The sequence below is a fragment of the Ictidomys tridecemlineatus genome, chromosome 3, assembly GCF_052094955.1.
Source record: "Ictidomys tridecemlineatus isolate mIctTri1 chromosome 3, mIctTri1.hap1, whole genome shotgun sequence".
In the NCBI taxonomy this organism is placed as follows: domain Eukaryota; kingdom Metazoa; phylum Chordata; class Mammalia; order Rodentia; family Sciuridae; genus Ictidomys; species Ictidomys tridecemlineatus.
Window position 1 is genome coordinate 154,244,506 of NC_135479.1, and position 272,712 is coordinate 154,517,217.

The 272,712-nt window shown below is 36.7% G+C and overlaps 3 protein-coding genes across 9 annotated transcripts; 2 read left to right on the forward strand and 1 right to left on the reverse strand.

Annotated features, from left to right (window-relative positions):
* The first annotated feature begins 139,354 nt into the window (after nt 1-139,354).
* Nucleotides 139,355-174,362, forward strand: Ccdc80 (coiled-coil domain containing 80). 2 transcript variants are annotated; one of them, XM_005327592.5, is made up of 8 exons: nt 139,355-140,181; nt 140,603-142,506; nt 150,088-150,244; nt 160,271-160,407; nt 161,965-162,113; nt 167,697-167,800; nt 172,649-172,729; nt 173,866-174,362. In XM_005327592.5, exons 2-8 carry the CDS (start codon nt 140,614-140,616, stop codon nt 174,210-174,212), a joined length of 2,868 nt encoding a protein of 955 aa, XP_005327649.1. In that variant the 5' UTR covers nt 139,355-140,181; nt 140,603-140,613; the 3' UTR covers nt 174,213-174,362. The 2 variants fall into 2 exon arrangements, with proteins under 2 accessions (XP_005327649.1, XP_077900354.1); XM_078044228.1 differs by having other exon boundaries at nt 139,355-139,589.
* A 14,468-nt stretch (nt 174,363-188,830) lies between these two features.
* On the reverse strand, nt 188,831-208,824 carry Slc35a5 (solute carrier family 35 member A5). Of its 4 annotated transcripts, none has more exons than XM_078044230.1 (7): nt 208,589-208,824; nt 207,636-207,784; nt 206,146-206,244; nt 204,751-204,884; nt 201,630-201,697; nt 193,922-194,702; nt 188,831-190,304 (listed from the first exon to the last, which is right to left on the reverse strand). In XM_078044230.1, exons 2-7 carry the CDS (start codon nt 207,763-207,765, stop codon nt 190,239-190,241), a joined length of 1,278 nt encoding a protein of 425 aa, XP_077900356.1. In that variant the 5' UTR covers nt 207,766-207,784; nt 208,589-208,824; the 3' UTR covers nt 188,831-190,238. The 4 variants fall into 4 exon arrangements, with proteins under 4 accessions (XP_077900356.1, XP_077900355.1, XP_077900357.1 ...); XM_078044229.1 differs by lacking the exon at nt 208,589-208,824 and adding an exon at nt 208,357-208,540; XM_078044231.1 differs by lacking the exon at nt 208,589-208,824 and adding an exon at nt 208,334-208,459.
* A 126-nt stretch (nt 208,825-208,950) lies between these two features.
* On the forward strand, nt 208,951-234,795 carry Atg3 (autophagy related 3). Of its 3 annotated transcripts, none has more exons than XM_078044233.1 (12): nt 208,951-208,972; nt 212,140-212,181; nt 216,200-216,249; nt 218,972-219,042; nt 220,245-220,352; nt 223,789-223,838; nt 226,711-226,792; nt 230,988-231,022; nt 231,265-231,420; nt 232,539-232,666; nt 233,149-233,217; nt 234,523-234,795. In XM_078044233.1, the coding sequence occupies exons 5-12, from the start codon at nt 220,271-220,273 to the stop codon at nt 234,602-234,604; spliced, it is 684 nt and encodes a 227-aa protein (XP_077900359.1). In that variant the 5' UTR covers nt 208,951-208,972; nt 212,140-212,181; nt 216,200-216,249; nt 218,972-219,042; nt 220,245-220,270; the 3' UTR covers nt 234,605-234,795. The 3 variants fall into 3 exon arrangements, with proteins under 3 accessions (XP_077900359.1, XP_005327647.1, XP_040126313.1); XM_005327590.4 differs by lacking the exon at nt 208,951-208,972 and adding an exon at nt 208,979-209,419; XM_040270379.2 differs by lacking the exons at nt 208,951-208,972; nt 218,972-219,042 and having other exon boundaries at nt 212,134-212,181.
* The last annotated feature ends 37,917 nt before the right edge of the window (nt 234,796-272,712 follow it).

The following is a 272,712-nucleotide window of genomic DNA, read 5'->3' on the forward strand; positions in this document are numbered from 1 at the left end:
CAGACAATGCAATCCTTGAAGAGTTTATCCCCAAATAGACTTATGCCCTTGAGTCTGGGTTAACTGCCTTTTATAGGACACTCATCAAGCAAAGCAGTGTGGCAGCGTGGGGTGTTTTTATATATGGCTGGGAGTCATCTGGTCATATTAGCAAAACAAACCATTTCTAAATAATGGCATCTGTGAGCCAACAAGAGATCCTTTCTTTCACTTCTCCTCAAGGGGCCTCTCCACCTCCTCAGCTGGAATGAGTGTTAGGGCTCCCCTTATACTGACCCAGAGTAATTTGTTTTAGTAATGTCTGAGCACTCTGAGGTAATAGTCTCATGACCTCAACTAGTGCATTTAAGGAAGAAAGAAATGTGACTAAGTAGAACACTTATTTTTTCCTTTTAGTTTCTAAGTTCAGAAATAACTAGAAAATCATCTGAACAGTAAATTCAGATGCATGTTACCATAAGCCTCAGGAAACCTATTTGAATGAGAATATTTTATTACAGGGCAAATTTGAAAATGGCAGATATGGGGAGAAAGAGAGAATAAGAGAATCAAAAGAGGCTCCCCTAGACTGATGATTTGCCTTGATGACGACCACATTATTTACGAGCACTTACTGCATATCAGGCACTTCGAATGAAGTAACTGACTCCATTCTTCTAAAAATTTAATGAGGAAGGTTTGTTTTAGTTCCACTGAATAATGAAGAAACTGAGACTAAATCGTGTCTATGTCAGAATGCAAACCTAAATCTATCTCTGGCTTTAAAAATTATTATTCCTTCCCCTACTGGCTCCTGGGTTGAGGGCAGAGCATGTAATCTATACTAGTGGTTTGCTGAGTGTTGTTCAAGAAAATCCAGGCAGCACTTATTTCTCTATGATGGACTTCTGAATTATCTTCCTTCTTTTATATGAGATGTAAGCTCATTCACGGCCAAGATCCAAAGAAAGCAATGCATTCCAAGAGTGCTTGGCCCATTTCGACAGATGGTATTGATAGCTGGGGATATCGTAAAAAATCATGATATAGAGTCGGCATTGTGGCTCAGTGGTAAAGCACTCGCCTAGCATGTGTGAAGCCCTGGGTTTGATTCTCAGCACCACATAAAAATAAATAAATAAAATAAAGGTATTTTTTCCAACTACAACTAAAAAATAAGTATTTTTTTAAAAAAATATGATATATTAAAAAAGTAAAACCAGAAGATGTAAACACTAGAAGAGAAATTCTTGACTCACTTCTGGGCTTGAGAAACTAAACTTGACAAATCCAGTCAAAGCCTTCTGTGTGCCCCACTCTGGTTCATCTGCTCTCTCCCTCTAGAGATAACCACTATCTTTCATCTAAAGTAAGTCATTATGTTGAAATTTTTCACAGCTACCACATATGTTCATTTGCATCTTTATAAAATACATTTTATAATTTTACATATTGTAGATTTTAAATTTTATATAAATGGCCTTATATTTATGTATTTTCTGTTCTTAGATTTTTTTTAACCTTTTTTGATCTGAAGAACTGAAACACTATCTCATGATTTTTAAAATGCATATTTTAATTATTGGTGATATTGAGTGCCTTTTCATGTGTTCATAAACCATCTATTTTGCTTGTTCTGTCATTTGCCTGTTCATTTTAAGTATGTATTGGATTGCCAGTTTTCCTTTTGATTCATAGGTATTCTTTATATAGTCTAGAGAGGTCTATATGTAGGTATATAGATATCTAGATAAAGATATATAGATATATGTCTGTATATACTTTCCAAATAACTTCTCCTGGTTTATCTTCTTTGTATCTTGACCTGACTGTTGGTAATGCTAAGTAAACAAAAGCAATCATAATTTTACAATTTTTGTTACTACCATTTTCACTGATGAAGAACATTAAAATAGGACTGGGGTTGTGGCTCAGTGATAGAATGCTTGCCTACCAATGCAGGAGGCATTGGGTTCAATCCCCAGCACCACATCAAAAAACTAAATAAACAAAATTATGTCCTTCTACAACTAAAAATTTTTTTAAAAAAAGGACACTAAAATAGGCTTTCTAGAAATTAAAGAAGACCATAGAAGATGGAAAGATCTACCTTGTTCTTAGATAAGCAGAATTAATATTGTCAAAATGACCATACTACCAAAAGCACTATACCGATTCAATGCAATCCCAATCAAAATCCCAATGACATTCCTTATAGAAATAGAAAAAGCAATCATGAAATTCATCTGGAAAAATAAGAGACCCAGAATAGCCAAAGCTATCCTTCGCAAGAAGAGTGAAGCTTTCCTATACCAGACCTTAAACTATACTACCGAGCAACAGTAACAAAACCAGCAGACTATTGGCATAAAAATAGACTGGTAGACCAATGGTGCAGAATAGAGGATACAGAATCTAACTCACATAATAATAGTTATCTTATATTAGACAAAAGAACCTCCCCCCCAAAAAAATACTTTGGAGAAAAGAGAGTCTCTTCAGCAAATGGTGCTGAGAAAACTGGAAATCTACATGTAACAAAATGAAATTAAACCTCTATCTCTCACCATGCACAAAACTCAACTCAAACTAGATCAAGGAATTAGACCAGAGACCTTGTGCCTAATGGAAGAAAAAGTAGGCCCAAATCTCCATCATGTGCGAGTAGGCCCCAACTTCCTTAATAAAATTCCTTTGGCACAAGAATTAAAACCAAGAGTCAATAAATGGGGTGGACTCAAACTAAAAAGCTTCTTCTCAGCAAAAGAAACAATCAGTGAGGTGAATAGAGAGTCTACAGGATGGGAGCAAATCTTTACCACAAGCACATCAGATAAAGCACTAATCTCTAGGATATAGAAAGAAGTAAAAAAAAACCTTAACACCAAAAAAAGAAATAACCCAATCAATAAAGGGACCAAGGAACTGAACAGACATTTCCTAGAAGAGGATATACAATCAATCAACAAATGTTCAACATCTCTAATAATTAGATAAATGCAAATCAAAACTACTCTAAGATTTCATCTCACTCTAGTCAGAATGGGCAGTTATCAAGAATACAAACAATAATTGTTGTCGAGGATGTGGGGGAAAAGGCAATGAGTATCCATTGCTGGTGGTACTGTAAGTTGGAGCAGTCAATCTGGAAAGCAGTATGGAGATTCTTGGAAAACTTGGAATGGAACCACCATTTGACCCAGCTATCCTACTCCTTGGTGTTGAACACCGACACAAAGAAAAGACCACCGACTCCAATTTTAAATCAAATTAAAGCATGCTCATATTTGTGTACACAAGGCTGGCCATCGACTGTCTCACCTGAAATTCCGGGCTAGAGATAAGTACCCCAGCTTTTGAGGGACACAGTTTTATAGCACAAAAAGTTGCAAAGGGGGGTATCTTGAGAACTTACAGGATTTTGACAAGCATAATACAAAGGCAGATAGCAGGTTAATGATCTAAATGGCATGACATTTCAAGATAGGGAATAAATTCAAATCCCAACATCAGAATTTATGAGGTGCCACTAACGTTTCAGAGAGGATTATTATCTGGTCAGGGAAAGAAAGACATGGGTGAGTTCAAAGCATGGGCAGGAATTCCAAACAAGTTTAGAAATCGCAGTAATTTATAGTAAAACAGAAATGAACTTTTCATGACTTTGTGATGAGATGGCTCCCAACCTTAAAATGGAATCAAGCTGGGTTCATCACTCAGTTTATACCCAAAGGACTTAAAAACATCATTCTACAGGGACACAGCCACATCAATGTTTATAGCAGCACAATTCACAATAGCTAAATTGTGGAACCAACCCAGGTACCTTTTAGTAGATGAATGGATATGAAAATTTTTGTGTATATAAACAATGGAATATTACTCAGCATTAAAAGAGAATAAAATCATAGTATTTGCAAGTAAATGGATGGAGTTGGAGAATATAATGCTAAGTAAGCAAGCCAATCCCCCAAAACCAAATGCTGAATGTTTTCTTTGATATGAGGATGCTGACTCATAATGGTGGTGGTGGTGGGGGAGCATGGGAGGAAGGGAGGAACTTCAGATAGGACAAAGAGGAGGGAGGGAAAGGGAGGGGGCAAGGGGGTAGGAATGATGGTGGAATGAGTTAGACATCATTACCCTAAGTACATGTATAAAAACATGAATGGTGTGAAAATATTTTATGTACAATCAGTGACTTGAAAAATTGTGCTTTATATGTGTAATATGAAATAAATTGCATTCTGCCATCTTGTATAACAAATTAGAATAAATAAATAATTTTAAAAATAGGCTTTCTATGAAGACTACTGTGGCTTAAACCATTAATATTACTGGTACTTGCAGTAAGTTTCTGTAGAAGTCTCTGTTTTAGATATATTTGAACTTCCATGTGATTTTCCTATAAAATGAAATGATCTTCATGTGATCAGCTCCTTAGAAGTTTTTGCATGTGAAAAATTTGGAAATAAATTTATATTTGGGTGCAGTGGTACATGTCTGTAATTCCAGCAATGATTGGGATTATCGAAGAAAGGCTGAGGCAGGAGGATCACAAGTTCAAGGCCAGCCTCAGAACTTAACAAAACTCTCAGGAACTTAGTGAGACCCTGTTTCAAAATAGAAAATAAAAATGACTGGGGATGTAGCTGGGTAAAGTGTTCCTGGTTTCTATCGTCACCACCAAGTGATGATGATAATTTATGTGACTTTTTCCCTTGCTCTAGAGGATGAAAAAAATAATGTTTTCTGCAAGGCAATTAACTTTATCATTTTTTTTTTTTGCAGTACTGGAGATTGAACCCAGAGCCTGTGCATGCTAAGCAAGTGTTCAATCACTGAGTTACAACCCCAGCCCCAAATTTTATTATCTTTTTAAAAACTGTTCCCAGTTGTAACTGGAAAACTTACTGACTATGCTTATGAGGGGAGAATTCTCCTCAAAGTCAAGATCAAGATTAAAGTTATCCTCCAATTCATGAGAGGGGCTGCTCAGAGCTGTTTTTTTGTGATCTGTTGCCAACTTCCATCTATCCTATGTGGAAGTAAGGTACAGTTGTTAAGACTTTGGGATCAAAAGCTCCATCACTTTCCAGGGGAACTTTTTAGCCAAATTATTTACAATATATGAACTCTAATTTCTGCATTCAAAATTTGAAAATGCTTTATTTGTCACAGCCTTCCTTAGAGGTTAAATGAGATCACATCTATCTGGTACCTTTGCATTAATGGTTGTTACTAATACGCAGTCTCTGTGAAATCCTCATCCAGTTGAAAAATTGGCTTTAAAAATTCTCCAACTTCTCAAAGAAAACATGCCTCTTTTTTTTTTTTTTAAATGGAGGCACGTGCTGGGGACAAAAGATTTTTCTGGAAAAGATATAGCTCTATGAAATAAACTGAAAATTCTCTCCTTCTTTCTCAGCTCCCCAAATTGAACTATTGGTCTTGTTTGGCAACTGAGCTACACAGAAACACAGCGTATTAGACTGGACCATAAAGGCCAATAGAACTTGAAAATATAACCTGTTCCTACAGAGATGATAGAGGGCTAACCCATGTTGCCCCTGGCAGAACATTTTGTTTAGCCACAATGTTTTTCAAAGCTACAGAATACTCTAGTTGTTCTGTTGTATACAATGTGCTTATTCTTTGGCCTTACTCAGCTCTTTATTAAAGCTTATTTGCCTACTCCATGGACACCTCTAACACTCACACACACACACACACACACACACCTAATATACACACTAATGCTTAAATTGAACTAGGAGAGTATAAATAGAAAACAACTCTTCTCAGGATAATAAAGAAAGGATCAGCTTGGATTTCCCTTGCCAACGGTGATTCTATTGGAGCTCCTCAGAGACACCAATTTACTTAGAATTTTATAAATACATGCCTAGATTTCCTAACAGGGACTCAGCCCATCTTGTTGTTAGGAAGTTTTGCTATTCTTGAAGCATTTATCTTAAACTACCAAGCAAATCTAAAAACTTTTTGATGAAAGAAACATCGGAATAGGTTACAAAATGGGTGAAAAGAAATAGAAATATTATCTTAGAATCTTGGACTATATAATTTACTGTCTGTGGGACCTGAAATAGTCATTTATTTAATTCCCCCTGCACCTTATCTAGTCTGTAAAGCGGACCTACTAAGAGATGTAAACCAGAGTAAGAACTCGGGCTGCTAGTGCCTGGACCAAAGTGAAACGTTACAAATACTTACGAGACTTAACTGGACCTTTTTTTAGACTCTCTATCTTAGGTTATGCAAATCTATATCCTTCTACACTTTCAGGTATGTCATTTTTCAGGAGAATAGTAGGGGGTTTCCACAGAACCCCTCTGATATCTCATGTCAGAGTTCAGGTGTCAAAGGGACCCAGATAGCACCAAAAGCTTCTGGTTCTGAAGGTCATCTCACAGTCACCGGAGTTCAGGAAAGAGGGGAACAGCAGCCAGGCCCTAACTCCTTCTCTCCTCTCAAGTCCGTCCGTGCTGGCCTGGGGGAAGTGTGATGTCCACTCAGTGCCAGGGCTTGGGCTGCTTCCACCCAATGGGGAAAGCTACAATTTCTGTTTTTAAGGCAGTGGCATCTGGCAGGAGTCAGGTAGGACAGGGCCTGCCTTTGGCTCACAACCCAGAATTACTACTGTCATCTCCTAGAGGGCAGGGGTGGGGCAGGAAAACATCCTCCTCAATGTTTACTTCTCAGAGTCCATTCAACACCACATCCTGGCAGGCAGGTCTCACAGGGTGGGCAGGGAAACTGAACTCAAGGGAAGGTGGGCTACTCCACCCTTAGCAAGAAGCAAGCACACTGTGTTCAGAGATTCCAAGGTCATTGCAGGTGAGTAGTTATTATGGTGAGAATTTCAGTTGTGAATTTTCTGCTTGGAGGAAATAAAAGGCTCACAAGCATTGGGATAGCATGAGAAATGTTTCTCCAAGAACAACATGTGCAAATTCAAGATTGTCTCCAATGCTCTTAACCTCAGACTCGGCCTAGTCTTTCTGTAGAGAGCCCATTGTATGACCTGAAAGGAGCCATTTTAAAAGGCCCATTTCTTGCCACTTTTAGCAATAGCTGATACAACTGTAGTTGCTGAGTATTTTTTATTGAGATAGTAGTATTTTCTTCTTGCAATATGTTTTCCTCTTTTTTTTCCCCAGAAAGCCAGCTTGCCCTCTGAGCCCCTCCCTTGTCTCAGGGGAGGTTTGCGTTATGGGCACATGAAACAAAAATTATTTAATGTAGATGAGAAAGACAATGTCTCTTTCTGACTCAGGGACTGCGCTTCTTGGGAGGATTATGCCAGAGAGATGGGAGAAAAGTGAGTACTCTTTGAGAAGGTGCCTCCCAAGACAGGAGCAAATGGAAATCTGCATAGGAGAGGTAGGATTTACTCTATGGACCAAGGAGACAGGAAGGAAGGAGACAGGACTGAGGAGTTTGGATCCTCACAAAGAGTTCTGCCTTAGCTATAATTTCTCTGCCCTCACACAGCAGGTAAAATAGTGGGGATACCAGATCAATGCTATTTGGACAATGGATGTATCTCAGCAAACCCAGTGTGGAGCTGAAGTTCTCTGAAGAAGTCACATCTCCATTAAAGATTCTGAAGACCGACATTGACAGAGTACAACATCGTGATTGAGGAGAGATGAAATGCTGCAGGTCAAGATCCAAAATTATCTTGGGCTATCTTAGGCCTTTCAATAGCTACTTTCAACCTCTGTATTTGACCTAACATTCTTATGAGTCTTAACGTAAGACTACTGGAAGTTATGCCTAAGCTCAGCAGACCTCTGACTTCCACAAACCCTAAAGCTAAGACTGCTATGAGATAATATCTGAAACCCACAGGAAAGGTATCCCTGCATTATTGGAATCCACCTAAATAATGCCCTGACCAATGTATTCGGTAATTGCATTGATTTATGATTTCCTCTTTTCCTGTGACCTTAAATGTTCATGTAACCTCTTTCATGGTGGAGTATGTTATTCAGGGCCATCTGAATCAGTGTTCCCAGACCTTGGTCACTGATATTTGGCTCAGAATTATCTCTCTCTTATTTCCTTTGAAACAAGATCTGTATTTTTTTTTTGAAGCCAGAATGATCTGATGTTTGATTTTTCTATGATCTCAGGAAGGAAGACTCTTATCAGACAGAAAAAAAAAATTCTACCCACTGAAGTTTGGTCTTGGAGGCCTGCTAATTAAACTGGCAAAAAGATACATTCAGAGGCTGGTGCTGTAGCTCAGTGCAGAGCCCTTGCCTAACATGCGTGAGGCACTGGGTTCAATCGTCAGCACCACATAAAAATAAACAAATAAATAAATTTTTAAAAAGATATGTTCAATACATGACTGATTTTTACTTTGTCTGTATATAGGCGTTCAAAGAAAAATGTGACACAAGGTGTTTAGAATCTAAGGTTTATATACCATCTTAGGGGAAGGGGAGGGAAAGAAACCAAAGAAATGAAATAGTTTTCTCATCTCTGAGTTCATGGAATAAAACTTGTACAGGCTACAAATGCAACTGCCCCTAAGATATATAAAATATATTCACTTATTACCAATTATTAACACTCTACTGCATATTATTCATCAATAGGTTCAAATTAGAACTAGTTCTCTGAAAACAGGAAAAAATGGCAGGAAAAATTTGAAAAGAGATAGCAAGAAATGAAGGCTCACTGGTGGAGTTGGAAAATCATTAGGCCATTTAATTGGGTATATGACCTTTTCTTTCAATCCACAGCCAAAACCTCCCCTTAAGTTTCTTTCCCTTCAAAACTAAACAATTATTAGCATCTGGGGAAAAATACTGATTGGTGCCTAGGTGTTCCTCTATGTGAACTTGATTCCTCTCTCTACCTTCAGAGGATGGTGTGTGTAAAGTTCTTTTAAAACAGGCATTCTACAATAAATGCAACCATGAGAACACAGGAAAGAAATCAAACTAGAAGAGTAGATAAGAAAACGAGAATTAGAAAAGAAAGAAACATTAGAAAAGCAACAAAACATCAGACAGGAGGATGTAGTATATACCATTCAACAATAATCTTAAATATAAATGGTAGTAATTTTCCAATTAAAAGACATGCACTGGCAGATTGGATTAAAAAACAATACCCTACTCTTTGTCACCTGTAAGAAACTTACTTCTTTGACAAAGACATACACAGACTGAAAATGAAAGGACTGAAAATAATATTCCATACAAATGGAGTCCTAAAGCAATAGAAGTAGCTACACTCATATCTGATAAAGCAGACTTCAAGCTGTTTGGTTGAGTTATAGTTTGGATCTAGAATATTCCCCCAAGTCTCATGATAAAGACTTAGTCCCTAATGCAACAATGTGGGATTCAAAATTTGGTGGCATTGTTGGAAGTGGCAGAAACTGTAGGAAGTGAGGACTAATTGTAGGAAGTATACCAAAAAGCACGTCTCTGGCCCTTTTAATTCTCTTTTTACTTCATAGCTGCCATGAGGTGAGTAGCTTTGGTCTCCTAACCATGTTCTGCCTCACCACAAGCGTACTGGAGCCAAGTAATGACAGTCTGAAACTGTCAAAATAAATCTACCTTCCTTCAAGTTGTTTTCCTCATTTATTTTATCACAGAGAGGAGAAAACACACAGGCCAAAATTAGAAGAGACAAAGAAGATCACTGCATATTGGTAAAGGGAAAAATCCACCAAGAAGATATAATTATCAATGTATACTAGAACATCAGTCTGCCCAATTTCATAAAACAAACACTACTTTACATAAAGAGATAGATAGACTCTAATTTAATAATAGCGGATGACTTCAATATCCTACTTTCACAAATAGATAGGTCATCTAGACAAAAAAATCAACGGAAAAACATCAGAGTTAAACTACACTATAGATCAAACAAACTTATATCTACAAAATACTCTGTACAATAGCAGAATATACATTCTTTTTAGAAACTCATGAAATTTTCTCCAAGTAGATCATATTTTAAGCCATAAAGCATGTTATAACATACAAAAAATTGAAATAACATCTTGCATGATATCAGATCAAAATGGAATGTAATTAGAAACCAACAAGAGAAACTATATAAACAATCCAACTTTAGATTGAAGAATAAATTTTTGAATGATCAAGGGATCATTGAAGAAATCATGGGAGAAATATTAAATATCCTAGAAACAAATGAAAATAGAAACATGGCATACCAGAATTTGTGGGATAGAGTAAAGGCAGTTCTATGAGGGAATTTTATAGTTATGAGTGCCTATATTGAAAAATCAGAGAGGTCTCAAATAAATGCCTCTCAAGGTCCTAGAAAAACAAGAACAAATCAAATCTAAAACAGGAGAAAAAAGAACTAATATGGAGCACAATCAAAATTGACAAAATAGAGACTAAAAGAGCAAACAAAGGATCAGTAAAACAAAGAGTTGTTTTTTTTAAAATATGAGATTGATAAATCCCTACCCAAACTAACCCAAAGGAAAGCAAGAGAAGACCAAAAGTAATAAAACTATATGTGAAAAAGAAAATTACAACAGATACCACTGAAGTTCAGAGGATCATTAGTGACTATTTTGAAAATTTATGTTCCAGTAAATCTAGAAAAAATGGATAAATTTGTGGACACATAAAACCAGCCATAATTAAATCACAAGGATATAAGAACCCAAACAAATTAATAACAAATAGAACTAAGGCAGTAATAAAATGTCTCCCACCAAAGAAAAAATCAGGACCAAATGGATTCCCTGCTGAATTTTACCAAATCTTTGGAGAATTAAATCCAATGATCTTCACACTGCTCCATGAACAAAAAGGGAGAGAATGATTCCAAAGTCATTTTATAAAGCCATTATTACCCTGATATCAAAACTGGATGAGAACACACAATAGCAAATATAGACCAATATCCTTGATTAATATGGATGTAAAAATCTTCAATAAAATACTTGCAAACTTATTTCAACAATACCTTAAAAAGATCATAAGCCATGATCAAGTTGCTTTCACTCTAGGGATGCAAGAATGGCTCAATGTATACACATATTGATTAATAAGCATAATACACTACAGAAATGGAAAAAAAAATAACATGATCATCTCAAAAGATGCATAAAATTCCCTGGTAAAATTTAACATCCCTTCATCATAAAAGCCCCAAAGAGACTAGGTATATAAGGATCTTGCCTCCACATGACGAAGGCTATGTATAACAAGCCCATAGCTAACATCAACCATACTGAATGGGAAAAAACTGAAATAATTTCTTTAAAATCCAAAATAAGACAAAGAAGTCCACTCTCACCACTCTCACTCAATGTAGAAATTTTAGTCAGAGATATAGAGAAAGAAATATAAGTTATATAAATAAAAAAAGAAGTAAAACTTTTCCTATTTGCTGAAGATAAGATCCTATACAGAGAAAATCCCAAGGATTTCATCAGAAGTCTTTTAGATCTGATTTAAAAATTCAGCAAAGTAGCAAGATACAAAACCAACATACAAAAGTCAACCTTTTTTTATAAACTAATAATGAACCTGCAGAGAAAGAAATCAGAAAACAATTCATTCACAATAGCTTAACATACACACACACACACATACACACACACCTAGGAATAGACCTAACCAAGGAAGTGAAAGACCTCTACAATGAAAACTATAGAACACTGGAGAAAGAAATTGAAAAAGACAGTAGAAGATAGAAAGATCTTCTATGATCATGGATCTGCAGAATAAATAATGTTCAAAGGTATATTGTTAAAAGTGATCTATAGATTCTATGTAATCCCCATTTAAAAAAACAGCAATGTATTCCTTACAGAACTAGAAAAATCAATCCTAAAATTCATATGGAAGCATAAAAGATCCAGAATAGCCAAAGCAATCCTGATCAAAAAGAGCAATGCTGGGAACATCACAATACCTGATTTTCAAAAGTAACAAAAACAGCATGGTTCTGGCATAAAAACAAAAAAGAAGACCAATGGAATAGAATAGAGAACACAGAGAGAAACTCACATAGCTACAGCCATCTGATTCTTGTCAAAGGTGTAAAAAACATATGTTTGAGGAAAGATGGCCTTTTTAACAAAAAGCACCAGGAAACTGAATATCCACATGTAGAAGTTTGAAACTAGATTCCTATTTCTCACCCTGTTCAAAAATCAACTCAAAAATCAAAAATATCAAAGACCTAATACAAGGCCTGAAACTTTGAAACTGCTGAAAGAAAATGCAGAGAGAACACTTCAGGATATAGGCCCTGGAAACAACTTTCTGAATAGGGCTCCTATAGTTCAGGAAATAATAGAGTCAACAAGTGGGGTTGCATCAATTGTAAAACCTTCTGCACAGCAAAGGAAATAAAATGGATTAAGAGAAGGCCTACAGAATGGGAGAAAAATCTTGACCAGTTGTTCTTCCAACGAAAGATTAATATGCAGAATATGTGAAAAACTAAAAAGATCAAAACACACACACACACACACACACACACACATACACACACACAAATAAACCAATAGATAAATGAACAAATAAACTGAACAGACACTTCTCAAAAGAAGCACAAATGGCCAGTAGAACCAGTTGAACACTAAAAAAGTTCAACATCTTTAGTCATCATGGAAATGCAAATTAAAACTACTTTGAGATTCCATCTCACCCCAGTCAGAATGGCTATTATCAAGAATACAAAAACCAGTAAGTACCGATGAGGATGTGGGGGGAAAAGGAAGGTTTATGCACTAGTGGTGGGAATGTAAGTTACTACAGCCACTCTAAAAATCATTATGGAATTTCCTCAAAAATACTCAAAGTAGAACTACCACATGTTCCAGCTATACCACTTCTTGATATGTACCTGGAGGAGGAGTTAAGGTCGGCATGTTACAGAGATGCCTGTACACCCATGTTTTTAATGGCATGATTCACAACGGGCAAGTTATGAAATCAGTCTAAGTGCTTTTCAACAGATGAATGGATTAAAAATGTGGCATATATACACATTAGGGTATTTTTTTAGCCACAAAAGATAATGAAAATACATCATTTGCAGGAAAATGGATGGAACTAGAGATTATCACCTTAAGTGAAATAAGCCAGACTGAGAAAGACACTTATCACAAGTTTTCTCTTACATGGGAAATCTAGAAAATAAATGATGTGAAGAAGTAGAAGGGGCTGGGCACAGTGGTGCATGCCTATAATCCCAGTGGCTCAGGAGGCTGAGGCAGGAGGATTGTAGATTTCAAAGCCAGCCTCAGCAAAAATGAGGCACTTAGCAACTCAGTGATACCCTGTCTCTGAATAAAATACAATATAGGGCTTGGGATGTGGCTCAGTGGCTGAGTGTCCCTGAGTTCAATCGCCAGTACAAAAAAAAATAGTGGAGGGGATACCATTAGAGAACAGGAAGGAAAATTGGGGGAGGGGAGAGTGAAGGAAGACAATGGGGGGATGGATATGATCAAAGTAAGTTATATGCCATAATGAAGCCAATTTTCTTTATAGTTAATATGAACTAATAAAAAACAGGTCTTCTATGATTAGGTGATACCTTAAGGTAAATCATTATTTGGAGTTTCCTTTTTCTTTTCAGTAGTTTGGCCCTGCTATGTCTTTATCAGTGTGTGGTAAAAATTTCAGATGGTCTCTGAATGTAGTCTTTCCTACCCTTTCTAATGTCAACACCTCTGCATTTCCCTGAACCACTAAGAAAAGAGAATTATTAAGCAATATATTATTTACTGAAACTCTGGTAAGGATGACAGAAAATAAATTTATCTTATAATGCACAGTGAACTCTTTAAAAACATTGTTTAAAATCTCTGTTCCCCAAAATTTTCATTTTAGCTACACAGCAACTGTATGTTCTGCTTTTTATTTTTTCCAAACATGGTCAAGCTTCTACTCTTCTGCTGAGCAATTCAATTCTTCTCCTAAACTTGCAATCTCTAGGTGCTCAATAAATCAAAGTCTACAGTGTATAGGACTTCCCTCTCCTATTAGGAAAATGTTGAGCAACTGTTTATTACTACTTAAAAATGAACTTGAATATCTCACTCTACCCTCACCATGTAGTTGATTGAAACGTATTTCCCCAAATATGTAAAGTTATTTTTTGTAGAAGAATGATGGTAAAATACATTTCTCTTCCTGATTGCATAATAATGTGGCTGCTTATCAGGGTCATTAACTGTTAGCAAATTCTAGGAATGTCAGGATGTTGAAAAGTTCAAGAGTCTCAGAAAAGATGTTCCTTCCCTAAGAGTGACCAGAAACTTTTTATTTTCTTAGATTCTGAAACAGCCTGAAAATTTAAAAGTAATTCTGAAATAATTCTATTTTGGCTTTGTTGTTACATTAAAAAAAAAAAAAACTACCATTAAGGCGTGGGGTTGTGGCTTAGTGGTATAGCACTTGCCTAGCAGGTGTGAGGCACTGGGTTTGATCCCCAGCACTGCATGAAAGTAAATAACAAATAGGTTTCCTTCTACAACAAACAAATAATTTAGTGACTTAAAAATGATTTTATTTTTGCTCAGGAATTTTTGGTTCAGAAATTTGGTAAGAGCTCAATTAGATTGTTCTAGTTTGGGATCACTGAAGAAGTTGAAATTAGACATTGCTGGGGCTGTCATCACCTGAAGGCTTGACTAGTCTGGATGGTCAAGAATAACTCACAGTGTTTGTGGTTGATACATTCTGGAAGCAACACCGGGAGTGTCAAATGCAGTACCTACATGTGATTTTTTTTTATTTTTTATTTTTATCTAATTATTTTCATTTTTTTTATTGGTTGTTCACAACATTATAAAGCTCTTGACATATCATATTTCATACATTAGATTGAAGTGGGTTATGAACTCCCAATTTTACCCCAAATGCAGATTGCAGAATCACGTCGGTTACACATCCACAATTTTACATAATGCCCAATTAGTAATTGTTGTATTCTGCTACTACATGTGGTCTTTTCACAGAGTTTGGCTTACTGTTGGCAGAGTGATCTTCGGGTTTCTTATGTGGAGCTCTGTTCTCCAAATGGAACCATTCTGGTGAATAAGGCAAAAATCACATTGCCTTTTATGGACCAATCCTGGAAATCACAAAGCTTTGCTTTTGCTATACTCAGCTATTAGAAGCAGTCACATGTCCTGCACAGATTCAAACCAAGGGGAATTAGACTCACTTCTTGATAGGGGAGTAGCAAAGTCACATAGAAAAATGGAGATATTGTTGGTAAAAACCATCTCTCCGATAATGCAAAGAGGATCAACTGTGCTGCTTGTTTAAGCACTATGTACATGAACAAAAATGAAGTGTGAAATAGGTTTTAAAAGTCTTTTCACAAAACCCTCTTCCATTGCCATTGTCTCCAACCAAATCATTTATCATTACATCATAGGAATTTCACCTGAAAAGATGTGGCTTAGATTTCTAGGGCTCTCAATAGAAAGAGAGTGTGTAGTGGTCTGAAGGTATATGATAGATTTCTTTCTTGAGATTTGAGTTCACAATTTCATATAGAAATAGGAATGATTTTGTTGTGGTTGATTGGACTTAATCACATCAGAGCATGGACCATCTGTTTCACTGGTGAGGCCTACAGATGTCCAAGGAAATACTAGATCTTCAGTGTATGAAAACCTACATTGTATATAGGACTTTGTCTAATAATATGTTTCTCCTGACACCTGTTACAAAGTCCACAAAATACCATATGCACAGGTTAGGCTGAACTGTTATTGGAACAAGGTTTTAGACTTGATTTTACAAAGCTTCTTGCTAGGTTTGTTTCATGCTACAGAGAGGAATAGAATGTCCTAATTAGGTCATCCAACTCTGTATCAAGTAGACTCCAGACCTAAGCTACATTAAATGGAATTAAATTGCAAAAAGTGTGTGTGTGTGTGTGTGTGTGTGTGTGTGTGTGTTGAATCTATAGTACCTTCTCTTCTGATGAAGAAATTTTAGAATTTCCTCTTCTATCATATTCAGATTCCTGCATTACAGAGAGGGACACTGTTTAGTATGGGAACTTTGTTCTCTCCTAAAAGAAAATATAATTGCAAATCACACTGAGCAAACTGTTTACATTTCTGCATAACTGAGGAGTTCAACTTTACTTAATGGGATCTTTGGGCTCAGCATAGTGGGAAAAAACAAAACAAAACAGGATACCATATCTGACAGAGAAATGTGACAGTCTTGCAAAAATAAACTTCTGATAAAGCCGTAATCCCTTTGTTGGTTTAACCATGATTAGATTTGAGACTCTGGAAAAGTACACAAAGGACTTTCACATAGCATGGACAATAAATTTGTTAAGCACATATTCACAAGGGAAATAAGGGAAGAGTTATTAGGCCCTTTGCTAAATGCATCATTTCAGCAATGCTTTAAAGTTGGACATAACCCTAATTCTGAAGCTTTTGTCTTATTCCCACTCCCCTGAGAACCAGATGGGTTTAGATGGCATGGCAATAAGGGAGGCAGAAATAAATCCATGTCAATCTAGATTATGAGAAAGAAGATGATCTTAAATGATTTTATTATAGGTTTGAATTCAGCTTGACTCAACATCTTGTTCAAGAAGCAAACTGTGTTCCAACAGGAAGTCTTCTTGTCCCACTGCTGCCACCTAGTTTAGGGGGATAGTCAGGCTCTGATTAGTCTAGTAGTTTCGATCTCTAATTAGCAAGGTTTTGTATTTTATTTAAAAAGGAAAATGGAAAATCTAGCAGTCTACAAGATAAAGAAGCTTTAATTACTTCTTAAGATTTGAATCCATTTGGAAGGTGATCTATGCAAGTTACCGGGGAAACTCAATTAAAATGCCACAGCAATCAGGATCCAGTCAGTAAAACCTAGTCCATGCCAGATATTCTAATAGAAATAATTTAGTGCAGGGCAATAGCTACCAAGGGGCTGGAATTGCTGAGAGGGCACATAGGATTTCTTAAAGATTGGTGGTTTAGAGATTAGTAACTGCAGGAAACCACTACCATCCGCAATACTTCAGGGACAAAGGAAGGAGATAATGTTTACCAGAGCTCTCAGGATCTAAAAGATGGATGATGAGTGGAAGCTGGACCATGGAAGAGGGCTTGTTGGCAGTATCTGGGATTATGGCAAGGACAAAGCCAATAATGGAGACACTACATGAATTAGAGGAAAAGGGGAAGAAATGCCTTGGCTTCTCCTTTCCTGACTTCTATTTCCTGCTAGTGCTGCTGATGACTAGACCTGGATGAAATCAAGTGGCCATGGAGTTTGGAAATATCATTTTCAGGGAAGAGTGCAACTGTTATGGTTTGGATCCAAAGTGTCCCCCAAAGACTCATGTGTTGAAGAGTTGGTCCCTGGTACAGCAGTGTTCAGAGGTGGGACTTTTGGAAAATGATTGGAGAATGAGGACTCTGACTTCATCAATGGAATAATCTTTAAAGATTCTTGCTTAATGGGTTTTGGAAGGAGAGCTTTGTTGGAAAAGTAAATTCTGTCTCTTGCTTCTTGGCCACCATGAGGTGAACAGCTTTACTCCATCATGTGTTCCTTACCATGATTTTCTGCCTCACTACAGGCCCAGAAACAGCAAAGCCAAATGACCAGGGACTGAAACCATGAGCCCAAATCAATCTTTTCTTCTTTAAGTTGACTTTCACGGGTATTTTATCACAGCAATGGGAAGCTGACCAACAAAGCAACATAAATCTACAAGCAGGTAAATTACCAGTACAATAGATTAAATAAAGAGGATTTATTTTCCTACTTAATAAGAGATCCTGAGATAGGAGCTTGTTCATACTGGTTTAGCGTCTATGATAGCAAATTATCTCAGGTAACAAAATACCTGAGATAATGAACTTAAAAAATGAAATTGGCCCAAAGTTTTGGAGACTTCAGTTCATGGTCAATTGACCCATTTCTTTGGGGCCTGTTGTGAGGCAGTGTGTCATGGTGAGAATGAATGGCAAAGGAAGCTGCTTACTTCATGGTGCTTGGGAAGTGATAAAAATAGAGGAAGATACTGGTGTCCACAGTCTCCTCTGAAGACATGCACTCAAAACCATAACTTCTTTTGAATAGGCCCACCTCCAAAAGGTTCTACTACTTCTTGATAATGCCATGGGCTAAGATCCAAGCCTTTAACATACAACTCTTTTAGGGGATATTCAAGATCCAAACTACAGCAGTTTCTAATGAGGTAAAGATGGAGGAAACTGAAACTCTCTTGGCTATTCCCTCAGGCACCTGAGTTGTCCAATGTAGCTCCCATACTTATGTCCACATTCTACAGAGGAAGAGGAAGGAAGGACCATATAAATTATTTATGTCTCCTTTTATCAGGAAAAAAATGTTTGTTTCCCATATATGCCTGAAAATATATATGCATTTAATTCAACCTACTATGCACCAGGTGCTATTATAGGAAGCTGGGAGAAACCAGTAAACAAAACTGTCAAAAGTTTTTAACACTTGTAGGGCTTATATTCTGGTGAGGAGAACAGACAATAAAATGAAATAATAGTCTGTTAGAAGGGGATAAGTGCTGTGGGAAAAAACAGCAATTTGAAGGTGATAAAACTCTCCATAAAGAGCAAATGTATTTACAATTTTACACATGATGTTCAGGATAGGAATCCTTGATTCTAATGCCACATATGAAAAAGTAAGATTGGACTTTCTCATAGTTGGGGACCACATCACTTCTTTTTGATCTTTTCAAAGCCATGGGATCCTTTTTGACTCCAAGTTTCTCTATCTTTCAAAGACTAATAATTCTCTGCTCTTTAAAGCCAATATTTGTATGCTTGTTTTTTTTCTGGGTTGCCACAGAGAGCATATTAAACAGCTAAATCATTTAGGATTTAAAAAATAACATTCCACTTATATCAGTAATTCTAAAGTTTGATTAATTACCATCAACATATCCTTTAAACATTTCTGAATTAGTTTTAAAATAGATATGCTAGTACAAATTGGAAATACAAATGAAGAATTTTCAGCCACAACTTCACGCTTAACTTCATGCTTGACCAAATAATTCTTCTAATTTAAAATTTTGATCTTCTGACTATTGCACAGATTTTTCTTCCAGGAAAGTGGTGCTATATAAAGATGATTGTACCTCTCATCCTGGCTTTCATCAACTCCAACGATGCCAATCCTCATTTCCCATCCCATTTCCATCCTTCCCAGGAGCCATACACATCCAGAACTAGGTCTGCAGACCCACCTACCTGCTCTATCCTGAATAAATAACCAACCAAATCTGCTCAGTTCTCAGTAGAATTGCCTGCAATTGTAGGAGGTTAAAGTTTTCTGAGAAAATCAATAGTAATTCTCACTTAAATTCAAAGTTTCAGTGTTATTCCAGTTAACATTGTCCTTTTCTTAGAGAACACCTCATTTCTAACAATACTTTTCCCCTTTCCTAGGACTTTCCGTGACCCTAGTACTAAGCCAGGAATACTTGTAAATTTTGAAGTAATCTGGGATTCATGTTTAAATGTAAAAGTCAAGACGATTCAGTTCTGCATTGTTATTCTGGTGCTAGATAATTTTTTTTTAATTGAGCTGCTTGCCAAAAATCCTTCCATCTTCTTTATGGTGATGATAGAAAAAGACATTGTTATTTCCATAGGTCATAGAGAAGACAGCTGAGGAATTCACTGGCAAGCTTGTGAGTGTTGCTTTTTACAGTGTTCAATTATGAAATGTAGATGAGTCATTGTCAGATCATTGCTACAGGACTGAAGTATTCTCAAAGAATTTTTATGTAATTCAAATGGGTTAGAAAATAAAAAGACTTCTGAAGAAAGAGAAAGAGAGAGACATAAATCAGCCATGTCCATGCATGACACTACATAGAGGAGTCCTTGAATGATTTTAATCCCTCTTGGAATGTGTGGAACTTGATGAAATGTGGAACATTTTTGTTGGAGCTGTGTATTCTTACTGTACCACCACCTGATTGGAACCAGAGTTTGCTGTGATATTTACTATGGGATCATAACACTATGATTGCAATAATCCATCATGTGGAATTATAGGCAGAGTAGATCTGTTAGTCAGCCAATACAAAGATTAAACACTTTAACAAAAGTTTATTACAGACTACAATGTATCCAATAGTTTTCAAGGTGCAGAGATAAATAATCATAGTTCTTATTCTTAAGAAATTTACATTCCAGTCCAGGGCCAATGTGAGTCTTTTTTCCTTTGAAGGCTAGATATTCAGTAGACATATTTCCACACAGCCCTAAGGATACCATCTCTAAAATATTGATGTTGGTATGAGATCATTCCACTACTTACAAGGTCATGATTTTACTGATAGTAGCAACTATCAATGATGAGGGGCTGACTCTATGCCTTTTCTGTGTATTACCTCATACAATTTCCACAACACTTCTATTACTAGCTCCATCTTATAGAAAAGAAAACTGAGCTAAGACAGGCTGCCTAACCTGCTAGCATTGATAAGCACAGTAAACATTAAAACTAGGATTTGAACTCTGGCAGTCTGAATCAATCCTGTACTGTTAGGATTATCTAATAGTACTTCTTACATTCCATTTCTAATTAAGGTCTTCAACTTTTTAAATTAAAACTTTAACTCTTAAATTCCTCTTAAATTTTCTCTTCTTAACACAGAGGAATCAAAACCTCTTTATTATATTCTTTTGATTTTCTATTTTTCTGAACTTGTAATTCCTTTATTCAATACTAAGTGTTCTGAGCCCTGCACTAGATATTGGGAAATAGCAGTGAATAAGACAAAGAAGTTTCTGCCTCATGAAGCTGACATTCTTAGCCTTTCTGAGTCAATGATCTCATCTTTACTATAGGGCTCTGAGACTGAATTTAGGAGAAGGTTTGGCATAGGAGACACTGTCCTCAGAGACTTAAGAGTCAGTGGGATCATTGCCATCCCACTATCATATACTAGTGTCCTACAACCTGAAAGAGAAGGTGCCTTAGTTATCAAGGCTGCAGCTTTAGGCCAGTGGGATCAGGGAAGAATGGTGAATCAGCTTGTTCAGGATGTAGCAGAGGTTGGGTATTGATACTCTGAGAAGAGGCCCAGGGGGAGTGTTAGAAGGATACACCTACAAGTTCTTGAGTCTGAAGTAAATTAGTCCACAACCATATTCATTGCCCCAACACGATTCTAAGTTCCAGAGAGTCACTGTGAGCCTCATTGAGACAGGAAGGGAGTTTTCTGGGTAGGCAGGAGCAGATAGAAAGTAGGACATCAGATGCAATGAATTTAGACATGCAACAAATGACTTTTAGGTAGACAACCAAGGCCTCTAAGTACTAATGGATTATATTTCTGGAGAACTAGATAAAAAATCCAAGTAACTTTTAAGATTTAGGTCCCTGGGAATAAGTGCGTTGTAAAAGATCAATTGAATGCATTGTGCAAAATGAATTTGCACCTAAGTTTATATGTCCCTTGATTCATACGTACAAAAATAAAAGATATGAAAGATAGTTATCATGGATGATCAAAAAGACCAGTGGGGTTTGAGAATCAGAAAAAATATTCCTCTGAGACAGGCTTATCAGTTTCCTCATAGTCTAAAGGTGACCAAAGATGACTAACATAGAAATGAGCACAGCATATCTGGCTCTGAAAGATAAGATTAGCATCAGATGACTGGTCTCCTGTAAGTGAAAGGCCTGCTAATAGTCTACAAAGACACAGACCAAGGTGGTAGTCTAAAGGACTGCTGAGGACTCCTGTGGTTCTTCTTTTTTTCAGTGTGGTGGACACCAACGCCCGTGATAGGCAGACAGGGACGGTACAGAGGGCCTTGTGTGGGGATAAGTGATTTGTCAGCATCATTCATAGTTTAGGCCCATCTGTCAGTTTTTTGTTTGTTTTATTTATTTTTTTGAACTCTCTCTCCAAGAATCATTTCTCCTAATGTAATCCTAGGACTCCCAAGATAAGAACAGGACCATTGAAAAGATGGATCAGATATTTAGTTAAGTCTTATTATAAACTATATTCATCACTACCATCCTGTTGCTTAAGGACAAATTGGACTCCAAAATATGGAGCTATGTCTTATAGACTCAGATTCAGAGATTATCAGGGTGCAGGGGAAGGGAATCAAAGTCATTGTAATATGGACTGTTTTGTATTATGAGGGGTATTAAAGGGACTAAGATTGTACAGAAATAAAAATCCCCTTTAGTGCACTTTTAAATTAATAATGAAGACAATTAGCCATGGTTTGAGGTGCTATGGCAAAGATCAAAGATCTTGGAATCAGCACCAAAGGAGCTGCCAAAGCAATATTGCAATGCCCACTGGGCTCAGGCAACCTGGCACTGGACATGATAGGGATGGGGATTAAAGTAAGAAGTAAAGGTATCTGAGTAAAAGCAATAGAATATCAGCCAATAGATGTGAGGGGGACCAGGCTTCTAGCAATAGGCTCTTCACCTCCATGTTCCTGCTTTCCATAGGAAACCAGCATTCTAGGATCCATCCTTGGTTAATGTTCTTTGGGCATGAAACCTAAAAAGCAATCAAGTTGAATAGATGAGCTATGAACTCACCATGGCCCACCTAATGGAAGCACCTAAAGTTGGTACCTACAAAGAAATACAAAGTGAGGTCTCTACCTTCAACTGTGGGGAACAGGGTTAGGGTAAGCATGGTTGGGTCTGAAGAATGCAAATAATTGCTGTGATGACTTTGAATCTAGGAAATATAGTTAATCTTTTCAAGCTGTTCCTTTCTGTAGAGTATGTTCATTCTTGCTGCTAAGTTCCAGTTATTTGAGAAAATAAAGCAAAGCTATGTTGAGCACCTATTATAAGTCAGATACCAAGTAGGTTCTATCACTATGCAGGGGAAGGGAATCAGGTCATTGTAACATGGACTGTTTTGTATTATTATTATAAATCATATTCATCACCTCTACTCTGTCATTTAAGGACAAATTTGACTTCAAAACATGGAGCTGTGACTTATAGACTCAGATTCAAAGGTTATTATGGTTCAGGGGAAGGGAATCAAGGTCATTATTTACCCTCCATAACTCCGTTGAATAAATACTGTTTTCTTTATTTTGCAAATGGGAGAATTGTCTTAATGAAGACAAATAGCTTGTTCAAGTGACATAGAGCTAGTAAGCAGGGTAGCCTCTATGACTTTAAAGCCATAGTAAGTTCAGATCCTGAGCCTGTCCGACTTTCTTTAATCTCTGGGCCATTGAACTTCCTCCTACATCCTTCTCCCACCCACACCCACAGACCTCTTCTCTGTTTGGTTTACTACTTGTCCTTTGCATCAGGGTATAACTCTCACTTCCTCTGAAAATCTTTCCTGCCCCACCCTCCCTCCTCCAGTTTGGGTTAGCTAGCCTCCTACGCGCTTCCATTTCCCCATCCCAGTATTCACCACATTTTATTGAAACTGCCTATTTACTGAACCCTGTCTCTCCGAAGGCTGTAGTCTCCCTGAAGATAAGGCTAATGTTTTTATTTATAACTGTATCTCCAGTAGGGGCCAGAGTTCAAGGTAGGGGGTTTCATAATGTGTTTGAGTTAAGACTGAAGTTCAGTGTTTAGAATTGGAGGGGGGGTGTCAAAGTCAGGGTCAAAGTCGACAGCAATTGAGACCAGGACCCAGATGGCTAGGTAAGATTAGTTTACATTTCTCCCCCTTGGACCTGTCTCTTCAGGATCATAGAGAGACTTGGGGTGGGGGTGGGGAACAGCCTCCCTCAGAGGGCCACAGAGGCTAGGTATCTAGCAGAGCCTGGTTCTAGAAGGCAGAGACAAAGGACACTTGCTGATATGAATTTGGCACCAAACCAGGGAGGCAAAACCTCAGAAGATGCCCCCTCCTGCATGTCTTGGGGTACACCTTGAGCCCTGCTGTCCATATGTAGGAGTGTGGGTGATATGGGTGGAATATGCTATAGCCTTAGCGTCTTTATTTCTTACTCTTTGACTCATTACAACCTCTTCTGCTCTTGTACACCTGATCCCTGCCCCCAGTCCCCAGTATGACCTTCCAACCTGGCTCTTCCACCAAATGCTCTCTGTTTAATTCATCCGTGCTCTGCAGCATCAGTCCTTGCCTTCTAAGGGTTCATAGTAAGCATCATTGTCCCTCAGGCTGGCACACTTCCTAATACTGGTTCATAGGAACTTCACTTCCCTTTCCCTTGAGCCTGCTATTGGCCTGACTTAGACCCCTCAGACCTCATCCTGCCACAACTCAGACTAGTTCTTCAGCGAGACTTCACCAGCCTCCAGCTTGGATTTTTTTTTTAGATGTTGATAGACCTTTATTTTATTTATGTATTTATATGTGGTGCTGAAAAATCAAACCTAGTGCCTCACACATGCCAAACAAGTGTGCTACCATTGAGCCATAGCCCCAGCCCCCAGCTTGGATTTTTATATGATGTTTCAACATATGTTTCTGTTTTAACTAATATGTGTCTTATAGCATCAAGAGATTCTGTGGAAGGTGAGGGTGGGCTCTGTTCTCACCTGAAATCTGAGACCAGAGTAAGCAGCCCTGTCTTTCACTGACTAATCAGTCATCAGAAAACATTTATTGAGAATCTATTGCACATCATCTGATTGATCCACAGAAAAAAATTACTTGGATTACAAAGTAATAAAAAGGATAATATTTAAAAATTACTGATACATTTCTATGCCAATTTCATTTTTTCCCCAGTATCTTTGAAAGGGTAAAGTTTCTAAGCTGGAAAGCTTGAATGTAAAAGATTAGGTATTATTAAGTTCCTCTGTTACACCCAGAACCTGAAATTCCTGAGATAGTTAAAACAACGCCCTACTGGCCATTTAGCCTAGGGCCCTGTGCAGTTCGTCACACGGCCGAACCAATCAGTTTGAATGTGTAACCCGCTTAGGAATGACCAATCACCCCCGCCCGAATGTGCCAATCACGTCTCAGAGTTGTTGTTCAATTTCCCCGCGCCTCATGATGATTTGTTCTGATGTATGCAAAGCCCACCGCCCTCTCCAAAAAGTGTACTTAAGCTCTGCTTGACCTTTGCTCAGGGCTCTGGGCTGCTCTCCCTCCTTGAGTGAGCACAGAGTCCCAGCGCGCTGGAATGGATCCCCAATAAATATCCCCTTTTGCCAATTGCATGGAGTCAGTCTCTTGGGTGGTCTCTCCCTCCGACGTTTCGCCAGACCCTTACATCTTCTCTTATGTGTACAAAATTGAACACATAGCAGATATCACTCAGACCAGAGTGAGAAAGCCTCGAGCCAAATTGTATCAGGATTGTTACCTCACCATGGAGGCATCAGTTTGCCCATTACCTGATTCAGGGCTTCTTTCTCTGCTTCTCTCATCCCTGAGTGCTACACATCTTCATACATCCAAGGGCTAATTTCACTTTTGAACACCTTCAGCACAATCAATTGCTTGAAGTTTCTTTTTCGAAGGAGAAACCAACTCTGTCCTAGAAACAGCTCACCAGTAGTTAAAGCAATGGCTGAATAATCTAGTTTCTGCTTTTGAAGTTTGATGAAGTCTTGTGAGGCAGACACAGAGGAAACAGAATTTTGCTGACTCAATCGCTCATAAAAATAGATATTTTTGGAAGTTACTGAATTTCAGACCTAGATCAGGTATTACTGGCAGCTATTCAGTTTAGTATCTTTATGAAGATGTGGGTGTCAGGCTAGGTGTAAATGATACCCTGAAGTGAGCCTCATAATCTCCCCTAGAGCTGAACTCTATCCATGGGGATTACAAGACGAACATTTCCCAACCCCATGAGACATTTATCTTACTACTTCATCTACCAAACACTTATTAAATGTCCAAATACCTCAGAGACCACTGCTTGAATGCTTACACCCTCTGGTAGTAATAAATGTTGATACTAGGGCCCTCCCAGAGAAGGTGCTAATAAAGCACAGGCTTCCAGAGATAATGTGGGCTTAATCCACAAGACTGAATTAAACAGTGGCATTTCTGGTATTCTCTGGGCCATGAAGAGAACTTTGACCACTGGAGAGTTTTACGGACATGGGGATGGTCAGTGCCTTCTGCTCCATCAGTCCACACACCAGCAGCCTCCAACTCCTTCAGGTTCCTCACCCACTGCGGGCCTATTCTGCGAACCCTCACTGGTTCTCTGAGGAGGACATCATTCATTAGTGACAGTGGCTCTCAGAGCCAAGGATTCTTACTTGAGGGTAGGAAACCGAGGGTTCTGTCCACTGAGAATGTGCAAATCCTGGGGAAGTACTTTGAACTCCACCCCAGGGTGATTCTGATCCCCCCGTTTGATCATTGTCAAGAACCTAGGGTGCAGAAGAGCACAGACTGCTGAACTGTCATAGAGAAGACTCTCAGATGATATCAGAGCAACTGGAAGGGAGACTTTTTAAAATCTGTACCTTCACTGCTGAGAAAACCTTTCCTGGAACCCTCAGGAATTGACGGTGGGAATGCAGACTGGGGCATTCTTTCTGGAGAAAAATTTGGCAGTATGTGTTATACTTAGGTGAGCCTATGCCATATGACCAAGCCACCTCTCTCTGGAGTCTACACCCCCGAGAAACCCAGGCACAAGCTTATAAAGGGATGTATATCAGGGTGTTCTCTGTGGCACTGGTACGGGGATGATAGTGATGGTGATGATGGTGATACTGATGTTTTCTAACTCCCGCTGGATGCTTGTGGGTGCTAGGGAATCCACACATTCCTAGTATGCCATGAAGTAGATATTTCTACTATTCCATGTTTTAAAAATGATAAAACTAAGGTTAGAAGTTGTTTAGTAGATGTGTTAAGTTGACACAGATGGTGCACAGGTTATGACGCCCGGCAGTCTGACTCCTGAGTACTCCTAACCACTGTGAATTATGGTCTACTTCTATAACTGCCACCTGAGTAGGGTGCATCAAGCTCATGGACAAATCTTAAAAGCATAGTGCTGAGTGAAACAATAAGTGAGAAAAAGAATGAGTTCCATAATCGAACCTTCTATCCATCTATCCATCTATCTATCCATCCATCCACACACACACACATCTTTACAATGTACACAGAGATAATCATAAAATTTCAAATGTATTACTATGTGCACACACCCAAGTACGTATTAGTGAGCATCTATGAAGGTGGCAAGTAGAAGCCAGGAATGAAGAATACACGTATAATATGAAGTATAACAAACAATAACAACAGTAAACAAGGAAGAGCTTTGCCTGCAATGGTGATGATTGGGTGCCATGAATTGAGGTTGTACTTAATCCTGCCCTCTCCTCCTTCCCACCCTATAATTCCTTTCATGAACTAAATCCAAAGCTACAACCCATCTATACGCAGAATCAGAGGAGTCACATTCATCCTCACTCTCTTCTTCAGGGCTCCATCTAGTGAACACACACTCCTGCAATATGTGTGCCTTCTAGCTGATGTTTTATTCCCCCTTACTCTGTATGTGCACTTCCTCCCGTTTCACAGATTCAAAGAGAAGCAGTTCAGAGAGGAAGCAGCCTGCAAATTATCTGCACATCAGAGATTCAGCCTTGTGGTTTATAGCATACCACTGCAATGGTCCTGATGGCCACCAGTTTCGTCTATAGAAATAGCCACGTGTTTCCCAGAAACTGAGATATTGCTCTAGTTACTGCTTAAGAAAGACCACAAAGTGAGGACGAGATATGCAGCAATGATGAGTAGTTTCCTAAGGTTATACAGAAACAGTGCATCATTGCAAAGTTTTGAGAACATTAAGTATTTACATATCTCTGATGGACCCTAACACCTGGCATTGCTTATGACATGCCAACATCTGCATGGCGTGCTTGTCTGTAGATGAACCTCTCTCAGTCTGTTCTTGCCTGAGCATCTAGAAATGTGAATGCCAGCACTTCTAAACGAGATCACTTGACTGCATTCGATTTGTTTCTATACAGATGCAGAATTAATTCATAGTTAAAGTTGTGATCAGACAGAATTGTAATCATTCAATAAATGATTCAATAGGACAATATTTGGCAAATGCACAATAAACCACAGCTACTTCAACTGCCCTCTTTTAATAGATCTGTTGGCATGAGAACTCTGTTTCTTTAAACCCTTGTAGGTTTTATTCCCACAGCACTTATAAGTTGCTAATATCTAGCTGACACTGTGCCCCCCATAGAAAATAAAACTCTGGTTGGGGGACAAGTTGGCTGTGAAACCATGTTGGACGGTGCAGCTCACCTGGTAGGTCATGTGAAGAATCTGGATCAGAGTCCTAAAGAAATGGTGGTGGAGGAGGTTTGGAGAGGCTAGGGGAGGAGGGAAGAAGGCAGAGTAACATCCCTGAAAGTGTGAGGTCAGGGATGAGGAGGAGGGTGGAGGTGGATGGGAGGAGGGAGGACAGTGACAAATGAGCCTGAGAAGAGAGTGCCTGGTGGGGAGAAGAGGCACAGGGCTGAGGAGGCGAGGTTGTGCTGGTGGAGAAGCAGGGTCTTGGTACCAGGCTTGGCCGTGGACTTACAGGGGTGTGTCTCAGAGCGGGTTCTCCCTCACACTGACTCATGGGTGTGAAAGCCCATGGGACTCAGGAACAGGCTCATTTGTATGTGGACTTTCAGTTCTCTCTAATCATCAGATGCAGAAAGGAATACCAAGGCGTAGAGGGAACATCCCCGGAAGCAGCTTTTCAGGCCTGCAGATTCAGACAGTTCATAAAAGATGCCCCACATGCTAGAGGACTTCAACCCAGAGCTTTGGCACAGGCTGTTCCTCGCACTGGATAGTGTTTCTCTTTCCTCTCCACCTCTCTAGACCTGTGCTGTCCAATACAATGGTCACATGAACACTGGAAGTGTGGTTAGTCCAAATAGATTAGAACTGTAAAGAAAATATTCACAGGATTCTGAGGACTCAGTATTTAAAAAATCAACTACTTCATGGAGAAATCAATTTTTTTAAAAAAAATATTTATTTCATGTGGAAGTGATAATATTTTGGTTAAATAAAGTAATAACATTAAAATTAATTTTACCATGTTGTACTTTTTATATGTCTGTGACTACTAGAAATTTCCAAATCGTTTATGTAGCCCATATTATATGGCTACTGAGCGGTCCTTCCTTATATTTTATTCATCTTCAGGAAGGTGCACAGCATAGGAGTCAAGTTCCAAGCTCTGGAGCCAGGCTGCCAAAAATTTAAGTGTTGGGTGCAGATCTTGCCTATTTATACCATGTACTGTGTACCTGGGTCCCTAAACTTCATGCCTGCCACCAGGAAGAGCAAGGCCCAGATGCAGGCTCTGCTGTCCCTCAGAAGCTCCCCCCCCACCCTCCTGTTGCTTGAGGCCTCCCTCTAGCTGTGGCTGTGCTTTGGCACTGAGTACGTGGGCTCATGATGTGTAAGTTGTTTCATCAATTTCCTGAATTGCACTTTGATAACTCATTGTTGCCTCTCAGATCTTTTTGCTCATGTTTAGGTGTTGTGGATGGGATGTGGCATTTCCTCTAAGAAAGGCTGCAGAGTTCCAGGTCCTCTGCAAAAATCAGGCTCACACAGGTTCCACATTCCATGAGTCACAGTGATGCAGTTCTCTATGGGTGGGGGAGGGGAGGGCAAGTTTGACTTCATTTACGAGTAACCTTATTTTTTATTTGTGTGTAACACATCCATAAAAATACAAAATTCATTAACAATGAGTTTTTAAGAAAGTAAAATTTATTGTGACCTTCATATATTCAAGAAATACAAGGAAAACCATTCCAGAATCATCCATGTACACAAGAGCCGAGCCACTTATAGTCCCTCTTCCTTCCCAGAAGATGACCACTTTTTCAGTGTGCTTACTGGAGATTTTTTTTTTTTTTTTGTCATTTAGATTTGGTGTGAGTGAAATCATCCTCTTATGTTGGAGTTCTTTAACTCAGCATTAGGTTTATGAGACTCATCCGCATTGCTGTGTTGCTGGTAGGAGTTTGTTCATTTTAAATTCTAAAAATGGTATACCATTTTAATAAATTTAACACACTTAGCTAATTCATTCCATTGCTAATGGATATTTGACCCATTTTCAGAAGATGCTATTGTGAACAATGCTGCTTTGAATAATCCTGAGTACCAAGGAGTGGAACTTTGGACTTTAGGATAGGCATGTATACCTCAAGAGTAGATAATTATGTTAAGTAAAATGCATAGAAGCCATTGGTTTGGGTGGAACTCCTGCACTAGGCTCAACAGACCTAATAAAAAGGGAGTCACTCATGCCAAAGTTCCAGGTCACCAAGACCAATCTAAGCTCTTCATCTGAATTTCTGAGTAATCAAGAGGGAGATAAAAGCCAAAATCTCAAATTTAGCTGGAATGATAAAGTTGCTTTAACTAACAAAAGAAAAGTTAACTTTGTTATACTCCTGTCTTTTTCTTTTTCATTTTTTTCCATGTTGGAGAGTGAATCCAAGGGTACTTTATCCCTACACCCCAACACGACAACCCCTTCCCCTTTAAAAAAAACTGTGGTTGTAAATGGACAGAATGCCTTTATTTTATTTGATTATTTTTATGTGATGCTGAGGATCAAACCTACTGCCTCCACATGCTAGGCAAGTACTCTACCTATAAAATCAAACTCTTCTGTGCAACTCACAGACACAATCAGTCTATTTTATTGAATGATGTGTTGCCAAATTTTAGGATCGAAAATAAAACTAAGATCTTAACACTGAATTTGTTTTAAGTTTTGTCTTTTCATACTTCTAAACTCACTTTTAAACTGTTGAGACCAATTTCCACTCCTGATAACAATGTATGAAAGTTCCAGATGTTCCATGTATTTGCCAACACATTTCCTTCATTCTGAGGGCAGGGAATAGTTTTAATTTGTGTTTCCTTAAAGGATAGGCACCTTTTCATATCCTTATTATCCATTTATGTATCCTCTTTTGTGAAATTCAAGTCTTTTTTCATTGATCCCCATGCTCCCCGCCCCCCACATTTTATTTATTTGGGTTGATTGCTTTTTTCTATTGACATATGTGATTTCTTCAAATCCTTTTACCTAAATCTATTTTGGATGCATGTGTTGCAAATATCTTTTCCCAGTCTGTGGCTTGTCTTTTCACTCTCTGAATGGTATCCTTTTATGGACAGTTATTGAATTTAGTGACATTAATTTTTCCTAAATGCGTTAGTTATTTCTGTAATCTGTTTAGGAGATCTTTGCCTATATGATACAGCCAATTTAACATTAGTAAATTTTATCAACCTTGCCACAGTATTGGGCCTAAAAAATAAGTGGAACTCTTCATGTTAACAACTCTGGTAATCATTTGACAATGGTTTATGCCCTGATTCTAAATGGTGTAAGAGCTTCTCCTTCAGCTCCACTCCTCCAAACCTGACATCCATCCCCAACAAACTTTCTCTTTGATCTTTCCTGTTTTCCTTTCCTATCCTTGGCACCCATAGTGCCGCTACTTGGGTTACCTTCTATGTCAAATATTCAGGAGGCTCTTTCATACTTAATAGTGTCAATAAACAAAACTTCAGGAAATTTACTTTAATGATCTACTTAGCTTTCATTAGTGATTCAAGAATTGAATGGCATTCCATCAATGAAATAGAAAGGCATTCTGCATGCTGGCAAAACAACCAGTTTTTATAAAGTATGGAAGAAACAGGATTGGTTAACATCAGGTTGCTCCAGATTGCTTTCTTTGTAAGGAGAGGAGACTTCCTATTCATGCTGGTTAAAACTGACCTGTTTGGGGATTTAGCTGTCATCTCCCTTCTGATTTCTCAGAAGGTCAGTGGAACCATAGCATGACTGATTCAGTTTAGGATTGATCTGTTAGGGACTTAGTGCAGGAGCTCAGTCCAAATCAATGGTTGTTGTCTTGATCCATTTCTGTTGCTAAAACTGAATGCCACAGACTAAGTGATAAAGAACAAAGGTTTTTTTCAGATCATAATTCTGGAGACTGGAAGATCCAAGATTGAAGGACTATATCTGAAAAAGACTTTCTTGCTGGTAGGGAATCTATGCAGAGTACTGAGGTGGTGCAGGACATTTACAAAAGACTGAGCTGAACTGGCTTTTATAATGACTCAGTCTCAGGTTAACCCAATCCATGACCCAGTCATCTTGTAAAGGTCCCATCTGCTCCTTCCTCTTAATACCTGAAAACGGGATTAAATTTCAGAATAAATCTCACTGGGGACATTCTAACCCTAGCAACCTCCATAAATTTTATTTAACAAGAGTAGTAATGATTGTTAATATTTAATGAGCACTCACTATGTATCAGGTACCATGCTAAGTGTTTTCCATGCATTCTATCATTAATTTCATCAACCATTCATGGGTTACCTATTGGCACATTTTCAGATTAACAAACCTGAGGTCTAGAGAGATCAAAGGCATGCATCTAGAAAACTGTGGAGCTAAGATTCAAACTGAGGTTGCCTGGCCCATATATCACACAACATATTCTAGCCCTTAGGTTATCTTTTTAGCCCTGGTTCACTCTCCAGGACAGGAAGGTCATTTAGCATTGCTTTTTGATTGATCAATCAACTTTTGAGCAAGAAGTTCAAAAGCCTCAGTTCAAGGGGGGCTATGCCTTACATGTTAGATCTTGGCAAGAGTGGTCAACCCCTTCTGTTTGTGCAATCCTTGTTGTCTCTACTGACATCAGTTTTCCCTTCTCCTCTCTTGCCATCTTTCTAAGAGGTCCATTGCAGCTGTTTCCTGCCAGTGATGCCTCTGCATATTTCAGGATGGGCAGTGAGCGAGTCCAGTGTGTGGCCTTGGAGGACAGAAGGGGTCCTCAGTCCTCATGAGTCAAACCTGATAGACTCAGAGAGCATAAGGAAGGTTCTCAGAAGCAATGTGAGGAGGCAGATTGGGGGAGGAGAATCCATTCTTTTAAAATAATCCTTCATAATATAGAAGTTTTTCTATTTCTACTGTACAAAGAGTGAAACCAAAGCCCCATCCTTGGCCTCCAGAAATGAAGCCAGATCTAAAATTAGGTAGTCAGTGTAGTTAGGTAAATCGGGTCTAATACCGAGTGAAATCTAAAATGGAGGCCATGCTGAGAATGATTCTGGGAAAAGCAGGACAACTCATGGAATGTTAATGAAGTCCTGAAAAGGCCCTAGGCCAAAGTCCATCCCAAAGAAGTGTTAATGAAGTCCTTCTTGACCAGATTACTTCTTTGGCCCACCTGTGTCCCACCCCTCGGGCCTTCCCACCTACATTCCATCACCAAAACTATAAAAAGGGGAGACAACCGCACTTCCACGGATTCCACCTCTTGGGTCCCCTTCTTCTTCTGGGAGAAGCCTTTTCTGCTGTCCTTTAATAAACTTCTAATTTCTACTCTGACCTTGCCTCGGCGTGCTTCTTTGGTGTTATTCTTCAACATCGGGGAAGCAAGGACTCGTCACCGGCCAACAGCGGTAACAGAAATACAACCCAGCCACATGACGTGAATATAAGTAGGAGTACCCTGATAAAACCCACATAAGTGTGCCTTGCACTTTACACTTTCCTGCAACTTTCATATACAATATGTCATCTGATTCCTGGCAGAATCCTTGTGAGGTCAAGAAAGAAAATGCAGAGAAGTCTGTTTTATAGTTTAACAAGCTGAGTTCAGAGGGGCCAAAGAAAATGCCTGCATTATTTCAGGTAAATGATAAGATGTCCAGACCAGAATTTAAGTCCCTTTATTCTAGTTTAGTGCTTTTTTTTTTTTAAACTAGATTTCACTACTTCTATAACAAGGCTCAATAACATTTAGATCCATACCCTCTGATCAGTTTTTAAGTGTCAGGCATTTTGGTTGCAAATTATGAGACAAGAGAAAATAGTCCTCAGGGAAGATAGTAGTGGAGACGATGGGATATTGAAAACCTTCTTATTGAAATACAACGTGTGAACAGAAAAGTTCATAACTCCTCAGTGTTCAGCTGACTGCATTCTCACAAAGTGAACACACTGTGAGGTCACGGCCTAGGTGAAGAAATGGACCAATATCATCATCCCAGCAGAACTCTCTATGCTAATAATTAAACATGCTGGTCAGACTAAAATCGAGGTTAACAGTTGCAGAATTGAGGTCTTCATGGTATTGGAAGAAGAAAAGTTCCTGGAGGTAGGCTTCCCAGGTGGGGGGATCCAAACATCTGCCTCGCACAGAGGAATGGTATAAGGGGGCCCTAAGAGATAGCAGGAGAGGAAGTGGAGCAGGAAAGAAGCTCAAACACCAGGTTTGAGTCCTCTGTTAGCCCCATGGGAGGAAGCAGGGAGAGGCTAGGGAGGGTCTGAGCACTCCTAGCAGCTGAAATGACCCTGCAGCTGCTGCCACTTCTCACCAAACCTGCCTCTGGGCTGGTGGTGGTGCCTTATGGGTGAGTCCTCAGTTCCTCTCTCCCTAGCACAATCAACCTCACACTCACACTCTCTCTGTGAGGTTCTTACGGTGGCAAGAAACGTGAGAAAATGTCAAATGTATCCAAACGAGGGTTAGAAGAGACCCTTGTGGCTTTTGCTTAGCTGCCTCCTGAGGTCCTACCTGAGATCAAGACAGAGGGCAAAGGAAGCTCACATACATAGACTCCCCGCTCAATGCAGAGAGAACTGAGAAGTGGATGTGGTTTAACCAAACCTTTCTTTAGGAAAGACTGTTGCAATATTTGTAGAATATGTGCTGTGGTGGTTAAGAATATAAAGTTTCAAGTGTTTTCATGTTTGAATTGTAACAGCTCATCATCTAATTTAAAACTGGAGGCTCTGTCTATGCTTCAGAGTCTTATTAATCTAAGTTTTAGAAACTCTAAAACAGAAAACTATATGATCAAATGGTGGCTTGATCATCTTTTCATTAATTATTTATACCCAGCCTAAGAAAGAAGCAGAGATCTCTGGTTGTTCTTGGTCTTTTTCCTGTGCATGACTCTATCTGGACTGATATTTTTCAGGATGCTTTAAGATTAAAGGTCTATGGCCATTTTGCCAGAGGAAGCAATTGGAGAATATTTAGGGATTTAGGAGATTGGCAAATGTGTATGTAGGGTGGTGGTGTGTGTGTGTGTGTGTGTGTACAAGTTTGGCAGAACCATAAAAAGAATTAAACTCTTTGGTACCTCCCCAGTCACCTACATTTCCCCATCCCTGCCTCCTTCAGATTTTCATTGTCACCTCAATCTTACCTTGTATCCAAGTTCATATTACAAAGTCTTAATGTACTCAGGGTGCTAAAGCAAAACACATCAGAGTGGGTCATTTTTAAAAATATATATGTATTTTTTAGTTGTAGTTGGACACAATACCTTTTTTTATTTATTTTCATGTGGTGCTGAGGATCGAACTCAGTGCCTCACCAGAGCCAGGTGAGCGCTCTACCTCTGAGCCACAACCCCAGCCCAGATTGGGTCATTTTTAAGAAGCAGAAATTTATTGCTTAGAATTCTGGAGGCTGGGAAGACAAAAATGAAGAACATTAAGGATAGTTAAACACTGACCTGAATCCAGTGAGTTATCTGAAAAGAAAGTGAGTATTTCTCTCCAGTGACCTCATTATGTAAAAATAATCCAGGCTTGTTCAATTTCCATTTGTTGAGTATCTGCTCATTAAACAGATTTACCCAAGGTCACACACTTGGAGCTGGTTTTAAATCCAGACCTCTCTAATTCCAAAGCTCAAGTTCTCCTCACAAAACTGCCTCGTAAAATAGTTTTCAGTCTATTAGGAATTTCTGTGGGTGGTGTTTGAATTTTTCATCTTCCTCTTTTCTGTATTTTAATTTTTTTCCTAATTGATCTTATCTTGCTTTTTGAATAAAAAGTGAACCCTATACACTCTTAAAAAATTCTCACCACAGAATTATTATTAATCTAGTGAAGAAATACCATTCTAACTCTCTCAAACAATTTTTCCAATACTAATTTATTCTACCCTAAACAAATTTCAGACTGGAATGAATTTCTAATTTGAGAAGTTCCTTACTCTAGTAATCACTTTCATTTGGTTATATTGGAGCCATCTTTTAAGCCAGTTTTATTTTCTTTCTTCTTTTTATTAGGCAAATCATAGCTCTCTTTGTTCTCTGGAGAAAACCAATTGGATAGACCTAGCTCTATATCTACGTCCAGATATGATTTTATATATGTATATAAATCAATATATATGATATGTTATATGTATATACACGCATATAATCAAGAGCTTAATAATGTAGATATATTCTGAGAAATATGTCCTCAGGTTATTTCATCACTGTGAGTATAACAGAGTACACTTACACATATCTGCCTGATAGAGATGAACACTTAACGGAGGTCAATCACCTGTTGTGGTCTTTTGAAGTAATTAAAAGGAAATAATTTAGAGAGGTGGTAACACAAGATATATGAGTCTGCTGCCATCAGAATGTGGCAAAGTATTTGAGTAAACTATTTTTATACAAAAAAGATAGTACACTCTAAAGTACTGATAAAAAGCATAGTATAGTAAAATATAATCCAGTCTAATAAGTTCATTATCCAGTATTAAGTACTTACATAACTGTATGTGCTCCACTTTTATACCAATGGCAGAAGAGTAGGTTTGTTCACAATGACATTACCAAAATCATGTGACTAATACGCTGTGCTACAATGTTCTGACTCTGACAGAGTCACTAAGCAATAGGAATTTTTTAGCTTTATTATAATCTCATGGGACTACAGTTGTATATGTGGTCTGCCATTGTTATGAAACACATGACTGTGAGTAAGTAGGCAGACAGAGGTGATTTATTAGGGGAGTTGGCTCATGGGATTGCAGAGACTAAGAAGTCCCATGACAGGCTGTCTGCAAACTAGAGACTCTAGGATGACTTTAGCTTGGCTCAGTCCAGGTCTAGCTTCAGAGGGGCCATGGGGGTAAGTCATGCAGCCCAAAGGCCTGAAGGTCTGGAGGACGGGGTAAGAAGATGATCCCGGCTGCAAAAGAGAGAAAAAATTATATTTTTTTGGTTGTTGTTCTGCAAAGGCTTCTAATCTCTTGCCTACCCACACAGAAGGCAGATCTTCCCTTCCGTCCACCAACGCACACACCAGTGTCCTCTGAAAACACGCTCACAGCCACATCCAGAAGAAGTGCTTTACCAGTTGTCTGGGTATTCCTTAATCCATCAAGTTTACACCCCATATTACCCATCACAACAGCTGACTTTTCTGGCTCACTTTTGGGAGAGGATCAACATAAATTCCCCAGTGAAGGAAATGACTGGAGTGAAGGATTCTTAATGACTAAAGTTAAAAAATGGTCAATAAAACAGTGACCGGAAAGCTCTGAATTTTGAAAGCCTACATCCAAAGGGCAGCTTTTGCTGTAATAAAAGGGCACTATAGAGGGGACCCAAATGAGTTCAGGAGGAGTGCTACAAAAAAGGAAGCTGGGCTCAACCTCAAAATTTACCTTCTACACAATTTCTTTTTTAAACTGGCCTTCATTCTGGACCATTCTTCTCATTGCTACTGTCTTTATATGTGATTCAGGAAATCATGACATGAAAGTTGGATCCAGAGTTTCTCTAGGCAGACTTCTCTCTGGACCATGAAACAACTTGTACCATGAAGCAAATTCACTAATTTGAAAACACAGAGGGGAAAAAACAGCAAATACAAACAAACTCACACACACGAACAGGAAAATTTTGTCAAATGTGACTATCATCTTCTATCCCTCCATATCTCACCTTCAATGTCGTATTTTACAGCTTACTTTAAAAAAAATTATTCTGCCTGTGCTACTTTGTCCCTGAGTGTATGATAGGGATAGAAGTAGAGAAAACCTTATTCCAATCTTTTCCTGGAAGATTCTAGGTATCGAAAAGAACTGTGTAAAGTAGAAAAAGTTCTTATGACTGGGTTCCCCACATATGAAAGAGATTGAATGCAAAGGCCCCCGACAGGTCTAAAGGTCCATTGTGAACTGAATTAAAAAGTCAGAAGACACAAACATCTGGGAAGTGTCCCAAGAATATTAAACCTTTGGAGACATGTGTTGCTAGATTTTGTTAAGCAAGTATCAGAGCTATGGTGTCATGTGCACAAGAAATACTGCTGTAACTGCGGGTATGATGGAGAAGTCTGTAGTGGGCCTTTCAAGGGGAAAGTGGTCAGGTCTGGGTAAGTGTTTCATGTTCTTGTGACCTTGGGGATAAACAAGCTAATGAAATCTCCAGACGACAGCTTGGAAGCCTGCAATAGGAGAGAAGGCCAAAGAATTATGAGTAGGACTGAGAAAGGAATAGGATCCTTACTTTGGGGGTAGAAATGCATTGCTATAGAAGAAGTAAATACCACAAAACAGCTTCCGATCTGGTATGAGGCCAGACTGGTGTGCCCGTAGGGAACGATTCTGAAAGGGTATAATCAGAGAGTGGGATTCATGGCCTTGAGAGCAAATGTGACTGACCAATTAAACAGGGATATGGACCAGAAGAATTTTATAATAGTAGGGAAAATTAATAAAGAGGGCATCCTTGTCCCTCCCTCGTAGTACAATTTTAATTTGGAATTTGATTCAAGGTTTTTCTTGCAGGTACCAGCATTCTAATCCCATCTCTAAGTACTTGGCCTTAACTGCTATAGCAATTTAGGCCTTGAATTAGGCCAGACATTACTAATTTGAAAGGGCCCCTCTCTCTCTCTTCTGTTGCAAAACCCAAACCAAGAAGTCCTGATCTCATCTGTGCCAGCAGGATGGTGTGGTGGTGGAACACACTGCTTTGCTCAAACCTTGCTCTTGAGCTTTATTCTTTTGGATTTATGGGGATTTAAACCTTTTTTAGTTCTTGCAAAATTGAAGAATATGAACCTACAAGGTATACACTCTTCTTCTTCTTTTTTTTTTTTTTTTTTTGTTCTTGCACTGCTTTTCAGAGGCTGTTCCATTAAAAAAAAGCAATGAATAGCATCTGCTCATGAAATGGCACAGACTTGCTGAGCTGAATGCCACACCTGGGAAATGGAATGGAGGAGGAAGTGGAATTCAAAGCATTTGACATTCCCTTGTTTTTGACACAATTCATTCAGTGACCTTGTAAATTCAGATGGCTTAGAGGTTTTTAGCTATGAAATCCACGTGGACAGAAAAAGTGCAGCAGAGTGGCTTTTTAATTAGGAGAGGTGAGGCTCCGCTCCGTGGGAACTTGTTGTTCCTAGGGTCTCCTTAACTTCATAGGGACAAAGTTTTGAAGCAGTTATTGTTTCTATAGGTCAATACATTTTCTTATACTTTATTGCCTTTTGGGAAGGATTTAGAACATTGCCGATTTGACACACTGAAATGTTTTCTCGAACTTCATATTCTGTTTAACTGTGTCTGACCCTAGAAATCAAAGAGAGGCAAAGCTGGCCAAAGTTCTACTACATGCCACATAAAAAAGGGTCAGGTTTGGCATATCATAACCATGTCAACTTCCTGTCATCTCCCCCATGGTGGCTCACACTAAAGACAAAGGAAATGATGGCATTTCCTTTAGCTGTGAGTGGGATTTTAGGAGAGATGTCTTGCTGTTGTTAAAATTACTATGCTAAGCAAACCTCCCCCAGGCTGATGGCCTACCATCTGCTGCTGTGTGTGTACCTCACCAGTGTTCTGGGTCAGTTGCTTGTGAGCTTGTTATTAGATTATAGTTAGGTGGGTAGAGATATATCTTATCAGCTTTTATGTCACGAGACAGTAGCTGCTTCGTAGTAGAAACTCAGAAAACATTTTCTTACTTAGCTCTAGCATATAGCAAGTCTGAGATAATGCAAATAAATCCAAAAAACCAGGATATCAGGGATCCATGGTATGGCAAATTGTGTCCCCCCCCCCAAAAATGATATATGTGATTTTATTTGGAAAAAGGATTTTTGCAGATGTAATTAGGTTAAGGGCTTTGAGATAGGATAATCTCATATTATCCAGATGGGGCCCAAATTCTATAACAGGTGTCCTTCCTGGAGACACAGAGGACAGACACACACAGAGCTGAGAGAGGCAAAGATTGGGATGATATATCTATACTAATAACTGCTGGCAGCCACCAGATGCTGGAAGAGAAGCATGGAACTGATTGTTTCTTGGAACTCCAGAAGTAATCAACACCATGAATACTTTAATTTTAGACTTCTAGGTTTCAGAAAGGTGAGAGAATGAGTTTATGTTGCTGTAAACTATCAGGTTTTTGGTCATTAGTTATAGCAGCCATGAGAAATTGATATAGGATCTACAGGAAATTCAAAGAAAGCAGAGCACGATGTTTATTTTTCAAATATCCCTGTGGAAACTGACAGTTCCCACCCCATGGTATGTATAGGAAGACAGGCCAAATGAGGGTCACAATGTCTAACCCAGGGTGTTGCCTTCTCCTGTAAAGCTCACTGAGTAAGGACTTCCTGTTTCCGAATTCTGGTCCAGTTTCACTTTGGGTAAGTCACTCTTTCTCCCTGGACTTCAGTTTCCCGGTTACAAAAGGGAGGTGCTCTCCAGCTGCACCTCACTACCTCCAGAACTGTTTGAGGTGGGGGAGGAGAGTGAGCAGGCGGTAGGGGTGTGATGTGAGAGAGAATCACATGAGTGGCACAAGTTAAGGGCTGGCTAGTAGAGCATTAAATAATACAAGATAGTTAGACTTCCTGGTAGCCTCCCACCAAGGAGTTTGTGGCTCCTCTGTAATTCTGGAGTGGGGACACTTACTCATTTATTTTCCAGACAGACCCAGACCAAAGCTTATATATCACTGCCTTTTTATGAGGAATTAACAGTCTTTGGTGACAACACAGCTATGCCAGCTGAGTCAATATAAATTCTAACCAAGAACACTGTCGGCTAGAAAAATGGCCTATGCTGAAAGAACATCAGTCCCAAGAGAGGCCACCTGGAGCCTTGCACTCTGTCCTCTTTGGCCCCATGAACTGAGCTGTCCTTGCTGTTTCATAGTTAGCTTGATTCCAAGAAGCCACTGCATGAAGTGACATAAAAGCAAATGAGATAGATCACTACACACCAAACTATAATCTAATAACAGTCTCACAAGCAACGGACTCAAAACCCTTTATATATGATGCCTCCTCCCTTTACCTCATGGTGAAGCTCATTTGAAGACAGGCCAAATGAGGGTCACAATGTCTAACTGTGTGCTTAGGGCTGAGGCTCAGCTGATGGTGGGGTGTGGGGTGGAGTTCTCCAGATAGGCACAGAAAGTCATGGGGTCTGAGGCCCACAGCAGATGATTCTTTTTTTTTTTTTAATACAAGAATAGTTTTTTTTTCTTTTTTTTTTTTTTGTGTGTGTGGGAATGTTGCTTTTTTTCTTTTTTTTTATTAGTTGTTCAAAACATTACAAAGCTCTTGACATATCATATTTCATACATTTGGTTCAAACGGATTATGAACTCCCATTTTTACCCCGTATACATATTGCAGATTCACATCGGTTACACATCCACTTTTTTACATACTGCCATACTAGTGTCTGTTGTATTCTGCTGCCTTTCCTATCTTCTACTAATCCCCCTCCTTCCCCTTCCCTCCACTTCCATATTCTCTCTCTAACCCATCTACTGTAATTCATTAGCAGATGATTCTAAGTCTACAAGAGAGCTCTGCACCCATCCTTGTCTGGGTGCCAGGGTGTTGTTTATATAAACTGAGCAATGCTTTCTTGGTCACCAGCTATGAAGAATCTACCAGTGGATTTAACCTTCTGAAGGATGTATGCCACAAAGCACACATAGAAAATTCTGGGATGAAGGCAGAGTTATCGCACATGGCTCTTCCTACCACAATGTCTAGATTCAGAGAGTCTGGATTGGAATCCCAGACTCTGTACTTACCAACCATGGTACTTCTTCTCTAAGTCTCAGTTTTATAATTTGTAAAATAATACTAGCACATGATGTCATTGTAAATATAGAGGTACTTTGGATTAGACAGCGGGGAATGAAGGGAGGGGAGGTGGTATGGGGGTAGAAATAATAGTAGAATGAATTGGACATTATTACCCTGTGTGTATATATGATTACATGACTGGTATGATTCTGCATCATGTACAACCAGAAGAATCAGAAGTTATATTCCCTTTATATATGATGTGTCAAAATGCTTTCAACTGTCAGGTATAACTAATTAGAACAAATTTTTTAAAAAGAAGTCCTGGGGATGTATCTCACTGACCCCCTCAGATCAATTCTCAGTACCAAAAAAGAAAAGAAAAAAAATAACAATTATAAATATGCATGCTCTAATAGCAGACTCAAACATTAATGAATAAACAGAAGAAATGGGCAAGTCAACACAGTAGAAAATTCCAACTCTCATTCATCAGCAATGGCTGGACCCTAGACCAATAAATAAATAAATAAACAAACAAAAACACAGAAGATAGGAACAACAGTATAATTCAACTCTACCTATGTGACATTTATAAAGCACTACATATAAGTGTGGGATATACATTATCTTCTAGGTCTACATGCTAAAAATCATGCATAATTTATTCTTTGACCATAATACATTTCTATATCATGAGCCATCGATGAAAACACAAGAGAAATTAGAAAATATGTGATCTAAATGAAAATCAGAATATAAAGGGAAACTATAGCTTCAAATGCTTATTACAGAAATGATGCAGATTCTAAAAATGCTGTTTACAGCTGAAGAATTAAGAAAAACAAGAGCAAAGTAAACACAAAGTAAACAGAAGTTTAAAAATATGAGACAATGATTATATTTTTAAAAAAAACTTAACAAAACAAAAAGATTAGCAAGTAGAATCAAGCAACAGTAAAATGATAATACATAAAACATGACCAATTAAGTATTATACCAGGAATCCAAGTTTGGTTACCATTCAAAAATCAGTCAATGCCATTTATCATATTAATAGCATAAAGGGGAAGGGTCACATTGTTTCAATGTGTGAAGGAAAGCATTTGAAAATTTCCACCCCCTTTCATGATAGAAAGTTAGAAATAGTAGTAGTAAGTTTTCTCAAACTGAGAAAAGTATTTTTTTAAACTTTTAAGTATTTTCCTTAAAAGAGAAAAGCAAAATTATTACTCCTTAAGTCAGGGCTAAGGTCCCTGCTTACTCTAACCACTTGTATTTGACACTGTTTTCCAGTTTTTAACCAGTATGGCAAAAGAAGGAAGAGGAAAGACAAAAACTGGCAAAAAAAAGGAAGAGGAAAGACAAAAACTGGCAAAAACCAAATCTTTGCAGATGATATTATTGCTTAGCTAAAAGAAAACTAAGGATTCTGCAAAAGAACTACTAGAATGAATTTATCAAAGTCATGGGGTACAAGGATAATATGCAATAATCAATTGAATTCTTATAGACTACTTGTAAGTAATTGGAAAATTAAATTAAAAAATACAGTCCCGTTTACAGTAGCAAACAAACATATACAATACTTAGGGATAACTCCACAAAAGATATCTAAGACCTTCACACTAAATTTAAAAAGTATTGTTTAGAGAAATTTGAGAAGTCCTAAAGAAGTCAAGAAGTATGTCATGATTACAGATAAGAAGACTATAACATCGAGATTCAAAATATTCCCAAATTTGTCACTACAATACCAATAAAACTTGTACCAGCTTTTATTAATAGATACTGAAAAACTGATTTGAAATTATAGAAATGCAAAAGACTTAAAGTAGCCATGGAAATTTTTTAAAAAAGAAAAAACAAATTAGAGGATTTACTGTATTTGATTTCAAGATTTACTCTAAAGTTGTAGGAATAAAGACATTTTGGTATGGTAAAAAGATTATCTATGCATCAATGAAACAGAGTAGAGTCCAGAAAGAGACCCACAAATGTATGGTCAGTTGATTTACTACAAAGGTATGAAGGTGATTTAATGAGGAAAAAGGTCTTCAAAAGTTGGTGCTGGAAAGATTAATACAAGGAAGGAAGCTGGGGCAGGGGGGTGGTGTAAGGAGAGATTCTGGGGCTTAATTAGAATAAGATATTCCATGCTTGTATATTAAGGTCAAAATGGATTCTTCTGTTATGTAAAACTAAAAGAACCAGTAATTAAAAAAAAGTTGATTTTGGATATCAATATGAAAAAAAAAATCAACCTTACCTTATTTCATACGTAAAATTATGCTAAAATACATCAAATGCCCAAATGTAAAATCCAACCTTATAAAAAATCAAGAAGAAAGAAGAAAATCTTTGATATCTTGGGGTAGGCAAAGTTAAACAAACTGTAAAGAACAAAAACTATAATAAAATGATAAAATTGGACTTCATCAAAATTAAAAACATTTGTTTTTCACAAGAAAGCAAAAAGGCAAACCACAAACTTGGATGAGATATTTGCAGCACATATATCTGCCAAAAAGACTTGATTTGAAAATATAAAAACTCTTGAGAAGAAGAAGACAAACAACTCCGCTAAAATATGAACAAAAGATTTAGACACTATCAATACACTTATTAGAATGACTAAAATTAAAATAACTAAGTTTTGGTGAGGATATGGAGCAACTGGAACTCTCTTGAACTGTTGGTAAAATGGTAAAACCATTTTGAAAACAAGTTTGTAGTTCCTTGAAAATTTAAAACTATACCTATAGCCTCACCATTCCACTCCTAGAAAATAGAATTGCTCATAGCTGCTTTATCTTTAATAAATAAAACCTGGGAAAAACCCAAATGTTTGTCAACAGTTTAGATGATAAATTTAGTTTTACCTATATGGAGGGATACTACTCAGCATTTAAAAAAATGAAATATTGATATATGCAACAATGTAAATAAATCTCAAAATACTTAAGTTGAATGAAAAATACAAGCAAAACAAACAAACAAACAAAAGGAGTGCCTATTATATGATTTCACTTGTTAAAAGATAAACTGAGGAGCATTAACTATTAAATATTTTACCTGAACAGACAGTGATTCATGAATCAGACAGCTCCGGACCACATGTGTGGGCTCCCCAGCAAAAGGTACAAGGGGAAGATTTTTTTTAGATGAATGAAGAAACAATGTAAAAAAAAAAATAATTGGGGTTGGTCAAAGTGGAGCAGTACATTTATTTAGGTCATTCTAGTGAAAAGTCCCTAATTGGAGGTTAGTTGGTGGTTTCTAATTCGTTAAGTTCAAATTTCATGTTACTATTTACAATTTGAGTTTCGGTTCGATTACACAGAGACCCAGAGTACAGGAGTTGCCTCAGCCTAATTGTCTCCCAATTAATTATTTTAACACATTTTTATAAAATTATAGCAAATGAAAGTAATGAATAGTGACAAAGCAGATCAGTGGTTGTCCAGGGACTGAGATGGAGGGTGAGATCACAAACAAGCATGAAGAAAATTTTTGGTGATAGAAATGTTTGTTACCTTGATTTTGTAAGTGTATGTTAAAACTGAATAAATTACAGGCTCTTAATGTGTGGGATATACTTCACTTACACCCTAACAAAATTATAAAAGATTTTAAAAATATGTAAGCACAGCAAAAATGGAAAAATGAAAACAAGAGAGAAAGCATATGTTACGAATTTTGACAACTATTGAATATGGTTGATGGATACAGAGAGGGTCATTGTACTCTACAATCTTCTTTTGCATATATTAGAAAATGTTCCTAACATAATTTGTTTTAAGTACAACTAAGTTGCCACTTTGGAAATAGTATTCTGCAGAGCTAAGGTGATATGAATCTGTAACCATTATATGGTTTTGTGTTCTGTGTCTTGAAATGTATAATATGTGGGTAAAGAAATCAAGTGGTGGAATGAATGGTTCCTGCCACCAGTATTACCAATGTCTTTCTGGGGAATTTGTACTTTCCATCTCAGCACTTTTAGTCTTTGCTTGAGTGAAAGTTCGGGTTCATTGGGAATGGTCACAAATCTCAGGGAATAAGGTAAATGTCCCATTAAACCTAAAGAGGTCCCCAATGATTTGGTCTCAGGACCATTTTAAATTCTTTGTAGACCCCCATAAATTTTATTTTTTTGAGTTTTTCTCTACCACTAATTATTCTATTATTTGTAATTAAAGTTGAGGACTTTCAAAATGTTTATTAATTTTAAAATACTAGTAAACCACTACATATTAAAGTAAATACATGTTTTAATAAAAAAAGTTTCCAGAATAAAAAAATTAATAAGAGAATGCCATTGTTTTACATTTTTGTCAATTTTCTTAATATCTGGCTTAATAGAAGACACGAGGATTCTCATACTGCTTCAGCATTCAATCTGCCATGGTATGTTCTTTTAGTATATGAAGAAAATCTGGTCTCTTGAAGATATGTAGTTGAAAATGTGGACCCCCAAGAACACCATGAAAAAGTCTTGCTTGGGAACTCCCAGTCTCTTCAGACTTCTCTTTGAGATCCTCTTACTGCAAGTTATGATTTCTGCTTAGTCATTTTGTACTCCTCATGATAGTAGATCAACAGGAAACAAAAAAATAAAAATAAGTCACTATAGTGGGAAGTATAGGTCCTGATTATCATAAAGAGATAGGAGACAGGATTGCTAATGTATGATATTAGCAGGCAAAAGTTCTGAATTCAGGAAATTCACTGTAACACTTTTTATTGATTTCAAACATGGTAACCATCATGACCAGGGAAGTCAAACAATTCTCCTTTGACAAACTCATGATAAATCCAGGACTCAGATCCTCAGACATGAAAGTGAGGTCATCACATCAACACAGCAACCTAGACCAGCAGGATTGCCAAAAAGGTGATACAGGAGGAAGATGGTAATTATTAGTTATAACTTTAGGAACACTTGCAGCTGTGGAAACTATATCTTGCCCTAGTAACTTAACTCTTTATTTTTCTGTTTTGAAAATTTGACCAATCATTTCCTAAAGAATCAGGAACAAAACAGCTCAACGGGAATCTGAGTGATACAAAGGTGGACTACAGCAGAGCTGTTGGTGCTCAACCCATATCTTTTCAACAGTCTCCAGCCCTTTATATGCTGGTGAATGTCTGCTTTAAGCTCCTGAGACTCTAAGGCTGTTCAACACCCCACAAATGGAACACTGGGCATGCTGGGGGACCTAGGTTTCCAGAAACATCCTTGAACCAATGCTGAAAGGCAGTTAGTGGATGAAACGACTTGGCTGAGATAATGGATTTGTGTTATGCAGCGTCCTATAGGTTTCTCGTCATCTAAATCCCAATTGCCATTGCAGTAAATTGCTTATCATCACACGCTGCATTGCATCTGTGTTTACGTCCCCTCTCCCCTACCTGTGATTCCTTAGATCTGATCTCAAATAAATTTATATCATTGTCTTAACTGCTGTTTCTGGGAGAACCCAAAGTAAGCAACCTTTTTTTCCACTAAAACTCAGCCTCCCATCCACCAGAGTGTCAGTACACCAGAGTCATTGTCTCAGAAATCCATCACAGACATTCAAGCAAATTGTTTCAATGAATGTATATGCTATTCCCCTCATGAAATGACTTGAGGTTATAGTAACCTCAAACACAATAAAGAAATGTGATATGAAAACAGAAGATAGTGGGTGTTGTGTTGGAGTATTAGTTGGTTGAGGGGATATTTTGCAGAACCTTTCTTGTTCTGTCGTGAATAGAAATGAGTTTGGCGCATGGAACTACTCCTTTTTTGTTTTTAATTAACCATGAGTTCTAATGTGTTAGCATCCTTCTTCCAATGTATGTTTAGTAATTTTTAGAGTTTATTTTTTAAAAAAAGCAAATTAGTTACATTAAAAATTTATATTCAACTTTAGAGACATCTTTCCATATGCTGTTTCTTGTGAAATTTTTATTTTATAAAGAAATGTATCTGAACTTCAGTTAAAATGTTTTGAAGGCAAAAACAAAACAAAACAAAAACGCCAAATGTTCTGTCATGTTGTACCTGTTTTTCAAAGTAAAAGAAAAGCAAGTGTTTGTATTGGTTATGGGAAAAAAGGCAAATAACCACTGCATATATATTTGGAATATATTGTATTTAAATGATTTTCATTTATTTAGCATGATATACCAGAAATCTTAAGTTTTAGAAAAAATTAAAGCTATTCCTAGAACAGTGTTTCCTATTTTTATTTTGATTATTATAACCTGGGAACTGGTGAAAATTCAGATTTCTGGGTGTCACTTCAGCGTTACTGACTTACAGTCCCTTAGAGTGGGGTCCAGGAATTTTCTTTCTAGGTGTTAATCCCTAATGACCCTAATGTGAATGGTTCTTGGTCAGACTTTGAGAAACACAGCAGAAATTGGACTATTTTGACTACAGCTTGGATGAAATGCATAACACTGAATTTATCCAAAGGCTGAGAGGAAACCCCAGAGGGGCAGTTTTTAAGATGGTACCATCCCTACTGAGACAAAGTAGGAGGAAGTTAGAAACCCGAACAGGGTCACATGTGAAGTTCAGACACTAGGATAAGAGATAGGACATGATTTGTAAAATCTAGGTGATGGAAAAATTATGTATTTTGAAAGTCAAATTTTATTCATCAGCATACTCTTTGCTCCTGTTCCTGTTGTTCTTCTGTGGTTTATAAAAAAGTCTTCTTAGAAGCTGTGACTGTGTCTGGCCCAAAAAGGGAATTTACACACCTTTGTGGTCAAGTATGGCGGTGGCTACCAGAGTCTGACTTCAGAGAACCCCATGCAGAAGAATGAGATCCTTGGGGATAGAATTAGCGCTACTTAACTAGCTGCCTACTTCTCCTACACTGAATGGTTTTTCTTTTTGGCTGATCACAGAGAATTTGGGGTTTTACTTTAATAACAAGTAGGTTTCATTATTAGCTTTCTGGGTGCCTCTAATAAGGATTTTAAGTCAGTTTTCAGCTACAAGTAGTGGGTCTTCAAAAATGGTTGGTTTGGGGGGCTCAACAATGTCTTCAAACATGATGATATTTTGCACCAACCTAAGATTGCTTCTCCTTGGGGTAATGCCTGCCATTAGGAATCAAGGTGATACTTTTTTTTTTTTTTTTGTCCAATAAGAACAATGATAAAACCTCTCCCAACCTTAAAATAAAAGTCCTTTCTTTCTAACTGGGCCAAAACCACAGATAGTTCACATGTCCTAACCCTGGACCAGTAGAGCCACAAGGGAGAAGAATATCAAGAGCTAGTTGGCTTAGGCAAGTGTTCTGAATCAATCATTGATTGATGACTTGCGGTCACCACAAGGGAGAAGAATATCAAGAGCTAGTTGGCTTAGGCAAGTGTTCTGAATCAATCATTGATTGGTGACTTGCGGTCACCATGATAATATTAATAAGAACCCATTGATGTAATTGATGTAACTGATGTGATTCAGCAATCTGTATACGGGGTAAAATGGGAGTTCATAACCCTTTTGAATCAAAGTGTGAAATATATCAAGTTAGATGTAATGTTTTGAACGACCAACAATAAAAAAAAAAAAAATAAGAACCCATCCAAAACGAAAGGCAGGGTTGGATTACCCTAAATTACATGGACTTCAAAGAAAAGAGATGGTGGACACCTAAAAAGTATGTGAGATCTTTTGGTAAAAGATGTTAAATGGAACAGATATAGGAGAGACAATCAGTGGTCTATTATGCTTAGGTCACAGAGGTATCCATTTGAAGATCTGGGTCCCATCTTGAACATAAGCTTACTCCATTTAGTTGGAGAGGTTTTTCCCTGTGACCCAGTGAAGAGTCCAGGAAGCCCTTTGGGCTAAGATGTCCTGGTATGTAGCCCAAAGAGGACATAGCCCAAAGGGGTCCACTACAATATAGGACAATGCTCTGTGGCAAAAATACTTACCATGTCCATTGGATAGTCAATTCAGTGAGGGGTTGGTACAGATGAAAAAGAACGCTCTGAAGTGCCAGTCAGAAACTGTGGGGTGAGCACCTCACTTGTTGTGAACACTAAGGTGAATGGAGTGGACTGAGTCTTCATATTCAAGAGTACTTTCCAGTTTCTTTCCCTGTTTCCTGTTCAATGCTCCTTTTAACTATTCCCTTCATTAAATCTCTTTTCCCAGACAATTCTTTCTCTCTAGTAACTCTCCCTTTTTCTTGCTCACTACCTCCAGGTTTTAGTACTTTTCAGAGCCCTAGCCCTAATCCCTCTATCCATCAACTCCAAAGCTCTATTTGATTTTTACTTTTCTTTAGTGCAATAATCTTCAACAGCTTTAAAAGCCAGGGCTCAAATCCCTAGCAACTGAACTCTAGCTTGCCTTTTCAGGGCAGGCAGATTCCATTATCAGACACTTTCTGGGGAAAAAGGAGAGGCGTTTGTTTTCTCTCCTGGGGGTAGGCGGTGATGGGAATTGGAAAGAGGGTAGAGGAAGTTTCCTCCCTCTAAAATAGGTGGAATGGCTCATTGCAAAAAAGCAAAGAAAACCAGAAAAGAGAAGACAGATAGTCTTCTATGTCTTCCATATTTAAATTGGTTTAAAACTGTCCTGTTATCTTTATATTACTATGTAAGTATCTTGTATGTCTAGAATAATTCCTTATGATTAAAAAGAGAAATTTATGGTGACCCGAGTGTTCTACGATCTTGATCTTGGCTTCTCTTTGCCCTGTGTTTGATGGTATGGGCTGGTGAAATGGAGCTGATATCAGTGGTTCTAGTAAAAACTTCTCTTTTTTATTAAGCCATCTTGATCCTGGCCACCAAACCTTCCCAATATCTTCAGATTAAGAGCAGAGTCAGTGGTGGGATTTGTCAGCTTGGAAATGGTTATAGAGTGGAAATGTAAAATGAATATGAAAAAGCAGGTGTGCTCTCACTAGAAAAATTCTTAGTAACTCCAGCCTGTGAGTCAGAAGATTGGAATTAGTGATGGAGTATAGAGTATGTTTTTCCATCCGTTAAGTTTATTCCTTGACTCTTTAGTGGGTAAAACCCCACCGCCACCCCAGTGTGCATGGACAAAGAAGTGAGGTTTCAGGTTTGCTTGTCCTTTATTAAGAGGAAAGAGTAATAGTTCTCTTCCTCCTACATACATACAACCATTTTATTTCAGATCACAGAGATCATTAATATTTAGTAATATTTGCACAGATAAAAGTAACCAGGCCATTTCATTGAGAAACCAGCTTGCATAGGCACAAGCTTCTTTTCTTCACTGCTCCACATGTAACTGGCTTTCTCTGTCTGCAGATGACAATACATTTCCTACTAATGACCAGCATGTGGAACTGTAGTCACTGTCACTTGTTTTGTGATGACTGTACCCTTTTGATCTCTACCCATGATCAACTTTGATTGCTTCTTTTTCTGCTGCATTTTTACCTGCACTCCCATTAAATATTAAAAACAGGCGAAATATTTAATAAATACCACTGTATCTGTTAAGGAGAAAGATTCTTTTCCAGGATGAGGTGATCTCTGGTGATCTCTAGTACTACAATCTGCACACTATTGAGCTATGCTGTGCCTTATGGCACCTGGTAGCCACATATGGATATTTAAATTTAAATGCCTAAAATAAAACAATTTATTTCTTCAGTTGCAGTAGATACATTTTTAAGGACTCAATAGTTGCATGTGGCTAGTGCCTACCATGTTGGAAAGGTGAATGGCGTGGATGAGAACTTTTGCAAAAAGTTCTATTGGACAACACTGCTATAGAAGCCTAATGAAATAATGATGTCACACAAAAGGACATTTAAAATTCTAGTTGACTATAACTATAATTTTTATACCCATTCAGGAATTCTAATTGAGTATAAAATTTTTGTGGATTTTTCCCCTTTTGTTTTTTTATAAGTAGTTCACTTATTTCAGTGAAATTGGGTGCACAGTTAGGAGTGATGATCTGCAAATTAGACAGCCCTGGATGTATTTCATGTACCACCAATACTAGAAAATAATCTCTTTTAATCTTCTAGTGTAGATTCTGTCCAATAAGATGGAGAAAATTATGTACCTGCTTTATTATGTCCTCTTGAGTAGGGAAGGATTGCATCTCGTGCCTTATTTATCTTTGTACCCATGAAGCTTAGAACAGTGAGTGGTACATAGCTGGTGCTCAGTAAATGTTCACTGAGCTCAACAACAAAATAATTTACATGAATTTCTTTGGCAACCTTAACTTTCTCTTTAATATATAAATGTATAACTAGATGAAGTACTTTATTTCAACATTTGAAGGAAGGAGCCTCTGGCATTATGAAACTTGGGGGAAAAGAAAAGATGGCTACAGAGGACTTTTAGAAAGTTTTATGGGAATTACAACAAAGATCTAGTAAATTCTTGAAAGCTTTCTGAGTCACAGTAGTATGGTTTAACTATTACCCTTGACTGCATTTGGCTTTAAAGTAAGTGTAACCAGACCTCATTTTATGTGTATTACAATCATATAAGAGATTAAAAACTGTAAATTTGCTTCTTAGAATCCTTTAAATGATAATTTTCTTCTGTTTTACCCCTTGTTCTACACAACCCTCACTAGCTCAAAGTTAATATATAATTTTGGGAGAGTTTCAAGAGAGCACAATAACTTCCTGATCTGTAGAAGCTGGCTTTCTTTGCTGCAATCATACACAAAGTCACATTTTTTTTTTCAAGAACACTATCTTGGCAATGCCCTGTAGAACACATATGCCAATCAACACTTAAGAGTTTTGTCAAGTGGCTTCTGAATTAATAGGGAAACAAACTTGCCAGCCAGATGTGTGCAGGAGAATTCCAGCTGAGAGGTGCAGAGTCAGGCTGTTCTGGTGGCTTGGAGAAAGGGTTGGGTTACTTCAGGAAGACTCTGGAAAGAAGGACTAAATGTTCAAAACAGATAAGCACCCTGACAGATTGGGAATAGGTTTGAGAGTTTTAGGGGCCAAAGGCCTATGAGGATTACATTGTTCCTTGCTTTTCTTTGCAAAGCCAGAGCCCAGATGTGCTATGTTCCAGGGGTGAGCTGGCCAGGCACATAGCCCAGTCTCAACTCTGTTTTTATTTCACAGGGGTATGAAATTCAGCTCTCTTCTTTCCTGCAGCATAGAAAAACCTGGTTTTGTGCTTTGTTATTCATTATATGCTATTTTACTTAGATGGCTTCATGTATTCTCATCTTCATTAGTGTTTGGTGAGTCTACATTCAATTGCATGTTTTAAGAGAGCTCCCTTGTATAATTGAAGTGGCAAGATAATCCTATTTTCCAACTGATTTCTATATCGTCTTTCCTTTTTTAATTTAATGAAGGTGGTGCAAAAGAAAGGAGGTATAGAAAGGTCTTCCTTTTTTTTTTTTTTTTGGATCTACTACTACTTTAGCTGCTGTTGCTGACATTCTCAAAATATTCTAAGGATGATAAAAAAAATACATCCTCCAAATGTTGATTTCTATGCAGACTGTATTCTGTAAATTCAATTTAAATAACAAATTAACATTCCAATATCCTTTTTGCCACTTTATTTTTCTTTTTAGGATGTGATTCCAGACCTGAGTTTCTTCAGGTTGTCAGAACTCTTTTGCAGGCAGCCGGCATCATCTCAAGGCTAGCACACTGTATGTCTTTGGGCTGCTTCAGGTGCACTGAAGTCTGGGTTTGTTGGTCTAATGGTGGCTACAGTCACAAAGTGATGGTTAATCTTGAATCCTGAGCATTGCCTCACTCTCCTTTCCCAAAAGATGTATAAACATAGTTTATCCTGAGAGAGAACACTGGAAGAATAAGGCAGTCCAAAGGCCTGGGTCCTTGTGCAAGTAACCAACATAGGCAAATCTTCCTCTCCTCCTCTGTTTTCCTCAACTGCAAAGGATGGAGCTCAAGTAGGTAATCGCTAAGGCTCTGGCAAAACTTTAGCCTATAAAGTCTGGAGAATACTAAGGCAGATAATTTGGGTAGGGATGACAGAAGCACTCCCTCATTGCAAATGTAAGAAAATTCTAAGCAGCAGACCATAGACCTCTCAATTGTTCCTGTTCATCTGGTTTGAAAAGAAACCAGAAAATAAGAGATAGTATAACAAATTACTTGCTCAAAACTACTCCTTTGAATGAACTCATTTTTTAAAAATGTGCTAAGTGTTTCTCCAGAAAGAAGAGACTTCTTCTTTTTCATATCTCCCAATTCCAGGAACTTTCTAAGATCTCTATGTTGCTCAACATTTGGTAAAATATTTGACATATTGTATGAGATTGTGAATATGATAGAGTTATTTTTGGATACTGTATTTGAAATCTTTGTGTACTTTAAAAATATGATTTATAAATGTGAAAGTGAGTTTTTTGGTGGGCATTCATGTCTGGAAATTTATAGTGTACATCAATAGATTTCTTATTGGGGGATCAATTCCTCAAAAAAGTGAAATTTCAGAAAGTCATCTGTTGTATAAATAGATCTACCAGCGCAATGTCTGGTCTCTCCCCCAAGGTCCCACACTGAATTTCTGTGTCACACTGTTCCTCATCCTGTCTTGCTCTTTTCTCACTCCTCTGCACCATCGACATACATTCCAGGGTTTAGAGCCGCAGCTTATGGACTGCTGCCATGATCGCTGGTCCTGGCAGAATTCCTATGGAACCCTGGTCTTTGTAACACAGTCATTCACTCACTCAACTATTCCAAAGAAGATTTTATACACTTAATAATTTGCAAGGTAGTAAAGATGCAGCAGTAAAAAAGATGGAAGGAACTCTGCTCAAGCTCTCCCACAGTACTATGGGAGAAATTGATATTGAATGAATAAAAGCTGATAATTTTATTATAATTATAATATTGCTACATAAGGGAAGTCAGGGCACCTCAGGAGTGTAGAAGGGGAACCTAAAGCGCATGTGTGGGAGGAAGGTTTGGGAAGACAGCCCAGAGAAAATATTTTTTTAGACTAAAAGAGGATGAGAAGTTGTTGGATTGAAGTAGGGTGGTAGTGAGAATGGAAAGGAGAACAAATCTCACCAATTCTCATAGGTCTGTCACTGCAACAAAATGCCTGAGATATCAATTTACAAAGAGGAACTTTTGGCTTACAGTTTTGAGGTTTTAGTTCATGACCAATTGATTCCCTTGCTTTTGGGCCTGTGACAAAGTGACACATCATGGTGGAGAAGATGTGGCAGAGCAAAGCTGTCCATCTCATGGCTGAGAATTGAAAAAGAGGAAGAAGAAAGACTGACATCCAAGTATCCCTAACAAGGGCAAGCCACCAATGGCATTGAGTTTGGAATTAAGCTTTTTACAAACAGGCCTTGGGGGGACATTTCAAATCCAAACTATTGCGCAAAGAATATTTAAGGTTAAGCCTTCAGTTTCTAATCTCCTTCATCAACTCTGCCAAAACAAACAAATCCTTAAGACACACTACAGTTTTTTAAGCACAAAAATTCATAATAAAGAAAATATTCCCAAGTTAATAGTAATTATCCCTAGGAGTTTCTATTATGAATATTAATTTTCTTTTTTGTACCTTCCTATATTTTTCATATTCTTTACTATGATCACATATGTTTACAACATATATTTCATAACATAGTGAATTTTACTTTTAAAGGAAAAAAACCCCAAGAGAACAATGATATACACATTATATAATTGCCTAGAATGAAAAGACCTCTCTCATGTAGATTGATTGGCACATGGTAAATTGGTTGGCAAAATGCCCAGGAGAGATTGGACTCTCAAATGTCTGTTCCATTCTCCCGTATTCATCTCTAAACACCTATTACTGGGACCAGTGCCTAGCATATTGCTTAATAAATATTTGTTAAGTGAATCCACAAGCAAGACTTCCAGCTAGAATGGTAGATATTAATTTTGAGGCGTCTGACCATAGGAATTACTACCTGTAAGAAAGAGGCAAAAACTACACGTTTTAGGAACAGCCAGTGAACTAGAAATTAGGCCATCAGACCTTCCGAGACCATACTTTTGATCACGTTAATCACTGAACAGATAATTCTGTTATCTGAATATTTGTAAAGGATCCAATTGGAAAAATAATGAATCCATTAAAAAAAGAAGAAGATTCCTGATCACAATGCTGTATCTAAATTGAAATCTAACAGAATAAACCCTAGTTGGCCCACATGGTAAAACATTTATATTTTTAATAATGACCATAAAAAGCCATTATAAAATCAAAATTTTGGTGTTTCATATCCATCATTGTTCAAATTTTTTTTTTTTTTTTTGGCAAAAGGCATCTCCTGGGCTTTACAGACTGTCATCCATCTTCAAGGCATCAAAAGCAGGAAGCGTAAAGTTGATTGGAATCCCAAAACTTTCACCTCCCTTTGATTCCAATCCTATCCTAGACTTTCACCAAAAGTACATAAATTCCTTTATATGATGGTAATCAAGGGTTTGAAATGTAAATTGCTTCACTATAGTGGAGAAAACTTTGGCTTGCTGCTTCCCTCCCTGGATTCTTTCCCTTGGCCTGTGTGAATGGAAATAAATCTCGCACCATCTCCAATTTACCTAGATGTGCTTCTTGCAGGGGTTCAAACTGTCCAACAGACACTGCTTCTGTGCAAGGGGTTTCATCAAGCAACTCACCACTTCCTCCCACTCTCAATCATGCATGTGGGTATGACCTTTTATCATAATCCTATGACCTACACATCTCTCTCTTTCTCACCCTATGTCATCTGTCCCACGGAAGTAATCAAAATCAAATGATTTTAAAATACCAGCACTCCGAACTCTAGAGCTAATAGCATCTGGAGTCTTTATTAAGTCTACACACAGTTTTTAGATTTTCTAGAGAAAGAAAAGTAATACAAAAAAGACAATTCATATTTAAAAACCAGTTTCCCCTAAAATTTAATACAATGGGTGACAGAAAATTTATAGACTGCATAGACTTGGCTTGGAAATCCCCAAAACACTTAAAGGTGTTTCAACTTTCATAATCTTAGAATATGTAGTGTTATCTGTTTTCTTGATTCTCTGATGGCCACAGAAAATGTAGTACTTATGAAGAAGAAAAAATCTTACCTCTGCAAAAAATTCTACTGGAATAAAGGCTCAATTTAATGAATAGGTCAAGGGTCAGTAGTATAGAAAATGGGGTTTAATCATAGAATTTATAACAACTTTTAACATTTTCAGGCCTAAATTTTGCCTATATGTAAAATGGGAAGAAAAAAATCTCCCTAATTCATCCAGAGTCTTAATGAAATATTCTATAGCTTCAAATTAAGGACAAATTTGCTAAATTCCTTTACCAACATCAGAGTTGTGGTTCCAGTATGTATGTGTGTATGTGTGTATGTGTGTGTGTGTGTGTGTGTGTGTATACATTTTCTGTGTTAAATACTGAGACTGTTTTTAAGTTCAATTATAAAAGAATGAATTTGTAAGATGGCTAGAAGATGACAGAGATCTTGCAAATTGCACATATCATTCTAGATGAAAATTAAGTGATGATCCTGTACTTCTGCATTATCGGTCACTATCTCATAAATCATTTGTATATTATTTCTCTGAGACATGAAATTTTACATGATTTGAGAAGAAAAGATGAGTTGGAATCATGGAAAAGTGATATTGAACACAAATATCACCTCGGATTGAAAAGATAACCTCCCAGATTCTTTAAGGTATTTTCTGTCATTCTACCTACCTCCTCCATTTTCCTTGGGACCCACAAGTGATGTGTTTACAACGAAATAAAAAGCCTCCAGTTTAAATTCTTCTGTTAAAAAGAAAAAAAGGGCTAGGGATGTACCTAAGAGATGGAGTGTTTGCTCATGATGCACAGACCCTGGGTTCAATCCCCAGCAGAAAGGAGCGAGAGAGAGAGAGGGAGAGAGAGAGTCCTCTGAAGAAGAACAAATGGAATGACAGTATCCAATATCTTGGAGTAGCATTTGCTAATTCAAACCACACTGAGGTTGCCAGCATAAGGGGTAACCCATGAACATAAAGAATAGTGAACAAATTCTATAATCTTTTTAATCCTTTGGCACTTTTGTGAATTGCATGTCCCCCTTTCTCCATGAACTCAACAAGGCTAAAAATGAGATCCTCATCTTCAAGGTCCTCATCTTCAATACACAAGGGGTCTATGTATCCACTTTGAATCACAGATGGGCCCTTGGGACTCTGCTTTTTCAGGTTCCTCATTTGCCCAAGCTCCCTTTGCAATACCAACTGCTATACCCAGAGCAAATTTCTGGAGGCTCCAATGCTTTGCCCAGTACCTGATGTCAAGCTGCAGTGTGTTCTTTCAAATATTTTTCCTAATGTGGGCCATTTTACTTCCTCCAACAGATCCAGTTAGTGTTTTCAGATGACTGATTCTTGTAAATCAGGGTAATTAGATTATCAGGTCTGTAACTTCTTCATTGGTTTCTTTTGTTTTCCTGTCTTTGAACTTGAGGAAAGTTGACCCTGGATAATCACCATATCAACTACCCAACTAAAAACCACAGTACCCAACAGGAAATTCTGCGCTTCTCTCCAAAAAAATGTAAAAATCATCATTGGGTAGAACAATAGAAGGTTTGGATAACTTACTGCAGGTTGGAATTTCAGACTGATTTATAGCCAACACTTTGAGGAGATTTTCAGGAGAGATGGTTACATTGCAAGTCTGTGTGCTGGCCTTTATTCTTTCTAATTTACTAAGTTCTTGTCAACTCTGATCACTTTAGTTAAGGCCGTTTCTAGTGCCAGTGTGCACACTCTCTACTAATAGAAAAAGACAGAGGTTTTCACATTGAACTACATGAAAGGTTGTCTGAGAAAATGTCTCAGGGATTATTGTGGGATAGGGAAGGTTGATTGAGTCAGGAATCAGATCACACTGTTTCTACTACCCAGATTTTTTTGTTTTGTTTTGAACAATGAAATTCTGTATCTAACTTTGTTCAGAGAAAAGAGTTCTAGAACTCTTAAAATGAGTTCAAAAAACCTTTGAATTGAATATCCAAAAATGTACGTGTTGTTGGATATAGCCCATAAACTCTAACTAATATAGGGAACAGAATTGACAAGATCATACTGCTCTTGGTTAAGCTGTGTGTTCATTCAGAAGAACTCAGGACCTGTGCATGAGCACAGGCCATTTCGTCATGTATGTGACTTTCATTGACAATTTGTGTATGAAAGGAAAGCCAGGAACTGTGAGATGGACGAGTGAGAAATGAAAGACAGAGACCAGGCAGAGATACACATGAGAGTTTATTTGTCATCAGAGCTGAAGAATAAAGGCACATCTTTCCGTAGACAGAGAAAGGCAACACAGGCTTGGGGTTCAAGATTTTTATGGAGAGAGGCTTAGGGATTAGAGACAGGTGGGTCCTAATGTGGGCAGTTCAGGGCAGGGTTGGTAGGTCCTGGGCAGAAAAGAATGTGTGGTTAAAGGTGAGGCTGGTATGAGGGAGTGGTGAGCCTTTCTCAGAAAGGCCCTTGGGTGGGAAAGCCTTAAAATGGTGGCTATCACTTAAGCAAGGACCTTACTCTGTGTGTGTGTGCGTGTGTGTGTGTGTGTGTGTGTGTGTGTGTGTGTGTATCCCTGGAAACAATATTTTTCTCTTGGGAAATACCAATGTTTTACCTATATTTCTAGTGACCGGATCCTTAATGAGAACAAATCACTCTTAATTTAATTGAGTGCTTACCATATTTTCTCATGTATTCCTTTGACCTAACCTTTAACATGAAAAGTACATATTATTATCTGCCTGCTTCAGATGAACAAAGTAAATCTCAGAAACACTAAACAATTTCTGCACAGTAATTTACCAAGTAAGTAGTCTTTGCACTCTCAGCCTGGGGCTCTCCAGTCTATCAGCTCCACTGTGGGATTGGATAAGGCACACCATCTTTGAACTCAGCTGAATCATGTACAAAATGGAGATGATATCTTCCCTATATTATCTGGTTGGCAAAATTAAAATGAGCTGATAGGTGATAGAGAATTTTAGGCAAAACCAACCCTATACTAGTAATAAGTGGTGTATTATTTTTATGAGACTTTGTTTGATTTTACCTTCTGGCTATGCTAATCAGAAGGTCAGAATTGATGATCACATAATAATGGCACAAGAGTAAGTCAGTGGTAATTGGAAAGACAGATCAGGACAGGGCTTCTCAAACTAGTTCTAAGTTTAAAATTCAGCTAGTTCTAAGTTTAAAATCCAGCTAGTTCTAAGTTTTTAGTTCCTTGTGGATGAATATACCAAATATAAACCCCTCTTTTCATGATTAGTTTCAAGGAATTTAAAATTGTTGTGACAAATGGCTGAAAAATCCTAACCTGTATGAATGTTGCCATGGACTATAAGAGACAGTTGGAAGTGGTCTGTGAACATTTTCAATGGTGCTGGGTTAAGAGATCTGCAACTGATTGGAATTGAAGTTTTTCAAAACTGTTATACAGAACTGTATTTGACCCTACAAATATGAGTCCCAAATGAGCTTATAAAGAAAAGAGAGAATGGGTGAAAAGAAAACATTCTTCATACTCCATATCAGGGTTTCCAGATAGACAAATATAAAGGGGAAATTTTATCCAAAAATCAGTCATCCCATGGTTTATGCAACAGAAATTTCCCAGTGAAAGAGATCATAAAATCAGCTTGTGTGAAGGAGGCTACATGCATATCCATTAGAAAACTCATCCACATACTGGAACTGAGATTGAGATGAAGTTGAAAGATTTTCTTTTCTCCTGTATAGAGCAGGAAGCTATATTAATGTTCCTTTGGATGTTAATATTTTGTGCTTTTGAACTGGAGGCTGCCTCAGTGCCGGGCTATTATAATGAACCAGCAAAATCTCTCTGATGGGAGCTTTTGGCTGCACAGGTTTTGGCCAGAGTCCTCTCCTCCAAAGCTGTTGCCTTGCTCTTATTCACAATTCCTTGTAAGAGTGCCCCTGTCGTAGTTCTCTTCTTTTCCCTGACATTTATAGTGTCTAATTGAGCCACATGTGGAATACCCTAAATTATCAGGAGTTGTCTAATGTATGCAGGAAACACCCCTGAATTAGATAATACTTTATGTCATATACAATGAACAAACCAACAGTTAATGTTTCAGAAAGCTCAAACCTATTTAAAAGAAAGTATATTTTTGGTTCCTGGTAGTCTGCTCTATAGTGGAAGGTGATAGTCAGCTGATTTAGGAAATATATTTTGGGTGCTTTCTAGAGCGAATAATTTGAATGGTGCCAGCAGCAATTCTCTGTGAGCTGAAGGGTTGATGCAGTCTGGTGGTGTTTGTCCTTTCAGAAGTAAGAACAGGTTCTCAGAGGCCACATCCTGCTTTTCAGAGAGAGATATCAGCTTCCACCAGAGATAGTTTATTTCACACTATACATAAATAGGTAGTGAGAATAATCAGTGCCAGCATAGGTTTTCTGTTTGCTTTTTCCCACTGCAGTGTGCATTATGAGGTTTTTATGGTGATAGAAATTTTCTCTGACTATTGGTCCTCAGTTTGTGAAGACACATTTCAGAGAGTCTTAAACTAGATTATTATTTTTTTAAAGACACAGACAGAAGTATATTTGGTAAGGTAGATTCATATCCAAGGGAGAATGCAGGCTGTCTCAAGAGTAAGAAGCCTTAGACTAGATGCTTACAGGTATACCACCAGCCAGACTGAGGCTCTGCCAGTAGGCACTGGCGCAGTCCTATTGTTTGCAGCTGATATCTAATCCTGATTGGCTAGTGCCTGTGTCATTCTAATTGCTCGGGGTTGTGAATACCCAGCCTGTGTGCAAACATACCCTCTGAGAGCTAAACGGATGAAATACAACACATAAATACATGTGGTGAGCTATCTTTAGAAACAACCTAAAAGAAATCCCATAAGTGTGATCCTGATAAAGTATAAAAGTACCTGAATTCAAGGTGAAAACTGAAAGAAGCAGGCCTGAAATGTGACAAAACTAAGAAAACCACACGTAGATGATCGTTATAAACTCTGTCCAAATGGGAACGAGACAGTGTTTGTCTAGAGACCTAGGACATGGCCTTGCAATAACCTCCTCTCTCTGAAGTTCATGTGGGAAACAGTCATTAAGGACAAGACCAGAAAATGCAAACTTACTTTTTTGAACTTTTAAACTAAATTCCAATGTGGTCTCCTGAGAAGCCAAGCTAAGAATCTTACATTTAAGGACGGGCTTTCCCTATTTTTCTTTTGGGTTCAAATCAAAGTCTCTGACTTCTCTATGGTACCATATGGATGACAAGAAAATTGTGATTCCAAAGCCTGCCAGGGAAAAGAGGGGACAGGCCTGCATCTTCTAAAGGTATGGAACGCTGTCCCTCCCACCCCCCACCATCTGAACTGCCCACTCCAGGCTTGCTGATGGTGGGATGGAGCAGTTCCTGGTCATCTATTTATTATACCCCCTGTGCAGATGAAAGAAAGCCTCCAGAGAATGAAGATGCTTGGGAGGAGGAGGAGACAACACCCTTTGTATGGCAGCTCAGTAGGTCTTTCTTGTCCAGGTGTACAGCTCCTCTTTGGGATTGGAGCCCTTGTTTCTGTGTGGGGGTTGCTGTGGAAAGGGGAGTGAAACTGGAGGCCTGGAGCTCCCCCTAGCGGCCCAATGTATTCTACCCTGACTGAGGAAAACGGAGTTGGAAGGCTGTTGGCTCCAATCTAGTGGACACCGCTGTGTTCTTGAAAGGAAGTGAAGGTCCAGGATCCTTTATGACAGCACACAGCTCAAAAAACTTCAAAAATAGAGGCTGTTTTGAAATTCATTTGGCAACAAGCCTGACCTCAACTGATACAAGGCAATTTATTTTTATCCTTATAACAGATATATTGATGTGTTTGATCATGAGATGCTGCCCCAATTCCCACTAGAGGTGTTATATACAATGTAGGAGTATTATAATACTCAGTCACGTAGGGGCGTTATAATGTGCAGCAATGTAGGAATGTTGTAAAGTATAGCAATGCAGGTGTGTTATAATGTACAGTAATTAAGGATGTTATAATGTCAAAATGTACAGCAATGTAGGTGTATTATAATGTACAGTAATTAGGCATGTTATATGATTTCCAATAGTAGCATTGTAGTGTAGTTTCCACTAGGAGTTTTAAAAGGTATATTACATCAAATCTTGTCATCTCCAAAATCTTAGGACTTCTGAAATCTGAACTGCAGCTGGCCTTAGGCAGGTAATGGAGGGTCGGTCTGTGTATCATTAAGTTTAAAACCAAGTGGCCTCAATTGCAGCTCAGCCACTCCTGTGACCATATAACTTCGAACAAGTGACTTACAGATTCTGAGGTTTGTTTTCTTCTCTAGTAACATGAGACTATTGCAAGTTTAGGTATTAAATGTGATCATGTATAGTGTTTAGCTGAGGGCCTGGAAAATGATGGTTTGTGATTTTTATCATACTTTCTTATTATTTTATTATTATTTGACCTGAAAGAGTGCATATCTTGCTTTCTTTTTTTTTAATTTTTTTTATTGGTTGTTCACAACATTACAAAGCTCTTGACATATCATATTTCATACATTAGATTAAAGTGGGTTATGAACTCCCAATTTTACCCCAACATATCTTGCTTTCTTGCTTTACTTTGATTTATAGTCACCCAGGAGTCTTCTGACTACCAGCCACCAGGCCCTCTGACCAGGAAGGTGGAACCTTGGGTAATAGAGGTTTTTCAGTTTGGGGTTTTTGTTGTTGTTGTTGTTTTATTTTTCTGGTGATAAGGGAGATTGCTAGAGCCTGCTGGGTCTCTGGGATTATAGGCATGTACCACCACACCCAGCAAATTGATTGATTTCTTTTTTCCAAAGGGCAACCATTCAGAGTTAACCCTATGACTTCAAGGCCTGTAGTAGCTCTGAATAGCCACCTTGCAATAAAGCAAAAAAAAAATATTCTGATGATGCCATATAATGGGGTTCCTCAGTAAACACACAGGCCTTTTAAAGTAGAAAAGGGAGGAAGTAGAGGTCTCAATCAGAGAGAGACTGCTGGCTTTGAAGATGGAAGAAGGGCCCACAGCCAAAGAAGGACAGGGGCTTTAAAAGCTGGAAAAGGCAGGAAAATGAAGTCTCTGTAACCTTGATTTTAGTCTAAGGAGACCCATTTCAGACTCCCATTCTCCAGAAGTATAAGATAATAAGTTGTGTTATTAGTCGGGCATCGTGGTACGGCTTGTAATCCCAGCAACTTGGGAGGGCAAAGCAGGAGAATTGCAAGTTCAAAGCCAGCCTCAGCAATGTAGTGAGGCCCTAAGCAACTTGATGAGACCCTGCCTCTAAATAAAAAAAATAAAAAGTGACTGGGGATGTAGTTCAATGATTAAACACCCCTTTGTTCAATCCCTGGTACCAAAATAATAACAATAATGATAATTTGTGTTGTTTTATTCTACTAAGGTTTGTGGTGTTGGAATTCAGCAAGTGCTACCTCAAAGTACTTTGAACTGAAGGAGAATGGAAGGGTCTTAAAAGGACACTGTGACACCCCCCCCCATCTCCCTTCACTGCCTTTCTATGTGAGAGTTAGCCATAAAGAAATTCTCTGACATGAAAATTACCATAAGACTTTAATTCCAGAGAGTTCCTGTTCCCTACCTGGAGGAAAAGAAACGTTACCATAGAGGAGGGGAAAATGGCTTTGCTCTACCCTGCTAGGTTCTTATGCTGGGCTACATATTGAATTGACATTACACAGATCAACAGAAGAAAAAGCATTTCAATTGACTACATATGTACCAGAGTCCCATAAAATATGAGACGTGAAAAAGCTTCAGACAATGGAAATGAAAAGAGAGACTTGGAGCTTCTGGGGCTGATAGTAAAAAGTTATGGGAAGGTAGGAGGAGGGGATGTCTGGTGAGTAAAATTAGTTTGCAGGGGGGAAAAGTGTCTCAGTTAATAAAAATTGTCTTGAAGCAGCCTATTGAAGAGCAGACACTTGTCAGGCGTGGTGTCAACCTCCAGCTATCTCTTTCTGTGATGGAACTCATCTTGCCTGATAAGTAAGGTTCTGGGGACCGGATTCTCAATAATGGAGTTGTTGGAGGATCTAACTCTAGGCAGGCAAAAAGGGGCTCAGAGAAAGCATCTGCCTGCATCCACTGTTTCCCCAGGTGCCCTCAGTTCAGAGTAATCGTGTTCCCAAAACTCAAATTTTGAGGTGGCATTTCTTGAACTCCTTCACCACATGGAGAGGTCAAGAAGCATTTGATCAGGCAGGTCTTTCTAAGTTTCCCTTGGTGTATTACCATTAGCTCTTATTCTTTTGTCCAGTTACATTTCTACACCACTAGCCAATTTTCACTGAAGGAAGTCTACATGGAAAGTTTTCTCCAGGATTTTGGATCTTCATTTCTGAAAGGTTTCTATGTCACATAAAACTCTGATTAAACACATTTGTCATGTTCTTCTCTCATTAACCTGCCTGTTGTTATAAGAATGTCAACTTATGACCCTTATGGTGGATGGAGAAGGGTATCACACTTGCCCACTCCCACAGTGGCAATTAGTCACTGGGTTACCTTGTCCTGGTTACCATAATGTTACCATTGTCTGGATGGCCTAGTTGAAATTCTACCTCTCCTCAACTTGCTAATCTCAGAATCTAATGCCTGAGGCCCAACATTTGCTCTTCAGATGGGCTGGCTAAAGCCAGTTGGATCTACGGTGGCTGCCAGAGTGAGACAGACAACCTCTATCTCGTTGTAAGAAAATGTTTCTTCTCTTTATTAGCCTATCTCTCCCTCCCATTTCTTTTACCCTGTATCTATAACCTCCCGAATCCTACAGGGTGAGAAGCTGATTTTAAAGTTTACCTCCCACCCATTCTTAGCCAAGAATAGAAGTCTCCCATGCCACTCCATCTGCAGTCAGTGTTGTCACAGTTCCAAAAGAAAAAAAAAAGGACTTGGCCTCGGGTCTCAAAAACCAGGGACAACAAAACTAAGAGAAAACAGATAAATACATCAAGTTATCTCTTTGCCCATTGCAATCTTTTTCAAACTTTCCTAATATTAAGAAGTCTCCAAATTGTGAAAAGTAAATTTAAAAAAGCTGTACATGCTTCTTTCAAAGCTTATAATTCATTATGTATAATAGTGTATGAAAGTATACACAAAGATACTAAAAATATTTATCAAATAAGAAAATGACAAGTATAGTAAAATCATTAAAATATTTGTGTAGGCCTATGAAATCTAGATGTCTCTTCAGACTTTTAACAACAATAAAGTTTTATTGTTTTTATATGGAATAAGGAAACATCTTGATACTACTACAAATGTCTGTTAAAGAACATTCCCTAGTGGCCTGATCCAAAGATGGAGACTGTGTTGGAAGATTTTTGCTTAGACCAGGTACCCAGGTAGATCTCACTCTGAATTCAGTGGCCTCTGTCTACAACTAGATAGAGATTTTGTTGTGCAAAAATCACCAAATTTCAGAAGCCTGCAAGCTTTCACCAAAGAGTATTTCAAAAGATGTGAACTCTTTAAGGGATTCCTTTGAAAACATGTGAAAATTTGCCCCCTTCACTGCTTGAGAAGGGTTTTCTCCCACGGGCTCATAGAGAGGGAGGTTTCCACATAGTGGAAAGAGGTGGTGTGTCAAGTAGAAATGGAATGAGCCTTTACTTGTTCCCTTCCCTTGGGAACTTTAATTGGAAATAATCATTCATCCCTTGTTCTGCAGGTGAAACCAACAAGTTTTAGAAGGCTGAAGCAAGAGGGTTTTACAGTAGTAAATAGAAAAAAGTTGTTGGTGGCACAGTGGTGGTGTATGTGTGTGTAAATTTGAGGAGAGAAGGTGACTGAGTAGGTCTCCCTGAAAAATTTGGGAAGTCATAGAGCAGAGGATCAAGCAATGCCATACCTTGGATGAATTTGGATGAGCACGACTCTAGAACTGTAGCCAGCACCCTAAAGCTATGTGGAAACGGGACAACTAGGCTCAAAGGCAGCAAAGGTTCCTCCACTTGCCACCTGATTTTCCCTCTAGGATTGGCAATTTGTGGGACCTTGTGATTTCCTCATGGCTCCAGAGAACTTTTGATATTAATTATTAGTGTACCTTTATTTTCTAACTCTAAGATGCCATATGACCAACCAGTGGGTTAGAGAGACATCAAAGGATGCTTAGTGACTTCTACCTGGGGTAAAAGGCACAAGTGACTACAGTTTCCTAGAATCAATTAAAGCCTCAAATTTTAAGGAGAAAGCAGTTGTTACATTGCAGCCAATTTTCACTCACATCTTTCAATGTCAGGTGCTGAACTTGGAACCAGACTGAAATCTATACAATTCAGACAGTGCAGGAAGATGTTGAGAAAGGGCTGCTGCCCTTCCGTCTCTCCAGAGCTATGGATCCCAAACTGACTTTGGGAGAAAAAGAAAGAAACATTTGTGTGACCTGGATTTTAGTATGATCATTATGAATTTGACTGGATGAAAATGAGTATCATAAATTGTCTGTATTGATTTTCTGCCATCATCACAAATAGGGACTTGGAATCACAAGATTTATGCGAAGTTACAAAATAACCTTTTTTTTTTATAGTTCTGAATTTGGTAGACAATTGTAACAGTGAAACTTTATACAAGTTTCAGCAGCATAGAGAAGATAATCCAGGGATAGAATTCAGGAGGGAAAACATCCTAAGAGATCAAATAAAATTGAACCGAACATCAAGAAGTCAGTGTGGAGAGAAAGTGACTCAGAGGAAGGGGTGGTAGAATCTTCTATGAAAGTAGCAGCAATTGAATCTCTCCTCAAACCCACTAATTACTGGCTGTTTTGCTGTTCTCTTTGGGAATTAATAATTTAGCAGCCAAAGAAATCTGGAATGTATTGCTGGTGACTTTGAAGTCTAGGCTACAAATTGAAGCATTTGGAAAAGAAAAAGTCATTGGGAAAGTGAACCATTGGCCACAGAAATGGTTTGAAAGTATTTTAGACCATGATTTTTCATGCCAAAACTCCTGAGTCTTGGCAAGGGATAAAGTACAGTTCATAAGTAGAGGAAAACTGTGTTTGACAGAATTCCTAACCTTTTCAAAAGGATTTAATCTGAAATATAAAAAAGAATGGGAAAAAAACATAGATAATGCTCAAAAATAAATTTGGTGATTAGCTGATACAATATTGGAAAAACCATTATGAGGATGAAGATAGTGCTTGGTTATTCTAACAATACCAGGGAAAAGAATCGATAAGTCAATTTATGGCCCTGCCTTGTTTTACATCACATTGCCGAAATAGTGGGTACACACTAATAGAACTGGACACTTAACACAGGTGGTCAGCATGATGTCATAAATCTCTTCATGAGGACAGAGGGAAGGAATTTGTGATTCTGATGTATGATTTGGAGGGTGATACTAAGACCTCTCCATCCTGTGCAATCATGTTAGAGTGAGGTGACAGCTCTGGGTTTAGATTTACTATGTCTATGTTGACAACCAGCAATTTGGCTTTGGGTATATATCACAGAGAGAGCCTTAACATGGATCCATAATTTATTGCAGAAATTTTAATGGCAATAGGGAGTTACAGACAAGCAGGGTGTCCATCATAAGAGAAGAAGATAGTCAAACGTGATAGATGAATACCATGGAGCATCATGCAGCAGTTGGAATCAGCAATTTGGAAGTAGACATAGCCTCGTGTGTGGAGCTATAACAGATGGGTCTTTGAACATAGCCTATTGTTAGGTGTTGTTCTTTAAATTCAACCTGTAGTCTGTCTTTTGATGAGTTTAGACCATTTACATTCAACATTATTATTAAAAGGTGCTTTTTATTTCCTGTCATTTTGATTTATTTCTATTTTTAAGTTAAATTAGATTCTCCTTTTGAGTATTCTTGTAGTATAGTTTATCTGCTGGTTTTCATTTTTTATTCTCTACTTCTTTGTTAATATTTTAGTTACTATATTTTGCAAAGCCAGCTTTCTAGTTGTAAATTCTTTTAACTTTTTTTTTTTATTGTAGACGGTTTTTATTTCATCTCCAAATCTGAAACTTAATTTTGCTGGTCATAGTATTCTTGGTTAGCACCCATTTTCTTCAGAGCTTGTTGTATTTTATTCTAAGACCTCCTAGCTTTTAGGTTCTGGAATGAAAAATTGGCTGAGATCTAAATGGTTTACCTCTAAATGTGAAGAGTCATTTTTCTTTTTTTAATATTTATTTTTTAGTTTTAGGTGAACACAGTATCTTTATTTTACATCTATGTGGTGCTGAGGATGGAACCCAGTGCCTCATGCATGCTAGGCGAGCACTCTACCACTGAGCCACAATCCCAGCCCTGTGACCAGTCATTTTTCTGTAGCTGCTTTTAAAATTCTATCCATTTTCTTCATGTTAGGAATTTTCATAATAATGTGTCTTGGAGTGGTTCTGTGGTAATTTTGAACATTTTGGAATTCTGTATGCCTCCTGTATTTGATTTTCCATTTTATTCTTAAGGTTTGGGAAATATTCTAATATTATTTTATTGAAAAGATTGTGCATTCCTTTAGTTTGTATTTCAGAGCCTTTATCTGAAGTTTGATAAATCTTAACTTTGGCCTTTTCTAGTTATACCATATTTCTTGAATGTTCTGCTCATGGTCTCTTAACAACATTTTTCTATAGTCAACTTAATTTTCAAGATTATATACTTTATCTTTGAGGCCTGAAAAAATTTATCTTCCAAGTGGTCTAGTCTGTTGGTGGTGCTGTCCATTGAATTTTTAACTTGGTTAATTGATTCCTTCCTTTTGAGGATTTTCAATTGATTCTTCTTCAGAATCTCTATTTCCTTACAATATTCTGTCTCCAAGAAACTCACCTCATAGACAAAAGAGATCCACAGACCAAAGGTAAAAGAAGAGGAAAAATACATTATTTACATGGACTTCGTAAACAAGAAGGGGTTTCAATTCCAATATAAGATAAAGTGGACTTCAAACCAAAGTTAATGAGAAGAAACAAAGAAGCTCATTTCATATTGCTTAAGGAAGTCATAAAATAAGAAGAAAAATGAGTCATAAATAATTTATACCTCAAATAATGGAGCAGTTACATACATCACACAAATCCTTCTCAATATCAAGAGTCAACTAGACCACAACACAATAATACTGGGTGTCTTACACACCTCTTTCAACACTAGATAGATCTTTCAAACAAAAACTAGACAACAAAGTCACAGAACTAAAAAATACAGCCAATAATCTAGACATAACAGACATTTATAGAATATTTCATCCATCAATGGCTGAATACATCTTTTTCTCAGCAGCCCATGGAAAATATTTTAAAATATGCCATATTTTAGGCCACAAAGCAACTCTTAGCGAATACAAAAAGTTAAGATAATATCCTGCATCAGATAATAATAAAATGAAATTGGAAATCAAAAATAAGACAAAAAGTTAAAACTACTCCAACACCCAGTGACTAAATAAATAATTCACTATTGAATAATGAATGGATAGCAGAAGAAATCAAGGGTGGAAAAAATACTTGGAAATAAATGAGAATGGTGATACAGCATATCAAAATCTCTGGGACATTATGAAGGCAATTCTAAGAGGAAAGTTAATAGCATTGAGCTCATTCATTAAAAAAATAAATACCAAATAAATGATGCAATATTACATCTCAAGGCCCTAAAAGTAAGAACAAATAAACATCAAAATCAATAGAAGATAGGAAAAAAATCAAAATCAAAGCCAAATTCAATGAAATTGAGATTTTTTAAAAAATTCAAAAAAATCAACAAAACAAAAAGTGGTTCTTTAAAAAAATAAAGAAAATTGGTAAGTCCTTAGCCAAGCTAACTAAAAGAAAAAGATGAAAGATGGTATTGAATGAAAATAGTAAGAAATAGGATGATACATACAAAACACAATCTCAATTATATATTCTAAAAATACACTCGCATGGAAAATCATGCACATCTTGAAAGTAAATTTTATAAGCACACATATAAATTCATTAAACATGAGAATGATTTAGGGGTTTTGAGGTAAGAATTTGGACAGACCTACAGGGTAATAGAAGAAGTATGAAAACTCAAGTCCAAATTGTAGGGTGTACAGAAGGAAAAGGAGAGAAAATGCTTTAGCAGCTCTGGAGAACAAGGAAGATTGAATGACACTTGTAGAGAAACACATGTGTTCTGGTCACAATGATTCACACCTGTAATCCTAGCGACTCACAAATCTGAGGCAGGGGGATCACAGGTTCAAGGTCAGCCTGGGCAACTTAGCAAGACTCTGTCTCAAAATAAAATTTAAAAAGCTAGGGATATACCCCAATAGTAGACTCCCCTGGATTGAATTTCCAGTACTGCAAAAAAAAGAGAACTAAAGAGAGAAGGAGGGGGAGAGAGAGAGAGAGAGAGAGAGAGAGAGAGAGAGAGAGAGAGAGAGAGAGAGAGAGAGAGAGAGACTGACTCAATTTTACGTCCTTGTCCATGACCACATCCTGAATGATGTATTATTATTAATAACCTGAATGAAGACATAAAGATAAGTTGCTACTATTTTGGATAATGAAAATCAAGGACACCATCTTGAGAGCAACAAGTGGCACCCAACCCATCTTCTTCTGATGGTGATGTTTAAGATACTCATGTTGAGGAAGAGGAATCTGGAGACAGGAAGCCAGACTTCTAAAGAAAACAGGGTTGTACCCTTGGATTTATGAATAATTATTGACTCAATGTTTTTCCACTGCAATGGGAGACTCTCTGGAAGAGCACCACCCTGCCCTTGGGACCTGAGATGCCTTGATCCCATAATTTTCCCTTAGGCGAAACATAAGAAAATAACTATATCATTATTATCTATTTTCTAAAGCAATGCTATTAATAACCAACTTTGCTATGCTTGTACATTGGGCCTATTATTGTTATAAATCCTTTTCATGCATTATTATTTTTTCTTCAATTAACCCTATGGGATCTGTGCCCCCATTAATCCACATTTATAGGTGAGAAAACTAAAGAAAGTTAAATGTCTAAGATTACACAGCAATAGGTTGTGGAACTAATTCTATTTTGGTTCCACCACCTAAATCCATACCCAAACTTTCTGACTCCAAAATCTATTCTTTTAACTTGCACTCTAGATCTTCTTGATCTGGGCTATATATTGTACTAAAGGAGGAGAATATGAAATACCCACAAATTCTGCATCAGAAAGCTCCTTTGGCTTGGAAATCTTGTTTGCTTGTTTTATTTTATTTTTCTTTTTTCTTACTTTGTTTTGTTCTCCAGTCACTAAATGATTTATTTAAAATAAATAATTTTATAGTCAGCTTTATAGTCAGCTTTACACTTGGTCTTCTTAGGCTACACCTACATAGCTTAAAAGCAGACGAAGACCATGCTTTTCTAAGAAGCATTTGGACACCTGAGGACAGGGTCAAGGCCAGAGCAATTCAGTGCTCTAGTTCATTTTGTGTTCTTCAATACTCATTTGCTTTTTGCATGTCTGATGTAAGAAAGAGAACCCTGCTCACAGTATTACATATTTGATAGGAGAAAAGTGATTGTATGTCACTGTGCTGCAGAAGATATGTCTTCTTTCCTTCCAGCCTCAGGGAACTGAGGGAGTAATGTCAGACCTGGGGTCCAGAACCTTCAGAGAGAGAAAAAAAGAAACCTTTCAGACAGAGGGCAGACAGACATGGGAGTAATTGCTCGGGATGGCTTGGCACTACATATGATGGATAATAAAGAACATGTGAAATCTTTCACTCAATGCCCTGAAATTCCATTTCCTCATAATCCAAAGGATCACTATATCGTGCCCCGAAAGAGGCGATACTTTTAATTTTGGTAGTTTTAATGTACTCCTTCTTCAGATCTCTTATTTTCAAAAGCTATGTCCCATTTCTTCACCCAGTCAGGAAATTTCAATCCTTCAAATTCTTTCTATCTCTCTTCTTCCCTCCCCTCTTTTCTTTTCTTTTCTTTTCTCTTCTCTCTCCCTCTCTGTATTTTGTTTAGTTGTATACTTACCTGACATCTCTACTACATTTCAAGTTTGTTGACAATATCTATAGAGCTTATATTTTCCCCCTTTCTATCTCACATCTGCCAACTTAGCATAGTATTTTGAATATAGCATCTCTCAGCAAATACTTGGTATGTTAATGTACATATGCATGCATCGATTAGCTGTGGTTACTAATTTGTTTCTTACTAGAAACACATAGGTAAAAGTCATTATTTCTAGTGATCCATTGATATTATTTCATAGATTTGTCTCATCTTCTCTTCTACTTTTCTGATAAAAGTAACCTAGGAGGTCTATAGTGGAAGCCTGGCAATTAATTCTCCTCTCTCTCATTTAGTAAAGAATCTTATTCCCTTCTTTCTCTCTTTCCATCCTTTACTTTTCTCTTCATTTAATGAAAACTTCAATAGACTTTTCCCCAAAGAAATAGAATAATTAATTTTAGTAAGACTTAGGCTAACAATAACTTTAATAAGATACAGGCCTTTCATATATATGTATTGATCCATTATGTGTTTGTGTGTGTGTTTTCCTGGGGATCTAATCCAGGCTTCACAATGCCAGGCAAGTGCTCTAACACTGAGCCACACCTCAGCCTTCACATGTATTTATTGGTAAGACTATTTTTCTTGAACTTAATGACCTAGGCTGAATTTGATGGATTTGTATTGTCACAAAGATGTTCTGTTGTCTTTTATTTAGGACTGGAGTTGGGTGGGGTGGAGCTAAGAGTGGTCAGGGGAGCCAGCCTTGGCTTCAGGAGTTTGATTTGGTGCCAGTTGGTGGAAACTTGAACATTTCTAGTTCTTTTCAATATGATTACATAGTGAGGACAAAAATGTCCAAACTAGGCAAGCTGAGAAATTATTTCCCTCAAACCATATAATAGAAAACTCAAGAAGCATTTTTTTTTACTTTATTTGGCTGCCATATAGTAGGAAAAATTAAGGGATATATAAAGGGGTAATAAAAGCCCATGGCAATTTAGATAATCCTTAAAAAAATGTATGCATTTTTTCCTATATGAAGTGAGCATAACTTAGCCTATTTTGAAATTACAAAAATGTTAGTGCTTCAGGTGGGATTCTAGACGATGTCACTTGTTAATCAACAGGTCTTAACACTACACTAGGATATTTCTCTGAAACTACTAATAGTAAATGAATGACAGTCCCCACTCCACCCCCACCAACCTTTCCCTTTTTTTGATATATTTGTGACATATATCCAAAGATTCTTCATTTCTCCCTCTTCTAAACATGCATTTCTGTCTCCCTTGCACTCCTGGTCATACATATTGCAGATGCTCATGCTTCTGGAATGTGATTGGGATGGCACAACCTCATGGGGACATTCCCATCATCCCAGCTTCATTTCTACTCTATATGTGCTCAACTTATTCATACATCACTGTAACGGGTTGATTGTTTGTGTTATTATCTTAAAAATAGATCCACCCAGGACCACAGCATCTAGTGCTTAATTGCATTAACTTTTTGTTCTGGGAAACCAACGCAGCATGTCTAGGTCAGTAGTAAAAAAAAAAAAAAAAAAAATATGATAAAGGTGTGCTTTTGTCTCCAATGTCTAGATTGCCCTGCACATCTCTGCTAATTTCTCTGAAATTTTATATTTGTGTGGGTGTAGGTGTTTCGAGGGGAGGGAACTATCCCTCTCAAAGAGATTCCACATTGCTAATTCGATTTTCCCAGACCTCCTCTTCTTCCTGGATACATTATTGTATTATGTTTTCCAACCCTCTTAGAGTTAGGTGCGGACATTTGATTGAATTCTTGCCAATAGAATTTGAATGAAAAGAATATGACTCCCTAGCCTAGCCTGTGAGATGTCTGGATTGTTTTTTATATCAGTGGTCTTTACTGAGGCAAGGCAATTTTGAATGCACATATGTTTGTGAACACATGAGTGCATGTGCATGTGTGTGTGTGTGCGCGCACGTACAAGGCAAGGGCAGAGTGGAAAGTAAAAAGCTTTATTAAAGGATAGCAGAACCACCACCCCACCACCCCCAGGAAGACGGAGACCTGAAAGGTGGAATCCGTGGGATGGGGAGGTCTCTAAGGTCTTCCTTTGTGCTCCTACATTCCTGTTCCTTATCTTGCTTATTTCCCTGTATCCTGCATGTGATGGGGGATGCAAGTGGAAGGCCTGAAGGCCAAAGGTGGAAAACAGGTGGGGGGGGATGGATCAGGGGAGGCAGGGCCTAGAATGAATTAATTAGCACCCCTCTATCTGCTGGGAGCTGCTTCATTAACAGTTCTTAGGATGGGCGGGGGTGAGAGGGGCCCTTGGGCACATTAACATTTCAATCTCCCAGGTGTAGTTTCTGATTTCTGGAACTCAGATCTGACTCCGTTTTCTTTATTAGACTGTACTCCATTTTTCTCTATTAGACTGGATATCAGACCCGATTTACCTAGCTGCACTAACTACCTATCTTTAAATCTGGCTTCACTGGCATTAAGTAGGTAAAGGCCAAGGATGCTGCTAAATATCTTACAACACACAGGACAGCAAGTAAAGAATACTTCAGTCCAATATATCACTAATAATCTTAGAATTCTGCATTGAAACAAAACCAATAGGATATGATTAGATCAATATATATTAGAGGAGATTTATTATGGAGATTGGCTCACTGGAATATGGAGACTGCAAATGGCAGCTGGATACACAAGAACCAGAGGAGTTGTTGAGGGCCTAAAGATGGGGAGAGCGGGGAGGGGGGCCAAGGCAGGAGAAGATAGAAGTCCCAGCTCAAAGAAAGAGAATTCACCTTTCTTCCACCATATTTTTCTATTTCAGCTCTCAGTGGATTGTATAATGCCCTCCTATATTGGTGAGGGTGTATTTTCATTGCTCAGTTTATTTGTGACCCTGTGTAATGGTTTGGAAAGAAGGTGTCCCCCAAAAGCTCATGTGTGTTTATGGACTGAGGTCTCTAAAACTATAAGCCCCAAATAAATCTTCCCTCCTCTAAAATTGTTCTTGTCAGGTCTTTTGGTCATAGCAGTAAAAAGTCTGATTAAAACACCCTGTCCTAATCTTTTACAGCTTAGGCAACCTGGCTAAATATCTATGATGCCCTAATTGTGCTTATCTTTGAAGATTGGATGCCTGAGGAGGGCCCCAGAAGTTCTTCAGGTGGACTAGCTGAAGCTTTGGATTTAAGACGGTTGCCAAAGTGGCCCAAACAACCTCTAACTTCATTAAAATCCATTTTCATACTAAGTGGCACACCCCTGGCCCCTTGACAGTTGACTATTGCCATGACAATGACCAGAGATAAAAGAGGTGGTACCTGAATTTCCAAGAAATCTCCACCTATTCCTAGAATAAACATTAATACCCTTCCCTTTCATTAGTCTATCCCTTCCCCTCATTTCTTTTAACCTATATCTGTCTATAACCCTCCAATCTGCAAGGTTTTTGAGTTTATTTTTCATTTCTCCTATTCTTAACCAGGATAAAATTTTCCCTGCTCTGTTGGTTGCTTGATTTATTTATTGTTTCCACAATTCTAAGAGGGGAAGAAGGATCCAGACTTTGGGGACAAAAAAATGGTAGCATTACCAATTCAAATTCTAATCCCTTTGAGAAACATCCTCACAGACACATTCAGAAATAATGTTTTGCCATCTATTTAGGAATCCCCTAGCCAAGTCAAGGTGATGCATAGAATTAATTATCACAAATGCTGAAATTGAGAAGCATTACTTTAAGCACTTCTTTACTCTGTGCTGTTTAGATGCAGAAGATTGGTAAGATTCTGAGAACCTAAAACATTGTCTACATCACTAGATTGGAAGAGACTGGAACTCTGGATCCCAACACAATGGTTTTAACTGAACATCTGGTTGGTCTGCAACTTAAGCAAGGAATAAAACTTTTGCTGTGCTAAGTTACTAAAATTTGAGAGATGTTTATAAAGCCATTAAAAAATCTTTGACTAATGTAAGCTCAAATCTTGTGAAACCTACCAAATTTCTTCTTTCTCATCTAGGCAATGGCAATAATAATAGTACCTACTGATAGGTAACACGTAGATATTCACAGTGGAACATTATATAAAGGGGATAATTCTATGAATTAGGTCTACTATCTTTTTTTTTTTTTAAAGAGAAAGTGAGAGAGGGGAGAGAGAGAGAGAGAGAGAGAGAGAGAGAATTTTTTTAATATTTATTTCTTAGTTCTCGGCGAACACAACATTTTTGTTGGTATGTGGTGCTGAGGATCGAACCCTGGCCGCACGCATGCCAGACGAGCGCGCTACCGCCTGAGCCACATTCCCAGCCCAAGGTCTACTATCTTTGTCTTTTAAAAAGTGATTTACCTGTGATCCTGTTCTGGCTTAAGTCAACAGAATATGCTATAGTCCTCAGCAACAACCTGCTGTCTGTAGGAAAAATGCAAGCTTCAAAATATTCCTCCTTCCCAATAAGAAGAACACAAATTACCCCGAAGGGGGCACTTTTGTGACTTACGTAGACTATTAGCGCAAAAAGTCTAGGACAAATACAAACTTCACAAATCAGGTCAGCATTTTATTCAGGAATGAAGTTTCACATAGGAGCAGAGAATGCAGGGACAAAATGACTCTGTGGTGGTACCCACTTTCCTGATGGAAAAAATGAGCCCCCGAACAAAGAAAGGGCCTGGGCTTATATAGGTTCTTCTGAGGGGTGGTCTAGTGAGCATATCAATTTTCTTTGGGGACCCAGGAATTTGGAGTTTGTTCTATCAATCAGTAAAGGAGTCAGTTTTAGTGCTTAGGAATTTAGGGTCTGCTTTATGAGGTCAAATGAAAGGGAATCTAGGGTCAGTGGTCAGTTTCTGGAAGATATTGTACTGGACCTGAGGGAGGGCCTGAGGTCAGCGGTTGGTATCTGGAAAGGATTTGTCTACAGAAGGATTAACGCTTGGGCCTCTTCCCAGAGACTGCCTTTCCAGGTTTGATGGACACCCCTTCCTCAGGGTTTGGTTTTATCACCAGGAAAGAATGTATTGGGAAAGGATCAATGCTCTCAATGTATGGCTTTTCTTCTCACTCCCCTTTCCCTGGGTATCACTACTTTTAGGGTTTGTCATTTTCCATATCTAATACAGACCAGATTCTGGAACTCACAGAGAAAGGACAATTAGAAGCAAAATCCCCCAACCACATAATCTGTAAGAATTAAGTTCCAATTAGAACTGGTCAGTGCTGGTCAAAATGACTCAAAATTGCTTCTTTTTTTTTTTAGCATGTCATTTCAATGGTAGATATCCCCTCAATGGGTAAGAACATGCACAGTGGGGACTTAGAAGTCTGAGGCAATACTGCTATGAGTAAAAAGTCAAGAGGTGGATCTGTGCGGGGCTTTCAGGAAACTTCCTTAGAACCTTCAGTAAAACCAAAGGGGAGTATTGCCCCTCTCCTCTCTGAGTCAACCCACCCTGTCCTTTGAAAGTATATCCTTTCACCCTTTTCCTATCCCTTTTTAATGGTTTGGATATGAGGTGTCCCCCAAAATCTCACATGGGAGGTAATGCAAGAAGATTCAGAGAAATGACTGGGTTGTAAAAGTCTCAACCCATTCAGTGAATTAATCCTCTGAGTGGTGACTGAAGTGGTAGGGTGTGCCTGGAGGAGGTGGGAATTAGAAGAGTGGCTTTGGGATATATATTTGTATCTGGCAAGTAGAGACCCCTCTCTCTGCTTTCTGATTGTCATGTGAACTTCTTCACTCTGCCATACTCTTTTGCTATGATGTTCAGCCTCACCTTGAGTCTACAAACTGAAACCTCTGAAACCATGAGCCCCTAAATGAACCTTTCCTCCTCTGAAGTTGCTCTGGTCAAGTCTTTAGTCACAGAAAAAAACTGACTAAAACATCCTTCTAATAAACTCATGCCCTCTGCTCTGTGCAATCCATCTGAAATCTTGCTGGCATGATTGCAAGAGCTGGTCAAAGAGGACATCTGTGGTCACTTCAGCTCTGCAGATGGCCTTACTCTGTAACACCTACCTCATAGGGTTTTGTAAGGATCCAATGAATTTACATTTGTAAAATACTTAAAGCAATGCTGAGCTAATTGGCTAGTAATTTATGCACAAAGAACTGATATGCCCTGCAACCCATTTCCACAATGGATTATTCTATGACAGACACTTAGTGAGTACCTCTGTTTGTTCAGGCCCCAGAATTACCTGCATTGCAGACATCATCTGCATTTAATCCTTTTATTAATGCATTTAGTCCCTGTGAAGTACTGTCACAATTATATTATTCTTATAAAGAAATTGATTGGCTGAATTTTCTCAGTTGATCCAGTTCAAGTAAGATTCAAATCTATCTTTAATTCAAGAACCAGTGCTTTTCCTACTGCTCCATTTGTGGCGCTATCCTTCCCCAAGTAGTATATAATGGTCTCATTCAGAATTTAACCAAAGTGGGAGACTAAAAGTGGAGTCTTCTCTGGTGATAAGCCATTGCTGTTCAGTTGAAGTTTCTGTCAGGATGGAAATTGTCTATGTCTAGCTGGTTGGTTTAGTAGTCAGTAGCCACTTGTGGCTATTGAGGACTTAAACACAGCTAGTGAAGTTTAAATTTGATTTTAAAATTAATTTAAATAGCCATTGTAGCTAATTTCTGCTATATTGATTGATGCAGCTCTAGAATACAAATTCCCTGAGATCAGGCAATTGTTCATGTTTGTTCATTGTTGTATCCTCATTGCTCAAAACTGTGCTTTGGACATAGTAGCTACTCAAATAATATATAGTGAATGAATTTTGAACCTTGGAGAAGATTGTTTTTAGGGGAGCTATGTATCTACATAATGTAATAAAAGTAAAATTAGTAATGTATGATCTGGGCTAAACCATAATTTGTTATCCTTTCTCCTCATTAAAGAGCTCCAGATGTGGGCTGGGGATGTGGCTCAAGCTGTAGCACACTCTCCTGGCATATGTATGGCCAGGGTTCCATCCTCGGCACCACATACAAAGAAAGATGTTGTGTCCGCCGAAAAACTAAAAAATAAATATTAAAATTCTCTCTCTCTCTCTCTTAAAAAAAAAGAGCTCCAGATGTGTGTTATGCATTGGATTTTGAATTTCTAACTTCTTCCACACAAGTATCTGTATAGCTAAATAAGATAGTACTCTCTTTGACTTTATTGCTGCCTTACATACAAGCCCTTCTTTCCTATGGACCATCTCTGAGGTAGGTACAATTATGGGTTGGATGTGAGGTGTTCCCCAAGAGCTCATTTGTGACACAATGCAAGAGGGTTTAGAGGAGAAATTATTGGGTTAAGAGTGCCTTAATCCAGTCAATAAATTAATCTCTGGTGGGATTAACTGTGTGGTGACTGAAGGTGAATACGGTGTGGGTGGAGAAGGTGGGTCATTGGGAGCATGGCTTTGCGGTACATATTTGGTATCTGGCAAGTGAAGTATCTCTCTGTTTTATGATCATCATATGAGCTGCTTCCCTCCACCACACTCTTCCACCATGATATTCTGCCTCACCTCTAGCCCTGAGGAATGGAGCCAGCTCTCTATGAACTGAGACCTCTGAAACTGTTATCCCTCAGATAAACTTTTTCTCTCCTGAAATTGCTCTTGTCAGGTCTTTTAGTCACAGCAGTGAAAAAGCTGACTAAAACAGTACCACTGACCTGTTTCTTTCCCCTGGGGCACCCTGATACTACTGAGAGGATGGAAGGTGCTTTTCTTAATATTAATGAAAAAGAAACACTGTAAAAATGGTCATCACTTCCCAACTATAAGCCTCTCTTATCCAACCTGAACAGGGTGTCCTGAAGTTAGTGGCCTCATCCAACACCAATAGAAATCAGGACTTTGAACATTTGTCTACACTTGCCTGTAGAGGCTAGAAATGAAGTAAAGGAGGAAGGAGTTTTGCAACCTATAGGTACAGTGGATTCATGCAGAACCGCAGAGACTTGGGTTAATGTAAGAAGGTAATGGAGAGACATTGGGAGAAACTTAAAGTAGCCAGTTCACATAGGCTACCTGGTCATTTCTTTAGGATAGAGCATGTACATTTCCCTTTTCATGTTTATGCCTTTGCTGACTTTCCAGCTTGCCATTGGATATGTTGTAGAAGAATCTCACTTTGTGCCTCAAGAATGACTCACAGAATAAAATCATGGCATTTGCAGGTAAAAGGATGGAGTTGGAGAATATCATGTTAAGTGAAGTAAGCCAATTCCAAAAAACCAAAGGCTGAATGTTTTCTCTGATATGTGGATGCTGATCCATAATGGGGTGGGGGTGGGGAGCATGGTAGGAAACGGAGGAACTTTGTATAGAGCAGAGGAAAGGGAGGGGAAGGGAAGGGGGTGTGAAGGTAGGAAAGATGATGGAATGAGATGGACTTCATTACCCTAAATACCTGTATGAAGACACAAATGGTGTGACTCTGTGTGTAATCAGAGAAATGAAAAATTGTGTTCTATGTGTGTACTATGAATGGAGATGCATTCTGCTGTCATATATACCAAATAAGAATAAATACATAAGTTTAAAAAAGAAAGAAAAAAAAGAATGACTTTCAGGATAAGCTGGTTTCCAAATAAAAATGTACATTATAAATGGACTTTCTAAGGGAAAGGTCTAATGCCTGTCACCCAACCAGGGAAATCCAGAGCCAAATAGGCAAGTTCAGCAACTTATGTGGAAGGCAGTGGCCCTCGAGAAGAGAAGGTAAATGGGAAATTACATCTGCTCTTTATCAGGCTCTTCTCATATTCTATTATTCTTGTGCTTCTTCCTGCCTACCCTGAGTTTCAGCACTGTCTCATGAACTCACATGAGTCTTACTGCTGCACCCACCCAGGGCACCAACAGTTTCCTTCATCATCAAACACTAAGTTCTATGTAATGGCAGCTTTTACCATTATCCTGGTCTTTTTTTCCCCTTTACAATTCTTCTTAAAGATTCTGAAGTCAAAGTCCATATTCATCTAAGGAAATGTGGTATAACAGAAAGCTTCATTTGTACCAAGAGAAACCATTCCAGCTCCTAATAATTATTTATTTAGACTTTCACTGTATCTCCAAATAACCTGGAGAAAACTACAGATACCAGGCTCTATCACACCCCCCACCATGCCCAAGCTTGGGATCTCTTAGTCTAATGTACAGCCAGAGTTGAGACTGCTGATATAGACTGTCATTTATAAATACAAACAGATAATCAAGAATCCTCCAATATTTGAAAACATCAGCAACATAGGGGAAATGAAAACAAACTAATCAAACTGAGTAAAGAGATAATTTTATTAACAGATCAAATCTTTAAATATATACATATATGCATATATATGTATATGTATATGTATATATATATATATATATATATATATATATTCATACACACACACACAAAATCAACCTCTGCATAATGATGCTTCATCAACAATGTACCTCATATATGATGGTGGTCCCATAAAATTATATTACCTAGTGAAGTGGCATCACAGCCATTTTAGTTTCTGTAAATATACTCTTTGATGTTCACACAATCACAAAACAGCCTAGAGACCCATTTTTCAGAATGTATCCCTGTCATCAAGGGATGCTCAACTATATATACGTATGTATACTTATGTATCCATGTATCTATATTTTCAGCGCCATTTGAGAATTTTAAGAGACTGCCTGCCACATCTTTGAAATAAGAAAGATGTTATATAAAAAAAGAACTTTGCATATAGTATGTAGAACTCTTTTAAACCTTTTCTTCTCCTGCTTAAATACCCCGTTCTATCTGTCCCAGGTGTTTTAACCTTAGCACTAACATTTTGGGTGGGAAATTCTGTGCATGTATAGGAGTATAGAAGTATCCCTGGTTCGACCTACTAGATGGTAGTAGCATAGTTTCCTCCAAGTTGTGACAACTAAAGTTATCTCTAAATGTTGCCAAATAACTCTTGGGGGACAGGAGAAAATTGCTCCCAGGCTGAGAACCACTGCTCCACTCCAAGAAAAGGGCAATGACATTTAAGAAAGTGAACATCAGGCTTGGTGGTAGGGTACGCACCTTGCATGTGTGAGGCACTGGGTTCGATCCTCAGCACCACACATAAAAATAAATAAAAGTATTGTGTTCACCTACAACTAAAAAATATTTTTTTTTAAAAGTGAACCCCAAAGAGAAAACCTGATATAGTTGGCTGACTCATCAGGAAATTCTGATGTGGGTTATCTTGCTAACCAAATTTTGAGGAGGCTGATTTTGTTTTAAGTTACAACGCTGGTTTATATAGTTGCCCAAAATAGATGTAAAGATGCTTCTAATAGTTATAACAATAATGAACATATAGTAGTTGCTTAGTATATTTCAGGATCTGAACTAGTATTTTGACTAGATTATTTCATTTAATACTGAAAATAGCAACTAGCCAATCAATTGGATATTACTCTTGACATTTTACCTAGGGGAGACTGAGGCACAAAGCTGTTGAGAAATTTGTCCAAGATCAGGCAACTAAAAATAGAAATCCACTGAAAGACCAGGTGGTCTGACTTGAAAGTAGGCAAGAAGTTCACTCCACTCCTTTCCTAAAGAGTGGTTCTAATAGGTTTGTCTGGTCCTCAAAGATGACAGTAGGAGTAATATTGAGGTCGTTGGTACTCTCTGTGCCTGTTTTAGTCAGCTTTTCACTGCTTGGATCAAAAGACCTGACAAGAACAATTTTAGAGGAGGAAACGTTTATTTGGCGCCCACAGTTTCAGAAGTATCAGTTTACAATGGCTAACTCCATTGCTCTGAGCCCAGGGTGAGGCAGAACATCATGGTGGAAGAGTTTGCTGGAGAAATACAGCTCAGGACATGGCCATTAAAGAGCAGAGAGAGAGAGAGAGAGCTCCACTAATCAGGGACAAAATATAAACCCCAAAGGCATCCCCACAATGACCCATCTCCTTCAACCACGCCTTATCTGCCTCCAGTCACCACTCAGTCAATACATTTCAGTTTCAGTGAATTAATAAAGTAATTAGGTTAAAGCTCTCATAACCCAGTTATTTCACCTCTATAAACTTTTTTTGCATTGTCTTTACACAAGCTTTTGGGACACACCAAATATTGAAACCATACATTTTGACCTTTACCCCCAGAAGTTTATGTCAATCTCACAATGCAAAATACATTTGGTTCATTTCCAGGAATCCCCATCATCTTAACAGTTTTAGCATTGTCCAAACCTTCAAGTAAAAAGTCTTCTCTGAGACTCAAGGCATATTCTCAGTATGAGCTGCTGTAAAAATCAAAAGCAAGTTACATATATCCAATACATAAAGGCATAGAATAAACATTTCCATTCCACAAGGGAGGAAAAAAAGGCATAGAGGGAATGGATGGGAACAAAAGAGGACTAAAATCCAGCTGGGCAAACACGTCCTGTAGCTCCACATTTAGCATATGGGGCACATGTCGTAGTGAAGTTGTCTCCAAAGGACTTGTGTAACTCTGCCCCTATGGCTTTGGTGGTTGTAGCCCTCATGTCCTCTCTTGAGTTGTTTCTTATCAATTTTTGCAGCTCTCCTCATGAGTCATCCCATGGGACTAGTGTTTCTCAATCTCGGGAGTCTCCACTGCAGCTTTGGCTTCCTTCTCATTTTTCCATGCATCCCCCCCTTTCAGAGACAGCCCAAGGGACTCCAATGCTGCTACACTTTGCCTGGCTTTCCAGAACTTCCTTTGAAATCTTGGTGGAAGCCTCCATGATTCCCTAATTCTAGCATCCTGCATTCCTGCAGAACTAGCACCATAAGGTTAACCCCAAAGTTTGCCATCACCTCAAGCAATAGTCAACCTCCTGGCTGCAGCAGCCTCTGAATACCTGGGTGGCTAAGCATGATATTAACAACTTCCTAGGCCACGCTGTCTAAGTAGGGTGCCCCACTGATCTTTTCTCAAGGGAATTTTTACTTTTACTCCCTTGAGACTGAAATGGGTGTGGTCTTGCCAATTCCTGAGACGCCCTTAAACCATTTTCCTATTGTCTCTGGGTAAAGTTTTTTTTTTTTTTTTTTTTTTTTTTTTTTTTTTTTTTTTTTTTTAGCATTTCTTTGGTGTCTGTAATCTCTTTAACAATTAGACCTTGCTTAGCCCCGGTCTTAATCTCATTTTAATGGCCAAACTGAAAGTTTTTTAGTCTTTCTGCTTTACTTTCTGCTCCTGATAATCATAATTAAAGCCACCATTAATACCCATGCTACCCCTGAAGACTGTGCCATCTTGATATTTCCTCTATCAGAGTAGATTAATTAGCCTATCATGTTTAAATTCAGCCTCACAAAAAGTCTTAGGACATGGGCAAAATGCAGACATCTTTTTAGACAGAATGTTATACGAATGGCTTCTAGTTCAATATCCAATTGAGTCTTCCTTTTCCTCTGAAAATTCTTGAGTCTGTTCTTCACTGTCCACAGTGATGTTGGCATTCTGGTCAACTGAGCCCCGATATTTCCCGTTAAGCTCTGCTACAACATCCTAAACTCTTCTACCTTGCATTTCCGAACTTTTCAAACTTTCTTCCAGAAATTCCAAAAAGCTTCAAAAGCTCTGAACAATAGGGTCAAGTTAGTCAAAGTGTCAGTCCCACCTCCTGTAACAATTTGTTTTAGTTAGCTTTTTTGTTTCTGTAACCAAAAGACCTGAAAAGAACAATCTTGAGGAGAAAACATTTATTTGGGGCTTAGAGTTTTAGAGTTCTCTGTCCATAGATGGTTGACTTTTACTCTGGGCCTGAGGGGAGGCAGAACATTATACCAGTAGGGTGTGGAGAACAGAAACAGTTCAGGAAAAATCTATCAGGAAGCAGAGAGTTTTCCATTCACCAGGGAAAAATATACACCCCAAAGGCATCACCCACAATGACCCACCTCCTCCAGCCACACTTTATCTGCGTATAGTTATAGCCTGGTTAACCCCTATTATTGGATCAATGCACTGATTAGGTTACAGTACATTAACCTAAGGTTAAATGCACTTTAAAAGGTTAAAGTTCTCAAAAACCAATAATTTCACCTCTAAACTTTCTTGCATTTTTTTTCACACATGAGTTTTTTTGGATAAAACAACAGTTCCTTCTACCCTCATCAGCACAGTACTGCCCACCTGACTCATGCCTTTGGCAGCCCTTTATATAAACTGGTAGAGCTCCTGTGGCAAAAGGTATAGGGAAAATACCTTGTTAGTGCCACCTGCACATTATCCTTGGACCATTTACAATGGTAATGACCAAGAGGGCAGACAGACTGAGAATATCAGAAACTTATCCAGTGTCCGTAATACCTATAGGAAAAAGATGACTTATGGTCACACAGCCATAGGTTCAAAATGTTTTGTGGTCAATGAATTTCCAGTTCTGAGACTCACTTTCTTCTGCTGCACATTACAGGTCATAAATATTAAACCTGGCAGGGTTATGATGTATGTAAGGCATCTAACAGAATGCCTGGTACGTGGATGAATTCAGTTAATGGTAGTTGTGCTAGTGGTTAAAAGATGCTTCCTTACTAATTTACCTTTGAAATGGAAATGTATCTGCTTTGAACTCTGCTTTCAATTTTGACTTCTTTTTGCTGTTTGTTCCTGGCCATAGCATCTAGTCTATAGTTATGTGGTTAAGAAGCACTTAATCACCACCTCTTCTGGTCAACCCACAGTTGGGGCTTTTGTTTCCTGGGGTTTCTCTGTGCCTCATGTGATCCCTGGGTCACATATTGCCCTATGTTCCTAGTCTTGCTGTGCAGCTTCCTGTACTTGTTTCTGATAAAACTACTGATGAGCTGTGACAACTAGGATTCAAAGAATGAACATTCATTAAAGGTGCTTATTCAACAGCTAAAGAAAGAATAGCTGCAGAATGAGAAAGCCATAAATACAGAAGTTAAAAAACCAAAACAAACAACAACCACAAAAACACTGATGAAGCAATAGCAAAGGTTGCATAATGTGGGTGAAAATAAGTCACAGGTCTTTTCTCTCTGACCTCTATGTGCTCATCTGCTCTCACGGCTGATGTAGTAGTGAAAGCAACAAAGGTTGAAAAACTTGAAGGAGTAAGGAGTCAATGCTAAGGGAATTCTTTGAATCATGATTGCTGTGCCCAACTGCTTGCTTACAGTGGGCAAAACTACAGAAATATATGTTGGCAAACAAATTCTGACTTTTTATGTGTTTGAAAGCTGCCAGGAACAAATTTTTTCTTCTTTTTTGCTACGTCTCCTGCTAATACCATGTGCAATGGTAAATCTTAGGATAAGATATATCCTCCAAGTGAAGTGGCACAAACCTATAATCCCAGTGACTCAGAAGACTGAGGCAGGAAGATGGCAAGTTCAAAGATAGCCTGAAAATTTAGCAAGACTCTGTTTCAAATTAAAAAATAAAAAGGGGGGTGGGGTTGTGGCTAGAGGTAGAGCACCCCTTGGTTTCAGTCCCCAGTACCAAAAAAAAAAAAATCACCTATTTCAGGTTGGTTTTACAAACTTCAACCACCATCCATAGAATAGAAAACGTGTATACGATACTTCCTCTTCCTCCATACAGCGGTAAGGTGGTGAGATGAAGCCTGTGAACCTGAAAGATACCTTTAATGGAACATTACCTTTAATGGAACATATCTTCTAATCTGGTAATATGTCAGGACACAGCACATCAGAAAGTCTTATTTATTTCATTTCATTTAGTTTATTTATTTATTTATTAGATATAGATGAAGATAGTCTATTTTGACATATGTGCATAGAGTATATCATTCTAAATAGGATCCCATTCTTGTGGTTGTACATGGTGTGGAGATTCACTGTGGCATAATCATATATGAACATAAGAAAGTTATGTGAAAGTTTTATTAAAATGAGGGAAATATTAGCACTAACAACTGATAAGTTAGTGTTATGGCTTGCATACAAGGTGTCACCTAAAAGCTCCTGTGTGAAATGATGCAGGAATGTTCAGAGGTCAAATGATTAAATTATGAGAGCTTTAACATAATTGGTGGATTAATCCACTTGAGGGATTAATAATTTGAAGGAATTAATGGATCATAAGTGTGGGCAGGTAGGGTGTGACTGGAGGAAATAGGCCATTGGGGGCATGATTTTGGAGATTATGTTATCACTGGCTTTTTTGCACTCAAGTTCTCCCTGCTTTCTGGCTTTCATGAACTGAGCAGTTTTACTCTGTCACAGCCTTCCACCATGAGGTTCTGCTTCAAAGGTGAGCACAGAGCTAGAGTGAGCTGACTATGGAAAGAACCTTTGAAATCATGAGCCAAAATAAACTTTTTCTCCTCTTGATTGTTCTTCTCAGGTCTTTTGGTCACAACAATAAAAATCTGACTAATTCAGAAATTGATACCAGAAGTAAGGCTAACATGACCATGTGGTAAGACTGATTGGAACTGGTTTATGGGACAAGTTTGGAAAAGCTTGGAAATACAGGCTGGAGAAGCATTAGGATTTTGTGAGTCTAGCTTAATGGGTAGTTCTGGTGGGAGCTCAGAAGACCAGAATGCTGATATGACTGTAGACAGTAAAGACTGGACTCAGGAGGTTTCAGACAAGAAAGGAGATTCTATTGGAAATTAAACTAGTGACCATTAATATTACATTTGGGAAAGAAGTTGACTACATTTTGTTCATGTCCTCAGACTTTTCATGAGGCTGAATGTAAAGGTGATGGGATAATCTGGTGGAGAAAATTTCAAGACAGCACAGCCTTCAGGGGATGACATGGATATCCCTGGCAGCTTTTAGCCAGGTTTACAGTGATAATCAAGAGCAGAAATAAGAGTGCAAAGATTTGAAAAACTTGAAATTTAGACAGAAACATGCACATAGAACTGGGGCTAAGGAAGTTGTGGTTGTTAAAGGCACTTCGGTCCCTAAAGAAGTGCTAAGTACTTTGCATAGAGACAAAAGGAAAGATGGCTTATAGCAGCTCAGAAATTGGCAAGATCACAGGCGTAAGGTGCAAGAGTAAAAATTCCTTGGAGAAGAGACCACAGGGATATTCTGCTGCACAGGGTTCTAGGAAGTTGTTTCACCACTCTCAGGCACTCAAGCGCTCAGAATCCTCCTCTCTCTATACCCTTGATCCCAGTAGGCTTGGCAAATGCATAAGATGGCAGCAGACATTGTCATCATCCAGGTACCACCTCTGCAGGAATTCATAAATTAGGGGGTCATAGAGACTTCTACCAAGAATTCCCAGGAAGGCCTGGGAGACCAGACCAATGTAGCAGAGTCACAATCCCTGAAGCCAGCTCCTGAAAGGATAATATATAAAGATGTGAGAAGAAAGCTGATGGTGTGGTAGAGACCCCTGAGGTTAAGAAATGCCAGTAATGTGGAATATCTGCCAGAAAAGCTGCAGAAATCAAGCAGAAATAAGCCTACAGACAGGCCATGCATATTGGAACCAACAAAGCCACACAGGTAGAGCTGCACAAGCCCTTTGGAGAGAACTTAACTTGGCCTTGTGCCCCCGAAGCTGGACATGGAATTGCAGGACTTGTTTGCCTAGCTACATTTCAGTCCGGTATTTGTCCTACCCCTTCTTTCTTTGTCCCCATTTCTCCCTTGTGGGATGGAAATACTTGTCTGTGCCATTATGTATTGGATAAATGTAACTCGCTTTTTACCATTACAGGGGCTCACAGCCAAGGGTTTGCCTTGAGTTTCAGATGAGATTTTGAGCTTGAACTTTTGGACAATTCTAGAACTATGAAGACTATGAGAATTCTTATAAATGAACATAATGTGAGATGGATATTGTGAGATGGGCATGAGTTTTGGGGATCCAAAAGCAGAATATTATGATTAGGATATGTGGTGCCGTCTAAAATCTCATGTGTGAGACAATGAAGGAATATTCAGGGGTGAAATGATTAGATTATGAGAACCTTAACGTAATTGGTGGATTAATCCATTAAGGGTTAGTGATTTGAATGGTTTAATAGGTCGTAACTGTAGGCAGGTAGGGCATGATTGGAGGAAAGAGATCACTGGGAGTGTGCCCTTGGGGGTTATATTATCACTTCTCCTTGCATGCAAGCTCTTTCTGCTTTCTGGCTGCCACACACTTTCACCATGATGTTCTGCCTCACCTTGACCCCAGAGCTATGAAGTTGACTCATCATGGACAGCACCCCTGAAACTGTGAGCCAAAATAAGCTTTTCTTCCTCTAAGTTGCTCTTCTCAGGTCTTTTGGTCACAGCAATAAAAAGCTGACTAAGCTGATTAACAGTTATCAACATTCTGCCTGTACCCACACATCTGGGTGAAGATTATTTTATTTAATTGAAACAAATATAGTCTGATCAATTTGTGATACATTTTTCAACAAAATGAGGGGTTTTACTGATGCTTATAAATCATATTATTGCCTCCGGCCAAAGAGGATAAAGAAACAGTTTTCATGCCCTCTCTGTTCCCATCAAGCCTGTGAGCATAAGGAAACCTGAAAGTAGGTAGTGAGAGAAGGGAACAGGGAGTACAATAAATACGAAAGTGTCTGTTTATTGAACATGAGCTTTTACATTCTACCTGGAATGAGTCACAGGACAGTTCCTGGAAAAACTTGAAAGAAGTTTTTATGTCTCAACTTTGATGGGGTAAGCTTCTGTAATTCTCAGCACGGCCAGTCCTTAGAGAATGAAGCACACCGAATTCACATGCTCCAGACTTATCCCCTTATCTCAGTCTCACCCCCATCCTGATTCCCAGCTGTGACCTGTCCAGACATCTGGAGACTTGGCTCCATTTTTCGGCTGGACTTTTGCTTTATCTACGCTGTACTCTTTCCTCTGGCTCTGGCAAGTTCCCTTGTGATGGAAGAAGCAGACATTGAGGGATAGGAGCTGATGGGTAGATGAAGCAGGGAAAAACAATTTGTGCCAGCTACAAGGCTTCAGTGGCAAATGAGGTGGCCACCGGCTGAGCTTTAAGGAACCTACTCTAATGTGTACTTTAGTCACAGGAGAAAATTTATTTCTAAAGAAGAATCCAAGGGCTGGGGATATAGCTCAGTTGGTACAGTGCTTGCCTTGCATCCAAAAGACACTGGGTTCAATCCCTAGCACTACACACACACACACACACACACACACACACACACACACACACACACACGAAGGGTCCAAGGAGTTGCTCTGGAGGTGATGTTTTTCTCTTTAAGATCTCTTTTTTTCTCTTTCAGGTCTCTTTCAAAGAGGGAACAATTCTGGAGTATGGATGGAGGTTCAGATGTAGTTCTGAATATTGTAAGGAGAATAGGTTTTTATTGGTCTTTCCTCCCACCTCTGGACATGATGAGTACCTTAGGAAAAGAGGACTTTGCAGACTGTTTAGGGTTCTTTCAGGGCCAATGTGTCTCCTCTTGCCAGTTGGAGCCTAGGGCAGGTCCTGGAGAGGTTAGCTCTGTGTTTTGCTTGAAACCAACCAGCCTCTTGTGGGACATTTTCTTTGGCGAGGCATCTATCTCAGATCACAGCATATCCTCTGGCTATTACTCAGCATCTCTGGCAAACTCTCCATCCATCTGAGTTTGCAATGATCTTCCTGTTTGGCTGAATTGCCAATCTTGGGCCAAGATTTTTTAAACATGGGTTATGTTAGTCCCTATTGGTACATGCAGGAGATTTGGAAAATTGCAAGTTATATCAACAAAACTATCCTAGGACATTAACAGGAAATCTGCTTTCTCCCCATGCTGGGAATTCTCTACTATCAAGGAAATGATACATCCCAGTAAAGCAAAGACCTGGGCAATTGTTTTCAAAGACATAGACATTTTATCATCCAGGTCTGTAAAAATAAGCATGGTTCCTCTGGGACAGAACCCTTAAATTCAACTATTGTTTAAACTCCCAAGCCCTGCAAATTCTGTTTGATTAGTGGCTCAGCAGCAACATCGCTGCTGTCAATCTCCAGGTAGACACAGTTTATTTGGTTGGCAGGACAAAGCTGGTCTTCTTTGGGAAATATGGTGTGGTTCTAACATTGAGCCAGTGAAGCATCGTAAGAGAGGAACATGTCAATTTCAGACCTACATATAAATTGCTTTCTTTACTGAACAGACCCAAGGTTAGAAAAGGAGTAGATGTTAGTAATAGCAATGGTTTGTTTCAAATCTGGAAACCCTCTTCTTTTTTCTTTTTTTTTACCCATGAAGAAGCAGGTAGCAGAATGAATGAGATGAAGTCCGGGAAATAAAGCGATTAAGAATTCTGGAAACAGACTAGGGAACAGACTAGGGAAGAAGAGCACGAGAAGAAGACCAACATTAAACAAGGATGAGAGGTGGGAGGGAAAGGGAGAGAGAAGGGAAATTGCATGGAAATGGAAGGAGACCCTCAGGGTTATACAAAATTACATACAAGAGGAAGTGAGGGGAAAGGGAAAAATAATACAAGGGGGAGGAATGAATTACAGTAGAGGGGGTAGAGAGAGAAGAGGGGAGGGGAGGGAAGGGGGGATAGTAGAGGAGAGGAAAGGCAGCAGAATACAACAGACATGAGTATGTCAATATGTAAATCAATGGAAGTGTAACTGATGTGATTCTGCAATCTGTATATGGGGTAAAAATGGAAGTTCATAACCCACTTGAATCAAAGTGTGAAATATGATATATCAAGAACTATGTAACGTTTTGAACAATCAACAATAAAAAAAAAACAGAAAAAAAATAAAGCTATTAAAGATTTGCTTATGGTTGATGTTATTTCCTTCAGTTTATTTGAAGCTTTTTTCTTACTATTGATATTTAAATGAAATCAATTAATCTCCTTAATCGAATATTAAATTAATGTTGTTTAATGATTTACAAATAAACATAATTTTGAAAAAAGAAAAAAAAGAATTCTGGAAAGAAGTAAATTCTAAAACTGATAATCTTTCAATCTATCCCAGAAATTTTTAATTTTACCAACTGATTCTCTCTTTGGAAGGTAAGCATAATGATAATTAGTGTCTACTCTATACCAGGTACTAGTTGCTTTTTTTTTTTTTAAACCTATATTAAGATCTGACCTTCTACAGCACTCTAAGAGGTTAGGCAGTATTTTTATTCCCATTTTTAAAAAGTAAGAGCAAGGAACAGAGAGTATCAGGAATTTACTTCAGGTTTCATAGCTACTTGAGTGGAAGTCAAGGGTTGAATTCAGATAGTTCAGATACAGTAGCTTAAAATACTCCAAACACTTTGCAATAAAAGGGAGAACTTAAAGACAGATGAAATAACATCTGTCATTTCTTTCCCTTATGTAATTGATTAGGTTTCATATTTGAGTGACAAGAACTATACGGTAATTTTCCAAACATCGCTAATGATCTATGGCTTTGAAATTCAATTCTCTGTCCCTGTGTTCTTAGCGCTCTCTCCCTGGCCTGGCTACTTATGTGCTAGCTAGTATCTGTAGGCTGAGTATGTTAGAAATGGAGCTGGGGAATGTGGCCTGTGTTCACTCCTAAGAAAAGTCACCTTAGTGTGGACCTGCGGTCAGCAGTTCTGGGTGGGTTGAATCAAGTTGCTTGCCTTTTAGATCCATTCTGGGAGCCCACACATGGATGCTGGTTAGACGGTATGTCATTTTCCAGCTCTCGGCATGTGCTTGCCAAATTTAGATTCAAAGGTGACATTTTATGAAACACCAGCTGTTCTCTGGTGTCTGAGTAAAATTAAGTGTAAAAACAGCCATGAATCCATAGGAGTGGAACAATATGCTCTCCAGGAAAGTTTTCTACCTCTCAGATCACTGACTAATCACTGCTCCATCCAACTAGATGCGAATGCTGCCAACTCATGACAATCAGTTTTAATGGAAAGAGATGCTGGCTGAGCTAACCCAGGTTACAAAATAAATCTTCGTCATTAATTTGTTTATCTTGTGCTTCCAAAATTCATTTTAAACGATGAAAGACCAACTTCCTAATTTATGACTTTTGTTTTTTCCTATTGTAATATTTTCTATTTTATACCCAGGGTCTCACTGATTTGCTTAGCACCTCACTTTTGCTGAGGCTGGCTTTGAACTCTCAATTCTCCTGCCTCAGCCTTCAGAGCCACTGGAATTACAGATGTGTGGCACCACACCCAGCAAAACTGTATTTTCAGTGGTGGATCTTGAAATATCCAGACAGGGGACAAACATTTAAAGGGACCAAAATACCCTTCTTGAATATTTCCAACACTCAAAGGAGTGAAACATATATGTTAAACAGGGTGAAACTTTGTTTCTCACAAAAAAAGATAGAGGTGTATAGAGAACCATGTGAGGTTTCACTTCTTTGGTGAGTAGAGATGAGTGGGAATTTAAGACCATTTCTCAGGTGAAAATTCATCAGTAAATCCGTGGGATGGTAGAGGATAGCCCTCAGAATAACATCTGAAGATAACAATAGAGAACAGGGTAAGGACTACTCCCACTACTGCAGTAAAAGAAAAGGAGAGTGAATATTTCACTAATTGTCATGGTTTAATGTAATGTGACCCCCCAAAGCTCACATGTGAGATATGAAAGAACATTCAGAGGTGAAATTGAGGGTTCACCTTTGGGTACACATTTTGTCCCTGGTGAGTGCAAAACTCTGCTTCCTGATTGACTTGTCCTACTGGCATGGTGTTCTGCCCAAACTTAGGCCCAGAGCGAGAGTCCACTGTCCTCAGTCTGTGGACTGAGAACTCTGAGACTGTGACCCTCAAATAAACCCTTCCTCCTCAAAACTGTTCTTGTCAGGTCTCTGAGTCACCGCAGTTAAAAAAAAAATGACTAAAACACTAATAATTTCTAAAATTTATTATTTATATGAGTCAATGGACTTATGGAAACCCTGGTAAGAATGGATCCCAAAGAGCTGAAAAATGATTTTGATTGTTTTTAGAATATATTATATTTTCTTCAGTGATATGTTTAACTCTGCCATGATATGCTAAGAAAATGGGTGTCTAATCTGGTTTTAAAGAAGCTACAAAGTAGGCAACCTACAGATATATATGTGAAGAAACTACTGTTGGACTTTAGATCTAAGAAGGAATTCAGGGTGAGTTTATTCTTATGTCTCAGAATTTGAACCAGAGTAAGATTGTATTAAACGGTGACTGTGATGACTGAATTTGGTGACAAGTGACGGTCCGTACATAGGTGTAGAGGTCTGTACTCTTTAAAATCCTGTTTCACTTTATAAAATTCTTTCTTGTACATATCTTAAAATTAGATATTAATTTCATTAACCTGATTTTTCATATGAAGTTAAACTTTTCAAAGGAAATGTTTCATTTATGTTCTTGTTTTACTGAGTCAGGGAAATACTATGGGTCAAACACAATTTGTAAGTAAGGCATCACATGTCCCCTGGGGACAGCTGACAAGGAAGAACAATCAATAAAAGGAAAATAGGATCTTTTTATTTGTGGCAAATATTTCAAGATACTTAGAAGCGGAGTCTCATTTTGTTTTCAAATGGTGAAAACAGAACCTCTGAGTTTCTCTGACCTGACCATGATCATGCAGTATGCCAAAGGAGGAGTTTACAGACTGTTCTATTCACCAATGTGTTGTATTTATCTACTCGATTTCCCCTCACTTTGCAGCATCCAAACGTGGGTTTGTATTTCGATGGCTTAGCTATTTTCTCAGATAAATAACTCCAAAGTCAGCTCTGAATCATGCTTGCCTGAGAATAGTTGAGTATACCATTTTATGAATGCCTGTATCAAAAGTCTTTAGAGAGTAAGGAAAACAGCCTTAAACATCTTAAGGAGTTGACAGGGGCCAGGAAATGTGACTCTTATTACAGGGAATTTCATTGAGACATCATGGGAAGGAAATGCCTTATTGTTCTAATTTCAACATGGCTGGTGAAAGGGATTCTGGCTGGATGCCCAGATAAGGAAATGAAACCTGTAATAACAAAACCTCACCTTTGGAAATAGAACCACATCTTCCCAGTACTTGTTTGAATTTTGTAAAAACAACTTTTACAAAATGACATAAGTATAAACATGATATTCGTATCAACCTACTGCATTCATCTGCCTGGGGATAAGATGATCTTTAGCTCCACCAAACAGAGAAATAAGGGGATTCCTCACATTCTCCCAGCCAAATAATTTGTGGTCTTGAGCAGGAAGAAACTCTAGGTAAGCTGAGCCCAGTCCTCACTGGCTACCTGCAGCCAATACAAGCTTATCTAGCTTCAAAAGAAACGCCAACCCACCAGAGCAAATCTTGACAGAGGTCAGAGTTAACCTGAATTTAGGCGTAGCTTGGACAGCCTATCAAAATCAATAAATTTTAAATTATTAAAAGCACATGAGCCAGGCAAGGTGGTGCAAGCCTTAATCCTAGCAGCTGCAGAGGCCAAGGCAAGATCTCATGTTCAAAGGCAGCCCCAGCAAAAAGAGAAGCGCTAAGCAACTCAGTGAGACCCTATTTCTAAATAAGATACAAAATAGGTCTGGGGTTGTGGCTCAGTGGTTGAGTGCCCCTAAGTATGATCCCCAGTACCAATGCCCGCCCCCGACACCTACACACACATAAAATACGTTCTCTGACTATGGTGGAATAAAATTAAATTTCATTAACAGAAATAAATTTAGGAAATTCATAAATAGATGGAAATAACACATTTCAAAACTGATTAAAAATACATAGAAAATCTAAACAGATATGTAACAAGTGAAAAAAATAAGTCAATAATAAAACCCAACAAAGACCATATGAGTTCAAGATAGTACAGTCACAAGACTATATGGCTTCACTGGTGAATTCTTCCAAGTATTTAAAGAACAAATTAAACCAATCCTTCTCAAACTCTTCCAGAAATTAGAAGATGAGAGAATGTTTTCCAACTCATTCTATGAAGCCAGTATTATCTCGATATCAAAACCAGAGATATGCTAAAAGAAGAAAACTATAAAATATCCTTCATGAAACTAGATGCAAAGTTCTAACCAAAATTTAGCAATACAAGCTCAATAATGCATGAAACGGATATAATCATGACCAAGTTGTGTTCATTCCAGGAGTGTAAGGCTGGCTTAATATTAAAAAAAATCAATGAACATAATTAATCATATTAACAAACTAAAAAGGAAAAATTGTGCTGAAATAATTGGATATCTTTATGTGAAACAAAAAATAAAAGGATTTTACATTTCATACCATATTAAAAAATGAATCATAGACCTAAATACAAAACCCTAACTTTAAAACTTCTGTACAAAACATATGAGAAAAATTTTTGGTATCTTGAGGTACACAATTTTTTTTTTACACAATGACAAAAGCATTATCCATAAAAAAAATTGGACTTGATAAAAATTATAATGTCTGCTCATCAGTAACACTATTAACACTCTTGGTACAATAAGTGAGTGGATAAAGTGATATATTTATACAATGGAATAGTACTTACTCAGTAACAAAAGGAATAAACTATTAATACATGCAACCAAAGGATGGCTATTAAAACAATTATCCTGGGTGAACAAAGACAGACAAGAAGGGACATGCTGTATGATTTGATTTATAGATGACTCCAGCCAGCAAGTGCAAACTAATCTGTAATGATGGAAAGCAAATCAGCAGTTTACTGATATTAAGGAGTAGTGCAGAATGTGGAGGACCAAGAGGACTAAGGAGCCTGCTATGCTCTTAATGTTTCTAACCCCCTCACATTTATGAGATGAAATCCTAGCCCCTAATGGATGGTATTAGAAGAGGGGACTTGTGGAGATGTGATTAGGTAGCTCCCATGAGTGGGATTAGTGTCCTTATAAAATAGGTACAAGGGACCTCATTTGCTCCTTCCACATTAAGAAGACACAGTACACGGGGTAAAAATGGAAGTTCATAATCTGTTTGAATCAAATGTATGAAACATGATATGTCAAGAGCTTTGTAATGTTTTGAACAACTAATAATAAAAAAATTTTTAAAAAAACTAAAAAAATAAAAAATAAAATAAAAAATAAAAAGTCCCTCTGAATTTGTACTTAACAATCCATTTGAGAAGCTGCTGGCTCGGATTCTAAATTCATTTTTTAATTGTATATATCACAAAACCTTTTGTAATTCTTGAAGCTATCCCCAAATTTTTGCATTCAACAATTGCCAGCATATTAAATTTATGTAAGAACATAAAATAGTCTTTATAAAAAATTAAAAAAAGAAGACACAGCAGGAAGCTGAGAGGTCCCCTGCCTCCGGCTCTCTTCCTCTCCCCCTTCACCTCATTGTTCCACTGCTACTAGTAGCTTAGAATCTAGAGGCAGATTATTTTTTGGCTTTGTTTTCTGTGTGTCTTTGAGTGGATTACTTACCTGGTCTGTGCCTTACTTCCTCATCTCTAAAATGAGGCAAATAAATATATCTTGCTTATAGGATTGTTCTGGGAACAGAGTGAATTAATGTTTTAAAAGCCCTTAAAATATAGTAAGCCTACATAGTCAGAACCACCCTGCTGCTTCCCTGTGCTAGTCACGCTGACTTCCTTAATGCTCCTCATGTAGACAGGTTTGCTCCTGCCTCAGTGCCTTTGCAAATATTGCTTTCTCTGCCTGGCCCTGGCTGACCCAGGTACACACGGGTTTGCTTTTCCGTGAACTCTTTTAGGTCTTGCTTACCAGTATTTAGGGCAAATCAAAAATTCCAGAATAAAAATCAGAATAAAATATAAATCAGAATTAAAAAAAAAATAGCCAGCCAGTTAGAAATGAAGCATGTTGATTGAATTCAGGAAATAAATGGGAAAGATAAAATTATCTCAACATAAAAACTTAATCCAGCCAGGCACCATAGTGCATACCTGTAATCCCAGCAGCTTGGGAGGCTGAGGCAGGAGGATTTTTAGTTTGAAGTCAGTCTCAGCACTAAGCCAGGCACTAAGCAACTCAGTGAGAACCTGTCTCTAAATAAAATTAAAAAAGGGCTGGGGATGTGGCTCAGTGGTTGAGTGCCCCGGAGTTCAATCCCTGGTACACCCCCCCCCCAAAAAAAAAAAAAACTCAATACAAGTTTAAGGAGAAGAGAGTCAAATAAAATTTTAATAAGAAGTATGGAAGAAAAACTGGACAATAAAACAAGGGAATTAAGAGGTGTGGGCTTCTGCCCCCCTTGAATCGATGAGAACAGATGAAGTATAATTAGTTTTGGATCAGAACTGTTCAGGGTAGGATTTCCCAGAGAAAGTCATCTTACTGTTCCAGGTACTGTCCAAGCATCTAGGACTAGGTGGCACCATCACTGACTATCAGAAGACTGTTCTGCCATTTATTTCCATTCTGCTTCTTTCCCTTGAGCAGTCTGGGCTGTGTCATCTGGTCCCAAGGCCACCCAGGAAGCAGCAAATCCTGACCCTCTGACTTGTCCAGGCTGAGACACACCTATCACCAGGTACCTCCAGCTTTCCCAGCAGCAAATTATGCCACATCCTGGCTCCCCGCACAGCTCCACTCCCTCTCCATCTCCGTCCTTCCTCACTGGTCTCTAGGTCCTCCTCTGACCCTTCCCTTCTCCTGAGAAGAAAGCAATAGTAATTGCTTCTATTTCTGCTTAGTATGGCAGAAGTCATTGCTTTTATTCATTCATTAGTAAAGACTTATTTGAAGCAATGAAAACTTGGTATGCTTTTTTTTTTTTTACAGAGAACTTTGAACAAATTCATGAAGTTATTTTTCTTATTCCCAGAGTGCTCCAAACAATCGTAAATGGAGATTTCAGTATGAGTAGATAAATATCACCTATTTGGAGACAAGGAGAAGATGGACTAGGGGTGCTCTCCACATTCACCTTTTGGAGAGGCGGGACCACAGAGAGGGGTCTCATCTAGGCCGTCTGGAAATGTGTATGACTTTTGATCCACTCGGCTCTTGGCCATGCCTCTTCTGGGCTCCAGGCGCTGTGCAGCTATGTGGACAGGCTCTGTTTAAACAGTAAGAGAAAAAAAGACATTTTTATCTCACTGCTGGCAAGAACCTACCTCCCACTTTTAGCTGAAGAAGTGAGGCTAGACCCAAGCTCATTAAAGTGGACTCAAAAATAATAAAAATTATCAGAGGGGTGAAAATGAGTGCTATATGATTGAAAGGTTTTCAAAATATTTATATAAAAAAAAACTTAGGGTGGGCAGAGGAACATAAATAAAGGAAGAAAACCCAAATCTCTAAACCAATGTGTGGATTTTGTTTGATATCATTTGAACTATAGTTGGAGCAAGAGTGGTGAGGACAGAGTTATTGGCTTTTCTCTTGGAAACATTTTTGTTGTTGTTGTTGTTAAGGGACTTATGGAACTCAGATGTTGCTTGATTTATTTTTTCTTTCTTTTCAGAGAACTTGTCTAATGGAGTCCCCATCTACCCACTCTCTGCCCATTCAGATGAGATCATTGTTTTTCTAAAATGCTTGGGATGGAAGAGAGTTCTGTTGAGTTTATTCCAGAATAGATAGTGTCAATTTGACTGAGTTTCACTCTATGAATACAAAAAGTTTTTCTTTATTGAAATGCAAACAACTTCACCATTCTGCTATCTCCCTTTTGTCTTTTCTCTGCTCCTTGAATAGAAGTAGTGTTCTGTGACCAGAGTGGATGGCTCTGCATTCCTACCCAGATGAGCCCCAATGAGCATTGGAATTTTTCTCCTCAGAATGGTAAGGTCCCTACCCATTGTCTCTGGCTTGTGGCAGAAGGAGGAAGAAAGAAGAAATAGCACCAGGGATAAGGGCCCATTAAGAGGCTGAATATACCATTCACAGATATTTTTAAATTAAAATTGGTTTTTACACAAATGACAATTTTATAAACACAGATTCTAGAGAAATTCTAATTTGTACATTTTCACAATCAAACAGCATGTTAGAATTAATTTTTGTAGTTACACAACATAGTACTTCCCTTTTTCCCACTAACTCCAATACTACTGCAGCCTGTGATTATATAAGATTGCTCTCCTTGAATTTTAGAATAAAAATGTCATGAACTATGAATAGGAAAAGAAGAACTCAAATTATCCCTATTTGCAGATGATATGATTCTATATTTAGAAGATCCAAAATTCCACAAGAAAACTAATAGAACTAAGAAATGAATTCCGAAAAATAGCAGGATATAAAATGAACACTCATAAATAAAATGCATTCCTTTACATCAGTGATGAATCTACTGAAAGGGAAACTTAAAAAACTACCACATTCACCAAAAAAAAAAAAATGGGGAGTCAATCTAACAAAAGAGGTGAAAGATCTCTACAATGAAAACTACAGAACTTCAAAGAAAGAAATTGAAGAAGACCTTAGAAGCTGGAACAATCTCCATGTTCTTGGATAGGCAGAATTAATATTATCAAAATAGCCATATTATCAAAAGTGCTATACAGATTTAATGTAAATTCTGTTAAAATTCCAATGACATTCTTCATAGAAACAGAAAAGCAGTCATGAAATTCATTTGGAAAAATAAGAGACCCAGAATAGCCAAAGCGATCCTTAGCAAGAAGAGTGAAGCAGGAGGCATCATAATACAAGACCTTATACTACAGAGCCTTAGTAACAACAACAAAAAAAACATGGTATTTTGGCATCAAAACAGACATGTAGACCAATGGTACAAAATAGAAGACACAAAGACAAACCCACATAAATACATTTATGTCATACTAGACAAAGGTACTAAAAACATACATTGGAGAAGATAGCCTCTTCAACAAATGGTACTGGGAAAATTGGAAATCCATGTGTAGCAAAATGAAAATAGACCTGTCTGTCTCATCCTGCACAAAGCTCAACTCAAAGTGGATCAAGGATTGAGGCATTAGAACAGAGAAGCTGGGCCTAATAGAAGAAAAAGTAGGCCCAAATTTACATCATGTCAGCTTAGGAACTGACTTTCTTAACAAGACTCCTAAAGTGCAAAAAGTAAAATCAAGAATCAATCAATGGGATGGAACCAAACTAAAAAGCTTCTTCACAGCAAATGAAACAATCAAGAATGTGAAGAGGGAAGATCCAACATGGCAGCGGGCGCAGAGAGATCAAATCTCTGACCTCTTCAGCTGCGCGGGCATAGGGAGTTGTAAATAGTCTAAATGCTGTTTGCTCAGGATCACTAGGCAATGCAGAGCTGACATGGATCTGGGGTGAACAGTCCGGGCCTCTCAGAATACACACCGAGTGGGGATCGGCTGCATTCAAGCTCTCGTTCGCCTGCTTCTCGCAACCAAACCGCGATGACTCAGCACTAAAGATCCTGCCGAAAAAACTGGTCAGCCCTTCTGATCCTACAGAAGTAAATGCCAACCGAGCCTTCATACACAATGGCCACAGGATTGAAATGGGGCTTGGGAGAGACAGTCAGGACCCACACATTGCATTGGTCACCCGGCAAAGGGAACGAACTGTCACCATTTGCATGGGATATCACCATGGCAGAGAACTGACGTCACCAAAACGCGGCGGAGGAGATAACTTCATTGAAACCAGCGGCAACAGGTGTGTAATCCCCTAGCCTTCCCTCTCCCCACAGTGGGGAAACCTTAAGGGCCCCTCCCCAGTCCCAGCTCTCCCGTGAGCACAACAGCCGGAACGAGGGAATCAGGAGTGGTGCAGGACTTGCGACGCGGAAGTCCCGGCTACCGTTCCCACCAGTGCTGACAACTGAGGTCCCTTGCACCAGCTACTGGGGGCGTGGCTACCAGAGGGCAAGAAAATTCGCTGGGAGTTCTCAGCCCCAAGGTCTACAAACTTAGGGTCCGAGGGAATCGAAAACAGGGAGAGTCTGCCCAGGCATCCATGAAAACAGAGCTCCCAGGAGCAGCAGACCTGGCGTGTAGCCAATATTGTGGTGAATGTCACCAGTGCGCAGGGCCTGGCTTGAGGAAAAGAGGGGAAGTGTCTAGACACAACAGAAGGCCCTAGGCACCCAGGATTGGAGACCCGCCCAGTCTGGGAGGAAGAGCTGCTGCACAGTGATTGGTTCCCTCCTATTGAGAGGAGAAGGTTAGCCCAGTGGGCACAGCTCCACCTACTGAAAGAGAAGTTAATCAAACTCTAAGACTGCTTTTATTAATTTTTTTTAAAATTTGGGGGTTTTTTTCATTTTCATTTTTTGTTGTTGTTTTGTAAATATTTTTTTTAATTTTTTTAAATTTTTTTATCATTTTATTTTTTTAATTTAAATTTTCATTTTTTATTATTATTTGTCTTTTCATTTATTTTCAATTCTCTTATTCCCCCTTCCTCGAATTCTATCTTCTTACTCTCATTCTCTTTAATGACTTCTTCCCTTCCCTTCTAATACCTTTTCTCCCAAGCATCAAATAAATTTATAGGAGTAAACAGTAACTCAGCAGAACAAGAAGTAACATGAGCAGCATGAAAAAGCAAGGAAGAAAAGGAGTACAAACAATGGAGGACAGCCTAAATATTCAGGAGGATCTAGAACCATCAGAAAAATGGTCATATAGGGAACTCAAGGAATACCTTAGACAGATGGAATGGAACCTTAAAGAGGATACAAGACAGCAAATTCAAACAGTAAAAGAATGCATCGAAAATGAATTACATAAACAGATAAAAGAAGAAGTTAAGCATCCTTATCAGGAGATAGAGATTATTAAAAAAATCAAACAATAATTCTAGAAATGAAAGAAACTATAAACCAAACTAAAAACTCAAATGAGAGTATCACTAAAAGAGTGGAGCAAGTAGAAGCCAGAACGTCAGATAATGAAGACAAAATATTTCATCTTGAAAAGAGTCTAGCCAACTCAGAAAGGCTGGTTAAAAATCACAAGAAAAACATCCAAGAGATATGGGATAACATAAAAAAAACAAATTTAAGAGTCATCCGGATAGAAGAAGGCAGAGAGATTCAAACCAAGGGAATGAGTAACCTGCTGAATGAAATAATTACAGAAAACTTTCCAGAAATAAAAAAGGAAACGAACATACAAATTGTAGATGCATACAGGACACCGAGCACACAAATTACAGTAGACCAACACCAAGACACATTGTTATGAAGATATCCAATATACAAAACAAAGAGAAAATATTAAAAGCTACAAGAGAAAGGAGACAGATTACATTCAGTGGTAAACCAATAAGGTTAACAATGGATTTTTTAACACAGACGCTGAAAGCAAGAAGATCCTGGAACAACGTATTTCAAACACTGAAAGACACTGGATGCCAACCAAGAATTCTGTATGCAGCAAAATTAAGCTTCAGGTACGACAATGAAATAAAAATCTTTCATGATAAACAAAAGCTAAAAGAATTTGCAGCCAGAAAACCAGCATTGCAAAGCATCTTGAGCAAAACACTACACGAGGAAGAAATGAAAAACAATAACCAAAACCATCAGTAGGGAGTGCCTCAGTAAAGACAGAGGACAGGGGGGAAAGCTAATCATGGAGAAACAAACTAAATTAGAAAAAAAGATAAATAATCAAACATGGCTGGCAGTACAAACCATATATCAATAGTAACTCTAAACGTTAATGGCTTAAACTCTCCAATAAAGTGACATAAGCTGGTAACATGGATTAAAAAAAACAAATCCAACAATATGCTGCCTCCAGGAGACACATCTGATTGGAAAAGACATACACAGGCTGAAGGTGAAAGGTTGGGGAAAAATATACCACACACAAGGTCTTCCTAAGCAAGCAGGGGTGGCCATCCTCATATCAAATAAAATTGACTTCAAGACTAAGTTGATCAAAAGGGATAAGGAAGGACATTATATACTGTTAAAAGGAACCATTCACCAACAAGACATAACAATTATCAATATTTATGCACCAAATAATGGTGCTGCGACGTTCATAAAACAAATTCTCCTCAAGTTCAAGAATCAAATAGACCACAACACAATAATTATGGGTGACATCAACAAACCTCTCTCACCATTGGACAGATCCTCCAAACAAAAGATGAATAAAGAAAGTATAGAACTCAATATCACAATCAATAACCTACACTTAACTGACATATATAGAATATATCAACCATCATCAAGTGGATATACTTTTTTCTCAGCAGCACATAGATCCTTCTCAAAAATAGACCATATATTATGCCATAGGGCAACCCTCAGTAAATATAAAGGGGTGGAGATAATACCATGCATTTTATCTGATCATAATGGAATGAAACTGGAAATCAATGATAAAAGAAGAAAGGAAAAATCCTACATCACATGGAAAATCAACTATATGTTACTGAATGATCAATGGGTTACAAAAGACATAAAGGAGGAAATAAAAAAATTCTTAGAGATAAATGAAAATAAAGACACAACATATCGGAATCTATGGGACACAATGAAAGCAGTTTTAAGAGGGAAATTCTACACCTAGAGGTCATTCCTCAAAACAAGGAAAAACCAACAAATAAATGAGCTCACATCTCAAAGCCCTAGAAAAGGAAGAGCAAAACAACAGCAAATGTAGCAGAAGGCAAGAAATAATTAAAATCAGAGCGGAAATCAACGAAATTGAAACAAAAGAAACTATTGAAAAAATTAACAAAACTAAAAGTTAGTTCTTTGAAAAAATAAATAAGATTGACAGACCCTTAGCCATGCTAATGAAGAGAAGAAGAGAGAGAACTCAAATTACTAACGTATGGGATGAAAAGGGCAATATCACAACAGATGCTACAGAAATATAGAAGACAATTAGAAATTATTTTGAAAACCTATATTCCAATAAAATAGAAGATAGTGAAGACATTGATAAATTTCTTAAGTCATATGATTTTCCCAGACTGAGTCAGGAGGATACACACAATTTGAACAGACCAATATCAATGGATGAAATAGAAGAAGCAATCAAAAGACTACCAACCAAGAAAAGCCCAGGACCAGATGGGTATACAGCAGAGTTTTACAAAACCTTTAAAGAAGAATTAATACCAATACTTTTCAAGTTATTTCAGGAAATAGAAAAAGAGGGAGCTCTTCCAAATTCATTCTATGAGGCCAACATCACCCTGATTCCAAAACCAGACAAAGACACCTCAAAGAAAGAAAACTACAGACCAATATCTCTGATGAACCTAGATGCAAAAATCCTCAATAAAATTCTGGTGAATCGGATACAAAGGCACATCAAAAAAATTGTGCACCATGATCAAGTGGGATTCATCCCTGGGATGCAAGGATGTTTCAATATACGGAAATCAATAAATGTTATTCACCACATCAATAGACTCAAAGATAAGAACCATATGATCATCTCGGTAGATGCAGAGAAAGCATTCGACAAAGTACAGCATCCCTTTATGTTCAAGACATTAGAAAAACTAGGGATAACAGGAACTTACCTCGACATTGTAAAAGCTATCTATGCTAAGCCTCAGGCTAGCATCATTCAGAATGGAGAAAAATTGAAGGCATTCCCTCTAAAATCTGGAACAAGACAGGGATGCCCTCTATGACCACTTCTATTCAATATAGTTCTTGAAACACTGGCCAGAGCAATTAGATAGACAAAAGAAATTAAAGGCATAAAAATAGGAAAAGAAGAACTTAAATTATCACTATTTGCAGATGACATGATTCTATACCTAAAAGACCCAAAAGGGTCTACAAAAAACTACTAGAACTAATAAATGAATTCAGCAAAGTGGCAGGATATAAAATCAATATGCATAAATCAAAGGCATTTCTGTATATCAGCGACAAAACTTCTGAAACGGAAATGAGGAAAAACACTCCATTCACAATATCCTCCAAAAAAATAAAATACTTGGGAATCAACCTAACAAAAGATGTGAAGGATTTATACAATGAAAACTACACAACCCTAAAGAGAGAAGTAGAAGAAGATCTTAGAAGATGGAAAAATACACCCTGTTCATGGATAGGCAGAACTAACATCATCAAAATGGCGATATTACCAAAAGTTCTCTATAGGTTTAATGCAATGCCAATCAAAATCCCAACGGCATTTCTTGTAGAAATAGATAAAGTAATCATGAAATTCATATGGAAAAATAAAAGACCCAGAATAGCAAAAGCAACTCTAAGCAGGAAGTATGAATCAGGTGGTATAGCAATACCAGATTTCAAACTATATTACAGAGCAATAGTAACAAAAACAGCATGGTACTAGTACCAAAACAGGTGGGTGGACCAATGGTACAGAATAGAGGACATAGAGACTAATTCACAAAGTTACAACTATCTTATATTTGATAAAGGAGCTAAAAGCATGCAATGGAGGAAGGATAGCATCTTCAACAAATGTTGCTGGGAAAACTGGAAATCCATATGCAACAAAATGAAACTGAATCCCCTCCTCTCTTCATGCACAAAAGTTAACTCAAAATGGATCAAGGAGCTTGATATCAAATCAGAGACTCTGCGTCTGATAGAAGATAAAGTTGGCTCCGATCTACATATTGTGGGGTCGGGCTCCAAATTCCTTAATAGGACCCCCATAGCACAAGAGTTAATAACAAGAATCAGCAAATGGGACTTACTTAAACTAAAAAGTTTTTTTCTCAGTAAGAGAAAGAATAAGAGAGGTAAATAGGGAGCCTACATCTTGGGAACAAATGTTTACTCCTCATATTTCAGATAGAGCCCTAATATCCAGAGTATACAAAGAAGTCAAAATATTAGACAATAAGATAACAAATAACCCAATAAACAAATGGGCCAAGGACCTGAACAGACACTTCTCAGAGGAGGACATACAATCAATCAACAAGTACATGAAAAAATGCTCACCATCTCTAGCAGTCAGAGAAATGCAAATCAAAACCACCCTAAAATACCATCTCACTCCAGTAAGATTGGCAGCCATTATGAAGTCAAACAACAAGTGTTGGGGAGGATGTGGGGAAAAGCGTACTCTTGTACATTGCTGGTGGGACTGCAAATTGGTGCGGCCAATTTGGAAAGCAGTATAGAGATTCCTGGGAAAGCTGGGAATGGAACCACCATTTGACCCAGCTATTGCCATTCTCGGACTATTCCCTGAAGACCTTGAAAGAGCGTACTACAGGGATATTGCCACATCGATGTTCATAGCAGCACAATTCACAATAGCTAGACTGTGGGACCAACCCAGATGCCCTTCAATAGATGAATGGATTAAAAAAATGTGGCATTTATATACCATGGAGTATTACGCAGCACTAAAAAATGACAAAATCATGGAATTTGCAGGGAAATAGATGGCACTAGAGCAGATTATGCTTAGTGAAGCTAGCCAATCCCTAAAAAACAAATACCAAATGTCTTCTTTGATATAATGAGAGCAACTAAGAACAGAGCAGGGAGGAAAAGCAGGAAGAAAAGATTAACATTAAACAGAGACATGAGATGGGAGGGAAAAGGAGAGAAAAGGGAAATTGCATGGAAATGAAGGGAGACCCTCTTTGCTATACAAAATTACATATAAGAGGTTGTGAGGGGAATGGGAAAATAAACAAGGAGAGAAATGAATTACAGTAGATGGGGTAGAGAGAGAAGACGGGAGGAGAGGGGATAGTCGAGGATAGGAAAGGTAGCAGAATACAACAGTCACTAATATGGCATTATGTAAAATTGTGGATGTGTAACCGACGTGATTCTGCAATCTGCATTTGGGGTAAAAATTGGGAGTTCATAACCCACTTGAATCTAATGTATGAAATATGATATGTCAAGAGCTTTGTAATATTGTGAACAACCAATAAAAAATTAAATTAAAAAAAAAGAATGTGAAGAGAGAGCAGGATGGGAGAAAATCTTTGCCACCTGCACCTCAGATAGAGTATTGAGTTCCAGGATATATAAAGAACTCCAAAAACTCATCACTAAATAAATAAATAATCCAATCAATAAATAACCCAATTTGGTTTGTTTGGGTTAAGGAGCTGAACAGACATTTCACAGAAGAAAAATATATAATCGGTCAACAAATATGTGAAAAAAAAATGTTCGACATTTCTAGCAATTACATAAATGCAAATCAAATGGTAGAATGAATTGACTTTACTAATATATGATTATACAACCAATGTAATTCTACATGATGTACAACCAGGAGAATGAGAAGTTATACTCTCTATATATGTATAATATGTCAAAATACATTCTGCTATCATGTATAACTAATTAAAACAAACAAAACAAAGAAAGGCTAAAAATGTAGAATATCTATGACAACTTTGAAAAAGAAGAATAAAGTTGGAGATATTATTTTAAAAAGTCATGAACTTTAATAATATTTCTACCCAAGGCTATAAGACTTATTCAGTCCTCTAATCCATTCCTATTGTTCTGTCAGACAGAAATGTGATCATGTTATAGGCACTCCTTCAATGACTTTTTGAAGTACTCAAAAAAAAAATCCTTAGTGTAGTATTAGTCGTCAGCTTTCTGTTACTCTAACAATTACCTGAGATAATCAACTTAGTAAAGGTTTGTTTGGTTCATAGTTATACAAGTTTCACATGATGATTGGTTCCACTGCCGTGGGACTGAGTCGTCACATCACTGGTGGGAGTGTGTGATGGAGCAAACTGCTCACCTCTTAACCAGGATACACACACAAAAAAAAAAAAAAAGAAAGAAAAAGACCAGAACCTCATTTTCACCTTCAAGGACATGCCCCCAGTGACCACAAGAATTCTCACTAGGTCCCACCTTGTATGTTCCACCACCTCCCAATAGTGTCAAGCCAGAGACTAAGCTTCTAAGACCAGGGCCTTGGTGGGTATTTAAAATCCAAACTGCAGTAGATAGCATGCAACATTCTCCATGTCCTTCCCTTTGCCTTTTCTTTCTACCTTGTCTCTTATTGTTCCTTTCTTAAAGATTCAATATATATTTTTTTTGCCCTGACAATGGAATGAATCTGCTATATTCTAATGTGCCAGACTCTCTGAAACATCCTCATCTTTATATAAATGGTGACTCTGCAGGACTGTTTACCAGCAATGTTTCCTCTGGCTAACAAATTCCCTGAGGATTAGCTCAAGAGCATCCTCCTTTGAGGAGCTTTCTCGGCTCTCCTCCTCAGGAGAAGGAAGTGTTTTCTTTCCTCTGTTTTCCTAGCGACCTTTGCCAATCTCCAGTGCAATACTCTTTCGTCTACCCCTCCAGACTATGAACCAATTGAGGACAAACGTTCTATTATACCATAAAGCATAATTCTGGTAGATAGCTGTTGACCATAAATATAATTATGAATTATAATGTGGTATAATGGTCATTTTACGCACGTCGATCCTAGTTTATCTTGAGTTTGCATCACAAATCCTTAATTTTCTGAACAGTGCCAGTTTTACAATCTCTCTAAGCCTCAATTTTATCTGTAAAACAGATGATAATCATATCTATTTCGTAGTCTTATGTGAGTATTAAGTGAAGTTATGCCTGGAAATGTCCTAGCACAGTGCCTTGAACACAGTATGAATACAGTATGAATTCAGTACTGTAGCATGGGCCCAGCTGGCAATAGAACTGATTTTGGTTTTTTGCTTCAGCAAGAAAGGAACTAGAAAACTATTTAGAATTCACCAAAGCTGAAGTTCCTTGGGTTCCTTAGGTTGAGATGTTCCTTAGATTGAGAATCAGTGTAGCTGGCTACTTTTAGATTTCACAGCAGCAGAATGCAGGAAGAGCAAAGGAAGTTTTCTTCTATCTGTAAGGAGAATTCATACTATTCTATACTTCCATTCGTATCTTCAGGCCAGAATAAATGGTTGCCCTTTTTTCATTTGGATATAAGGTGTCTCCCCAAACACTCCGGTTAATGTAGGACTATTTAGAGGTAAAGTGATTGCATTATGAGAGCTGTAACTTAAGTAGAATGGACTACTTGGGTGGTAACTGTTGGCATGTGGCATGGCTAGAGGTGCATCACTGGGGCCATGCCCTGTAAGGGTGCATCTTTCCTAAGGACCCTTTCTGCTTCTCTCTCTCTCTCTCTCTCTCTCTCTCTCTCTCTCTCTCTCTCTCTCTCTCTCTCTCTCTCTTCTTCCTGACAGTACCGTGAGCTGAATAGATTTTCTCCTCTGGGCTATTCTCTCCTGATGACTGCCTCACCTTGAGCCCAGAGTTATGGAATCAGTCATCTATCTATGGAGACTTCTAAAACCATGGGCCCCAAATAAACCTATTCTCCTCTAAGTTGTTCTTGTCAGAATTTTTGGTCACAAAAACAAAAAAAAAATTACTAAAACATATCCCAAGATTAAAGGGAGATGTTTTGCTACATTATAAACTGAAGAATGGGATTCTTATTGCTAAAAAATAAAGGGGGAGTGAACTCTGAGAGGTCATTACCAGTTTCTGTCATACCTCTCATTTCTTTCTCTAATTATTTTGTGTCCGTAAAAACAGAAAGTCCTGTCTCGACTATGTAAGAGAAGACATTTTTACTGCACAATCTAATTCCTTTCATTCTGTGTCCTAAAAAAAATTTGAGTTATTGAGAGAATATATGTCCTACTAGTCATTGACCAAGAATCTCAAGTTTCTGTTACTAAAGCATTAGAAAGCACCTCTTTACCCACTACCAGTCATGTAAAATAATTTGGTACTTTTGTCTCTTTCCTAGGAAATTTGAAGGTCTTCTTCACCTCACCAAGATGGCTCTTTATTTATTAAGTGCCAATTGCCCATGTGGAAAAGCCAACAAAATTCCTATCATTCATAATGTAATAGAGATGGTGTTATGGTTTAGATATAAGGTGTCCCACAAAAGCTCATGTATGTGACACTACAAACTTTTCAGAGGTGAAATGATTGGGTTATCAGAACCTTATCCTAATCAAAGCATTAATCCACCAATATGAATTAACTGGGTGGTAACTGTAGGCAGGTAGGATGTGACTGGTGGAGATATGACACTGGGAGCATGCCTTTGGGGTTTATATTTTGTTCCTGATGAGCAGAGTGCTCTCTCTCGCTCTCTCTCAATCTCCCTACAACCCATGTCCTGTGCAGGCATTGGGAATGGGGTGAAATCCCATAGTGGAATGGGCTGGCTAAAAAAATAAAATCTAGGAAAAATAGAATGACAAAAAAAAACCCACAGAAAATAATTTTTTAATAAGCGGGTTCAGGACAGGCAAGCCAATCATGGATTGAGCTTCTATACTCCAGCAAAATGGAGCCTGTGCCTGCTTTATTTATATTGGGGGACATCAAAGGATTTCCATAGGATGTTATTCTCAAAAAAGGTTAAAGGTGGGCTGTCCATCCAATGGGTTACACCCATCTCCAGAGAGACCTGTGAGAGATCTTCCTAGCAGAGCGAAGATAAAGGTCCTGTGCCTTGGGCAATCTATTGTGTGGGAGAACCAAGGATAGTTCCCAAGGTTAAACCTAAAATCTCCCTGGCTTCATGCCAAGAGAAGATCTTCATGTGTTTTCCACAAATGGCTCCCCCCACACACCCTCTTTTTCTCACTCTCTCTGTCTCCCTGTCTGCTTCTTGTTGCAATGTCCTGAGCTTCTTTCCTCACCATGCCCTTCCATCATGATGTTCTGCCTCACCTTGGGCCCAGAGCTGGTTGACTAACCATAAACTGAAACTCCAAAACCATGAGCCAAAAGGTATTTTTCCTCCTCTATATTTTTTGTCAGACCTTGGTCACAGCCACAAAAAGCTGATGAAAACAGATGGAATAAAAGAAGGTTGTCTGATGGAAAAAGTTTTGAGGACATTAGTCCTCAGAGATAGTCTTGTGGAAAAGGACCAGGAGGCCAGAATTCCATAATAATCATCAGCCTAAACCATTTGCACTCATAGCTGAGTCTCCTTGACTCAGTCATCTTTGCTTTTTAGCCTGCCTTTCCCCTTAGTATTACCTGAGTTTGCTCTAAGAATTTCCTCTAAGAACTCCTTTTGGAACACCTAGAACCTCTCAACTGATATAAAAGGAGAGATCAAAACCAATACAAAGACAAGATACTTAGGAGGATCTGAAAGTTACTGGGTGTCAGGGGTGGGGATTAGCCATATGCATCTGGGGAGACAGAAGGAGAAGGAAGGGACCAGGGGTATGATCTGATTGCTGATCCCTTTCTGCCTGCCATCTTACCACACAAGATCTTTCCTTGTGCTGTAGTTCTTCCTTTACTTTACACAACCAAAGCAGAAGCATTCTTCACTGAAATACTCAACACCTAGGGGATGGGAAGGAAAGCGTGTGAAAGTGAGTCTTGTGATCATCATCACAAAGGCACAGGAATCCTGTTGGCCAACTGCCCCCTTGGAGTGCACAGAGGGAATAGGAATGGAGATTTTGAATGTAGGGTAGAGCTTTATAGGAGGGGCTTGGAATGCCCACCAAAAAACATGAGACACTGAGACAAGAACTCTAGGGATGATAAGCTAGGACCAAGGAATTGATCTCAAGGGAGAGAAACTCATGAAGGAAGTTAACAACTTCATGACTCCCTTAGGACTGTCTGTGATGAATAAACAACGTGATGTCACCTTTTGATTGACTTCCCCATGAGTATATATACTCTCTGCATGTCTCTTGAGTTTGAATCACTTTTGAATAGTTTTGGGGTACTATTTTTAAATTGTGGAGATTTTATTTTTAATAAAAATGGGGTTAATGGGTAGGAAATGATGTGTTTTTTAAAGGGATGAAATTATAGGGCCTCCACCACCAAATATCTCAAAATTTCTAAACTTCCTGATGTAAAGGCATTTTGAAATCCAATTACATAATTGACCACTTATCTCTTTATGTGGATATTTTGGCCTCAATTAAAAAATGCTTCCTCTGGTCAAATTCCAAATTCTGCAAAAATAAAATTTTTGGTATTTCAGGTTCTTCTGTAAGAAATTTGTGAGATATTTAAAATGTCTGCCATCTCTAATTTAACCCATGTCTTCATTGTTGCCAACTTCCTAATTTATCTTCTCTGGTATTTTAGCATCATCTTAAAATCATGGGCTGATTTCTCAATAATGCTCAAAATTTATAGAATTTCTCACTATGAAGTCTTCAAATACATGATATATATCTGTATCATTCTTCAGTCTGTGGAGAATCATATCTGTGAAAAAGATGGAGTTATCATAGAAATTTCTCAGGATGTTTATCCCATATTCATGTATTTACTTCAATAATAGTTTGTACATAACACTTCCAATGTGACTGATCAAAAATTATACAGTACTCTGTGCATGGTTGTTGAAAATGCTTTTCTATGACTCGTTTTTTATTGAAATAGAGGAGTAAAAATTAATTAACATGTTTGTATAAAATTTGTTTATTCCCTTCAAATGGCCCTCATGGATGTATTGGTTTATTGCTCATTTATTAAAAGTGTCAGTATTGTTCCCTTGTGTTATCATTGTAGTTTTATCTATTTTCTTTCACTCATTTGGATTCACAGGGTTCATGACAAAATTAGAAGAGTAGAGCAGATAAAGAAAGCTAAAGATATATAGAATATAGGAGAGGATGGCAGCAGTTATAGGGAGCACAGACAGGGTGTCATATGTAATATGCATTTGTTAATGTCTAGCTCCTTCAAAATTGTCATCTCTGTTCATTATATTATACTCACTGAGCATACCTTACCAAAACCTGAAGATGAACTTCCCCTAAAGCTAAAGCTTTATACCCACTTAGATCAGAAAGAGGCAGTAAAGAGCTATTATAGTGGGAAATTCCAGTGGGAGAAGGGGACCAGAAAAGCTTACAGATGGTAAGTAAGAAATAGAGATCTAAAATGTCTCTAAGCTCTAACAATTGAAGTGGAATGATGTCAAGCCTGATGACCAAGAAATAATAAGATACTAATGTGCATGATCTTTGTGAATCCTTAAGGATTTTAAGTAAGTACTATCTGATAATGCCTTAATACCTGGTAAAAGAATGAAACTGCTCATATAAAGCAGGTGGAGATAGCAAGGCAAACAGAGATTTAGATATCTTCAGGAACCCTTTCTCTTGCCTTGGAGTTCTTAAAGGAAGCTGATCTCTCTAAATTTGGGAACTCTGACAAACTGACCTTGATCCCCAGAGCATATGCATATCATGAAAGCCATCAAGAAGATTTGGACCTATCTCCAGAAATGGAAATATTTCTGTTTAAATTGATGTAATTGTTTTAAAAATTATATTTAGGAAGTGAACTTAAAAAAAATATTTAGAGTTGGCATTTCAATGTTCTAAATTTCCTTTGCAGATGTTTCTTTCAAGGAGGTCCTTAAGTGTGAAAAATTGCTTGACAATAACTTTGAAGTGCCTGGCAATAACACGATGAAGATTCTAAAAAGGAGATATGAGATAATATCCTTTTAATTGTTCTTCTTTTTAAGAAAAAAATAATTGTATTCACATAAATGTTTTGCATCACAAGAATAGCCATAAGAAGAGAAGTTTCTACAAAAGTTAGTGATATTAGTTTTGGATTACACTTGGGGAGAAATAGCATTTTAAAGGCTGCTAGATAAAAATCACAGGTCACACTTAGAAGTAAACCAATCCAGATTTCAGCTGGCTTCTCAACCCAGATCATAAAAGGTAGGAGGTCTTGGAATAATACATACCAAGCTCTGAAAGAAAATGATAACAAATAAGAATATTATAACCAACAAATTAAGCTTCATATTCAAAAATGAAATAAAAACCTTCCATGATAGACAAAATTTAAAAGAATTCACAATGAGAAAGTTGGCACTACAAAACATACTCAATAAAAAATTTCATGAAGAAGAAATGAAAAATAAAGTTTTTCATTTAAAAATGAAAACCAGCATAGAGAGGAATACAATAGAAGTATAGTCAATCAGAAGAGAAGTTAATACAAATTAAAAACTAGAAATAAATCAAGATGACATGGAACAGAAATCATCTCTCAATAATAACATTGAATATGAATGGCATAAACTCATAAATCAAAAGACATAGGCTGGCAGATTAAATTTAAAAAACAAGACCCCAAAATATGCTGTCTCCAAGAGATTCACCTCATAGGCAAATACATTCACAAACTGAAGATGAAAAGATGGGAAAAAAACATATCACCCTTATGAATACGCAAGGGATTCTATCCTCCTTTTAGATTAAATGGACTTCAAGCCAAAGTTAATCAGAAGAGACAAAGATGGTCATTTCATACTGCTTAAGAAAATTATCCTACAGCAAGAAATAACAATTGTAAATTGGAACATCTATGTACATCAAACAAATTTTTCTCAATATTGGATCAAAGAGACTACAACACAATAATACTGACTGACTTTAACACACCTCTTTCATCAATGGATAGATCCTCCAAACAAAAACTAAATAAAGAAATTGTAGAACTAAAAAATAGAATTAATAATTTAGAATATATATAATATTTTATCCATCAATGACTGAATATTTGTAGTACATGGATTATTTTCTAAAATAAACCATATCTTAGGCCACAAAGCAACTCCTAACAAATACAAAAAAAAGAGATAAAACCTGGCATTATATCAGATCATAAAGAAATGAAATTAGAACTCAATGATAAAATAAAAATTAGAAGCTACTTTAACAACTGAAGACTAAATAATATGCTATTTAAGGGTGAATGGACAGCAGAAGAAAACAGGGGTGAAATAAAAAAAATACTTAGGTGTAAATGAGGCTAATAATACAACATATCAAAATCTCTGGATCATTTGTAAAGGCAGTTCTAAGAGGAAAGTTCATAGCATTGATCTTATTCATTAAAAGAATAGAAAATGTCAAATAAATAACATAATATTACATCTCAAGGCCCTAGAAAAAGAACAAATCAACACTAAAATCAGCAGAAGGCAGGAAATAATTAAAATCAGAGCCAACATTAATGAATTTGAAAAAAATCAAAAAATCAATGAAACAAAATGTTTGCTCTTGGAAAAAATAAATAAAATTTGCAAATGTTTAGCCAAGTTTAATTAATAAAATTAATACCTTAACTGAAAGAAAGGAAAAAATACTCAACTTATTAGAATTTGTGATGAAAAAGGAAATATCACCACAGACATTACTGAAATACAGAGGATAATAGAAACTATTTTGAAAATTTATACTCCAATAAACTAGAAAATCTTGACTACAATTCAAGATCTCCCCAAATTAAACTCAGAAGAAATAGAAAATTTCAACAGCTCAATTTCTAGTAATGAAAATGAAGATGCCATCAACAGTCTACCAACCAAGAAAAATCCAGGACCAGATGGATTCTCAGCAGAGTTCTACCAGAACTTAAAGAAGAACTAACACCCATCTCCTCAAATCATTCCATGAAGTATAAAAGGAAGGAACCCTTGTAAACTCATCCTATGAAACTAGTATCACTCTGATACTAAAACCAGACAAAGACACATTAAGGAAAGAAAACTTTATATCAATATCCCTGAAGAACATAGATGTAAAAATTACTAATAAAATATTAGCAAAATTACATATAAAAAACACATTAAAAAGATGATGCATCATGATCAAATGGGTTTCATACTAGAGATGAAAGATTGGCTCAACATATGGAAATCTATAAATGTATTTCAGTACATAAAGACTGGAATCATATGATTATCTCAATAGATGTAGAAAAAAAAACATTTGACAAATACACTATCCATTATGTTTAGAACACCAGAAAAACTAGGGATAGAAGGAAGATATATTAACATTGTAAATGCTATATATGCTAAAACTAAGACCAACGTCATTCTAAAAACTGGAATAATTCCCTCTAAAAACTGGAATAAGACAAGGATGCCTTCTTTTACCAATTCTATTTAATATATCCTTGAATCTCTAGCCCAAGCAATTAGACAAAAGAATGAGCTAAATGGGATACAAATGGAAAAAGAAGAGTTCAAACTATTTGCTGATGAAACAATTCTATATTTAGAAAACCCAAAAAATTCCACCATAAAACTTCTAAAGCTAATAAATGAATTCTGCAAAGTAGCAGGATATAAAATCAACACCCATAAATCAAATGTGTTTTTATACATCAGCAATGAATACACTGAAAGAAATTAGGAAAACTACCTTATTCACAATAGCCTCCAAAAAAATAAAATAAAATAAAATACTTGGGAATCAATCTATCAAAAGAGGTGAAAGACCTGTACAATGAAAACTATAGAACACTAAAGAAATAAATTGAAAAAGACCTTAGAAGATGGAAAGAACTCTCATGCTCTCAGATAGTCAGAATTAACTTTGTCAAAATGGTCATACTACCAACAGTGCTATACAAATTTAATGAAATTTCTAATAAAATTCCAATGACATTTTTCATAGAAATAGTAGAAGTAGTCATAAAATTCATTTTGAAAAATAAGGGGCCCAGATTAGCAATCCTTAGCAAGAAAAGTGGAGCAGGAGACATCATATTACCAGACCTTAAATTATACTATGGTGCTGTAGTAATAAAAACACACATAAAGAGCAATGAAATAGAATAGAAGACACAGAGACAAACCCACATTGATACAGTTATCTCATACTAGACAAAACACCAAAAACACACATTGGAGAAGATAGTCTCTTCGACAAATGGTACAGGAAAAACTGGAATCCATATGTAATAGAATTAAATTTATCCCCTTTCTTTCATCCTGCACATAAGTCAACTCAAAGTGAACCAAAGACCTTGGTAGTAGATCAGAAATCATGGCACCTACTAGAAGAAAACATAGGCCCAACACTCCAACATGTCGGTTTAGGAACTGACTTCCCCAACAAGACTCCTGAAGTGCAAGAAGTAAAATCAAAAATCAATAAATGGGATGGTATTAAATTAAAAGCTTCTTCACAGCAAAGGAAACAAAGAGTGTGAAGAGAGAGCCTAGAGAAGGTGAGAAAATCTTTGCCATCTGTACCTCAGCTAAAGTTGTTAATTTCCAGAATAATCAAAAAACTTGACCCCCAAAACAAACAAACAAACAACAACAACAATCAATATATGGGCAAAGGAACTAAACAGACATTTCTCAAAAGAAGAAATACAAATAGTCAATAAATATACGAAAAGATTTCAACGTCTCTAGCAATTAGAAAAATGAAAATTAAAACTACACTGAGATTTCACCTCACTCCAGTCAGGATGGCAATAATCAAGATTACAAGCAACAATAAATGTTGGTGAGAATGTGGGGAAAAGGTTGGATTGCTGGTGGGACTGCAAATTGGTGCAACTACTACGGAAAGCAGTATAGAGATTTTTCAAAAAAACTAGGAATGCAATCATTATCTGACACAGTTATACTACTCCTTGGTATGTAACCAAAGGATTTAAAAATCAACATTGTACAGTGACACAGCCATGCCAATGTTTGTTTATAGCAGCACCATTCACATTAGCTAAGTTTTATTCATTCAACAGATGAATGGATAAAGAAAATGTCACATACACACACACACACACACACAATGGAATATTACTCAGTCATAAATAAAAATGACTTTATAACATTTGCCAGTAAATGGATAGATCTGGATACTATTATGCCTCTTCTAGGCAGCCAATCCCAAAAAAATCAAAGTTTGAATGTTCTCATTAGTATGTTGATGGCTAACCCACAACAAGGGGGTTGAGAGGGGAAGAATAGAAATTCAGCAGATTAGACAAAGGAGAATGAAGGGAAGGGAGGGAGGAAAGGAATAGGAAAGACAGTGGAATAAATCTGACACAACTTTTCTGTATACACATATAACACACCACAGTGAATCTCAACATCATGTACATCTACAAGACTGGGATCCTTGTTAGAATATAATATATTCCATGTTTGCATAGATATATCAAAATAGATTCTATTGTCATGTGTAACTAAAAATAACAAATAAAAATTTAAAAAATAAAGACAGTAAAAGAAAAACCCATCTTGACTACAGTCACAGTAAATCCCAAAGATTCAAATTAGATAGTTGGTCGTAAAGGTGGATTAAGGTAAACTTCTAAACATAATTCGTGTCTACTGCACTTATAATTCATGTGGAAACATGCTGCCTTTCAAAGGAAGTAGCTTTAGACTTGGTCCCCAAGTGCAAGGTGAGATGATGAAATTAAAGAAATATATTGCCAGCATGACAAAAAGCAAAAAAAACCAAAAAACCACATTTGTTAAATAATAATAGTAATTAATACAATAAACACTAAACTCTCACCTTTGCATCTTGTATTAACCAAACACAAAATTTCAAGCCCATTGATTTGACCACCAACCACACTGAGAAAACACTACGGAGACAGAGGCCTAAAAGTACGAAGTGAAAATTTCTACTTTTGACATAGGTAAGAACAATGTCAAAGCAGAAGAAAAATATCTTTTCCCAAGTTCACATAAAGACAAAGCAGAAGATTTGAACAATTCAATGACAATTTTTCAGTTGAAATTTCAAAGAAATTAAAACAAAGAATGCTTAGAAATAAACGAAGGCAGGTCTTCATTTTTAAAATAAAGGTGATAATAATACCTACCTCATCAGGCATCAAGTTTTCATCTCAATAAAGTCCTGACTAATGAGGTTGCTCAGCACGTTTGTTTCCTCTCTTCAAAAAGAATCCTTAAAATGTAATTGTGAATATTTTTTCAGAGCACTGAGAACAAAATAAATTGAGAGGAAATTTAATTATCATTTACTCTTAGATCAAAACAGTTCTTTCTTTTCGAGAAAAACAAACTACAGTGGAAGTAGAGATATCTTTGGAAAATCATCCCCACCCTTCTAAGAGTGTACCCCATCAACCTGCACAACACAATACCATGGGACTTGGCAATAGTAACTAACATACCATCCACTATTCTGTAACCCTGGTGTCTGTGATGACCAGAAACAAAAACTTAAGCTGAGGGGCTGGGGATATGGCTCAGTTAGTAGAGTGCTTGCCTTGCATGCACAAGGTCCTGTGTTCAATCCCCAGCACCACAAAAAAAAAAAAAAGAAAGAAAGAAGAAAGAAAACCTTTAGTTAAGGTAACTCTTGAAATTTTCTTTTTGCTTTTTATAGCAATTGGGAGTAAAAATGACAATAAAAAGGAAGAAAATTTAAAAGCGACTCAGGGGAGGCTGATGGTATAACCATGGAAACCAGGGTTTCCATTCCAGCTACACACTTAAGTAGTGTATGCTGTGAAGACTACATTTCCTTGACTGTGCAATGAAGATCCTACTTGCTACAAGATCAAAATAGTACACATAGTATACTCAGCCACTGCCTGACTTGGTATTCACCCATTCCTTCACCTAACATATGTTTAATGAGTTTTTACATTACATATAGCAGAAAAAAAAAACAAAAAAACCTTTCATGGAGTTTAACACTATGGCACAATAATGAGGCAAGTAATAGTTTCATAAACAAAAGTTAATTCTCTTTGTCTTCTCCTATTGTAATAAAGAGAACACATGTTCTTTCTACTTCCACTTATGAGAATTAAGTGAAGTAATAAATATGGATCCATTCTGGAAATCCAAAGCTCTCTACAAATATTTATTTATGGATTTGTAACACAAACAGGCACATGCTATTTTCAAGGCCCCAGGGAAAATAGAAAGATTAACTAGATGGACACTGTCTGTCCTGTTTGAGGAAGGGAGGGATAACTGGACAATGTGATCTCTTCTAGGCAGAAAATACTATGGGTGTTTGAAGGTAGGGATGGGGAAAGGGATTGGATGTTTGAAGGAAAGAGATTTGATTCCGTTGAGAGGGTTCAAGGAGCACTTTCTACAGCAAATGCATTAGAACTGTGTCAAAACAATCAGGGGCATTTTGACTTGAGATCAGGGAACAGAGTAAGCAAAAGAACTGATGCTGGCAAACAAGGGGCAGCAAAACACAGTAGGTAGCACATTTCGGTTAGATCGAAAAAGGCATTAACGGCAGTTGTCAGCAATAAGAGTTTGGACAAGTGGTTTGGAATCAGACCGTAGAGGACCTTGAGGCTGGGCTAAAGCGTGGGAGTTGTTCTTGACAGCTGTGAGTCTTGGAAGGAAATTGAGCAACACAATAACACAACTGGAACTGTGAGTCAGGAGGAGAAATCTACAACTGTGTCCGGGGTAGACTTTTATGGCTAGTGATAGAATTTTGCTGAAGTCTCTGGGCCCTGTGAAATCTAAGGTTCGGAAGCTGTTAAAGTTGGAGTGACCTAGGAAACTTGAAATATTGTCATACTTGGTGGCACTGAGTCATGTAAAAAACAAATTCCCTCATATGAATAATATGGAACTCATACAATGGATCCAAAGAGCATAGTTTCTTGGTGGAAATGATGCACTCCTTGTAACTACATTCGCCTCAGCACAGGTCACATTATCTGTAATCTCATACTATGGAAACAAGGAAGAGACAGCAAGAAGTAAAAAACAATATCTCTAAAAACTAAGCTGCTGTGACTCATAATCCTAAAAGGTACATACCAGACCCTCAGCCTGCTTCACACCTACTCTGCGCTGGCCCTTTAGCATGCAGAAATGGCTGATCAGTGAAGCTTCCCTGAGCTCCCAGGGGCTGTGTGCATAGAACAAACTGACCCTGACCCTCTCCCCACCCATGAGCCTCCTAGAGCCAAAACAGCTGTGGGGGACAGTGGCAGCCACTCAACCAACCTACAAGCAGCTGACAGCTGACAGGCTTCATTTGTGACTCAACACAGATTGTGGAGAAAGCCAAGTTGTTCTGCCCAGCTGTGTTCAGAACTTCTAGACTAAAAGAGAATAACAGATGTCCATTAAAAAAAAAAAAACTACAAACCTCAAATATAATTTTACTACACGAATACATGCCAGTGAATATTTGGAGAATAAGAACACTTTTTGCCAGCCCTCACAGGGCGTCTGGATGACAAACACAGAGAGGAGGAACTACATATTTCTAATCTCCATCACATTTCCATGATGTTCTCCAGAGAGTGTGAGACACTGTCTTGGTATGTCCCACAGGGCACTCTCAGGGCTGGTGAGGTATTTTAGAGCCAGAGGTAAACATGGGAATAGGTTATTACCTATTCCCAAGGCAAGGATAATTAAGTAGGAGCAAGATAGGTAGCTAAACACTTTTTCCTATTACCTCACATAAAGTCAGATATTAAATAAAAACATCTGGCATAAATTTACCAACATGGAGGGAAATTACTAAGCCACCCAGATAAGCTTTAAAAAAAGTTCAAAATTAAAAGTTCTAAATTCTCTTCATCCAAATAAGCAACCAACTCCTTGGGTTGGGCCCTCGGGGCTTAAGTGATTTTGTAATCATGAGAGGCAGCCAGAGGTGAAGCCCTTTTCTCCCATCGATGAGCAAGTAAGTTAAGAATTTCCCACAGAGGGAATGCTACTTTGGGACCTGTCTTTTCAAAAGCTTCGCCTTGCTACCTTGGCCCAAAGGTCACTGTGTTTATGACCAAGATCTGAGTTCGTGATCTCAATAAAGGGCAGGAAAAGTGCCGGGAAAGTCTTGAAGGACTTGTCTTTGGCTCAAGTCTCACGTATGGTTCTATGTTACCTGAATCTGCCTTCAAAGCCTTCCAAGCTCAATTATGAGAAAACATGAACCTCTTCCTCAGTACCAGGAACTTCTGTCCACTCAACTCCTTCCTGGAGCATTATTCTGTGTCTGGAAGAAAGCCAAATCGTCTTCCAATAAATTGGAGATTGAACATGTCTTATCCACGTGTAGGGCCCTTTTTGTGGTGGTGGTCAGGGCTAATTCACTCTATCGTAAAATGAGCCCTCAAGTAGAATGAGACTTACTTTAAGAAACTTAGATGATACAGCTGAGGATTGCAAAAGTAGTAGTGAATTCAAGCTCATAGACTGATGTACTGGGTCTCAAAATGCTGGAAGGAGATCAAGAGACCAGAGTAGGATTCAAAGAACAGAGGTCACAGGCAGAGCTGCAACAGACCTAGATCAGAAGTAAATACCTGAGTCTAGGTATGTTGAATCTCCTAAAAATATCATCCATAATTGCAGTCAATGACCAACACTCATGGTTCACTTAAACTGTTTTTGCCTAGTGTATTAATGGTTACCTTCGATTTCTAAGAAGCTTCTGATGCAAGAGGCTCAGGCTTTACCCCTTGTGGTTAGTGTACACTTGCTTTTTTCTGCTGTGGGTTTGGGTAAGGTGGAAAAGTTTAAGTAATTAACTCTTCACGGCCTCTTTCTGGTGTATTTGTTTTCAGATTGTTTTAAGGAGCTTCCTTTGAAAGTCCAAAACATTCCTGTTAATCAACAAAAATTTAATCCTGAGAGAATATTACTAAGATAAATCCATCTCAACAGGTATTAAATGTCATAGAAAACTAGGTTAAATTTTGCTTGAAACCTTATCTTGAAATCTGAGGAGAAAACATGAAGCATTTATTTTATTTTACAGTCAACAAATTGAGTTGTAATTGCAAAAATGCCCTAAAATCTTAGAAGGATGAAATAGTTATTCTTCATTTGAAGGAAAGTAAAAGTTTCCCAATAAAATTACTTGATAACCTAATCTAGTTCATTGCTTCAGAGTTGGACTACTGTAGCGTAATCCAATGAAAATCACATTTTAGGCATGTTCAGTGCCTAAATATTTTACTTTTATGTATAAGTAGAAAGAACCAATCAAACATAAATAATGTGCATTAAAAAGATCAATAGAGTAGAGGAAGGAGAATGCAGGCAGAAGGGAAAGGAAGAGTGGGAAACATGAACTGACATCAAATTCTATGCATGTACTAATTTGTTGAGATGAACCCAACTAGTATATATAACTATAACACTCTAATAAAAAGAAAAGGTGAGGGGATAAAAAAGATAGCAAGATGTTAAATTTAAAAATATATCATTGTATGTTATATTTCTATGTATAATCGTTATACAGAAATCTTGATAATTCAGATATACTAGCTCATCATAGATAGGTATACATGTCATATTTTTATTTTGCGACAATATTAAATTAAAAATAAAATAAAGCCACAATATATTAAAAATAAAATAAATTATTTTACTCTTAAAAATAAAAATTCAAACTACAATCTTCTTCCTGCCTTTAAAAAAAAGAAGAAGCTTTATGTATAGCTAGGTTAATTTCGTTCAAGCATATTAAAAACAAATTCTTTCCATTGTATTCCAAATTTGGACTCAGGCAAACTTTGTTATATTCAAATTGTTAAAACCCTGAATGGAATCACTGCTTCTCAGTTTCCTAATCATGCTCTTGAGCTCCTCTTTAATAGGAGGCAGAAGTTCTGGTGTCTCTATTTCCCCTTTATACTTGGGGACCATCACTGCTCAGTGTGCTCTGTGAGGTGTGTGTAGCATGCTTCACAATTCCAGTAAACCTATGCAGCCCACACTCAAACCATCCAGTGGGTTTCTCCCACCTTCCTATGGGTTCCTCCGTCGCATACTGTTCATCACATTTACCTTGTGGTTAGAGTTCAAAAACTTCTTTGAAGAAGGAAATCGTGGAGTACCAAGCTCCCCTCATTTATTACACTGCAGACAACTCATTGTACCTTTCAACTTGTTGCAAATCCACACTATTATCAGGTTCACATTATTACATCCAGGTTTAATATTTTTCAGCTACTTCTAGGCCAGGTAAGTCTTGAGTTCTCTCCAAAGTACTATGTTCATTTGAAGAAGCAAAGCATTTTCTTACCTAATTCTCCAGATTTTATTATTTTTTCCACATTTTTATTGATGTGTCATAGTTGTATATAATGTGGGGATTCACTGTTACATATTCACAAATGTACATGATACAATTTAATTTGGCTAACATCATTCCCCAGTGTTTCCTCTTTCTCTCCCCTCATATCTCCCACTGGACCCTTTCCTCTATTCTACTGATCTCCCTTTAATTTTTATGACACAATCTCGCCTCACTTTTTTCCTTTTTCCTTTTTAGCTTACACATATGAGAGAAAATACATGACCTTTCTGAGTTTGGCTTATTTCTCTTAATGTAATATTCTCAAGTTTTATCCATTTTTCTGCAAATGACACAATTTTATTTTTCTTTATGGCTAAATAAAATTCCATTTTGTACATATACCACATTTTCTTATCCATTCATAACATTGATGGACACTTAGGCTGGTTCTATAACTTGACTATTGTGAATTGTGCTTTATAAATATGGGTATGCTCATATTTCTACAGCATAATGACTTTAATTTTTTACGTTAAACACCACAGAGTGGTATTCCTGGGTCATGTGGTTCCATGCCTGGTCTTTTAAAGAACACCCATAATGGTCTCCACAGTGGTTGTACTAATTTACAGTAACATTAACAGTGTAAATGTTTTTCTTTTTCTACATATCCTCTCCAGCATTTATTATTATTTGTATAGCCAGCCATTCTAACTGGAGTCAGATGAGATCTCAATATAGTTTTGATTTGCATTTCCGTGATTACTAACATTTTTCATATATTTGTTGGCTATTTGTATTTCTTTTTTTGAGAAGTATCTCTTTCATTCATTTGCCCATTAATTAACCAGGTTATTTATTTTTTTTTTGTTGCTAACTTTTTTATTTTTTATATGTTCTGTAAGTTAATCCTGTCAGAAGTGTAGCTATCAAAGATTTTTTTTTAATTCTGTAGATTCTCTCTTTACATTCTTAATTGTTTCCTTTACTGTGAAGAAGCTCTTTTAACTTGATGTCATCTCATTTATTAACTCTTGGCATTATTTCCTAAATGTTAGGGGTTCTATTGAGAAAGTTGTTGCCTTTGCCTATATGTTATAATGTATACCCTATATTTCTTATAGAACTTGCAGAGTTTCTGGTATAATTTCTAGGTCTTTTGATTGATTTTGAGTGAATTTCTGAGCAGGGTGAACGATAGAGATCTAGTCTCACTCTTCTACATAAGGCTAACCAATTTCCCAGCACCATTTGTTAAAAAGACTGTCTTTTCTCCAATATATATTTTTGACATTTTTGTCAAAGATCAGATGACTGTGTCCATGTACATTGTCTCTGTGTCTCCTGTTTTGTCTGTTATACTGCTCTGTTTGTGTATGTGTGTGTGTGTGTGTGTGTGTGTGTGTGTGTGTGTGTGTGTGTGTGTGTAATGCCAGGACCACAAAGAATTTGTTACTATACCTCTGTAATATAGTTTCAAGTTAGATATTATGATGCCTCTAGTATCTGTATTTTTGGCATAGAATTGCTTTGGCTATTTTGGTTTTTTATTCTTCCAAATGAATTTTAGGACTGTTTGTTACTGTTCTGTGAAGAATGTCTTTGCTATTTTAATGGTGATTGTATTGAATCTGTCTATTGCTTTTGGTAATATGGCCATTTTAGCAAAATTAATGCTGCTATCTATGAACATGAGCTATCTTTTCATCTTCTGTGTCTTTTACAATTTCTTGCTTCAATGTTCTATAGTTTTTATTGTAGAGGTCTTTCCCCTCCTTGGATGGCTTTATTCCTACGTATTTTAATTTATTTTATTGTGGCTACTGGAAATGTAATTGTTTCCCCAGTTTCTTTCTCAGAAGATTCATTATTGGTTTTTAGAAAAGACATTGATTTTTGTATATTGCTTTTGTAACCTGATAGTTTGCTGAATTTGTTTATTGGCTCTAACATTGTTCTGGTAAAGCCTTTTGGATCTTCTAAGTACAGGATTATATCATCTGAAAACAGTGATAATTTTATATCTTTCTTTCCTATTTTTATGCTTTTTGTTTTCTTCTCTTAGCTAGTTGCCCTGGTTAGAATTTTTACACTGTATTAAATAGGAGAGGTGAGAGTAGACATCTTGTTTTGTGCCAGACTTTAAGAAAAATGCTTTCAGTTTTTCCCCTTCCACTATGAAGTTGGCTTTAAGTTTGATGTACATGGCCTTTATTATCTTCATGTAGTCTGTTCTATCCCTAGTTTCTTTGGTGCTTATTGTGAAAAAGTACTGAATTTTGTCAAAGGGTTTCTCTGCATCTTGAGATAACTAGGCAATTTTTGTCCTTAATGTTATTTATATGGATAATTACATTTGTTGATTTGCATATGTTAAGCAATCTTTGCATCCCTTAGATAAAATCAACTTGTTCATAATTTATAAGCCTCTTAATATTCTGTTATCTATGATTTGCTAATATATTATTAAGGAATTTTGTATATAAGTTCATCAGGGATATGGGTCTTTAGTTTTCTTTCCTTGATGTGTTCTTCTCTGGTTTGGGTATGAGTGTGATATTGACTTCATAGAATGAATTTGAAAGCTTTAAATCACTTTCTATTTCATGGAATAATCTGAAGAGCTTTGACATTAGTTTTCTTTCATAGAATGAATTTGAAATTTGACTTCATAGAATGAATTTGAAAGCTTTAAATCACTTTCTATTTCATGGAATAATTTGAAGAGCTTTGACATTAGTTTTCTTTCAACATCTGGTAGAATTCAGCTGATCCTGGACTTTTCTTCATAGGAAGCTTTTTATTACTGCTTCTATCTCATTGCTAGCTAGTGGTCTGTTTAGATTTTTTATGTCCTCTTGATTCAAAGTTGGCAGGTCATATGGGTCTAGAAGTCTATCAGTTTTTTTTTTAGGTTTTCCAATTTATTGGAGTAGAGGTTTTCAAAATACTTTGTAAGGATCCTCTGAATTTCTGTGATGATTTCTTCTTTTTCATCTTTAATTTTATTAATTTGGGTCCTTCCTCTTTTCTTTTGGCTAGTTTGGCTAATGGTTTATCATTCTTGATTATCTTCTCAAAGAACCAACTCTTTGTTTCATTGATCCTCCGAATTCTTTTTTTATTCCCTATTTCATTGATTTTGGTTCTGATATTAATTATTTCCTTTCTTCTACTAGTTTTGGAATTGGTTTGTTCTTGTTTTTCAAAGACATTGAGATACATCACGAGGTTGTTTATTCAGAATCTTTCTGATGTTGTTCTTATGTGGATATTCATAGCTATAAACTTTCCCCTTAGAACTGTCTTCATAGGGTCCCAGCAGTTCCGGTAAGTTGTATCACTCTCATTTTGATTCCAAGAATTTTTAAGTTTCTTCCCTGATTTCTTTTATTATGTATTCATCATTCATAAATGTCTTGTTCAATCTCAATATGTTTATGTAGTTTCTGTAGGGTATTTTGGTGTTGGCTTCTAATTTTATTCTATTATGGTCAGATAAGATGCAAGGGATTATATCAATTTTGGTTTTTGTATTTGCTATGAGCTGCCTTGTGACCTAAAATACAATCTGTTTTGGAGAAGGTTCTATAAGCAACTGAGAAGAAAGTAAATTCATCTATCGTTGAATGATATGTTTTATAGATGTCTGTTAAATCCATTTGGTTTATAATTATTTTTTAGATCTGAGGAGTCTACTGAGTTTATACCTGGCTTGACTATCTATTGGTGAGAGAAATGTGTTGAAATCATTCAGTATTATTGTACTGGGGTCTATCTGAGTCTTAAACTTGAGTAGTGTCTATTTTATGTAATGAGGTGCACCAAAATTTGGGGCATAAATATTTGCTATCATTATGTATTCTTGAATTTTTCCCTTTAACAGTATGATGTGTCTATTTTTTTATCTATTCTGATTAATTTTGGCTTGAAATCTGTTTTGTTGGGTATGAGGGTAGTGACTCCTGTTTGTTTGGGGGCTTCATTTTTATGGTATATCAATTTCCATTCTTTCACTTTCAGTCTGTGATTATCTTTGCCTATAAGGTAACCCTTTTGCAAACAACATATAGTTGGGTCTTGCTTTCTAATCCATTAGGCCAACCTATGTCTTCTAATTGGGAAGTTGAGACAATTTACATTTAGTGTTATTATATAGAAATGTCTATTAATTTCTCCCATTTTGATTGATTCCTAATGTTTCATTTGGTCCTGTTTCTCATTTGCTTAGCTACTCTTCAGATAAGATTTGTCCATTTGTGAACTCTGGTATTTGTTTTTTATTTCTTCTGTGTGATGTATTTTTTTAAGTATTTTCTGTAGTGCCAGCTTAGTAGTCATGAATTCTTTTAGTTTCTGTTTATCTTGGAAGGTTTTTATTTCTTCTTCAATTCTAAAGGATATTTTGTTTGATAAAGCAATCTTGGATGACAGTTATTTTCTTTCAAGGCTTGGAACACATCATTCCAAACCCTCCTGAATTTTAGAGTTTGTGCTAAGAAATCTGAAATAATTCTGATTGACCTGCCTCTAGATGTGACCCAATGTTTTTCTCTTGAGGCTTTAAAAATTCTGTCAGTGTTCTGAATGTTAGGCATTGTAACTGTAATGTGTCATGGAGAAGTTCTTTTTTGATCTAGTCTGCTTGGGGTTCTGCATGCCTTCTTTAACTGAATGTCTCAAGATTAGAAAATTTGTTTTTATTTTCCTGAGAGGCTATCCATGCCACTAACCTTTATCTCACAACCCTTTTGGATTACAAAAATTCTTAAATTTGGTCTTTTAATTTTGTTCCAGAGTTTTTGTATATTCTGGTTATGGGTAATTTTTTAAACTTAATACTGAGTGTTCAAGGCCAGCCACTTTACCTTCTACTTCTGATAGTCTGCATTCAGCATGGCCTACTCTTTTAGAGAAAATAAAGAAAATGTCATTCTATTTATTGTGTCTTTCATTCCCAACATTTCAGTTTGGTTCTTTTTCAATATTTCTATCTCCTTATTGAGTTTCTCATTCTTATCTTGTACTGACTTCCGTATTCATTCAGTCATTTTTCTGTGTTCTCTTGTAATTAATTGATCCTTTTCTTTTGAATTTTTTAATCTGATATTTCATTTACTTCAATGCTGAGAGCCATTGCCAAGTAGGAATGACGCATCGTAATCCTTGCCAGCGTACCCCATGTTAAATGGACTTGCCTTGGAAATTTGCTTCGACCTTGCTTGTGTGTTTGAGAAAGGTGACCCTGCTCAATGACCAGGGTGGATCCAGGATTAGGGTGTATCCTGCAGGAAGTATCCCCGTCCTTGGGTTTAGGGCATGACAATAGGAGTTTTAGGGAAGTTGGAGGTTGAAGATTATTCCTGCTGGGAGTAGGGAGTGCCTGCTGCCTGAGTATTTAGGACGTGAATTGTGCGGGAGATTGGAGGCGGTGTGAGTTTGGGAATAAAGAATTGCTGTTTGAACCCACAAAGCTGTGTGGTGGCTCGTGACTCTGTGCCAAGCCGAGACATTGGCATTTGGCATTTCAATATCTTCAGAGCCTGTTTTTTCATATTTTTAGTATTCCTGTGTTTGGTTTTATACGTATGTTGGAATGGATTTCTCTTCCAGTCTTATGTGTGGACTTTTTCAGAGCACAGTTTTCTCTGGTCAAAGTGTCCTAGAGTGATCTATATTAAAACCCCCGGTAGGTGTGGTATCCACAGATTCTGTGTTATTTCTCTGTTTTGGCTATAAGAATGGATGTATGTGTGTGGGACCTGAACCCACCATTCCTTCCCCAAGTTGTTCCTACTAAGGGTCTGGTCATTAGTTTGGGAATTTTATCCCATCTACTCTTTTTATTAAAATATCACTGTAGTTTGAGTATGGTTAATTTTTGTGTGGACCAAGGTGCACTGTCCTTTGGCTAGATTTAGTTTAGCATCAGGGTCTCTGTCTTGTGAACCTGTGGTATCTCTGTATATTTCCAGAATCTCACAGAAAGAGGAAACAAACAATAGCAATGACCAAAGTAAATAATATACACCATTAAAATAAATGCATAGTGCCTAACATAACATCTACAACACTAATTGCCACAAAACAGGAATGCTGGAGTCATCAATTGCCAAGAGCAGAAACAATACTAGCCATGAACTGGGTCTGGCATTAAGTAAGCAGCAGTGTCAATCAACTATGCCAATCACAGTACTAATAACTGAAAAACCATGAATGGTGAGGGCAAGAGTTATACAGACCAAATAGTTCTTAAAGATGATAAAATATAGCTCATTGAGAGAAAAGAAAATGTGGTAAGAAAGTAAAAAAAAAAGTTTAGAATGTTCAAATGTGAACAGAGAGAATGCAGAAGAGATGTAGTTAGTGATGGCTATAAGGAAGGAGGAGAAAAATAGGGGGGAAGCAAAGCAAAGGGAGAGAGAAAGAACAAGAGCATTTGGATGTTAGCAGCAGAAGAAAGGAGAGAAAGAGAAACAAAATAATAAAAACAACACAAAAATAAACAAAAAATTCTAACACTCAAAAGATTAGTGAAGGAAAAATAATCACCAAAAAAATGTTTGTTGAGAAGCACAATACCTGTTGCCTGAATCCCAAGCCACAGAGCAACTAAAAATGCAGCTTCCTCTAATCTGCTATCTTAAATCCCCTTCAGATTATTTTCTTGAATTTACACTGGAGACATTAAGTAGAACAGTGGTTACCAGAAGGTTAAGGAAAGGGGGAAATGATTGAGTTATAAAATCCTTAATCTAATCAGTGCATTAATCCTCTGATAAGGACTAGCTGGGTGGTGACTGTAAACTGGTAAGGTATGGCTGGAGGATGTGTATTATTTGGGGCCATGCCTTTGGGGTATATATTTTGTCCAAGGTGAGGGGAGTCTCTCTCTCTCTCTCTCTCTCTCTCTCTCTCTCTCTCTCTCTCTCTCTCTCTCTCTCTCTCTCTCTCTCCCCCACACACACACCTTCCTGGTGCCTTGTTCCCAGTTGTTTTCTCCTACTACACCCTTCTGATATAATGTTCTGCCTCACCTCAAACCTGGAACAATGGAGCCAGGCCTTCTATGGACTGAGATCTTCGAAACCAAGAGCCTCAAATAAACTTCTCCTAATTGTTCTTGTCAGACCTTTTGGGTCACAGAAGCAAAAAAATATGACTGAAATAGGGATGATGAAAAGTTCTAGAGCTGGACAACAACAATTGCACAAAAATGCAAATGTACTTAATGTCACTGGACTTAATGCTTACAAATGGTTAAGTTGTTAAATTTTATAAAACACACACACACACACACACACATATATATATATAAATATAATTTTATGAATTTATGACTATATCCATATATATGCAATAACAACAAAATAATAAGACTTTTGAGCAAATCAATCCAGAAGCTTGCCCTACTTTGGTACATTTTAATTTTTTGAGCCAACAATTCTCTATTGTTTACTAGAGTTAGGTGTGGATTTTCTGTTATTTAAACTATGAAACACTCTAATAATATCATGTTTTGCAAAAACTTTAGTCTATTGTTTATGTAAAAACATAACCACTCACATTTTTGTAAATGAAAAAAATTGAGGTTCAATGAGGTGGCAACTTGAACAATTCACACTAGTGAACAGCAAACCTGGGATTCCAGTCTAAAACATGTTTAGCTGACAATTTCGTGCTCTCTTTTCATATGTAGAACAAATATCATCCAATGAATGAATGCAATCTCCAAATATAAGAACTGTTCTCAAATCAGGAATTGTATTTTTCAATTTAAGCTTTTTTGCTTGTCTTTGAAGCAGTAACTAACTAAAAACATTTATTTGTGCTGATTCTTGAGTTTTCTCAATAGTTAATGACATGACTTCCACCAAAGGCCACCATCAAAATTATTTGTAAAGAAACCATATGCTTTTATTTTCCATACTGAACTTTTAAATAAAAGTAACATTTAAAATTTTAGAATATTAGCTGTTACATTCAGAATGGATTCTGCATTAAACAATTCAAAGACCATATTGTACTCTGAACTATTTTCAATATACTTTGGTTGAAAAGTTATAATTTAATGTAGTTTTTAAATGGAGTTTTATGAAATGCAATTATAAACAAATATGACTTTTTAAAGAAAACAACAACAGAGTTCAAATTAATATTAACTTCAAAGCATTTGTTTGGGGAGACTATACACAGTGGTGTTCAGATTTTTCATTTATTTAAATATGTAGTTTTATGTAGTGAAACATTTATTCTAGTCAGAAACTCAATGCATTTTTGAAATTCCTTTTACATATTTCTCCAAAGCCAGTTAATGAATTATGCAGAAAAGTTATTACTCTATAGTCCTTATAGTATCTACCCCAATCAGAACTAAACAATTTGATCATGTACCTCATTTAATAGAGATTCCACACTACGTCTAAAATGCAACCCCAACTTCAAAAGTTGAGGAACTGACAAAATTAAAGATATGCCAAAGATTCCTTTATACGTAAGATATAACTAATGTGACAAAGCTAGCCCTTGACAACGTCTTGTACTCCATTTTAAATAACAGATTTCTTCTTTCACTTACTATTACTTTTCACTGAATTGTAATTGATTTTCTGCCAAGTGCTTATCTCTACTGTCATCCATTGTTCTCTCTCATCAATAGAATGTGAGTTCCACCACATCAAGGACTTGATCCATTTCATTGCCCTATTCCCAACTGGAAAAATGTCCAATACATAAAAGATTCCCCATAAGCAGTGTTTGGATGAATGAATAAAATGAAGATTTAAAGTAAGTTACATAAAATATTTGGCCTTAATTTCACAATTCCATAACTTCATGCAAGTATAAGGTTTAATTTTGATGACTGGAATTGCTGTGTCTTCAGTTTCCAATATTATTATTTAATATATAGACCTAAAGATATCCCCTGGCTCAATAGCTGTGTAGATTTTCTTCTTCTGTTCTTTCCTTCTTTAAAGTGATCATCCACGGTTAGGTTGCTATCTGGAGTTTTGTCACCTCTCTTTTAAACAATGCCAGGGACTGTTCTAGTTACTAGGGGTATGGCATTGAGAAGACACTTGTTCAATGAATGCTTTGCCATGTTGCTGGCTCACACTTTCTGATGTAAAATGATATTCTGAGTCCCTGTGACCAAAACCTGGAGTGTAAGGCCAGTACAGTGAAACAAAAAAAGAAAATCAAGGCAACCCTGCCTACAAAGACAGGAGAAAAAAGAAGAGCCAAGATGGGCCCTGGAAAATGAGAATGAAAGGACAATCAGGCAATCCAACACATCCTGCCAGACAGAATTCTATGCTTCTCATGGATCTAGTGGACTCTAAGAGCCAATGGAACATACTAATCAAAACCATCCAGGTACTACACAGTTGTTGCTATGAGAATTCTGTGAAAAGCCTTATTCAGGAAACAAAGAGGCAAAGTCTCCAACTGGAATGGATTCTGCACAACTGGTTAGTTTCATATTTAGCACTGAATTACATGAAAAGAAAGTTGGTAGTACTGCTGTGGTGGGTATAATATTCTCTTATATCCTATGGGCTGTGAACTTCTAGGGGAAGAGACTGTTCGGTTCTCTATCGCTCCTTGTGTAAAGTCTGTACTTTGGGCAAACATTTTAGAAAAGGGCTAAAAACAAGAGAAAAGAAATTGGATCTTCTTCATCTTCTCAGCTATACCTAAGGACATGGAAAGAGGCACAATGAGAATATTCTCCTTCAAACATGATTGATATAAATCTTCTCTATGGATTAAATGGCCAACAGATAAGACTTGGAAGCTTCCCCTCCCTAATCCCAGCATCAAACTCCCAAACATTAAATTTATAGCTCTTTCCCTTTCCCCTCACGAGGGGAAATGAATTACAGTAGAGGGGACAGAGAGAGAAGAGGGGAGGGGAGGGGAGGAGAGGGGGATAGTAGAGGATAGGAAAGGCAGCAGAATACAACAGACACTAGTATGGCAATATGTAAATCAATGGAAGTGTAACTGATGTGATTCTGCAATCTGTATACGGGGTAAAAATGGGAGTTCATACCCCACTTGAATCAAAGTGTGAAATATGATATATCAAGAACTATGTAATGTTTTGAACAACCAACAATAAAAAAATTTAAAAAATAAAATAGAAACTAACCTTAAAAAAATAAATAAATAAATAAAGTCATGATACTAGAGCAATACATAGATACCTATGTTTATACCAGCACAATTCACTATAACCAAACTACGGAATCAGCCTAGGTGTCCATAGAAAACAAAAATAAAAATAAAAAATAAAAATAAATAAATAAATAAATAAATAAATTTATAGCTCATAAATTCACACCTCTCACATAGAATAGCAACCAACTAAGATCTGAATTCTAAATCATTTCCATGTAGGAAGAGTGTCTTTAAGGTCCCCCCGATAAAGCTTAAAAATACATATAAAATTTTTTTAAAAAGTTAGAAGTTACATCAGGTAAAACTTTCCTTTTTTGAAGAAGTACGCAATTTTTTTCAACTTGGGATTAAACACATGAGCTTGTTGACATTTCAGGGCCAATATCAAGTATTTGGGTGCTACAGTAGGGTGGAGGGTTGCCTTTTTTCAGAAGTTCCTGGGCTGCTGCAGCATACTGACTGTGTATGAGGAGGGTTTCTTTGCAATCTGAAGGACATAAATGTGGCTGAAGACTAAACATTTGATTAAGGTCTGCAAGTGAAAAGGAAAAGCATACAGTACTGTCCTCTCTGTGAATACTGTTTGTGTCTCCTCCTCAAAGTTTTGATAAAATGGCTGGGTTAATTTCCTTGCTTGGGGGGTACTATAGAGCAAGAGAGGTGGTTTCCCTTCAATAACACTGAAGAGCCCACTTGTTTTTTCCTCTATTTATGTTTCATTTCCTTTTAAACAAATTACTTTTTAATAATTCTTTTTTTTTTAAATTTCAGTTCAGTAACATCCACTGTTACTTCGTGCTAGAGAACCAACAGCAGGTGATGGAAACCCTACTTTCTCTGGTATGCCTGGGCCAGCCTGATTTCATGTCTGGGCCCGAAGTTGCTGAAGCCTTTGGTTAGTATGCCTCTAACAGCACAACCCCTTCTGGATTTCTCCTTACCTTCACTCCAACTCTCCCCTCAAAACCTTCCCCAAACCTCATTTCTCTAAAGCAATTCGGGTTTGCACATCCTTTCCTTCCCTTGCTCAAAATTGCTTATGCAACCAATGTTCGGTGGTTTCCTGTCAGTGAATCCCCAAGTTAACATTTCTAAAATCTTTAAGGTTTTATTTATTTTATTCTATTTTATTATTTCTGCACTTTTTTTGGACTCAACATCAACTCAACATCAATTTCTCGATCTCCAGATCTGCTCCCGGATCAGCATTGTTTGTTTCTCAAGTTGCAGAAAAAAGAAAAGATATAAATGGAGAACTTTTTAACATAGAGTTTTAAAATCATGCACTAGAAATTGAGAATCCTCACAGGCCGTAAGGGGCTTTCTGGCTTCTTCAGTAAAGGGCATAGGTGAACCTGTTCCCCAATCACTCTTATTAGGCATGTGTTTCCCAGACTTCCCACAGGGAGGTTTTCTGAGGTCCCAGGTAAAGAAAGGTTTAGGCATTAGTCATTGACTCATTGAGATGGGAAAATCCGTAAAAGCTGGAGAAGCCTCACTTTGCTGAGTGAGAGAGAGAGAGAGAGAGAGAGAGAGAGAGAGAGAGAGAGAGAGAGAGAGAGAGAGAGAGAGAGAGAGAGAGAGTGTGTGTGTGTGTGTGTGTGTGTGTGTGTGTGTGTGTGTTGGGGGGTGGAGTGGGGGTGCGCTGAGATGTTGGAGTCCGTGGGCGGAGCGCTCTTTTGTCCTGTCCTGCGCATGTTTAGCGCGCCATCTAGTGACTGAAGCTTAGCAGGGACGGAAGCTCGAGGTCCCAGGAAAACAGATGCCACTCAGAGTTGTAGTGGTTTCCCCTTGGTCTGACTTCAGGTGGCCCAAAGTAAAGTAGTTGTGTCTCAGTTTAACCAGTGGGCAGGTTCAGAATGTCGTGCACATTGTCGGGAGATTGGTGGAAATGGATGAAAGACTTTAAGGACCTATTGAGAAAGGCAAAAAGTATAGCTACAAAAAGTACAACTACCTCAGAAAGTAGGACTCTAAAAGTGTAAATGCTCTGGATGAGCAAATAAATGAGAGTCTTCTGTGTAATGGGGTGCACAAAAATTTTTGAAGGAAAATAGAAAGAAGGTGTGGGTAGAGAATGAAAAAAAGGAGGCTGAACATAATACCTTATAGACAGTTCTAAACCCAGCTTCAAACTTCAGAGCTACTACTTACCATTGTGAGGCAACAGGAAATTTATTTATTCTCACCAAGTCTCAGTCTGTTGGCCTATAAGGTGAAGATCACCCCATTATCTCCTAGAGTTGCCATAGGGGTTTAAAAAAAAGAACATATCAAAGTGCTGAACCTAGAGCTTCACATGCTCTACAAATAGTTGTTGTTGATAATAGGGAGGGAGAAGATAAAGGAAAGGGGGGAAAAAACATAAGAGAGGAGGGCCAGTAAGGGATAGTGTGGAACATATTAGAATATAATAAAAGAGGAAATAACATTTAGAATGTCCAACTAAGCACAAGGCATTTGATCACCTTCACAGGTAAATCCATGAAAGTGGCAACCATCCCTGACTCCATTACTATATTCACAAGGGTCTATGTGAGGGCTACTGTAGGACCTTCTTTTTTGCTATCCCTGACCTCAAACTATGGGTCCAGTGCTCTACACTCAGCCCTCTTATAGGACTTCCTCAAATCCAAGCTTGGAGCTTATTATGTGAAAGGGCAAGTGTGATAGGCGGTTATGGGGCTGATCAAGGGAAGCAACTAATGATGAGATTTTATCCACTCAGAGAAGCCTTTAGCATGGCTTACCTTAAGAGGAGGCTTCTGAGGACCAGGGTCACCATTGTTGGTGGCAATTAATGCTGACTTGGAGAGACTGGAAGAAACATCCACATAACCTGAGTCAACTTCCTCCCCACTTAAAGTAGAATCCTTTAGAAGACCCAGGAGGTAGAAGCCCCAAACTGCCTGAGGGTATCCTTTGGAACCTCACTGGATTGATTTCCATACCTAAAACCTCTGGAGAGCAAAACATGTAATAGGCTCCTGCCTGTTGTCCACTGATTCCTGTCTTCTAGGGAAGCCCTTCCTCATCTACCATCTCTAGCTGGAACTCTGAAACTGGAGATCAGAATGCCCATTCCCCAGCGTAACAAGCAACCGCAGTCTCAGGGGACAGTAGTCGTTGCCTGCATTTCTACCCTTTTACCAGCTTCCATCCATGCCAAGGAAAAGTTAGGACCAAGAACACAGTAATATAATTCCTAATCAGCATAATATAAAAACAACCTAGTCATGTTTTCCGTGGGCTTTTCCAACCTTAAACTAAAAGCATGAAGTAGAGACAAAGAGATAAAAATATTCACTGGTACTATAAATAGATATATACTGCCTATGTGTACAAAGCCGAGCACCCTGACCCAAATGAGTGTCTGCCTCTGGGAAAACCAAACAGAGTTTTCCTTTTCCAGAGTTCAATGTGGGAACAGACAGGAACAGACAGGCAGGGAAGGCATCCTGATTACTTGGTATGGAAGGGGTTAAGTCCTCAGTCATCCTATTCTAAAGTGATTTATGATGATGTGTAGAGTTTCAAAATTTTCCCCAGCCCGAAGTACAGCCCTCTCCTGTCTCACTGAGTCCACTCTGGATGTGCCGCAGTGAAAAGGCGGCGTGTTTTGCTGATCTGTTAAATTCTTAGTGAAGTTTCCTTGATTTCCAGTGGCGGCTGTTGTTTGAGTTCAGTTTGGAGCGAAACTGAGGTAGTCCTGACATTTCCGGGACTGAAGCCAGACAAGAGGAAGAAGAAAGAGAAGGAGAAGGAAAAGAGGAGAAGAAAAAAAGGTGGGGAGAAATAAAGGGAGGAGAGAAGTCTAGGAAAAGGGGGTGGGGGAGTCCTTTTCAACATTGCATTCCTGTGTTTTCCCTCAGCCTGGAAAACATATTAATCCCAGTGCTTTTACGCCAGGAAACAAAGGGACTGAGCCAGACTGTGGGGGAAAGGGTGATAAGAAGGATCCCGGAACTCTAAAGAGGGATGGAGTGAGATTCAGAGATCACTAAGACTCCACTTTAAGGGACGTCCTGTGTCGCCACAAGGGACGGGCACTCGCAGACACACAGGACCAAGGAGAAACTGCGGGCAAATGGAGATACAAAGACTTACAAGGACAGCTCCTTTCTCCTCATCCCACTTGTCCAGAAGGTAAAAAGACACAGCCAGAAAGGAAAGGAGTCAGACCAGGAGGAAGACAGGCTGCGATCCGTGGTGATAACTTTGCAGGCTGGAACGGCAGCACACCCCTTTTGTATTGCTCACCCTCGACAAGCCGAGAGAGGGTGGGGAGGAAAAGTATTTCATCTAGGAAACTGTCCTGGGGACCAAACTTCAGCTTTCCTTTGAAATCCTCTGCATTCCATCTCTATGAGCCACGATGTAAGTGTGTGATCTTTTCTGATTTTGGTGTGTTTGTTTGTTTCTTTGTTGCTTATTTGAAGAAAGGAAATGTGAATGTTGTCATAATTAATATGCTCAGTTTGCATTTTTTTTTTTTTTCTGGAGCATCCAGTTAGTGGAAACACAGCAAGCACACTAACCGGGGAACTAAGTTGGATTTCCTGCTTAATGGAACTGTCTCTGTTAAGCACTGACAAATTTCAGGGACTTAAAAGCAACAGAATCTCATCCTATCTTCCATTCTCTGACCTCCCTCCTTTTTCTTCTCCAACTACCCCTCCCCCATCCCCTTGACCAAGATAGAGAAAGAGATAATGACCAGCTCTGTTTGCAATTAAATGATTTTCTTTCTTTTTCCTCCCCTCCCCTTTCTGTCTCATGACCCCTCTGCAACCCAAAGCTGATGACACAATGACGTGGAGACTGGGACCCTGTTTCACCATGCTGTTGGCAATGTGGCTGGTGTGTGGATCAGAACCCCACCTCCCTGCCACGAATAGAGGGACCCATGGAGGGCGGAAGGTACCTTTGCTTTCCTCAGTCAATAGCAGGCCAGCTCGGTTTCTGAGGCACACAGGGAGGTCTCGTGGAACAGAGAGATCTACCCTTGAAGAACCAAACCTTCAGCCTCTCCAAAGAAGAAGGAGTGTGCCAGTGTTGAGACTAGCTCACCCAACGGTGCTGCCAGCCCCCGTGGGCATCAAAGGGGCCCCTGTGAAACCTGAGCTGAGACCTAAGGCCAGGGGCTCCCCTGGTGAGATGGTCCGAGATGAGGGGTCCTCTGCTCGGTCAAGAATGCTGCGCTTCCCCTCTGGGTCCAGCTCTCCCAACATCCTGGCCAGCTTTGCTGGGAAGAACAGGGTGTGGGTCATCTCGGCCCCCCATGCCTCAGAAGGCTACTATCGCCTTATGATGAGTCTCCTGAAGGATGACGTGTACTGTGAGCTGGCCGAGAGGCACATCCAACAGATTGTGCTATTTCACCAGGCAGGCGAGGAAGGGGGCAAGGTGCGAAGGATCACCAGTGAGGGCCAGATCCTGGAGCAGCCGCTGGACCCCAGCCTCATCCCCAAGCTGATGAGCTTCCTCAAGTTAGAGAAGGGCAAGTTTGGCATGGTGCTCCTGAAGAAGACACTGCAGGTGGAGGAGCGCTACCCTTACCCAGTCAGGCTGGAGGCCATGTACGAGGTCATCGACCAAGGTCCCATCAGAAAGATAGAGAAGATCAGACAGAAGGGTTTTGTCCAAAAGTGTAAAGCCTCTGGTGTAGAGGGCCAGGTGGTAGAGGAGGGGAACAATGGTGGTGGAGGAGCAGGAAGGCCAAGCCTGGGCCCTGAGAAGAAGAGAGAGGACTCAAGGAGAGTACAAGTCCCCCCAACCAGAGACACTCGGGTGAAGGTGATGAGAAAGCCGGCCACTACCACGATGGCTCCTCCCCCACCACCTCCAACCCCAAGGGCTACCACTCTTCCTCCTGCTCCACCCACAACAGTCACACGGGCCACACCCCGAGTGGTAACAGTAGCCACGAGACCTACGACCACCACTGCTTTTCCAACCACCCAGAGGCCTTGGACACCCAGGGTGCACCCCTCCTCAACCTCCCCCAGACTCTCAGGCTCAGTTGAGTTGACCACAGCCCGGGGCTCCTCAGTCTCAGAGAATCTCTACCCTCCACCCAGGAAGGAGCAGCAGAGGGAGAGACTACAGACCACCAGGAGGCCCAGCAAGGCCACCAGCTTCGAGAGCTTCACTGCCAGCCCTCCCACCACCATCTCAGAGCCCAGCACCAGGGCTGCAGGCCCGGGCCGTTTCCGAGACAACCACACAGACAGGCGGGAACATGGCCATAGGGACCCAAATGTGGTGCCAGGTCCTCACAAGACAGTCAAGACAAAGTCACCTAAAAAGAAGACCCAGGACAAAATTCTTAGCAATGAGTATGAGGATAAATATGACCTCGGCCGACCCACTGCCTCACAGCTGGAGGAGGAGCTGCAGGTGGGAAATATTCCCTCCCAAAGCTCAAAGGAGTCTAGAAAACATGAAAAGCTTGAGAAACCTGAGAAGGAGAAGAAAAAGAAGGTGAAGAATGAGAAACCAGACAAGTTACTCAAGAATGAAAAGCAAATGAAGAAGGCTGAGAAAAAGAGCAAACAGGAGAAAGAGAAGAGCAAGAAGAAGAAAGCAGGTAAAACGGAGCAGGATGGCTATCAGAAACCCACCACGAAACATCCCCCTCAGAGCCCCAAGAAGTCAGTGGCTGACCTGCTGGGGTCCTTCGAAGGCAAACGAAGGCTCCTTGTAAGTAACATCTTTGGCATTATTTTGGGGGCTGAGGCAGGGCACATTCATGTTGGTCTTATTAGTTTTGTAAAGTCACATTGCTAAGTGCCAGACTGTAACTGAACCCCTAGGATGTCAGGAAGCTCAGGCAAGAAAGAACAGCCAGGCAGTAGTAGCTCCCTTTGGTTCAGATGCTCTGTGAACCTCTATCCACACAGCGCACACTCCTACAATACAGACTCCATGGATGGGGGACCCTAGACTTGAATCCAGGAAAGCGCTGTAGCACTGTAGTCAGCTTCTTCCAAACAGGAAGGAGCAGCAGAGGGAGAGGCCACCATCCTTCCTGCTCTCTTTCAAACCTTGTTTCTGGACCATCTCTCTTTTATGGAGTTCAAAGAAGAATGAAGGAGTTCCCCAAGTGGAATGCTTTCACTCTAGTCACAACTCAGGAAAGGCATTTCTCTGCTAGAACCTAGGAACTAGAAGCATAGGTAACATTCCTCCCTAATTAGGTCTGTAGCAATATTGGAAGTCTCCAAGGGATGGCGGGAGGGTAAGGCAGCCTGTGTGGAGAGTGGATTTGATTGGAAATAAGGGTCCTGCTTGTTAGGATCCTCACCCATGCTTTTATAACTAGCTAGCAGAAATCTTCTACCCATAAAGGCTGCATGCTCCATCACTGCCTGACTGACTCTCTGAGCAACAGGGATGGAATGTGGGGAACTGGGTTAATTGCTGCACTCTGTAGTACACTAGAGATGCATCTGAATTTGAAATACAGATGAAGTACAGATGAATTTGAAGTTAAGCTGTATAAAGTATAAAGTGTGTCCACGTGTGGTGTGTGTGTGTGTGTGTGTGTGTGTGTGTGTGTGTGTGTGCACCCAGGTGTGTGAACTTGTGTGCAAAAGAGAGACCATCAGTTTCCTACTTCTCCTTTGCCTGTGATTCTGTCACTAGTGTGGAGTGAGCCACAGATTCATCTCAGTGACCCTGTCTTTTGGCCATTACTTGTCAATACTATCCAGAGGATGAAAACAGAATTCAGTTAGATCAAAGGAATACTTTTACAGGAGTAAATCCATCCTGAAAATAAGGGCAGGTCTCACCTGCAATGTGAAAATGGCTCCTTCTCTTCTTTATGTCTCCTCCCAGGATTTCTACCCTGGGCTTCTTAATGCCATTGTTTTATTCCAGGTTGTCAAGGAGGAAAAGGATTCGTTACAATTAATTCAGAGTAAAAGATAAATAAACTGATGTTGGGTAGTGATACCTGGTGAGGGAGGCATCTCATGCCATCATGATAGTGCCCATTCTACTAAACTCCACGCACTACATTCACACTGCAAGGTGATAAGCACTCTTTTTCCAAGGTATTTCTTGAAGAAGGGTCTTTTAATCTTTCCATATGGCCTAAATTTAGATAAATGATCTGGGAAGAGGGACTCTGATGCTCATTTATCTTAAGTGGTTTCAAAAAGTTTAAATTCACATTTGAAATGTTATTCAGAGCAGAAGTTCTTGTGGTGCTTATCCTGAGTAGAACATGTCCCCCATTCCCTTGCCTGTTCCATTGACAGTGGAACTATGGATTAGAACAAAGCCTAAGTTCTTATTCATTCTAAAGGGTGTGGGTAGGGGGCTGGCTGAGGATGTGTTTATGTCTTATTATGTACTTTTTGTATGTTACTACATTTTTTAAACAGAGCTTTACAGTGACAAACAAATGTAGGTTATTAGACAATAGACTATCTGTTAGAGAGTTTAACACGTGCTTGAATAATCCCAGAGTCTATATAAACTCAAATGGGAATGTTTCAGTTAGAATCACTGACTTCAGAGTAGAACTCTATCTGGTACTTGGATGTTTATTAGGGGACCATGGGGGCAAGCTGCTCCCTGGACCGTGGGAAAGTATTAGTGGTGTGCTCCATGGTCTCTTCCCGAGTACCTGGGACTTTGTCCAGCCCATAAAGCACATCACCCAACTCTGTCCATTGAACCAACAAGGAGGCAAAGTGTTCTCATAGTCAGGTTTTAACCAACAAAAACTAATCATGGGTAAAATGTCAGGATTGTTATTGTGCACCCATCTGGCAAATACTTCCATTGCCTCTAGGTTGTGAGTCAAAAGAAAGGGGTTTTCATACTGTATTCCTGATCCTAGTCATGCTCTTGATTTCTCCCTCCTTTCCTTCACCCCCTCAGTCAGAGATCTGAAAGCCCAGCTGGGTATTTTCTGCTTTTAACAGTATCCTTGGTCATAAATTTCTAGCAAATGAAACTCAAAGGACAGCTTCTGCTGATGTCATGTGAGGCAGAACAGAAACCAGCTGGAATTGCTCCTGGCAGCACTGGCTCTTTGGAACTAGCAAGAGATTCAGATTTGTTATTAGAAAGAAAATACCAACAGGAGGCATTTTAGTCTTTCAACCCTGTGTATGCTCAGCTGATGATCATATCACAAATGTACTTTTTGAATGGCTAATGATGTGTGAAGTTAGAGTGAATTAGAAAAGGCCAGATGAAATTAACATGATAAAAAAAAAAAAGAAAAGAAAAGAAGAGTTTCACCAGACAGGGAGGAGACCAGTGTTTCTGGATGAAACATCATTAATAGTACCATTAATCTTTTTTCCACTCATTTTTTTTTCCACCAAACTCTGTTGATGTTATTCAGGAAGCTTGGTGATTCAATTAATATTCATTAAGGCTTAGCACTCTCAAGCAGTTCAAGTACAGCTGAGAACATTTATGTCTAACTGGCCTCAACTTAACCTAGTGTGCTCAAACAGAAAGCAGGTCTGCATTCCAAGAAATAGCTCAGGCCTCTCCCCTCATCTTTTCCACTTTTCAGTAATTTGATGCCTAACTATAATTTATTGTAAAAACCTAGCGCTTTGTATTCTTTTATACCATTCTTCAGATGTGAAAACACCACATAACTCTTCCTTACTAATTACTTAGAAAATCACTGGCAGTGACAGTGTAGGTCATGGTTGGGCAATGGCATCCCAGAGGCCTTTAAGGGTATTGCGGGTGGAGCCAGATGTCCCATGCTTAGGCCATAAGTTAGCCCTTCAAACCTTCTGCTTCTCAGTCTGTCAGCAGAGAAGGGTGTGTCCTGAGGGATGCTTTGTAATTGAATTCTGTGTAGTTTAATTCTCCTAGCAATCCCACGAGGTACTATGTACCAGTCCCATTTTATAGGTAGGAATATAGAAGCTGAGAGAGGTTGAGAGGTTACCCAAGGTGGATAGCCAATGTGTAGCAAAGCCCAAATTAGATTTGCTTGATTTTAAAGTTCAAGCTCCAATCACGCCCATTCAGTTTGAGCTTCACATAGCAGATAGAAGGGGAAACCAAAGAATGATGCTGTTTGCTAATAAATATGAACATTTAAAGCTTCATTTTGACACTTGAGTTACCCAGATAAGTGGTAAGGTGTAGAAATGGTTGACATTTTGTGCCAAGCACAAATGCAGAGTTTCTGTCCTTAATACCCAGATACTTCTCTGTACCTCACCACTAGCTTTCCAGCAGTCAATCAAGAACAGTAGAATTCTAGTTGATCTAATCCTTCAGATTGTTTGGGATCAACTATAGGGAGAGTGTGGGTTAGCTGTTTATCACTAAGACAGTGGACTTAGATAGAGGACAGCCGACAAGTCATCATTGAATACTCTGAGATCTACATACTTATCAGTTCAACAAAGGGCCTCAATATGCTGAACTGCATAAATTCAAATGCAAACTTAAGCTTTCTTTGGCAACCGAGTCTCCTGTAACTCAAGTGAGTTAATATTTTCAGCCTTACTTCAGAGATCCGAATATTGGAATGACAACCTGCTTATTTAGTTTAATATTAGAAAAGAATTTAAGCCTCTGCTTTAAAAGAGACTACTAGCTTGCAAGTTATTTTTCATAATCCTGTAAAACTTTAGTGTTTGGAGTCTAACAGTATTTAGAATATTCTGAGACTGGCATCTTCCCATTCCTGTTTGTTGCCTTTGCGTACACAAATAAGCTTCCTTCTCCCACAAGGCTCTTGGAGCCAACACACCAGTTGGAACAGAAACATGAGTAGGAACCGCAACACAATTTTGAATTCATGATATATTCCCAGATTTATTGCTACCAAATAGGAAAGAGGCCAAGTGACAGATAAAAATGTTTACTGAGGAGTCCTAGGATGCTCTTTTTAGGAAGGGGAGACTGGAAATGGTTTTCATTACAAATACTGTTTGAAATACTGCCAAACTAGAAAATGAATGTAATGGAGATGTTAATACATAGGGGGAAAGTCCTTGAAATGTGTCAGATGATCTGTCTCTATTTGCCCTGGGCAAGTTTGAGGAGCACATTAAACATAAGGAAGAAGGTCTTTCCAATTGGTTTGTGCATCTAGATATTCATAATCAGGAACCCCTGTGTTCCTGAGTCCCTCCCTTCTCTAACCAGAGTCATCTCTGTAGCCTGAGGAACATGGGCCAGTGGTTACTTCTCCATCTGAAGGACAGGAACAGGTCTGAGGTTCAGCACCTGAGGAACTTAATATCAACATAGAAGATAATAGTAAATAAAAGAAATGGAAAAAAATTCCATGATAACTGTACAGACAACCAGAAGAGTAATTATGAGGAGAAAGTGACTGAGATAAGGTACTGGGGGTAGGCCTACATGGTGAGAGAGGTGACAAGGGGCAAAGAGAGGAAGGAATGTGGGTGAATATGAGAGGCCATAGACAAGCCTATATTGCCCAGATTTTGCAACTTATGAGGTTGGCACAGATGTTGTTCCATGATAAAGATGACAAAGCTGAGGTTTATAAGATTAAGTGGCCTTGTTGAGGCTACAGGCAGCTTGGGGTGTGGATGGGGCGTATTGAACCAGGATAAAAACACCAGCCCTCCAACTTTTATTGTACTTTCTCTGCGCCACTCTGCCCAAGGCTCCTTTCGTTTCTTCGTTTAGACTGGTCTGTCTCTGGAGGGGAAAAAGGTCATGTCAGGGAGCAATTGGAGGAGGATTAACAAGACAGAGCCCAGGGCCAAATCCTGGAGGGCTGGAAACCAGAAATTGAGTCACGCAAAATGAATGTCACCTCACAGGGAGGTGAAAGCATGTTTGAGCAAAGGTTTGAGGTACAAATAAGCCTCAGGGAGTTCTATGTATTTGAGATTCCCACTGGATATCTAAGGCTTGATGCTACTGTGTGCAGAGCGCTGTGGGAGAAGCTGTCACACGGGGGAGGAGGAGGTTCTCTATGATTACATATCATCTGAAATTCTTAATTATACACACCCAGTGGTAGGAGAGGACTAGAGGAGGCTTCAAGAACTCTTAAAATCCTGTCATCTCAAAGTCTGTCTGTGGGTTACAAGGATCCATGGTGAAGTTTGAGAAAATAAAATGAAGTCTATATGTGGATTTGACGTTAAAAAGGCAAGTATTCATCAGTCACCTAGCATCTGAGCAGCTGTGCTTAGGAGCTCCTGTAACATAGTCTAAGTATGGGCTTATCAACTTAAAGATAGGGGATCCAAAATCGTTAAGGGAAATCTCATTCTCTTACCTTTGAATTCATTGCTTGATGTTTTTACTTAACCATTATCTTTACTTCAAAATAGTGTATTGAATGAGCAATGAGGCAGAAAGGAAAACTTAATATATGTCAAGTTAAAATAGAACTCCAATCTCTTGGCTGTCATCTCGAATCCCACTTAGTTAATTAAAAACAAACCAACCAAAAATACCAGCACTGCATCTTTTTAGAGCCACCCTAAATCCTTTTGTTGTTGTTGTTTGTTTTTTTTTTCTTTTCTTTTTTTGGCTGAGTGGGAATTAATGAATAATTTGGAGAAAATTTTATTATCTTTCCCCTTGGGAGATTACCTTCCTAAAACAAATATTTCCTAGCTATCATGTCCATCTGAACAGGCATATAATCACAAAATCAAACATGAACATCATCATGTCAATGTAAAATAAATAACAATCTGAGAAAGAAAAAAAAGTCAAAAAACTTCATCCCAGAAAACCTTTGTTAATGTTCCACACAAAAAGCTATTAAACACATTTTAATTTCCTTGATCGAGAATATTTTTGTCAGGCATAAAGAATTCATACCAAAGAAAGCTTGCAGGCAGCAATAAACACATCTGACAGAGAAAACTAAACAGCAAGATCAAGTTGGGACCAAGTTTATTGACCACTTTTGATAAAATATTTGGAGAGGTCAACAACGTCGTGACTTCTCCTGGGAAAAATGCAAAGCAAATAGCCACAAACTTCAGAAATAGTTTGTAAGGTTAGGTGGGTAAATAGAAAAGTGGGTGATAAATTTGAATGTGGTCAAATGCAAGAAATTGTTTACAGAAATAAAATTATAGAGGCTTACCTCTGAGCTAGGTGATGAGTCAACAAAGAGTGAATAAATGGTGTTCACTGCAGATATTAGCCTGATGAGCTATTTGGGGTCAAGAAGATCCACAAGGACTTGGTCATCATCAGAATAAAATTTCACATCCTTTCCCCTCCAGGAGAACAGCATCATGCCTGCCCATTGAGGGAGTGTGGAAAATGGTTCTGGTTTCTGCTCAGGAAAACCTGGTAAAACTGGAGAATGCTCAGAGAAGGCAATTAAAATACAGAAGTAGAGAAGCTTTTATGTTAAATTAGATAAAAAACATTGAGACTTTCTTAGAGGGTTCAAGAGGACCTTTTAAAAAAATAGAGGTATCCTCATTTGAACCAAAATAATGAAGTACAGTTTCTCAGGTTGCTGGTGACGATAGTGTCTCTTTTGATGGCTCTTTCTAATTTTCTCCCTAAAGAAGGCAGGGACCACAAAGAGGGAATGAAAGGGGGCTAGATGAAAAATTTAAAAATCCCAGTTCTAAATGGTAGGGAGGGCTAAACAAAAAGAGTTAAAGCCCTGCTATCAGGGAACTCCAATATCAAAAGAAATTCACCATGAGCTCTGTGCAGGCCAAAGGTGACAATAAATATGATGTCTGTGACAAAACACAGGCCAAAAGGACATCATCAAAACATTCTACAAGGTTGCCTAATAAAAAACTTTAAACCATAGAATGTGCCATAGCACTCGAGGCCTAGCTATCAAACTCTCTCATTTCTGTGGAATGTGAAAACACGTAACCACTGAAATAACCCATGTCTGATTAGCCAATTAGGATAATAAGGATCAAAATAAGGCAAGGGAGATAACACCGGTTGAACAAGTATTGCATGCCAAATGTTTTTCATGTTATCCAACAGCCTTGCAAAATAAGTATTTCTGTGCAGAGTTCACAAATGAGAAAACAGAGGCACAAAGAGTAATGAAAGAAACTAACTGAAGTGTGTAGAAAACTCTAAGCTGTCTGGAGTCATTAAAAGATAGGAGAAAAAGAGAGAGAGAGCCTTACTCAGTGGCCTCCTTTGGCTTTAATTATGCTAAGTGTCCAGCACAATAGTCTGTAGTTTTGGTGTTAGTCATTATCTGCCAGCTATTCCAAATCGTCTCTTAAGGTTTTGCCTCGGTTTGAGCCTGACACTATGAATTACCATGTACTTCTCCTCACCCACCTCCAGCTGATCACTGCTCCCAAGGCTGAGAACAACATGTATGTGCAGCAGCGTGATGAATACCTGGAGAGTTTCTGCAAGATGGCCACCAGGAAGATCTCCGTCATTACCATCTTCGGTCCCATCAACAACAGCACCATGAAAATCGACCATTTCCAGCTAGGTTGTCTTAAACATTTTCATTGTATTATTGTTATTCTTGTATTTAAGGTGGGACAAACATTGTGGGAGAGGTCCTTGGGGATCAAAATGAACATTTAGGTGTCTGGAGGGCCCTTTGATTATGGTAACATAGGTCTGTCCACATAGCCCTTCCAGGAGGGTCTGGTGTAAGTTTTCAGTCCTTTAAAATGAAAAACATGCAAGCACTCTACCATTCTCTGACTGTCAGTAAGGTGGAGGAAAATGAGAAAAGCAGTGCAGTGTGGAGAGGATAGAGAGATACTCAGCCCCATCCCCTGCATTCTGAGACTTCTTGCCCATGAGCCGCACCATCTGATCTGATCTGCCTGCAAGCTTTATGCTGTGGGTGACTCATCACAGATGGGGACCTGCCAGACCCCTGGAAGTACTTGACTCTGGCAAGCCTGAGGATGGAATTAACCAGAGTCGAGAGAAGCTATTAAGTTAAATGAAAAGTCACCAAAAATATGGACTGAACTGTGCCCAAGTCCTTTTGGAGACCAGAAGAATTTGGCTGAATTTAGAGTTTTCACAATTTTTCATATTAATGATACATGTGAGACTTGGGAGGTGTACAGCTCAGCTTTGGGCAGCTCAGAACTAACTCTCTGCAGTTCTCATGGGGATGTTGCAAGACTGACTATGATTAGGTAAGCCTCACAGCCAGAAGTTTAAACTCTAACCCACCCAATTTCTCTAACAATTACTGTATCTCTAAAACTTTTTTTAAAATATTTTTTACATTTATTTTCTTCTTTTGTTGTTATTGTTGTTTGACTATAATGGAAATCCTCATATTACATAATCCTTCATATTACTCACTTACATATTCTGCATAGTTTTCATAAAATATGTCATCTGAAATATAAAAATATTTTCCCTATTAACATTTAAATTTAGTACGTAGAACACATTATCTCACAGATTAGTCTGACATGTGATCTTGGATACAAATGGACATGTCAGTTATAATTATGTCAAGATAATTCCAATTTGATTTGATTGTGGTCTAGTTTTCAAAATTAAATATTTTTATTGTGGTAAGAACACTTCACGTATCTACTCCCTTGACAAGCTTTTAAGTTCAAAATATTGTATTGTTCTCTACAGGCATAATATTGTACAGTGGATCTCTAGAACTTATACAGGCATTAATTTTCAATTATTAATTCTCTACTTTCATTACCTAACTTCCCCAGAGATGACTCAAGAACAAATAGCATCTTTTCCAATGTCCCATAATAAATCATGGTGCATTAGTGATTTGTGGATATTTATCCTATTTAGTGCTTATGTTTCAGAAGAGAAATCAAAATAAGAATTAAAAAAGACTGGCCTTAATCAAAACAACAGTAACAACAATTATCATATAAACAAAAGATGCAAAAGAAATAGTTCTAAAGGCAAACAAAATCAAATTCAGAGTTACAACTTATTTGTTGTGTGACCTATGGCAAGTTACTTCTTGTCTTAGCTTAGAAGACAATCATATCTACTTCCAGGCTATGGTGAGTACTAAATAGGATAATGTACACAAAACCTGTCCAGTAATAATCACCATGATGTGGTCATCATCATCACCACCATTGATCTATCAGTCGGCTAGAGACTAGTGAGCAGTCACAGTTGTCACGGATGCACCTATAATTGCAAAATAATTGTAATTGCTTACTACTAATTATAGAGTGTTGACACATGAATCATCACAACTTCTCTTTCGGGTCAGACATCATTAGTACTCTTGGTGATAAAAGTGAAGCCCAAGAGACTAATGCTGTAAAGCTACTTATTTAGTGGCTAACAGAGATTCAACCATTTGTTTCCTGGAGTTCACAAAGTAGCATGAGCCAGTGGGCTTAGTTACACTCCAGATGTCTAGAGAGGAAGTCAGTATTCCATCCAGTACAGAGCCTGGTGCTGGCTGCTGATGAAAGCCTTTCTCCAACCAGGTGTTCCCAGTGTCAAATGTGCTACCCACCAAGTCTGCGACAAAGTGTTCCCATCCCTTATTTCAGAGTTTGGAAAAGTAATTATATCTTCCACTTCAGCAGCTGTATGGTCTTTATATAAGCACCTGGTGCTGCCTTGGCAAATTTTTAGCACAATCCTGCCGTTTTCTAGACATCTGGATTGAATACAAATTGCAGGAGGGCTAAGGTTTTCTTTTCTGACTTATTGGAACGCAGGTGTTGTGACTTGGGTATTTGCCTCACTAAATGGCAGCCTGGACCTGATCTGGAGTGGGCAGGGGCTTTATTTTGTTCTTCACCTAATTCCTGGAAGGCCTTTCTCTCCTCATGTTGTGTCCCAGGTTACCCTTATGGGAAAGTCAGCAGCACTTTCAGCCAAGACTGGGAGTCAGCCATGGGAAAATAAGAACTGGCGTGAGCCCCCAGCCTTGTCCGACTTTTAGCTGGAAATCTATCCAGTGGCCTTACTTTTCCTTGAAAATAAATCAAGCACTCCCTACTTTTCCATACTTTTACTGAGCCTTTTAAGCAGACGCCTACACCCAATTGCAGTGTAGGCTGTACTCACCAGCTGGTCTGTCTTGCTAAACGTATTCGTACTATCTATACTGGACCTACAAACGTCAGGAAACTTACCTTAAGATTTCAAGCTTTCCTATAAAGAAAGCAATTTATGCTTGATCAAATTCCAATGCCCAGCTGGTTTTACCAGCATGGAGTATATTATACATGAGAGCTTAAAATGGCCTAACACATAAAGGTATTCTTTATCATTAATGGCATTTAAAATGTCAGTCTAGGATAAGAATATCAGAGTGTATGTTACATGGGGGTGGATCATAAACAAACTACAGATAGAAAAAGGGTGCTGGTTAAAAGTACTTTATTGAAGAATTTAAGTGGGCAGCAGGGATACAGCAAGTAGGATTTTTTTTTCCCCTAGCAAAATATAAAGAAGAAGAAAAAATATTTGGACATTGGTATTTGATCATCAAATTTTAAGGATTGTAACACAAGACACTTTTCAGGAAAAAGGAAATTTTTGATAGCTTGTTCTGAAAAAAGGAGAGTTTGAGGGTAATTGATAAAAAATGAGGTGGAAAGTTGATGGAGTGGAATATAACAAGAAGGGCTGAAGTACTGATTCCTTACTTATATGAGCAAGGAATTTGTAGATAAATTTTTAAAAATTACAAATAAGAATGGTAGAATGCATTCAGACTAAAATACCCTTTTGTCTTTGACCCTGTTGGAAAGAATTATTCTTTATGGAGCAGCTTCATAATTAGCAGGATTCACAACAATCCACAAATACTGCTTTCCCTCTGAGGAAGTCCTAAAAGACTGATGCTTGGCCCCAACTCCACCTTTCATCAGTGATGACAGAGCCTGGCAGCTGCCTTCTTTAGTAGCCCCACCACCCTGAGGTGGGAGGAAAGGCTGATGCATGCTCAGATTTCCATACACAGGCTGGTGTCTGCCATTGTGTTTATTCAGTCTTTGATTATCAATCACTCTGGGCCCCAGGGTTGAAAGCCTTTCTCTTAACCTGTTCAGTCATCTGTTCTGAACCCAGATCAGGGCCCTTTCTGCCTCTGACATCAAGTGTATCAGTTAAGATCTACCCCTGGCAATCGAGGGAGGGAAGTGCCTAAGTCAAACACACAAAACAAGTGTTTGAAGACTGTGCTGGAGGGAGCAGGTCTTTGATTGCAGTCATCAGAGAAAATTTTACAAATGTCAGAGAATTTTGAACAGTGGGTTGATTTAATGCAGGAACCTTGAAAAATGTATAGGTCTTTTGAATAGATGATGATTCTATCAGGGTATTTTTGGTTTTTATTTAACTTTTTTAAAAAAATGATACATTTTCTGGGTTCCAAAGTCAAAGATATATGAAAGGTATACACAAACCAGATGTAGAGACACACACTTGTAATTCCAGTGACTCAAGAAGCTGAGGCAGGAGGATATTAAGTTTGAAGCTAGCCTCAGCAAGTCCGTAAGTAACTTAAACCCTGTCTCAAAAAATAGAAAGGACTGGACATGTAACTCTTTATTGATAAAAATGGGGAGGGAGTGGGTGGTTAAATTCAGTGATAAAGATCCCCTGAATTCAATCCCCTCCATCCAAAAAAAAAAAAAATGTATACACAGACAAGGTATATACAGACAAGTCTTAAATCTACTCCTGATCCCTTTGCCCTGTTATTTACTGCCCCCTATAGGGAATCGTATTTATGATTCCTTGTTTATTCATTTAGTGCTACTTTATTCAAATACAAGTTAGTAACCAGGTGCCTCACATGTGCTAAGCAAGCGCTCTACTACTGAGCCACAACCCCAGCCACTATTGATGTATTTTTATAATAGAATCTAAGAAATAGAATTATTGAACCAAACAGCAAATGTATCTAGTTTTGGTGGTTCTGCTAGATTTTTCTCCATACAAGTAGTATTATTTTGCAATCCCACCAGCAATGCATAGGAGCACCTATTTCCCAAACCACTCCAATTAAGTGTGTGTTCGAACTTTTGGATATTTTAAGCAATGTGCTATGTGGAAAATTGTATCAGTTGAGGAAAGAGTTTGCATCTTTCTTTTTATGAGTATGTTTGCAGATTGTTTCATATGTTTAAGAAGCATGCTCCTCCTCCTCCTCCTCCCCTCCTCCTCCTCCTCCTCCTCCTCTTCCTCCTCCTCCTCTTCCTCCTTCTTCTGTCTTTGCCCATTTTTTCAGTTTAGGGTTGGGGCCCAGGCATCTATATTTTTGAAATGTTGTTCAGGTGACTCTGACTTGCGCCTAGGTTTGATCTAGAGCATAATGTTAGACGTAGGAGGGGAGGAGAACCAAGAACTAGAAATGTGGTTTGGCATCTGATCTCAGCAGATTTCAAATATCAGGACAAAGGATTCAAGCTTTATTTGGCACATCATGTGCAAACTCTAAAGATTTCTGATTATATTTTTCAAATAAATTTTAAATAACTCTTCAGGTTTAGTGGAGTTAGACTGCAAGACAGAAAAACTCCTGGGTAGGAGGACAAGTTTTTAATTGAGAGGAGAAGTTGCTCTTTCTAGAGACTAAGTAAAGATAGCTTGATCAGGAATGGACAGGTTAATCCCACCTATCAATTCTATGTATTTATTCATCCCACAGTGGATATAGGTGGAAAAATGACCCATTCAAAGAGCACAGCAAGCAAATCAACTGCCATTTAAATTTATATGTTTTCAATCAAAAGGAGGTAAATTCTGTAGCTAAAGGACAAGTTTGTCTTAAATAAAATATTCTACAGACTGCTCAGACATCTTGGAAATAGTCTTGTGATTAAAACCAATTAAGCTTGATGAAATTATATTATGTGTATGAATATGGTATAATGAATCCTAATATTATGTATAATTATAATGAACCAATATAAGTGCATAAATAGATTTTTTAAAAAGCAATTAAGTGGCTGGAGTTTGCCTCTAGATTTATCCAGAACACAACCAAGAGGTTTTTTTTGTTCCCATTGACTTCTTCAATATAACGTTACATTTTAAATTTCTTACAGACATATCTTATTTAAAATATCAACTACATGAAAATTTAGAAGATAAATATATATGAATGTAATTTCTTAAATCAGACTAGCTGTGCTGCAGGCTCACAAGATCAAAGGAAAACGTATGGGTTCTGTGGTGGGTTTTCTACACAGACCTGAGGTTACGCGCCTTCTTTATCCTCTTTTTTCATATGATATTTTTCTTAGAAGGGAGTTTTTTCTTAATTGCCAAATATTTACTCAATGTTTATTATATTCCAGGAACTGTGCCATGCTAAAAGAATATAAAAGATGATCAAAAAAGTCCCTGTTGTAAAGTTGTTTATATCTAGAAGGAAGATAGACATATAAACAGTTTGTTGCCATGCAAGGTGATAAGCGTTATTACAAAAGATTGTAAAAATGTTGAAAGTGCACAGGGAAGGTACAGAGAAGTTGTGCAGGTTATTAGGTCTGCCATGTGGACAAGGGGTAGGCTTCATCCCAGGAAGAGAGGACATAATACTAGTAATGGAAATTGAGGGCTGGAACCCAAGATACAAAGGAAGGAAGAGTTAATAGATAAGTTAGTTAAGACTGGTTAAGTTCATAGGACTAATGGCCTTTTGTGCTATAACAATAATTTGGATTTTTATCCTGTGAGACAGTAACTCTGTCCTCAGAATACATTGCAGTCAGTCAGGAAACTTATTGAAATGCAGATTCTTGGGCCTCTCTACTAATGATTCTAACTCATTTGGTCTGAATTCCAAGTACTGTGATTTTAACAAGTTTTCCAGATGGTTGTGGTGAAGGTAGACAGTGGATCACACTTTGAAAAACTGCCAGGTGAGATATGGCACTAATGAGGCAAAAGGAGGAGCTGACGTGGTCTAGGCACTGGGGGAATGGCTTGAACTTAGGGAAAACAGGGTGAGGGAGGAGAAACCATGGATGTCACAGAGAAGAAGCAGTCCCAGGTAGAAGCTCTGAAAATAATGCCTGACGTCCACTTATTCAATAGCTTATAATTGAACCTAAATTTTCTACAGTGTCATTACTATCTGTAATCAGTCATGGAAGAGAAAATACATGAAGAAATTTACTACCACCTGAATCTTTCCACTGTCCTTTGGGGTTGAGGCTCTTAAATCAAGAGGAAACATCCGACTTCAATTGCCATTCCTTGCCAACACATGACAGAGTTCACCCTCCCTGCTCACCGTTCTCCTCAATGATCTCAAATCCAAATCCCACTAAATATGCTTGGATCTGTGAATAATTCTAGCTGGATTAAAAGCATATGGACACTTTATAAGACATTTCCTAGAGAATTTTTGCTTCCAAGTCCTGTAACACCTAACAGAAACTAGAGCACTTAGGCAGAATTTGAATAAACTTCACAAGAAGTTGCCAAGTCTATGTTCCTTTTCCAGATGGAAAAGAGCCTCTTGTTTTCCTATCCCTGATTTATACAGAATGCAGAACATGACAGAGACCTGCGACCCGAACAGGCAGCAGGAGACAGGAGCTAGCCTCACATGCACCTTCCTCCAAAGTGACCTGGAGTAGATTCTGTCCACTGTTGAGTTGCCCCATCCTAGTTGGATCCAATGTCAGTTGAAGCTTTCGTTGTTTTTCTCTGGCAGATTCTCTTACTTGGCACAACATGTAGATACTTTAGTAGACTCAGAGTGCAAAATGTTTTATTTCTAATGTTTGATGGAAATATTTCAGGAAACATTTTGGTTGAAAGGAGAAACCAGACTGTGGAATCAGGTATCCATCCAAATATGCAGACCTCATTTCTATCTTCTACAGTGTCAGCTGTGCCGACGTTCCATTGGCCCAAATAACTGGCAGGTGAACTCACAGTCAAGACATCTCAACCAGTTCACTATCACAGGAAGTGCAATTACTGGGAAAAGTTACAGGTTAAGGGAGAGGTGAAAAATTGGTGCTATCTTAAAAATCTACTACAATCCCTAACTTCCTTCCATCTCAGCCTTTCATTGGATTTTGTGACTTTATCTGTTAGATGCTAAGAATGGTCTAATTTGGGTTCTAATTAGGAACTTGAATTCTGTCCAGGTTACTAATCTCTGAATCTAGCATCTAACCCAGAACCAATTCAAAACGCTAGTGATGAGTAATAAGTTGAATGAATAAAAGCAAAAAAAGAATGTGTTCAGAATTTAAGATTTTAATTTTAAATGCAAGATAAAATCGGGGTTGAAAAGTCTTGGAATATCAGTTGTTAAGGGAATTTTAAAGAATCAGTCTTTTAATGATTTTCTTTATTATTATTATTCACAAAGAAAAACATACACTTTCCACTTCATCTCTCCCATTTCACTTCCACTATTACCTGCTATGTGTCTGTCTGGACCTCTTGCTGTGTATGTTCCCATTCGACTGTATTTTCTTTTGCTTTACTTCTGTTTAACCAAAAACAGTCACATCCTGTTTTTATTCTGCAACTTGCTTTTTATACTGAATGAGACATACTAAAAATAAACAAGTGTGTTTTTATATAACATGAATCTGACAGTTTTTAAAGATTAATTTATATTTAGTTAATGATGACAAAAATGTACAACTGCAAAATAGTTTACTTGGCTGAGACATGCCATTTTTTATGTTTCAGTCAGCACCAGGTGGTGTTGGTATGGGCTCTCAGTTCCTGTGCCTGTGGACTTCCTCCAGGAAGCAATGTTGTAACTTTGGGGAGGAAAACAGATTCTTTTCCCCCTCGTTGTGATATTTTCTTGGAGAAATCCAGGTCCTTATTTATATTTTTTCAATTTTTCTAATCAAACAAACCAAAGCATTAATCAAATTGTAATTGTTTCCTTTTTATCAGAAAGAGTAATATATAATGTACCTTTTAGTACAATAAGAAATAAGCTTGCATACAGTTGACACAACCTCCTCTCTGCTACATTGTTGTTGTTTCTACTGTAATACTGTTCAGTGGATATTGATGTTGGTAACAGACTCTTTGTTAATATTCTCGTTATCACATATTTGCTAATTTTTTTCACATTCACTTTTAATACAGAGAATTATCTTTATGATAAAAAGGTGAAAAAATGTTTTATGAAACACTATGACTTGTTTGAGAGTGAATAAGTAAATACAGATGCTCTTCACCTTATGATGGAGTTATGTCCTGATACACCCATTATAAGTCGAAAATAGAATCTGAGTCAAAAATGCATTTTACAGCCAGGCTCGAGGGTCCACGCCTATAATCCCAGTGGCTGGGGATGGGGAGGCAGGAGGATCGCAATTTCAAAGCCAGCCTAAGCTAGCCTCAGCAATGTCGAGGCGCTAAGCAACTCAGTGAGACCTCATCTCTGAATAGAATACAAAATAGGGCTGGGGATGTGGCTCAGTGGTTGAATGCTCTGAGTTCAATCCCTGGTATCTGCCTCCCCCAAGCCTCTGCAATCTATTTTATAAATATAACTACCAAAAATCTAAGCTATGGCATGTAGCTCAACAACATAGTATGCAGCAGTGTCTGTTGTTTGGCCTCATAATTGCATGGCTAACTGGGAGCTGTTGCTTGCTTCTGATGCCCAGTATCATGAAATGAATACCAGGAAAAGATTAAAATTCAAACTTCAAAATATGGTTTCTACTGAATACATTCCCCTTTAACAGCATCATAAAATTGAAAAGTCTTTAAGTCAAATCATTGTAAATTAAGCCTGTTTGTAAAGTTGCCCTGTACTTGGAAATGTTAAAATGCCTTTCAGACAAAGAAGTTCCATGTAAAGGGACAGCTACCCTGATTGTCATGCTTTCCATTAGCCCAGTGACACCTTCAGGATCCATTCTGAATTATGATGATTTATTTATCCAAGGGTTTGATGATTGAGAAAATGCATAATGATTAAAGACTTAATAAATTCAGTCATATTTTGCTTAAAATTGTATTAACTTACACAACTGGTATTATAAATAGCTTGACTTCTTTTGGAGTTAAGATGAACCTGTGACTAAGTTTGAAAATAGCCTTTTTATTTTTCTCTATAGTTATAATTTGTTTACTGAGTACCAGAGTTAATTTTGTACTAAAAAAAAGAGGAACATGCACACAGGTTTCAGACTCAGAATTATGTTTAATGGAAATAAAACTTAACAAAAGTGGGTGAATCTAGTTCCCTGGTGATCTAGGGTGAAAACTTATTCCCTGGGGGAGGTGACTCAGTGGCTTCACTCTCGCTTTCCCCTTCTGAGTCTCTATGAACAGGATACACAAAGATGGGGCTTTATCCTCTTAGAAGAGTGGCTTTCAAAACTAGCTTATTTACTCGTTTGGGTTTTTTTTTTCTATGTTTTTTTCACCCTGGAACCTACATTCACACACAATGTGAGTTGAAGATCTAAAATAAACCAAGAGTGGTCTGATGAGAGCGGGATGGAGTCTAGAGCCTCCACCCATTCCCTTCCTGTCTCACCACACCCACATTTATTCACATTTCATTTGCCTTAAGATAATGAGAAACCCATGCGTGTGGTGGATGATGAAGACCTGGTAGACCAGCATCTCATCAGCGAGCTAAGGAGAGAATATGGAATGACCTACAATGACTTCTTCATGGTACTGACAGATGTAGATCTGAGAGTCAAGGTACAGGTTCTTGTTGTGTTTGACGTGGTTCCATTCCTTAAATAACAAGGATGATTTTTTTTTCTTTTTTCTTTCTTTTTTTTTGGTCAGTGAGCCCATTCGATGTATGAGTAAGCACAAATTATTTCTTAGATGGGAAAAGTTTTGAAATGGCCCAAATATTTTCAGTTGCCCCATGAATTTGCATTCAGAAATGTTCCCTCCGGAAAGTCTGGGTTGGAGTGACCTCCAATGGCCCAGCTACTTGACTCAGACTAAATTCTTCTCTAACATCAATGTTGTGCATTCATCAGACACTTGTTGAATAGCTGTGGTGTTTGTTCCAAGCCCTGGGGATAAAAGGTGAAAAGTGGTTTCTGCCTTCAACAAACCCATGTTTAACATAGGCCTCTTTTGGAAGGATCTGGAAGTTTACCTCTTGATCCAACTTGGACAAGACTTCAGGATTTCACACCTACTTTCTTTCTGAGCTGAGGGACAAAGTTTCTGAACCATGAAAACCTGTGCTATGTAGTAATAATAATAATAATAATAATAATAATAATAATAATAATTGCTAACTTTATCGAGTACAGTTCTTATGGCAGGCACTAGGCTCAATCCTTTGCAATCCTCATCTCAAACTTCTAAGATAAATACTAGCATTATTTTTGTTTCATAGAGAAACAAACAGGCCCAGAATGGATAAATAACTTGCCCAATTTTACTCAGTGTTGGACCTGATACTGGAGGCTGGCTCCACAACCCAATGTCTTAATCATTCTAGTAGATTGACAGAGAAAAAAATAGTTGTCTGGACTATCAAAATAACTGACGAGATTTGCAGTATTTGTCTGGATCTGAAGAGAAATCACTTCATCAATTCATTATGTGTATGTGTTGCCCCATCTCAAAAATGAGAGTTTGGATGATATGATCTTTATGGTGAATTCCCTTGGGGGTGCGGCTCCATGCCACATCCAGACTGCTCTCCAGTTTATGCCGGTGATGCTTAGCCAGCTCCTGAATCTATCTCAGGTAGCTTTTGTATGTCCAGACTGCTGTGATCCAGGAAACTGAATTTCATGTCTTTACATTGGATCCCAACTTGTTTCTGAGAATACATAAGCACACATGGCCTAATATTAAGTGTTGCTCCATCAATAAAACAATCCCTGGGACCACAAGGCAGGCTATGGTGGGAACAAGTTCACATACTCTCAAAACGTCATTCCATTTGGTTTCCTGTGTTAGGTGCAGTGCTTCTCACTTTCCTGCTTGTATATTGAATAGGAACCAGCTTAATCCCAGGAGCAGGAAAGCAAACACAGAATTTGTATGGGAAGGGAGGGATGCAGTCAAGAATTCCTTGTAAAATTGGCAGTTGTTTCACAGACTCTGAGCCTCAGAAACATCAGCAGAGGGTACACTGCAAGAGAGTGTTTATAGATCAATGAGCCCTCCAGGTCTAACTGAAAGGATTTCCCTAGCACTCCTCTGAATACTCCAATTCTCTGTCCATTGAGCAGAGTGAAAAAAAGCACCTATACATTCCATGCATTGTTTTTTCTTAAACAGCAATACTATGAGGTGCCGATTGCAATGAAGACTGTGTTCGACCTCATCGATACTTTCCAGTCCCGAATCAGAGATTTGGAGAAGCAGAAGAAGGAGGGCATTGTTTGCAAGGAAGACAAGAAGCAGTCCCTGGAGAATTTCCTATCCAGGTAAATCACCTTCGCAGTCCTGGAAGAGGCAGGCACAGATTTGTTCTAAATGAACTAATGAAAATGCCAAAGAAACACAGGGCCACTCATGTTTCCAGAGTGACCCTCCCTGGAGAGAGGCCTGTCTGTCCTACAGTGGGCTGGCTGCTGGGCTTAGTCTTCCTGTTGGAAGTAGCTGGCTGGGTTCAGCTCCAAGCATGAACATTGATTTTATGGTTTTGGATAGATCTTTACTCTCTTTTTTCTGTTCCTCTTTGGTACAGAATATGGAATTCTGAACTGTGAAGATTAATTTTATTCAACAGTTAATTTAGAGAGCTCTGATATAGCATTTTAATTTTACATATTTATTTGTTAGGCCCCTTCTGGTTCTAAACAGGATTTGGCACACTGCCCTTGATTTTCTCCTTCTTACAATGCCAAAGCCCCACAAGACCTCAAAAGGAGAAATCATCTTGACCCAGATCCCTGACTCTCCAGGGAACGTCGTTTATGAAAAACTTTTTACAGCAACCCCCATATAACTGGGGAAGGAACATACCCAGATAAAAGTGTTTAAAAAAATCTAATTTCCTCTCTCCTCCGTTTCTTCCCAATGCTTAAAAATTCTATAGGGACTTTAGGCCCTAGAAAGTGTAAAACTGCCAAAATCCACCAACAACAAACAAGTTCCCAAGAGAACTCAGTATAGACACCACCCAACTGTACTGTGTGGCCAAAGGGTTCCAGAAATGAAGTTAGCTTTGCCAAGAGGCTCAGTATTGAATGTATATCACTTAGGCAGAAGCACGTTTTCCATACACTATCAAGAATTAGATGATTAATGGATAATCTAAATTCCTATAGGTTCAGGAGGTTTGGGTGTCTTAGCACTTAACATCATGATATATAGAGAACATAGGATTTATCATTCATCCAAGTTTTGGGTCTATAACTTATTAGCTATGTTGACTCTGTGCTTCTCAATAAACCTGCTTTTATAAACTCTGATTCATAAGATGAAATAATGGTAGCCATAGCTATGTCTCCATCCCAGTGTTGCTCTGATCATTTTTTTCCTCCACATTTTTTATTGGTGCATTGTAGCTGTACATAATGGTGGGATTTATTGTTATATATTTGTACATGCACACAATGTGACAATATAATTTGGCCAGTATCATTCCCCAGCATTTCTTCCTGTGCTCATTTTTTGGGTGCTCATCTCTGTGCCAAGAACTTCACTTTCATTCCCTAATTTAATCTTCAGTATAATCCCATGATTCATAACAATCGTTACCTTACAACTGAAGCTAATGAAGATAAACAACTTTCTCTAATCTCAGAGCTAGAGTTAATTACAGGAGTCAGTGGCTCCAGGACAATCTGATTTCCAATATCTACCTTTTTATCTTATGCTCCTTTTGAAAATATAATGTGAATTATTTTTAGTTCTGAATCTAGAGGCCCAGAGTTTAAAGTGAAGGAAGACACTCTTAAAATCACAGGATTTTAGAAGTGAAAGGAACCTGAGACTTCCTTTATCCAGATTCTCAGTCTAGTGCAAATATCCCACATAGAAATGGAAGGGGGTGCCTTCATTAATACTTAAGCCCAACCCAGCCTTCAGCCACTCTAGGCTGAGAAAGGGCTCAGGGTTCCACTGAACAGATGACTTTTCATCAAGTTCTGGAGCACTGAGCATAACAATCAATGTTAAATATGTTCATGTTATAACTTGAAGACCTCAGTTCTCTCTTTAACTTTTAAGTTAAAATTTATTTTTTATTTATAACCCAGCACATGTTGGCTACCACATTTAAGAGGACTTTGCTATTGCTTACAAATCCAGTACAGCTTCATCATTTCACAGACCCATTATACATTTATTTCTTTTAATTATTTGAAATACACAACCCAAGCCTCTGAGTATTTAAATGATATTTAACTTTACTAAGTTAACTTATAGATACAGGGAATCTAAAGTTTTCTTAGATGTTCTGAAACTGTGTACAGTTAGTAAGATCTCAACTTAAATTACACTTCCTAACCAATTATTCAGATACACATTGTAATTTGAGTTTTAAGGTTGTCATTTTATTAGACCAAATGTTTTTAAGCTATACAAAAACATGAATTGTAAGTATAAAAAAGAATCCTTTTAAAATATATATTGATAAAGTGCATCCACATATACAAACACATATTCTTAAATATATATCATATAAATATATAATTATTATGATTTTGATTCTTTGGCAACTTTTTCTTTTTAATTTTGAATCTCCTAGAAGTGAAAGATGCAAACCTATTGAAATACAAACCTCCAGGTAAACTCAATTGCCCACTCTCTAAAGCAGATACCTGTCATCTAATTCACTGATGTTACTTAAAACCAAAGATTTGGGGCAGTTTTGAGACCTGCAGCTACAGGCATTTTATGGGATTCTTTTCACCCTCTCCAGGGAGAGTATTTTTTTTTAATAATCATTATGTCAAGGATTTCAAAATTTTAAAGGAAAGGTGACATTACCATGATTTTGTTCATTCACAAAAGCTTACAATATTGCCCAGATTGGTCATTGGCTTGAATTTGGCATTTCTTTGATTTTTATGACATGTAAAAATATTTTGCATCTACAGTCTTTTAACTTAGATGGGGTCCTAAAATATGTCAATGTATTTTCCATCTTATTTAAGAGCCTTAAAAACTCCTCTAGTCATTACTGTTTCAGGAACATTTGCCTACTATGGATATTCAAGGTGGCATTTGATTATAACTTAATTGTCTCGTGGTGGCCACAACTCACGATATTATTCTGCTGATAATTATCATTGATCTTAAAAATTAAAATGGAATAGCATATTACTAAAGGAGTGAGCAAAACATCCCTGAGTTGGAATCTTGGTTTTCAACTCACTGTGTGTGACCTTGGGTGAATTAAATACTCTGGACTTTTGCAAAATAATAAGTGTGTCTATTCTTAAGATTGCTGTGATGGATAAATTCAATATTGAAGGTAATGATGGCCTAGGACCTAGCACAAAGTAAGTATTCAGTAAGTGCTAGCTAATAGTGGTACTAGGGTCAGTTAATTCAGCTCCTATTAGAGAACTTTGTCATTAAAGGAGAAGTGAGAGAGATTCGGTAAATACTTGAGAATTGAAACCAGGCCAAGAGAAATGAAATAAACAAAGTGGTTCTGTGAATAAACCAGTATCCAAGTGGGAATTTTCCTTCAAATGTGCTGAGTTGTTGGTGAGTCTGCACAGCCTGGTTTCAGCTGACCAGACCCTGAAGCCAGTCTGGTCTTTAGCAATCCTCATTTGGTTCGGGCTATAATTACCTTTTCCTGAGACAGAAGCCCCAAAGAGTGGGCATATGCACACTAAATTGGGAATGCCAGCTAAGAGAAACGAATATATGCCTAGCTTGTAGGATTTTTATTTACTGAAAAGCTAAAGTGACAGAAAAATAATTTTTCCAAAATAAGGATCTGGGTCCAGTTCACATCTCTCAGTTGCATGTGTTGAAGTTATTTCCTTCAGTGTCGCGTACTGGGGCCTTGTATCCTCATGTGATGCTGTGTGGGAAGAATGATGATCATTACCTGGGGGAAATGACTTCTTGTCAGTTGTGTCTAGGACAAGGAATCTCAGCTCCCATCCCTCTCCCATCAGGACTACACTCAGTGGTGCACACAGGTAAACAAGCCAAAATAGACTTCACCCAAAATAGCTCCATCCAGGACACCCTATTGCACCGCATGAGGCCAGGAAGGCTGGCCTGGTTGGGATCCTGGCTGGGGACCAGTGCTGGTCTGGCATGCCTCCTAAGGAAGCAGGGAAGTACAGGAGACCGTGTTTGTGACCCGACAGCCGTCACTGTTCCTTTTCCCAGGAAACTTCGGACAGACTCAGATACTCTTTACCTTTCCTCTGTGCCAAAAACATTCATCTCTTTATCCTCAGTGGAGATTTGAGTTTTTCTTTCCCTTTGAAGAAAAACAAGCAGAGGAAGCAAATGTAATGTCACAGCAAGCAATTCTTGGCAAGCCTTGCGACAGCCATCCATTCAGAGGTTGTATTTCGTCAGACTATCATTTTCTCTCATTCTCCCAAACCACTGTTCCCCCAAGAGGCCATTTTCTTCAGAGTTGAAAATTCTCATGTTCACTCTGAAACTAGAAGGGGCAGGGAAGAAGCTGTGAATAAAATCATCTGGCTGCCAGCTTGGTGGAGTGCTTAACGCCCTGTGGTCATTTGCACTGAAGGCAGAAGACACTCTCCATCTTTCATACCTCATTGGGGACTCTGAGAGTGCTAGCTAAGCATCACCTCGGTGGGTGGCAGACTAGGGAAACCACTAGACCAGGCGGCATAGAAGTCTATATTTTGGTACCACCTGAGATTTACCAGTTGGGAAAGTTACTTCTTTAAGTGTCATTTTGTCCTCTGTAAAATGGAGGAAATACACTATGCTCTCTTTGACCCTGGTGAGGAACTTACTATGTGGTGAAAGTGAGCTATAAAATACTTTACAGTCATAAGAATTGAATAGGTTTTCATATGGCATTGCAATAGATAATGTCTAAGGTCTGTCAGTGGATAAAATTCTATCATCAGGAGCCTGCAAATTATGATATGCTCTTCTACACCCATGTTATTGCATGGATAAATCAGACTGGTAGGTTTTAGAGTTTAATTCTTGTAACATTCCTTGGAAGTAGACACTGATATTTTCAGTTCTAGACTAGGGAAAAATGGAGACCTAAGTGAATCGTGTGACATACTAAGGATACCCCCCAAAATAGTAGTGAGAAACTTGAACTCGGGTTTCCCAGCTTCAAGACAAGAGCTCTTTCTACTATCCTACCATGTCATAGCTGTAAGAGCATAAGTCAAGTTTACTATTATATATCCTAAAATCCTCTGGCGCAGGGCTTAACACCTTTCCATGTCATAGGAGTACTCTGTGTTGACTCTTATTAATGATAAGAAGGTAAATTTTAGACCTGCATTTGTTCGGAAGAACCACTGGCTCCTGAGGAGGGTATATGGTGTTTTGCTTTTTAAGGAACTCTCTTTGACCCTTTGAGCATCTTTTCCATTTCCCTACTTTCTGTCACTATCATCTACTTAAAAAATTCAGTTGTCATTCTCTCCTCTGTTTCTTGACCACATATTTATTTTTTAACCCCTTCTAAGACTTTGAAGGAACTGAGCCAGGACTTGAGTTCTCTTCATTTTTCTTCTGTGTTCCTTACTTCTGATGCTACCATTTAACATCCAGTTTTAGCCAGTTTTCATTACATTTGAGAGCTTTGTTCTCTGCAAGTGATCTCATCAGGCAAGTGACCTCATCACCACTGACTCATATGTGACCCATCATACAAACACTGAAGTAGACAGACTGTGAAGATACAACGGAAAAAGTTCAAGAATGTGGTAATGCAGCTTAATTTGAGAATTCCCAGGACAGTTTTGTGGGTCAGTGATTTTTATTCTGGGCATGGAAAAAACTGACAGCTAGCGTTATAGTGCGATCTTATACTGGCATCTATTGTTTGAAGCAGTGGCCCTAGCCTTGTGCTTCTGTTCCAGGTTCCGATGGAGAAGGCGTTTGCTGGTGATCTCTGCTCCCAATGATGAAGACTGGGCTTATTCACAGCAGCTCTCTGCCCTCAGTGGTCAGGCATGCAATTTTGGTGAGTGGGGAGTCACCTCATTTCTGCTTTCCATACCACTCTTTTTCTGGTCAATTCTGAAAAAGAACACAGACACTTAGATCATCCAAATATTCCCCAGTCCAGTCTGCAGATTCCCAGACACATGCTCCATTATATTGAATATAAAGTTGCCTTCAGACTGGAGCTTTAGTCGATTATAGAATTTTTTCTTTTAATGTTCCTCATTAAGGTATTTGAAAATATCTAAATATCTACTTCTTTACTTTTGAGGATCTTTACTGTTTGTTGTCTGATTAAGTTTTTTAATAAACATATCTAGATGGTAAAGCCTAGATATCATTATTTGTTTTGGTAATATTTGGGTATTTACTTAGGTACCATTACTGGATTCTTCTTCACAGATTAAATATCTTCTGTAAACTAGGAATAGCTTTGTGAATGTATATATTAATTGAAGCAGACTACACTCTTACCTTTACCTTAAAAAGGATTTTGATCTATCCTGGACACTAAAAAGACAGAAAGATCTGTTAAACAGAACCTTGTTTTAAACCCAAACAGGTCACAAAGAAACACAGTTTACTGTTCATTTGTAGTGAATTGCTCAGTATTTTGAAAACAAAGAGATAACATTATTTACCAAACATTATTATACGAGTGGGCTGAGTATGGAGTAAGACAGTACAAAGCACAATACATACAATTTAGTACTAAGTTCAGTGGTGAACTTAGAAGAGGATAGCAATTTCAAAAATGGAAGTCACATACGTGCTATGCATCTGCACAGGGGAAATTAGGAGTTACTAGGGACATAGGGGGAAAGAGGAAGTAGTTAAAGGTCACAGATTAAAAAGTTCATAAATAGAACATAGATGAATCAGCATTATTTTGATACTTCTATTTTTTTTTTTTTTTTTTTTTTTTTGCGATACTGGGGATCAAATCCAGGGCCTTGTGGATGCCAGGCGAGTACTCTGCCACTAAGTCACACCCTCAGCCCTTCTAAGTTTTATTTTGAGACAGGGTTTCTTGCTAAATTGCTGAAACTGACCTCAAAATTAACAATCCTCCTGCCTCAAACTCCCCAATAGCCACCATTCTTAGCTTCATTTTAATACATCTATTAGGATGAAGAATCATTAGTTAATTATAAAACTACTTAATTTAAAAAAGGATGTGTTTACTGGCCAGAGCAATTAGACAAAAGAAATTAAAGGGATACATATAGAAAAGAAGAACTCAAATTGACACTATTTGCTGATGACATGATTCTATACTAGAAGACCCTAAAAGTTCCACTAAAAAACTTCTAGAACTTGTAAATGAATTCAGCAAAGTAGCAGGATATAAAATCAACACCCATAAATCAAAGGTATTTCTGTATATCAGTGACAAATGCTCTGAGAAGGAAATGGGGACAACTACCCCATTTACAATAGCCTCAAAAAATAAAATATTTGGGAATCAACTTAACGAAAGAGGTGAAAGATCTATATAATGAAAATTAAAGAACCCTAAAGAAAGAAGTCAAAGAAGACCTAAGAAGATGGGAAGATCTAATTTGCTCTTGGATAGGCATAATTAATATTATCCAAATGACCATACTTCCAAAAGCACTATACAGATTTAATGCAATTCCAGTCAAAATCCCAAAGACATACCTTATATCAATAGAAAAAGCAGTCATGAAATTCATCTGGAAAAATAAGAGACCCAGAATAGTTAAAGCAATCCTTAGCAGGAAGAGTAAAGCAGGTGGCATCACTATACAAGACCTTAAACTATACTACAGAGGAATAGTAACAAAAACAGCATGGTATTGACACCAAAACAGACTGCTAGACCAATGGTACAGAATAGAGGACACCGAAACTAATATACACAAAATTACATTTATCCTATATTAGATAAAGGTGCCAAAAACATGCATTGGAGAAAAGAAAGCCTCTTCAACAAATGGTGCTGGGAAAACTGGAAATCCATATGCAACAAAATTAAATTAAACCCCTATCTCTCACCATGCACAAAACTCAACTCAAAATGGATCAAGGACTTAGGAATAAAACCAGAGATCCTGTGTCTAATAGAAGAAAAAGTAGGCCCTAATCTCCTTCATGTGGGATTAGGCCCCAACTTCCTTAATAAGACTCCTGTGGCACAGAACTTAAAATCAAGAATCAATAAATGGGATGAACTCAAACTAAAAAGTTTCTTCTCAGCAAAATAAACAATCAGTGAGGTGAATAGAGAGCGTACATCTTGGGAGCAAATTTTTACTCCTCAGACATCAGATAGAGCACTAATCTCTAGGGCATATAAAGAAATAAAAAAGCTAAGCACAAAAAAAAAAAAAACCAAATAACCCAATCAATAAATAGGCCAAGGACCTGAACAGATACTTCTCAGAAGAAGATACACAATCAATCAACAAATATATGGAAAATGTTCATCATCACTAGCAATTAGAGAAATGCAAATCAAAACCACTCTTGAGATTTCATCTCACTCCAATCAGAATGGCAGCTATTATGAAGACAAACAACAATAAATGTTAGCAAGGATGTGGGGGAAAAGGTACACTCATATGCTGCTGGTGGGACTGTAAATTGGTGTAGCCAATATGGAAAGCATCATGGAGATTTCTTGGAAAATTGGGAATGGATCTACCATTGACCTACCTATCCCTCTCCTTGGTCTGTACCCAAAGGACTTAAAAAAGCTTACTACAGGGATACAGCCACATCAATGTTTATAGCAGCACAATTCACAACAGCTAAACTGTGGAATCAACCTAGATGCCCTTCAATAGATGAATGGATAAAAAAAAATGTGGCATATATACACAATGGAATGTTATTCAGCAATAAAAGAGAATAAAATCATGGCGTTTGCAGGTAAATGGATGGAGTTAGAGAAGATAATACTAAGTGAAGTTAACCAATCCCAGAAAACCAAATGCCAAATGTTTTTTTTTATATAAGGAGGCTGATTCATAGTGGGATAGGGAGAGGGAGCATGGGAGGAATACATAAACTCTAGATAGGGCAGAGGAGTGGGAGGGGAAGGGAGGGGACATGGAGTCATTATTATCCAAAGTACATGTATGAAGACACAAATTGGTGTGAATACAGTTTGTATACAACCAGAGATATGAAAAAATGTGTTCTATATGTGTAATAAGAATTGTAATGCATTCTGTTTTCATATAGAAATAAAAAATAAATAAAATAAAAAAATAAAAAAGGGTGTGTTTAAGTTTTGTGGAGCATTATCAGGACCTGGTTCCTTGGTATAAACTTGTACCTGTAAAATCATAAGTACTTTTCAATTTTAAGATGTTAATTAACTCAAAAGAAAACAAAAAACTAGCTCAAAACAGTAAGAAAAATTCATGAATTTTTACTCACGGTCCTATTATCCAGGCTCATAATTTTAGACTTTGTATCAGCATATAGAAAATTCAGTTGTGCTAGTGTTCTTAAGCATATTTAAAATTATAGTCCTCAATGGTGCTAGGTAAAACAGAAGTTCTTAGTACAGTTAATGACCTGCCATAGTAAGCATATAAATAAAATCATGGTTTGCTAACTTTCTAAAGATGCCTTTGCAGTAATTACTAGGTGGTGTTTTATTTTTAATCTCTGTGCACAAAGCTGGTCCCACATCAAACCTTTTTGTAATATCCAGGAAATGTGAACAAGTTATATTTTCCAGGAATGATTAAATTCATGATCTTTCCTTTTGAAATATGACTCACAATATTTAGACTAGAATGCTTCACCTCTCTGGGAAAAGGCTAAAGGCAAAAAGAAAAACATAAAATTGTGAATAATAACATTTCGTCTTGATTTTGGCTCCTTAACAAAAGCCTTCCCAGGGCAGCTTTTAATTTTCGCCCCTGAACAATAAATACCATCAATAATCTTATTATTAGCTCCAAGTTATTACCCTGACTAGGCTGAGGTTTTGTCTAAATTCTTGATATGAGGATTTGACAGTCTCTTTGTCTTCACAGTCTCTCTCTCTCTCTCTCTCTCTCTCTCTCTCTCTCTCTCTCTCTCTCTCTCTCTCTCTCTCTCTCTCTCTCTTTCTTTCATCCCCTAAGGCTCTTATGTTGAGACAAAGGCTCCTAAATTGCTCAGGGCCTTAAGTCACTGAGGCTGATTTTGAACTTGATTCTCCTGTCTCAGCCTCCAAAGCCGCTGGGATTACAGGCATGCACCACCATACCCAGCTCATTTTCCAATTCTCTTTCTTCTGAATCTCTTCACATGCATTTCATCTTCAAAAATATTTCAACAAGCTAATAAGGCCTGACCATCTATCTCTCCATCCCTGAAACTTTCGCTGAGGATGTGAAGGCTCCCTTGCATCTTCCAAATAAGTGATAAAAACTTGCAAGTTAAGCTAACAATTTCAGGATTAAGCAGGGCTAGTTCTTTAACCACCCTGATAGATGGAACCTGCAGTCTTTTCTCAAATAACATTATCTAATAAAAGCTATTATCACTTTAGGTTCAACTTTTTTCAGAAGACTAATCAGCTTAGATTGCAGACTTCAGATATTTTAATGTTTCAATGTTCATTTTCTTCATTTAATAGTGAGAATGACAGTTATAGAACAGATTCTTCCATTTCAATCTATAACCCCCAATCTGATTCTTGTTACTCCTAAAATCAGCAATTGATCCCTTTTCAAGGTTTTAAAAGTACTCCTTTCTTATGGATAAAATTAAAATAGATTAATTCTGCTTGGTTGTATTTTTATATTCTTTTTAAGAGATTTTCAATTGTTAGCTATCAGGTCCTTGGCAGTAAAAGATGTCTTAGGGTTCTTTCCTCTAACTTGCGTCTTTTTTCTCTCAGGTCTGCGCCACATAACTATTCTAAAGCTTCTGGGCGTTGGAGAGGAAGTTGGTGGAGTTTTAGAATTATTCCCGATTAATGGTAACATGATATTTTAAAATAATATGAATGGGTGTTAAGTTCAGTTAAATCATATTAAGTTAAATGCAAGCAGTAGATATACCTCAAAGATGAACAAAGTTTCCTCTGTGTGTGTTGTGTGCATGTGTGCAAGCACGGGTATGTGCACAGGATGCTTGTAGGGGAAGGGGGTGGAATGCAAGGACAAATATTGTTTCTAATATAAAATCCTTCAAAGTAAAAGTAAAAACACCCATTTTCTCAACTAAAATAGCAGTTTTTTGTTTTTGTTTTGTTTGTTTTTTGTCTGCGTAAGGCTTTATGGTTTAGACAGCATTTTCTTTTTGGGTTATTTCTCAAAATAGTTTTATGACATAGGTCATATTTCCTTGCTTCCCTTTCAACAGTTAAGGAAATAAAAAGGCTTAGAGAAGCTGAAAGAAAATGACTATTGACTGAAGGTTTCAGAAAGCAAATCCAATCCTTCTAATTCTTCTTTCCAAGACCAACAAATCTTTAAATGAGATATATGTAAACACCTGGCACAGTGCCCCACAGAGCAGATCCCTAGAAAATATTAGTCCTTTTTCTCTTCTTTCTTTTTTTGTCCACTCACCATAATACTTTTTAATTGAATTCATCCATATCATAACATAATTAGTATTTTTCAAAGAAGTAAGGTATTTGTTATAAAGATGAGCATCAAAAGAAAACTTGTAATTGCAAAGAAGTCACTAAGTTGATTGGAAGTAGACTTAGAAACATGAATAATATCTTTGTTAGTGACAAATTTTAAAGAAGTTGATCTTGGGAAGACAATCTGTACCAGTTGCCTGAGGTGCACAGATGTAAATTCAGGTCGATGGGCTTTGCTGTCAAATTTTTAAATTAAGGGATTGGTTTGATATTTTTAAACATTCCTACAAAAGAGGTGTCATGTGCCCCAAAGTTTGACATTAGCAATGTTGCAGAACACTAGAAATAATTAATTTCTAGCAGGATAAAAACCCAGATGAAACTTCTTTAATTAGATTTTGAGCCAAAGGGAAGAAAAGAGGCTCTTGGACCTTCTCTCTATTCTCACAGTGATTTCCTCTCACTTTGATGTTTTTATGAGCTCTGACTCTTCACTAACAACTATTCCAATGCTGTTCTAGGGAGCTCCGTTGTTGAGCGAGAAGACGTTCCTGCCCATTTGGTGAAAGACATACGTAACTATTTTCAAGTGAGCCCAGAGTACTTCTCCATGCTCCTAGTTGGAAAAGATGGAAATGTCAAATCCTGGTACCCTTCTCCGATGTGGTCTATGGTCATTGTGTATGATTTAATTGATTCAATGCAACTTCGGAGACAAGAGATGGCCATTCAGCAGTCATTGGGGATGCGGTGTCCAGAAGATGAGTATGCAGGCTATGGTTACCATAGTTACCATCAAGGGTACCAGGATGGTTATCAGGATGACTACCGTCATCATGAGAGTTACCACCATGGATACCCTTACTAAACGGAAATATGTAATGTTATCCCCAGATTCCCCTGACGCTGACAAGCCACACGTGGCTAGCTACATAAGGAGTTCTTCCTCACTGTCACATTCCCTGCCTATTTCTTTCAGTGTTCTTCCAAGACTAAATAAAAAGCAAACTTTCACCTACTCATGAGTTGTTAGTGAAACTTCATTAAAAGAAAAATTTGGAATAATTGTTTATCTGACTGGAGGGTATGTGGTGCTAAATAATGCAAATGGATTTTATTTCCCATTTCTTACATAATGGAAATTATTTGCTATGAAAAATTCTATAAAATAAATATTTATACCTTGCCTACTTTTTTCACAGTTGAGTGAAAACTGTTATTATTAAAGACAATTAAACATCTCAGCACAAATGTTTTCAAGAAAATTTGGACAGAATAGAGAACATATAACATTTTTGAAATGTCAGCCTAAAAATATATAAGATAGATTAGGCTGTGTATGAGTTTCATGAAGCTTGATACCAAAGGCTAGAGAAAAACCAAACCTATCTTTGCTATAGACACTTTCTGCCTTGTTTCTGATATTTTTTTGTGTCTTATTCAGAGAGAGATCAGGAGAGAGGGGAATCCTCACTGGAATCTGGCCAAAGATGATACTCATAGTTCTTACCAGAGCATGGAATATCAAGGCTCCTTGTACTTAACTTGCTAAATGGGTCTATTGCCATACTGGAACTTAAAAAAAAAAAAAAAACTTGAAAGGAAGAATATTGTGTCCCAGGATTCGTTTATTTTTAAAGGAAATATTATCAAGTTACAGTGGATAAAAGTGCAGCTGGACTGCAAAAGGGTATAATTCTTGTCTTTGAAAAAGAACATTAATTTTTTTACATATAGCATGTCAAAGCAATTTTTTTCTCTCCTTCTCTCTTTCCCTTCTTTCCTTGGTTTTTTTCCAGCTTTTCTTTTATTTATTTCAATAAAAATTTACCAAGTAATATTAGGCAATATTTATGAGATTACTTTCAGTCAGGCAGTCAGGCATCTAGCATCCGGAAGGCACCGTAATTATGTTAATTATGAGGAAGCTTATTGTTTGGCACTGTGGTTAAGAACTAATTTGCCAAATCACCTGGTATTGGTTTTTCCCTATAATGAGCACATATACTAATAGATGTGTTCCAGCCCCATGTAAATATTTGTTATTAGTTCATATGTGCCAATTTATCTTTATATCATCTGTACTTTGTTATGAATAAATGATAGTAAAAGTGGAATTTGTTGCTCAATGAACTTCAGAAATTACTTGTTCTATTCCTCATTATCCATAAAGACCATTAATTCTGACTTGTTTTACAAGCAGTCAAGGTCCAGAAAGTTCAAGTGACATAAGAAACACAGTACTTTCAATGTGCTCTCACCTCACACCTTTCCCATGGTGGACAGCTTTCCTGTTCTTTCTAGACAATCTGTACCAGTTGCCTGAGGTGCACAGGTGGAAATTCAGGTTGATGGGCTTTGCTGTCAAATTTTTGTCAAGGTGAAACACAGTTCAAAATTGCCAATAAAATAGATTTATTTACCATTTCTTCTGAAATTGTGTAAGGACTAAGTAAGTCACCCAAATACTCTTGAGTTTCAGGAAGCGTAATAATGATGAAGTTTCATCTCCCAAGGAAATGAATTAGATAGGAATATTTAAAAATTTACTTACAAACTAATATTGAAAAAATTCTAGTTCCTTTAACTACAGAAAGACACCACTCTTTCATAACCTGAGATTCCTTTTTAAAAAAAGAATTCTCTGGTTTCACTGGGAAGCAATGAACTTGAACTTTCCCTTCTTCTAAATGAACGGGTTGAAAACTCATGAGTCATCATTTGGAGTGCTGTAGAATAAGCCACAGCTTAGCAGAGGGACCAGAACACAGAGGATGCTGTTGTTGGCCAATGTCCTTAAATTATATAATATGGAAAACACAAAGTATATTTCAGAAAATGGGAAGATTGAAGAACTGGGTAACCTGTATCTTTGTCTTCTGGTGATACAAACTAGATAGTTTAAAATCTAGATATTAGTTTTATATAAAAGCATTACCTTCTAACAGGAAAAAAAGAGATAAGAGAAAAAGAAAACTAAGAAAAAACAAAATACAGGTTTTAAGAAAGATTGTGGAATTTATAGAATTGGGGAAGTCTGGAAGACTTTGAGGATACAGTCTTGCCCAAATCACTGGTTGTCATCACTTCCTTTCATGAATCTTAAAGAACTGCTTTTTTACCAGAGGTCTGCCAGAGATCTGAGTTGAATACTAATTTAGGTCCTTGAGGGAGTGAGAATAGATATTTGGGTTCTGGTTTCTTTGATACTTGTGAATCTTTTTGGCAGTTTTAGGGTGAACAGTGCTAAATTCAGAGACTTCCAATGATTGAATCTACACTGAGTTCTCAGAAAAGCCAGACTTGATAGCTCAGAATCGACTTCTAGTTTTATTTATTTTTTTATTTATTATTTTTTATGGGAATGGAGAAAGATATTAAATGACTTCAATGAATTCTTTCCAGCATAATATACTGCTATGGCTGAGGTCCAATGGGGTCACCACCTCTACTACACATAAGCCCTCAACTCCCCATAGTCAGACATGAGATTCTAAGGCATTCATGTTAGTAAGGACTGGGAGCATCCTGAACATTCAAAGGCCCTCTAATAAGGCGCATACTTATTCTTCAACAATTTCCTAATTTGGTGACCATATGTGCATCACACTTCTGACATCCTAAAGCTTAGACAACTGCACAGCCTGCTGAGCAGACTGCAGAGAACTTAACTGGAAGCACTTCTACAAAATAAACGAAGAGTCTTCTACCCCCAAGTGCATGGGGCAGAGGGAGCCAGGCAAAGGAATAGGGTGATTTTAGATAAGTAAGACTGAAAGCTCTTTGGCTTTCCTCCTCCCTTCTTCCTCTCTCTTGGCTTATTTTTCTATTTCCATGATTCATCTGGTTCTGATATCTACAATTGATTTGATGTAACTAATATTCTAAAGGTGTCACCTTTCCAAGGCTATCCATAATATGAAAGGAGATTCATAAAGAGGAGGAGGTAAGGAATAACTTGGCAAATAATTTCTGGAAGATTGCCCATCCCTGATGGAAGCAAGTCTGACTTTCTTCACCCTCTCCCCAAAATATTAGAGAAAAGGTAAGTTTCTCTTATAAGTCTTTCCACTATTCAGTTTGTCTCCTTTAGTCCTCATTTTAATCTTTGGCTTGCTTCTTCTCACAAATTGTCCCTCGAGAAGCAAATTAGAACAAGGATAGGCCCTGTTCTAGAAATATGCTCAATTTTGGGAAGACCTAGTTAGGAATAGGTAGGAGCCTTGATCTATGCAAAAACCATCTGGTTAGTTTAGTTCTTAACCCATATACAAACTTAAAGTTTAGACTCAATTTATGTGATAAGTCAAATGTTAATTGTATTTAGTTTTGTATTTTTTGTATCCAGTTTTGTATTCCTGGTCTCTAACTGAGAGACTCTCTCAGTTAGAGACCAGGAATACAAAACTGGAAAAGACATTTGCTACACAGAAGTTCAGACTAGAAAACAGTCATGTGCACAGGTTTCTCCCCACCCCACCCCCACCCCCACCCTTGGTACTGGGGATTGAATCCAGGGATGCTTTATTCCTGAGCTACATCCTCAGCCCCTTTTATTTTTGAGACACGGTTTCCATAAATTGTCTAAGATGGCCTCTACCTTGAGATTCTTCTGCCTTAGTCTCCCAAGTTGATGGGATCATAGGCATGTGCCACTGTGCCTGATATACACAGGCATATAAGACCATATATGTGTTCAATTATGAGTCTCAGTGTGGAGTAGAGGAAGGTAGGAGGAAGAGACCAGGGAGAATGATGAGTAATGATAGTTCTACAGCCATTTGGAGACTAGAATTATTACATTGTTCTTTCCTTAGGCTCCCCATGATTTGAGCAATTACCTCATATTGGCCACACTGTCATAATGGCTTTTGGATACTCAGAGTGCATACTCAGCTTCTCCTAGGAATTTATTACCTCTCTCAAAAAGTTGTCTGGGTGTCCATGAAAGATGGTGGCACTAGTATTAATTCTTTTTTAAAAAACTATCTTCTCCTTGAAGTAAACCAAAATGGATAAAAATCAATGAATTCATAGAAAAGAAAATTCATTAAGATTGAGGGAATATTTAAAATCTCATAACATAAGCTTGTGAGAAATATATGCCTATTCACCATCCCCAACATGGAGAAATTGCACAGTTGGAAAGATAATTAACACACTTGTAGTTCATTGCCTGTAACAAGGTCAATTGTGGCTGACAGGCCTAAGATAGGAAATATAGCTGTGCCAACTCATTTTTTTTTCGTTCTGTTCCACCCAGCTTCCTAACAGAAGAAAGGAGGTGTGAGGAGGGTACAGGGAGGTTCATGGCTAGAGCGATAAAGCTCTATCTTTATCTTTGGGGATATCAGTATGTTCAGCTTTTGATTCTTGGCCAAGATAAGTGCAGTGAGATTTATGATGTGTTGTTTAATGTCTGACACTATCCTGGTGATCCCCAGGGTCAATTTCTTTAATGATGGTTTCCAACTGGCATAACAGATTAAGTAAGTCTGGCTGATGACACAGCCTAAGAGGCATTAAAACCCCTGCTCAGAAATTTTACTTTGAGGTCATCCAAAGTCAGGATTTTTTACACAGAGCTCGTTGGTTTAAGTTGGAGACAGTGAACACAGTGTGGTCTATGCATACAAATCAAGACCCTGGAGAGCTTAGGCACAGGATACCTTTTGGATTCTCAGTGTCTGTATTTTCTTTTGTTTGATGTGCTATATCTTGTGACTTTAAATAAAAGTTTTATGTTGAGTATATTCTGTGGAGCCTGGTCAGCCATTTCAAACATATGAATTTTCTGGTCTGGGGATGTAGCTTGGTGGTGGAGTGCTTTGACTAGCATGCCTAAGGCCCTGGGCTTGAACCCAAGCACCAGAAACAAACAAATAAAAACAAATATATGAACTTGGGAAATCTTTGCATATGGGAAATCTCTACATAACATATAACTTCACATATAAAGATAGAAAATATAAAAATACTTTATATGCTATATTAAATGTATATACATAATACAAAAATATATACAATATTACCTAAGTACAAAATATTAAAAATTCTAGTAGACAATTTCATAGTTCTAAAGAAAACTTATGTGCTGCTTTCAAGGTTCTTCAGTTTAAGCTGAGTTATCACCAAAGCAGGGAGCTTAATACTAAACCAGGGAACAAAGTAAAATTCAAGTGATAACTCCTTTTCATATATAGTACCTGGTGTATAGTATTCCTACCTTTTGAAACTGGCCCTTAGAGCAAAAGTATCAACGATGTATGGGAAAAGCATGCAGCCACACAGTTCCCTCATTGTAGATTTCTGTGGCCACTCCTTCCCTTCCACTTCCTCAAAGCAGCTTTCAATCATGTAGCTTAAGTTCAAATATGACTTCAGTGTATAGGCAAAAAGGATTAGGGAAAGGAGATTATGCCTATTTTATTTTATGGCAAGTAACAGGCCTAACTGGAATCTTAAACCCTGTTTAAACATGAGTATTCAGAAACTTTAAATAAAAGTGCTGGGCATGGTGGTGTGTACCTGTAATCCCAGCAATTCGAGGGGCTGAGTCAGGAGGATCATAAGTTCAAAGCCAACCTCAGCAATTCAAGGAGATCCTGTCTCTAAATAAAATACAAAAAAGGGCTGGGGGTGTGGCTAAGTGGTTAAGTGCCCCTGAGTTCAATCCCCAGGATCAAAAAACAAACAAACAAACAAAAACCTTAAATAAAATAAAGGACCTGTACGAAAGGCATTCAAGCATAAAGGCTTAAAATATAGCTCATCTATAGTCAGAAAAAATATGTACTATATAAATGTATATACATACAAACTCATACATCTGTACATCTATATTATAGTAGGAAAACTTCTTAGCAACACTAAATGATACAAAAAAGATGATTTCTGATGGAAAAAAAGGTGACCCAAGAATTATTTTCTAAACAAGTTGTCATTTGAGTTAAATGGTTGTAGAAAATAATCAAAAGTGTAAAACCTCATTGAGCAATAATATGACTACAGAAAATTTGGAGATAATAAATAACACCTCAGGAAGTATTACCAGCCAAAAACTTCCAGAAAAATAAAGTCTACTGTTAAAATAGCTTCTTGTTGAAAGATTAGTTAGTATTAAAAAGTTGTGAATGAGGAAGTAATGTCATTAAAATATTGCTTAATGAGCTATAATTTAGATTATAAACTAAAAGGCAAACAAACTATTCTTAAAAGTCACATAATAAATTTTTTTAAATAAACTTCCAAATTATAGCAAATTTATGACAGCATCAATTTTAAGAGGCACCACTATTTTAGATCCCATTAAGATAGTACACTGCCAATTTAAATATAATAAATTTTTATCACTTTAAATATTTCATATTTGTTTGAAGAGCTTTTAAAGATATTTATCATGTCTCACTCTTTTTTAATGGTACATTGTAAATATACATAATAGCAAGATTCATTATGCCATCTTTGTGCATGCACATAACATAATCTGATCAATTTTATTCTCTAGAACATTCCCTTTTCCTCCATTTTTCCTTCTCCTTAATCTGCTTGCTGTACTTTACTATCAGGTACTACTCTTTAATAACATAAAAGGAAAAATACAAGCTAAATAAATTAAACTATTCCTAAAGTATCTTCCCAATTCAAGCCGGAATTTTTTGAGTCACTTTTGGATGATAGCCTTTGATGTCTGAGGTCTTCCACATAGAGCAGTTCTGTGTACCTTAACACAACTAATTATGAAACATTTATTTCTTAGAAGAGATTTTCTGCTATCTCCAGGATTTTATTTTCTAAGCTATTGACACTCATACAGTAAAATCAGAGGCTAGCATGTTCCTGATCTTACCAGAAGATATCAATGGAAGATTTTCAGACAATAGCCAGGACCACTCTCTCCTTAAAAGGTCCTAAAGTGGCTTGTTGTTTGAGACATCAAGTGTCACTATGTAGTTATACCAAATGCTTGCACATGAAGGCAAAGATAACCTCACCAATATTGCCACCAGGCTGCAATTGTTTTAGCATATCATCATTTAAAACAGCAAATTTCATAGATGGTAACACAAACTTTTAAACAGCTGTAACATAGTAAAACATATTGGATGAAATTCCCAGCATTTATAAGAAGTGGTAGTTGGCAGGCAAATTATCATAAATTTCTCATCTTTCAGTGAAAAGAATCAATGACTATCTTTTAATTCTTGAAGTTGATAAATTTGTAAATAAAGTTCTAAATTTACTTTTAAAAATAAAAGAGCAACTTGGAATAAAACAGACTAGAAATATAAATGGAATAAATTTCAAATACTTTAAGAAACTTTCAGATTTTTGTCAAAATATCAAGCCAATACTAATTTCCTCAAAAAGTTTACTGTATGCTAAAGGAAAAGCCAAACTATACTTAAGGATTCAGTCAAAACAATGGAAACAAGAACATGCAAATAATATAACACTGATATCAATATTGTTGAAATTAATTAATATGTCAACATTATAACATTAGCAATATTATCATTAATATAGTTTATATTTGTTATGAAATGTGCAAATTATCAGTAATAACACTTTTCAAATTTAATATTAAAAAGCATTAAATGAGAAAAATGGTGACTTTTTAATTATTAAGGTAATATACAAATTGTTAAGCTACAGCTGGCGTGCATCTTTCTGTGCCAAAAGACACAAGTGAATGATAAAAAAAATTGTCAAAACCACAATGGGAAAGTGACAGACACCCTGTAATAAATTTGTACTAAGAAAATAAAGAGTATACTTTTGTCTAAATGCTCATGAAACATGCATAATAGTGATCATGATGAAAATATCCCTTATCTCTAATAGAAAACAATAAAGATATAATAGAAAAGAACATGGATCATTCTCTAATCAAATATGTGAAAACTAGAAATAAACAAAAATATAAATAAAAACCTCAAGGCCATTATCCTGACTCAAAATAGAACAGTTAGAAAATAATGACAATGACAATAGTATATTTCAGTCTTTGTGGATTGACATCCCTCCAGATGATGTCTACTAGTTTTAAACATATTCATTAACAAACCAAAAAGGAAATACACATTTTTTTTCAACAAGGTAGAAAAAGAATAAAAGCCAAACCCTTAAAAAATTGAACACATTATAAATTTTAATAAAGTAAAAATTAATTAGAAGACAGGATTCTGGTAACATGGTGGCACAGGAGGCACCAAGAATCTGTTTCCTCACCTAAATAACAAATGTACTGGAAGATAGGCCTCATGCAACTATTTTGGAACTATGAAGTTATTGAAGACTTGCAACTTCCAGGGGAAGGTTTGGATTATAAATTGCAGTTAATTTTGGTCAATGTTAGCTCTTAGCACAGTGATAGCTATTAATCCCACACCCCTTAGCCCCGCCCCATGGCAGGGAGCTGTGCTTATATTCCTGGTGTAGAATGCTTGCAGCTAGACCCAGGATGAGCAAAAAGGGCCCTGTTCTCCAAATATTGGGGGAGCTATGCTCTGATCATTGCTTCTGATCACAGAAGTTCAAAGTGGTGAAGCCAATGTCATCACAGCTCCCTCCTCTCAATATTTCGCAGCCTTCAATTTTGGACTGAAATGATTTCCATAGGATTTAAAAATCCTTTCCCCTCTGTGATGGTTAATTCTAGGTGTTAACTTGACTGGATTAAGTAATAACTAAGGAAACATTTTTTTTTGGAGTGGCTGTGAAAATGTTTCCAGAGAAGACTGTCATGTAAGTCAGTGAAATGAGTGGGAAGGATCTGCTCCAAATGCGGGGTGGGGAGAATGACAGCCAATTGGCTGGAGGGCCTGAATAGAATAAAAAAGGGGGAAAAAAAAGGTGATTTCGATTCAGGAGCTGGTACACTCTCCTCCTGCCTTGAAGATCAGGGTCTCTGGTCCTTGGACACCACGATGTATATTAATGGTCTCTTGGGTTCTCAGGCTTTTGGCCTCAGACTATAAGTGCTACACTCTCATGGTTCCGAAGCCTTTGTATTTGTACTGAGTTAAACTAACAGCAACCCACATAACACTACCCTAAGGAACTGAGTGTGTAAACTTTAGGAAAATAAATGTAATCATTATGGTAACTACAAAGAAAACTAAAGAATATATATAAAAAGAAATGAGAAAGGAAACACAAAGGAAGATAGAAATACAGGAAATGAGGGATTAAAAAATGCTCTAAGGTACATAGAAAATAGTAAAAGGCACAAAGAAGTCCCTCCTATCAGCAATTAATTTAAATGTATATAGATTAAGCTTTCCAATCAAAATTTAGAGATTGGCATAATGAATAAAAAATCACAAACTATATGCTAAATACCAGAGACTTATTTTAGATCTAAATTATTTTGGATCAACTGATTTCAACAAATAAGTTGAAAATAAAAGAATAAAAAGGAATCTTCCATTTGAATAGAAAACATCATATTCAGTGGTAAAGACTGAAGCTTTTCCTCTAAGATCAGCAACAAGGCAGGAATGCCCAATTCAAACATTTATGTTCAACACAGTATTCATAGTGCAATTAGGCAAGAAATAGGGGGAAAAAAAAAGCATCCAAATCAGAAAAGAAGATAGTACAATTCACAGATAGTACAATTTTATATATAGGCAATTCTTAGAGATTGCACACCCCCCCCCACGCACACCCACAAATCCATTAGGGCTAATTAACAAAGTTAGCAATATAGTAGGATGCAAGCAAAGTCAAAACACAAAAATCAGTTGTAGTTATAGTTAAAATGAAAGATTAAAAAGGAATCTTTCAAAAAAATTGAAAAAGAAAGTTAAGAAAACAATTTCAGGTAATAGCAGCAAAAAGAGTAAAATACTTAAGAATTACATGTAACCAAGCAGGTGAACAACTTATGAAATAAAAACTATAAGATATTAAAGACATAAGAAATTAAAGACATAAATAGATGGAAAGACATCTCATGTTCATGTAGTGGAAGACTTAATCTTATTAAGATGTCAATACAAAGTAATATATGGATTTAATGTAATCCTATAAAAATGCCAAATTTTTATGTTTGCAGACATTGAAAACCCCATAATAAAATTCCATGGAATCTCAAGATATGCTGAATAGCCAAAATAATCCCCAAAAAGAAGAAGTAAGTTGGAGGATGCACACTTTAAGATTTAAAAATTTACTACAAAGCTACAGTAATCAAAACAGTGTAATACTGGCCTAAAGACAGATACAGACCACTAAATAGAATTAAAACTCTCACAAATATAGTAAAATATTTTCAATAAGATTGCCAACACTATCCAATGATGACAACAATCTTTTCACCAATGATACTGGGAAATTTGGATATGCACATGCAAAAGGATGGAGTTAATTATATACATTATAATATACATAAGTCACAATTGTCAAAAATTAACTAAAAAATAGGCAAAAATTAACTCAAAATGGATCCATGATCTAAAACTTACAAAAATTTTAGGATAAAATATGATAAAAGCTTTATGGCATTAGATTTAGCAATAATTTTTTGGATATGATACCAAAACCAAAGACAACTTAAAAAAACAAATTGGATTTTATAAAAAGATTTTAAAAAATTGTGTATCAAAAGACTATAAACAGTGTAAAGCAGCAATCAACAGAATGGGAAAAAATATTCACAAAAATTATTTATTTGAGAAGGGATTAATATCCAGAACATATAGAGAACTCAAAAAATTCAATTGCAATAACAAAGCAATTTAATTAAAAAATGGGCAAAGGACTGAAATAGGCATTTCTCCAAGACATACAATGACCAATTGGCATACGAAAAGATGATTACCATCACTAATACTAGGAAAAAGCAAGTCAAATTTATAAGGAAATGCCATCTTATACTCATTAGGATGGCTATTATAAAAAAAAAAAAACTAACATCAGAAAACAAGTGTCAGTGAGAATATGGAGAAACTGGAACATTATTGGTAGCAATGTAAAATGGTATAGCTTCCATGGAAAAACAGTGTGGAAGTTCCTCAAAATGTTAAAAATAGAAAGAATCACCACATAATATAGCAATTCTACTTCTAGGTCTATATTCAGGAACTGATAGTAGGGTCTTAAGGAAACATGTATACCCCCATGTTAACAGCAGCATTATTTACAATAGTCAAAACATGAAAGCAATCCACCAACAGATAGATAAGCAAAATGTGGTCTATACAAATAAGGGAACAGACAGCCTTAAAAGCAAGAAAATTCTGATGTGTTACCACATAGTAATTGAAATAAGTCAATCACAAAAGACAAATATTATAAAATTTCAATTATATAAAGTACTAAAATGGAAGCTGCAAGGGCTAAGGGGTCAGGGAATGAGGAATTATTGTTTAATTGATGTAAAGTTTCAATTTTGCAAGAAGAAAAGCATTCTAGAGATGGAAAGTGATATTCTACAATATGAATAACATACTTGGTACCACTGAACCATACACTTAAAAATGTTAAGATACTAAATTTTATATTATATATATTTTGCCACAGTAAAAAGTCTGGAAAAAATTAAATAGAAATAACTAACATAAAAACAATAGATAAACCAATAAAAAAAAACCATTCCTATGTAAGACTAAGAAAGAAAATACCAGTAATAGAGGAAATTAAAGAAATTAAGAGACTGATTTGCAGCAACTAAGTCATTCAGGGTTACCCCAGGTAAATTGGGTTGGCACGAAGTAATCACATCGAGACTGAGAAAATACCTTTTTCTTGGGATTCTTTAGCAATGACCCCTCTGCTCCAGCTCCCACAATGGTCTGAAGCCCCTTTTTATTGAGGGAAGACATTGGAGAAAGTTCCACCCCAATGAGGGGGGTCAGGTTTCATGGGGTTGAGTCTAGCTTCCTGATGTCTAGTGGTCAGCAGATTGACATCTCAGAAGGCCACGCCCATCTCATGCTGTGTGGGGATCACAGGCAGAGCTATCCCACAAGAGAGGCAACATCAGTCCAGTACCCTCATGTACTCATGCTCATAGTTCACACACACACAGCCTATGGCTGGCCAGCGACAATTATTCATACATTCTTATTAAAATAAATTTAAAAATCTGATTGGTTAGTTTGCAAAATATAAATAAGAGTAAACCAAGAAGAAGATAAGAGATAGAAAATGTTGTGTGTGTGTGTGTGTGTGTGTGTGTGTGTGTGTGTGTTGGGGGGAAATACTCCTCCTTAAAAATAAAATAGTAAACCCAGGCAATTTTACTGGTGAGTTCTTTCAGAACATCAGGGAACACATAAAGCTAAAAACCTTTCCAGCACTCAGGCCAGTAGAAATTGGCAGCCTGGCCATGCCACATCTGTGTGGGATTGTTGGAGACATGGTTTGATAAACCCTTGCAGGGTTAAACGTATTACTAGCAATATCAGCAGGTTTCAGTAATTTTAGCAGAGACATGTTGGTTCTTGAAGCAACTAAAACAGCAATAGGGGAGAAATTCTGCAGGGCTGTTAGGGGGTCTATTGTGAATCTATTGACCAAAACTTTATTAAATTAATATTTGAATTTAGAATTTATTGGTTTTATAGCTTTGTATCTTATTTAGTAAATTTGTTTTGGTTTTCATATGTAAGTATAAGCAAGTGTATACTTCTTATTATATTTTTTTGTGTACTTAAATAATAGTAAAAGAGAAAAAAAATGTTCAACCTGAGATTTGTAAGAATTTTTTTTCCCCTTTAAATGGAGAATGTGTATTGTTCAATTTCAGAAACTCTGTTCTTGGTTTTAGAAAAGAAAAAAAATCACCCTCTTTTCATTGCAATTAACATTTTCTGCCTCCTTCCCCTACTGGAATGTAAGAACTTATGGACAAAATCAAGACACAGTAAAAGGAAAAGGATGTGGCCGTGCTTCATTCACCTGTTGGAAATGTTTGAAAGTGAAAGGATTCTCTGCAATAGTAGCTTTTACAAAACTACAAAATCTACCCCCCACTTTACTAGTGGCAGGGCACCCACAAAGGGAGGCAAAAAAAAAGCCTTAGCTATAAGCAGAGTTAGTTCTGCCCAGGGTGTTTTCTACATGTGGACCTTAAGCACCTATGACTGCAGGATTCAGCTGGCCAAGGATTTGGAATCCTGGTCTTAGCCACCTTTTCCCCTATAACCAATAGCAATGCTCCTGCTTCCCCTATGGACAGCAAGAAATTCAGTGCTAGGACAAATAACAGAGCTGGATCAGGTTATTCATTGCAGGTAGTATCTTGTGCCAACCAATGGCTATTCAGAAGCCATGGAGTAGATTCAGTGCATTAGTTCTGAGTCATAACTACATAGAAGAGAATCTAAATACAGAAAGGGATTTTGAAATTATTTGATCCAATTTCTATACCAATGAAGAAGTCTCTTCTAAAACATCCCAATAGGGGCTGGGGCTGTGGCTCAGTGGTACAGTGTTTGCCTAGCATGTGTGAGAATTGGGTTCGATTCTCAGTACTGCATATAAATAAATAAAAAAATAAAGATCCATCATCAACTAATAAAAAATTTTTTAAAAAATCCCAATAATATAATCTCTCCCTAAAAACTTCAATGTTAATTTACTAGTACTTTCTATTGTTCAGGAAAGCTTTTTCTACAGAAAAAAAAATGTAATTTGTTGAGAGTATTTATAACATTACCCTATCACTCTCACTGGAATTGAGTTTCCCAAAGTTGGAAAGATGCTTACATGATACTCTTCCCTCCAGGATATACAATCCCTTGATTCCAAGAGCATCTAGGATATGGTTTCTAGACCTCTCATTTACAAACCATCCTCTTTTAAAAGTATGCCCATGAAGTACTCTAGGGCATCCACATCAGAACCTATCATTTTACCTTAGCTTTCCCTCTCTTCCTTTCTTTCATTAAGTGGTCAGTTAACACAGTAGACTTGACAGTGAGCAATAAATACTTTCTATAAAGGAGGGTGGAAAAAAAGTAAGAAAACTTTACTCCATGCACTTCTGAAATTTTCTATTTAATGTATTCTATAAGATTATTATTATTTTTTAACTTCGGATCAAACCTAGGAGCATTCTACCTCTGAACTATAATCCTAGCTCTTTTTTAATTTTTATTTTGAGATAGATTCTCATTAAGTTTACCCAGGCTAGCCTCAGAATTGGGATCTGGGATTACAGGTATGTGTCCCCATGCCCAACTTAAAAAACAAAACAAAACAAAACAAAACATTGTGTATGTTGCATTTCCTAAAAATTAGGTCCTATACTTTGCAATGTTCATTAACTTCAAAATGGATTGCCATAATAGATATCATCTTCATATTTCATGAATGCCTATGCTCTGTGTTAAGGTATGTAGTTTTGCTATTTTTAGATGTAAAAATATACTCAATGAGTTTTCAAAGTTGTTTCAGTTTTTGCCTCACTCCTGTTTTTTGAAATTAAAAAGTTTCCACATCCCACCTCATATGAAAGAGTGGTGACACAAGATACAGGTTTAATAATTAATTTAATTACAAACTGTGACCAATTCTTGACAGTCATATTATTCAGGATATCACAGATGGATTATATAATAGCATTATCTTACATATATAAAAATTAAGAGGAAATAAAAAAGAAATGTGTAGGCATGACACCTTATCACTTAAATTTACAGTATAGAACTTTGTAAACATACAGTGTTATAAGCTAAAGCCTGTCCTCCTATCACCATTCAGCTACATGACCTTTAACAAATCACCGTTTTCTTGTTTTTAAATTATCTATCACCTGATTGCTCTATCTAATAGAGTCAATTGGCTGCATGCAAAAGTACCTTAAAAAATACCATGCACTTATAAGTGAGAACAATTACTGTAAAGTGATTTCCTATTTTTAGAGTTATACAATTCATATTTCATTAAAAGTCAACATTTATTTGCAAAAGCATCTTTTTTAAAGGAATTCTTTGGCATTAGTCTTATTGATAATCTTGTAATGATTTTGAAGCCAGTGTTTTGACTCTCAGAAACAGAATATGATATAAAGACATATTAACAGTCACAAGCTTTAATTAATAACTAATAAAATAAAATGCCTTCATATTTATTTTCCAAAATGTAATAATCCAAAAGCAATGATGCCAAGATGTTGAGATATACAAATTGAAGAGGAAGGAACAAACAACTCACAATGGTTTGCTTAAATACAAGTGCTGACTGTGGTAACTTGGGAACCAACTTCACTTACACAAAGCTTACTTGTATATAAAACACTGAAAGATAATTACAAAAAAAAAATTTTCTGTAAATTCTTAAAAACTAAAATTCTGAGATTTTGTTTCAGAAAAGTTACTTTTTTCGGCAAAACATTTAGCACGGACTACATCATCCTGAAACTATGGCACAGTCAGATAGGCCCTCCAGCCAAAATTTTTACTTTCATTGCTTTTTAATTGCAAAATGCCTATCTCTACAGTCTCTAAATTGGGGAGAAAACCTATGTTATTTATGATAAAAAAGGGAAGACTGTCACATGCAGACTAGAACCACATAATTATGAATATCTGGCAAACTGATCTCTATCTGTATATTTATAGGATCTAGTTAACATGATTACTTCAAGTTTGGAAACTTGGAGTACAAGGAAAATAATCTGCAAATATTTGTTGCTGACTTACAAAACACTGGGTTATTAATATAGTCTCTATGCTTTGATATCTGTGTCATTTCCTGGGAAATTTTTCACACTTTGGGTACTTTAAGCCTTGGGATGAAACTGTTTTAGGAGCGATTAGATAGATACAAAAAGGGTTATGTTTTAGTGCATCCTTGGTTTATAAAAATGAAAACATAAATATTACAAATATTGAAAATGTGAAAATACAATTGTGAGAGCTGCCAACTATTTGGGTACCAATCAGAAATTATCTTCATCTGATTCATCACTCTTGGGTTTGGTAAGCCTTTCCAGTTCTTCTCCATCCTATAAGGAAACAGATAAAATTAGTAATTAATTAAAACAAAATTCAAAAGGTCAAATTTAGATTTGTAAAGAGAAGTCTTACTTAACATGTAAATCAGTATCCTATTTCATTAAATTGTGAATATCATCTGGTCAAGTTAGATAAGTACTTGGAAAGTTAACTTTAGAAGCACAATGAGGAATAAAAGGAACTTACCTCAATATTACAAAGGATATATGTGGCAAACCCAAAGCCAATATCAAACTGAACAGAAAAATACTGAAAGCCTTTCCTCTAAAATGAGGAACAAGACAAGATGTCCACTCTCCCCACTTCTATTTATAGTTCATAAAAACTCTAGTCAAAGCAAACAGGCAAGAGAAGAAAATTAAAGGATACAAATAAGAAAAGAAGACATCAAATTATCTGTTTGCTGATGTCATGATCCTATATCCAGAAGACCCAAAAAACTCCACTAGACTTCTAGAGCTGATAAATGAATTTGGCAAAGTAGCAGGATACAAGATCGATATTCATAATTCAATAGATGGCCTATACTCTAGTAGTGATTCTGCTGAGAAATAAATCAGGGAAACAATCCTGTTCATAATAACTTTAAAAAACAAAACAAAACAAAAATAAAACAAGAAACATCAAAACCAAAAAAACCTTGAGAATTAACCTAATCAAGGGTGAAAGATCTCTACTAAGAAAATTATAGAACACTGAAGAAAAATTGAAGAAGACCTTAGAAGATGGAAAGACCTCCCATGTTCTTGGATAGACAGAATTAACATTGTCAAATGGCTATCCTACCAAAATCAATATAAGATTCAATGCAATTCCCATCAAAATATCAATGACATTCTTCACAGAACTAGAAAAGCAGTCTTAAAATTTATCTGGAAAAATAATAAAAGACCCAGAATACCCAAAGCCACCCTGAGCAAGAAGAATGGTGCTGGAGACATCATAATATTTAATCTCAAATTATACTACAGAGCTATAGTAATAAAAGCAGCATGGTACCAGCATCAAAATAGACATGAAGACTGATGGAATAGAAGACAGAGAGATAAACCCACACAGATACACAGTCATCTGATACTTGACAAAGGAATCAAAAACATGTGTCAGAGAAAAGATAGCCTTTTAAACAACTAGTACTAGGAAAACTGAATAGAAATATGAAACTAGATCCCTATTTCTTGCCCTGCCCCCCAATCAAATCAAAGTGGATCAAAGACTTAGGAATTAGACCAGAAATTTTGCAACTGCTACACGAAAACAAAATTAACGCTCCATCATATTGATGCAGGCATTGACTTCCTTAACAAGACCACTAAAGCTCAAGAAATAAAACCAACAATCAACAAGTGTTCAGTATAGCAAAGAAAAAGATTAAGAGCATGAATAGGGACCCCACAGAATCAGAGAAAATCTTGGCAAGCTACTTCTCTGACAGGGAATTAATATCCAGAATATATTAAAAAACTCAAAAAGATTAACCTCAAAGAAACAAATAACCCAAATCAATAAATGAGAAAAACAACTAAAACACATTTCTCAAAAGAAGAAAAACAAATAGTCAACAAATATATGAAAAAATGTTCAACGATATCTAAGGAAAACACAAATCAAAACTACACTAAGTTTTCATGTTGCTTTAGTTAGAATGGCGATTATCAAGAATACAAGTAATAAATAAATGTGGGGAAAAATGACACTTAAACATTGTTGATGGGATTGCATTTTAGTATAACCACTCTTGGAAGCAGAACAAAGATTTCTCAAAAGACTAGGAATGGAACCACCATATGGCTCCACTACCCCACTACTTGGTATTTATCCAAAAGAACTAAAATCAGCATACTACAGTGATACAATCACATCAATGTCTACAGCAGCACAATTAAAAATAACTAAATTATGGAACTAGCTCAAGTGCCTATTAATAGGTTAATGGATTAATAAAATGTGGAATATATACACAATGGAGTTTTACTCAGCCACAAAGGATGATGAAATTATGGCATTTGCTAGTAAATGGATGGAAACAGAGAACATCATGCAAAGCGAAATAAGCCAGACTCAGAAAATCAAGGTTGAATGTTTTCTCTCATATGTGGAAGTTAGGGCAAATAAGTAGGGGGGGAGAGTAGGGGGGAAATCAGGTATCATAAAGATAAAGGGAAGTTCAGTGGAGTAGGATATGGGGGGGACAGGAAAGGGGAGAAAATGCAAAAATGAATTTAACAAAATCACACTATGTGCATATATAAATATACCACAGTGAATTCCACCTTTATGTATATGTCAAAAGCACCAATCAAAAATAAACAAATGTGCAAAACAAGATCAGTAGAGTAGACAAAGTATAGGAAAAGGGAGGAGGGAAGGGAAGCAGGAAGACAGGGATCTAAATGGAATAAATCAAATTCCATGCTTGAATGATTTTGTCAAAAAGAATCCAATTACTAAGTATAACTATAATATTGTAATAAAAAATTAAACTTAAAAAAAAGTAAAATGTACTCCAAAGTTAACAACATGAGTAAAGTAAGGAGCACCACCTGCTGGTCTTGAGGTGAAACAATTAAAGGATGGAGGAAAAAATATAAACTAGTCTTACTACCTAAATTGATGTCATTTTACTTAAAAGTTGGGGCAAACATCATCATCAGTCCATTGTCGGGGGAAAAGAGGAATTCTGAATGTATACTGGCAGGACTGGGGCATGTGGGATGTAAACTTCTAAATTTTTCATCTTCAGATTTGTTTTATTACCACCTGAGAGGCATGACACTTACAGAAAGTCTGCCATGGATGCTAGTAAGTAACAGACTTCCCAAAGGGTGAACATGTAAATGTGTTCATTGTGTGAAACAGTTCATATTTTGTATAATCATGAAAATTGTAAAGCTAAAGCTATATAGAAGAGTTCATTGCATTTTTTTTGTCTAACCATATATTTAACTCCTTAATAGAATCTCCAAGATTATGAATTTACTTATAACATGAGTGAAATATCCTTCCACATGATTATAAGCAACTGACATATATTCAGAATAACTACATACGTGTTTTTCTAGAAATTTTTTTTCTACTTGTGAAGATCTTTTTGAAAACTACCTTCCTTAGAAACTGTCTTTCTGGCACATTGTGGTTTATAAATAACTATAAGAAAAATTAAAGAGCTAGGTTTTCCATGTAAGAGTGATGAAAGTAAAAGATAAACTTCTTTTTATGAATGAGGCTTATTTTTCCACCTATTGTGCAGTGGAAAGAGCAAGAGACTAGGAGTCAGACCTCATGGGTTTAATATTAATTCTTTCACTTATTACCTGTAAAACACTTAGCCAGTTTCTTCAATCATAAAGGTAGGGAAACTGGACAAGACCTGGGAAGCATCTTCCAGGTCAGTGATACTATCAACACATAAAGTCCTTGAGAGATGATTTAAACTTTTTCTTGATCCCTGATAGCATTTATCATGAGTCCCTGCAAACATCAATGCACATCTGTTGACTGCTTTCCAACAGTCACAGAGATCTAATACTTTTCTTATTTTTCCTTGAATAAACATGTTTTCAATTTGGGGAAGAACAAGCAAAAAGCAGTATCCTCACAAACTTACCCCACTGGAACGCTCCCAAAGATTGCCACTTAGATCTCTGACCCTCTCTTGCCTAGGTGGATATTCCAGGCTTTGAGGCTTGCCGGCATTATAAATAAAAATGGAGAGCAGGACTGATGGGGCTTCCAAGAAAAACTCCAGGGAGGGCCTGAAGTCAAAGACCAGGACAGATACTGCTGTGATGATGACAGTGGTGATCTGAGCCATCAAGACATGGAACATGTTATCCAGGAACTTGAGAATGAAAGCTACTGAAAGGCCCTGGAATGCAGTTACAAAAATAAGGGCTACTGAAAATACATTGTGTCCATAAAAAAATCCACAGTTCTTAATCTGATCACGGTTACTGCTCTGAAGGCCCAGTGTCAGTCCATTAAAAAGAATGCCAAAGAAATAGAGTTTGCTGTTCTGTATGAAGATGTTTTCAGTGAGCTGGTTCCCTTCCTTCAATATTTTTTCATTATAAATATTAGCCATTGAAGAAATAAAACATTGTACTATAATAAGGATATGGCCCAAGCCAAGGCGGATGTGACTGAAAACTCTAGCTGTGGTGTTCCATTTAGTTTCAGGAAAAGTCCACTCCTTTGCCGTACAATTGTCTTTTCTGGAACATTCACTTCTGAAATGAAGGCATGAATTGGATGGGGTGAAGAAGGCATCATGATGAAATCCATGTCCTGCCAGGTTATGCTGTGAAGTTTTAGTGCCAGCAGTTAGGGCCACAATAGACAAGAAGAGAATCAGGAGGGAAGCCCACTGTGTCCAGTTTAGATGCCGCCTGTTCCAAAGATGAAAAACAAGATTTTACTACTGTCTTTCCCACCTGTATCCATTGTTTCTACTGAAAACCCAGAAACCCAAGTGCTTGTTGAATAAACTATACCCAGTTTTGCTAGCATTCCCCACACTTCAAGTTCAAAGAAAACCTGCTGGTGGTATCTCTGTGTCTCAAATTTGACATTTTAATTTGCTTTCATAATAACTTCCCTTAAGGCCATTCAATCATTTCTTCTTCTTGTGGGTTTCCTTTTAGGCAGCAAGTTTAACAAAGCACCATCTCTACATCCAGAGCTATCTTGGTACAGAAACCTCTGTGCTACAAGATTGGTTACAGCAGTGATTCTCAAATTGGTTTCTAAAGACCTGAAAAAATGCAGAGTAGCTTCAGAAATCTTCTATATAGATGATTCCCACCCACCAGCCCCCTGAAAGGAGATCTATTCTTCAGAAGTGTTCATGAACCAAAAAATATTTAAGGAAGCTAGCTCCTGAATGAAGGTCCTAATCAGAAAAGCATTATATTGTTAACTACTGGCTGATAAGGCAAGGAAAAAAAGATTTTTGGGGTAGTATTTCAGTTTAAAAATCTAACAATGCTTTATTTATTTATTTTACCTTACAACAGACTTGTGAGATACAGGAGATATGAATTATTATTTAATTTTGCTTAATCATTCAGTTCAACAGATATTTAATAAGCAGCTACTACATGCCAGGCAAACTGGGGAGATAAAGACTGGATCATTCTCCTTAATGAATTTATGCTTTAATAAGGAGAGTTATAAACCAAATAATGGCAGTAGAATGTGTGACAAATGATACATGGAACCACTGAAGTAAGGAAGGAGCACTTGAATCTGTAAACAAAGTCAGGTATGGCTTCAATGAGGAAATGACACTTGAGATGAAAAACATCTAAATGGACACTGGTCATCTCCAGACAGAGTGACGTATCTATACAAAGGCAACAATCATTTACAATGTTAACGAAGAACAAAGGAATATCTCAGGTTGTGGTACTCTGCAGAGAACAAAATCTTGATGCTAGAAGATCAATTAGGTTAAAGAAATGAGAAGCCAAGAAAAGAATATGACATAAGTAAAGGCAGAAGAATAAAGTTATATATGAGAACCAGAAGTCCTAAGAATTTTATTGGAGAACTTATTGAGCACCTACTTTTGGGGGTCAGGCTCTGAGGGAGGAAAGCTGTCTTGAAAGGTTAACTGATTTCCCTAAGGTCTATATTATGAAGGAGTAAGAAAGGGATCTGAGTCATAGTTTTGTATGTTCTAGATCATCACAACTTTTTAAGAATAATTCTGAGGGATGGGGATGTAGCTCAGTGGTAGTGTGCTTACATATCATGCTCAAGGCCCTGATTTCAATCCCCATACTGCTAAAAAAACTAAAACCAAAACAAAATGACAACAAAAAAACTTCAGAAATAATTCTGAGCTCCCATGATATATATATGAAGGGTAAACACATACGTCTGATTCCACTAATACTTCTATATAGCTTCATGCTCTGACACTGTGAAATCCATACCAGTCTAGACAGCAACACACCTGTCTGCACACTTTCATGTCTTCTCATTTACATAATTTTCTAATTAACTAGAGCTAGAGCTCAGTGATGGGGTTAGCTATAGCTCTATGTCATGAGGTCAAAAATTGTGAACTAGTTTCCTAAAGTTCTGAAGGTGCAGTTGGTACATACTAAGTAGTGGAAAGCAAACAGAAATGGTAAGAGAAAATTACAGAGATGAAAAATGGATGTCTGATTTATTAAAATAATTATATAAACAAATATTATACATAAGAATTGAGGCAAAAACAGTATCTTTAGAAATTTTGAATTCTTGGAAAATAGACTCTCCCTTAATATTGACATTGCAAATAAAGAATCTAAGGAAACAAACTATTAAACTAAATAATACCTACTCTAAATAATTACTCACCTGAGGTAATATTCCAGAAGGTAAAAATTATTAAAAATTATTAAGAAATTGTATGCTTTCCAAAAAAATATAAAGCTTCATAAATTATCCTGCAAAATTAGCTAAGGACTTGTGTATTTATAAATGATGACCAATTCTGCATGGAAAAGTTTATTCTTCAGTTTAATTAATGTAATAAAATAGTTCACTTATCTAATTCTTCCTCTGTTCAAGTAAAACAGAGTCAATTACTACTAGGAGCTGACTGCTAAGTGAACCGAGTGGCTAAAAGACCACTTTTCCTGATGGTCTCTGCTCCCAAATCTCTGTTCCCAAATGTGTTTTTACCTGGTGACCTCCTTATTGTCATAACATATTTTAACAACTACATAAATGATAAACTATGAAAAGGGATACTGTTTTATTTAAAACTGAGTTGAAACTTTTAGAAATACTAGGTAAAGGGAAATAATTCAGAAGATAAAAAGCTGGTTGTAAATTATATATAGGTAAGCTAATTGTAAAGGTTAGGGAAAAATAATAAAAATCTTGATGAGTTATCTTCCTTAGAAGTATTTTCAAATACTTGATGTGCTTTAAGGTAACTGAAACCAGAAGTCATGGATCATAAGTGACTATAGCTTCATACAAGAAAGAAACCAAAGAACTCCAATTAGCAAACCCTACATATACTCAAGGGAAAAACCCTAGCTCAACAACAGAAAGATGTTCATCAAAAGGATGAACAGATAAACAAAAGTTAAAATAAATTTAGATTTACACACATACACTATCCCCATTTGCAGTTTTGTTTCTCATGCAAACCCAAAACTAATAAATGAAAAACTCCAGACAAAACCATTTATATGTTTCAAATTCTCTGATGTTTTAGGCAGGATAAAATCTCATTATAGCAAGTCTGTCCCACCTTAATATGAATCATCCCCTTTCCCTGTGTATCTGTGTTGTATGTGCTACCTACCCATCAGTCAGTTATCATATTGACACTTGAGGTATCACAGTGCTTGTGCTCAAGTAATGCTCATTTTACTTAGTAATAGCTTTAAGGAGCAAGAGTAATGATGCCAACAATTCAGAAATGCCAAAGAAATGCTTTAAAGCACTTCCTTTAGGTGAAAAGGTTAAAGTTCTCAACGGAGGGGTGGGGGGGGGTGGGGGAGGAAAACAAAATACATGTTTTGCTGCCAAACTTCAAACTGCAAAAATTGTACTCACAGTATATGGCAAATATTTAGTTAAGATGAAAAGGGCATTACATTTGTATATGTATATAGAGAAAAAACTACTGTAACAGGGTTCAGCACTATCTAGTTTCAGGCATCCACTGGGAGTATTAGAATGTCTATCTCCCACAGATGGGGGGGGGGTGGATTACTGTTTTTGCAGTTAGCCCTCTGTATGCATAAGTGCTGCATCAATAGATTCAACTAACTGCAAATCAAAAATATTTTAAAAGAATTTTATCTGATCATGTACAAATTTTATGATTTCCTAAACAATACAGTATGATAACAATTTACAAAACATTTACATTGTATTAAGTATTTTAAGTAATCTAGAAATGACAGAGTATATGGTAACATGCAAATACTGAGACCTGAACATCCATAAATTTGGTATCTGCAGGGGTCCTGGAACCAATCTGCTATGGATATCTATGGATGACTATATATTGAGATTCTCCATTATGAGTTTACCTAGTGACTGAACAATCACATTCAAATTATGTCAGATAAAAATAATTCTACCATCTTTCTACCATATTGGGAAATATGGCACAAAGATGGTAGAATAGTAAATATGCTAGATAGTAAATCAAGGCAGAGCATCAAAACAATTTAGTAGGTTATGAAACAATTTATTTTCTCAAAGCACTGTACAAAATACATTTCCTAGTAGCAAAGAGACCGACTGGAGTAGATTTAAGAGAAATCATAAAGCTTTGTAAAGTAAATAAATAATTTTGAAGAAAATGCTTACAATCCTGAGTGGGATATTTCTTAATTCTTCTGCTGGTTGGGACAGGTTGTGTATCAAAATGTGTTTGTTAATGATCTTTTCCCACAGCTTTGCTTGGTAAAATCAGAGAACCTTATACATATAAGTAGGTAAAAATAACTGCTAATCATGGTTATTTTGCTGTAAAATATAAATTTCCAGGTTGATGCTATTATTTTCCAAAGCCAAAGCAAACAAGATTAAACAACTCTGCTAAGGTGCAAGAGCAAACCAATGAGGCAGACTTGAAGGCAGAATGTTTGCCACCAGTTTCCACTTTGAATTAGTGGCTACATTTCAAAGAACAAATCTATATTCACATAGAGTTTCTTGAGAAAAGCCAATAGGACATTTAAATGGTATTTTTCCCCCACTTTCAAATTCCTCCAACTAATTCTTGCATTAATCACCACCTAATTTTTTCTACTTTTGCAGCCTTATTATACCTGTATAGAAAAGATGTTTGATGGCTCTGTTAGAGTCAAGTATAAAACAACTAAGTATTCTAAATGAAAAATGAGTTATGGCAAACAAACCAAGAACATGTGATAGAACCCTTAAGTTGCTACTCCAAAGCCAAAATTTCATGGCAAAGGGCAAAGGAATGATCATATGACCCACAAAGAGTGGAAAAACAAACAACATATACCACCAATGACAAAATGATTAAAAGAGAACACAGTTAAGGAAGAGAGGAAAATTATTCAGCCTCTAAAAAGATGGAAATCCTGTTGCATGCTACAACACAGACGAACTTTGGAAACATAAATAAGTGCAAGAAGCCAGTCACAAAAAGAGAATGTATGATTCCATTGACATGAGGTTTCTAAAGCGGTCAAATTCACAGAAACAAAAAGTAGAATGAATGGTGGTTACCAAGCGTGGGAGGAAAAAAAAGAGAGTTGTTTAATGTGTTCAGAGTTTCAAATCTGTAAGTTGGAAAGTATGATTGGTTGCACAATAAAATGAATATGCCTAATATGCAGAATCATATAATAAAAAAATGGTTAAGATGGCAAATATGCTGTGTGTTTTAACAATTAATAAAAGTTAAAAATGTAATAAAAGCTAATACTAAATAAAAGAATACTTAAAAGTCATGCTCATAAAAACACTATTAATTAGCACACTATTGTGGCTTTATTATTTAGAGATGCATCAGTGCTAATTTTTGAATTAATACAATTAAGACCCACTCAGGTTGCTAATTTTGCTTTCCTGGAAGAAATAAAACTGGAGTGGTTTTATTATTCTTTACCATAAACACTTCCAAGGGCTCAAAACAGAGAGATATTTATTAACATGTCTAAGAACCAATATTATTGTTCTGAAAATAAGAGGTAAAGTGTATGGAAAATATTTTTAGCTTTAGTTCATAAATGTGATTATTAAAATTTGCAAAATATAATTATTATTATAATTAATGTTAAAACAATTAAAATTTACAGTACAAGTAGATTTGAATTTGCTTATATGAAGAATTAACTTTCTTAATACAAACAGTTAAATGCTTAAAAATTTAACTAGATTTACTAGAGGGTAAAGTTAGAACAACTAACGAATGAATTTCAAATCATGTATGATTTGGCAAATGAAGTTTTAATGTAATCTCAATAAAAAACTTGTATATTATCTAATAACTTAAGTTTTATACTATGTGTCCTAATGAACTGGCATTTCTCTGGAAAAAATTTGAGGCCTCTACTCCCTTATTAAACTGTGAACATTTTATTAAATGTTGGAACCAGTTTTTTTTTTTTTTTTTTGTTCATGGAAGTGCATCTCCATTTTATCACAGGAACTAAATACAAAAATATTATCACTTACACAAATTCTCCTAGAATGCAATTTTTTACAAAGTGATTATCATGTTGATTTCAAAGGCTTCAAAACATTTTTTGGAATCGCATTCTTTTAACTTGCTAGTTATAGAATTGTTTTTGCAATTCACAACTAAAGTGAAGAACATGATGCACAAAGCAAATTTCAATGTATTCTAACATTTAAACTATACTAAGTGTACTGTTAATTCTTAAAAATATCTCACATTAACTATCAAGTTGAATGTTTCCTCAGAGTAAATGTTTCTAGAAACTCACATAATTTATATAATAAATGTATCATGGATTCAACAAACATTTAGGTTGCCTCTATATAAGCTATCCATCCTTTAGTACACATAAATTATTAAGGAACACCTATCACATAACATATAAATATAAGAAATTAAGAAGATAAAAAGAATGTAAAATTTAAAAATCGTCATGACAAATATAATAAAAAGTTAATTTTATTCTTTTATCGTCATTATTAACAAATTCATTTGAGATTAAGTACCTACTATCTTTGTATCAGCCTACTTCAGACTACAATATTTTCCTTTTTGCTTTGTAGCAGAGCCTATTTACTGAAAAATGTTTATACTACTCAGTGGTCCTCCTGGATATTGTAAGATGGTTGAAAACATTTTTAAGTCTAAAAGCCCATCATTCTTATTCATTTTGACTAGATTCTTCAAACAAATTGTCTTCCAGTTAGGGATCAAATCATGAATTTATCTCAAAGGGTTAAAAAAAGAATTTGCCACTCTATCATCTCCAAAGAACTAATGTATTAAATATCTTAGGAACCTCTTGATTCCCTAATTAAGTGTCCAATTGACTGTATTTAAAAAGCTTATGAATTCTTTCTTGAAAATCTGGCACTAATAATTAAAGTAATAATTATAGCCCAATTAATTATCTTATTTTTGAGATGCTCAAGACATTTTACATATATCTGATCACAGAAGTTTTAGACTGGAGTTGCTTTCAACATGGGTTAAACAATGTGCCCAATACACAAAGCCAATTAGGAACAAAATCTTGGTCTTGGGATTCGGAGGGCTCAGGGCCCCGGGTATATCATCTGAAACCAGGCTGTGCCATTTTAAAGTATGATATATGCTTTCACAGCAAGCTACTTACTTCAGCACTATCCTGAATAGAAGAGCTGTTGTTATAATGCTAAAATTTGAGAAGATAACAGCCATGGCCTAGAAAGAAAGAGAAGATAGAATTACAATTCAAACAGAGTACTGACCTAAGAAATCTCCCAGTTTAGTAATTCACCTGACAAAAAAAGCTTTTTAGTAAAAAACCAGAGGGGCTATTAGGGCAGCTATTTCACTAGAGGATTAAATTCCATTTTTATTGCTTGTTAAATTTATGGAGATATGATCAAATTATTGTTCAGGCTTTGAAACTGTGTGTTTGAGTTCAGGCAATGCCTGTGTAAATAATCTTTATGTGTAGATCTGGAAATACTTATGACTTGTAAAGGTTTAGGTCTAGAAATTAACAGCTACCATGCCTATGAAATATACTTTCCATTGCTTTCAATACACTTTATAGATTTTTAATACTGCTTCTATAGGTGAGTAGAAAGGAAGTACCGTTAGGCCCATTTATATGGTAATAAAATTTAGACAGATTTTTAAGCATCTTTACTGTTCTAGAAATTGAATCAATTTTCCAGCTTGAACTAACATGACTCAAAATCAAACTCCACCCTTTGGATTGATTCAAGTTATTCTAAACACTTAGAAACATGTTAGCCAGATTTTATAGTGGTCTGTTTTTGAGAATTCTGTCACACTTCATAGGAACAGTATTAATCTGTATGTGTATATAGTTTGCTCAGAAAGCATGAAAATCTATCACTGCTCTATACAACTGGACCTGACAATATCAATAATTTTAAAAATAAATCCTATGATTTGGTTCACCCTGCTTTCTTCCTTGCTATCAATTTAAGTTGATTAAACTCCACAGAGAGCCAGGTGTAGTGGCACATCTTTGTAATCCCAGTGAATCTAAAGGCAAAGGCAGGTGGTTTGCAAGTTCAAGGCCAGCACGGGCAACTTGGCAAAACCTTGTCTCAAAAAAAAGGGTTTGAGAAGTAGTTCAGTGGTAGAGCACTCCTGATTCCAATCCCTAGTACCAACAGTATAATAAAAACTAAAAATAAACTCCAAAGAGTACAAGCAGTCTTATGTAACTACTAATGATAGCAAACATGGCTAATAAGCAGCTACATTAAAACTGAAAAAGAATAATTCAAAAAAACTAACAATAATTCAAAGAATATACCATTGTTGCTTTTCTACTGAATTTTTAAAAATTTTCATTGATGTGCAATAATTGTAAATATTTATGGGGTACATAAAGGGTGATAATTTGATACATACATAATGTAACATAATACGTGTAATACAATGTAATGATCAAATCAAGGTGATTAGCATTTCTACCTTCTTAACCATTTATCTTTTCTTTTATTGGAAAACTTTGAATTGGGTTTTTCCAGAGTATGTCTCTGTAAGACAAATTCTTGTGAACCCCCAGTTAAAAGAGAAAACTAAGATGAGGAAAATGTTTGGTAAGAGTAAAGAAGTGGTGGTCCTAGATAAATATACCAAGGGCAATGCAAACACACCTAACTAAGCAGCCTGGTTGGTCTGAGGAATTCTAAACACTGTTACCATATAGTACTATAGAATAAATCAAACATAAGAGCTATTTGCCCCTAAATTTCCATGTATCTCCCTTTAATTCTTTCAATTGGCTCAAATAGAAATACAAGAGTATGCCATGTGGTTTGTTTTATAATATCTGTGTTTGTACATTATTGGGAAGGAAAAGCAAAACAATAAATACAGAAGAAAAAGAAGAAACATGCAGCAGGCATGGTGGAGCACACCAGTGATCCCAGTGGCTTGAGAGGCTGAGACAGGGGAGGATCCCAAGTTCAAATTCAGCCTCAACAACTTACTGAGAATCTAAACAACTTAGGATGACCCTGTCTCAAAATAAAAAATAAAAAGGGCTAGGGATATCACTCAGTGGTTAAGTATCCTGGTATCCAAAAAAAAAAAAAAAAAAAAAAAAGGAGAGAGAAAGAGAGAGAAGGAAAGGGGAAGGAAAGGAGTATAAATTTAGAGTTTCTCTGTTGGATACAAAAAAAAAACCAACAAATATTTATTTACTGAATGTGAATAATTATATTGTTAGGCACAGGAATTCTCAAATCTAAAAAAAGAAGTGGAAACAAGAATTTATAAGACGTTTTAGATGGACTGAGCACTAACTACCAACATGGGTCAAGGAGCTAAAAGTGATCAACTAGTCCAGATTCCTGCTTTTGACTTAGATTAGTTTATTTCTACTTAATAGAGTAACCGAAACTTAGAGCAGTTAGGGCCTAACTTGTTACATAGCTTTTAAGTTGTGAAAAAAATGTTAAAATCTCCTGTTTCCTACTATAGTGCTATTGCGCCTTTTCATCCTGTTCTAAAATTCACCTGGTTACATGTAACAGGTTTCACAGAGATCAGTGACAATAAAAATCCTACTTACAACCAAAATGCCCACTTTAACCTTTTAAAGAAACTTAAAACACATTCTGGCAATAAAGGCAATAGAGATACTCATTTTATAAGATGTTAATAGGAATACATATTTGAGTATCAACTGAGTAAAGGGTAAAAGCAGAAGACCAAACTTCAATGTTGATTACTGATGGCTTTCCAAAGTGACACAAAGGCTTTTTCAGTTGGGAGGATACAATCCTTACTCTCAAAGAATTTGCTGGTTAAATGATAAAATTAATAAAAAAGAAAATCTACACAAATAGAAAGCATTTAAACTACATTAGAACAGGTGTAAGAGAGATATTTTCTGAGTTAATAATGGAAGTCTGCTTGGATGTTGAGATTGAGATTAGAGGTTGATTACAGTATGGCTCAGAATATAGGCAGACTGACTAAGGTTACACAAAGAGGCATGGCTTCAGATCTCTTGGAACAAGGAGCAACTCCACCATAGCAGTCAGTACACTTTAATATAGTAATCTCTAACAGTGACAGAACCTGGCAAGCAGATCCATAATTTCACTTTCTAATGAATCTGGGAAAATTTCAGCAAGGTCAGTCAGAGCCACAAGAAACTTAAGACAGTCGAGGAAAATGATGGAAAAAAAAAAGGAAGATACTTTCTGGGACTCATTTCTCTGTTATCGTTTCAATGGCATTCTGTCATATTTACTTACAGGCTGAAGATAGGATAGGACATAGAAGACAATCAAGTTGTCCAGGAAATAGAGAAAGGCAGGAATGGACCACTTCATGAAATTACAGAATTCCTTCCAGGAAGCACATCTCAAATTTCTATTTCGATGAGGTTCTACAGAAAAAAAACGGGGCAATAAATAAATAATCTTGATGAGAAAGCCTATATTTTTAGAGAAAGTACATTATATCTTATCACTGATAGAATTCGTCAAAAGGAGTTTTATAAGCTTGCTTCCTAAGTGGTCATTAGCCTATAAAAAAAAGATAATATGAAATTTTACTAGTCTCTCTCTAACCCACTTTTGTGTCCTATCACTGACAATCAGCAACATCCTTATTAGGATAATACTGATTATCCTAATTACTGTTAACTTAAAGCAGAAGTATTGTTTAAGTTGACTCAAGATACACATGTGGTTTCTCTTATATCTCTGAGAGCATAAGAGTAAGAGAAAAATCAATGTTAGAATAAGTGTGTTGGGGAAACAAGTTTCATGTTGGGATTCCTTCCTACCCTGCAGAAGACCAGGAAACAGAATTAATATGTAGAAATTTATACATATCGAACTAAAGCAATTAAAATTAACTTTTACTAATTCTAGTGTGAGTTTTTATCCAGTTCCAGACTGCCAAACACTGCAACAGGAGAATGTAAAATGAAAAGAGAAGCAAACAGTTTAAACTCTGCAAGTAATGCTTGCGTTTCATGAAATTAAAACTAACTAGTATTCCACTAACTAGAAACTCTACACAGATTGAAACCCTTGAATGTTTAAAGTCATGTTCCCAGGCAATCACTTTAATGCTTTACATTTTACGTTTACCTCATCTGAGAAGGCAGATCAAAGAAGCAGAGGGTTAAGGGTTCATAACTGGAGAAATGAGGTGAAGAATTACGACAAAGACCTGTACATTCCATAAAGGGTAATACTTTTACATTTGAGGAAAGGATTACTATTCCTATTTAATAGTTCTACCTCAAAACATAGTACCTCTTTGACTCCAGAGTTACTATGGTGACTTCCCTGTACAAAATGGGAACTGTTTTGCAATATGATGCATAGCACCTCACATTAGCAGTGATTTAGAAAATCCTGAATTTAGATAAAAAACCAACGGGCTTGTGAAACCATAACAAGAACAAGTATGAGGGAAAGCAGTGGACAGGATGTGTGGGTTCATGTACTAGCTCTGTCCTTTCTAGTACAGCTCTACAGAATACTTTGAGCATACTTCTCTACCTATAATAAAACACAATTATGTTAGTGTCTTAGCTTCCTCAGATATAAAAAGGACCAGAATGATATAAACTGTCATTTCCAGTTCTAATGTTTTTTGATTCTGCGATTACATAGTACCATTTCAAGACTCACCTTTCTTTATAACACAGAAGGACACAAGCACACAGAAAACTAGCTTCACCAGTTCTGAGCATACATTCACAGTAGTTGGTAGATAATCATACTTGTTCTCTGAAATATAACAGAAATGTTTTCTTAACTATACTTTTTATTCTATATGTTTGTATGCAGTTAATAATTATAATTGTCTTTAAACTTAAAAGCTGGCTTTGCACTGACTGCAATAAATTTCTTACCATTTGCTTTGCTTTTATGAAATTTTGAAACAGTTCATCCAGTGTATTAGCTATCTCTCTTTTATTTAGCTTTAAGTTATAAAGCATGCCTAATGCTTTCATCCATGTTACTAATAAATATGTTGAAGAGACTAGGGCCAATAGCAAAGAAAGCTCTGTGGCAAGGCATTGCAGACTGCCTTCTAAATTGACCATTTAATTGACACTTAGGAGTCTGACTAATCAAGCTGTTATGATTTTACTTGCTGTATTATTACTCAGTTTATGGTTCTTCTTATTTGACCTTTCTACCTTATTAAAATCAAGGTATACTTTATCAATGGCATTCCCTTAACTCAGAATTTTCCAATGTGTTTCATATCATAGTACACACAGAAAACATTTTTAGCTTTTTTTATCCACTGTCTCTGCATCTTTGCCATATTTCTATTTCTATTTTCACAATGTGTTTCTATGTATGTCTCCCCAAATAAAGTGAGTTCTTAAGGATAAGGTCAATAGCTTATGCACTTTGAATTCATATCACTAAGACTTAGCCTAGGACCTGACAGAAGTTAACTGACATTGAGACACACAACTCCCCAAGTAGATCATTTAGAGTGATGATATCATGGTTTTGAGTGTTATCAATAAGTAGTGAGAAATACTCATAACAATTTTATGGAATTGACGTATTTGCTTAAATTCTTACATTTTAAAAAATAATAATTTATTGGGCACATACTTATCAAACCTTATAAACTATATTAACCCATTGATATAATAATTATACCTCAAAAACAGCAAGTGACCAAATATATTCTCCCATCTACTTCAAAATAGGCTGAAATTATACATTTTGTTATATGCCCAGAAACACCTGCTGATTGAAGAAGTAATCATATGTTGTAAGATGTTCTGTACAAAGGGTTTGATTTGGTCCTTGCCTGAACCAGACTGCACTATCAAAATTTTTTCTTGCTGAGAAATGAAAGGTTAAAGAATAATATTTAAATATGCTTTATCATTCATATGAAGGAAAGCACTTCATAAGTTTATTATCTCCATTTTATACACAAGGAAACCAAAGACAGGAGAGAATGTGTGATTAAGTATTCTATATAGTTCTCCTCTTGCCCTGTAAGAGTTATTTCTATTCTTCACACTTGAATAAATTCTACTCCTTCAACTCTCTCTCTCTCTCTCTCTCTCTCTCTCTCTCTCTCTCACACACACACACACACACACACAAAAGGATTCTATATAACCTTGTAAGTCTTAACTTACCTTCATTGGCAGAGTATTTTACCAGTAAGATGCGACTTGAGCTTAAAGCAATGAATAAGGCACCTAGCAGGAATGTATACATTGTTGAGAAGGGCCATAACCCAGGCCGCCTACAGCACTTTCTTTCCATTGTACTGATTTTAAATTGCCTTAAAGAGAACAACACTTTCATGAGTAACCCTGTTGTCAGACCTAGAGATTAAACATAATGCAAATATCACTGACTGTGCAGACTAGGAAATTTTCAGTAATCTGGCTATGGCTATATCAGAATCAAAAAACTTGAATACAGGAGAAAAATGGGGAAAGGAAATGAAAAATCAAAATCAAAATCTGTTAAGAGGGGGTACTCGAGAGAGAGAAACGGCAGGGCCGGATTAGAAATGCTGACCAATCGTTGCCAGTGAGAATCTGACATTTTGGTACTGCAGAAAAGCAGTCCAACTCATCAGCAACTTTTCCCTGAAACCAGAAACAGGATTTTGGAATTACATTTTGAGTAGCAGCTCTTCCCTCAGATGAAGGGGTTTTCTGGGAGAGATTTCGTTGTCATAATGACCAAAATGAAAATGTCTAAAACACAGCTGCTAATTTTTACTCCACTGGTGTGGGAAACAGAAGAGCCAATCTTTGGGTTCAACGAGTCTCAGGCCTCTTTTGACAGCTTGAGGACACGAAATCCCAGGCTGGGTGAGTACCTGCCCAAAGCCTCCCAGCATACCGGTAAGCACCGCACATGGAGCCCGGGACTGGAGAGAAAATGCCAATTCTACAGCGCAGCCAGGCACAAGCATGACAGAACCAACGAGACACCTCCAGTTTACAAGGAGGCCAGGTTTCCCTCCACAGAAAGGGAAACCCTTTCATTACACCTGCGCAGTAAGGAGCTCGACTGGCAACACTCCCCCCCTTTCATGCGCACGCGCAATACTTTGCCTGCGGGGCGCGGTTACCTCAGCCGTCAGAAAAGCTTCTAGTGGAAGAACGCACATCATAGAGCTAAGACAGTGATTGTTTAGCTCCGTAGTAGCAGCAGCAGGTTTTTACGGTCCATAGGAAGGGAAGCTATAAGAGGGAAACAGAGGCGAAAAAGCCTCTCCCCTCGGCTCCTTATTCCGGAACAAAAAGCAAGATAACGTCTCGACCTGGATAGAGCGTACTCGGCGCCCATTGCGCAAGCGCGCTCAGGGTTAGGCTTCCGGCGGGAGGGGAGAAGAGGCGCGATCCCGCCCCACTCGGCCTTTCTGGTGTCACGTGACGGGGGAGTCTGGTGTCACGTGAGGCCCAGGTGGCGGCGGAGCTACTGCGAGAGTGAGAGGAAGGGGAAGTCGGAAGGGGTGCGAATGAGGCAAGGGGGGCGGGGGGAAAGACAGCTCCCGGGAGGGCTAGGGCTGCGTGTACATTTGCCTCTCCCTGTAGCTCTCCGATCGGCCCTACTTTGGTCGCTCGCAGCCTGGTGACAGCTGGGCCCGGCCGGCCGCGTGCTGCCTGGGGCGTGAGGAGCGCGCGCCCTGCCCTCTCGTGCGGCGCTCGTCGCCCCTCCCCCCGTCCATCCCATCGCTACCCGTCCCGTCTTGTCCCGTCCCTTCGGGTGCTGCCGTCTGTGTGCCTATGCGAGTCGGCGGCATTGGGGACATCTTTTGACTTCCCGGCCCCTATCCCGGCTGCCCTCCCCATCCCATCGCGGGGCCGGCCGCTGTTCCGGCCCCAGGATGCAGAATGTGATTAACACGGTGAAGGGAAAGGCACTGGAAGTGGCTGAGTACCTGACCCCGGTCCTCAAGGTAAGCCGGGCGGGCTTGCCGGGGGCTGTCAGGCTCACGCTCAGCTCTGCAAGGACCGGGCGCCAGAGGAGACCCCTGTTATCTGACGAGGAACAGTGTAGGAAGGTGTAAGGGTGGGACGCACAGAAGGGGGAGCCCCCGTCCCTGGTCTCCCCTTATGGTTCGGTAGGGCTCTCTGGCTCTTCACTGATAAACTTGGAGCGACGCTCTGTGTGTGTGCTCGGGTCTCCACCCTTCACAACTCTGCGTCTGGTTTGTAGGGTTGGAAGGTGGTCGGCAGCTAGGACGATTTAACAATGTTAAATCCTAACATCGGAAGTTTAAAACATTTAACCAAGGATTTTGCTTATTTTGGTAGAATGAAATAAGTCTTGGTAGCAAAATGACATGACACTCCCCCACCCTCAAGTTTCAGAGAAAGATTTTTTATAAGTATGAAATACGTAAATAGTGACTGAGGTTCCTATTCCTTTAGAGTTTAGAGAACGAAGTGAAATTGGTAACATTAACATTGTACTTGAACTAAAGAGCAGAACTATGCTTTCCCAAGTTTTAAAAATATCAGTAACTGGTTTTTAATCTTGGACTTTCAGTGATAATAAAGAGCAGCTTGACTCGCTTGAATATATAATTTTTAGTATATTGGCAAAATACAGCACTTACAAAGTAAAAATTGTAATGCATTAGCTGTTACAGCAGTGACTGAATTGTTTCGTATTCTCAGAGATAAATTTCTAGAACTGCAGTCAAGTTTCTCTTATTCTGGGGCATCTATTTTTGAACTTTTTCTGAAAAGTGCATCGTGACACTAAATGACTGGCAAGTGCTCTCTTACTTTTCTTTCATTTTGTTCTTTTATTAACTTTTGATTCGAATTTTACTAATCTTAGTGTGGGGATAAAATATTGTGATATAATAAGAGAAATGGTTGGCAGTTTTACTTCCTTTCTTGGACATAGAGAAATGTTAGGTCTGTATGTTTTTGTTTTTAACATAATTCACTTCCAAGACTCCTTTTGAAATGAGACCTTGTTGGGCCAAGTAAGAAAAAAGTCAGGTACAGTTAAATGGGATCCTAACTCTTGCTTTCATTTTGTTTGTTTACTGTGAAAGTCATTTTAGTTAATTAAGCTTTTTCAGTCAACTATTTAAAATTCAAAAATAATTTTGACATTGAATCAAATGTTTCTACTTCATCTTATGTTATACCTTTTCAGAATAGCATGTTTACCTAGGTGTACAGCATTTTAACAATCCACGTTTGTACAACTTTTTAGTTTCAATAAGAGATGAATCAAAGATCTCTTAAATATAAAAGTTATTTAATAGTCTGTATTTTATTGAATTTATGACATATATTGTTTTGAAGAATCATTTTACTTGTTTCTCAACTGGAAAGAAGTGTTAACCTGTTAGTATGTAAGGTATATATTTTTACTATAAAGGAAAGCAGAATTATGACCCTCTCCTGTCACTCCTTTGCTCTTGGTTTACAGAGAGAATCCTTAAAGTTTCCTGCTAAATGAAGGAAGGAGAAAAAAGGAAAAATTCCTAAGAAAGAAATAATGAATTCTGCTAAACTTAAGAAAAAAATCATGTTTTGTTTAAGGAACATACATACAGTAAAAACTTAAGTCCTGATAATGATTTTCAAGGCTGTACTTAATCGGTAGAAATTGCAATCTCAAGTACTACTCTGTCTCATGAACACTTTTGCTTTAAGCCAACTTGACCTCTTTAGCACTCTATCAAACACAGTCCTGCTTCTAAGCTTTTGCATTTGCTCTTCTCTCAACTTGAAATGCTCTCCCTCCAGAGGGCTTTATGGTTTGTTTATTGACATAAGTGTTTAAGTTACTTATCTTTATTCTCTTATTTCAATATTTTTGTTTGTTTTGGTGGTGCTGGATATTGAACCCAGGGTCTTATGTATGCAAGACAAGCACTCTACCAACTGAGCTATATTCTCAACCCTTATTTCAATTTTTCATGGCTGTCTCCCTACCACCTGGCAGATTCCTCTCTGCTTCATTTTTTTTAATAGTATGCTATTCATTATCATTTGACTTTTTTTTCCTCAACTAGAATTAAAATAGTTTTTGAGAGCAAAGATGAGTTTGGTCTATTTTATTCATACATACATACCATTGCCTGGCACAAAGTAGTTGGTAAATATTTGTTGAATGAGTAATGTTTATAAATGAATCTTTTCATTTTTTGTAGGCTACCACAAAATCTTACTTATAGCTTAAAATTTAGAAAAATTTAATAAATACCATACCTTACTTAGAGGAAAGAATATTGTTTTAATATCTTGGTGGAGATGAGAGTAATGGAAAATATTAAATGATTCCTTCATTTGATTTCTAATATTACTCAGTTTAAATAAGATTTGTTAAGATTCTTAAACATCTTTGAGTCATTTTTATGGTGCTGTTAAATAAAGATATTTGTTCATTGCACAGAATCATTGTAAAGCTTCATGCTTATTTAAACCTTTGAATGTTTTTTCTTAGAACTGTGATCAAATTGTTTTATTGTTATTTTCATTTAAGTTTTCTACATTAGGCTTTTATATATCTTTGTGGTATGACATACACGGTATGCACAGTGTATAATTTTTTGAATGTACTCTATTGCATAGAAGAATTCATTGCCCTGAAACATTTTGTAATTGAAATTGAAAGATATTATTATATTATTGTTTTTGCTTTCTTTAGGAATCAAAATTTAAGGAAACAGGTGTAATCACCCCAGAAGAGGTAAGTGTTTGAGATATTTTAAAATCTTTATTTTCTAAAATTGTATTAAACTGGAGTTTTTGCTTTGTGAGAGAACATCTTGAACTTTTTGATTTCACTACAGTTAGATTTTGGTGATTTATGGGAATTTCTGCTTCCTATAGAAGAGAAGATGTAACTTCCTTCTCAGTTTGCAACTTCTCTTATTTCTCTGTAGTTCCTCTTTATATAGAAATGAAGGTGTTTGAGGGAATGCGAAAGATTCCTATGGTCACATCCTTTATTCATATTTATTATTGTATTGAGCTTTGCAGTGGGCTCGTAGGGTTGCTGTTACAGGCTCTGTCTATACCAAATGTGAATTTTTATAGTTTTCTGTCTGGAAACTTTACTCATTGCTAAAATTTTCTCTTAATATTCAGAATAAATATATTGTTACCTACTGGGCGCTCATTTAGTTTACCTTTTCTACTAAACAAGTAATGTTGAAACTGCTTGGAACTGGAACTAACAGCTATGTGATAGGTCAGTTGTATTTTATTGAACTTTAAACATAGAATTATGTTTTGAAGAATCATTTCGCTTATTGACCAAATCTGTATGACAAGAGTTCTCTTTCATTATGTATTTTATCCTTAGAAAAGTTAAGTATATACTGAGCTAAAAGCCCTTTTTGGTTCCAGCTTTGTATCAGATTTATTTTGTTTTTTAAGTAAAAGGCAAGGGATTTATTTAAGTTTGATCTTGAACTCACTGGAAACACTGTTCATTGGCAATCTGTATTCATTATTTTAAAAGAAATGTTTTGAAATAAGTCATATTACATGATGGGACCACTGTTGCAGCTGTGCATTCCAGGTCCTCAGGCCAAAGAATTAACTGATCTATCAGTTTTCATTATGATGGCATCTTCCCAGTCCCAAATCCCTCTGAGATTTAAGAATGGTTTCTTAAACTGATCTTTTATCTAAAACTGCCTTTAATTTTAATGAAGACACATGGTAGAATGAAAAAAAAAAAAGCCTAGAAGACCTACTTTCTAGACCCATTTCTCCAATTTCTATTTATTTTGTCACATCGATTAAGCTATCTAAGTCCAGGCCTCATGTTTCCTCATCTGTAAGAGGAAGAGCTTGAGCTAGACATTCTCTGAAGAATTTATTCTACCTTAGGTTTCATGAGATTAATACCTTGAATACCCCCCCCCAAAACAAACAAACAAACAAAAACAAACAAAAGTTATGATCAAAAGGCTAACATTTTTTTGCCAACCAGACTTATAATGTAGACATGGCTCTTTAAGTATCTGAAATCAAGAGCAGAGATGAGCATTTGTTGTTCTTGTACTCTCAGGCTTTATCTTTTTTTTTTTTTTTTTTTTTTTAAAGAGAGAGTGAGAGGAGAGAGAGAGAGAATTTTTAATATTTATTTTTTAATTCTTGGCGGACACAACATCTTTGTTGGTATGTGGTGCTGAGGATCGAACCCGGGCCGCACGCATGCCAGGCGAGCGCGCTACCGCTGAGCCACATCTCCAGCCCTCTCAGGCTTTATCTTGACTACATGAAGATGACTAATTATTAGTGGATATTAGAGATGCAATCTATGGTTGTTGAATAGAATTAAGCTTAAGATAGGAATTCATCCTAAAATGAGTAGCTGTTATACTTGATACCATGAAAAAAGTTAGTTATTTTTTTCTTAAAAAATAATCAAGACAAAACTACCCAACTTGGGTACTATCCACGTAATGTTGGGTTGGGATAGAGCACAATTACAGGATTTGAGTTAGTTTAAAATGACACTGGAGAAGGAAAATGGGAAGACAGTATTTGCTTTGAGTAAATACTATATATAAAATTCATTTGTTTTTCCTGTTTCTGGGCTTCTTACTGTCAGTCTCCAACTATCTTTTTGTTTTCATTGAGAGGTTGTAAAAGTATTTGTGTTTAAAAAGAAGGACAACCAGTGTCTAACATGATATTGTCTGGGAAGAAAAATAATGTTGTGTGTAATAACTTGATTAATTAGAATTCTATTAATAAAGGGTAGGTTGAGGAATAAAATTGCTCACCAAAATGTAAATATTGGTTCTATCATGTTGAAGTTATTCTTTATTATCTATTGACAAATAGAAAATATTTAATCAGAAAGAGAAAAGTACAAGCAAACGGTTGATAATTTGAAATTTGACATTATTTTACACGTTATTTCATTTGAAAATGCAAAGCAAGTAATAATGGTCATTGCTAATGAGAGTAACTGTACACATGTGCTGGTTATTGGTATAATTCTGTGTTCTTCAAAATAGTTTTCTTTACTTTCTAGTGTTTGATTTTTTTTTTTTAATTAATGGATACCAGTAGAGTGACCCAGGAATAAAATTAGTCTTGTGACTTCAAGGCAATATAATTAAAGAATTTTTATTTTTAATTACTTAATTTAACTTCCATTTTGTTAAATTATTACTTTTAAAAAATGTATGAATTATTTATTTCTGGAATTTTCCATTTACTATTTTCAGACTACATTGCACTATGGGTAACAGAAACCGTACAAAAGAATACTGTGGATAAAAGGGGTAAATTCTTTCTTTTGCTGCTGATAACCACAGAACTAAAGTAGCATTTGTTCCAGTGACCCCAAAATGCTTGACTTAAGAACAAAACTATTGTTTTCATTTTGGTTTTTGTCTTTACTTAACTAGTTTAAATAATAAAAAGATTATATGAAATGAAAGAAAATAAACACTTAGAAATTTCCTATGGGAATATAATTGATATATCTTGATGATATGTCATCTTAAAATAGGTTATTCTCAAAATTTTCACTTGATAGGAGTTTTACTCTCAAAACAGTATTTTATATAGATATACTTTCCCGGGGAAGCATTAGAAGACTAAATATATTGTGATTTTTTTGGCTGTTTAATAAACCCATAAACAATGCAATTTTTTAAATTAGAGCTGTTGTGAAATAGAAGCAGTTGGGAAAGTATGTGCATATATTGCTTGAGTTTGGACACTGTAGTTATGCTTCTTCCGTTTTCTGCTAAAAAATAAGTGGATTACTGTCCTTTAGTAAAATCACCTTAAGTCCATATGAACTGGAAATTTTCAAAAGTTTCAGTTATTCTTAGTCTTTTTTTTTTCTGAAGGAAATAAAATGCACATAGTGTTCAACCTGCCATAAAGCCTAAGGATTAGAATTTCATTTCTTAGTTTTTTTTATGTGTTTTCAGTGTAAGTTCAATAATTTTTAACTTTTCCCTCATTGTTTGGCACTACATTTTTGTTATTAATGATTTCTTAAAGAGTATGATGAAGTTTTCAAAATTGGTCCTTACTTAGGTTTTAAAAAATATCATAAAGAGAATGCTAGGGGTGTAGTTCAGTGATAAGAATGCTTACCTAGCATACATACAAAGCCCTGGGTTCAATCCCTAGCATTGAAAAAGAAAAAACAGAGAAAAGGAAAGGAACAAGAACAAAGAAATTAAGGTTATTTAAAAAAAAAAAAAAGCCACATAGAGTACCACTGATTGAATCCTTAGTACTACAATAAATAAATAAATATGTACATATACACCCATATATACCTATATATTTGCATATACAGAAATATTAATTATATAAGTAAAAGAAGCATACACTGTGATGTAAGAGTACTATTACATCTGATACCTGTACCTATTTAGTTATTTTTTCAAAGGTTTACACTGAGTTTTTCAGTCATTACCAAGAATCTCTATATTTTATTAATCAATGTTAATAATCAGGGCTGGGATTATGGCTCAGTGGTAGAGTGCTTGCCTGGCATGTGTGAGGCACTGAGTTAAACTCTAAGCACCGCATATAAATAACAAAGTACAGTAATAATAGTCAAAAATAAGTGTTGGAGCTGATAGAGCAGGTTTGGTGCTTTTTACACCTTAATTGATTGATAGGTATCCAGAGTGATCAGTCTGGTATTTTGCAACCCCACATTTAGTGATGTTCCATTTTTCTTTTTCCCTCTTTCATATTCCTTCCAAATCAAGTTTGTGGCAGCTGGAGATCACTTAGTACACCACTGTCCAACATGGCAATGGTAAGTAATCTTAAGTGAAAAATAGAAAACTAGAAAAAGAATGACTTCAGAATTATGGCAGTTTGCAAAATAGGTTAATGTATGGAAATTAGAATAACAAGCTTAACCTACTTCCTGTAGATTTTTTTCAAATAATACCCCAGTGATAGTCAAAGTAAAATGAAGGAAGAAAATGGTGTTGTACCTTTTTATTTTGCTCCATTAACACAAAAGATGGACATATTGGAGATTTACCTGTTTACCTTCTTTACTAGTATTTCCTTTGTAGTGTCTGTGTCTAATTTTGTGGTTCTTTAAAAAAATAATGTTCAGGTGTTTAATAAATTTAATTTGTTTCTTTATTCAATTTAACCAATGTTTATTGAACATTTTTTATGACAACAAATACAAATATTTGGTATCCTTTTTTTAAAAAAAACATAAAGTATGAACATTTTTATTAAGGTTGAAAAGTAAGTACCCTCTTTACAAATTGTCAAAGTTAAAAAAGGTTCATGATACTAATTAAGATCTTGACTATAAATCTACTTATGATAGACTTAAAGCTTTTATTTTCTTTATTAACTCATAATTAATAAAGTAATTAAATACAACATATCCTTTGAAATATTCTGAAAAATAACAAAGTTTTAAAGCAACTGAAATTTCATTACTTTCAAGTACTAATTAATGGTTACAGTTTATAGAAAAAGAGATCCCAATACTAGCAGATGTATTTATTCAGTTTAGAATTGTTTGGAATTAATCATCTTGTGTGAATGTAGCTGTTTCAATTTATTGTGATTTTTTTCTTCTTAGTAATTTTTTTTTTTTAATTTGTAGCTGAAAGATAGATTTGGTTGGGGGCAGTGGTTCTAGAATTAACAAGGTTTTAATTGACAATGTTTTTTCTTAATTTCTAAAGAACTTAAATAGTTTCAGTACTGTAACCTAGTTTTATTCTCCTTTATATTTACCATGTACCTGAAACACTGGTTGTTGCTTTTTCCTAGTTTTTATATTTTAGGGCATTGTTTTTTTATGTACCAAGAAAAGCCAAAATATCATCAGCTATATCTATTTTTATGTCTTTTTCTTTTATCCTTGTATCTCTGTTCCATATTTAAGAAAATTAAATTCATATCATAGAAGTTCTTTTATGTACTTTGATTCAAGAAAGTTATGGGGTTTTTTCCCCTTATATTCTAAGCTTTTTGTGAAAAGTAGGTTCTGGTCTATAATTTAATATATTTCAATACAAATAGATATAAAATATTAATGTTTCTTTTGTGAAGATATGACATTCATTTTCTATATTGAAATTTCTTTATTGTAAACTTTAATTGTCTAAGTTTAGCTATCTGATTGGTAGCATTGTGATAGGGGTTTGTATATAAGGACAAGATCTTCTAGTAGTAGATCTATTTTATGAATAGGGGTTAATAGAGTTCTAGTTTATGAATTATGATTGTTGAAATAATTTTTTTGTAACTTAGAACACAATTATATTCCACCCAGTGTCCATGCTTCTGACTGAATTGCTGGGGCCAAAAGAATGATCTTAAATCATTGATAGAAACAGATTATTTCTATATCAGTACTTGTCATGTGCTCAAGTGCTATCATGAACTTTTTTTAACTTTTTCCTTCATAACCTTAGGCATTGTCATCATATTGTTGAATTTGACAACTGAGATTAGTTGAAAGAAGAGATGTTAAATGTATTAGGGCATATTTCCTGGTTTTATCTTATGCTGCAGACTATGGCTCGAAATTTCTGCAGAAGCTTAAAAAGGCAGTCAAACTCCCAAGTTTGTGTTCTTAAATTTGTGAAGAAAACATGTGCCATCTCGATTCTGGCTAAGCCTAGTAGATAGCCCACAAATTCTTGATGAGAAATGTCAGAATAGCTAAAAAAAAAAAAAAAAGTTACAATTGGTTCTGACCCACAGAAAAAGTAATTTAAGAGTAGGAATCCTGGAGTTGCTTGGCTTGATCCTCTTTCTTTACACCTTCTGGTTTTGTGACTGTGGGCAACCTGACCCCTTTAAGCTTTAGTTTACCTGCCTATAAAATGGCATATTAGCTACGTCTTAACATTAGCTATGTCTTAGAATTATGAAAATTAATTAATAATAGTGTATGTTTGAGTTCTAACATCCAATAAAAGAAACTTTTTAAAGCATTATTATTCTCAATATTATCATCTTGTGATTCAAAGCCATCTTTTCTTAGTTCCAATTTTAATACAGTGGTAGGAACAGGGATCTTGCCAACCACCTACTTTGTTATGTAATGACATGCAGCTTTTTTCTTTCTTTCTTCCTTTCTTTCCTTCTGTCTGTCTGTCTGTCTTTTCTTGATTCTCAAGATGAACTACAATTTGGATTGATAATGTGAAAGATTATTCAATGAAATACAGCTCCGTGAGAGCAGCATTTTCTTTTTGCTTAGAGGCGAGATATAATGGTTGCTTGATAGTTCTATTATCTTACAGTTTTTGTCAAATATTTAATCCAAATTCTCTGAAGTCTGTCTGCATCTCTTAGTATATTTCATTTATATTATTGTTATGCTTTTCTCTGTCCTGACACAATCAGTTAAAGACATTTTTCCCCAATCAATCCTAAAACAATTCCCATAGTAGTGTGGATTCTATAGTTTTGAGATTTACTTTTATATCTTCTGTTCCATATTTGATAAAATATATTTTGTATTTTGGTGCTTTTCACTATTTTTAAAGGGCTACAGGGGAAGAATTGAAAGTGAAGGCATACCTACCAACAGGCAAACAATTTTTGGTAACCAAAAATGGTAAGAATTATGTTGTATACATTGGTAAACTTTGCACAGTTATATTAAAAACAACAGTTGACACTTACCAGATTTCTAATTTATTCCTAAAACTGGTCTAAAAGCTTTTCAGACAGAAATGAGGAAATTTTATGAAGCTCTAAATTTTCTATTCTTGGAGTAATTTTTCTTAGTTGATTTTTGTCTCCTCTTCCTTTTTGTTATTTATTTTTGCCAAAAAAGAAAAAAATTTGGTTGTCAAGATATGGAGGAAGAGGGTCCTAAGAAAAGTTGGATTTCTCCTAATTGGATATTTAACTGATACTGCCTACCTTTGACGTTTAAAAGTTCAAAGCTAAATATTTTATCTTCCATGTGCTATTGAAGGATTGCCTATAGGCAAAAAAAAAAAAAAATGTTTTGAAGCAGATATCTTATTTATGAAGTTAAAATAGCACTAAAAATTTATGATAGTCATTAAATAATCACATAATAATATATTGATTTTCATTCTAACTTATCCCATATGGGAAAGGAAAAATAATATGTAAAAAACCAGTATTTTTTATTCCCTTCATTATATTTACTTTTAGAATTTATTATTTATATTCTGATTAAGTAAATCAGGATATTCATAGCAATTTGTTTACCCTACATCATGTTCTTACCTTATAATTGTTCAATTTTAAGGCTTATGAGTAAAAATACTTATTAATTGACACATTTGCTTTGTGAAAAACTGCTCACCAATATTGTATAAGGGGGTAAAATTTAGCAGTTTGTTTAACTTTAAACTGTTTTATCCATTAGAATAACTAGAACTTAAAAATGAATTCTGACATGTGGTACTGCCATGTTCTGAGAGTAAAGCCATTACTTCAAGGTTATTGTTGGATTAGCCTGAAATTGAACAGTGCCATCTAACTTCAGCCTACAGTTCTTTACAGACCATTATGGTAAAGAAATATGTAGAACACTCCCACTAGAGCCTTTCTACTTGTCTTCTGACAAAGTCATTCAGGGAAAGATGAATGTGGTCAAATAAGTAGTTATATGTCTATGGGCTGAATGTAATTCTTAACCACTTTCATTTGAAGTGAAATATATTCACTTAATAATTTTATAGCATAAATAAATATAATGGAATAAGCATTTTCTTCTTTTTAACAGATTTGTGATTAATGGATTGTGTACTAGTAACTGTGTTTCCCTTTTTTTTATAGTGCCATGCTACAAGCGGTGCAAACAGATGGAATATTCAGATGAATTGGAAGCTATCATTGAAGAAGATGATGGTGATGGGGGATGGGTAGATACATATCACAACACAGGTAAAAAGAGAATAGAATGACATATATTTAAATTTTATTAAACTTTTCAAAATCCTTCATTGTAACAGTTTTCATAAGAAAAAGAGGTATTGTCCCAGTAGACTTTTACCTGAAAGAAGTAGGAGGATATATTATGGGGGAAAAGAGTTTTAAAAAAAAAAAGAATCATTGGAGTATATTAAATTTCTTTAGTCCCTGCTGTTTCAGTTGCAATTTGAAATATCCAAGTTATTTTTGTTATTTCTAAGTTATAGGAAAAAATAAAACCATTCAAAAATACTAAAACTTTGCTATAGAAAACCTCTTATTTACATGTTGTTGCATTATTGGATTATGAGCTTCTTTATGACAGGAACTCTTCTATACTCTTACTGATTTATTACTTACATGCAGAGAACTAGCATCTTGAAGAAATTTAAGTATTGTGAGCTTCACGAGGGATTCATTGTTGAATCCTCAGTATCTATCTTAGTGTCTAACATAGAAGTTGTTCAATAAGTATTTGTTAATTGAATTACAGGGATTTTTAAGTGTATGTTTGCGTGTTATTTGAAACACTGAATAAACTTTATTTTAACAAATTATAAAAATTTCTATTTTGCTGCTGTGTTTATGTATCTTTAAAAAATACATATTATTATGTGCTGCCGAAGCTACCACTTATTACTTAGTTTTAATAAAGAAAATGTTCTAAGTTTAAGTGCATGATCTAAAACCAAGTTTTCTCTCCCTGAATCCTAGAGACAAATAGGTATATCCTACAGCTATGTTTCTCAATCTCAACACTATTGACACAATTGACATTTAGACCTGGATAATTTTTTGTTGTAGCCTTTCTTGTGCATTATAGAATGTTTAATAGTATCTTTGTCCTCTGCCTACTAGATGCCAGTAGCATCCCCTAGTTACAACCCAAAATACCTCCAGACATTGCTACATCTTTCATGATTAGCAAATTGTTGCTCTTAATTGTGATTTATTGCAATAGACAATAGACTAAGTCTCTGTACAAGTAAAAGTACCACCTTAGAGGTCAATTTCTCCTCTACTCTAAATGAAGAAAACTGCCATCTGTTTTCTTATGAAAATATAGGCACAAATCCAGGACTTGAACTTCTCAAACTGAAACTTGTTTGCTGCTTAATGAGTTGAGTGATGTTATGTGAAAGCTTAGAGGAAATAACCTATTCAGCAGCGTTTTTTTAATATTTACTTTTTAGTTATAGGTGGACACAATATCTTTATTTTTATGTGGTGCTGAGGTCGAACCCATGCTAGACAAGCACTCTACCGCTAGGTCACAACCCCAGCCCTCAGCAGCTTTTTATAATAATTTTTTAAATGGTCCTCTTTTTTCCCCCACCAATTAATGCTATTAGACTTCTTTTTTTCCTGATCTTTACAAAATCTTCTAATTGTTTTACTTTAATTTTCCCATGACTGGAAGATGTAGTCAGTCCATTGTAATTAAATTGCCTATTGACTGACTAGAACAGTTGGTTATAAAGCACTGTTTCTGAAGTCAACATAATGGGTTACTCTATTTTTTAGTTGTATTCTATTTCATATTCATTATTGCAAACTCCAGGGATGTATTTACAATATCATTTGTCTCAGAGATAAGTTGGTGTCAGTATGATTGGAGTAACAAAAATCTTTAGAAATTAGACAAGTAAAAAATAGTGCTGGAGTGATAGAGAACAGGCAGTGTCATTTTTGCATGTGAAAGATAGCACAGTATTTTATTTCCGTTAATGTAAATTCTAATTATTTATGAGATGTAAAACTTTAGCATATTCAGTGGATCATTTTGTAATGTCAATTTGATATGTTAAGATTTGGGTTTTACATATCATTTAAGATATAGAGTATAAGAAGGATTCTATATAATACTATGAATATTTAAGGTAAATACCATTTATGGATCTCTAACTGGTGCCCATCCAATAACTACTATGATGAGAGCTGTTGTTTTACCTTTCAAACTTCAACTGTTACACGCATTTTTTTTTTAGTTGTAGTTGGACATAATATCTAAATTTTTTTTATTAGTTGCTCAAGACAATACAATGATCTTGACATATCATACATTTGATTCAAATAGGGTATGAATTCTCATTTTTCCATGTGTACAGATTGCAGGATCACATTGGTTATACATCCATGTGTATACATACAGCAATCCTAGTGTCAGTTGTATTCTGCTGCCCTCCCTATCCCCCCCCCTTCCCTACCTTCCCCTCCCATCACCTCTCTCTACCCATTCTGCTGTGACACTTATCTCTCTTTTTTTTTTCTTCCTTTCCCCCTCACACTATCCTATATGTATTTTGTGAACCCATGAGGGTCTCCTTTCATCTTCTGTGCAATTCCCCTTTTTCCTCTCATTCCCTCTCACCTCTTTTCCTTGTTTCGTGGTAATATTCTTTTCATGCTCTTCCTTCCTACTCTGTTTTGAGTCACCTCCTTTATATCAGAGAAGACATTAGGCATTTGTTTCTTAGGGATTGGCTAAATGACATCTTCTATTTGTGAAAGTGAACAAATAGATATTAAACAGATGTATTAAAGTTTTAGAGGATGAATATGCTTATTAGGAGCTAAGCATATATTGTATTTAAGATATTTTTTCCCTGTAGTATCTTTAACTACTCTTGTCTTAATTAATTGTCTATCCTTGTTAAACAGTCTGATTAAGAATGTTGACAGGTATTTTGAACTAGAAATATTATTTAGCTGACTAGATATATTGCCACCTGCTTAATACTTCCATTGAGACAAAGGAAGTTCTGAGGAATTTGCTTTGTGAGGTGCAATGGAGAATCATTGAACCAAATGTCAACTCATATGTATTTTATGCCCAGCTTCTTTATAACTGTGAGACTCAAGCAGGGCATTTTGCCTCTCCAGTGACTTCATTTCTGCATAAGGAGAAATTATTATTATTATTGTTTTAGAAGCTAGTGTTTAAATAGAATGTGTAAACACTTGGCAAAGCAGTAAGCCATATGTAAATGTAAAATGGTATTATCAAATATTCTAAGTTTCTGAACCAAATAGCATATTTAAAATATTTGAAGTAAATAGCATATTAATATAGCCATACCTAGTTGAGAAAATTTGGATACAGGTTTAATCAAAATGTAAATGTGAGTACTGTAATCTCTTAATAGTTTCACTTTCTTAGAATGTATTGTGATAAACTAAGTGAGGAATAGTAAATAAAGGATGAGAAGGATAAGTCATGGAGAACATTAAATTAGTTTATATTTTTAGTTTGAGACAGCATCTTTGGGATTATATTTGTATTTACCTCTTTACTTCAGATCAGTTATGAGAATTTAGATAATTTTAAGTGTTTTTATGTTGCTTTATTCAAATAAATGTGATGTTTACTGTTTAATTTTAGTTACTCTTTCTGCTGAATTGTAAACAGGTATTGCAGGAATAACTGAAGCAGTTAAGGAGATTACATTGGAAAACAAGGTACTGGTTTGTTAATATTTCTAAAATCAGTGACCTAGTTATTTGCATATGTCTATATCTATATATCTATGTTGAAATCATTCATCTTTCTTATCCACACTTACCATTATCAAACTCATTTAAATTCCAACTATTTCCCCCCCTCTCATTTTTCTGCATCAGCATATACTAGAATACTACTGCTTATTTATACTTCCCTTACTTTTCTTTCTTTCTGTTTCTTTTTTTATTTTTGCAGTGCAGGGGATCAAACCCAAGGCCTGACCTCATGCATACTAGGAAAAAGCTCTGCCACTGAGCCACAATACAAGCCTTCCTTATTTTTCTTGCTGTATGCCTTAAAAACCATTCTGGGGCTTTGGGTTGTAACTCAGTGGTAGAGCCCTTACTCATCATGTGCCAGGCCCTGGGTACAATTGCTACCATTAATTAAAAAAAAAAAAAGAAAAAATGCAAAAAAAAACATTTTTAAGACTGTTACTACTATTACATACTACTACTACTACTATTTTTCATTAATTGGAAAGACTTAAGGTAGTTGAAGTGATTTTGTTTTTAAGTATATTCAGTACTAGATGCTAATGGTATCTTTGTACTCTAAATGTTGCATAAGTAATTATTCTCTGTTTTCTTAAATTACTGACAATGTGGGGTTTTTTTGGCTTTCATTTTTGAAAATTTAAGTTTATACTTCAGTTTAGCATCACCAAAAATCATGATATTTTGAATGACTAGAAGCTGTTAGTTAATTTTTATTATATGATTTATTTGGGGGGAGGATAAAATATATAATTGGGTAGAATTATCCTGCTTGTAAGTTTTCATTTAATTCAAGTTGCATATATTATATTGGCTTTCCATTTCTTGGAATCATTGAAATTGTTTTCAGATTTTTGTATAGTCATTTAAAATTATATAAAAAATACAAAATGTCTTCACTTTGATCTTTTCTTAGTTATTTCTTTTAATCACCAAGTCTCTTGGAAGATAGACTGTTTGGATGGAATAATTGTGTCCCTATTGTTCTTAGGAACATTCCCTAAAACAGTTACTAATTTAAGACATTCTTTGTATTTTTGTCATTTCATCTTTGGAAATTTTTAATTGCAGCTTAACAGAAGTATAAGAAAGTAAAATAACTTCTGTTTTTCAGTTTTATACTAGGAATTAAGGTTTGATTCATTGACCTGAGAATTCATCCTTTTGAATTTTTACTTTTGGAAAAGTTTGCTTGAGGAGCAATCACACAAATGGTTTTGCTGCTTCAGATGACTTTATTTGCTCTGTTAGTATGTATGCTTCAAATTTAAATAAGTGGCAGAGCAATGTGGACAGTTTTTTTTTTTTTTTGATAGGTTTATGGTAATTCAAGAATTTTTAATAAATAATGGTTATTGTGATGCTTGGCATCCCACTGAACATCATTATGCTAAAGAATGAATGCTTGTAATTGAAAACTGGGATATATCTTTCATATCATTTTTTAATTAATACTATATAGAATTTATATTATTTTAAAAATAACAGTCCTAAGAATATTTGACATTTAGACCGAAGTATTAATTTTGTTTTTTATTTAGATAATTGGCCCTGAAGATTGAACCTAGGGCCTCACATATGCTGAGCTCATGCTTCTTCACTGAACTACTCCTCTAAGCCCTAAGAATAACCTTGGTTCTTGATTTTTTTTTAACTTTGTTCTTCTATATCAAATATGACTATTACCAGCATGATTAAAATTTTTCTTAATAATCAGTTTGTTAGATATTAGCTCATTTAATAATTATCCAGACATAGTACAATCTATTTACTTTTATTTACATTTTGAGTATAATTAGGGTGCATTTGATTTAAATTTCTAGAGGTGAATAAAACTCTTCTAAGTAAAATGTAGCCTAAATGAAACTAGATGTCTATTCACTTACTTTTATAAATTTCATATTTTTAGAATATTAGTTTTGTGTATATTATGCATACCACTGGTTAGCATTATTCTTTCATAAGAGACATTACAGTTAAAATATTCAGTGGAAATTTTATGTGTTACAATAACTGAAGTTTGATAATTTTGGATTAATTCAGCAATTTTGGATTTATTAACAAATGAGAAATAGTGGGGTTTCTTGTATTTTTGTTTTGGTGCTAGGAATTGAGCCCATAGGTGTTTAATCACTGAGCCACATCTCTAGCCTGTTTTATTTTTCATTTAGCAGGGTCTTGCTAAGTTGCTTAGGACCTCACTAAATTGCTGAGGCTAGTCTTGAACTTAAAAAATCCTCCTGCCTCATCCTCCCCAGTTGCTGGGGGCTATGCCACCATACTCAGCTAGAATATAAAAGTGTTTAATTTATAAAATATTTTATAAATGTGTTGTGATTTACAAATTTTTCTTCGTTATACAATTTAACAAAATTTTTAAGTGATTTTCTCATACTAATAATTGGTTAACTAAAAAAAATATTTTATTGGGAGTTCAACTGTCAGCCGTTTTTAAAATAATATCTTATTTGACTCTTGGTGTTCCCAAAATACCTTTGAATATTATTCAGTCACAACACTTAGCACATTACTTTCCATGATTGACTTATGGATTGTCATCTCCACCCCTGGTGTTTGAATTTCTTGAGGATAAGAACTGCTTTATCTTTCTTATTTTCACAGTGGTTAGTTACCACTGTGCTAGTATGATTGTTCAATGTTTGAACTAATGAACTTATTTAGGTAACTTTAAATAAAATTAACTTTGAATAGGGGTGTAACTCAGTGGTAGAACACTTGCCTAGAATGGTTAAGGCTCTTGGTTTGATCCTCAGCACTGCAAAATAAATAAATAAATAAACAAACAAAAAAACAAATGTAATTAATTTCAAAGGACAGTATAAAACTCCAAGATTGCTCAGTGCTTTGTGAAGAGGAAGAAGAGGAAGATGAAGGAGAAGCTGCAGACATGGAAGGTATTTGTGCTCTAGATTTGCTTTAATCATACTAAAATACTGATTCTACAATATTTATAATTTCTGTGGATTAAAAATTTTATACTCTAAGCTGTGTCTCTCCTTCTGGAGATGGCCCACATTTTCACTTGAATGTGAGTTCCTGTTTTACTCCAGAAGCTTCTCACTCTCCAGATGGCTGGCATTTTCTCTTAAATATGTATTTTTTTATACTCTACCCTCAAAGACATCTCTCCCTTGAGATAGCCCACATTCTTCCTTGAAATTTAATGTGAAAAATATGTGACTTTAAAAAAAAATTCTATCCCTTTGAATTTTAAGTTTTGACATTTAGCAGCCAGGGAATATTTTGTTTAAATTTCATCAATATAAAACTTCCTTTGATCTTAGACTCTTACATAGTCTTGACAGCATTATTTCTGCTGGAATAAATGTCAGGTCATAAATCTTTAATGCTGGATGTAGCTGCAAAATACTAGTTTTTTAAAATTGGTTCAGAGCAACTTTGTATTTTGTTTCTCCTTTGTTGTTGTTGTTGTTGTTTTGGTACTAGGGATTGAACCTATAGGTGACTAAGCACTGAGTCACATCTCCATCTCATTTTGTATTTTTTTATTTTGAGAAAGGGTCTCACTGAGTTGTTTAGATCTTCACTAAGTTGCTGAGGCTGGCTTTGAACTTGGCAGTCCTCCTGCTGCAGCCTCCTGAGCTGCTAGAATTACAAGCATGCTCCACCACACCCATTCTATTTCTCCTTTTTTAATAGCATCTTTTAATTAAAACATTAAGATAGTGATTTTTTTTTTTTTCTGAGTAAGGGATCTTGCTATGTTGCCTGGGTTTGTCTTGAACTCCTGGGCTCAAAGGATCCTCCTGCCTCAGCCACCTGAGAATTGAGACTCCAGGTGTGTGCCACCAGGCCTGGCAAAATAGGAATTCTTACTGAAGCCTTTTTGGCCACACACAATGCCCTCACAGTTCCTTAAAATTCTGAAATGTCCTCTTGGGGTTACCAGTTAAGAATCATTGCATTAGAGAATCATTGTTACAAGAGATGCATTAAAAGTTAGAAAAAGGAAGAATATGAAAAAGCGGGGGAGGCAGGCATTGAAGTCTATAAGGCAGCTACATCCCCAAAATACATAAAATTTAGTTAGTTGTATATTGTAACATGTAAAAATAGAAGATGGTGTCAGAGTTGAAACACCATAAAGGCAAGTAGTTTTTACTGAACTATAAGTACTTTTCAGGTTTTTTTCCCAAATTGCTTTCAAGTATTCATAAAAATCTAGCTGGGTATTTGTTCCTAAATTTTCGTGCAATTCTGTTCCTTATTTCCACACCAAACTATTGTCCCTGAAATTCATGAGTTTGGTCACAGAAACTTCATATAAAATTTCTATGCTCTGAACTCCCATATTTAAACCTTCAACCTAGATCTCACAACTTCAAACTGTTTGGTTGTTTTTATTTCCAGTTGGATGTCTCAACAGCTGATAAAAACTGAATTTACCCTTTCCTTGCACAATTACTTTTTCTGGGTTCAGTTTCTGTCCAGTCTGGGATGGGGTTGTGGTGGTAGAGAGGAAACCACTGTTTTTAAAGTACAAGCTATGGGACTCCCTTAAATATTTGACAGCCTTATAGTATTGTTTATTACATTTTCCTTAGATAGAGTTAAAGAACTACTAATGTGGAATTTTGTTCATAAACAATATTGATGGTATGAATACAAAAAGTAATTTTTACTCATTTAGTCGACAAATGTTTATTGAGCAGTATAGTATCTGTGTGTTAGGGATGGTTCTTGGTGCTGCAGAAAAACAATAGACATGATCTCTTTAAACTTATAACACTTGAGTGTCTGGAAAGATTCTAATCGGGGGATATGAAAATAGATAAAATACATAATGTGTTAGATTTATATCAGTGATAAGGAGAAAATGAGGAAAGGGCATACTTTTTTGGGGGGGCAACTTTTTTAAGTAAATTGTTCAAGGAAAACCCTATTGAGAGTATGCCATTTGAGTAAAATGTGGTAGGAAGTGAGTAAACAATCTATTTGGTTATCTGGGAAAGAGTGCAAAAGCCCTGAGGTGATAATATGTGTGACTTACAATATTTCATATAATATTGTAAGGAGTTTTCTCTGTCCAGAGAGAGAAGAGTAGTAAAGAGTGGACTCAGGGAGATAAACAGGCCCAGATTATGCAAGGTCCTAACTAAGACTAAGACAAGCAGCCATTTTTCTAACAATTTAATATTTTAACAGAATCACTGTAACTACAATGAGAACATGTTGAAGGGGAAAAGAGACAACAATTAGGATGTATTTTGATAATCTTGGCAATAAATAATAATGTTTTGGACTACAGTTATAATATTGGTAGTGATAAGAAACAATAGAATTCTGGACATATTTTGAGGGTAGGGCCAATGGGATTTGCTACTAGATTGAGCGTAGGATATAAAAGGCAGAGTAGTCAAGTATGACTCCATGGTCTTTGACTTGAGTGTCTGGAAAGATTCCATTGACTGAGGGTGGCTGGCAGGGGTGGGGATTCAGAATGATTAACTTTGGAGAGGGAGTGTCAGTTTTAGACTTGTGATACTTAGGGTGCCCATTAATCATTCAGTAGAATCATAAACAGTTATATATCCATGTTTAAAGAAGTACATGTGGGATTCATCAGTATTTGAAGCCATCAAAACTAATAAATTCATCACTGGAGTAAATGTGGGTAGAGAAGAGACAAGATCTAAGAATTGAACTGTTAGTTACTGCCCTACCATTGTATTTGTATCCAGAATTTCTAATTGCAGCCTCAAATATCATTTGTGATATGTGAAGAACGTATTAAAAGAGCAGCCAGTGAGGTGTGAAGAAAGCCAAGAAAATATTATATCTTAAGAACCAAGGAAAGAAAGTATTCCAAGGAGAGAATAAATCATGTCAGATATTCCTAAGAGTTCAACATTCAACATTACTATTGAATGTAGAAAAGTGGAAATCACTGATAATATAATGAGCATATTTTATGTAGTTATAGTCATCCCCCCTTATCTGTCATTTTGCTTTCTTGTTGTTTCAGTTATCCAAGGTTAGCTGCAGTCTGAAAATATTATTGGAAAATTCCAGAAATAGAAGTCATAAGTTTTAAATTGCATGCCATTCTTAGTAATGTGATGAAATCTCATGCCGTCCCACTGTGTTCCATCCTTGACAAGAATTATCCATTTGTTTAATGTATCCATGTTTCTTGCCCTTTAATCACTTAGTAGCCATCTCATTTATCAGATCAACTGTTGCAGTATCACCTTACTTGTGCTCAGGTGACCCTTATTTTACTAAAAAATGATCCCAAAACACAAAAGTAGCAATGGTGGCAATTCAGATATCAAAGACAAGTTGTAGAATGTGTTCTCTTTTTTTTTTTAAATACATTTATTAGTGCCTTATAATTATACATAATAATTGGATTCATTATGCCATATTTACACATGCACATATCATAATTTGATTAAGGGCACAAATATTTGGTTTTTTAAAATTTTTTTATTATTAGTTGTTCAAAACATTACAAAGCTCTTGAATGTGTTCTCTAAGTGAAAAAGTGGAGGTTCTTGACAGTAATTGAAAGAAAAAAAAATCTTATACTGAGGTTGCAAAGACCTGGAGTAAGAATCTCTCTGTGAAATTGTGAAAAACAAAAAGTTCCTCTTAGTTAGGCTGATGCTCCTCAGACTGCAAAAGTTAAAGCCACATGCGGGATACCTGCTTTGAGACAGAGGAGGTATCAAATTATAGAGTTTAATACTATCTAGTTTCAGGCATCCACTGAGATTCTTGAAGCATATCACCTTCAGATATGAGGGAAGGGGTTGCTGTATACAATGGCCTTTACCAAGGAGTCACCAAGAACCCTTTAGTATTATTATGCCGGTTGACATTTCTAATAAACTTCAGCACAGACCAGGCCTTAAATATGCTGACTTTTTCTGAGCTTTTGTCATGCAAGGTATCTGCTGGTTTGGAAATACAGAATTAACTCATTTATATTGCTTCATTATCTTCAGTTAAAAACAAGCAAACCCCAGTTTTTGAGTGATACTCTGAAGTAATATTTAATATATAATATGTATAAACAAAATTTAATGAATCTTGAACTTGATTCATCTTTTATTTTTATAACAGAATACGAAGAGAGTGGATTATTGGAAACAGATGAGGTTTGTAAATTGTTTTCTCAGTTAATTTTTAAAGAATATACTTGAGGATTAATAGTATTGTTAATGACATATTTCTCTTTCAAAGAAATTTTTAAATATTTATAACACGAAATTTTATCCATGAATTTTAAGTTCATTTACTTTTAAGGAAAAAATGATATAGAATGGAAAAAATAGATTTTTCTAGAATGTCACATTCATACTAATATAATGGCTGTCAATTTTTCTCTATTATGTGCCAGGCTACCCTAGACACAAGGAAAATAGTAGAAGCTTGTAAAGCTAAAACTGATGCTGGAGGTGAAGATGCTATTTTGCAAACCAGAACTTATGACCTGTACATCACTTACGATAAATATTACCAGACACCACGATTATGGTTGTTTGGCTATGATGAGGTAAAAATAAAGAAAAATGTATTTCAGTATAAATATTTTAAGTTGTTGGGTTTAATTCCTTAGTTAAGTACTTGGTTATATGATCTTTTAAATTTTAGAAATCATTTATTTTACAGTTTTATGGTTGATGTTGAACTTGTTTTTTATTTTGAATAAACTGAATTATTCAATGTGACACTAATGCTAATTAAACACAAATGATCTGTTATAAGCATATTCCTTTGCCTCTAAGCTTATCTCTTCAAAATGTGAGGGAAATTCAACTGGGTATATTTTCTTAACTTTTGTTTGGGATTACATCTGTTGGATGTTTAAGTATTTGCAAACTGATCATGTCACATGAATTTGTCCTTAAGACCATTTAAATTCATGTGCTTAATGGAATTAAATGAAAGAGTAATTAAAGTAAAATTAACTTTTTGTTGTTGCTTTTTTGGTATTGGGGATTGAACCCAGGGTCTCTTTACCACTGAACTGCATCCCCAGTCAGTCTTCCTTTATTTTTTTGAGACAGGGTCTCTTATGTTGCTGAGATTGGCTTCAAATTTGCCATCCTCTGTCCTCAGCCTCCTAAGTCACTGGGATTACAGGTGTGCACCACCATGCCTGGCTCACCTTGTTTAACCTATTATTCCTATGACTGTAAATAAGAAACAAGAAAATAAAACAATAGCCCTGAGAAATGAATTGAATTTTAAAATGTTTTGGCAGCCACATTCTTGCCTTTTTTAAAAATACATATATATATATATATTTTTTTTTTTTACTTGTAGTTGGATATAATATCTTTATTTTATTTTTATGTGGTGCTGAGGATTGAACCCAGACCCAGGGCCTTGCACATGCTAGGCGAGTGCTCTACTGCTAAGCCACAACCCCAGCCTCCATACTTGCCTTTTTGTGGAATCTTTTCGGCATTAGGTGGTGACTGATATTGGATAGCCTGGATATATAGGCTCCTTTTCTGCTCCCTGCCTTGATCTAAATGTTGTAAACTTTACCCCAATTCTAAATAATCTGCAATTCTAAATTGTAGTTAAAGTTAGATGGAAGAATAAGTATATTAAAGATATGAAAGCTTTTAAAGAGTACTTTCAAAGCATTTTTTACGATTTCAGCAACGGCAGCCTTTAACAGTTGAGCACATGTATGAAGACATCAGTCAAGATCATGTGAAGAAAACAGTGACCATTGAAAATCACCCTCATCTCCCACCACCTCCCATGTGTTCTGTTCACCCATGCAGGTCTGTATATATAGAGAGTGTATGTATATTTCATAGGATTATTATTTGGGAACCTATAAATATAGAAAAAGAAAAATTCATAAGTAAATAAACTTTTTAGATTCTTTAGAAATATTCTTGCACTTAAATATGTGAAAGAAAGGAAGAAAACCTCTTGTTTAATACATTAAGAACTTTTTTGTTCTGTTAAAGTATTTCCGTATAGAAGAGATCTTTGTGATCTTCCTCTTTGTAGCTTGGAAGATCTGTTATGAACTCAAAATTACTTATCATTATGATTTGCATTATTGACAATGCATCTTTCTATGAATGTGTAGTATAAAATTGAACCCAACACTCTAGTGAAGATTAAAGGGGGGAATATTTTATGACTATTACATGTTAAAAAATTCACCAACAACAGGTTTCTTTACAAATGGATGTGTGTTTTTCCTGTTTTCATCTATTTCATCTACACTAATAAGATTTGCTTTTGCTTTCAGGCATGCTGAAGTGATGAAGAAAATCATTGAAACTGTTGCAGAAGGAGGGGGAGAGCTTGGTGTTCATATGTATCCTTTCCTGTGCATGCGATTGATGGAAAAATGGGTTGTAGGATTTTTTTTTTTCATTTTTGGGAAATGTAGTGACAAAAACCTTTATGACTTAGTACTTATAACTTTTTTTGGCTTCTCATGTCTGAAAGTCCTAATGGGAGTCTGATTTATTTAGGGTATGTTATATTGTGATACACCATTTTCGTTGGGTAGAACATGTCCCTGTGCATTGGTTAGCTTTGCCTTGTTACACAGGTAACCTGCTAATTTAGAATAACATAAATATCTTTTCTTTAAATATATTTCCAATTTAACATGTTACCAAAAATATGCTTTCCCATCATGTAAGAGTAAAGTTAGGTTGTATCAATTTGAAGTCTCCCTGAAGTAAAGAATTCAACTTTAAAACAATTTGGTTAATTAAAAATTAAAGTACAAGAAGTGCTTTAGGTATTTTAAAAAATACTATTTTCTTTTTCTCCAGTGAAAATTATCTATCTAGTATTTTACTGTGGTTCTCTGGAGTTGCCAAGAGCTTTAAATGAAAGTCAGTTTCCCAATACATTGTTAGATTCTGAGATACGTGTATCTATAGTCATAGAAATATTCAGATTCAACAATTTAGATGCCATATATCTTGAATTAGTTTGTTTTTGGGTTGCTGTTTAAGTGGTTAGTTCAGAGCACTCAGTGTTAGATGTAGACTGAGGGGTCATGAGTATCATGAAGTGCAGATAACTTTAAACGTTGATAATAAAGCTTAAGTCCCTCAGAGAAACTTGGGGCATATCTGACATTGAAATAAACCAAGAACTTTCTTGTTACATATAATTTTCTCATTCATCTCTATATTGGAGGCTAGGTAGCAACTTGTAATACTCTGTGTAATTCATTACAGAGTCATTATTTCTCCAATAAACCTTAACTCACAGTGTTTTCTAGTGTAATAGAACATTTGTTTAAAAAAATTGCAAGATTTCATTAAATATAGATCAATATAGAAGTTCTAGCAAATTTATAAGCTATAAAGGGATAAAGAAAATGAATAAATTTTATACTTATTTAAACATGGGTTTTGTCCTTATTTTTATATCAAAGGGACCTATGTGAACTTCTATGCATTAAGAAGTTTAAATTCAAATATTGGAATAGGTAGTCAGGCATTCTTAAAGTTCTGTGATTAATTATCTTTAATGAAACTGAAAAAGATTTTGTCATTTTTTTCTAAGGAACTATTGCTTAATAAAATGGATAATTACAATATGGGTTTAAAACATAAACCATTTACAAGTCTTATTTTCCTTAGCTAAAGGCCTTCAGGTATCTTCTAATTTTTTTGAAATTTGTACAAGCTGTCATTCCAACAATAGAATATGACTACACAAGACACTTCACAATGTAATGAAGAGAACATAGAATCTATTCCTAATTATTGGTTCTGATTTTTAAATAATTAACACATAGGTGTGACCATTGACCATATTCACCAATATGTATAATTTCTCTAATAAAGGGACTTATATGTTTATGCATTAAATAAAAAAATGTTCCACTACCAGCCTTACTTGTTTAATAAAAATGTGTGTAAAGAGACAGTTTTTCTCAGTTCTTATCAAAAGGTCAGAGGATTTCCCCTCAATAACAGCTCTTTAAGTGAAGATGTGTGTAATTTAGAATCATGGCAGTATTTTGGGTTCATATTTATTAGAAAGTTAAAGCTATAATAATGTCAAAGCTATTACTAAAAAATATTGCCTGCTGGACTGTCTTTCCTTCTATTCTTCATTATTGTTCCTTTTTTTTTTCCTTCTCAGCAATCATCTATCTGCTAATAGTATTTGTAAAGCACTTACTATATGCCAGAAAATACACTTAGTACAATTACACATCTTGTTTCCTGATTATAGAAGTTCAGAACAACACTTAAAGCCCAAGAGTAGAGCCCAGGCTGTTTCACACTTCCTTTTTTTACATTCTCTTTATATCCTTGCGTTGTCGTCCTGGAGTTCTAATTTTTCCCCTCAAGAAACTTTTTTTTTCCTTATCTTTCAAGAATATTCTCCTCACCTTTAATGCCTCTTTATTTTCCTTTCTTTTCCAATTGTTGTTCAATTCTAATATTACGTAAGGAAAGCTCCATAAGAAAAGTTCTGATAGAGTGGAGGTAATGTGGTATTTTTGGTTGGTACACATGAAGATATAAAAGCAGATGTCATCCTCTGTTGTACTTCAAATATCCTGCTTGCTTATGTAGCCAGCAAGGTAGCCTGCTTTAATAATTTAAATTAATCTTCCAAACTGATTTTACCAGAATATTTTATTTTTTTAATATCTTTAATTACCTCTATTACAGACAGATATTATCAAATTTTTAGTATTTTTGTCATGGTTTTAAGACTTCTTTCTTTCTTTTTTTTTCTTTTATACTGGGGATTGAACTCACGAGCACTGATCCGCTGAGCAACATCCCCAACTCTTTTTCTTTTTTCTTTTCAGATAGGAATTCACTTAATTGCTTATGGCCTCACTAAGTTGCTCAGGGCTTCACCAAGTTGCTGAGGCTTACTTTGAACTTGTGATCTTCCTGCCTTAGCCTACTGAGCTGCTGAAATTATAGGCATGCACTATCATGCCCAGCAATACTTAACTTATCATTATGGAGACCCTCAATTCTTTTGTATTTTGGTCAGGAAAATAGTCATATTTATCTCAGTCACCATGAGGTAGCATAAATATTTTTGGTCCAACCTTTGTACTTTTAGGGTTTTTTTCCCAATTGAAATTTTTATATGGATTCTCAGTACATATGCAAAAGATTAGTGGCATAAATGTATTTTTTATGAAGTGAAGAGTGGAGTTGATGAGCTTAAAATTGAAATTCAGATTCTGGTTAAATAAGAAGTCTTAATTTATTTTAGTTTCATAGTATTTTAAAATATCTGATTTACATAAGTAGCAGCAAATGGTGATTCATGTTTTTAACTTTTCATTTTGAAATATTTTTTAGATTCATAGAACTGTTCCAAAGGTAGCAGAGAATCCTGTAATCCTTCACCTAGCTTCCTGTAATGTTAATATTTTACATAATCATGATGTAGTATTAGCAAAACTAAGAAATTATCATTGATAGATTATTTAAATTTTATTCTTACTTCACCAGGTTTTCCACTAATTTTTTTTCTATTCCAGAATTCGAACTAAGATACCACTTTACATTTATTTAGCTGTCATTTGTCTTAGTCTCTAACAGTCTGCCACAGTATCCTTGCCTTTTTTTCTTTCATGACCTTGATACTTTTGAAGAGTAATGGTCAAAAATAGTGGATGATATCTCAGTTTGTCTGATATTTTCTCATGATTAGCCTGAGGTTGTTATGAATTTTTGAAAATACCACCATAGTGATGAGCCCTTCTCTTTATATTATGTCAGGGAGTGCTTTGTTAAGCTATATCTGCTAAGGTTTTCTACTGTAGGTTAGTATTTGTTCTCTGGAATTACTATAAATGAATGGATGAGTATATACAAGTTTATAGCCTCAAGGGAAAAGAGATTAGTCTTTGCTTCCTGGAGAGATGCATATGAAAGAACATGTGACTATGTTGAAACCACCACAAGAATTAGTATATTTTGGGAGATATGAGGTAGCATAAAAAAACAGTTTCTCACTTAATTTAGTTTTATCCAGTTGTTAACATTGAGTGGATATTGCCTGCAATAACTATTACTATGGTGTTCTAATGCTAATGGTGTGCCTGTTCTTTTGCCTATCCCACACTGCCTTGATTAAGGTAGTAAACCTTGATATTGGGTAATGTGAGACTTCCAAATTTTTTCTTTTAAAGAATTTTTTTCACCATTATGGTTTATTTACCTTTTCATGTAAATTTTAGAATGCACTTGTATATACAAAAATGCTTGCTGGGCCTTTGATTGAAAGTGCCTTGAGTCTATGGATGAAATAAGGGGAATTTACATCTCAACAAGATTGTCTTTATGAATCTTTCTCTACCTTTATTTATATTTTTAATAATTTTCATCCTATACATATTTTGATATATTTATACCTAAGGACTTTGTTATTTTTTTGGTACAATTATACATTTTTTAAAAATTTCAAATCACAATTGTTTATTTCTTATATATGTAGGTATACAATTGACTTTCATATACTGACTGCTCATATGTCCTGCAACCTTACTAAAGTCATTTTTAATTCTAATAGTTTATTGTAGCTCCTTTCAGATTTTCTCCATGAAATATGTCACATGAAAGTATTACAGTTTTACTTTTCAATATGTCACATAAAAGTATTTAAAGATTTTTTTAGGTTTTTTAAAATTCTAATTTGTTATATATGACACCAGAATGCAATTCAATTCATATTACACAAATAGAGCACAATTTTTCATGTCTGGTTGTACACAAAGTAGAGTCACACCATTTGTGTTTTCATACATGTACTTAGGTTAATGATGTCCATCTCATTCCACCGTGTTTCCTACCCCCATATTCTCTCCCTTCCCCTTCCTCCCCTCTTCCCTATCTAAAGTTTGTCTATTCCTCCCATGCTCCACCCCTGCATCCTCATTATGAATCAGCATCCTTATATCAGAGAAAACATTTGGGTTTTGGGGATTGGCTAACTTCACTTAGCGTTATATGCTCCAACTCCATCCATTTACTTGCAAATGCCATGATTTTATTCCTCTTTTAATGCAGAATAATATTCCATTGTTTATATATACCACATTTTCTTTATCCATTCATCTACTGAAGGCCATCTAGGTTGGATCCACAGTTTAGCTATTGTGAATTAAGCTGCTGTAAAATATTGATGTGGCTGTGTCCCTGTAGTATGCTGTTTTTAAGTCCTTTGAGTATAGGCAGAGGAGAGGGATAGCTGGGTCAAATGATGGTTCCATTCCAGATTTCATAAGGAATCTCCATACTGCTTTCCATATAGGCTGCACCACTTTGCAGTCCCACTAGCAGTGTATAAGTGTGCCTTTTCCCACCACATCCTCGCCAATACTTATTGTTGTTCTTAATAGTTGCCATTCTGACCGGAGTGAGATAAAATCTTAGAGTAGTTTTGATTTGCATTTCTCTAATTTTCGAGAGATGTTGAACATTTTTTCATATGTTTGTTGACTGATTGTATATCTTCTAAGAAGTGTCTGTTCAGTTCCTTGGCCCATTTATTGATTGGGTTGTTTTTTTTTTGGTGTTAAGATTTTTGAGTTCTTTATATATCCTAGAGATTAGTACTCTACCTGATGTGCGTGTGGTAAAAATTTGCTCCCAAAATGTAGGCTCTGCATTTACCTCATTGGTTGTTTCTTTTGCTGAGAAGAAGCTTTTTAGTTTGAATTCATTCCATTTATTGACTCTTGATTTTAATTCATGAGCTATAGGAGTCTTATTAAGGAAATTGGGTCCTAATCTGACATGATGGAGATTTGAGCCTACTTTTTCTTCCAATAGGTGCAGTGTCTCTGGTTTAATTTCTAGGTCCTTGATCCACTTTGAGTTGAATTTTGTGCATGGTGAGAGTTAGGGGCTTAATTTCATTATGTTCCATATGGATTTTCAGTTTTCCCAGCACCATTTCTTCAAGAGGCTATCTTTTCTCCTATGTATGTTTTTGCACCTTTGTCTAATATAAGTTGACTGTATTTATGTGGGTTTGTCTCTGTGTCCTCTATTCTGTACCATTGGTCTACAAGTCTGTTTTGGTGCCAATACCATTCTGTTTTTGTTACTATTGCTCTGAGGTATAGTTTAAGGTCTGGTATAGTGATGCCGCCTGCCTAAGGATTGTTTTAGCTATTCTGGGTCTCTTATTTTTCCATATAAATTTCATGACTGCTTTTTCTATTTCTATGAGGGATGTCATTGGGATTTTGTTTAGAATTCTATCAAATCCGTATATGCTTTTGTTAGTGTGGTCATTTTGACAATATTAATTCCACCTAACCAAGAACAAGGGAGATATTTCCATCTTCTAAGGTCTTCTTTAATTTCTTATTTTAGCATTCTGTAGTTTTCATCGTGTAGGTCTTTCACTAAGTTAAGTCCCTGGTATTTTATTTTTTTATTTTTTATTTTTTAAGGCTATTGTAAATGGGGTGGTTTTCCTCATTTCTCTTTCAGAGGATTTGTCACTGATATACAGAAATGCACTTGATTTATGGGTGTTTATTTTATATTGTGCTACTTTGCTGAATTCATTTATTAGTTTTAGAAGTTTTCTGGTGGAATTTTTGGGATCTTCTATGAGTAGAATCATATCATCATCAAATAGGCTAATTTGAGTTCTTTTCCTATCCGTATCCCTTAAATTTCTTTCGACTAATTGCTGTGACTAGTCTTTGAACAACTGTGTTAAATAAAAGTGGTGAAAGAGCGCATCCCTGTCTTATTCCAGGTTTTAGCGGGAATGCTTTCAATTTTTCTCCATTTAGAATGATATTGGGCTGGGGCTTAGCATAGATAGCTTTTACAATGTTGAGCTAAGTTCCTGTTTTCCCTAGTTTTGTTTTGAACATGAAATATTCGACAATATTTTATCAAATGCTTTTCCCACATCTATTGAGATAATCATATGGTTCTTATCTTTAAGTTTATTGATGTGATGAATTGCATTTATTGATTTCCATATGTTGAACCAACCTTGAATCTCTGGGATGAACCGCCCGCCCCTCCTGCCCCTTGATCAGGGTGCACTATTTTTTTGATATGTTTTTGTATTCAATTTGCCAGAATTTTATTGAGAATTTTTGCATCTATCTGAGAATGTTTCACTAGAGATACTGGTCTGAAGTTCTCTTTCTTTGATGTATCTTTGCCACATTTTGGAATCAGGGTGATATTGACCTCATAGAATGAGTTTGGAAGTGTTCCTTCTTTTTCTATTCATGAAATAATTTGAGGAGTATTGGTATTAGTTCTTTGAAGGTCTTATAGAACTCAGCTGAATATCCATCTAGTCCTGGGCTTTTCTTGGTTGGTAGGCCTCTGATAGTGTCTTCTGTTTTATTACTTGTAATTGATCTGTTTAAATTGTGTATATCATCCACTCTGCCCTATCTAAATCATGTGACTATAGACATTTGTCAATGCCTTCAGTATTTTTTATTTTATTGAAGTACAAACTTTCAAAATAATTTCTAATTATCTTCTGTATTTCTGTACTGTCTGTCATGATGTTTCCTTTTTCATCACAGATGTTAGTAATTTGAGTTTTCTCTCTCCTCTTTGTCAGCATGGCTAAATATTTATCAATTTTATTTATTTTTTCAAAGAACCAACTTTTCATTTTGTCAATTTTTTCAATTATTTCTTTTGTTTCAATTTCATTGATTTCAGCTCTAATTTTAATTGTTTCCTGTCTTTTACTGCTTTTGGTGTTGATTTGTTCTTCTTTTTCTAGGGCTTTGAACTGTAACATTAGGTCATTTATTTGTTGACCTTTTCTTCTTCTAAGGAATGAATTCCATGCGATGAACTTTCCTCTTATTAACTGCCTTCATAGTGTCCCAGAGATTTCAATATGCTGTGTCACTGTTCTCAATTTCCTTTAAGAATTTTTTAATCTTTTCTTTGATGCCTTTTGCAATCCATCGTTCATTCAGTAGCATATTATTTAGTCTCCAGGTGTTAGAGTAGCTTTTATTTTTTATTTGATCTTTGATTTCTAATTTCAATCCATTATGATCTGATAGAGTGCAGGATAGTATCTTTACATTTTTGTATTTGATAAGAGTTGCTTTGTGGCATAATATAAGATCTGTTTTAGAGAAGGATCCATGTGCTGCTGAGAAGAAGGTATATTCACTCATTGATGGATAAATATTCTATATGTCAGTTAAGTCTAAGTTACTGATTGTTTTATTGAATTCTATAGTTTCTTTGTTCAGCTTTTGTTTGGATGATCTATCCAGTGGTGAAAGAGGTGTGTTAAAGTTATCCAGAATTACTGTTTTGTAATCTATTTGATTCTTAAACTTGTCAAAGAGTTTGTTTGATGAAAGTAGATGCTCCATTATTTGGGGCATATATATTTATAATTGCTATGTCTTGTTGATGAATGGTTCCCTTGAGCAGTATGAAATGTCCTTCTTTTTATCCCTTTTGATTAACTTTGGCTTGAAGTCTACTTGATTTGATATGAGGATGGAAACCCCTGCTTGTTTCTGAAGTCCATGTGAGTGGTATGTTTTTTCTCAAACTTTCACCTTCAGTCTGTGTATGTCTTTTCCTATGAGATGAATCTCTTGGAAGCAGCATATTATTGGATTTTTAAATCCAATCTGCCATTCTATGCCTTTTGATTCGTGAGTTTAGGTCATTAACATTCAGGGTTACTATTGAGACATGATTTGTATTTGCAGCCATTCTTGTTTATTTTTGGTATTTAACAGACATGGTTTCTCCTTCGATTTTTCCTTTAGTGTAATACCTCCCTCTGCTGATTTTCATTGTTGTTTTTCATTTCCTCCTCATGGAATATTTGCTGAGGATATTCTGTAGTGCAGGCTTTCTAGCTATAAATTCTTCTAACTTTTGTTTATTAGAAGGTTTTTATTTCATCATCAAATCTAAAGCTTAATTTTGCTGGATATAAGATTCTTGGTTGACAGTTATTTTTCTTTCATTGCTTGGTATATGTTTTTCAGGATCTTCTTCTAGCTTTCAGGGTCTGGGTTGAAAAATCTGCAGATATCCTAATTGGTTTCCCTCGTATGTAGTCTGATTCCTTTCTCTTGTGGCTTTTAAGATTCTTTCCTTATTCTGTATGATAGACATTTTCATTATAATGTGCCTTGGTGTGGATCTGTTGTGATTTTATACATCTGGCATCCTGTAAGCCTCTTGTATTTGGTTTTCTAATTCATTCTTCGTGTTTGGGAAATTTTCTGATATTATTTCATTGAATAGATTTCTTATTCCTTTGGTTTGGAACTATGCCTTTCTCTATCCCAATAACTCTTAAATTTGATCTTTTTTGTTATCTCATATTTCTTGAATATTCTGCTCATGGTTTTTTTTACCATCTTCACTGTGTGATATACATTCTTTTGAGATTATATATTTTGTCTTCATTGTCTGAGGTCCTGTCTTCCAAGTGGTCTAATCTGTTGGGGATGCTTTCTACTGACGTTTTAATTTGGTTTATTGTTTCTTTCATTTCAAGGATTTATGTTTGTTTTTTCAGAACCTCCATCTCCTTATTGAAGTAATCTTTTGATTCCTGTATTAGCTTATGTAACTCTTTATCAAAATGATCTTTTGCTGCCTGTATTTGTTCTCTTATGTTATCCTTTAATTCACAGAACGTTTTAATTATGTACATCCTGAACTCCTTCTCTGTCATTTCTTCTGTTGTGCTAACAATGTATTCTAATAATTTAGTATCTTGACTTATTTGGGGCACTTTTTTCCCTTCCTTTTTCATGTTGCTCGTGTGTCTTTCCTTCTAGCATTGCGGATCCAAGGCATTACCATTTTTTACACCTTTGGCTTGTGCCCCTGCAGATTTCCAATACTTCTCCTTTGAGGGGAAGAACAATGTTAACAGATCCCAATATGCAACCTTAAATCAAATGGTTGCTATTAAGGCGTTTATAGTTTGTCACAATATACAGAAATGGTGAGTTGAATTCATTTCTACAATACAAACAGTAGGTTTGTAAAGGGTTTACAGTTTCTGATGGGAGACAAAGAACTAGGGTGTGGTATAAGATGAGATGTTGAGGGGTAGGAGGTGAGGATATAGAGTTATTAGATCTTAGCATGAAAGAGGAATCTAAAGAAGATGGTTAGTAGCAGGGGAAGAGAGAGGAAGTGATTTTGGGGAGACAATAGAGAATACAAAACAAACATATTAAGAAAAATAAAAAAGGTAAATAGGACATAAAAGAACATTCAACCGAACTGTAATATACTATTCAGACATCCCCATCCTCAGTATCCTAATTCATGCAAAGTACTTTGTTTCACAAATGTTGGAGATGTGAGGGCAGGAGAATAGAGGGAGAAAAAAAAAAGTCTTGAAGAAACAAGGATTGTTTTGGTTAGAGTTCAGTATCTTTCCTGCTTCCCTTCTCATCCAGTAGGTCTTGTTTTCTGTTATTTGCTGGTATCTCCACCCTCAGGATGTTGAAGGTTACCAGGGTGGGAGGGTTGGTCTTGGGTGCAAGGCACCTGGAAGTGGGGTATGGCACCAGTCGGTCCCCAATAAAGGACTGCATCTCAAGCATCTCCTTTGAGGCCTACTCATGTGATGTGGGCGCCAGGTTTTATTTATCGTCTATAGACCTCACAGTTCCTGGTCTCTAATTTAGTCTCTAAATTGTATCTCACTCACCCTGTCCCTTTTACTTCCTAAATGGAGACCTTTCTGTTAGGAGGTCTCGTGGGTTGCACTCTGAGGGCTGCACACCTGTGTTGGAGAGCTGTTTTGTAGTTTTGGAGAGCTGTTCAGGGGCAGTCACTGTGCTGGGTTAGCAGCTTCTGGGGAGAGAAGGACTTTGGGGACTATTGATACCTGCCCAGCTGGTGTTCCAAGATGGAAGTTGCCACAGCTAAAGATGGCCCCAAAGTTGTCCCAAGATGGAGGCAGCTGCTTTCAGCAATGGTCAGATCGGGTGGGGGTGGGGGCAGGCTGTGGCTTTAGGTGATGTGTTCAAAGATACAGCTCAGACTCAGTGTGGGCTCCACAGGTGTTGGCAGGGTGTCAACAGGGCTCCAGTTTTACTTTTTTTATTTATGTCTTTTCTTGCCTCATTGAACTGTCTAGCAAGTGTTGAGGAGCAATGATGAGATGGGACATCTTTGCATTGTTCCTGATATTTGAAAGAGAAATTTCTCAATATTATGTAGAATGTTAGCTGCAACTTTTGAAGATTCCCTTTGCTGAGAGTTTTATCATTGAATGTTGATTTGGTCTATTTTAGTGACCATATAGTTTTTAAAATTTTGGTTCTGTTAATTTGGTAAATTACATTGATTATTGAGAGAGCCTTGCATTCTGTGGATGAATCCCATATTATGATTTTGTACATTGCTTGAATTCAGTTTTCTAAAGTTGTATTGATGACTTTTGCATCTGTGTTCATGAGAATTGGCCTCTGGTTTTCTTCTAGTGTCTGTTGGTTTTGGTTTTTGGGTAATGCTAGCCTCATAATATGAATTGGGAAGTGTTTTCTTTTTTATTTTCTGGAATGCATTATAAAGAATTAGAATATGCTTGATCAGAACTGGACATTTCATTTCCAAGGGCACTCATTCACATAACTGTCAAGTTGGTGTTGGCTGATCTTTCACCTTTGAACCTCTTCAGAAGGTTACTTAGTGTCCTTGGACTCATGGCAGTGGGCTTTTTCCAGAGCAAGACATCTAAGAAAATAGGTCAGAATCCATAATCTCTCTTATGAACTAGTCTCAGAAGTTACATGCTATACTTTGCTCATTATTCTGTTGGTTTCTCTGGTCAGTCTTTTCAGTGTGGGAGGGAACTATACAAGCAAGTGAATCCCAAGTGGCAAAGATCCCTGTGTTGGAGGACCACCGACATGGCCAGGAATCCCAACTTAAAGATGAAATATGAATAGGTAATTTACAGAAGAAGAAACCCAAAAGGTCAACACCTGTGTAAAAGTACCCAAACTTAGATGAATTAAAATAACCTGATACTTCTTTATACTTATCCAGTTGGCAGAAATTAGATTGTTTAATGATAAGCATTCAAAGACACGAGAAGATAGAGAAACGCTTATGCAGCGCTGATAGAGTACAATTGCTGCAGCCATTTTGGTTAAAATTTTCACAGTACTTAGTTAAGTATATTCCACTCCCAAGTGTACACCCCAAAGGAATGGATGCAGAGGACTTACATGAGGATGCTCATTGCTCTTTTGTTTGTGGTGGCAGGAGTTGGAAGCAATCTGGTCATTTATAACTGGTAGAATTACAAACTACTATGCAGCAATTAGAAACATACACGTGAGACAACAAGAATAGATGTTAAATACAGACTGGAATAAAAAAAAAATTACTTTGTGTGTTATCTACTTGGCATCACAACCATAACACACCCAACCCCAAACTCCTAATTTTATGTCTACTGCCAAAAAAACTACCACAAGTGAATTAACAATAAAAACCCATGCTCCTCTCCCAATCCTTCCCATGTCAATTGATGTTACTGCTGTCCAACCAGTTGCTTAGCCAAAAGTTCTAGAGTCATCTTTACTTAATTCCTCCGGGCCTTTCTGCACCCCACCCATTAATCCTATTTCTAGCATCAAATCCTACCCTTTCCATCTTAAACACATTCTGTGGTCTGGGATTGAGGCATGGATCCCATTGGGTGAGAAACCTTTAGAAGCATTCTTTCCTACTCTCAAGAAAGAATTCATCCAGCAGAGGGCAGTGAAACAGCACAAGATTAAGCACATAAATATCTTATATTTTTATTTTAATGTCTGACGAGATGGGTGGTGTTGGTGAACCTCTTATGTTTGAGAGGTGAGGAGTCATCTTCCTCTGATAAATTTGGGGCCTTCTCCAGAAAGAAAAGTTAATGGAACATGTTTATTTGGGGCTTTTTAGAACAAAGGTCATTTCATAATTGCATTGTTATTAATCAGTGAATCAGTAGATATCAAGTGGTAATACCATTCAAGATTAATCACCAATGCAGTTGAAAAATCAAAAGTTTATATTTGATGAACATAAGTTACAAAGTACTGGTCTTTAGAACCAATATTTAATTTTCTTTTTTAGTTGTATGACCTTGATTGGTTTACTTACTTCTGAGCCTCCAGGTGAGGATAAAGTATTCCAGCCATAGAGTAGTTAGGATTAAATGAGCTCAGGATGTAAGCATGTGACTCAGTGCTTGAGCTCAACAAAGCTACAGCTGGTATGATGATGGCTGTGATTGCTGTTCCCTGTGATTTGGACTATAGCTTCATTTTGAGGCCACAAATACTATGCTCATCCAGTAGAGGGCAGTGGAACAGCACAAAATTTAAGCACAGAGGCGTCAGATTTACCAAATATAGCTTCTCAGGTTTATGGTTGTAATGTATGAGGTGAGGGACGAAATTTGTAAATCTCTGTTAAGTTTAAGAGTCTCACTCCTATATTTGTTGAAGGATTGTGGTGCATCCAGATATAACATTGGCTTGTAATTATTGGCAGTCTCACACTCCTAACATCTTTATGGTCCTTCACAGATATCTAATACACTTCATCCCAGGGTCCCCTTTCTAAAATGAGGGGAATGGATTAAACAGCATTTAGTTTTTAAGTCATGTTCCCAAGAGTCCTTGCTGTTACTGAGCTGTAAAGGGCTATCAGAGTTGGAAATGGGAGTTCTACTTCTCTCCTTACTACTGTCTTAACATATGCATATGTTTGATATAGGAATTTCTCCTAAAATTCTATATGGGGGGTAGGTGCTTTAACAATGGATGCTCACTCTGGGGCTGTGGCTCAGTGGCACAGTGCTTGCCTAGCATGTGTGCGGCACTGGGTTCAATCCTGAGTACCACATACAAATAAATAAAACAAAGGCATTTTATCCATCTGCAACTACCCCCAAAAAAATAATTAATTAAAAAGTCTGGATACTAAAGAAACTAAAAATTTGACACCCACTAAAATCCTTTCCAGCTCTATTTTGCCATGTATCCAGTTGACGGGGTCTTTGTTGTTTCAACAAATATAGTATTTCTCACTAGCATTTTTCAACACTTGGGCAATTCATCGATTAAAAATCAGTTATGGTGGGCTGGGATTGTGGCTCAGTGACAGGGCCCTTGCCTTGCAGGTATGAGGCTCTGGGTTTTATCCTCAGCACCATATAAAAATAAATAAATAAATAAAGGTATTGTGTCCATCTACTAAAAAAATTTTTTAAAACTCAGTTATTGTGAATTTTTATATGAATTAATGGAATATTATAATACAATTGAAAATATCAACATTCACTGACTGTACTAAGGGAAATTGTTTAAAAATGTTTCAGATATGATAAAATGAATTTATATTGTAGGTTGTGATCAGAAGTTTGAAAGCCATTGATGTGACTCCTTTTAACACAGTACTAATTTGCCAGGACTGCTCCAACAAAGTACCTATCCACACCTTATCTGTCCACTAACCCATGTTGAGAAACAGTTCAAAGGAATTTCGGGATATCCATAAAATTTACCCAAACTACTTTAATATGCTTATCATTAACTAGGATTTAATGTTCTTTTAATTTTTAACTTGATGTAAGCTGTATTTACAATGGAATGCACAATCCTTAAATTTCCTTTATTGAGGTTTAACAAACCCTTATGCCTGTGTAACCCAAATCGCTATCAAGATATAAACTTATCACTATAGAAAATTCTCTCAAGCCCCTTCCCAGTCAGTCCTTCCCCTCATTCCTCCAGCAACAACTTCTGCCCTGATTTTTTTCCCTAGAGTAGTTTTATTAGATAATTTAATGTAAATGGAATAGCATGTAATTCTAAACTTCTTTCACTATGAATATATTGCTATATTGCAGACTAATATTTCATTGTATGAACATGTCAGTTTTTTTAAGTTGGTATGTAAGTAGAGCATACCTAATTAAATGAGGGAAAATGCAGCTAAAAATTCAACATTTTTATTTGACCTAATCTGATTTAAACTTCTAGGAATCTCACATTTCTAAAACTTAGGGGCTAAATTAGGAACACCTGAAATCTTCTTCAAAAAGAGTGAAATAATTTGTTAGCAGATCATCTGCTTTGAAAATGAACATGGTAAAATTTTTTGCTGTGCTATTATTCTTAACAAAAATCTTTTTAAATAGTTCAGAGCATGATGCAGTATTGTTAAGTATGGCCGTAATGTTATACATCAGACCTCTAGAATTTATTCATTTTGTATAACTGAAATTTTATACATGTTGAAGAGCAAATCCCATTTTCCTCTCCCACAGTTCCTCACAACCACCATTTGACTCTTTTTCTATGAATTTGACTCTGTTAGCTGTACTTCATGTAAGTGGAATCATGCAGTATTTGTCCTTCAGTGACTGACTTTTTAGCATAATGTTCTCAAGGTTCATCCACATTGTTCCATAAAGTAAGATTTCCTTCTTTTTTAAATATGAATAATATTTCATGTTATGTATATACCACATTTCTTTATTTACCCACTAATAGATATTTAGGTTATTTCTACACCCTGTGTATTGTGAATAATGCTTTGAACATGACAGTGCAGATATCTCTTCAAGATCCTGATTTCAATTCTTTGGGTATATATCCAGAAGTAGATTGCTGGATCATATGGTAGTTCTAGTTTTAATATTTTGAAGAATTTCCATACCGTTTTCCATAGTGGCTGCAACGTTTTACATTTCCACTAATGGTGTACAAGGGCTCAAATTTCTCCACATACTGACCAATATTTATCTTTCGATTTTTTAAGTTAGCTGTCCAGACACATTTTTTTTTGTTGCTATGACAAAACACTTAAAGCTGATTACTTTATAAAGAAAAAAGTTTATTTAGCTCTTAATTCTGGAGGTTCAAGAGAATAACATCCATATCTGTTGGGTTCTGGTGAGGGCCTCATGACAGATGGCATCAAAATGGTGGCACATGTACAGAGAGATCACATGGTGAGAGAGCAAGCAGTAGAACAGGTAAGGGCTAGGCTCATTGAACCCAATGTGATTGAAATGAAATCCCGTGGCCCAGTTACCTTCTACTAGGTCCCATCTCTTAAGGAAATTAAGCTCTCAGCACCTGAAATTTCGAGGGACACACTCAAACAGATCATAATATTCCAGCACTGGCCCCCAAATTTCATGTCCTCACAATTCAGAATGCATTTATTTATGCCAAGAGTTCCCAGGGTTTTAACTGCTTCAAAACTCTGAAGTCCAAAGTCTCACCTGGAACTCAAGGATAACTTCCTTTAGCTGTGCCTGTAAAATCAAGAACAAGTTACATAGTCTAAGATAACAACAGTGGAGTAGGCAAAAGGTAAACATTCTTAGACATAACCTGAAAGAAAGGGGTCACAGGCCCTCAACAAGACTGAAACTGAATAGGGAAGGCAATAAATCTTAAAACTCCAGCTCTGGCATCTTGTAAACCACTGGGCACGGATGGCCCCCAAAGCATCAGGCAGCTCTCCCTGTGGCTGTGTCACTGCAGCCAATCTCTTTGCTACTTCATAACTAGAATGGGCTCTAGTTTCTAATGTGATATTCCCTATTTCCATCTGAAACCTTGTCCACATGGCCTTTACTATCCACATTTCTATCAGTATTCTGATCATGAGCACTCCACCAATCTCTAAGGAGTTCTAACTCTCCAGTTCTTCTCATTTGATCCTTTTCTGGAATTGTTCATAATACTCGAATGACTGTAAAAGTGTGGAAATATGAGAGTCTTTTCTTTTGTTTCTGATCTACTTGTCAATCCTTATGTCTTCATTGATAGAGCTTTATAGGAAGATCTGAAATCAAGTAGCGTATGTCCTCTAATTCTTTTTCTTAAGTTGGATGTTCTGAGTCCTTTGAATTTTCATATATAGTTTTAAATCAGTTTTTATAGGAAAATCCAGTTGAAATTTTTATTGGGATTATAGATAGTGCAACTTGAAAGATAATTAACATTTTTAACAAGATCAAGTTTTTCAGTACATGAATGTGGTATATCTCTTTATTTAGGTTCTTGGATTTCGGCATTGAACCCAGGGATGCTTTACTACTGAGCTATATCTGCACTCCTTTTTGAAATAGGGTCTTTCCAAGTTTCTCAGAGTCTCACTAAATTGCCAAGGCTGGCCTCAAACTCTGAATCCTTCTGCCTCAGTCTCTGGAATCCCTAAAATTATGTGCCAACATATTCAGGTCTTTTATTCCAATGGTATTGTTTAGTTTCTAGTGTACATGTTTTAAACATCTGAAATTTATTTCTAGATATTTTTAGAATTACTTTTCATTGTTTGCTGCTAGTATGTAGAAGTACAAATTTTAAAATATTAAGCATTATCTTAGCTTGAACACCAGGTGGTTTAAACAACAAACACTTATTTCTCGCAGTCCTGGAAGTTAGGAAGTTCAAAAATCAAGGTGACTAGAGACTGTTGTCTGGTGAGGACACTATTCCTGGGCTGAAGATGACTATCATATATCCTCATGTGCCCAAGAGGGAAATGATCTGTTGCGTTTCTGATAAAAGCACTTTCCCCCCTCATGAAGGCTCTAAAATCAAGGCCTAAATTACCTTCCAAAGACCCTGCCTTCTAATACCATCATGTTGTGTTCAATATATAACTTTGGAGAGACAAAGGAGTTAGGGCAGGGGAGGGGGAATGAGGATGGGAAGGATGGTGAAATGAGACGGACATTATTACCCTATATACATGTATGACTGACTACACTACAGGTGTGACTCTGCACCATGTGCAGCCAGAGGAATGAGAAGTTGTGCTCCATTTGGGTACAATGTGTCAAAATGCATTCTACTATCACGTATAACTAATTATAACAAATTAAAAAATATATATAATAAAAAAGTATTGCACAAATACCATCTTAGTATGTAACCTTACCAAGTTCACTTATTTTTAGTAGTTTATATAGGTTCTTTAAGATTTTCCATGTAAAGAATTATATCCTCTGAATAGGGAGATAGTTTGCTTTTTTTTTAACACATCATGTTTTCATTTCTTTTTCTTATGTTATTACAATGAATAGGACCTCCAGAAAAATATTGAATTGAAATGCTATAACTGCTCATACTTGCTTGCTCTTGATTTTGTTTAAAAAGCATTTAATATTTCATCATCAATTATGTTAGCTATGGTATAATATAGATTGCTTTTAAGAAACAATTCTCATGTTGCCATATGGCTTGTAAACAGATAGACTATCATCTTTTTGTTCTGGACTATCTTGTAAGGATATTTATATAGTCAAGAACCTGTAAAGTATAGTGTCTCTCTATAGAGTAAAGGGCAGATTTGTTTACTATCCAATTTAAGGATAACACGTCCCTCTGGGAAAGTTTGATCATGTTTCCTTATTGCCTATTAAAAGACATTTTGGTTCACTAAATTCAGAGTTCCTCTTCTATCACACAAACCACTGTGTATCCTTTTAATGGGTGTGCGATCTGTAGTAATAAGTTTCTTTTAATTGGGACTTGGGACACTGATACCAAAAAATGAAGGTACTCAGTGCTATTGCTTTGAAAACCAAACTGTCCTTTACAGCTGACCCAGGAGCCTTGTATCTTCTGCCAACATCTGTGAAACTGTGACAGACTAATTTATGACCTTGCAAATAAGAGTAAAATCTCAGAATTTCAGTTTCAGTTCTTAGCATCCTTAATCAGATTTAGAAAGGTCCCTTATTTATAATCATCTGATGATTTTTTGTCATGATAAATGTTAAGTTTTACAAAACTTTTTTTTAATTTATTGAAATTATCATTTGTTTCACTTCATTTAAAGTATTTTATAAATTACATTGATTGATATTTGAATGTTAAATTACTCATGTATTCCTGGGATACATCCTATTTACTTACAATGTATTATTCAGTTTATATACTACTGGTTTTGATTTGCTAATATTTTGTTAAAGGATCTTTTATATATATGCTAATCATCATCATCATCATCATCATCATCATCTATGCTCTGTAATTTTCTCCTGATCTTCCCCGTCTTTTCCCTCTCTTTCTTTATTGAAATTCTTTTTTCAGTTTTTGATATTCAGGGCATGCTGACTTCATTTTTAAAAATTGTAAATTTTCCTTTCTTTGCTATGTTCTGATGGGACTGGTGTGAGATCAGTCTTATTTTTCCCTTAATACATGATATAATTGACTAGTACAACTGTCTGGCCTGGAATCCTGCTTCTGGGCAAGTTTTGATGACATATTTAATTTCTTTAACATATATAGGCTTATTCAAATTTTCTGTCTCATTTTATATTTGTATTGATTAGTTGTGTTCTTCAAATAATTTGTTTATTCATCTGTCAAATTTGTTTGTATAAAACTATTCATTATATTTTCTTATCCTTTTAATGGGTGTGCGATCTGTAGTAATAAGTTTCTTTTAATTCCTTACATTTGTATTTCTGTTCTTTATGGCTCCCACTTCACCAATTTTGTTAATCTTTTCAAAGAATGAACTTTTGGTGTTGATAAGTTTCTCAGTTGTTTACTTATTTTGTTTCAAGTATTTCTGCTCTTTCCTTTATTGTGTTCTTCCTTCTACTACTATGAGTGTATATTACCTTCCTATTGCTAATTTTTGAACTCTAAGCTTAACTAATTTCTTTTCTAAAATAAGAATTTTAAATTATGAATTTCCCTGTAAGCAGTGCTTTAGGTAAATCCACGAAGTTTGATATGTTATGTTTTCATTTTTCTATTAAAAATAGCTTCTTCCCCTTGGGGTTGGGTTTGTGACTTGGGGGAGAGTGCTTGCCTAGCATGTGTAATACATGGGGTTTGATTCTCAGCACTACATATAAATAAATAAAATAAAGATCCATTGACAACTAAAAACAATTTTAAAAAAAAAATAGCTTCTTCCCCTGCCAACTTAATAAGATACAAGTGATAGTAAAAGATGCGTCTTTATAATTTCCAAAATAATGTTTAGATATAGTATTCATTGTGAAATGATTACATAACTAATTGGTGTATCCATCATCTTATATACTTACTCATTTATTTTTGTGAAAATATTCAAGATGTTCTCTTATAGTAAGTTTCAATTTTGCAATCAGTATTGGCTATAGTAATTATTCTTTACAGTAGATTGGCCGACTTCTTCATCCTATTGCTGCCCCCAGCCCGCAGGGACAGCTGAACTTAAGGTCGCTTATATGAATTTCCAGGGACACCAAATAAAACACAGACACACACTTTACCTTTAAACAAGCTTCAGAATGGCTTCTCCTTTCTCGGCCTCAAGCTCCCCAAATGGGAGAGCGAGGAATAGTCTTGAGAGGCTGGCAAGAGAGAGTGAGAATGTTTGGAAGTGGGCTTTTATTGAGAGGACCCTCATTCTTAGTAAGTTCCATCCAAAAAAAGGCAAGAAGGGGTGGAGTTACAAGGGACATGTGAGTGTAATTAGACCAAAGGGCTATAGGTTAATGCCTATGTCTGAAGACTTCTGGGACTTCAAACTTCTAGGACCAGGGCAATGTCCAAGTCACTATGAGTTGTAGCAAGGGTCAAAGCCTCTCTGCTAGAGTGGCTCCCCACACCCTATAAAACATTCAAAATAATTTCTAGTTTCTCCTATTATTTTTTCTTTGTTGCATAAACTGTTGAGAAGTCTGTTGTTTCCAAATTGGGGGATTTTTCTAAATCTCTTAATAAAGACTTCTAATTGAATCTAATTACAGTTAAAGCATATACTCTGTATGATTTCAATTATTTAAAATTGATTGAGATATTACATACAGTTCAATATTTTTCCATCGTAGTAAACATGTGCACTTGAGAAAAAAATATATGTTGTGCAGTTGCAAGATTTATAGTCCTGTAAAAAATCAATTTTACTAAAGTGTTATTTGATCTGTCTTAATTAACAATTTCAATATATTCACTTCAGACTGTATAGTATGTATGAAGAGGGAAGAAAGAAGGGCTTAATGTTTAGAACTCTGACTTTATTATAATTTACCTAAAACATTTTTGTATATATTTACTAATTAGAGCTAATGGCTAGGATCATAATGGTAAATTTATATGCCTACTAATGGAGTCATAAGCACTCCCTCTTAAAACTTACATAAAGATATGAGTTTATTGGTAACCCAGTGGGAAAACAAATAGTTAAAAGTAGGCAGATTGCTTTTAAGACTTACATAGTTTGGGGCATGGTTATATGTATTCTTCAGTGTGTCCATTGTGTTATGTCGAGTTTACTGTCCAATCTCACCTTGGGAAGAAAAGAACCTACCATTACTGAGCCCCAACCATGTGAAAGCACTATTCAATGAACTTTATACATGTAAGTTAATTTTCATCTCCAAGAAATCCTATTAGGGTGAATATCCTCATTTTAATTTCTTAAAAGAGGAAACAAACAGGTTAATTAAATCACCAGGTTCATGAGGTTAGCGAGAGAAGCAGAGACAGTGCTCTGTGTTCAACACTTCAGTTGGTATTTTTCCTCCCTGGAAGTGGAAAGTTTATATCCAGTCTGTCTCGATATTAAGTAAGTTCATGTGATTGTTCTTTTCAATGAAATATGAGATGAAAACACCATGCGTAAGTCTTCAATCTCTCTGTTCCCCTAATGCTGAGATAATAGAACTACCCACAGGAAAAAAAACTGAACTTCTGAGTTACTGCTGAAAGAGTCTTCCCTTATAGTCACCTGATTTTTAGCAGATGTTTTCAAAGTGAGGAATAAACAGAGGTTTGCAATTGTATCAAAGCCTAATATTCTGATTAAAATAAAGGGGAAACTGGTATTTGCACTCAGATCTATTAAACTTGGACCCTTGCTTTTTGTACTCTTCTTTTTCCCCAAAGGCTCGGTAATCATGGTGGATCTAGTAAGCAGCCAGTAAACAGCTAGGGTACAGAAGCTAGGGTAGAGAAAATGAGTCATTCTCATCCATTCATTTACTTGTTTGAGAAATAATTGCATATCTACTGAGGCTCTAGCTTATGCTTGGCTTTTGGAGTTTATAAATATTATAAACGCCACTGACACTTTCAAGTTGTTTGGGGATGAGAGAAACACTACCACACAGATCTGCGCAAGACACTGATACTTAGGATGCTGAGCAAATGAGTCTTGGATCCTATTACATAAGCTGGCATCTGTGATTCAAGTTAATGTTTACATTTTTTATTTCTTGTGTGTTTTATGGTACTATGACCAAAGAATAGTTTTGCAGAAAATGTGCCTCCTTGAAGGCCTGCTTATCCTAACTCGTCTTCCAGTCTCAAACCATAGCAATATACCCCAAAATATTAGGACTGGGAAAAGGCTCTCAGAAGAAAACAGTTCTCACTAACGCAAGAACCAAGTATGGGCAGAATGGTAATTTAGCCAGGCCCATTCATGGCCAACTAACAGTTAAGCACAATATTGTCTATAGAGTTTTAGGACATTTTAAGTTCCTTTATTCTACAAAAAAAAAAAAAAAGGAACTTGAGTCCAGAGAAGTTCAAGGGATTGATACAGAAACAGCTAATACCACTTCATAGTGGGAAACTGCCATGAAAAGTCAGTTCCTCAGTGTTGAGAGCCACAGCCAAAGGGGCCCCAGCAAACTTCCAGCTGCCAGCAAGCTTCAGACTGCCAGCTGATGATTGGCTCACAGTGGCCCCAGCAACATCTAGCTGATTGGCTCCTCTGTGGTGATGTTCATTGGGCTGTTTCCCTGCCCTTCAGACTGCCAGCTGATGATTGGCTCACAGTGGCCCCAGCAACATCTAGCTGATTGGCTCCTCTGCGGTGATGTTCATTGGGCTGTTTCCCTGCCCTTCAGACTGCCAGCTGATGATTGGCTCACAGCGGCCCCAGCAACATCTAGCTGATTGGCTCCTCCACGGAGCTGCTCATTGGGGGACTTCTTTGGCTCCGCCCACGCGACCCAGCCAATCGGCCTCAAGAGCAGGAGGATTGTGGGAGGTTGAGAGGTTGGTGTGAGGAGAGGCTTGTGGAAGCCGGTGGTGGCAGTTGGGCTCTGAGGGTTTTTTCCCTGAGGAGCTGTTTTGTTTGGCGTTTGTAGTTCTAAAAATAAAGTTAGTTTCTTTTTGACAAGTGGCTCCTGAATTGTGCCCAGGCAGACTGCGGCACCTCAGTGCTACTCAGAGTGTATTGGACACTGTCTACTTAGAGACAGCTTCAGATTCCACAGGTTGAGGGCTCGGTTCCCAAAACGTTCCCTGCACTTCAGAGGCCAGCTGCAAGCTCCCGGTTGTGATCTGTGCTTCTGACCTACTGGCAACAAATTGGGGTTCCTACAACTCTTTCCTTAGGTTCAACAAATTTGCTTGAGTTGCCCCCAGATCTCAGGGAAACAGTTGCTTACATTTACTGGTTTATTATAAAGGATATTACAAAGGGTAAGATGAAGAGATGCATAGTTTGAGATATGAGAAGCTTCCATGTGCTCTCTAGACTTATCAGCATCCAGGTTCTCCATGTGCTCAGCTACCCAGAAGCTTCCCACTTCCATCTTGTTGGATTTTTATGGCATTATGTAGACATGATTGCTAATGGACAAGGTGGGAAAGCCAGAAAGGCCTTTCTGTTCAGATTCTTCTTCCAGGGTATGAGATAGGACCCCTCAGAACTGAGGAGGATCTTATGACCAACTATCAGATATGGTAGGTCAGATAATTTCTTTATGGCCGATTCCAACATAAAAAGGTGGGGGAAGATTAGAGTTTCTAAGACTTACCTTGAGAAAGAGAAATTCTAGTTTCTAGTTCTGCATTTTGGAGGGAATTAGGTGCCAGGAACCATGGTTGAAAACCAAAATAGAAGCTGGGCATGGTTGTGCATGCCTCTAATTCCAGCCCCATGGGATGCTGAGGCTGGAGGACAGCAAGTTCAAGATCAGCTTCAGTAACTTAGCAAGGCTTTAAGCAACTTAATGAGATCCTGTCTCAAAATAAAAAAATAGAAAGATCTGGGGATGCGGCTCAGTACCAAAAAAAAAAAAGAAAAGAAAACCAAATAGACATATCATAATGTCACAGTATAACAAGGTGTTTCAGTTTTCTCTGTACATTTACTTCTTCAGGACTTGAGTCAGCTATTTTTCCAAGAAGTCAATTTAAACTGGGTTGATTGTTGTGTCTAAACTTCTTCAGCAGCTAGAACTACAAAAGGTATTCCTTCTGTCCCTTCTTCCTTCTTTCTTTCTTTTCTCTCTTCTTCTTTCCCTCATCCATTCTCCTCTTCCTGTCTTTATTTATTAATTAGTTTATTTATTTTAATTAGGTATATATGACAGCAGGATGCATTTTGATTCATTGTACACAACTGCAGCACCACATTTCATTTCTCCGGTTATTCATGATGTAGTATTACACCATATGTGCAGTCCTATATGTACCTATGGTAATGATGTCCATCTCATTCCATCATCTTTCTTGCCCCTGTACCTCCTCCCCACCCCTTTGCCCAATCAAGTTCCTCCATTCCATTCCCCCATTCTGGATCAGCATCCATTTATCAGAGAGAACATTCAGCCTTTGGTTTTTGGGATTGGCTTACTTCTCTTAGCAAGATATTCTCAAATTCCATCCATTTACCTGCAAATGCCATGATTTTATTCTCTTTTAATGCTTAGCAATATTCCATTGTGTATATTCACCACAGTTTCTCTATCCATTCATTTATTGAAGGGCATCTAGGTTGGCTCCACATTTTAACTATTGTGAATTGTGCTGCTATAAACATTGATATGGCTGTGTCCCTGTAGTCTGCTGATTTTAAGTCCTTTTGGTATAAACCAAAGAGTGGGATAGCTGGGTCAAATGGTGGTGCCATTCCAGATTTTCTGAGGAATCTCCATACTGCTTTCCAGAGTGGTTGCACTAACTTGCAGTCCTACCAGCAATGTATGAGCGTGCCTTTTTCCCCACATCTTTGCCAACATTTATTGTTGTGTATATTCTTGATAACTGCCATTCTGATTGGCGTGAAAGAAAATATTGGAGTAGTTTTGATTTGCATTTCTCTAATTACTAGAGATGTTGAACATTTATCTAATACTAGACAAAGCCTCCAAAAACATACATTGGAGAAAAGATAGCCTTTTCCACAAATGGTGCTGGAGAACTGGAAATCCACATGCAGCAAAATGAAACTAAACCCTTATCTCCCACCGTACACAAAACTCAAAGTGGATCAAGGATCTAGGAATTAGACCAGAGACTCTGCGCCTAATAGAGGAAAAAGTAGGCCCAAATCTTCATCACATCAGATTAGGCCCAACTTCCTTAACAAGACTCCTAAAGCTCAAGAATAAAATAAAGAATTAATAAATCAAAAATTAATAAATGGAATGAACTCAAACTAAAAAGTTTCTTCTCAGCAAAAGAAACAATCAATGAAGTGAAGAGAGAGCCTACATTTTGAGAGCAAATTTTTGCTACATGCATGGCAGATAGAGCACTAATCTCTAGGATATATATAAAGAACTCAAAAAACTAAATATCAAAAACCAAACAACCCAGTCAATAAATGGACTAAGGAACTGAATAAACACTTCTCAGAAGAAAACACAAAATTGATCAACAAATATATGAAAAAATGTTCAATATCTCTTCTTTCCTTTCTTCTCTTTCCTAGCACTATGTATAATACAAATTTCAGGATAAAATTCAAATTCAGGAACTCTACGGAGTTTCTGACCTAACCTTCTTGCTCTACATTATGTCTACATCTCCCTTCTATCACATGAAGAATCATGGTTCTCAACACAGGTATTCATAGTATTAAATCATTCCATAATTACTTTATTTCATATTATACATGTAATAGTCTTAGAATAGCATTTGTTATTTCAGGGAAAAAATTAAATATTTTTTTATTATTTGTTTTCCTGCTTTGGTTTTCCTCAGCAGGGATTTCTTTTAACCATATATTAAGTCTTTTTTGCCTAATTTCAATATTTGCTCCTTTTTCTCAAATTGTATTTATTTCTTTTGAATTTAAAGTTGTCTTACACCTTCTGTTTTTATTAAAGCATTATATATTGCATCAATTTAATCTTTTGTTTCTTTTAGTTTAATTTTTGCTTCTGAAATAAGCTAATTTCCCCCCTAATTCTTTCTGAATTTCTGCCTCATTTTGAGTTTTTCAGGTTCTAAATCTTGTTGTGCTTTTATGTATTGTGTTATTTAGTCTCTTTAATCTCTTTAAAAATATGTTCTGTAGATATGTATGCTTTTGTTGTTTACAGGAAAATCATTGTGTTCTTTAGTCTCTTTTCTTATAAAAACTACATATGAGATTTGACCTCGGCACTTTCCTGCTTCTTAATTAGTTTTTCAAACTTTTAGAAGGAGAAATGACTTGGCCTAGCTTTTCTATTTCTAGAGACCTTTTTTCTGATTTGTCTTTTGTTGTTGTTGTTCTCTCTTTATAAAGAGTTTAAAAATAATTGTGATTTGCTTTTTGTGCTCTATTTCACACTTTGCATAGCTTTTTTTTTTTTATCTCTAGAGAACTTTTTTCCTGTGGGTTTGTTGTTCTCTCTTTATAAATAGTTTAAAACTAATTGTGGCTTGCTTTTTATTCTCTGTTAGCCACCTCTGCCCTCTTAGAACCATCATAAGCATTTTCTTTTCTTCATCTTTATTATTGCTGTCCTATTCTACTTGGATACCACTACTATCAATTTCTACTCAGTGTAGGGTCCTGCCCTGCAAAAAGCCAAGTGGCTCAGTTTTGAAAGTTCACACAGACTAGTCTTCCCCAGCCTCTTTCCTTCTTACAGCAATCTCCTGGGATTTCCTGCTTAAGGGAGTGGGAACAGCCACCCTGGTTCAGCTGCTGTTGCCATTTACCCACAATATTCTCCAGTGAGTTCCTCTTGGCTGTTTGGGGTTGTCCTGTTCTCCAATCTGTGTGATTGATGCCCTCTGTCTGGCTGCTTTCTTTTGCACAAAGGCTGATGCTTGCAGACTTCTGCTGTTGGAAGTTTGTCCTCATTCACTTGTCTTCTTCGCTCTGTGGAGAACATTGTTATGGTATTTCACCCCATAATTGTTGCCATGCTAATGTACATCCCTGAGCATTCCATGCATCCTTATCTTGCACCAAAAATGTTTAGTAATAAATGATTTTTAAGTAATATGCCACATTTTTTAAAAGCTCATAACAATCACACCCCACTTTTTAAAAAATTGGCATAAAAATCTTCAATGATTATGTGATAAAATAAGGGTCTATATTTTTGTAAATGTTATTCATGTATTTCTCATCTTTCTATATAGTTACCATTTGTTTTTATTCGAGGATTTGGTAAAATTAAAAAGAAATGCCACTGCCATCACCATCTTCCTTAAACTTCTTTTAATAACAATGAACTCTTAAATCATATCATGAAGTTTGCAAAAATATGGTATGTTCCTTTTAATAAATATTTTTCAAAGGGAGGAAAATCCATAAATTTTTTTTTCAGTTGTTTCTCTCTCTCTCTCTCTCTCTCTCTCTCTCTCTCTCTCTCTCTCTCTCTCTCTCTTTTTTTTTTTACAGGATTAAAAATATGTTGTCTTGCTTTTGGAACTCTGTGTCCCTCTTCCACCTTAATATGACCCTTTTCTTGTTTATAAACAATATCTTTTGTATAGGTTCTATAATTTTTATCCTTTCTCACCCCTTCCCTTTTTTTCTTCCCTTTTAAAACAAACAAAACAAAGACTAAATAAGAGTTTCTAAGTATTGACTTATATCAGGAGGATTTGCAGCAGATTATATCTGTTTCCCTCAGCTTTTTCACTGCTGTGACCAAAAGACCTGACAAGAACAATTAGAGGAAGGAAAGTTTATTTGGGGACTTAAGGTTTCACATGTCCCAGTCCATAGATGGCCAACTCCATTCCTCAGGGTTGGAGGTGAGGGAATATGCCATGGTGGAAGAGTATGGCAGAGGAAAGTTGCTTCGGGACATGGCCACCAGGAAACACAGAGAGACTAAGCTCAGTTTACCAAATATATACCCCAAAGACACACTCCCAATTACCCAACTCCTCCAGCTGTGCCCTACCAGCCTGCAGTTACTACTCAGCTAATCCCTGTCAGGGGATTGATTCACTGTTTGGGTTAAGACTATCTGAGCCTAATCATTTCAATTCTAAACTTTGTTTATTGTCCCACACATGAGCGTTTGATGACACCTAATATCTAAACCATAGCAATATCTGACTCATGCCTACATCCCTCACCCTCACCACTTTTTGAGCACTGCCCCAATTCCAATTGACAGTACCTGCATTTCTTTGCCTATGAGTTTTCCCTAGCAAACAGAGCCTACTTAGCCTACGTGAGCACAGATTGAAGTTCAAATTCTCTTCCTGGAATCTCTTCAACTGGTAATTCACAATAAATAATAGATGTATACAGTATAGCATAATGGTGTGCCCAGAGATTATATCCCTATCCTCCAAAATCTGAATGTTATTTTACATGGTAAAAGAAACTTTGAAGTTATAAGTAAGTGATGATGTTAATATGGAAGACTGTCCTGCATTGTTCAGATGGCCTTAATATTATTACATGGGTCCTTCTAAGTGAAAGAAGGAGATCATGGTCAAATTGAAGGATGCTTTGCTGCTGGCTTTGCAGGTAGTGGAAGGGGACCCCTGACACAAAATGCAGGTGGTCTCTAGAAACTGAGAAGACCATGAAGTATTCTCCTGCAGGGCCTTCAGTGGCAGCCCCATAGTCACATAGATCATAGCTCAGTATGATCCATTCTAGACTTCAGACCTCCAGAACTGCAAAGTAATAAATGTGTTATTTTAAACCACAATGTGTTATTGTAAACCACATTGGTAAGAGTTTGTTACAGAAGAATGATGAACCTAATAGATTTTGAGTGGGATACCTGAGGCATGTGTTAAATATTAGCTTTTACTGTCTTTAGATAGACATTTCATGCCTAATCTATACCTAGAAAACAAACCAATGATTAGTTGCCTTCCCTTTCCTGTCTGATGTTTTCATTTCCGTACTGTGTTGAAAATATCTCCAAATAAACAATTTATACTAAAGTCCTCAAATTGGAGCTCACTTCTGGGGACCTCAATATAAAAAAGAACTTGGGATACCTTTAGTGATAGAATAATGTAGGTGTTTGTCAAATTCTTTAAGATTGAATTGGAAAAGAGATATTTATATCTATAGCAAGTTTCAGTTCCAGAGACGCAGTGATCTGCTAAAGTGGGGTAGAAGTCTAAAACTTGGGTAGTTCCAGTATGTAGTGCTTATTTTTCTTATAAAACTTTAAAAGAGAGTTTTATGCATATCAGAGTGGGTATTCAGTATTTAGAATAAGACTCTATAATCCAGATCTCTGCTTATTGTCTCCAAAATTGAATCTTAGGGCCTCCCCTGCCACCAGAGTCTATCAATCTAAGAAGGAACCTGTAAGCACATTTTCCAGATTGGCTCACTTTATCCCATAATTTCTCAATCTTGTGTTATTGACATTTGGAACTGGATAATTCTTTGTTGTGAGGTTTGTCCTGTGCATTATTGGATAGTTAGCAACATTCCTCTCTTCTCTTCCAGTTGCTCAGATCATCCTCACCCGAGTTGTGATAAACAAAAATATTTTCTGACATTTGAGAGTCACCCCTCTATCTACCTCTTCCCAGAAGTCTGGAAGTTAGGATTCATCATGTCACAGCTTCTGAAAACACACCAAGGTGAGGCTTGGCATATGGAAATGAAAATCATGAAGCAGACACCACATGAGTTTTCTGACAAGCATTGACATGGAGGTACTGTAATCCTCCCTTATCCACAGGAGATGTTTCAAGAACCCCGGTGGATGCCTGAAACTGTGGATGGTACCAAATATCATGTATACCATGATCTTTCCTATACATATACATTTAGATTTAATGTCTTTTCCATCTTAACTAAGCACTTGCACTGTGCTCATAATTTGCAGTTGGAGATGCAAAAGTAAAATTAGTATAAATCTCTTTTCTCCTTCATAATTTCATGAACAGATTTGTTCTTGCTACAGATCATGGAAACTGTAGTATACAATCTTTTTCTTTATTAAGTTGAGGATTTTCATCTTTTTACTTAAAGGAAGTACTTGAGGCATGTCTGAATTGCCAGCATCACTGTTCTTATACTTTGGGGACATTATTAAATAAAAGAGTTACTTGAGCACAAACACTGTGGTACCATAATAGAGATGTGGTACCTATAACAGAGATGGCTACAAAGTGATGAATGGGTAGGTAACCATGTATGGCATGGATAGGCCGGACAAACAAATTCCAACTCTTAGTGGGATGGTGGAATTATATGGTATGAAATTTCATCATGCTACTCACATGGCATGCAATTTAAATATTTTTACTTATTCCTGGAATTTTCCATTTAATATGTTTGGATTGCAATTAATTGTAGGTATGTGAAATCACAGAAAAATAAAACTATGGATAAAAGAGGACTTTTTTTTTTTTTTTTTTAAAGTAGTGATGACAGTCTATTCTGGCTTCCGAGGTACTGAGCAGAGTGGCAACAGCATGAATTTTGCTAAAGCAATCTTTTTGGATAATTGAACATATCTTATTCTCTAATTCCTCTTATCATATAGCTTACAAGCTTGTTTTCTGGTACTTTAAGAAATTTGAACTTGGCCTGGGGATGTGGCTCAAGGGGTAGCGCGCTCGCCTGGCATGCATGCGGCCCGGGTTCCATCCTCAGCACCACATACCAACAAAGATGTTGTGTCCGCCGAGAACTAAAAAATAAATATTAAAAATTCTCTCTCTCTCTCTCTCTCTCTCTCTCTCTCTCTCTCTCTCTCTCTCTTTAAAAAAAAAAAAAAGAAATTTGAACTAAATCCTTTTTTGACTCAAGTAGGCAGAGTTGATTCTATTATCTGAAATAGAGTTATTTTTGCCAGGATTGTATTGAGAACATCACAACTAAATAGTGGCTTTGATTCCATGAAGGAAGTAGGGAGAAAAATATCAAGGGTTTAGATTGGAAACACTGATTGAAAAGCTGCTGGGCCTAATTATGTGATGTCAAATAATCCTTGGATGGCAAAACCCATGCTAACTAAGCTTGTAACACTAGCCAAGATATTAGCACCATGTTATGGTGTTGGTATTAGGAGGTGCTGCGGAGCTTTAAAGGGTGGGGCCTAATAACAATGGGCCATTTGGGGAAATTCCCTTGGAAGGGTTTATGGGGCCCTAGTTCCCAGTCAGACTGCTTTCTGGTTCATATGAGTTCATGTGAGTGGTTTGCTATGACGTGTATTTCTCACAATTGCTAGCTGGCACCTGAGGCCTAGAGCCATAGGGTCAGTCTCCTGGTCCTGGACTGGAATTATTAGTTAAATAAACCTTTTCTCATTATTAGTGAGTTGCCTCAAGTATTTCATTGGTAGTATGAAGCTAATAAAAATTCAAAATAATAGTGTGTATAAGCTGACTCTTAGTACTTTCAGAAAAGTCCTGCATGATACAGACAAACTAGAAGTAAAAGAAAATAGCACTTGGCTAAAGAAAGCCCATGAATCTATGGTCTATAATCTAAGTCAACTGAACCTTCATTAGTTCGGAATTTTGCACAGGTAAAAAATTCAACTGTGGTATTTTCTCAAAAGAATCAGAAATTTACATGTATATGATATGCATTCAGATGTTTATAGCAGCTTATTCATGATCGCCCAAGTCTGGAAGCAACCAAGATGTCCATCAGTAAATAAACCAATTGGGGAGGACTATAGATAATTCTAACTATATGACATCCTGGTAAAAATGAAACTGTTGAGATAGGTTGTCAGGGATTAAAGAAGAGAGAGGGATGAATAGGCAGAGCATAGGGGGTTTTTAAGACAGTTAAACTCTTTTTTATGATAACATAATGGTGAATAAATGTCACAATATATTTGTCAAAACCAGTAGAATATACAGTACCAAATATGAACCCTAATGTTAACTATGAGTTTTGGGTGCTGCTGCTGATATATCAGCGTACAAATCAATTGTGACAAATTAACCACCTGGTGCCTATGTTGCTGCTGGAGGAGGCTGTGCATGTGTGGGTAAATGGACTACGTGGGAACTCTGTACTTCCCCTAAATTTTGCTGTGAAGGCTAAAAGTACTCTAGAAAATAAAGTCAGTTAAAAAAAAATCAACTGCCTTAGAAAGAAATAAAGTTTTGACCCCCAAGTTCTTCAAACAAGTCATAAAAGTTCTGTGCCTGATAGTGGGAACTAGCTCACCTATAAAGATCAGATTAAGAATTGCCTTCCCACCTGTTAGATAGACTCAAGATATCTGTCTGGGCAGAGTATAGGTGGCAGGGCTCAAGGGACCTAGGTTTAGGATGTGAACACATTTGAGAGTCTGTGATTCAGCCTGCCACACTGACCTGGACTTCTGGATTAGAAATCATCCAGGAAAGGATTTTTCTAGCTTAAAAGCAATGGAAATTGCTAGATAGGACTACTTTAAATAAAACTTCTGTAAATAAAAAATTACTGTTAATATGTTAAAAGGAAAAAAACAAATTATGTTGAAAATATAACTCACAAGGTGACAAGGGTTTTAAATATCCAATATATAAAATATTACCTCTAAAAGGTAGTAAGAAAAACACTAAGAATCCAATGTTTTGAGAGTTAATTGTGCATGAACACAAATTCACAAAGTGAAACACGCCTAAATCTATTCCTTTTCATAAAGCATAAAATCCCCCAAATAAATAGAATGTTTTACTTTTAAGATTATGATGATCATAACAAGATAATCTCAGTAGTAACAGTGCAATTAAATAAATTCATGTACTCTTATAAACTACCTAGAAGAGTGAACATTGGTCTTTCTCAGGAGTTGTATAGCCCTAGGTATCAAGAACATTAAAAAATGTTCATCTCTTCAACTCTGCTTTTAGGAAATCCTCCAAAATAGAACAGAGAGAAAATGTTGTCTTTATGTAAAAAAAAAAAAAAAAAAAAAGGAAACACCTAAATATCCTAAAATAGAAAAGTGACTAAGTAAATTGTGATAAAATCATAAGATAGAATATGCTTCAGCTATTTAAATCTATGCTACTCCTGAGCATGTGTTTTTAGTTGGAGCACTTCCTATCATAAGGGCAGGGAGGGTGATTGAATAAGGAAGTGGAACAGATGTGAAAAACGTGCATCCCCCAGACCTGGGCTTTCTGAATGCGTATTTCAACTGCTATACTTGATAATTTAGATATGACTGTGTGGGTTTGTAGACTCTGACTCCAACCAGCCTCAGAGGGATAAACAGGGTGGAAATTCCTGCAGTTGTCATTGCTTTGGCTCTCTCTACCTAATGTTAAAATATGAAACACTGCATTTCTGAATTAGTTGTTGAATGGCAAATGGTTGCTGAACTGGGTTGATCCCTGGGATCCTCCCTGCTTCTGTTGCTTCCTGAGCCCCCTCATTGGGGCCCCTCATTTTTGAATCTCCTATTTATTGGGCAACTAATAAGACTGGCATAGCTGGGCACCCAGGAGCTGCTCTAGCTTTGTGACCTTCATGGTAATTGTACCGGTGCCTGTACTGTAGGATTTAATGTATGTTTATCATTATGCACGAACTTCTCCCAAATTCTTTCTTGATCTTAGCAGAAAGAAAGAGTAAGAGAGAGAGAAAGAGGTGGGGGGATGAGAAAGAGGTGAGGGGGGGGATGAGAAAGAGGTGGGGGGTGGAAGAGAAAGCAAGCTCTTTCTTTCCACTAAGAAAGAAAGAGGGTAGGGGGAGTTAGAGAAAGAAATAAAGAAAGAAGCTCACTCCATTCTATTTTGCTTCATTTACATGTTCTTTTTCTCACTATAAGGAAGGGACTCCATATGAAGACAAATCTGAGTGGAACATATGCACTGTAGCTCTGAAAAGCTCTAAAAAAGCCTTTTACTTTATCTGGTTCAAATGCTACCTTGCTCTTAGTACCCTCATGTTTATGGTTTAAAGAATGTGAATTCTCCATGTTTTTGTCTATTTTCTGGGCTTGTTTTTCACTCTGGCTGAACTTTGGTTTCTCTCAAATTGATTAATTTAATCCTACAATTTCTACTAACTGGTTTTCATGTCTTCCTACTTCCTGTACATTCCTGCTTTGAAAAATATTACCTGTTGACCTATGGTAAGAGCAAACAAAATTGAAAAACTTTTATATTCAGGAAGGGAGGGAGGAAGAGAAGAAGAAAAAGAAGAAAAAAAAGCCCTTAGTATTCGGTATTGTCACAACAGTACAAAATGATAGCTTTGGATTGGGTTCTCCAAGAAGCAGATGCGAAGAGAGAATCAAATGTGCAAGGATTTGATTACAGGAAATTCCTCTGAGAATAAAATGGGGAAGTAGGAAAATTATTAGACCCAGTGCAAGGTTCATTCTGAGCCAAGGAAAGCAGGAAGTAGGTTGAGTGAAAGGATCCTAGACTTCTGTGTACCCTAAGAAGGACTGGCAAGGCCATAGGGAATTCTTAAGCCAAGTCATTCCATCAGAGGATCTTTTGTCTCCCAGAAATGAGGCTGCCTCCTTATTTCTCTTGTCATCCGCCAGTGGCTGGGAAGCATGGCCTAAGCACAAGTCGGGTAATGAATTTTCAGAGTGTAGAAACTGAGGCCTCTAGTCAATTACAGTGCCTGAAATTGTAAATCCTCCAATTACTAGGCTAGGGGGTCTATTCAGTTCCTCCTGGAAGAACCATTTCATGGCTTCAGACCCTAATTTTTGCTGATATCTCAGACTTAAGACACATCAAAGGCTGTACACATCTATAAAATTAAAAGACAAGACAATTTGCAAAGCAGTCATGAATCCATCTCTACCTTGGTATCATAAAGAAAGCAATGAGGTAAACATATACAATGGCACAAAAACATTAGCACATAGTAAATGTAATTCACTCAGATGTATTTGATACATGAGAAGTCAAGTCTCTCTATGCTCATGCTTCAAGGAATATTTATAAAATTTCCTTCAAAGATTTCTTATAAATAAAGAATATCTAGAAACTCTCAACTTACTGAATAAAAGAAAGAAAAATGCATTTATTAGGATCCTGGTCTCGTGTCAGACACTGTGGTAGGTAGTTTATTGTATGCTAGCTTGAAATGCTAATTTGTGCCTTTAACATTAATATCAGTCTTCCAGGTAGGTGTATTCCTGTTTACTATTGCAAGTATGAGGATTATAATAATAAATGTGTATATACATATATATATAAATACATATGTAAATATACAAATATACATATATATGCATGTACACAAATGTATGTGTGACATGTGGAAGCCCCTGGGTTGTGTGATCAGCACACAAACAAAATCAAACCATATATATATATATATATATATATATATATATATATATATATATGGTGTATGTGTGTGTATGACACACACATACATACATATGTATACATGCATATATATTTATATTTATATATACACATATAAATATGTACATATGCATATGTATATTTATATGCATATATAAACCAGAAACCATGCACATACTAGAAGAAAATTTAGGCCCCAAACTCCAACATATTGGCTTATATGCTTGTGTGTATGTGTGTGTGTGTGTGTGTGTGTGTGTGTGTGTGTGTAGTTTTGTTTGTGTGCTGAGGATCAGACAACCCAGCGGCTTGCTTTGTTAAGCATGTGCTCTACCACTGAGCTACATTCTCAGCCATGTATATTTTACTATTGCAAGGAATTTTTTCCCCCTAAAGCTTCTTCAGTCTTCCAGCTTTTGCATCTGAGGCTATTTCACACCACCTTTTGGATCAATGCCATCTTTGCCACAGCATGGGACCAAATCTCTCAGCAGGAGATACTTAAAGGAGCCAAGGGGAGGAATCAGGATGAAGTTAGCAGCTTTTTCTTTCTCAGGAAGAGTTCTAGCACCTAGGATCCTTTTGTTATCTGATTCTCATTAAGTAGTCCCTGGTTTTTACTTGTCCAGCTCTCCTGTGACTCCATGCCTGTTTTGATCACTTCTAATCTTTCAGAGAGTTAAAATTCTTTCTCTAACTGATAGTTCCAATGCACAGGCCCTCTTTTAGGCCTCTGGACTCTATTTCTTTCTGCCCTTCAGTTGTTGTTTTTTTAGTTAGCTCTTTTTAGTTATACATGACAGCAGAATCCATTTTGATATTATTATATATCTTATTCTAGCTAGAGTTCCATTCTTATGGATGTACATGATGGTGGGATTCACTGTGTTGTTTTCATATATGTAAGTGGGACAATTATGTCAGATTTATTCTGCTGTCTTTACTGTGCTTATTCCTCCTCCCTTTCCTCCATTCCCCATTGTTTAATCTACTACACTTCTATACTTCCCCTCACTGCACCCCCTTATTGTGGGTTAGCTTCCACCTATCAGAGAAAACATTCAACCTTTGGTTTGGGGAGTGGCTTACTTCACTTAGCATGATAGTCTCCAGGTCCATTCATTTTGCTGGCAGATGTCATTATTTCATTCTTCTTTATGACTGAGTGTTAAGGTCTGTAAACAAGTCAAAATAACACGTGGTATTTTGCCAGGGGAATGTTAGAGTTCTAAACAAGTCTGGATGGTGCCTGACAAAATGCCAGAGGGAGTGGTTTGAGAAGTAACAAAAGCGAGCCATTAAGTGTGGAGATTCCTTATTGGTTGACTGATGTATCTAGTTTATGCTAATTAAGATAAGCTGTGCAAAATGTATAAATAGCTCTGTTGTCCTACAATAAACAGCTCCTACTCCTGCTATATCAAAGTACAGAAGTTGTTCCTCCCCCCCCCTTATTCTGCTGCAGCTGGACTGCAGCAACTGAGTAATAATCTTTGTGTATATATATATATTAAATTTTCTTTATCCATTCATCTATTGAAGAACATCTAAGTTGGTTAATAGCTTAGCTATTATGCATTGAGCTGCTTTAAACATTGATGTGGTTGCATCACTGTAGTATGCTGATTTTAACTCCTTTGTATATATGCTGAGGAGTGGGATAACTGGGTCCAATGGTGGTTTGATTCCAAGATTTTTGAGGAATCTCCCTACTGCTTTCCAGAGTGGTTGCATCAATTTGCAATCTCACCATCAATGTATAAATTTACCCTTTTGCTCACATCCTAGCCAACATTTACTGTTAGCTGTAGTCTTGATAATTGCCATTCTGGCTTGTGTGAGATGGAATCTCAGTGAAATTTTAATTTAATTGCTAGAAATTTTGAACACTTTTCCATATATTTATTGACTATTCATATTTTTCTTTTTGAGAAGTGTCTGTTCAGTTCCTTTGCCATTTATTGATTGTGTTATTTGGTTTCTTTTGCTGTTAGGTTTTTTTAGTTCTTTATATATTCTGGACTTTAATCCTCTGCCAGAATAGTAACTAGCAAATATTTTCTCACATTCTATAGGATCTCTCTTCATGTGCACATTCTTGATTGTTTCCTTTGCTGTGAAGGAGCTTTTCAGTTTGATTACATCCATTTATTGATTATTAATTTTACTCCTTGCACTTCAAGGGTCTTATTAAGGAAGTCAGTTCCTGAGTGGATATGTTGGAGTGTGGGGCCTAACTTTTCTTCTAGTATGTGCATGGTTTCTGGTCTGTTATCTAGGTCCTTGACGCACTTTGAGCTGAGTGTTGTGTAGGGTGAGAGATAGGGGTTAAATTTCATTCTACTACATATGGTTTTCCAAGCACCATTTGTTGAAGAGGCTCTCTTTTCTCCAGTGTATTTTATTGGCATCTTTGTCTAGTATGAGGCAACTGCATTTTTTTTATTTGTTTGTCTTCTTTTCTGTTCCATTGGTCTTCTTGCCTGTTTTGGTGCCAATACGTGCCATTATTGTTACTATAACTCTGATATTGTGATTCCTCCTGCTTCACTTTCCTCACTAAGCATTGCTTTATTTGCCCTTCAGTTCTGGGACTTACCTGCATAGCTGATCCATCTTTGTAAACACTTTTATAATTCAACCATCTTGAATTTGCCCCATTCCTATACCTATCAAAGCCTTATTATGAAATAACTAAAAAAGAACAAGCAAAAAAAGTTACTATCTCCCCTCCCCAAAAAATCCTATTATGACACTTTGAGTCTCAATCTCTACATAATGATGAGTCTCATTAGCAAATACACATTTTCAACTTGTGACACCAAAAATACATTTTGGCTTATTAGTATGGGACTTAGTACCTACCTTCTCCAAATAAAACCTCACCTTTGGTTTTAGAATAGTTATATGTGTAATTTACTGATCATTTTCATGTATCACCTCTGTTAACCAACATAACAGATAGGTGTTGTGCTACAGAACCAGAAATTGAGATATGGAGTAGGTTTGATTCTCTGGAAGAAGATACTGAGATAGATTAGGAATCAACACCTGTGAAAAGAAAGGAGAAGAAGGGAAATTAAATAGAAGAAGAAATTAAACTGGGATGCTGCCTGAAATAGTCTTGATCAACTTTATTGAGAATGATAAGTATCGCCCACCGGCATTCCATGTCAGCTCTTTGTACTCTTTGCTTGCTTCATCACTGGCTGTAGACTTTCATGGGAAAGGATGACCTTGGACAAGGTGGGTACCAACTGAGAAGACCCTAAGGGAATTAATAACGGGAAGTTATCCACTGATTGCATTCTTCACAGCTAAGAGCAAATAATCCTTAGGGTATTTGTGGTACATCTCTGTGTCTACTATGGACTCTAAGAATTTTATAACAATCTGTGTACAATTAGTAAATAGCGAAAGCATTATGCCACATCTTTTATGACTCTAAAATTCATCTTCCTACCCAGGTATGGTGGCATACATCTGTAATCCCTGCAACCCAGAAGCCTGAGATAGGAGGATTTCAAGTTCAAGGTTAGCCTCAGCAGTTTAGCAAGGCCCTAAGCAACTTAGGGAGACCCTGTCTCAAAATAAAAAGGGCTGAGGAATGTAGCTAAATGGTAAAGTACTCCGGGCTAAATCTTCATGATCCCCTCCCAAAATAGTCATGCTCCCCACTAATTCATAATTGGCTTCCAAATATCCATTTAAGCCACTGTATCAGAATCACCTTTGGATTTTTTAAAAATAAAATATGGATCTCTGCATCCACTTTGTGAGATTTTGACTCAATGAATATAAGTAGGACCCATATAATCAATCTGGGCACATTTTATAAAAAAGTGCCCAGATTGATTATAAAGTATACTAATTTATATAAACCATTGCTAACAATAATATTAGTGAAGAGAGTGCACGAAGCAGAATGGCAGAGGTTTTAAATGCTGAACTTTATTTCTGATAGAAAGTATGGAACATTTTGGGAGGAATTTTAAAAATTGGATTATAATTCATCTCACTGGGGTCAATGCTGTCTGTCATTGGTAGCAAGACCTCTCTAGGACCTTGCATCTTGTTTTGTGATTGCTGGTTCTCTGATCACTGGAGGATGGTGGATCTTTCAGAAAGCACAACTGCTTCATGATTCATAAAAATAGTTGAGTCTATAAATGAACTGAAAAATTTGCTCTTTGGATAGCTACTGAGACGTTAAGTAAAGAGAATTTGAAAACATCAAATTCAGTTTTGCCTTTTGTCTTTCAATATAAAATTGGCAAGAAGTTTGTGCTTTAAAATTTGTTTTGGACACACAATACAATCACTTTTAAGAATGCTGTAAACTCTCTAAATTTGTACATTTAAATGAAAGTTGTAATTTGGTCATCTAATGATAGGACAGGG

Bases quoted from the DNA above. Each gene is read 5' to 3' on its own strand.
- Atg3 (XM_005327590.4), top strand. From the start codon at position 209,348: ATGCAGAATGTGATTAACACGGTGAAGGGAAAGGCACTGGAAGTGGCT. The intron at 216,250-218,971 runs GTAAGTAATCTT...CTATTTTTAAAG, and splicing joins CACTGTCCAACATGGCAATG to GGCTACAGGGGAAGAATTGA. The intron at 231,023-231,264 runs GTTTGTAAATTG...ATTATGTGCCAG, and splicing joins GATTATTGGAAACAGATGAG to GCTACCCTAGACACAAGGAA.
- Slc35a5 (XM_078044229.1), bottom strand. From the start codon at position 208,502: ATGAAAGGGTTTCCCTTTCTGTGGAGGGAAACCTGGCCTCCTTGTAAA. The intron at 207,785-208,356 runs GTATGCTGGGAG...GTTCTCTTTAAG, and splicing joins TCCATGTGCGGTGCTTACCG to GCAATTTAAAATCAGTACAA. The intron at 201,698-204,750 runs GTAAGTAAATAT...CTTTCTTTCTAG, and splicing joins TCCTATCCTATCTTCAGCCT to GCCATGGCTGTTATCTTCTC.
- Ccdc80 (XM_005327592.5), top strand. From the start codon at position 140,614: ATGACGTGGAGACTGGGACCCTGTTTCACCATGCTGTTGGCAATGTGG. The intron at 160,408-161,964 runs GTACAGGTTCTT...TTTCTTAAACAG, and splicing joins ATGTAGATCTGAGAGTCAAG to CAATACTATGAGGTGCCGAT. The intron at 167,801-172,648 runs GTGAGTGGGGAG...TTTTTCTCTCAG, and splicing joins TGGTCAGGCATGCAATTTTG to GTCTGCGCCACATAACTATT.